At 44.0% G+C, this 288,358-nt stretch overlaps 1 protein-coding gene, 1 long non-coding RNA gene and 1 pseudogene across 4 annotated transcripts; 1 reads left to right on the plus strand and 2 right to left on the minus strand.

Moving 5' to 3' along the window:
• Nucleotides 1-49,935: 49,935 nt before the first annotated feature.
• On the minus strand, nt 49,936-167,281 carry NR5A2 (nuclear receptor subfamily 5 group A member 2). Of its 2 annotated transcripts, none has more exons than XM_079918134.1 (7): nt 166,449-167,281; nt 162,269-162,387; nt 160,601-160,742; nt 157,469-158,115; nt 104,369-104,488; nt 98,842-98,989; nt 49,936-52,992 (listed from the first exon to the last, which is right to left on the minus strand). In XM_079918134.1, exons 1-7 carry the CDS (start codon nt 166,528-166,530, stop codon nt 52,745-52,747), a joined length of 1,506 nt encoding a protein of 501 aa, XP_079774260.1. In that variant the 5' UTR covers nt 166,531-167,281; the 3' UTR covers nt 49,936-52,744. The 2 variants fall into 2 exon arrangements, with proteins under 2 accessions (XP_079774260.1, XP_079774261.1); XM_079918135.1 differs by lacking the exon at nt 166,449-167,281 and adding an exon at nt 163,375-163,541.
• Nucleotides 167,282-176,062: 8,781 nt separating this feature from the next.
• On the plus strand, nt 176,063-184,434 carry LOC307184562. Its single transcript, XR_013827753.1, has 3 exons — nt 176,063-176,355; nt 182,819-182,876; nt 183,178-184,434. It is a non-coding gene; the product is annotated as an uncharacterized lncRNA (long non-coding RNA).
• A 10,104-nt stretch (nt 184,435-194,538) lies between these two features.
• On the minus strand, nt 194,539-194,929 carry LOC307192128 (HIG1 domain family member 1A, mitochondrial-like; annotated as a pseudogene). Its single transcript has one exon. The product of its transcript is annotated as an HIG1 domain family member 1A, mitochondrial-like (transcript).
• Nucleotides 194,930-288,358: the final 93,429 nt, after the last annotated feature.

A 288,358-nucleotide genomic window follows, 5' to 3' on the forward strand; every position in this document is an offset into this window, starting at 1 on the left:
TATACCATCCTTTCAAACATTTTTGAATTTCATGAAATCATTTTTATGAACGTTACATTCTTTTAAAAATTTTATTGACTTTTTAAAAAGTTCCTATTTTTAAACAAAAACTTAAATGCTGTCCCAGTTTCCAGTTTTCCCCTGTTCACCTACCCCTATAAGTTGGCCATAGGTGTCCTGGGCATCAAATGTCACTCAAGTATTTGGGAGATGAAAGTATAAAATGTGTAAAGTAAAGCGGTGATAGGCTTTTATCGAAAAGCTGATAAAATGAACCTTCTGATTGAAGATTGTTGCTTTGATTCTATAAAATTTGCAATATTTATTTGTAGCTTCTGCCTTAATTATTACACTAAGAGGAATATTTTTGCTTTGTAGTAATTGATGGGAAAATGTTTCAACACATTGCACTCTGATTTATAAAAAAGCACAAGATTAAAGTTGGAAAGATTGGATTAATCTGACACTAGGTTTCCCGATAACATATCTGATATAAGGTGTGATACCTGTAAACATGCAGTAAAAAGTCAAGGGATTTTATCCCAGTATAATTTCAAAAGAAATACCAAAGACTTAGTGGCTTTGCAAAGAATTAAAAGTACAGCAATTATTTATCTGATTAAGTCTGAAATATATCCAGGTCTAGATATAAGATTCTACGGGATTGAAAAGCTTGTAGCTGGAATATTATTGCACTTGGTTGTTGATTTTACTGGGCTTTGGGAATGTAGTTAATAACGAAGGTCTTGTGATCTGTAAGGAGTCTTCTTGTTCTAACATAGTATGATTTGGCCACTTTCTCAAATTACTTCCCCCTCATGTTTAGATGCACACAGTCTTTTCCCAAATGTCCTTATTGTACCATGGTTTCCTATTATCAACAGCTTGGAACGGTTTATATTTAGAGTACTGGACGATATTGCTTACCTACGTTCCCTTGTTTTTTTTCCTTAAAGAAAATTTTCATGAACTGTCTTATTTCTGTGTTATATGGCTAATTGATTAAAAGGCAGCAAAAATTCAGCATCTCAGCAAGTACTCCACAATCAGCCATATTTATAAACATAGCTTCATAGAAATAGGCCATGATATTCCGTTGGCCGTACAATGACTAAACACTTACATCCTTGGGAATTGCGCTCACGTTCGATGATGCATCAGCACACGTTTTATCTATCACCGAAAGAGCATCCCGTTTAAAGGTTTTCCCCATGGTAATCAAGGTTAAAATCAGAGAAAAATTATATTCCCTCCAGAGACTACATCATGATGAGTTGAATAGTTTTAGAAGACTAGCCTACTGGGTCAAGTTCTTTCCATGATATCATCTTGACTAAATTTGACTTTCCCATTTCACTGCCAAGATGTTTGTTGACTTTTTTCTTGAAAAAAATCTTGACTTCTAATACCTTTTGCCTGAAGGCAGGAGTATACTGTTTCTTTTATTATTATATGTTATCTTTCTTCAATTGCTTGTTATAAAGATTGCTATAAGATTTGTTTGGTTCAGTGCACACAGTTTCAACAGAGTTTTAGTAACTTAGTAATGTGTTTGAAGCTGTAAAATAATTTTAGTATTCACAGGTCAATTCTTAAGAATGGCCAGGCCTCCTAATCTTGTTTCTAATACAAGGCACTCCTGTCCTTTGGACAGCTGCAAGTATAATGAATTCATTCAGTCCACAGATATTTATTTAGATCTCCTCTATGTCATTCGCTGTTGACACGGTGGAGTAGGTCACCGTCCAGAGAGCCTAGTGTTTAGTAGGGGAGACAACCAACATTCAGCTTACAGTGTGAAAAGCAAGATATAGGGGCTGGCTTTTAATACCTTGGGGTGTTGGGGAGAAAGCGAACCTGGGCTGAGTCGGAATAGGAGTTAGTCATCTGAACGTGCTCATGATGGAATAAAAGTTCCCGGTGGAGGGAACGGACTGTAGAAAGCGTGAAGGTTAGAGGGCAACTTCAGGAACTAACCACAATGCATGTGGGTGAGGAGGGTTCAGGGTCCACCCAGGGGCTTTGACGTCAAGGCTCTTTAGGCAAAATGGGAGGCCCTGGATGATTTTAGGTGATCAAGTGACATGATAAGAAAGGACAGTTTGATGGTTAAGGGCTGTACTAGGTGGGTTCAAATCCCATCCCTGTCACTTAATTTTTTTAAGTTTTAATTTTAATTTCAGACTATACTACAAAGCTACAGTAATCAAGACAATATGGTATTGGCACAAAAACAGAAACATAGATCAATGGAACAAGATAGAAATCGCAGAGGTAAACCCACACACCTATGGTCAACTAATCTATTGCAAAGGAGGCAAGGATATGCAATGGAGAAAAGACAGTTTCTTCAATAAGTCGTGCTGGGAAAACTGGACAGCTACATGTAAAAGAATGAAATCAGAACACTCCCTAACACCATACACAAAAATAAACTCAAAATGTATTAGAGACCTAAATGTAAGACCAGGCACTATAAAACTCTTAGAGGAAAACATAGGAAGAAGACTCTTTGACATAAATCACAGCAAGATCTTTTTTGATCCACCTCCCAGAGGAATGGAAATAAAAACAAAAATAAACAAATGGGACCTAATGAAACTTAAAAGCTTTTGCACAGCAAAGGAAACCATAAAGAAGATGAAAAGACAACACTCAGAATGGGAGAAAATATTTACAAACGAATCAACGGACAAAGGATTAATCTCCAAAATATATAAACAGCTCATGCAGCTCGATATTAAAAAAACAAACAACCCAATGCAAAAATGGGCAGAAGACCTAAATAGACATTTCTCCAAAGAAGACATACAGAAGGCCAAGAAGCACATGAAAAGCTGCTCAACGTCACTAATTATTAGAGAAATGCAAATCAAAACTACAATGAGGTATCACCTCACCAGTTAGAATGGGCATCATCAGAAAATCTACAAACAACAAATGCTGGAGAGGGTGTAGAGAAAAGGGAACCCTCTTGCACTGTTGGTGGGAATGTAAATGGATACAGCCACTATGGAGAACAGTATGGAAGTTCCCTAAAAAACTAAAAATAGAATTACCATATGACATTGCAATCCCACTACTGGATATGTACCCAGAGAAAACCACAATTCAAAAAGACACATGCACCCCAATGGTCATTGCAGCACTATTTACAATAGCCAGGTCATGGAGGCAACCTAAATGCCCATCGACAGATGAATGGATAAAGAAGATGTTGTACATATATACAATGGAATATTACTCAGCCATAAAAGGAACAAAATTGGGTCATTTGTTGAGACGTGGATGGATCTAGAGACTGTCATACAGAGTGAAGTTAGTCAGAAGGAGAAAAACAAATATCGTATATTAATGCATATATGTGGAACCTAGAACAATGGTACAGATGAACCAGTTTGCAGGGCAGAAATTGAGACACAGATGTAGAGAACAAATGTATGGACACCAAGCGGGGAAAACCGTGGGGGAGGTGGTGGTGGTGGGATGAATTGGGAGATTGGGATTGACATGTATTGACTGATGTGTATAAAATTGATGACTAATAAGAACCTGCTGTATAAAAAAAAATGTAATCAAATGTATTCTATTGGAAAGAAGCAAAAATAGACCATATTTACTGTCTAAATTATGTAATAATTTAATGATATTTAGCATCTATTGCAAATGTATTCATTATTGCAGATTGTATTTGCTTTATTGTATTGCTTTTTTGAAGTATAGTTGATTTACAGTGTTTCAAGTGTACAGCAAAGTGATTCACTTATCCATATCTATCTATTCTTTCTCAGATTCTTTTCCATTATAGGTTATTACAAGGTATTGTCTATAGTTCCCTGTGCTGTACTGTAGGTCCTTGTTGTTTATCTGTTTTATATATAGTAGTGTGTATCTGTTAGTCCCAAATTCCTAATTTATCCCCCCACAACATCCCTGTCACTTTAAATGCCTCTCTCTGGGAACTCACCTGACTCAAGACGGTATTCTGAGGATCGAATGAGGTGATACATGTGAAATGCTTAGCACTTGTGCTCAGTACATGCTGTTGTTATCGTCCTAACTCTGGAGTGGCTGATGAGGCCCTGGGGCCAGGTAACTAACTACCCTTTTGTATTAATCCAGGGGATAAATGATGAACTAAGGCGTGGAGGTGGGGAGAAAGAGGTATAAATTATGGGGGATTTAGAAGGTAAAGCAACAGGATCTGGTGATCCACTGGACAGGGTGGGGGTAGGGGAAGGACCTACTGGAAGAGGGGGGAGGGGCCGGGGGTCCCCAGGATTCTAGCTGGGGTATTTGGGTGGATAGTGGTATTAATCAAGGGAGAGAGAGAATGGAATGGTGGGGGGCAGTGGATTCTGTCACCTGTGAAGTGCTGGAGGTGAGCCAGTTAGCATCCAGACATCTGGGCAGGAGCTCAGGAAGAAGGCGCTTGCCGGAGATGTCCATCTGAGCTTATGGGTGTTGATGAAAGCCACGTGCCTCAGTCAGAATACTTTGGGCTGCAAGGAACTGCAGAAATCCAACTCAAACTGACTCAAAAATGAGATTTTTAGCTCAGAAGAATGAAAGAGCCCAGAGGTAGGCTGGCGGTCAGGCTTGTTTCATCTGGGGCTGTAGCCTTATTTCTCTGCCTGGGGCTACTGTGCCCTGGTGGCCAAGGGCTCCATTGGCTCCACTAGCCTCATTCACGGACACATTTGACAACGTCCCAAAGAGGAGATGTCGGGTCTGAAGTGTGTCTCTTGGAAGAACGAGGTGCAGAAGCTTTCCCAGAGCTCTCGGTCCGCCCACCTGAACAGTCTGGGCACAGGTGGGGTCAGTGGTCTAGACAGGCGGGAGATGGAGATTTGAGTGGGAATCAGTATTCTGCCAGCAGAAGGCCCACGGTGGAGAACCAAGCAGGCTCACTCTCCCTGAGGAGCACATGAACTTCCCGAAGGAACTGAAGGAGAACAAAGCAGGTCTGGGACGAAATCCTGGGGAAAGCCAGACCTCAGGAAGGTGAAGAGAAAGAAGGGTCTTGGGTTGTTTTGAAACACATTTTTCTTTTTTTTTCTTGTAAAGTTTAAAAAACTTTTTGGCCACGGTGCGTGGCCTGTAGGATCTTAGTTCCCCAACCAGGGATCGAACCCGTGCCCCCTGCAGTGGAAGCCCAGAGTCTTAACCACTGGACCTCCAGGGAAGTCCTGTGGGTGGACTTTTTTTTTTTAACGTCTTTATTGGAGTATAATTGCCTGACAATGGTGTGTTAGTTTCTGCTTTATAACAAAGTGAGTCAGCTATACATATACATATGTCCCCATATCTCCTCCCTCTTGCGTCTCTCTCCCACCCTCCCTATCCCACCCCTCTAGGTGGTCACTAGCTGTTTTTTTTCACTGCAGACGTTTCTCACTCAGAAGACTTGAGAGAAACCACTGGCCAAAGAAGGATGGAGTATGGGTTTCATACTCTCTTGTGATTTGTTAAATTTTCAATCTCCACAAACCAAACTCAAGTCACTGGGTCCTAGGCTTCAAGAGAGATGCATTTTTTAAGGGGCCTGTGAACCCATAGCTCTGACAAACATTTTATGTGGAAAAAACCCCAAACCCTGTGGCCTTGCACATATGGGGTGCTCAGGAAATGGCGGCCAAGCCCGGGGCTGAGGGGGAGGCCGGGCCCCCATCACGGAGTGTCTGGACCTCATGCTGGAGGTGACTGATGGAGACCCAGAAGGGCTTCAGGGCAGGGAGCGTGTGCTCAGGACCGGAAGCCGGGGGAGGTCATTAGGAGTCAGAGTTTATCATGGATTTATGTGGCCTAGACGGGAGAACGAGAGCACAGTTGGGAAGCTACTCATGAGAGTCTAGGAGAGAGATTGGAGGGCTACCGTGTTGGATGTAAAGACAAACTTGGGATTGAGGGGTGGGTAGGGGGCAAAGGTACAGATTCAAGAAGTATTTAGGAGGTAAGGTGATTCTAGGATGGTTGTCAGGTTTCTGATCCGAGTGACCGGGTGACCGGTGGTGAGACAGCTGTAGGGCATGAGGACCGTGGGATCCGGCTTGTCCAGGAGGGTCGGGTGTGTCCCCTACGAGGAACCCAGATGGCAGCCGAGGGGAGGTGTCCTGTAGGTGGCTGGACGGACAGATCCAGGGCTCCGGGGAGAGCGCCTAGCCAAGCACTCCGCGTGGTACGTTCTATACAGTGCATCGGGGCGGGGTGACAAGCCTGCCCTCTGACGCTGGTTCCTTCCCCAGTTCTTGACTTGGGCTAGAATTTGTCCCTTGACAGTGTCTGGAACGTGTTCTGCTACAGGCTTGGGGGGTCAAAACCTTTGGGGAGTCAGCAGAGGAAGAGGAGGGATCGCGGTGCTGCTTGGTGAAGTGGTGACAGACAATCTGACAGTTCTTTAAAAACGTGAACCCGAGGAAAGCCCCACAGGGCAGGTGGTGGGGTTCTGGGCGCCTCACCACTGCGTCCCGCCCCCCGCCCAGCACGGCTTCTTTCCCTTCTTGGCAAAGCTCTGAGGGCTCGTTGGCTCCCCGGGTCCTCTGTGGCCCAGAGACGGATGCATTATTCCGGGGAAGAGCGATGAGATGAGAACAACAACAAAAGAGACAAATGATTAAAGACATACTCTTTCACTTACCTTTTCAGACTCATTTTCACAAGGTGGCATTTCTTGAAATGCCGTATTTTAGAAAAATATGAGTGTTTCCTATTTATGGCGCCCTGGCCTGTGAGATGAAAACTTCTTGCAGTTCCAATCTCTCTCATCAGATTTGGGGGTAAATAGGCTTCACTCACCCCTGACAACGGCATGAGGAACAGTGCCTCTGTAGGATGGAACTCCATTGATTTTTCATAAAAGTTTAATAAGATGCTACAGGTCAAAAGCTTTGCAAAGTTTGCTATAAATTTTAGTGAGGAACGGAACAAGATGTAATTGAATGAGAAAATGGAAATGAAACTTGTTCCAGTGCAGTGGCGTGGCTGACCCTCAAGAGCAAAGCTCAGGCCTGATCGCTGATGACTTAGTACACCTGTTACCCATCAGTCACTTACTCTGAATGTCACATACATTGATCAGGTACATGCTAGGGGTACCGATTACATAGGACGATCAGTATGCTTTGCATCCGACTTAATTTCCAGGTTTTGCTTTCTGGTTATATGTTGTCTAATACCATAATAAAGGCTAGTGTCAATTCTCTTCCTTTAAAACCAGCTGCACTATTTCCAGTACCTGTAATTTATGTTGTATTGATTTACTTTAAATTTTCTAAACGGATGCAAATTTATTTCATTTTGACATAAGATACTCTCTCTTCCTAAATAGGGCTCTGCTTTTCACATTCATAATGTATCTTACTTAAAGATTTTTAGAGTCTGTTTTCTTGCAGTTGCATTAGAAATGATAGCAATCCGTGCATTCCTTCTTTCTTATTATTAAAAAGTGATCATCTCTTTAAAGACCTTTGGATAATGTCTGTCATCGATTTAAATTTTCCTCCCCAACACAGCACATTCTACCTAATCAATCTGTTGATGATCGATTTAACATCACGAAATATCACACGCGCACACGAATGATATTTCTTACAACTGTGTTTCTGTGGAGATACGGGAAAGATCGACTTGTTAGGCTCCCTTCGCTGTACTACTTTCTCAGTGGACACATAAACTTTCTCTCTCCCTTGTTGGTGAAATTTAGGACAGAGTTAAATGGATGCTTTTAGAATTTCTCTGCTAGGCAAAGAGCAGCTAGTTCGCGTTCTGGTTTAAGAGACCCGAGCCTGATTGAGACTGGGAGGTTAAGATGATGCAGGCAAAAACGTTTTCAAAAAGCAGCCTTATAATTTAGGATTCCAGTAAATTACTAGGAAGTTGTGCAACTGCTATTTAACAGACGTGGACTAATTATAGCCCCAGAGTGGTGAGTCTCATCCTGCGGATATACAATATAATTCCTTTTAGAGAAGCAGAGACATGTTGTTAATACCAGGCCATATTAGCTTATATCCCCCCAATTCCAAAGGCGTTTCTTTAAAAGGGTACATATGACAAAGAACCAGCGGGTAGCCATCTGAGCTTTGCACGTTCAACTATTCTATGGTGGCTCTTTTGTAAATGGAGGCACATAACTCAAAATTCTGAGCCACAATCCTCTACTCTGCAACGATTGCTTCTCTATAACAACCGCTTTTGTTTATTAATGACAATAATAATTACCATAGCCCAAAATGATTGAACCTTTCCTCTTTGCTAAGTGGTTTATATGCCCTAGCTCATTTAGCCCTGCCAATAACCCTGAGAGAGCATTATTCCATTATCTTATAACAGATGGAAAATGGTAGCTCAGAGAGGTTAAGGAACTTGCCCAAGGTTACACAGTAAATAAGTGGGGCAGCCTGGATTCCAAGCCAGCTTAGCCTGTGCAGTATTGCTCATCTCAGTTGGGGATGGCTAATTGGGCCATTCCTAGTTCTGGGGCTCCGTGTGACTGAATTTTCCTGTGCCTTGAAGGTCTCGAGGGTATTGGATGCTCCTGGAGGAAAGAGGCTGTTGGCCCTTGAGCTCCAAAAGGAATGTGTTTTGTAGTTTGACTACAGATTGTCCTGAGAGCTGGGGTTTCACACCCATGAGTCTCTGGGGCTGCTCCAGGTCTTGGAACCTAGAGATGCTCCTGGGATCCCTCATGTCTCCCTAGTGGGAAGCACATTTATCCAGATCTTGGGTCTATGCCTTGTAACATCTAGGAAATGCCTAGGGGTGCCAATATCTGAACCTGTTGGTTGCTTTGAGACATCCTGGTAAGACTCAAATCCCTATGGGTCTTCAAAGAACTCAACTTCTTCTCTGTAGCTCTTCTTGTCAAGAGCCTCGCCTATTCTAGGCATTGGGCCTCCGGGTACCTGGGATTCCTTCACACCAACCTGGGCAGGCTTTCCAGCCTTTACATACGGGAAAGAGAGCCTTTCCCCGAGGAGGGCGCCCCTTCCACCAGCTCAGCTGCTCACAGGCACTGAGGGTCACCGACTCCCTCCTTTCCGAGTGTCTTGCCTGTGTTCACACCAGGTGACTCGGATACAAACAAAATGATGGCTTTACTATCAATAATTAGTATGTAAATCTAGTGGTTTTTCTAGCTGATTTAGAAGCATTTTCTGAATATTTTATGATAATTTTCGACTTAGGTGGAAGAACTTTTAAATCTTTTCATCACTCATTCGCTCATTCGTCATCTGCTATGTGCAGTGAAGTTTCAGGCTCAGGGATATGGCTGTGAATCAGGCAGACGAGGGCTCCACCCTCACGGGCTTACACTCTGATGGTGGTAGAGTGACAAGATACGCAAATACAGAAATGCAATATCAAGGTAGGAAGAGGGTTGTGCAGAGAACTCTAGCAGGCGAAAGGATATCAGGGGCTAGGTGGCTCATTTAGACCCAACGTCCAGGGGAGGCGTCTCTGAGGAGATGGTGTGAAGACAGCATCCACCACATGCAGATCTGGAGGATGGAATTTTAGAGAGGAAAGAGCAGAGCCTGTTCAAGGAAGAGAGACAGGGCAGCTGGTGAGAGAGAGCTGGGTTCAACCCACACTCTGCTTTTTGTGCAGAAACGTAGCCTCGCTGCTCTTTGTACAGCCCCCAAACAGTTAGTTTAGGCAGTTAGAGGTCACGTTCACCGACCCTTTCTCCAAAGATGCCGTGAGTACATCCACCAGGGTCAAGCCCGATTAGGCGTGATGAGACAGGTGGAGTCCTGTCCCCAGGAACCTCAGTCTCGGGAGGATGCTTGAAGATACAGATGTGTCGGACGTGTGCCACGCTGTGTGATAAACCTCTGTGATGACATGGAGAAAAGCATCTGTCCTGGGAAAGGGAGTCTTCCTGGGGGAAGGGAAGCCTGATGTGAGACTTGGGTACAAGCAGTGTTTGGCGGGGGAAGGGATGGAAGGAGGATTCCACGTGCAGGGACTTACCTAAGTGAGGGTCAGGGGTCACAGGAGAACAAGCTTGTTTGGGGACGGCAGTGCGGTGTGAACACAGCAAACAGTGAGGGGGGCAGTGTTCCCAAGATGTGCAAACTGTGCACGATAGAGCAACGCACGAATGCATTTTTAAAACTTGAGGTATCAATATTCTCTGATAGCCTATAAGAGAAAAGAATCTAAAAAAGAGTGAATATATGTATATGTATAACTGAATCACCTTGCTGTACAGCTGAAAGTAACACGACATCTTAAATCACCAATGAAATTAAAACTTTAAAAAAAGTTAAAAATTGAGGTATAGTTGACATATAACATCCTATTCGTTTCAGGTGGACATAATGATTCCCTATTTGTATATATCGTGAAACGACCGCTACAGAAAGTCTGATTAATATCTGTCATATTATGCGCCTATACCCCAATGCACACATGCATATTTAAACTTCAGAAACAAGAGAATACTATTATGAAAGGTGCAATTCATAAGAAGGAAAGAACGGTAAAGTATCTGTAGCTTGCAGAGCGAAACCTTTACCCCGGGGAAGTTCTTGTGTCCAAATGACAGTCTTGTGAGTTCAAATTCTCCTTGTTACGGAACCTCAGATTCAGAAACGAGAGCCTTTGGTTTCTCGCTTGATTCTGGCCTTTACTTTTGCAGCACGCCCCAGGTAGAACATGTGTCACTTGTTTTCCGTAAATGATACAAGCACTTTTATAAACAAGTTATCTTGGTAACAAAGGATGTAGCACTAGCAGGAAGGAAGGTCAGAAGAGCCTAGAGTTACTGGGGAAACGTATAATGCCTGGCCACGTTTTTTTCCTGGGGAGAAGTGTTTGGCCTCAGGAGGGTGTCACGTGGGCTTGATGGGGAGGTTGCGGAAGTGCTGTGTGTATCTGCCCAACACACACGATCGCTGGAAAGTGAAGAAGGAAAGGAGTCTGTTCATTGTCCGTGAAGCAGAAATGTTACATCCTGATCCTGACGGGAAGCTCCGCTTTGTGTTTTTCTTGCTGAACGGTGGAGTGCGTTTGAATACTCTAGAGGAAGAAGGGGATGCACTCGGTGTGGCTCATGGAATTAGATTTAGTGAAACCAATTCACTGGGCTGTCTTGGTAAACCATGAGATATATGTATTTGTTTATTTTTAATTTATTTTTTTATTGAACTAACATGTGTTTATAGTGTTATATGTTTCATGTGTAAAACATTATAGGTCCACTTCTGTTTACCCTACAACATGCTCACCACCAAAACTTTAGCTTCCATCCATCACCATACAGTCGGTCCCCTCTACCCATTGCACCCTCCCACCCCCGCCCGTTCCCCCATTCCCCTCTAGTAACCGCTACTCTGTTCTCTGTATCTACGTGATAAACCATGGTATTTAGTCTTCTATTAATATAAAGCATATTTTAATTGAGTAGCTGGCAGATCCTTTTCCAAGGTGCCATCTCATAAGGCCATGTTTTACAAATGTGAAAGATGGGTACTGTGCAGCGAATGTGCCTTTCTCTTATCTTGAAAATTCAGTTGATTCCCAAGAGCTCTCTGGCTGGTTTGCGGGAAAAGTTAGAAGAATTAGAAAACGTTTTATTTGGATGAGTGTAAGCAACTTTTGTTTACTTGAAGCAATTAAAGACGAGACTCCTGGGAATTCCCTGGCGGGCCAGGGGTTAGGACTCCCTGCTTTCACAGCCGAGGGTGCAGGTTCGATGCCTGGTCAGGAAACTAAGATCCCACCAACGGTGTGGCATGGCCAAAAAAAAAAAAAGGACAAGAATCCTCAGGACACCACATAATAATATCTGTTTCTTAATAAGAATCCTGATATAGCCATAAATTTCTAATTTTCTTCGAAGAATCTAGACAAAAATTACCCAATACTTTGTAGTGTTTACACGTGTGTATGTTCCAAACTATTCTTTAGGGTAGAAAACTGCAGATTGCATATATCTCTCTCCCCCATATAACTATATCATCATATATTTAACGGTCCATAAAAATGACACTGTGGCAATCCAGCTTAAAACCTTAGAAAGAAGTGATGACTGCAGAATGGTGAAAAGGGCACAAACGTTTTACTTTGCACCCTGATTAAGGGACTCGCAACAGAACTTCCTTCCTCTTTGCAAATAACTCACATAGTCAGGTTATCCATGAGGCAGGACGAAGGCAAATATACAGAAAGGCATTAGGAATATCTTCGGTCTTTACAAGAGATCGTATCACACTGTTTCCCGCCTTTATCAACACTCTGCGTTAGACAGTTGCTCTGAGAGAGGTGCCTGTTTCTCTGGCCCTCCCCTTCCCACCACTCCCAACCCCACCCACAGCAGGTCTGTCGGTCCTCGAAGGGCGCTCTTTCTGAACCTGAACTTACTGGGCGTATCTTAGAAAGGGCGAGAGATAATACAAAGCACCACTGAGTAAAACTCAGGGATAGTCAGCCTTGGGGGGAATCACCAGAGGCTGGGGGAAGTCAGGAAGGCTTCCTGGAGGAGACGGGACTTGAGCTTGGCTTTTAAAGGGGGAGTGGGACTCAGGCCAAGTGCAGAAGTTGGGGAGGATGGTCATTCTGGGCAGAGAAAAGCTTCCACTCCTATTTGAGTCCCATCGAATGTAATAATGAATGAATGCCTCCAAAAATGGTCCAGGATGGGATTGACATGTACACACTGCTATATTTAAAATAAATAACCAGCAAGGAAAAAGAAATAAGACAAAAAGTTTGTCATGCTGGAAACAACAATGGTCTAGGAATTGCAGGCACCCTTGGCATTTCGTGTGCCTCATTTGTAAAACCAGGGTCTGGACTCCAGTCTCTGAGGCCCCTCGTAGCTCTGTGGTTACTTGTGGCTTATAAGCTTCCAGGCTCCCTTTCTCTGGTTGCCTTCAAGAGCAAAGTACAAAAACATCCGGGAGCTTCTTTCTTCAGCCCAAGCCCATCACAAATCTCCCATTTCTGAGTTGAGGATCGTTGCCACTCTTCCCTTTTCTGGTGTGAATCTTCCTGTCTCTGCTCCGGACATTTTCTTTCTCTATCTGCTGATTGAGACTAAACTGATCCCTGAGGTCCTGGCAGGAAGCGTAGGTGCTGAATCATCATTTCTCCCTCATCCGTCCTCACGCAGCTGGTTCCCCTGCAGCCTTCCAGCCCAGATGAAGAGAGAGAAGGGGAGAGACTTCAATTCCCACGTCAGGCATTTGGAATGCGAACAGGCTTTCCTGCCCCGAGAGGGGTTCAGAGACATCTGGGGTGAAAGACTCCTGCCTCCCTGGGAAAAGGGCGAGAGACACCCACACCCAGAGATCGGGATGCTATGGGATGTTTCTGAATGAGAGTATAAAAGTCTACTTGAGAAATTTCAGAAATAGACTCCCGCCTCTGCGCAGGGCTGGGTGACCCCTCTCTAAATGACACCGATTCTGAAGTTTCTCAAGAATTGAATTTGAAAAGTCGATCCAAGGGCCTGTGGCTATCAGAATATCAACGTCTTCTTAAGAAAGCCTGCTTTGGGGTCAGCTTCTGGCCCTAATGTCTCATTCTCCCTCTTTGTGTGTGTGTGTGTGTGTGGTGTGTATATGTGAGCGTGCACGTGTGTGCTTGTATGTATGTGCACATGCTAAGTGCCTGTTCGCTCTTGAGACCATTCCCAAGGGACCGGAACTCGTGTCACACAGCTGAGATTGGCAGCGAGGCTCTGGGTTAAAAGATTTCCCTGTTAGCCATGGAGTTATTGCTGCAATGGGTGCAATTACACGATTCTCACTTCTTTGCCAATTCTCGTTGTGCTAAAAATAGCAACGGCTCCGGGCTGCCGGGTGGAAGATTTGAGATTCAGATTTAAACCCCTCTGACATGTTGGAAATCTCTAGGGAGAGCCTACACTCAGGTGTATCCTGAGTGTCCACACTCAGGTGACAACGATGAGGGGAGGGAGAAGAGATGCAGGCGTTTCCCACATCGCGTTGTATAAAGCAGACTTGCCCATAAGTTGACTGAAGGGCACTTCCGCCCCGACATAGCCTAGGATCCTTTGGAAAGTTGGGTAGAAGATGCTTGAACTTCCATTAGTGAAATGACTGCTCTACAGACGTGCAGTTGTGACACTGAACTGGAGATCCCTGGAAGACTTAGAGAAGCGTACCCTCAGCAGTGATATTATTTTTCTGAGACTTGCATATGGTATTTAGACGTGAACTTAGGAGCAGGGTATAGAGTAAACAGTGAAAGAAAGACAACCAAGAAAACATCTTGATACTTATCAGGTGAACTTGCATCCTCCTATATCCTTGGAACACGTATTTTATTGTGGAAACTGAAAAAACAATCGTATTTATTGAGAATAAGTTTTAAAAATACAAAACTTATCTTGATCTTTCTAGCTGTTGCTATGGTTTTGAGTAATATATCATTAGCAGCCCGGCACTGCCATGATGTATTAAAGCTATACATCATAACAATGCCGTGGCTTTGATGATATATTAATGTGATTCGTGGTTAAGGCGCCATTGGCCCCATGATGTATGACTCGAAGCACCACCAACTGGTTAGGTCAACACACAGGGACCTGTGTGTTAGGGACAGGAGAATGGCAAACGATTCTGGACCGAAATACAATTGAACTTCTCAGAGATGTCTCACCCACAAGTCAGCTCTGTGAGATTGGCTGGGCATCAAAGGCTAGCCCGGGAAGGGTGGGTCTGTGCAGCAATTGAAGGGCAGGGAGACGGCTGCTCTGACCCCGTTAGAACCTGTGCCCAGGGCCAAATTGTCACGAGGTTGGGGAGGAACACGCCTCCGCTTTGCCCGGCACCAGCCATTATCTCAAGTCACCCCTGCTGAGACGCCGCTGGACGTTACGCACCTGATTCCAGAGACCAGGAACCTGAGGTTCCTAGCAGGGAAGCGAGGGGACGTGCTCGAGAGTGACAGAGCTGGGACTGGAGCCCGTGTCTGTCTGTCTCTAGAGCCGGGGGGACGGGCTCCTTCTGATTTCGTGCCCCCAGCTTAGGGGAATGGTGTGTTCCTCTCTTAAAAGGGAAAATGGAGAACGAGTGGTCTTCTCATCTTACTCCCCACTTTCCTCCCTCTCCGCCTCCTGGGTATACGATATCAAGAGGAGGCATTTGAAGGAGCAGGTCTGGGGAAGCTTAGGCAGCGTTACAGGCCTCTGGCAGCTGTCTTAGTTCCTCAGGGTCCTGACAAAGGCCTGACCTGTGGTCGAGGGAGGGGGCCCCTGGGGGGCGGCTCAGCTGGGGACCAGAAGCTCGACTTTGACCCTTATGTCTACCGATCATCCTCTTCCCCGGATTCCAGGCTTCCACTCCGGCTCCGGCGACAAATCCATCCTTCACACGGCAGCCAGAGACGTTATTTAAAACGGCAAATCCCACCATGTAGCCATTTCACTTCATTCCCTTCGAGGCTCTGCACTGCACTTAGAGTAGGATCCAACTCCTTACCCTGGTCCCCGAAGCCCCGACCCTTGGTGGGGCTGTGCTGGCCTTCCCCCCGCTCCTCGAACGGGCTCGCTGCTGCCTGAGGGCTTTCACACGAATTGCTGACTTTGACCAGCTTGGAATGGCTACGTCTAAGGTCTCAGCTTAGACACCACCTTCTCAGAGAGGCTGTGGCAGATCACCTGGGCACTCTTTCCCGCCCTTCCCTGCCATGCCTGTCTTATGACTCCCTGGTAATTGATTGTTTATTGATCTGTTTCTTGTCTTCCTCCTGGACACCCTAGTGGCAAAAGCCTAGACCTGGTCTCTCGTGTTCTTGCCCGTGTCCCAGGGCTTAAGACAGAGCCGGGCGCACGGGGCGGCTCACTAACAATGACTAAAACTAAAGACGATGTGTCGATTGATTGACTGACTGACGGTGGAGACGACTACAGTGCACGAGAAGATTCAAAAACGAGCTGTCGCAGAGCTAAAGGAAAAAGAGTCCGTAACAAGGGACAGGGCTGGCCTGAGAGAGACAGCTGACATTTCCACGTGCAATAAGAGATGGCCCTTTCCGCAGGAACTGGAAGGCGGAGCTGGATTAGGGTTGGGTCGAGTCTACATGACAGTGCAGGTGCGTACGTGGTCGTGTGGGATCACACTGACATTCGTGCAACACTTGAAAAAGTGAGAACTTATAATCACAACCCCTTTCACACTTCCTCGTGTTGGCTGATGTTGGAGAACATGCGGGTGTTTCGTATTCATAATGATCACAGACACTTGTATTTGTACTTTTACATATTTTTCATAAGCAAGTTCCCCGAAATTGTATTCGCTTCAGGTCCCCCAAACCTAGGTTCACCCCTGGTTGAAAGCATGTTTTGGAAAAACGAGAATGGGAAAAAGAGTGTGGTTGTAGAGTGGTGTCCTGATCAGCTTTGATCAGGTGTCCCCAAACCCTGGGCTGCGGACCGGTACTGGTCCGCGGCCTGTTAGGAACTGGGCCGCACGGCGGGAGGTGAGTGGTGGTGAGGCAGCAAAGCTTCACCTGCCCTCCCCATCGCTCCCCATTGCTCACATTACTGCCTGAACCATGCCCCCCACCCCCATCCTCTGTCCGTGGAAAAATTGTCTTCCAAGAAACTGGCCCCTGGTGCCAAAAAGGTTGGGGACTGCTGGTCTAGATGATGGAAAACTAATTAGCGTCCAGTAATCCTTTCACTTTACAATGGGGAGGAATTGTGTCTTACAATTTATTATAACTATCTCTTGTCAGACAAAGAGCTCAGAGCCTGGGAAAAAAAGGGAAGTTTCTGGAACTTTCTTCCTTTTTTACAACTCATTTGTTTCTTGCCTTATTTTCTTGGGGTCTTGGAAAGCAATGGACTATTTAATTTTGGATAAATTAACTCACATTAAGATGTTATTCATTTAGTGTGTTATTTGCGGTTAGAGGGCTTCTCAAGAGATGACAGAGAATGAGGGAATTTAGGACAACATGGTAGAAGGTATGAGAGGCACGAAGCGTTTAGATAGCCCTCAAATCAAGGACCTAAATGCCCTTTATTAAGTTAAATAAACCGATTTGTTGAGTGTCTTCCAAGTGCGAATTTTGGGGAGTTAAACGGCAACTCAAATCAGAAGCCGTGTCCTTTAAAATTACGTTTATAGGAGTTATACTTCAATTTCCAAATTTAGTACTAAATGGGCATGTTTTATGTGTCATTCACTACTGTTAGAAAATGTCGAGAGTTTGACTTTATTATAAAACAATGCAGGGGGCTTCCCTGGTGGCGCAGTGGTTGAGAGTCCACCTGCCGATGCAGGGGACACGGGTTCGTGCCCCGGTCCGGGAATATCCCACATGCCGCGGAGCGGCTGGGCCTGTGAGCCATGGCCGCTGAGCCTGCGCGTCCGGAGCCTGTGCTCCACAACGGGAGAGGCCGCAAGAGTGAGAGGCCTGCGTACCGCAAAAAAAAAAAACAAACAAAAAAACCAAAACAATGCAGGGTTACAATATTTTAGTATGCTTTAAAAAAACTTATTTGGCTTTAATTAATAATGAATATTAATTGTCTATAATTAACATACACAATTAGAATTCACATTGGCAAATTAAATAGATAAGTATTATTTGTGTTTATTGAAAGACCTATTTAGGACTTCAGAGATTGTAGTAGGGAAGACATTTCATGGTGCCTGAGGAGATAAAGCATTAACTCATGAAAAATAGCAAAAGAATTGTATCTCTTGGTTGGTTGCTAAGTGAACTGTATAGAAAATAGATACTAGGGTAGTTTTTTTTTAATTTAATTTTTATTTTATACTGGGGTATAGTTGGTTTACAGTGTTGTGTTAGTTTCAGGCGTACAGCATAGTGACTCAGTTATACATACACATATATCTATTCTTTTTCAGATTCTTTTCCCATATAGGTTATTACAGAGTATTGAGTTCTCTGTGTTATACAGTAGGTCCTTCTTGATTATTTTATATATAGTAGTGTGTATATGTTAATCCCAAACTCCAAATTTATCCCTCCCCTCCGGTAAACATAAGTTTGTTTTCGAAGTCTGTGAGTCTATTTCTGTTTCGTAAATAAGTTCATTTGTATCATCTTTTTAGATTCCACATATAAGCGATATCATATGGTGTTTGTCTTTCTCTGTCTGACTTACTTCACTTAGTATGATAATCTCTAGGTCCATCCATGTTGCTGCAAATGGCATCATTTCATTCTCTTTTATGGCTGAGGAATAAAGGAGGAAGGGAACCTGCAGGGCAGAAGGGCCGGGAGGCTTTATGGAAGCGATGGGATTTGAACTCTGTCTTTCAAGGCGAAAGAGGAGTAACCAATCAATTCAAGAAGTTGTTAATCGCCTATTATTCTATATGCTTATATTTTATCTCACATCAGACTAGGTAAATACAAAATGATTTCTGCATTCAAGATACCTTCAACCTAATAGGGATATTACTAAAAAGAATGGAAGTTTCCAGGGGGCTGGAATAGTAAGAGCTGCAGTGCAAGGGGACCGTCCCTGAGCCTGTTTGCCTGGAAGGGGCGATTTCGTGAGTACTATAGGAGGATCCCAGGTAGCGGATGGCTAAGCGGCTTCCAGATTCTTTTTTTTCCTGCAGCCAATGAGGAATCATTTAAATACTATGAACATATAGTTCTTTTGTGCTCTCACCACCTCTGCCCATCATGCTAAGCACACGCATTCTTTGGAGGAGAATAACACGATTGAATCCTGGGCTGCCTGGTCCCAAGCCCCATGTTTTCAGGTGAGTGTGATTGTACAGGTGCAAGTGGGACAGGGTGGACGGAGGACAGAACTGACGGCAGAGGGATCGGGGAGGCGGAGTCAGGACAGTACGTGTAGGTAGGAAATCGGGAAAAGCAGACCTCTGAACTAAGGAGCATTTTAATCACCCAAAACAGAATCAAGATGCATTGCTATGGGTAAAGAAGCTGTGGTACATATACAGAAATGGAATGTTCCTCAGCCATAAAAAAGAATGAAATGATGCCATTTGCAGCAACATGGTTGGCCCTAGAGATGATCATACTAAGTGAAGTAAGTCAGAGAAAGACCAATACCATATGATAGCACTTATATGTGGAATCTAAAAAATAATGCGAATGAATTTATTTACAAAACAGAAATAGACTCACAGACGTAGAAAACAAACTTATGGTTACCAAAGGGGCAAGGAAGGGAGGGATACATTTGGGATTAGCAGATTGAAAAAAAAGATGAATTGCCAACAGCTCTTCCTCGCAGGCCAGCGTTTCATCATTACCCCCGGGTCGCAATGGTTTTTTCCAGCTATTATTAGTCACATAGGACCAGAACCCCTGGGGCTGTCACCAGGACCAGGAGAGGCCTTGCTTAAATGTCATGGAGTCATAAGAACAGCTGAGTAAAACATGCCAGTGGTATTTTTCTTCTAGGACCTTCCAATTCTCTCAATTTTGTACCTGCCTTTGAGTTTATTGAGACCAAAAAGTCTAACAGTGAAACACGAAGCCGGCAGCCTCCGGGGTCCCCAGGAGCCCTGTAAGTCTTGACAGCCAGACGCAGTCAGGGGCGCTGCTACAAGCTGTGGCTGCCACGGGGTCACAGCCGGTCGCTCACCCTGCGCGCAGAGTGGCAGGAGGAGGGGTCGGGACTACCAGATACCTCTTCGCCAGTTCCTTTGATCCGAGCTTGCAGGGGGCCTCGTGGAGACTGACCCTCTCTGCTGCAGGCCTTGTCGGGTGGCTCTGAGTCTGCGGTAGGTGCGGCAGGGGACCACGGAGCCGGCCCCTGGCAGGGCCCCCAAATCTCCCAAGAGTTGCAGCTGGCTGGAGGAGTGTGGGAGATAGCGCAGGTGCGGCGTGAGGGGGCAGCAAGGTGGCCCTGATCTTGATGAGTCAGCACGGTGAGCAGTGTGTCCTGAGCTCCTGGCCATTAAGGAGAGCTGTGCCCGGAAGGACGGAACTGGGAACGTTTTCCAGGGGTCTGTGAAGTTTCCCTCGTGGTCATGTTTCTGGGATAGCTGTGTTTACACCTGCGTGTGAAATTTACCTTGAGTGATAGGTAGTGAACGTGTTGCTTCTGATGCAGTGGGAGAATTTCCATGTCACGTACAGCAGGTTCCTGGACCGGAAGAGGCTGGTCAGTGGGCGTTGAGCCAGAATTCGTATGCCTGGCCCCAAATTCGTCGTGTGTCTAAAAGAAGATATTGAACAGCTATTAGAACTAGGAAAACAAATGGAACCTTGAGAGGATATGTTATTTCCTTTTTTTTTTTTTTTTAGGTAAATTTTAAAAGTGAATTTTATGTTTTTTTTTTAATTGGAGTATAATTGCTTTACAATGTTGTGTTAGTTTCTGCTGTACAATGAAGTGAATCAGCTGTCTGTATACGATATGTCATTTTCATCTGTTTCAATTTCTAAAACTCAAGGTTGAGAAAGTTTTTTATGAATTCGTTATCCATCTACATAGAAATCAAGAACGAGAGAAGTATGAGAAAAAAAATAATAAATGGGACTGACCAATTAGAAGACTTCTTCCATCCTTAGAACGCTCACGCCATTATTGTGATTTATAAATATTAAAAAAACCCCAAGCATGAGAGAAACAGATTTCAGGAGGGTTTCGCGTGGCTCAGCTGGTGAGGACTGAACTTGATCGTTTAGATTTTGCAAACACGGCTGCATAGTCAAGGGTTGGGGCTTAGGAATCTGTGGTTCAAACTCTTCTATCTCATAGTCTTAACCCCTGACAAGACCCAAAAGGTAAGAAAATATGGACACAAAATCCTACTTATGGCTTACACAGAGGCACTGCTGGGATCCTGAAAACTAGAGCCAACACCTCACGCAGCAGAATTTCCTCTGAGCTTCTCCTCCTGTCTAGGGCTGGGGTGGGGGGATAGGAAATCATAGGCAGAGGGACAAAAAACATTTCTACGTGCTGCTGCTTGGGGGTCCACCGTGCCGGGCGAGGGCTTGAAAAGGCAGAGTATGGCCCTGCCAGCTGCTGGAGGAAGTCCTAAGGTGCTTATGCTTGTTGGGGCTCTTGGTTGAAACTCACAGTAGCCCAACTCAAAGCAGCTCAAGAAAGAATGAGACTTTATCAACTCAGGCCAAGCCTAAGAGAACAGAAAAGCAATGGAAAAGGCTTCTGCCTGCCTTGTCCACGAGCTCTGGGTTCACAGGGAGCTGACTCTCATCACAGAAGTTCTGCTTTCCTCTGTTGTGTTTGATTTTCAGGCAAATTTCTACACAGGTGGTGTCCGCAACGGCCACTGCAGTTACAGTTAGTTCCAGTCGCTCTGAGCGCAGAGGGACAGAGGGCACCTCTGTCCAGGAGCTCCAGCACGAGGATGAGGGTGCTCTCACGGGCCGTGTGGGGTCAGTGTCCGTCCTTGAGGCGATCGTGACCGCTCTGTGGTGCTGTGGCCAGGCCAGGGTCAAGGCTTACCCTTGGAACTGTAGGTGAAAGTCCAGCTCCCCAACCAGAAACATTCGATGGAGGGTGGAAGGAGCCTGGTGTCCAGAAGGAAAATAGGTCTCGTTACAAAGAGAAGGGGAAAGGGATGCGGGACAGGTGAAGAGAACAGGTGTGTGCCAGTGTGCTCGCGGCCGAGGAGCCTGTCATCTCCGCACCTACAGCTGATGTCCTGACTGGCCCCTGAGCACACCCCTGCCCCCTCATCAGACAACAACCCCCGGGCATCTGCTCCCCCATCAGACTGGCCCCCTGGCACTACATCCCCCGGCATCAGGCTACACACTGCTGCTCTGTGGCATTCCTTCCCTACTATTTCCTAAGGCTGTTTCTTGTTTTAAGTAGTTCTTTATATATATAAACGTAAACAGTCACAGTAAAAAAATTCAAATAGAAAGTTATTATAAAATTCTCTAACCACCAGCCCCCAGTCGCTAAGGTGACCAAAATGGTAGAGGTCTGGAAAACGTCTCCATATATGCAAGTATCTACGTATCTACCATCTATCTATCCTTTTATGTTTTTTATTAACAAATTGTTTCATATTATGTATGTTGCTCTCCAACTTGCTTTTTCACTTAGTGATATTCGCAGCATCTTTTCCTGTTGGTGCACAAAGTTTCATTTAGTAGCTGCATAATATCCCGTTAAATGGAGGCACTGTAATTTACTTAACCCTTTTCCTATTCATGGACGTTCATGTTCTATTCATGGTTGTATTTCACACAATTCTGTCATGATCATTGCTGTACACATAGTGTACTTTTACAAGTATATCTGTAAGCTAATTCCCTAGAAGTGAACTTGTTCAAAGGCTATATGCGTTTTAACTTTGCGTAGATGTTAATAAGTCGACCTCCGAGAAGTCTGCATCCATTTCCATTCATACCCAGAGCACTTGAGAGTGTGTTTCCCGACACCCAGTCACCACTGGGGATCGAAATGTTTCATTTTAGTTAATCTGACCGGCAAAAAGGGTATATCCTTGTTTTTATTTGCAACTTAAAATTAGAAATGAAGTTGAGCATCTTTTAATATGTTTAGCCATTCTCTATTTAACTTCTGTGAACTTAAATTCTGTTCTTTCTACCCTCATTAAGACGTTAACGGTTGGATTACTTCTGTTTTCCCCTTGAGAATTCATTTCTTCCTGGTTGTGGAATATGATACGTGTAGATTTATTACCCATTGAATCCCAGGATGTTAGAGCTGAAGAAACTCTTGAGCTGATGCCATGATCCATTTTCATTTCCAGATAAACAAACTGAGGTCTAGGGAAGCAAACAATTGTCTAAGATCTAAGACTGGGTCAGAATCACAACACGCGCTGTCTGAGATGTTACCTGGGTCTTTTATTCTGCTGTTGATGACAACGAGAGGTCTATCTTGGACATTGAAACCACTCATTTTAATCTATGAGCATCCCAAAGAGTTTCTTTTGACTATTACCACAAACCAATGAGCCAGCTTCCCCATCCAGTGTTTCACGTAATGGTGTATTTTATCACAGTCCAGCGGTCCTGCAGGCTGGATGTCTGCGTGTTAAACTCCCCTGAGCGCAGCAGTAAAACGCCCTGCATGTCAGAGGCTGTAGCTCAGGGAGAGAGAGCTTGTAATGCTCGGTCAACACCAATGCAGGACAAATCAAGTGAGAAAAATCAATAGTCTCACTCCTGCCATTACTTACGGTTTTCACGGATTGTTTAATATAATGAAATAGCTACAGGAAAAAAAAAAAGTCTAAAACTCCATATTATATTCTCATCTTTGTAGAGCTACCCCAAATTCCTCATGAAATTATCCTCATTTAATTTCAGTCTTGAAATTGGAATTTTATCTTCTTTACATTCCTTAGGGGACCCTTAGATAATTACAAAAATCTGAGTTTATCATTAGGGGAATTTAAAAATGAGAATTGACCTGTCATAGACTTTAATCCAAGACACCCTAAGTACATAGATTCCAGACTTCACTGTTTCCCCTATATCACCTTGTTTATTTCCCCCTACTAAGGGAAGACTTTTTATCATTTAGATACATCTAGGTCTTCTTTTCTTAAACTAAGATCTTTTTTAAAAATTAGAGAACTTATAAGAATGTTATAAAGTTATTGATATAATTTTCCAATTGATAGAAAAAACATAAGAGTTTGAGGAAAATAATTGAACAAAACAAAAATAATTGGCCATGTAATGCTTAAGTTGCATGTTACCAAGTAATCCACATTAGAAAGCAAAATAAAAATGAGGTTCAAATATAGAAGAAAAAGTGTATATTTGGATTTTAAATACCGTAATTAATTGAAAATGCTTAATATGTGATCTCAGATTTTTTTCTTTTCCAGCCAAATGTGTACAGCTCAACTGCAGCTAAGCTGGGGACCTGTGCTGAGGGGCTGAGGGGTCTAAAGGCACTATTTCTGTTTTCTGAGTGAGTTGTTTTATTTTTTTTCCCTTTTCATTTCCAGGTTCTGGTCAGCTAGTTATTGGAACGCTGAACATTCTGTCCCGATACTTGAAAGTTCTTGACTTCTGTGTGGGCCAAGAGAGGCATAATGGGTACAGGGAAATTCTCCCAGCCCTGTTTTACTGACCTTCTCTTCAAGTACCTTCTTAAGAAATTGTGTTTAAATCAATGGAATTGTACCCTTGGTTTCAGCTAAATGCAATTGGGAACTAGTGTATTAATACTAATAAAAATGTTCTTGCTTTCAGAAGCTGACTTTCTGTGAAAGTCATGGCAAAAGTCAGATATTTTGTATACATATTCAAGGGAATGGATTTCTAATGAAAAAGCAGAAGCAGGGTTGGATGAGGCAAGGGGACAGCAGCCCTCTCCTAGGATTCTTTCTGGACAGAGCAGCAGAGACTAAAGAGCTGGCCTGGGAACGGCAGTAATGAAGGATGCTTCCACCTAAGGAAGTACTTAAGAAAAGATTGTAGAAATGTTCCTCTTAGCTGTCCGCCCCCCTCCCAACAAAACCCAACACCCAGTGGCCAGATTTATGGGAATACTGACAATTGAAACCTAACACTGACTGAAGACAATGGAGATACCCACAAATATCAGAAGCTCTGAACATCAGATAATGAACAGTGGTAGATTCAGAGGGGAATTATTTACTGTCAGGTAAGTCAAGATAGAAGAGCTGTTTAGGTAGGAGGTCGGGGGAGCCTAAAAGGGGCTAATGGATGTGTGCTCCTCTCACTTCGACAAGCCTTTCTTTCCATCATTAAAGATGGAAGTACAGCAGAAGACTATCACTATTTAACTGGAAGTGTACACAAAAGTTTGTTCTAAAAAGATTTTTTTTAATTAATTAATTGGCTGCATTGGGTCTCCATTGCTGTGCTCTGGCTTCCTCTAGTTGCAGCGAGCGGGGGCTACTCTTCTTTGTGGTGCACGGGCTTCTCATTGTGGTGGCTTCTCTTGTTGTGCAGCATGGGCTGTAGGTGCATGGGCTTCAGTAGTTGTGGCACGCGGGCTCAGTAGTTGGGGTGCACGGGCTTAGTTGCTCTGCAGCATGTGGGATCTTCCTGGACCAGGGCTTGAACCCGTGTCTCCTGCATTGGCCAGCGGATTCTTAACCACTGCGCCACCAGGGAAGCCCTAAAAAGATTTTTTGATCAATAATTACCCATTTAAAAAGTGCACCATTGACAGAGATTGGTTCAAGATGGCAGAGTAGAAGGACGTGCGCTCGCTCCCTCTTGAGAAAGCACCGGAATCACAATTAACAGCTGAACAGTCATTGACAGGAAGACACTGGAACTCACCAAAAAAGGTACCCCACATCCAAAGACAATGGAGAAGCCACAAGGAGGGGCTCAATCACAATAAAATCAAATCCCATAACCACTGGGTGGGTGACTCACAGACTGGAGAACCACTTATACCACAGAAGTCCACCCACTGGAGTGAAGGTTCTGAGCCCCACGTCAGGCTTCCCAACCTGGGGGTCCGGCAACAGGAGGAGGCATTCCCAGAGAATCAGACTTTGAAGGCTAGCAGGATTTGATTGCAGGACTTTGGCAGGATTGGGGGAAACAGAGACTCCACTCTTGGAGGGCACACACAAAGTAGTGTGCACATCAGGACCCAGGGGGAAGAGCAGTGACCCCATAGGAGACTGAGCCAGACCTACCTGCTAGTGTTGGAGGGTCTCCTGCAGAGGCAGGGGGTGGTTGTGGCTCATCAGGGGGAAAAAGACACCGGCAGCAGAAGTTCTGGGAAGTACTTATTGGTGTGAGCCCTCCTGGAGTCCACCATTAGCCCCACTAAAGGGCCTGTAGTTGCTGGGTTGCCTCAGGCCAAACAACCAACAGGGAGGGAACCCAGCCCCACCCATCAGAAGACAAGTAGGTTAAGGTTTTACTGAGCTCTGCCCACCAGAGCAACACCCAGCTCTACCCACCACCAGTCCCTCCCATCAGGAAACTTGCACAGGCCTCTTAGATAGCCTCATCCACCAGAGGGCAGACAGCAGAAGCAAGAAGAACTATAATCCTGCAGCCTGTGGAACGAAAACCACATTCACAGAAAGACAGACAAAATGAAAAGGCAGAGGACTACATACCAGATGAAGGAACAAGATAAAACCCCAGAAAAACAGCTAAATGAAGTGGAGATAGGAAACCTTCCAGAAAAAGAATTCAGAATAATGATAGTGAAGATGACCCAGGACCTCAGAAAAAGAATGGAGGCAAAGATCAAGAAGTTGCAAGAAATGTTTAACAAAAATCTAGAAGAATTAAAGAATAAACACTTAGAAAAATTAAAGGACAAACAGAGATGAACAATACAATAACTGAAATGAAAAATGCACTAGAAAGAATCAATAACAGAATAACTGAGGCAGAAGAATGGATAAGTGACCTGGAAGACAGAATGGTAGAATTCACTGCTGTGGAAAAGAATAAAGAAAAAAGAATGAAAAGAAATGAAGACAGCCTAAGAGACCTCTTGGAAAACATTAAATGCATCAACATTTGCATTATAGGGGTCTCAGAAGGAGAAGAGAGAGAGAAGGACCCGAGAAAATATTTGAAGAGATTATATTCAAAAATTTCCCTAACATGGGAAAGGAAATAGCCACCCAAGTCCAGGAAGCACAGAGAGTGTGAGGCAGGATAAACCCAAGGAGAAACACGCCGAGACACATAGTAATCAAAGAGACAAGAATTAAAGACAAAGAAAAATTATTAAAAGCAACAAGGGAAAAATGACAAATAGCATACAAGGGAACTCCCATAGGGTTAATAGCTGATTTCTCAGCAGAAACACTACAAGCCAGAAGGGAGTGGTGCTATATATTTAAAGTAATGAAAGGGAAGAACCTGCAACCAAGATTACTCTACCTGGCAAGGATCTCATTCAGATTCAATGGAGAAATCAAAAGGTTTACTGACAAGCAAAATCTAAGAGAACTCAGCACGACCAAGCCAGCTCTACAACAAATGCTAAAGGAACTTCTCTCGGTGGGAAACAAAAGAGAAGAAAAGGACCTACAAAAACAAACCCAAAACAATTAAGAAAATGGTAATAGGAACATACATATCGATAATTACCTTAAATGTGAATGGATTAAATGCTCCAACCAAAAGACACAGGTTTACTGAATGGATACAAAAAGAAGACCCATATATATGCTGTCTACAAGAGACCCACTTCAGACTTAGGGACACATACAGAATGAAAGTGAGGGGGTGGAAAAAGATATTCCATGCAAATGGAAATCAAAAGAAAGCTAGAGTAGCAATACTCATATCAGATAAAATCACTTTAAAATAAAGAATGTTACAAGAGACAAGGAAGGACACTACATAATAATCAAGGGATCAATCCAAGAAGAAGATATAACAATTATATATGCACCCAACATAGGAGCATCTCAATACATAAGGCAAATGCTAACAGCTATAAGAGAGGAAATTGACAGTAACACAAAAATAGTGGGGAACTTTAACACCTCACTTACACCAAAGGACAGATCATCCAGACATAAAATTAATAAGGAAACACAAGCTTTAAATGACACAATAGACCAGATAGATTTAATTGATATTTATAGGACATTCCATCCAAAAACAGCAGATTATACTTTCTTCTCAAGTGCACACGGAACAGTCTCCAGGAGAGATCATATCTTTGGTCACAAATCAAGGCTTGGTAAATTGAAGAAAGTTGAAATCATACAAGCATCTTTTCTGACCACTACGCTATGAGATTAGAAACAAATTCCAGGGGAAAAAACGTAAAAAACACAAACATATCGAGGCTAAACAGTACCCTACTAAATAACCAAGAGATCACTGAAGAAATCTAAGAGGAAATCAAAAAATACCTAGAGACAAATGACAATGAAAACAGGATGATCCAAAACCTATGGGATGCAGCAAAGCAGTTCTAAGAGGGAAGTTTACAGCAATACAATCCTACCTCAAGAAACAAGAAAAATCTCAAATAAACAATCTAAACTTACACCTAAAGGAACTAGAGAAAGAAGAATAAACAAAACCCAAAGTCAGTAGAAGGAAAGAAATCATAAAGATCAGAGCAGAAATAAATGAAATAGAGACAAAGAAAACAACAGCAAAGATCAATAAAAATAAAACCTGGCTCTTTAAGAAGATAAACCAAACTGATAAACCTTTAGCCAGATTCATCAAGAAAAAGAGGGAGAGAGCTCAAATCAATAAAATTAGAAATGAAAAAGGAGAAGTTACAACGGACACCGCAGAAATACAAAGCATCATAAGAGATTACTACAAACAACTCTATTCCAATAAAATGGACAACCTGGAAGAAATGGACAAATTCTTAGAAAGGTATAACCTTCCAAGGCTGAACCAGGAAGAAACAGAAAATATGAACAGACCAATCACAGGTAATGAAATTGAAACTGTGATTAAAAATCTTCCAACAAACAAAAGTCTAGGACCGATGGCTTCACAGGTAAATTCCTTTTTTTAAAATTAATTAATTATTTATTTATTTTTGGCTCAGATCCCAGACCAGGGATTGAACCTGTGTCCCCTGCATTGGCAGGCAGATTCTTAACCACTGCACCACCAGGGAAGTCCCTTCACAGGTGAATTCGATCAAACATTTAGAGAAGAGCTGACACCCCTTCTTCTCAAACTCTTCCCAAAAATTGCAGAGGAAGGAACACTCCCAAACTCATTCTACGAGGCCACCATCACCCTGATACCAAAACCAGACAAAGATACTACAAAAAAAGAAAATTACAGACCAATATCACCGATGAATATAGATGCAAAAATCCTCAACAAAATACGAGTAAACAGAATCCAACAACACATTAAAAGGATCACGCACCATGATCAAGTGGGATTTATCCTAGGGATGCAAGGATTCTTCAATATATGCAAATCAATCAATGTGATACACCATATTAACAAACTGAAGAATAAAAACCATATGATCGGGCTTCCCTGGTGGCACAGTGGTTGAGAGTCTGCCTGCCGATGCAGGGGACATGCGTTCGTGCCCCAGTCTGGGAAGATCCCACATGCCGTGGAGTGGCTGGGCCCGTGAGCCATGGCTGCTGAGCTTGCGTGTCCAGAGCCTGTGCTCCGTAACGGAAGAGGCCACAACAGTGAGAGGCCCATGTACCGCAAAAATAAATCAATAAAAATAAATAAATAAATTAAAAACCCCATATGATCATCTCAGTTGATGCAGAAAAAGCTTTTGCCAAATTTCAACACCAATTTATGATAAAAACTCTCCAGAAAGTGGGCATAGAGGGAACCTACCTCAACATAATAAAAGCCATATATGACAAACCCACAGCAAACATCATTCTCAATGGTGAAAAACTGAAAGCATTTCCTGTAAGATCAGGAAAAAGACAAGGATGTCCATTCTCACCACTATTATTCAATATAGTTTTGGAAGTCCTAGCCATGGCAATCAGAGAAGAAAAAGAAATAAAAGGAATACAAATTGGAAAAGAAGTAAAACTGTCACTATTTGCTGATGACAAGATACTATACATAGAGAATCCTAAAGATGCCACTGGAAAACTACTAGAGCTCATCAATGAATTTGGTAAGTTACATGATACAAAATTAACACACAGAAATCTCTAGCATTCCTATACACTAATGACGAAAAATCTGAAAGAGATATTAAGGAAAAACTCCAATTCACCATAGCAACAAAAAGAAGAAAATACCTAGGAATAAACTTACCTAAGGAAGTAAAAGACCTGTACTCAGAAAACTATAAGACACTGATGAAAGAAATCAAAGATGACACAAACAGATGGAGAGATATCCCATGTTCTTGGATTGGAAGGATCAATATTGTGAAAGTGACTATTCTACCCAAAGCTATCTACAGATGCAATGCAATCCCTATCAAATTACCAATGGCATTTTTTACAGAACTAGAACAAAAAATCTTTAAATTTGTATGGAGACACAAAAGACCCCAAATAGCCAAAGCAATCTTGAGAGAAATAAAAAGGAGCTGGTGGAATCAGTCTCCCTGACTTCAGACTATACTGCAGAGCTACAGTAATCACAACAATATGGTACTGGCACAAAAACAGAAATATAGATCAATGGAACAGGATACAAAGCCCAGAGATAAACCCACACACCTATGGTCAACTAATCTATGACAAATGAGGCAAGGATATACAATGGAGAAAAGATAGTCTCTTCAATAAGTGGTGCTGGGAAAACTGGACAGCTACATATAAAAGAATGAAATTAGAACACTCCCTAACACCATACTCAAAAATAAACTCAAAATGGATTAAAGACCTAAATGTAAGACCAGGCACTATAAAACACTCAGAGGAAAACATAGGAAGAACACTCTTTCACATAAATCACAGCAAGATCTTTTTTGCCGCACCTCCTAGAGTAATGGAAACAAAACCAAAAATAAACAAATGGTACCTAATGAAACTTAAAAGCTTTTGCACAGTAAAGGAAACTACAAACAAGATGAAAAGACAACCCTCATAATGGGAGAAAATATTTGCAAACGAATCAATGGACAAAGGATTAATCTCCAAAAACATATAAACAGCTCATGCATCTCAATATTTAAAAAAAAAAAACCCAGTTAATAAATGGGCAGAAGACCTAAATAGACGTTTCTCCAAAGAAGACATACAGATGGCCAAGAAGCACATGAAAAGCTGCTCAACATCACTAATTATTAGAGAAATGCAAATCAAAACTGCAGTGAGATATCACCTCACACCAGTTAGAATGGGCATCATCAGAAAATCTACAGACAACAAATGCTGGAGAGGATGTGGAGAAAAGGGAACCCTCTTGCACTGTTGGTGGGAATGTAAACTGACACAGCCACTATGGAGAACAGTATGGAAGTTCCCTAAAAAACTAAAAATAGAACTACCATATGACCCAGCAATCCCACTACTGGGCATATACCCAGGGAAAAACATAATTCAAAAAAACACATGCACCCCAATGTTCACTGCAGCACTGTTTACAATAGCCAGGACATGGAAACAACCTAAGTGCCCATCGACAGATGAATGGATAAGGAAGATGTGGTACATACATATAATGGAATATTACTCAGCCATAAAAAGGAATGAAATTGGGTTATTTGTAGAGACATGGATGGGCCTAGAGACTGTCATACAAAGTGAAGGAAGTCAGAAAGAGAAAAACAAATATCGTGTATTAACACGTATATGTGGAATCTAGAAAAATGGTACCGATGAACCGGTTTGCAGGGCAGAAATAGAGACACAGATGTGGAGAACAAACGTATGGACACCAAGGGGGGAAAGCTGGGGGTGGGGTGGGGGTGGTGGGGTGAATTGGGAGGTTGGGATTGACATGTATGCACTAATATGTATAAAATAGATAACTAAAAAGAACCTGTTGTATAAAAAAATAAATAAAATAAAATTCAAAAAAAAAAAGTGCAGCATGGTAAAGTAAAAAAATCAGTGTGCTGCTGTGTGTTGCAAAGTGGAGATGGTGAGATCGGCCAGGCTGGGACTGACCAGTGGATGGCTCTGTGCAGCGTCAATCAGCATGGTGTGCACTGGTGGGAACGGTCAGGGACGGATCAAACAGGACAGTCAAAAGTGATTTTGCATATTGTGTTTCTGATTTCAAAACTTATGCTCTTGACCACATGACTCTGTCTGTGTGCGCACGTGTGTGTGTGTGTGTGTGTGTGTGTGTGTGTGTGTGAAGCTACTTTCAACTTTCGCAGGAAGTTGAAAGAAGGGGAGTTTGTACACACCTTTCATCATCAAGAGAGTTAAAGAGGTTACATGTGAGAAGAGCCTTGAAGATGGATAGGCATTTAAAAAATTCTAAATTCTCATTATTGGTATAAAACAGTATTTTTTTCTTATAAAAATAATACATGCTCTCTGCAGCAAAAGTAGAGAATTCAATAATAAAAAGAAAGAAAGAAGGAAAAAAAAAAACCCACCCAGGATTGTGCTACCAAGAGAGATGTCCTTTTAGCAACTTCTTTTTTTAATTGAGGCATAGTTGATTTACAAGGTAGCAACTTGGTGTATATCTTCTAAAACCTAATTTCCTTTTTCTAGGTAGACTGGTGGGTAGATGGATGGAGAAAGAGAGAAGAATAAGCATGTTTATTGGGGGGGTACTAATATATTGTTTTCACTTGTTGATTTTGTTTATTTAGTCAATGTTATCTTAAGGAAGTAAGTCACAGGTTTTGATGGGTGGAGAGGGCAGAGGTATCTTAGGCAGAGGAAAGCTTTAACAGGACCATGGATCCGGAAAGGATTGTAGGGTGTGATTCAAGAGTAGATGTGCGATTTGAGGTGGTGTTTGGGCTGAGGGGAAGTTTGGAGCCAGATTGGTAACACATTAGACTATCAGACTGAAGAGTCGGGAGTTTATTTGGTAGAAAAGGTGAAACCATTAAATTATTTTTGAATTTTCTAAAGCTTTGCTTTAGAAAGGTTAATTTAGGAATCAGAAACTGGATGGAGAGGAATACGACGAGATTAGAGAGTTAAGAGCTTGTTAGAGGACTGTACTCCAGGTGAGAGGAACCAGGGACAAAAATGAGGTGGGGACAGCAGGCAGAGAAAAGAAGAGCCACAGAAGAGGAAGAATTAATAGAGTAACTGGGCATCTGACGCGTGTGTGTGGCGGGGAAGGGAAAAATCAAAGATGGATGAGGGCTACAAGTGATGGGCCATAAACAGTCCTGGGGAGGCTGAAGGAAGAGCTAACCCAGGAGTAAGATGATTAGATGTTGACTCCGGGGAATCAGTGAGACACCCAAGGTGGGGGCGTCTGTCGGGCCATCAGAGATGTGAGTGTATGTTGAAACAGCACACGACTCTCAGTTACTCATAAGAAGCTTCTGGAAGCCAAAGGTGGGCACCCTATTAAAACCTTTAGTCTGCATCTTCCATTTGTGTTGAGCTCCCTAAGAGGCTGCCTCTTGCAGAGGGTCAGTGCCGTCCACACAGTCCGCTTGCCCCTAGTGAGCGTTGGTCATGCTTCCCTGAGCTCTGCATCCACACATGGTTCTGGACCATAAATGCTGGATCATCATTTCATTCTGAGATCCTTTTCTTGGTTGATTAATTTTGATCTTCTTGAAAATAGTGGAGTGGCTGTATCCCAAGTGTGTATCTAAATGAGAAGGAAATGGCGTGTTTTCACCAAAAAGGGAGTTAGAAGAGTCGCTTTGTCTGCTCTGAGAGCCAGGTGGTCCACATGTGGGGATGTTCAGGTCCACCTCTTCCTCCTCCTACTGTAACACACCTCAGCTGTTTATAGAGATGGTGTGAATCTTACCCAAGTCATTAAAAAGGTTTCATACTCTGAACCCGAGGCTCAGGGAACCATGTGAGATTTGAGAATGTATTGGTGCCAAGCCAGAAGTTTATGTTAACTCTTTTAAGCCCTTTGAATCTGAATGAGCAGATGCCAGGCTGTAAAGTGGTTCCATGGGATCTTGGAGAGATGATTCTCAAGGCCTTGTTCTCAGGGATGCTGGCTGTGTGCAGTCCAGCTCAGGTTGGAGCCATGAGTCTAGAGACCAGACTTAGACCTTCTACCGCTTCCTAAGACCCAGGCTTAGATCCCAAAGCTTGCTTGATTCTGTCCATTTCTAATTTCCTCATCGCCACTACTCTCTGATTCAACTCCATCCTCTTGACTATTCCAACAGCTTCACTGGCCTCATCCCAGTCAGCCCCTCCTCCACGCTGCCACCGGCATGGTCTTTCTAAAACGCTCCGAATATGACACTTACCTACGTAAAAACCTTTCAACCCCTGCCCTGTTTATAGAGGTGAAAGCAAATTCCTCAGCTTACCGGAGCAAACCCTTGCACGCCCTGTCCTTAGTTACCTTTGCCGTCCTCTGCCACTGCCCACACTTGGGGCTTCCACACTTTAACGTGTACCCATTTCTCTGTTGGTAACGCCTTCGTCTTGGCCAGTCCATCTTCGTTCTCCAAAGACCAGTGTGTACGTCACTTCTGTGAATTATTCTGTTTCCTCGTTCCCTCGCTCTCTGCATGTTGGCTCAAAAACTGCCTCTCTCATCTGTGTCCCATTAGCTCTCTGTTCTCTTTATCATAAAGCACACTGTGGTGTGGTAGATGGTTAACTATTTACATGTCTTTTTCTCTGGCTGGGATATGGTTCCCCAAGGGCAGGACTGTATTATATGTGTCTCTTCACCTTTTCAGGAAACATAAAATAAGTGTTGTTTAAAAAAATGGGGGGAGGGGTGTATTCTAAACCATAGCCTGATCCAACCTCAATCTTTAGTTTGGGGTTTGTTATTTATAAGGAAAATTGAATGGAAAGCGTAAGAGTTCTAACTGTTTAGCAGCAAACACACATATTTATCGCTCTCATCTTTTTATAATAAAACTGAGATTTTGTAGAATATTTAGAAAAGGGAATGTAATCGAATTTCCTTTTTCTCAACTTGCTACGTCCAAAGCTTCCCCCTACCATTCCTTTTAACTTTATTCTTCAAAATATTATAAAATGTATCGGTATGCTTGCATATCTTATAAAACACAGTGTAGCAAAAGTGATTTAGTCTTTTCTCACGGATTGAGAATGTTAGTGACATATGTCAAGAGCCTTTGAAATGTTTCGATATCTTGCTCTGGTAATCTCTAAAATCTAAGGAATCGACTGTAAATACAGGAAAAGGTTTTTGCTGAAAAATGCCCTGTTTGAGCTGAGATCTTGTGGCCATCCTGGAGGTGTGCCCCACGGCTCTCCCTTCGAGAGAAAGGCTGCCGAGAGGAGGGTGGGTGGTCAGCGCACAGCCTCCAGCCGCTGGCCCTTCGGACGCAGCGTCACGTACACCCAGGGTTGCTTTCACCCCAGATGGCCACGACGTCCTCAGAGCTACACTGGGGTATAAGGCTCTTCTTCTTTTTTTTTTTTTTTTAAATTGAAATATAGTTATTTTACAATGTTGTGTTAGTTTCTGCTGTACAGTAAAGTGATTCAGTTATACATATATACATTCTTTTTCATATTCTTTTCCATTATGGTTTATTACAGGATATTGAATGTAGTTCCCTGTGCTATACAGTAGGACCTTGTTATTTATCCATTCTCTAAAAGTTTGCATCTGCTAACCCCAAACTCCCAATCCATCCCTCTCCTGTCCCTCCCCCACCTCCTTGACAACCACAAGTCTGTTCTCTATGTCTGCGAGTCTGTTTCGTAGATAGGTTCATTTGTGTCACAGTTTAGATCCCACATTTAAGTGAGATCATATGATATTTGTCTTTATCTTTCTGGCTTGCTTCACTTAGTATGATAATCTCTAGGTCCATCCATGTTGCTGCAAATGGCATTATTTCGTTCTTTTTTATGGCTGAGTAATATTCCATTGTATATATGTACCACATCTTCTTTATCCATTCATCTGTCCATGGACATTTAGGTTGCTTCCATGTCTTGGCTGTTGTGAACAGTGCTGCTATGAACATTGGGGTGCGTGTATCTTTTTGAATTATAGTTTTGTCTGGATATATGCCCAGGAATGGGATTGCTGGATCATACGGTAATTCTATTTTTAGTTTTTTAAGGAACCTGCATACTGTTCTCTATAGTGTCTGAACCAGTTTACATTCCCACCCACAGCGTAGGAGGGTTCACTTTTCCCTTTTTGCTTTGAGGATCTTCTTGTCCAACCCTTTCTTCCTCTGTCCTTTCACAAGTGTCAGAACTTTCTTTTACTCTGAAGGCTCCCTGCCCCTTCTCCCTTTATCCTTCACAGGAGTTTCCTTGGCAAATCTCCTGCACTTTTGTTTCCATCTCAGTCCCTGCTTCCCAGAGGGTCTGACCTCACTGAGCTGTAGAATGAGTAGGAGGGGTGCTTGGGGCAGAGGGGCAGAAGGGGCACATAATGTGAAATGAACTGGGAGGGGAGGCAGTGCTACACGTTCAAGGAAGGGTTTTGTTTGTTTGTTTACTTAATCCTCAAATCTTTATCTGTGCAACGATTTTTTAAAAATAAATTTATTTATTTATTATTGGCTGTGTTGGGTCTTCATTGCTGCATGTGGGCTTTCTCTAGTTGCTGCGAGTGGGGGGGCCCCTCTTCTTTGGGGTGTGCGGGCTTCTCATTGTGGTGGCTTCTCTTGTTGCAGAGCATGGGCTCTAGGCACGTGGGCTTCAGTAGTTGTGGTGCACGGGCTCAATAGTTGTGGCTCGTGGGCTCTTGGCGCACGGACTTCAGTAGTTGCGGCACGTGGGCTTCGTTGCTCCGCCGCATATGGGATCTTCCCGGACCAGGGATCGAACCCGTGTCCCCTGCATTGGCAGGTGGATTCTTAACCACTGCGCCACCAAGGACGTCCCTGTGCAAAGATTTTACTCAGAGAGGATCAAATTTGCATCTGAAAAGATTATTCTGGCACCATGGTAACAAGGGGGCCGGTTCAGGAGGCTACTCCAATAACCTAAATGAGAGTTAGGGGTGGTCTGAGCTAGGGTGGTGATGAGATGAAGACAGAGGTGTATTTGAGGGATATTTAAGAAATAAGGAGACAAAGAAGAGGGAGGCATAAAAGCTACTGCGTTTGGGCTCATGTAACTCAACGGATGGGTGAGCCACACGTTGAACTTGGGACCCTTGCAGAACTGAGCGTAGAGGGAAGATCGAAGCCATCGGATTCGCATGGACTGGATGTGAGATGCGCAGGAAGACAGTCAAGTGAACGTTTGAGATTAGGGCCGGGACAGGTGAGAAAAATGTGTGCATGGCGGTGAGTGGTGCTGTGGGCGGGGATGCAGAAACTGGCAACCCTGGGACCAGAGTCTCTTCAGTGAAGGACGGGAGTGGCCGGGCTGTCAGTGGGGGACGGCAGCCCCCCTGCAAGGGGCGTGGGGCCGAGCTGGAGGATGGGTCATTTATGGTTTGACAGAAGCACAGATGAGCTATGAAGTGGAGGGGCAGGGGGACGTCCATCCTTTCTGCCAACACGGGTGTGCCTGGAAGTGTGGGAACCACACACACACACAACCACATATGCGTGCGCACACACACACACACATCAATACATTTATTTTAAGGGAGCCAGCAAGCCTGAAGTTAGTAGGGCAGGCTGGCATCTCAGGCAGGAGTTGATGCTAGAGCCTTGAGGCAGAATTTCTTCTTTTTCTGAGAAACCTCAGTTTTTGCTCTTTTAGGGCCTTTCAACTGATGGGATGAAGCCCACCCACATTTACTGAACATTTTCTCTTTACTTAAAACCAATGCTTGTAGCATGAACCCCATCTACAAAATAACTTCCCAGCAAGACCTAGATCAGTGTTTGACTCAGTGACTGGGCTCTGTGGCCAAGGCAGGTTGACACATAAAACTACCCTCACAGGGACTGGGGATTTGGGAGGAGTGGGTCATGGGACCTCGAGGTTGCAACGCAGACCCGTCGGGGCAGGGAAGTACCTGCTGTGTTTGAAGACTCGGGGAGGGGGCTGGGTATGGACTGGCTACTCCAGAAGGCCTGGTGTCAGGTGTGAGATCGGTGGAGCCGCCAGGATGAAAGGGGCTGTACCAGAGGCTCCCGCGGCTCTGCAGGGACGAGTGTGACCAGCTCCGCTCCATCTTCACCCCCGCGGGTGAGCCCGGAGCCAGCCTGGCTCCTTTGGGATCCGGTCCGCCTTTGGGGAGCCTCCTCTGGAGGTAGGGAAGCAGCACGTCGGAGATGGGGGGCGGTCACGTGATGCCCTGTCCCAGCCTCCGCCACGCCCACCTTGCTGGTCGCGCCATTAGGCGCACTTGTAACTCCGCGTCACTTATTTCCTGGCGCAGATGGCTGTGCCTTCCAGTGGCTTTCTAAGTTGTTTATTAACTATTGCCACCTATGCTCTGACTTGGAAAGGATGCGTCTTTCGGGGGTGTGAGAGCAGGAGCTTCCACCTGTGGGAAAACAGGAGTAAAATCTGCCCATATTTTTGGTGGAATGAATATGTTTGGACTTCCCGGGTGGTCCAGTGGGTGAGACTCTGTGCTCCCAATGCAGGGGGCCCGGGTTCCATCCCTGGTCGGGGAGCTAGATCCCACAGGCCGCAACTAAGAGTCCGCACGCCTCAACTAAAGATCCCACATGCCGCAATGAAGATCCCGTGTGCCGCAACTAAGACCCGGCGCAGCCAAAACGCATAAATAAATAATAAATGGAAAGAAAAGAATGTGTGTATACTTTGCAAGCATCAACTTGCTTGGAAAGAGTGGCTATTTGCCCTGTCACTGCCCAAGAACTAAGTGTCACGGAGCCATGGAGAAGACACAGAAAAGCACTCCCCCGGAGTGATCTGTGCCTTCAGTTTTCCGCTCTGTAAAACGGGTGGAGAATAACTCCTGCCTGGATTTTTCCAGATGGTTATAAGAAGCGGATCTAGTCAACGGATAAAATTAATTCCCGAGGAGAGCTGTTGTTATTGCTGTAAGTGTGGCTACTTTTATTCTTATTCTCCTTATCTGCATAGACTGTAAATGCAATTTGGAATTTTAATGTGGCCTCAACACCAGGGAAAACGGTACATGTGGGACCCTGCTGGGTCTTTCCCAGTAAAAATTGCTTATCATTGATCTGCTCATGTCTGATTTCTTAATCAGCATGATGTTTAGTTAGACTCTCTCTCCTTGTGTGAGTCTCACCCTGCTGGGTTAAACCCCAGTGTGGCCAGGCTTTTTGACGGGAGGACCACACTGTGGTTTCCGAAGAAGCCTCCGGCCTCCTTGTCCTGAGGCTGCTTTGATGTTGCAGACAAATTGCCTCAGGGTATCCACAGCTTACCTGGCTTCTTTCCTCTGTTTATGAGGCGGGATTTGTCTCTCTTTCTCTTCCTGTGTGGGAGACAGATCTCAGTCTTGGAAATCAGAATTATTCACCCTCCTATACATACGTGCATCAGGCTGAAATTTCACAGGAATCCAAGTTATAACCAAGGCGCTAATGCGGTTTCATGGGGCACAGTTGTTCAGAGCTGCTGTTCAGAGCTCAGCGCTGATGGCAAACCCGGCGTGGCCGTGGCCGTGGCCGTGGCCGCACTCACACGCAGGGTAGCCACAGAGCAGAACGAAGGCAGGAGAAGAAGCTGGTGGTTGACGTCACTCTGGTTTTAATTTATCCATTTGGAAGTTGTGATTCTTAGATTATTTTGAATTTTATCCTCAGCCTTAGCGAGCAGATTAAAGTGTTTATCCTTCTTTAGAATAAACTTTTTTTCAAGCACTGGGTAGATGACTATCTTGCAGATCATTGCTGTGTTAATTATATCCCATCGCCTTTACTGTGTATACCACTCACGTTATCAAGTACACATAAACGGATTAAAAATGTATGCATTTCATGTCCCAATAGAAAGAAGCTGCCTGGGTATCAGTGATGCTCAGAGCACGTGCCCCGTCCTCCCCCGCATCCCATGGTCTCTTCAAGATGCGGACCCGAGTCTCCCCGCACACTCTCCGCGAACACCCTTCAGCCCTTCTGGTTCCTTGGCCTGCCCTCCATCCTCCCTGTCTCCCTCCCCTGGGCACTCGAGTTCCATCACGCCGAACAACTTGCAAGTACACAGGGACTTAGGAGCTACCAGGGCTGTACCAGGGGGTCTCCAGCAGCAACGTCGCTCCCCGCTGTGTCCTCTTCCTTATCTGTGTTTCAGGCGACCACTCACGGGTCTCATCACCCCCTTGTCCTGCCCCATTCACTCTTCCTCTGGCCTCCACAGAGCCTGGCCATCGGGGCACCCAGGGCAGCTGTCACTGCTTATTCAGGTGGTTTCTCCCTCATCAGACTGAGCGAGCCCTCACACCAGGGACTGGCTTCCACCTCTGAACCCCAGCATCTAATACACTTCCTGGTCCTCAGAGGGCACTCAGTAAATATTTCTTGAATAAGCGCTTTGTACCTGTTTCCTAAACTAGTTCTACAAAAGGCCATCTCCTAGTCAGTTTACTCTTAGCCTAGTTTCTTAGCTTGTAGGTCTTTGCTCCTTGAACTGTGGTCCAAGGACCAGGGTCACCTGGGAACTTGTTAGAAATGCAGAGTGTCAGCCCCTCCCCAGAACCACTAATCAAAATCTGCATTTTCATAAGATCTCCAGGTGACTGTGGGACCTTCACACTGCTTCAGATAGCTGCAAGTAAAGTGATCGCGTTTCTTTAAAAATAATTCTGTAATTCAGATTTTTAAACGCTTTTTTGAAATACAATTGTATTATTCTAAGCTAATTTGTAAAAAAAGTTTTTCCTAAAACCCTAGTATGCTAATTTCAGGAGTGATTTTTAATACAAAATAAAATTTCATTTACCTTTGATGTTATTGCAGATACAGGAAATTTCTTTTTTCATTTCTTTTTCTTTAACATCTTTATTGGCGTATAATTGCTTTACAATGGTGTGTTAGTTTCTGCTTCATAACAAAGTGAATCCGCTCTACATACACATATATCCCCATATCTCCTCCCTCCTGCGTCTCCTCCCATATTTTTAAATTTCTTTTAGAATTTTTATTTTATATTGGAGTATAGTTGATGTACAATGTTGTGTTAGTTTCAGGTGTACAGCGAAGTGATTCAGTTACACATACACATCTATCTATTCTTTTTCAGATTAGTTTCCCATTTAGGAAATTTCTGCTTGTCAAAAGGACCACACGGATGAGTGAAGTGTAACTAACAAGCTATGCGTTTCTTCCTAGGAGGGGTTTTGGGCGGCCCTCTGGCTGGAAGAGGGGCCAATTTGTCTTGAAGTTGCATCTGTGTGACAACCCACCATGGCTTGGATTACATGTGACCAAGTTCACATTCGATTTTTCTAGAGAGGCATTTGTCCACATTTCATATAGGGCTGAGGAAATGTCAGTTGTCCATTACAGGGAATGGGTTAACTTCCTTGCCTCCTTTTCTGTGAACGTCCACAGCCAACCCATCAGCAGACCCTGCAGGCATCACCTTTGGAAGGTGCCCAGACCGCCCACTGCGCCCTACATATCCCTCTGTCTCCTTTATCCTAGACCCCTCGTTATCGCAGCAGCCCCCAACTGTCCCCCGCCTCCTCTCTCCCACCGCCCAGCCCCCGGTCTCCACCCAGTGCCGGATCGCGCCCCTCCGCCCACCGCCTCCGGGGGCTTCCCCTCCTGCCTCCCCCTGGCGGACCCTGCGTCCTCGCCCAGCCCTGCACCCTGCACCCTCTCGGGCTTTCTCCCCTCTGGCTTCCCAGCTCCCTTGTGCGCCACCCCTCCACACAGGCCTGCGATGCTCCCGCCTCAGGGCAGGACACCCTTCCCGCCCTGGAAACCGGTCCAGACAGCTTGTTCCTTCTGTCCAAGGCGGCAGAGCCCTTCCCAGCCCGTCTCTCCTGCCCCCTGCTGCCCCTTTCCATCTCCTGATGCGGTTTGATTTCATCTTGGCAACTGTCACCATCGCCCGATATGTACAGGTTTATGACCCTGCCTACTTTTGTCTCTTCCCACTGTAGTTCAAACTCCATCAGTAGAATGTGTGTCCTGTTGTCCCCTGTGTCACCCTAGTGCCCAGAAGAGCCTGGCACAGAGCAATTGCTTCATCGGTATCAGGTGACTGGAGGGCTGAATGCAGTATGAAGGGCAGGCTCTGAGGGCGTCCCTGGTAAGGATTATGGGGGCCACGGCTCAAGTCCACTGTCGTTAATAAGATGTCACCTACAACGGACTGAACCCCAGACTTGCTAGTGAGCTGCCGTACTGTCGGATTAGAGATTTCTTTCCTCATCTGTGTTGGCGTAATTCTCGGAACGCCACAGTTAGCAGCCACGGAGGAGACAGAGCAGGAAGTTCTTAAATAATCACTACTGTTTATTCTCTATTAGGGTTACATCCTCTTTATTTATTCCCCTTCCCTCCCAATTTCCCTTCCCTTAAAATAATTATTGATTGATTGATTGATTTTTTGCGGTACGCGGGCCTCTCACTGCTGTGGCCTCTCCCGTTGCGGAGCACGGGCTCCGGACGCGCAGGCTCAGCGGCCATGGCTCACAGGCCCAGCCGCTCCACAGCATGTGGGATCTTCCCGGACCGGGGCACGAACCCGTGTCCCCTGCATCGGCAGGTGGACTCTCAACCACTGCGCCACCAGGGAAGCCCCAAAGTCATATATTTCTAGACCGTGAGTCCTGGCGGGCAGGAACGGTGTCTAACACGTATATTAGGTATAAAGGAATATCTTCTGAATAAGGAAACATACATACATATATAACCCCTAAGACAAGCCCAGCGGCCATTTTATATTGGATGTAACCAGTCAGAGGTACAATGCTTGAGGCGTGGCCCTTCCGTGGCTCGAGGATTTGGGGCTCTGGAACTTGACGGTGAGGAATGTGTAGGCAAGGAAGACTTTATATCATCACTTCTAAGACATACGTTTTCCCAACGAAACGTATTCCAAGTCAGAGTATGTCTTACAATGCCAGAAGCATGTTTCCTTTTCAGTGGTGTGTACAATCATGGCATCATCTCACAACTGACATGAAATGAATTGATCTTAGATTTGAAGAAATAAGGTCTTTCCCACTTGGATGTTCAGATCAGAGAGTGGCCAAACAAAACATTCATCTAAGTAAGAACTCTGTTGTCTATGATGCAATGACTGCAAGGACTGATGAAGCTCATAGCATCTGTATCTTAGGTGCTAAAGGTACGGATTGCTTTAACTTTCAAACAATATGAACATTCATGGTGAGTCAACTGACAATGAAAAGTCAAGTAGGTTTTCATGTTTGGACCATAAATGGCTTTAAGAATTATTTTCTAAGTCATATCTCCTCTATCCTAGATAATCAAGAATCTATTGACATAGGGCTTCCCCGGTGGCGCAGTGGTTAAGAATCTGCCTGCCAATGCAGGGGACACGGTTCAAGCCCTGGTTCGGGAAGATCCCACATGCCGTGGAGCACCTAGGCCCGTGAGCCACAACTACTGAGCCTGCGCGTCTGGAGCCTGGGCTCTGCAACAAGCGAGGCCGCGATAGTGAGAGGCCCGTGCACCGCGATGAAGAGTGGCCCCCGCTCGCCGCAACTAGAGAAAGCCCTCGCACAGAAACGAAGACCCAACACAGCCAAAAATAAATAAATATTTTTAAAAAAGAAAAAACTTCAAGAAAAAATAAAAAGAATCTACTGACATAGAAATTATCGGTGAAAGTACAATTTTAGATTATTAGGTTCTCTTTGAAAGCAGTTATAAGAAAGGTGAAGAGGAAGATTTTCATACAAATCAGGATCTTTCAAGGTGAAAGATCTGTTAACACTGCTTTTCAAATTATTTGTGTTTTCAAATATATGTTAAATTCCCAGAAAAGCCATTAAATATTTGATTCAATCCAAGAAGCATTTATCAAGCACCTATTCTGGGTAGGTGTGGAGTTGCATGCAGCTCAGGCTGGGAACAGGAATGGGTCCCTGGCGGAGGGTCTGACCACTCACAGCTTCCGGGTGGAAGACACAGGGCGCGTTCAGTAGACTTTAATTCCGTTTTAATTCTTTAGCCCCATGTGATGGCACAGTACCCAACTGGGACATGCGTCTTTTGGGCTGGGAGGTTTGTATTTTGCAGGCAATTCGTCAGAAAGGAAGTAGGGAGGGAGGAAGGGAAGGACAGGTCGTCGCCTTGGGGCATCTGGACCTGGACCGGGACCACCGCTGTCTTGAGCTCCTGACCACGGATGGGTAAACAGCCTATTCACATTCCTCTGATCAAGAAAAGTACGGGAGCGAAATTGCCCACACAAGATGCAGAGCAAGATCCAGCGAGCTGGGGACAAGGTCTTCGCCTGTGTGGGGAGCACAGTTACCCGATTTAAAGGTAGTTGGTGACACAGCGGGAAGGTGCGGCGGGCGGGGAGATGAACCCCTTCCCCGCTACCCTTCCCCCCACTTCCCTCCATCTCTGGGAGCCTGACGCTTTCTCTGGGGTGTCCCCAGATACACAAGTGGCAGGTGTGCAGCCCCATGTTTGCAAAGCCACTGCTATCGACACTTCTAACCCGGGGCTGAAGGGAGCCGGGACCCCCTTGTAGGCACCGAGGGGGTGACAGGAGCGACTTTCCATTCCTGCCCTCCTGAGAGACAGAAGGGAGGTCCCAGGCTTTCATTCGGCTTGGAGGGCTCGGAAGCAAACAGAGATGATTAGCAACAAGTGTTTTACCAATGGATTACAAAATAAGCAGGCTTCGGGTTTCCCTATTCCCCCTAATGATCACGAATTGTGTTCACAACATAAAAACACTCGTGGCCCCGAGGTCTCCCGCAGTCCCCTCCCGTCCCCAAATCTGCTAGGTGGCTCTGTTGCACATCAGATTGTATTTGGGAAAGTTTCCCGCAGAGCTTGAAAAACAGGAACTTGGCACCTCTGTGGGTCGTAAATCAGAGCTGGATGGAAACCCCCTGCTCGGACGCTCAGTGCCATGGAAGCTCTTACTGCCCTGCATGAAAATAAACGCAGGAAGTTCTGAGGGTGCTTCAGTGGAGCTAAAATAATTACACATGGGTAAGATCATTTGATGTCATTCCTTATTTGGCCACAGTTTTTCACAGAATGAGGTCATACAGTGACAGTTTTAATATCAGGAGAACAATGACACTTCTCATTGTTACCTGGCTGATCCCAGATTACAGGCTTTTTCTTTTGCAGAGAGGCGGCCACATCCCGTCTGCCCCCCACCCCCCTTTCATCCCTCTACGTTCTGAACTCATCCTTCTGTCCTTCTGGGCTCTCATGTCTGTGACTCTCCCTCGGCACCTGGTTCCTACTTCTTGTTCCTCAGTACTCACCCGAGGTTCAGCCCTTCACGCCTTTGTGGACAGCACCCACATCTAAATATTGCACCTTCCACCAGCTTCTCTGGCCAGTAACATTCTAGGCACCAATGTAGCTGGAGAAGGTGGCTGCATTTTAGGGTTGAAAACAACCCAGCTCCTCGTTTGAGTTCCTTTACATTAAAACAAAACAAAGCAAAAGTGAACAAAGAGAAAATGAGCTTTTTCTCAAAAGCTGAAACCGCGGAGGCGTGCTGTTACTTTTGGGCTTTGTTACGCCACGGTGGTTTTTACAGATGTGAGATTATCACATGATGGGGTGTGTGTTCTTGCCTTTTCTTGAGATGTATATAGATCTCAACTGAAGCTGGGCAAAGGGAGGGTTCGTCCCAAACAGTCAGGCAGCATGATGATGAAACAAGAAAAGCAGCTGCGGAGCGTAGCATCCACCTCTTCCTGTGTTGTTTTGCAGTTTCTGTACCGATCCGAGTGAAACACACGGCTCCGTGGGGGAAATGGAGGTGGGTTAGCGTCCCGGCCTTGCCACCCAGCGGCTGGGCAACCTTAGGAAACCGCAGTGATTCAGCCGCGGTTTCCTCATCTGTGATGCGACAGGGATAAATAATGCCCACCTCCGAGGCTTGTTGTGAGAATCAGAGGAGATGATCTGATTAAATGACAGCTCAGAATGGCGCAGGGCACGATTATGGTTCTCCGACCTCGTCCTTTTCTCATCAGTGACACTGGGAGTGGGTGCGTGGGTGGGTGTAGGAGATGTGAGGCCTCCCCTGGGTACTTGCACACTTTCTTCTCCTTTAAGGGAGGTAGGAGGCTGGGTGAGCACCGGCTGGGCATCGCCCCCCGGGAACTTGGCCGCAATCCAGGCCACACAATAGTTGTAGGAACATTTGACACTGGAATAACACAAGGCCACACGGCAGGAACAGAGGGGAAGTAAAAACTGCTACGGCCACACCAGGGGCAGCGCGACACGTGTTTCCACGCTTATTTATAGAAGCCGCTCCACCTCAGTGGCAGAGAGCTTTTGACAGTCTTAATTTATTTCTGGGGAAAATCCTTGGGACAAGATCTTTTTCTTTTCTTTTTTTTACGTAGTGAGTACTTTAGTAAGTGGGCCGATGGCAAAGGTAGGTGAGCCGAAATGACAGGCACAAAATGTCTTTTCTTCGTAAACATTATTGCCTTGGATTCGTAGATAGGATGTTATGAAGAGTGAATGCAGATACGATGTTTCTTGAATGACTTTGTGATAAAATAAATAGGGAAACTACTAGTTGGACTAAAGTATGAGAAAATTAGGGGAGCTCTTAAAGTTACAACACGGTCAGGGCCAACATTTGGGAGGTGATGATGGTGATACTTCCTGTCGAGAAGGTGTACAAATAAAGGTTTACAGCCCGCGATTCTTGTGTATGTAAGACTCAAAGAATTTGTATGTTGTGGATGTCGCCGAGGTCCTGGGCAATCGACACGTGTTTTAGACGCCAGTGGTTATAACCGATCACTCCCACGCTCGTTGGGACAAAGAATGTTTTTGTGTTTTGGGTGCCACTATTTAAAAAACTGTCTGTCACCGTTGCTTCTTTTGAGTCCTGAAGAAAAGGCTCAGTAATGAACACAGGTCCTGCAGGATGCCCGGTCTGTGCCTGCAGGGGGTTCAAAGCACGGGGTTTAGAATCAAACAGAATCATGTGAACCCTGCCCTACTACTTACTGACTATAAGACCCGGGCAAGTTACTTAACTTCGGTAAATGTCAGTCTCCTTGTCGTAAGATGGGGTTGGCTCGAGGATTCAATAGTATCATTTTTGTATATTACGGGAAATGCTAAGCTTTTGAAACAAAGAGACTCCAAAGTACAGTGGCCTAAATAAGAGCAGTTAATTTCTCTCTCACCTGAGTCCACACCTTGGGTCCAGGCAGGGAAGGAGGTAAGAGCCAAAGTCCAAAGAAAGTGGCTAGTCTCTGACGCTGGAAAAGGGTGAGAAGTGGGATGATCGTTTCCGCCCACGTTCCACCGCCATTGGTGCATCTTTGGCACATGATCACACCAGCTGCAAAGAAAGCTGGGAAATGTAGTCTTTCACTGGGGAGCCATGTGTCCAGGAAACCAGGAAGGATGGATTCTGGGGGAGACAACTAACAAGTCTGTCACAGTATGTAGCTCACAATGCCTAGCACATAATAAATGCTTAAAGAGAGGTGCTGTTATTTTCTTGAATCATTTCTAATATGTGTTCTTTGGATGCATTTCCTCAATGAGATCATTTCCTGGAACGTAGTAGAGGCTCAGTATTTTTCAGGTGAGAAATACTGGATTAGTAAGCAAACTGTTTTTCTTTCAGTTAAGACGTTGCTGTGGATGGCGTGGGTTTCTCCAGTGCAACCTCTTTCCTTTTCTTTTCTTTTTTTTTTATAAATTTATCTATTTATTTTTGGCTGCGTTGGGTCTTCGTTGCTGTGCGCGGGCTTTCTCTAGTTGTAGCGAGTGGGGGCTACTCTTCGTTGCAGTGCACGGGCTTCTCATTGCGGTGGCTTCTCTTGTTGCAGAGCAGGGGCTCTAGGCGCGCGGGCTTCAGTAGCTGTGGCACGTGGGCTCAGTAGTTGTAACGTATGGGCTTCGTTGCTCCGCTGCATGTGGGATCTTCCCGGACCAGGGCTCTAACCCGTGTCCCCTGCATTGGCAGGTGGATTCTTAACCACTGCGCCACCAGGGAAGCCCCCAGTGCAACCTCTTTCATTTGCTCTCTGTTGTCAGCTGGCAGGGCGCGCTCTGAGGAAGGGCTGGGAAAGCAACCTTCCTGGGTCACCTCATCTGACCTCAGGGCATTGTGGCCCACAGAGGAGGTGTATGTGGGGAACCAGCACCTCCACCACCACAAGTTGCCTCTACTCTATGGCAGATGCTGGAGAAGCAGTTTTGAATGAATGAATGGAATTTTTCAAAAAGTCACCCTTGGAAGGATGCCTCCTGTCTCCCCTTGGCTTTGTCTCAGAGACGTGGTCCTGGGGACAGTCTCAGCCCAGTGTCCCAGGGAGGCTGGGCTGGGGTCCACAAGACCTCTTGGGGCACCCAGGGTCCGCCCCATGCTGGCCTCAGCTCAGGAGGGGAGCGTGAAGGGCCCAGCAATCACCAGTCTACTGGCTTCTTGACCGTTTAGTGTCAAACTCACATCAGGGATACTCAGCGATTAGTCTAATTACACCCCTTCTGCCTCTTCCCCTCTTTCCTAGCAACAATTAAATATGCGACGTTTCACAGACTGGTTCTAAGCTTTTCTACAAACAAAACCACCATCACAGCCTGATCTCAGTCACTGAATTATTAATTCCTCACTTAACATAAAACAAATGCCTATGTGAAACAGTTAAAGTACTGCAGGAATATTTATTTTGAGTGACTAAACCATACACTTCCTGTTCAGCCTTAAGGAAAATTGGTCTTTATTATTCCAGGGAAATGTCAAGATCGCTGAGTGTCGTAGCATTTTGACCTGTGTTATGGAGAACAAACTCTCCACATGGTTCTCATAAAAATATACATCAGAGATGGCTTCAAACCGAACGTCAAACTTAGTTAAAGGTACAAACCTCTTCAAAGTTTTTGTGAATATCGAATATAACAATCAAATGCACATCAGCGAGAACCTTTTTTTTTTTCTTCCCCCCCCCCCCCAGGGGCTGCTTCATGCTGATGGATTCAACAACTTTGTGAGAGTTAGAAATTCCAAGTTATGTGAGTGAGGTGTCTGCTCTTCAGAATCACCTCTGCTGGCTGTCGGGCTGGGCTTCAGAAAGACTCCCCCTCCACCAATTTTTTAACAAATGTATATAACCACTTATAAAAACATTAAAAAAAATTATGTTCTATGTCTTCCTTGACCTGTGTGATGATTACCTGGGTGTATACATATGTAAAAGTTTATCAAACTGTACACGTTTCTATATGTGAAGTTAGTTTCCAACTAAGTATGAATACATACGTATTTTTTCATATGTCAGCAAGAATTTTTTTTTAAAGTTCTTCCTAGTAAGAGGTTGACAAGGGAGACGTGTTTTGTGGGCCACTATTTAGTTGATTAAAAATCTTAACTCTGCAATCTACTAGACTCTAGGTATGGTGTTTTGGATCTGATTCCTCGGTATCCTTTGTTGGGACCATAAGAAGAATCAGTGTCTGCCTGGCAAAGGCATGACACCTCCTGCTGGTCTTGGCAGGGGGAGGGAGGGGAAAGCAGGGTGTGTAAGGGGGAGGGCTGGACCACCATATATCATAAGCCTTAAGTGTTTTGTGGCCCTTGCACTATTTTGTAATAGAGATAATTGTTAAATTCCAAAATGGATTGTGGAGGTATTTTCTTGCTTCAAACAGCTCCAAAGGCTCAATGGTATTGAAGGAGGCTAGGGACTATCCCGGCGGTCCAGTGGTTAAGACTCCACGCTTCCAATGCAGGGGGCACGGGTTTGATCCCTGGTCGGGGAATTAAGATCTCACATAACGTGTGGCCATAAATAAATAAATAGCTAAATAAATAAATAGAGAAGGCTAATGCCTAGAACAAAAAATGTTAAATTTTAGGGTTAAACTCCAAAAAAATTTAAAGGCTTTTATCAATAATATCATTGATAACACTGATATCAAATATCAATAACTTAGTACCTGATGCCTGATTTTCCTTTCCTTTTGAAGCAAACCCCTCGTTTCGCGACAGCATATTGTCACGTTTAAGGCCGTGGGTCTTAGAGCCACACTTCCCACTGACTAGTGTATCACTTTGAACAAGAAGCTGTAAGAGCTGGATGATACCTCGTGGAGCTGATCTGAGGATTGAGTGAGTTAACGAAACACCTGGCCACGTGACTAGGGCACTGTGAGCTCTACAAAGACAGATACCGTAAGAGATTTCTGCCAACAATTGTTAACAGTTAATGATACAAATTGCTTTGTTTCATGTATGGAGAGGTGACGCACAGATTGAGTTCAACGCTTCAAGTATCCAACTAAGGACAGTGGACCACCTGAGAAAGCATCTAGAGAAGGAAAAGTATCTCTTCGTGTGGAATTCTTTGGACTCCATTCCTAGTCGAGGATCTGAGTTGCGTAGAAGCTTTAGAACCCAACAGAATGAGGACACCATAAAAACTTCTAAAAATGATCAGGCTGGGCATATCAACATTTATTGAAATACTGAAAAAAAATTCCATTTTGTTGAGAAATTCCTGGCAAGAACCAACAGGACAATTTGATTTCACTGATACAGTAAGTAATGTCAACAAGGAACCAACTTCACACTCTAAACATTGCATGGGTTCAGATCCAAGGGAGCAGCAGAAGATCTGTAAGACAAATATTCAGACATGACAGACTTTCTGTTTATAAACATAGACTAACGATAATAAACAGGCCAAGCCCCAAACCTTCATATTTGAGTCTGCTTTTACTAATAAATCCTGTAGTCGATGAAGCAGTTGCTAAGTCAATGTCTGGTTGTAAGCCACTTAACGATGAACACTAGAGAAAATTTGCTCGTGCGCTTCGCGTGGGCCACGGACGCCAAGCGGCTGGCATTCTAAAACCTGGACTTTTGGCATCAATGTATTTGTTTTTTACAATTTTTTTGCAATGTTAAGGACCCTCCGAATAACCATCCCCCAAATCTCGAAATTGCTTCCACCCATGTTCCGTACCCATTGATGGAACCATTTCATTAACTGTTGACACTCTTCCCCTCCAACCTGGTTTTTAACTGGGGAGAGCAAAGATGCCGCTGTTTTATTTACTGCTTTGGGTATGGACTCTATGTTCCCATTGTCCTCTGAGCCACGGAGATGACACGGGTGACCGAGCTTTGCACGCGGGGCTGTGGACGCCCGGCTTAGCTGATGGGTACCCTTCGCATGGACGCGTATTAGAGGTGATTAATAAAAATAATAAAATAATCCTCTTTGTACACACAGAAGTGATAACTAATATCTTTGGTATACAACTTACAACGCTTGGAAAGAAAAACCAGGTAAGACTCCACCCTTGTTAAATTTACTTGAAAACAGAGGAGGTTACAAGTCACATAATTTACAATAGATATTAAATAAACTACAGTAAGAATTATGAAGATTTACAGACATTTAATCAAGTGAATGATTTTAATTCATCAAGACCCCTCTCTGTCTCTGAACTATGTTCCGCTAACTTGACATGCTACAATGAACATATATATTTGGTTTCTTCAGTCTTGGCTATCTCAGACAAAGGCGAAACCAAGGAACAATAAATTAGCATCATAATTGTCTACAGTTGAAACTATGATATACAATATAAATAAACTATTCAAAAGCCAGAAACATTTATGAAAAAATTAAGGGACTAGGAGATAACGTTCATTTTTTTTTTTTACAGTTTCTACAAGTGATTGTGCCGCCGATAATCTCAAAAAAAAAATTAAAGTCTAAATGAGATTCCCGTTTTTGATTTTAGTGTCTCACGACATATAATAACTAAGTACTGTTAAAAATAATTACCAATCAGAAAAATAACATTAAGGTAATTACTGCTTTAGCTCTTTTGTCATATCACACGTTCCCCCCTCCCCCTAGAGGACCTAAAGAATGTAAACACTCTATTTTATTTGACTTTAAAGTATTAATACTTTATTTTAAACAAATGTTGATCCACATCTGCACAGCTACCTTTGAGAATTGTGAAGTAAGGCAAGACTTCTGTATCTGTGGCATCGCCTGTGAATAATACTGACAGCATCGTTTGGAGAGTTTGTTTCGCAATTCTCTGTCCTCCAATTTGTTCAACAGCAGATTTTTAGACTTAGAAAGGTCAGTATCACTCTCTTCCCTTCCCTTTTGGGGAAGATTTGAATCACTTTACTATCTTTCCAGGCCATACGTAAAGATCACCGTTTCCTCTCTGCGCTTAGGGGATGATCGATCGCAACGAGTCAATTTATCTGCGCATCCCTTCCTTTATTTCGCGTGGCTTAACATGCTTCCGTTTTGTTTTAAACTATTTAGAACTGTGACTACTTGACATCCCAGCAAAATACATTTCATGTTGTATTTTTTAATGAGCTACAAACCTGGATGGTTAAAAAGGCTGATGTAGTCTAACAAGCCTTTCTGCTGGAAATTTTTATGAAATCCTACAATGCGAGAGCTAAAGCTTTCGAAGTTTGTACTCGTTGCCCTTAATATTAATTAATGCTTTAGGTAAGATCAGAAGAGGGATACTGCCTGCTTTTTTTCTTTTTTTTAACATGAACACATGACAAAACGAACCAGAACATAGTCACAATGGCAAGCTAACATATTCATAGACTGTTCTTATTAGCTGTTTGCAGGTCTAAGACACAGACATTGAAGATTAGGCTTTTCATCATTTGGTGGAGCTACTAGTGGGTGTGGCTGAGCGCTAGTCCTTAGTACAGATTCCTCGATCACGGGACAGAAGGTGCTGCGTCCTGGAAAGGAAGAGGGAAGGGGCTATGATCGGTGCAGCTGACGAACTCTTGAGAACGGTTTCAGTTCCGCTTTACCACGGAGGAATTCTGGAAGCTCAAATCCCCCGCTGCAAAAGCCTAATGGCTAACACAGATCGGTTCCAGGATTCCTTCACAGCGGAGATCAGTTTCACTATACAAGAACGGTTCTGTCCATTTTCATCCTGATGTGGTGTTGGGATCCACCCGTGAGTTCAGTTCACTCCGTTCCAACGTCTTTTATGCGGAATTCTTTGGGGATGTGACGCCTTTGATTCACAGTCTGCAATACAAATACCCTGATTCATCACTTATTGGCTATGAAGTATTTATTATGCTTTATTAAATTCAATATCTTTAAACCAAGTGTTTCATTCGTGTTGCTTGGAGCCATTCAGAGTATTTTATTTTATTTTTTTCCCTTTCTTCCTGTTCTTCTTTCCCCCCACCAATCTGTGTTTTGGAAGCCGCGCTCCTAGGGGCTGTAACTAAGCCCGTTTTGCATGCAACATTTCAATCAGCAGGTTGTTGTAGGGGACGTCCCCGTTCAGGTGCTTGTAGTAGAGGTATTCCTCGGCCTGCACGCTCATGGCCCGGATCTCAGGTAGTCGGAGTAGCAGCTGCCCGAATTTCTCTGTTTGCTGCGGGTAGTTGCACATCGTATAGTCCAGCAGGGCAGCGTTAACTTGCTCCTGGACACCTTCGACCAGCTGGAAGTTCTCCAGGTTTTTGACATCTGGATTTAAAAAAAGAAACAAAAAACCCCACAATAATTCGATGATGTTTTAATTCCTGTTTACCCCAGCAGCGTGTTCAGTTAAAGGAGGTATTTTCCTCCCGACATAAAGCAGACTTGCTACAATGCTCGATATTCAGTCAGCCCCACTCACCAAGCTTCCCGGGAAAACGATCACAAAAGAGCTTTAGAAGAATGTCTTGTTGAAATTCTGCCTACACCTCCAAATCAATTAGACACCAATGGACTCTGAGCAAGGTCAATTCTTTTCATATCTCACAAAAGGAAAGGTTTAAGGATTCCTAAAGCAGACAGATCATAATATATTGCCAGCAAATGAGTCCCTCTAGGAAGACCTATCTTAACCCAGTATATGACACAATTCATAGAATTCTGTATTAATTTTTCTGACCCAAGGTGAAATCTGTGTCCAGGGTATGATGTAGTTAATTCTAATAAAAAGTGACAGGGTTCTTGTTTCTGTTTGACATTTTCTAAATGATTCTGAAAGCCTTTGACTTGTCTAGCCTATGCTAATGAACCATCTGTACACTCCAGTGACTGCCAGAGGAACAGTCGCTGCTGGGAACTCTCTAAAATATATGTCTCGCTGACTAATGATCTTTATCAAATGAAAGCCTTGTCCTTTAGGCAGAATTCAAGCCAGGATGGCCGGCACCCTCTAACCTGAATGTGGTTTCTAAAGTCTGATACTTCCCTTTTTTTTCCCTTCTGGACATGAGTCGCTCACACAGAGGAGACGGACGCAGGCAATCCACCCAGCCTAACTCCTGGAGATGCTCTGCCTTATAGGTCCTCATAAATGCTGGATAGGGGGAAACAGAGTCAAAAGACAGACCGACACCCACACACACACAGACAGTGAGCAAGGGAAAACGGTGGCGGTGGAATTTCTCTTGTGGAGTTCATTTATGTTAACTGTACAACTTTTACACAACGTGTATATAGAAGCCTCTGGAAGAAAGGCATGGATATGTGTGTGTTTACAGACATCCATGCTAAGAACGTACACAGATGCATCCACCCCTCCCCCCGCTTTATTTTCTAACAGGAGAAAAATAAATAAGAACGATTCTATAGAAAACCACATAATACTATGACTAAAAGGTTAAATGTGCTAAACTCAAGAGTTCCCAAAATAACTCTTATCCAATATTTTCGGCTCTCTGTGTTGTTAACCCTAGCCTGTGTGTATGTGCGGGTCCACTTTGGTATCTCTAAATGCTGTTACAATAGGCTGCCTTGCATTTGCTGTTGAAATGTGTCCAGGATGATTTCAGTGTTTACATTTTGAGCCGTAACTTTGCATGACACATGCTTCCCCCTTTCCGTCCCCAAATCTCTGGCCCAAATTAAAAACAGTGGGGAATTAGGACCGACATAGTGTGAGCATTCGGGATCACATCTATGTCAAAGTACGACGGGAGAATCAGAAATATCTGATTATTTATCAATGAGATGTACAAACAGACAAATGCTACGCTACGAGCTCACGCCTTCCCGTGGCATTGAAACTGACATTTAAATTGTAACCCACTGGACGGTGTACCCAGGTGGTACTTGACAGTCAAAAAAGCAGTTTCCATCTATCTCATCTAAAATGTCTTAAAAGTTATTTTAAGTTATTTCAAATACTTAGAAATATTAGTTATATTTGGTTCAAAATTACAAAATGTAAACTGGAAGTACCTTGACTACACTATACCTGGCCAGATGACAGAAAAATGCCATGCTCTTATACTTTCAGACGCTCACCCTCTGCTTACAGACATCAGTCCTTCCTAAAGCTTCACAGCAGAGAACGGGTAATGCAAAAACAGTTCATCTGAATTCTGACCAACTTCTTAGCGTTGTTTCCCTTTATCCTCCACTCAACCTAAAGAAAACATTTAAACTTAAACATGAAACGTAAGGAAAAATTTAGTTTTCTCTTTTATTTACCATTAAGAAGTTGAAAAAAAAAAAAAAACCCCAAACAAGCAACTTCCAGTGTTACAGTGATTTTAACACAGTCATAGGAAAACAATCGAAACGGAGCACACTATTTTATGCTACAATGAAAGATATTCTCACAGCAAGAAAAGCTAGCAATAGTCACAGAAGTTTATAGGGGAGGAATTTGCACGGAATGAAATGCAAGATAAACGAATAATAGTCTTTTCAGAAAGTTGTTTTTGAGACCTTCTTTTTTTGATAAATGTATTTTTTGAGAATGAGGTTCAACCTTCTGTGATAAATTATGGGATTCTGTTAAGAAAAACAAAAACAGACAACTGCTAACAAACATAAAACAAAGGATGGATCGTAAGTTCTGGTTCATTCACTTACTATTAGTACATATAATCATTAAAATCTTCAGATCAGCATTTGCTGGATAATTTCTGTGAATACTGGTCCAAACCGCCACCTTTCTCCCCAAAGTTTAAAAATACATGCAATTTTCCTTCTGAAAGAAAAGACTGTGTTTTTAATGTGTTTACCATTAAACACAAAAAAAGTTATGCTGCTAGCTGCCCCAAAGGCACTTACTAACTGAATGTCTATTTTGTTTTCCATGTCTGTAAAGGCAATTTGTAATTTAGTGGCAAAGATTCTGATATGTAAGCTACAAGGTCAAAAAAAAGAAAGAAAGAGGGATTTCCCCGGTGGTGCAGTGGTTAAGACTCCGCCCTTCCACGGTAGGGGGCGTGGGTTCAATCCCTGGTCGGGGGCTAAGATCCCACAAGCCACGCGGCACGGGCCCCCAGAAAAAGGAAGGAAAGAAAGAAAAAGATTTTGATTGAATTACTCTCATTCACCGACCAAGAAGTTCCTGGATCATTGCTCTGGCTTATCTCTTTCAGCTCCTGTCTCTCTCACTGCATCTTGCCCTCCTTTATTAATCGTCCATTTCCCTATGTACACTGCCAGCATCTTCGGGTGACATGTTATATATTATATGTTTTAGTCAAGGCTTCCCCAGGGATTTCTCCAATTAATGTTTGCTTTATATTAGTGGTGTATTTGTCCAAGGTTGATTGGTTATAAAATGACCTATTACATCAGCTGTTATGTATCTTATAAGTCTATCTCCTTTCTTTTTCTAATTTGAGAGCAGCTTTCAAAAACTGATTTACACAATAGACCTCTCCCAGAAATATTTTAAATGTAATAGTGTGTTCTGTTCAAAGAATCCTGTGGTGAATTCTTTTGTGAGCCCCTGGGTTCCTGAGTGTCTTTCATTTTCGGTCTGACAGGCAGACCTTGGTTTTTCCACTATGGGGAATGTAAATTGGTGTGGCCACTGTCTCAAAAAACTAAAACTAGAACTATATTGCATGACCCAGAAATTCCACTCCTGGGTATATATCTGAAAAAAATGAAAACAGTAATTCGAAAAGATACATACACCTCAATGTTCATAGCAGCATTATTTACAATGGCCAAAATATGGAAGCAACCTAAGCGCCCATCAATAGATGAATGGATAAAGAAAATGTGGTACATATATACAATGGAATATTACTCAGCCATAAAAAAGAATAAAATTCTGCTATTTGCAACAACGTGGATGGACGTGAAGGGTATTATGCTAAGTGAAACATGTCAGGCAGAGAAAGACAAATACTGTAATGATATCACTTATATGTGGAATCTAAAAACTACAACAAACTAGTGAATATTAATATAACAGAGAAGAAACAGACTCACAGATACAGAGAACAAACTAGTGGTTTACTAGTGGGGAGAGGGAAGGGGGAGGGGCAGGATCGGGGCTGGGAATTAAGAGGTACAAACTCCTATGTACAAAATAAATAAGCTACAAGGATACATCGTACAACAGAAGGAATATAGCCAATATCTTATAATAACTATAAATGGAATATAACCTTTAAAAATTGTGAATTAAGGGCTTCCCTGGTGGCGCAGTGGTTGAGAGTCCGCCTGCTGATGCAGGGGACGCGGGTTCGTGCCCCGGTCCAGGAAGATCCCACATGCCGCGGAGCGGCTGGGCCCATGAGCCATGGCCGCTGAGCCTGCGTGTCCGGCGCCTGTGCTCCGCAACGGGAGAGGCCACAACAGTGAGAGGCCCGCGTACCGCAAAAACAAAACAAAACAAAAAACAAACAACAACAAAAAAATTTTGAATTAAAAAAAAAAAAAAAGCCAATGGAGAAGTTCCAAAACACAGATGCCACCACCTCTCGGAAGACTTGGAATTTTCTCTTTCACGTAGCTCACTTGTATGAACTTTTTAGGAAGAGTCCAGAAATTTAAATGTGCTCCCACAATGCTCATAGAATTCCTTTTGATGCTACTCAATGCCCTTTCCTGAAAAACTAAACATAAAATACATTTAAAACCTTCACCATTTCCTCTGGGGTGCTCCCCTACCAACCAAGCCCTCCTCTAATGAATGGGTGCTGGCACGCTTGGGAGTCTTAGCTCATCCCTACCAGGAGTCCGTAACACAGGAAATTCGTGAATGAACTATTTCCCCCCAGTTCTTCTGTGGTGCTTCATCCCAGTCTCCCGCGTTCGGCACACTACGTTTTTCTTTGACGTTTATGTAAACTTCATCTTAATACAATTTAGAAACGCAAGTTAATGAACCCTATCATTACAGATTCTGAGTTGGAAACAGTATGTAAACAGACAGAGGCATCCAACCCTTTCTCCAGCGCCTTTAAATTTTGATGACTGGCAAAATCATTTTGAGCTTCTCCTCTAAGTATCAATCTCTTATCATCTATTCTACTTTATTCACTCAGGGACTAATTACCAACTTTTTATGTGAGGCAGCATTATGATAAGCTCACAGTGGGGTACTCAGATTTTTTTTCCATCCTTAGTGGAAAGTAAACCCTTAGGTCTTCTTGAATATATTACAGCTGGCTTTTCGGTCATTACGTGGCATTCAGGCTCTTTCTGAAGATGAAGATACTGATTTCTATCTCCCTGGTACCTGCCATGCGGCATAGGCTGTAAATCCCCCCGGTCAGCACACTCTTTTCAGAGACTGGTCCTTTGCTGAGCAAGGAGGCTGGGGGGCCGGGAGACTCAAATGGCCCAATAATATAATTATCTTTGTTCACTTTCCACACGTGGGGAAAAAAATCTCATCCTGTCCTTTCAAAGATACAAAAGTGGGGAAAAGAGGTACCATTCTGCACCCGGAGGACACTTCTTCCCCCTGTGGCTTTTGGAGGGGTGACATCTGTAAACTGGCTCACAATTTGTCCTCAGAAGACCCTTTCCTTTGATAGGACAGCAAAGGAGAAAGGAAATGAATTTTCTATAAGGAATTCATTTTAAAATTATTTTTAAAGGGCTATATTTAAATAATTTGTATAAATCATTTTTCTTTTTTTTTTTTTTTTTGCGGTACGCGGGCCTCTCACTCTTGTGGCCTCTCCCGTTGCGGAGCACAGGCTCCGGACGCGCAGGCTCAGCGGCCATGGCTCACGGGCCCAGCCGCTCCGCGGCATGTGGGATCTTCCCGGACCGGGGCACGAACCCGTGTCCCCTGCGTCGGCACGCGGACTCTCAACCACTGCGCCACCAGGGAAGCCCTGTATAAATAAGTTTGTAGGAACTTCCGGATAGCAACATGCTGGCTCTTTTCATATGAACCAAGTTCGCTTAATAGTGAGGGCTCTTTAGGGGTCGGAGATGGGCAGACAGGACACTTTTAGTGCGGATGCCTGAGATTAGATTCTACTCTGCTTCCAGTAAAACTTAAACTCAAGATTTTAAATTAGTTACTGGTAAGTCCTTTACATAAATGTGTGTGTGTGTACATGTGTGCACACGTGTATGATTATTAGCCAAGAGCTGTTTTTAGCGACCAGAACATACAATTCAATGTCTTCACATATAAATTACTAACAAGAAAATGCAACTCTTTGACAGGAACTGTGTGTAAAAATGTGGACAGACAGCATACGTGTTATTTCTGTATGTAGGAAGAAGCCCTTCCAACTGGTTGGTGCTTCCTAAGTTACAAAACATGCTACTCTGCTTCACTTATTCTTTCATACCTTATGTATACACAGTCCATGAATTCATTCATTCATTCGTTCATTCATTCATTCAAAGAGCCCTGTGCCAGGTGTTGAAGATAGAGGAATAAAAGACACAATCTCTGTGTCCAGTGCTTCAGAGACAAGAAGTGGGTGCCCTTGACACACACACAGGATGGGCACCTAACCCAGGGTCTGGGGGCAAGAAGGGTTCTTGGGGGAAGTGACACCTGAGAGGTTTTGAGAAACGGGTGAGCTGAGCAACACGGGGAGGAAAAGGTGGCAGGAGACGGCGATCCCCACACCAAGCCTCTGAGACAGGAAACGGGGTCCTTGGAGCCCCGCAAAGCGGCTTACCTTCCATGGAGGAGAGCAGGGTGTGAAGTAAGGACGGACCCTAAGGTTTAGGACTGTGAAGGGCGAGAGTCTGCATTTTGTTCTGGAAGCCGTGCAGAAGCATTGCAACATCTTAAGAAGGAAGGATGCGGTCAGCTCTCTGAGTCAGAAAGAGCAGGTGTGTGGAGAGGCTCTCGCAGGAATACAGGTGACAAGCGCGGTGGCCATGGGGGTGGGGATGGACTCGAAAGGCATCAAGATGGGCGACTCAACAGAACTTGCTGGCCCCGGATTAATCGCGAGCAAAGGTCCTGGATGACACCAGGCAGGCAGGCAGGTGGTGGCCATCCCTCCAGCAGGAGCTGGAGCAGACTGGAGGGGCAGCCGTGGTTGAGTTTAAGGAGCATGTGGGACATTCCCTAGGGAGGTAGGGGAGACGGCTGGAGATACAGGTCTGGACGCAGCAGAGAGGCAGGCCTGGTGTCCAGATCCGGGAGCCGTCAGCGGACAGGTGATGGATGAAACCCCCGGAGTCGGTGGGATCGTGTGGACAGAGAAGGGGTCAGTGGTGGGATTCTGGACACAGCCAACTTGCCAAGGATTCTTTCTTGAGAAGGCATTACAGGTGTTATGGCATTTAGACTGAGAGAGATTAAACAGCTTTTCCATGATCTCTAAGGTAAGGACACACCCAGAGAATGGGGGAGCGGCTGACATTTAGCAAGTGCTTGTCAACGTGCACAGGATTTTTTTTACATATCTCATTTAATACTGTGAAGAATCTTACAGGGAAGGTATGATTTTCATTTTCCAGGGAAAGAAACAGGCTCAGAGGGGTTCAGTGAGTCACACACGTCCTGAGCTGGAATTGGTGTCTCCCTCGAAACCCCTGGGCTCTGCCCCACGAGATCACAGAGGCGGGACCTGAGCCCCAAAGGGCTCGGGACATCCCAGTCCCAGAGCTTTCCCCCCACGTCACAGCCCACAAGTTCCTGCCACCTGCGGGGGTTGGAGAAAGGGGTGTGCTGGTTGGTCCGATAGTTCAGTTTCTAAAGGGTCTCATAATCCCTGAATGAAATTTTCAGAGAATTTGAATGAAATAACATACTCCTGACACTTATATTGACGTATTACACACCGTAATCGTCTTAATGCCACAGATCATGGTTAAAAATAGTCACAGCTGACACTGAGTAGAGTCCAGCGTCATAGGCGCCCTCCAAGGGGCCTTTTCTGGGCACGCCCGAGCCCAGCCCTTGCCACCGGGGCTGTGGAGGTGCTGGGACTACGAAGTAACTTTCTCCATTCTAACCTGCTTTATATTTAGAAAAGGGGGTTTCATCAATTTAAAAAGTCTGAAAGCCACTTGATTTTTGACAGGAATGGTGGTCTAATCTAGTTTCAAGCAAGTCGCTCAGTCCCCTCTGAGCCAGTTTTTCCATCTGCAAAATGGGGAAATAATTCTTAGGATCGCTGAAGAGTAAAATGATACCTTAAATATGAATAAACTTTAAAAAGTGTACAAGCATTGTATACTCACGGGGCCTCATGTTTCTTATAATTTTACTGACAAAATTTGGAGATTTTGTTTGCTTCCAATACACACCTGGAAGGTAACCTTTCTACACAGCAATGTGATCGTTTTCCTGCCATAAAGTTGCATGGACAAAACAGAATCTCTGATGTTGCAGTTTTCCAAAATTAATGGAAGGTAGAGGGATTACATGCAAGTTTATCCTATCCTCAATCACAAAGAGTATTCAGGAAAACATGGCCAAGGCTTAAGTTTCAGTTAAAGATATTCCACCATGTTTTCTTAATTTTGAAGCCCAATTTCCCCAAACACATATGACACTCTGGACAAAAGGCTACTAATGCAGTGCCTCACATGGTTGCTGAAAAGTACAGGCTCAGAAATACCATTGCATAAAGAATGTCACCCGCAGTGGGCCTGCCCTTTTGTCAGTTTTGCGTTCATAATATGTCACCCCCAAGGGGCAGTGGTTTTTCTCCCAAAGGAGAAGAACATTCCTCACTAATCAAATGTCGTGATTTCTAGTCCTGATTCTGTCTCCAACTGTGAGATCACGAGCATGTCACTCTTTGGGGCCTCAAGTTTCCTGGCCTGTGAAGGGCAAGGGCTGGACTTGACGATCTCTTGTCACTCAGCTCTGAGTCTACAACTGCGTGATTATGAGCCCAAATTTTGGAAGGAAGGTGCTGGATTGGTGTCGCCAACAAACAAGTAGGGACAAGCATCGCCCTGCACCCACCCCATCACCTGCGTTTTCACTCAACGGTCCGGATAGGACTTCAATTCTCCAAGATGGTTTTTGGCCTGAATTACAAATTATTTCAAACTCTGTTTAGTATGCAGCCATGATTTGACACACCGTGCCACAGGTAAATGGTACCTGAATTCATTTACGTCCTAGCAGCGCCCCCCTTTACAAGGAAGGGTGTAGCTCTTGCATGGACTTGAGGACGAAGCTTGCAGAAGTTGCAAAGCTGCCTCTGGGTGCTGACACGGGTCAGGCACCCTTTCCGGAAGTCTACAGATTATAGATTGGATACAAACGGCGTCACTTAAATGCGTCGAACAAAACACTGTTCTGTGAGTTTACAGACATGTCCTTCTCAGGATAAGTCGGACATCCTTGCCCCAGTCTAACCCTGAGACCACATCTCCGCCGGGCTCCTCTCTGGACACAGCGGTCCTCTTGCTTGTTTCTGCCTCGGGACCTCACACTTGCTGTTCCTGCATTCGGGATGGTTCTTCCCGATCGTGTGGGGCTCTCTCCCTCACGTCACCCGAAACTCCGCTCACACATCAGCCCCTTGGAGAAGCCTCTGTGGAGAACCATTTCTAAAACAGCGCTGCCCCACTATCTGATCACTCTGGCTCCTGACTCTGCCTTAAAAATATATGCCACGCGTGCAAGACCTATGCGTGCCCCGTGTCTGTTCACAGACACACAGTTCACGGTAGCCAAAAGGTGGAAGCCACCCAAGTGCCCATTACTGGGTAAAGAGATAAACAAAACGTGGTCTCTACATACGATGGAATAGCGAGCAGCCTTGAGAAGGAGGGACGTTCTGATACAACGTGGACAACAAGGCTGACGTCGTGGATGAACCTTTAGGACATTATGCCAGGTGAAACACGCCAGTCACAACAAGACACATACTGTATGATTTCACTTATCTAAGGTACCCAGAGCAGTCAAATTCATGGAGACAGAAGCAGAAGGGCGCCTGCCAGGGCCTGGGGGGAGCGGGAAATGGGGGTAGTTTAATGGGTACAGAGTTTCAGTTTTGCAAAATGGAAAGAGTTTGGGAGATTGGTTGGACAACAACGTCAATGGACTTAATACCTCTGAACTGTACCCTTAAAAGCGGCGAAGGCGAGAAATGTTATGTTCTGTAGAGAACAGACTGGTGGTTGCCAGGGGGGAGGGGGTTGGGGGAGGGGTGGAGCGGGAGGTTGGGGTCGGCGCATTGTAAGCTATTATATACAGGATGGATAAACAACAAGGTCCTACCATAGCACAGGGAACTACAGTCAGTGTCCTGGGATGAACCATAATGGACAAGAGTATGAAAAAGAATGTGTATATGCGTATAACTGTGTCGCTTTGCTGTACAGCAGAAACTAACACATCGTAGATCGACTATACTTCAATAAAAAAAAAGAAATTTTATGTTCAATTAAACACTGAATAATGTACTGTACGTGTAGGTTATTAAACATAATGTAACAGACACCTGAGAATCCACTGCTCTGCAGAAGCAGATGGCCACCGACACCCTCCAGGTTACCTGTGTATTCCTTCCATGGACCAATTCCTGAGGCCGCAGAGTGACCGCTATTCATTTTGTGTTTCCTCTTCCCTCACATCCCTAAACTGTACGTTCTTCCTGATGCTTGACTGACTTTACAGTATACGGTTATTTGTCTAATTGTTATGCTTGCCTGTCATCCTCACAAGAAGGAAAGCTGTGGGACTTCTCTGGTGGTCCAGTGGGAAAGAATAATCCACCTTGCAATGCAGGGGACGCAGGTTCGATCCCTGGTCAGGGAACTAAGATCCCACGTGCTGCGGGGTAACTAAGCCCACGTGCCACAACTACTGAGCACACAAGCCACAACTACTGAGCTCGTGTGTCTCAACTAGAGCCCGCATGCCACAACTACAGAGCCCACTTGCCCTGGAGCCTGGCCGCCACAACTAGAGAAGAGAAAACCTACGCGCCGCAACTAGAGAGAAGCCCGTGCGCTGCAGCGAAGGGCCCTCGTGCCTCAACAAAGATCCCGCGTGCTGCAACTAAAATCCGACGCAGCCAAATAAATAAATAAAAATGAAGAAGGAAAGCTGTGAAGGTCGGGACTTGGTCTAATTTGCAGCTGAGCCCCAGCATCTAGGCCACTGCACAGCACAGAGAAAACCCTCACTAAATATGTGAGGGATGAATGAAAGAATACACTTCTTGGTTAAATACTGCTTGGCCCTAAACCAAAATCTTTCTTTCCTTTTTCTTCTTCTTTTTTCTGGGGGCCTTTGACATGCCGTTATGCTTCCATATCAAATTCACGGCAGACTTTGTTTCCTGCAGAACTGTTTCATAATCGTAAACAAAAAGCACCAACTCCACCCTGTGTTGTGCTTTCTAGGGACACTGTCTCAGTGGGGATCCTGGCTGGGTGCTTTGCCCGCAGCGCCAAGGCAGCCGGCGTTTCTTGCCTCCTTTGCACCTTCTGCGTGTAGAACGTTTATTTCCTCCGCTGCGCCGTCCCCCCTCCCCGCGCACTCAAGGCCCCAGGCTCAAGGCTGCCGTTCTGCAGATCCAACCACTTCCTGGACACCCTGCCTGAATGGCTAGCGGGCATCACAAACCTGGGTGTGTAACACCACACGCTCCATTCCCTGGTTTCTGGGAGCCTGTCCCAGCTCCTAACTTTCCTGCACCGATTTTCAGACCAATGTCCCCCAGCCTTGGCACCGACATTCCGGCCTCCAGGAAGCCTCCCCCAAGCCCATCTCCGTTTGCCCATCACAGGGGGCGCTGGATGTCACCTGATTACCTGTCAACTGTGAAGACAGGGATCTCGACCTTGGGAACGGTCGCCCCTCCCCAGGCCTAGCACGGTGCCTGGACCAAGTCGAACCCCCTTCACGCTTGTTAAACGAGAATACATTTTCACATTAATTTACACACATCCATCTTCGCCTTGTTTGTGTCTGGAAGGCCTTCCTGAACCTACAGTCCCTGTTTCCTGCCTCTCCTCCTAGACGGCATCCTCGGGGAAGCCCAGACGCCCCATATAGATCCTAGGAAACTTGCTACTTTGAATTTAGGTCCCATGAATATGAACCATATGCAGAGTAACTCCCTAGGAAGGACTGAACACCTCGCATGAGCCCAAGTCCCAGCTACTAGACCCTTAGGCAGTTTCAGAGTTCCTCACTTGGTTACATTCATAACCAATTTCAGCTATAACAGTAGAACACATTTTCTACCATTCCTCTCTAAACAATGAGGAATTTTTGACTCAAAATAATTTCACAATTCGATACAAAACTGAAGAAACTGAGTTCAATGTGTAGGAGAAGGAAGACCATCTGGTTTGTTTGATGTTGTGAAGTGGTAGGTAATCTGAAGATGTTGAGAAAAGTCTATCTGGGGGCTGTGTGCTACGTCAGGGACCGACCGCCGACATACGACATTCATTATTTTCCTTCTCTCTATACATTTGCAATTTGGTTTGCAGAATTCCGAGGGATACAAATGAGGAAGGAAGGCTATCCTACAGGGGTTTTAAGATCAAGAATCGAAACAGATTGTGAGTTTTATCAACCTCTACATGCCACTTGATACTGAAAGCCACATAAAAATGCATGGAGAATGAAAGGGAAAAAAAAAAAAAAAGGTCTCTGGCTGGGAATCGATGGAGTATTTTGAACCAGGAAACAGAATTTAAAGGGGCACAGGATGAGACAATTTCCTGGTTTCCCCCTAAATTTCAAATAAAGCTGTCTGTCAAACAGACTTAATATGAAGGGCAAATACATACAATGTTTTGATAAAATAGGTAGCATTTCGAGTTGCAGCTGCCCTGGCCGGCCGGCCTTGGGAGCCTGGGTCCTTATCTTGTTATAAAGACCATCTGTCCCCTCAGAATAGGAAATGTCCACATGCATAAAAAGCTGTCCTTCTCCAGAGAAAAGCTCCGCACCACACTCTCGTAGGCACGTTCTAAAACAGTTTTTGAATCGTACGTTTGCATTTTTGATTTCCACTCAGGAAAAGTCTGCCGTCTTGGCCAAGCTATCTTATTCTCTTCGAATAAGGTATGGGCTTCAGTTCGTTCATAGGCAAGTCAGGCCTATGAATAAACCAACGTTATCATATGAAAGAGAATTAAACAGGCAGATGCAAGTGGGGATATATTAAGCCAAACTTAAGCTCCAGTTGTTGAATTTAGCCTGGCCTCCATGTCTGGTTTGCCTCAGGATAAATTCAGCTTTCCAGCTAATCGAATGAGGAAAACTGCCTCAGGTATGATAAAATTTACAAGAGAGGCTGTCCAACCGTTCTTGTTAAAAATATTAGCTTAAAGGCATTCTTATCGTCTTTGGGATGAAGACCGTATTTGCATTCAATGATTTGATTTCAAACTTTTACGAACTTGGATCCCATATTAGCTGAGCCAGTTAAAATATTATTCTGTGGCAGAGTGAGTGACAAACAGCCCAACTCAGTCCGACGTACTCAGCTTTGGTTCGTGTTGTACGACTTTCCTACGGACTCTGGGAGAGATTATTTCTAAGAGAAAAAAGAAAGGGTAACATTTGAGAATATAAACGTACATTTAGTAAACGAGGTATTGTATTTGCAATACACAGTTGACTTCAAACATCTTTCCACGTTAGAGCCATAGTCCGGAAGACAGAAGATGTAATCTTCTAGCTATTTCTACCCATACAATCAACACTCCTTCATAATTCAGCATTTGAAAGAAATCCTTTTTTTTTTTTTTTTTCCCTGCAGTACGCGGGCCTCTCACTGTTGTGGCCTCTCCCGTTGCGGACCACAGGCTCCGGACGCGCAGGCTCAGCGGCCATGGCTCACGGGCCCAGCCGCACCGCGGCATGTGGGATCTTCCCGGACCGGGGCACGAACCCGCGTCCCCTGCATCAGCAGGCGGACTCTCAACCACTGCGCAACCAGGGAAGCCCAGAAATCCTTTTCTTTAAAGGGCTCTTGTTAGTCCACAGGCAGCAGCGCAACTGCATTGCCAGGGGCGGCTTGTTCTACACACAAGGCTGGTTCCAGCCTGTTTTCTCTGTCTCCCAGGCCTGGGAGGTAGCGAGCGATGGAAAGGGCCAGGGATGAGAAGGGCCGAGGGTCCGGAGGAGCGGGGGAGAAGAGGGAGAAGATTCCTTCCAACTAAAGAGCGGGTGGAAATGTCAAAAAAAAAAGGCATTCGACAATCTCCCCCAAATAACCAGTTTATACTGTATCGCTTGTATTACTCAGACCTCAGGGCCTGTAGCAGATTGGGCAGGAACCTCAAGGAATCTTCTCTGGTACCAAGGCCACCAGACGGTAGGACTGTCTGGTGCCAGAAAGACATAGATGTGTCTCCACCATCCAGCTGTGCTCCCGACCCGATTCCCTGGGTGATAGGGCCCCGGGGATATCACTGCTGTGACTTGGCTCTCTTACTTCCCCCGCCCAGTGGCAGCTGTGATTAGATATGAAAGAATCAAACACAACACCCGGTGCACCACTTCTCATCCCACTCATTTCAACAGAAACCAAGACGTGAATGTAACACACGCATCATTTGAAACAGTAAGTCTTGGTTATTTTAAAAGAAGGAAACACATTACAGTTAAGTCGATACAAGAATGTGTAACAAGGTAAGGAATTTGGCCTCCCAAACGGCAAGAAATAGACTATGGGAAACTCCAGCACTGTCTGTGGTTGGTGCACGAATTAACACTCAGTTACTTGAGCTCTATGCCAGTTGCGTTTTATTTTTGATCCGAAGTTTAAAGAATGCCGTTCTGAGTCACAGTGTGAATACCTAACTCCGGGGAAATCAACTCTATCTGAAACCAGCAGCAGAATCAGAAATTCAAGGAATTAAAAGTACTGTTTATGTGTCATCTATTTTAAAATCCATTTTTTAACTGTTAAAGGCCTTTTGTAAGGGATTTTATGAAATATAGGCTTAGCGTGTCTTACAATTTCTGAGAATGAAACATGTGTTTAGTTCTTTGAACTGTTATCGAAGCCTTTTCATCTATTTTATCTCCCCTCCCCCAACACACTCCTGGCACCAGCCTTCTGAGAAAGACACACCATGGATGAATGATAGGATTGGGTGGAAAACCTGTCAGAATTGGGGAGTTTTTAATGCTGCATCTGATGTTCCCAATCTTCTTTTCATTGTACCCCACTGTCATTAACTCTATTATTTTGGAAAAAGCATTGGGGTGAGATCACTAAAATTGCATTTCTTTAATTACATGTGAATTCGGCTTTCTGTTGCCAAGTTGAATTAGTGCGGTTTCTTGTACTTCGCACGTTCTGTTTCCACTTGTACTAAAAAGTAACATCACAATCAGGAAAATGCTTGCAACTTCAGGCCCATACGAGAGCTGTTATTTGTATACGTCTGTTCTAAACATCCAAGGTTTTTTTGTTTGGCTTCTTCTTTTAGTTTGTAGTGTTAAAATAAAACTACTCTTTAAGAGCTTGATACACTTGTTACTTATCGTTACATCATTTTCCTCAGCTTATTAAAATTCCGCTCAATAAGATCAGAGGTTGAACGAAGGGGGAAAAAAATCAAGACTTACTTTGCATCATTTGACTGTAAAAAGAAAAGAGAGGTCTTTGGGGTGAGAACTAAGGGGGAAGGGAAACTGATTCCCTAACAAGATCATTGAAGCCAAATACTTGTCAATTTTTTGGACATAAGTGAATCATTCATCCAACTGCTTAGGGATATATATTTGTAGGTGAAAGACAGAAACTCCATCACCGATTTGTTTTGTATTTGTGTAACGATGTGGCAGAGAAAGTAACAGGAAAGATGAGACAGAACTTTTAAGAGCTTGAAACATTTTGCAAAGGAAGCTCTCCACACCCCACCTGCCCGCCTTGATGTGTCTGTGGGTTTTGCTAAGACAGGGATAGCGCTGATAATACAATACCTTATATTTGATCATATTTGTTCTGGAAAATATTGTGCTCAGTTCTAAGCCTGCAGAGCAAGGGAACGATGAATAGGTGGTGACCCTACCTTTCCACACCCAGGTATCATGAATGTAAGAGTCGGCAGAGGTTGGCGCTCTTGGGGCTGTATTATGACCATGCTTGACTATTTAGGGTAATTACTGATCCTTGCGTTTCCCCCGCTGGGAAAAGGGAAAAGAGCTGATTTTAAATCTGTGAACCTCTCACTGGCCAGCTGACCTTGGAACGAGGAACAGGTTCCAAGCCTCAGTTTCCTCATCTTTTAAATGTATTTTAACAGTCATTCCCACGAGGCAGGACGGTGCCCAGGCCGTACAGTATCTTTAGTCATTTCATCCAGTGATGACTTCCTTGGCGGGAAGTATCTCCGGTGCAGAGAAGGTTCTTCCTGACCCGAGGCATCCCTCAGAGCGGCTCTGGTAAGGGTCAGGGTCAGCGGTGGAGATGCTGAGCTGCCGACCTGCTCACTGTGCTAATTCCCACAGTCAGGGCGTCGCTCCCGTGGCCCCGAGGAGGAGCCCTGCGTGGTGTCTGCCGTGTCTCATGGACATTTCCTTAAGTATTCAGTACATGAGACAGAACACCAGATACTCTTCCCCTGTGCCTCGTGGGGGCCCAGTGACTGGACCCACATCGAGTTCAAGGGCAGCTCCACACCACTCAGCGCCTCCGAGGTACAGCTGGTATTCATAACAGCTCTCATCTTGTGAAGCAGAGGATTGAAATAGCTGTTTAAGATTTGATTTTTGGATAATCTCCCGATTATCTGTTGTCCTTCAGCCTTCATTAACAGAGAAAATCGGGGATAATTTTTAAAATTCCAGAGTGACATTAGATCACAAACAGCAATCTGGGGGCTGATCTGACTGTGACCAAAGGCAACAATGACTCCAGAACCGGTGAGGTTCTTCCAAGAGTGAACTGTGCTGTGGTTATTCTTTGGTTGTGAAGAAATAAGGAAGCTTCCCTTTCCTAAACTTTAAAGAAACACTTCTTCAAAGCATTAAACACATCTCAAAACAAACAAACAAACAAAAGATTCTTGAGATGCTGTCTTTCTCCCAGTCTATTGTGTAATAGTGAAAAAAGCAAAATCTTTTTCTGAGCTTTATTTTAAACTCTATGAATATGACATTGGTGGACAGAGATGTCTCTTTTTAAAAAGGTATACAACTTAGGTTGTATGAGGTGACCAGACCAACCGTTTACCTTCACTATTTCAAAGAAAACAAATCCCTCATCATCTAATCAAGAACAGTTCTTACTTCTCTGATTAAAACAAAAGTCACGGTGGAAAGGAAATCAGTTGGATGAATGGAAATACATATTATCCTGTAAGAGCCACCTGAGCACTTTCAGCTTGTAAGGTATGGACCTTGTATATTTATGGCGAATGGCCTATTAACTAATAATAGCACCAAGAAACATTTCTGAGGTCTCTATCTATGCTCCCATTATCTCACTTAAGGCTAAGACAACCCAGTAGGTTGACCTTGTTGTTGTTTTTATTATTCCACTTTGGTGCTGGCTGGTGGCAGAACTGGGAACTGGATTAGAATCCGGGTCCATTGGATTTTCCAGTTTTGCCCTCCGTGCCTTTAATCATGCCCTGCATTTGTTACCGGGAGACAAGGTCTTTGGTGGGAGTGGAGGTGAGGGAGAAAAAGTTCCTTCCACCCTCCTGAAGTACGGTTGAATGTTGGTCCCAGAGTTGCAGCATGGATATTGCTAAAGCCCCGTCTACAAAGGGGGTCCCCCTGGGAGGCTGGAAGTGCAGAACTGATGTGTCAGTGAAATGAAATCTTTTGAAACTTCTGAAAGAGCTTGCCAGCCGCTCAGGCAGATGCCAGAAGAGTGGAGATGTGAGACTGGAGTCAACAGAAACCAGGCATCAGTGAAAAAACAAGGCAGCTTCCTGAGCACAGGTCCATCACTGTCTCTGGTAAGACGCTTCCAGAACGTTTGGTTGGGGTTCCCATAATCCCTTTATGATCAGGGTGCGTGCTTCCGAGTGGTGAGTTGCTGTGGGACCACCAGGAGAGGGTTCCCTCTGTCTCTTAAGTGTCACTCATTGTTCTGTGGACACTCATGGGGCCTGTGACCATTGCGATCAGTTGAACCAATGAAAGGTCAGCAGGTATCTCCCCTGTGGATGGACTAGAGGCGGTGAAGAGAGGTGCGTGGCCTCTGCCTTGGGACAAGCCTGTCCCTTCCCAAATATGTCAAGTGTGAGGACGGCCACTGGCGAGGGGGGAGTCTAGCTCAGGAAATCACACCATCTGTGAGGCCGGTCCTAGAACATTCCTGCACAAGCACTCCTGACCACGCTCACATGTTTGGCTTCTGGACGCTGAGACAGATTGCAAGGGTCCTACACTGAGGAGCTGGAAGAAGCAGGGCAGATGGGGACCCCTGTGATGGGAAGACCTCGTAATGGGGTGCAAATGGAAAAAATACTTGTGAAACATATAAAAATATCCAAATTATTTTTCTTAACCAATTTGCATAAAGGATGCACCAATTTAAGAATTCAACTGGATCACAGGATAATATTTATGCCAGTGCAATTCCAGAGAACTTTTTTCTTTTGCGGTACGCGGGCCTCTCACTGTTGTGGCCTCTCCCGTTGCGGAGCACAGGCTCCGGACGCGCAGGCTCAGCGGCCATGGCTCACGGGCCCAGCCGCTCCGCGGCATGTGGGATCTTCCCGGACCAGGTCACGAACCCGTGTCCCCTGCATCGGCAGGCGGACTCTCAACCACTGCACCCCCAGGGAAGCCCCCAGAGTACTTTTTTTGATATATGAACTTCCTTTATTTTTCTTGATTAGGAAGAAAATTCAAATCGTATATGATTAGGGAATGAAATAAGTATAATCGTCCCTCTGCTTTAGTGTATATTTGGTTTTCTACTACTAACTGACCCATCCTCCCTCCCTCCCTTCCCTCCTTTTTCTTTCCCTCCTCTCTCGTCCTCACCTTGTTTATTTTCTCATACATTATCACCTCATTTTTACTGCATTCTCAATCCTTGCTTAAAATGTATTCTCTTTCACTGCACCTATTTTAAAAAAATTCAACACCCACCGCACATGTGGATGTCGGACCAGCAACGTCTCTGGCAGGGAGCCAGATGAGTTGATGGCTAATCTGCTGTCGTTCTGGATTTCCCCATTAATCTGACCCTACAGGGCTGAGGAAGCTGGGCTGGGAAGCCCCTCCCAGGCCCAATATCCTGCTCCGGGGTTTCCTGCCAGGGCCTATGCCTTCTGTCTGCGGCCGCCAGCAGCTCAGGGGCAGCCCCAGCATGTTTGGTGTTAGGGTTCATTCAGCGTGTCATGGAAAGGGTTCTTTTTAACTACGCGAAATACAGTACGTGGAAAGAGTGCATTTTGGCCACCAGACGACAGAATTATTAAAACAGAGCACGGATGTGACATGGAGAGAAGTGTTAGCTAAGTTCACAGGGTTTTGTAATGATGCCTGGTTGAAAACCGTCCACATGATATTCCATTTGACTGAGATCTCCAATTACAGTCAGGACAACCACCTCTAAAGCAGGTTAACAAACATACTGCGCGTAACTAACACGCAAAACCAAGAAAATAGCAAAAGAAATAAATGAGACCAATAATATAAATAGAGATTGGCCGTGTATGAATTATCTGTACAGGTTTAATTGTTGGGGACATTGGCAAATAAAAAGGGTAACTTCGTGGATGTCACAGCCACCCGACTAGCCAGGGAAAGGAGCATCTATCTCTGAGGCCATCGTGCAGAAGGGGAGAGCCTGTCCGTTCTGTTGTCAGAATTTCAAAGGGAAAATTAAAACATTCTCACACAAAATCTGGTAGCATATAAACACAGAAGGAAAAAAAAAAAAAAACCAAAAAACCCAGAAGTTGGGAATAATATGAAAGAAAATGGAATATTTGAAAACTTCATCATTGAGATATTCCTCCCTCCCTTCCCTGCCCCCCACTCCCAAACAAACAAACCCAGAGAAGTCAAACCACTTGTTCAGATTCATCCTTAAATGCTCCTTTGGGGAGGTTGATCTCCTGCTCAAGGTTTTTGCTTGTTGTTTGTTTAATGTTGAGTGACACTTCCAAAAGATATTTTTGTAGTTCCTTAAGACTCTTACACAAATGAAAAAATTATCCAGGTGCAAGTTTCTACCTTCTCGATAAATATATTATCTCTAAAGATAATTTTTATAATGGGGGTTTGGAGTTGGAGCATAGCAGTGAAATATGAGAAACCATTATACGGCAAGTCCTCCACATACAGACAAGTTCTGTCCTGAGAGCACGTTCGGAAGTCCGATTTGTTTGTAAGTCCAACAAAGTTAGCTTAGGTTCCCAACTAACACAGCTGGCTATATACTGCTGCTTTTACGTTTGCTTCTGGATATTCTAGGCTTGCAATAAAGATACTGTATTACTGCACTCTATACAGTACTGTATAGTAAAGTACACAAACGCACAATCACTTGTAGAGGATACACGCACGTGACAATGTACACCAGACACGTGAACTAACTTACGTGACCGGACATGCGAACACACGTTCTCATCTTTGAAAGTTCACAACTTGAAGGTTCGTGTGCAGGGGACTTACCGTATAGATCATTACTATCGGAAAGTAGTGAATGTGTGTGTGTGTGTGTGTGTGTGTGTGTGCATTTCATTGTACATATATTTTGAGTTTGGGAATTTAATAGGACTTATGATTGCACACAGCTCAGATTTGAGACTTCTTAGGAACTGCTCTGTAGATCTCCTCTTTCTTTTACCCAAATTGATGCCGAAATGCTAGAGAAGATCTGAGGCTTTGCCCGTCTCCCAGGCATGGACTGGTAGCCAAGATGCTCTCAAGGCAAATAAAGGTACTTGTTGCTCTGAAGTCCCAAGTCTCCCCCCACTCCCCAGTGTGCTCTGTAAGAGAGTTCAACTCATCCACGTGTCTGTCGGGCTTCCCGAGCTGATTAGACTCTGGCGATATCACTTTACAGGGACACGGTTTGCATCGTCCTCGGCCAGGTGGATGTGTAACTCTTGTACCTTTCACCTCAGCAGTGCTCACTTCCTGCTCAGAGAGTCAGTCTGGGGACACAGTAACCTGGAACGTCCTCCCGCTGCCCAGAGGACCTGAAGGGGACAGTTGCAAAACAGAACCCACAGAAGAAGCATCTTTATGTCCATCTGGGCAACAGCCCGCTTTTGTTTTGAAAGATGCTTAAGCTCTCCGTGCCTTCTGAGTGGCTTTCCCGGGCTGTCTCTACTCTTCTGTTTCAAATACAACAGCATTTCTAAAATTCCCTACAACGGACGTGCCGAATCCCACCATTTTCCGTTCAGCCTGGAAGAAACGGGTCACGTGGGCGCACCTTCCGCGGCTGGTACGCTGGGTCTCGCCGCGGCTCTTCGCTTGATGTACACGGTAATGAAAGCTCGCTATTGATTTTTCTGTAGCTGCTTGTAACTATTATAGTTGATACATCAATAGAAAAGGAAAGCACAATGTTTCATGGGAGGCAGAAAATCAGAGAATACATGATGCTCTGACAGTAAATCACGGCATAATCTTAGGAATTGATAGATTGTTCCTGCTAACTCGAAACCCATGGCTTTCCTGAAAAAGACCGTCCTATAATCGCCCAATACGTTCTAACAGACTAACTGCACAGGAAGGTGCTAAACGACACCAGGCCGTGTTTCATCTTCTCAAGAGGCCCTTCTTCCTCTGCAGGGCGAGTGAGTGGGGGTCACTTCAGCTGGGTGGTGTGCCGTCAGGAGGACCCTTTTCCTTTCCCCCCTCCTCTTTCTAGAGCTGAAATGTCATAACCTTTGGGACACCATTAAACGCACCAACATTTGCATTATAGGAGTCCCAGAAGGAGAAGAGAGAGAGAAAGGGTCTGATAAAATATTTGAAGAGATTATAGTTGAAAACTTCCCTAACATGGGAAAGGAAACACTCACTCAAGTCCAGGAAGCGCAGAGAGTCCCACACAGCAGAAACCCAAGGAGGAACACGCTGAGACACATATTAATCAAACAAACAAAAATTAAAGACAAAGGAAAAATATTAAAAGCAACAAGGGAAAAGCAACAAATAACATACAAGGGAATCCCCATAAGGTTATCAGCTGATTTTTCAGCAGAAACTCTATATAGGCCAGAAGGGAGTGACACAATATATTTTAAGTGAGGAAAGGGAAAAACCTACAACCAAGATTACTCTACCCAGCAAGGCTCTCATTCAGATTCGACAGAGAAATCAAAAGCTTTACAGACAAGCAAAAGCTAAGAGAATTCAGCACCACCGAACCAGCTTTACAACAAATGCTAAAGGAACTTCTCTAGGTGGAAAAGAGCTGAAATGTCAGAGACCCTAAGAAAGCTCAGAGGGTAGGTCATTTCTGAGGACAGCAAACGACAGAGAGAAAATCACTAAGTACCGCTATCTTCTTAACACCCAACAGTGTGAAAGCTGGGCACTGGTAATAAGAGTATTTTAGTTATTGGGTCAGAAAAGGTACCTAAGCTGAAAGGACCTAAACTGTGGCAGTTTCTGCCTTCAAAAGGTACATGGGACTTCCTTGGTGGCGCAGTGGCTAAGAATCCACCTGCCAATGCAGGAGACACGGGTTCGAGCCCTGGTCCAGGAAGATCCCACATGCCACGGAGCAACTAAGCTCGTGAGCCACGACTACTGAGCCTGCGCTCTGGAGCCTGCGAGCCACAACTACTGAACCCACGTGCCACAACTACTGAAGCCCGCATGCCACAACTAGTGAAGCCCGCACACCTAGAGGCTGTGCTCCACAATGAGAGGCCACTGCAAAGAAAAGTCCACACACCGCCAACTAGAGAAAGTCCGTGGGCACAACAACGAAGACACAACGCAGCCAAAAATAAATAAATTAATTAATTAATAAAAATTTAAAACCACAAAAAGGTACATGGCATCCTGTGACTCATGGTGATGCTCTTATGTCATTAGAACCATGCTCAAAAAACGTCTGGGGCATCAACAATGCCTGCATCCTGCCTTTATCGAACCTTAAAAAAATCTTAATAACTAAGACCCCTATATGAACGTGCTATCTTACGACTTTTCTTTCCCTCTTTCTGTCTCCAACCCCCCACCAGCTTCACTGAACACTTTCCCACATTTAAATACACAGGTTTAACTCTACAACAATTACACCTATTCTGTACTCTTCCTGTTTACGCCATTTTACAAGCATCTTGTAATTAGTCCATTAATTACTGGATCTCTGAGCATTGTTTGAAGCTCTCCACATTACATGTATTAATGATTTAACAAGGAGCCATATATATATATATTTTTTTGCCGTACGCGGGCCTCTCACTGTTGTGGCCTCTCCCGTTGCGGACCACAGGCTCCGGACGCGCAGGCTCAGCGGCCATGGCTCACGGGCCCAGCCGCTCCACAGCATGTGGGATCTTCCCGGACCGGGGCACGAACCCGCGTCCCCTGCATCGGCAGGCGGACTCTCAACCACTGCGCCGCCAGGGAAGCCCGGGAGCCATATTTTTAAGTGGTGCTGACAATCATTCAGTCTTACTGCTATAAACGCAGAGGCATGAAATATAAATGATACTGACATCCAGGACTGTTTTTGTCTCTACATCAGACTGATGCTATAAAAACAAGCTAGTGATGGATAAACTGGTTTACTTATTAATTCTTTGAACGAGTAGCACACTTTCACATTAGCCCCACTAAGTATGTACCAAGGATGACAAAATACGGGTTAGGTTCTTAGCTTTTGCATTTGATTTTGGTCCCCTTTTATGTGTCTTTCTGGGGATAGAATGAATTGGGATAGAAAAAAAGAAAGCATGTGAGAGAGTGCTGCTTCAAACTGCTTGACATGGTTTCTAATCAATGAATGTTTCATCCCTCCATCCAGCCATCCTTCCATCCCTCCATCCATCCCTCCACCCATTCCAGGCTGCTTGAACACCTATTATTTGCCAAGACTGGGGACTTCAGCAAGTGGTGCAAACCTTAGTACAAACAGATCATTGCAATTACTATGTGGAAGTCAGTAGGAAAATGTCGTGGGGAGTCAAGCAGGGATCTTGGAAGAAGATGGGCCCTAGGGGACGGACAGGAGTCGACAGGCGGAAGCAGAAGCTAAGTCACACAGACGGGGACCATCTCCTGCACGGTCGGCGCTGCACTATGCACCCTTGGGATGTAAAGCACCGCGGGACGGGCTCCCTACAGGTGAGGAGCTCATGGTGCGTGTGCTCCCAGCTCTGTGATGCACACACACGGCTGGCACACGGGGCTTTCTGAGTTTGCACCACGTCCTTGCTACAGTCAGCCTCAGGTGCCAGGGCCCTCTGCCCGCAAGCCCCTCCCTGGTAGAAAGGCCCCTCCTCCCTAATCTTATCCCCTCGCGTGCGCTTGCAGTGTGCTGAGGGGGATACGGGTGGATGTGAAAACACAGCTGAGGTGGCTGGGAAACAGCAGTGACTCAGTGGCTGATGGACTGACCTGACAGATCAGGATCAGAAACAAGGAGGCTCTTGGCCTCGGCACCGGATGTGTAATCCCTAGAGCGGGGTGTAGCCGTTGCCACGCAGGGTGGGAAGCAGCCTTGGTCGCACACCAGTTACCCAAACCCACTGTCATCGGTCGTGGTCACCCTTTTGAATACAGGCTGTGAATTTACAGCTCTAAGAAGCACGAACAAATAGACCCTGTCTACCAGCGTGCTGTGTACCAAGGATTGAACCAAGAGCTGGACACGAAACGATGAAGGAATCATCTCCACCCTTATGAGGCCAGAACATGCCCACAGGGTCCCCTTCACCTTTCCTTGTGCCTGGAGATCCATTTTTATTTTATTTTTATAGATAATTTGTTCAGCTAATGAAATGCATAAAAGGAAAGAGAAAATCACTCACGTAGAAATGGTGATTTTAATATATTTTAAGCTTATCAGGGAGGTTTTTATTTTCAAAACTTGTTTTTTGCCCAGATTTACAGTCTATGTGTATCTTATTTTTGTTTTTTGCTTTTTTAAAATTGTACTTTTTTATTGAAGTATAGTTGATTTACAACGTGTTAGTTTCAGGTGTGTACGTATCTTATTTTTGATTCAGACCTTTTCCCTTCTGTATCAGTGTTTTCTCACTTTTTTCACTGTATTGGACTGTTTTCTCTCCCCATTTTCGAAAGTTTTTTTTTTACGAACATGTGGTTATTAACTAATAATTACCAAACGTCTACTTTTTATAACCGATGAAAAACATAATACTGCCAGTCAGACACCCTACTCAGCATGAGATAACTCTTGGTATACTGACTCGCTATCATTAAGTAAACACGAAAGAAATGTTGTGTTATTTAGCCTCGGCGATCTTCTTGTAGGTAAATGTACAATTTCTAAATGGAGTCTTAGAAGTACTGAAAATTCCTGGGGTGGTTTGGGTGGTCTGGGAGCCATGATTCTCAGAGATGGACAGGATGGGCATTGCTGTGGTGCTTCTCCTGACAACAGGCACACGACAGTTCTTTAATAAATCGTTCTCATTTGATGTTATTTAATATTTAAGATATTTTTATTAGTAGAAAATGAGATCTTAACTATATCATAAGTTGCCTTAGATGTGCTCCAGTACCCAGAGATAAAGGATGACAGAAGGTTTCCGTGGTGCCTACAGATGGCCATTCACACAGGCTGTTAACATCACGGCTGTATTGTGTTAACACAAACAAGCAAACCCCACTGTCCTGTGTCTTCCTCCACAGAAGATTTCCTACGGTAGCCTCGGCTAAGCAATCCACAGCAACGGGATCCACTGAGGGAGACAGAACGCAAACCTACGCTTTTTCCGTATCTGTATTTGGAGGGCTGTAGACGGCTCACATTCCTCTCAAAGAATTCTCCACATAACACCGCAAACCTCGTAGATGTAGTTCCTCGACTAAATTAGCAACTCAAGACATACTGTCAATACGTAGCAACCTTATTAATATTTAGAAATCTTGTATTTGGATTTCGTAGTCTTTAATATTTGGTCATCTTATAATTTTAATTTTATTTGTAGTTTTATTTCGCTTTTCCAATCTTTTTGTTTTGGCCGCATCGTGCAGCACGTGGGATCTTAGTTCCTGGACCAGGGATCGAACCTGTGCCCCCTGCAGTGGCAGTGTGGAGTCTTAACCACTGGACCGCCAGGCAAGTCTCCAGTTTTATTTTGTTTTTTATCACAGTGAGAGGTTGTAGGTGTATAACTCTATATATGTCCATTTTTGAAGAAGACAGTCATATTTGGTAATATTTAGTAAAGTTTACAATCATTTATCCAGTATATTTGTCCCAAATATTTATTTATTTTGAAATCTCAGATCTCCAGGGCTCACATCTCCATCTGTATGGTAAACAGCACTCTTCTAGTACGTGAATTCTTCTTTGATGCTCAGGCCCTTCTTAGGGTCTCTTTCTTTACTTGTGGCATCAAGGCACCCAAGACCCTGCGAGGTGAGGACCTGGTGTGGTCAGACCTTCTAATTTTTCAGAAGGAACCTGACAGCTACATTTTAAGTTGGTTCTCTTACTTAAAAAGTTGGATCATCTTCTTAAAAAAAAAAAAGGTCCAAATTTTACTAATGGGCCATCAGTTTAAGACATTGCCTAGGTTAATATTTTTCAGACCAGGCTTAGTGGACCATCTGCTTCAGACGTGCCTGAGAAGTTGTTAAAACACTGACATCACTCTGGAAATTCTGATTCGGTAGTTCTGGGCATACTAACCTATGCCCGAAGTGGTTCTAATGAGCAACAAAATTCAGCAATTACTGTTAAGGCCTAGAGGGCTTGAGGGGATTACATGCACACTCCTGGGCCCTGTCCTTGGGTTTTCCTACTTAGTAGGTCTGAGAAACCCGTGCTTTTCATAAGGACCCTGCGATGCTGACACGGGGGGTCCACAGACAGTGGCCTAAGGGGCTCACGTCTGAACAACACAAACAGCAATTACACGAGTCCTGGGTATGGACACGTGTGAAACAGAGTGGGGCGTGGGGCGTGGGGCGTGGGGCGTGGGCCTGGGGTGAGCCGGGCTGGACGGTACCTTCCTCACCACGTGCTCGCTGGTCCTACGGAACGTACTCAAGCTCAGTTTTCCTGTCTGTAGAATAAGCACGTTTCACACTAGATCATAATTGTTGAAAGCATTACATGACATAACAATGTCTTGGGTAGCTCATGGCACATAGGAGTTTCTTAATAAATATCACTTGAATTACCATCTTCAGTGTAAGACTATTTTTAAAAAAATTTTATTGAAGTAGAGTTGATGTACAGTGTTGTGTTCATTTCTGCTGTACAGCAAAGTGATTCAGTTATACGTATATATAATTTATCTATGTATGGTCAGACAGTATAAGACTATTTTAAGTCATTGAGCCTGGGTACCATGTTTTATAATGCTATTTCAGATTACTGCAAATGCTATAGTAGAGACTGAAAAACACATTGATTAGTAGGAGACAGACATTTTTTCCCGAAGAGGAGGGTTGGGAAAGTCTGTCTCTCAGTGAGGGAGGAGAGGGTTTGTCTGAGCTTGAAAGACTGAGGGGACCTATAAATGGTATTTCAAGAAGTTGAGCAGAACAAGATAGTAAGATGCCCCACAGGGTCTAGGAACATCCAATTGTCCGGTTTGCTGGGAAACACGTGAGGAGGGAATAGAAAAGAGTGGGACGTAAACTGGGAAAGGCAGACTGGAGTCCCACTCCACAGGGCTTTACTATGAAATCCCGGCTGGACGTGTTATTCTGTGTGTGTGCGTGTGTGTGCGTAGCGGTAGCGGTGTAGGGATCGAAGGATGCCGGGATCTTTGGAAAGAGAAGGGACCTGCTGGACTTCAGTTCAGAGTGTCCGTGAGTTCACATTTGGATACACCCTTCCTGCTTCAAACTCATCAACAACAGAAAAATATTCAGTGAGAGAAAAACGACACAGCTAGGCTCAAACACAATACCAATATCTCTGTCGGCAACAGGACAGAAATGCAGGGCAGTGGCCAAGGCTGAAAACGGTAGCTGGGGTCCAGCTTCTGGAGGGTGGTGAGGGCTGAAGTGCTGTGGTCAGGCCCAGAGATCAGGGTGTGGCATGGGGCCAGGTGAGGGACTCCAAAAAAGAGAGACAGAGAAAGAAGAGAAACTAACTATTCCTGCTTTACTGTCTGAGCGGCGTATTCTGGAAAGCTGTGGGACTAGGAAAGGTAGCGGGGAAAACCTATCCCTGGGTGAACTGAGGCAGCTCATCCCCTGTCTCTGTGCCTGGATCTGACCCGCCTTCAGTGTTGCCACAGTACAGAGGCCCGATCACCGTTGTAAAACCTGGCTCCAAACTCGGGCTCTTGAAGCTCTAGATGGAAGGAAATGGGGAAATGCCGAGTAAAGACCAGCACAAAGTGGGCTAGAGACCAAGAGCCAGAGAAGAGAAAGAGGCAGAAACAATAACCACCAAAACTCTCACTCGAGACCAGTCTGCAAATCATATCGTGAAAAACCAAGAAGACACATATCGCTAAGGATGAAGCCAACAGCAACAATGAAAACATCAATTCACTCCAGGAAGCACCGTTTCTGTGGAAGATCTGGATGAGAGTTTTAAAATTAGTTTGCATAGAGTGTTCAAGAGGTAAATAAAGGGATACTATTCATTAAAAAAATATGAAACCAACTGGCAAAAATTAAACACTAGTAGACACATGCAAAAAGTAATTTTTTAGAAATCTTTAAAATCAAAAATAATTATTCAAATAAAAATTAATTGATGGGATACTTGCTAGACTAGATATGGTTGAAGAGATAATGAAACGTTATTAATGCAAAAAAAACAGCACATTGAGACAATGGGGGGAAAAGGCATGAAAAAGAGAGACATAGGGACTTCCCTGGTGGCACAGTGGTTAAGAATCCGCCTGCCAATGCAGGGGACACGGATTCGATCCCTGGTCTGGGAAGATCCCACATGCTGCAGAGCAATTAAGCCCGTGTGCCACAACTACTGAGCCTGTGCTCTAGAGCCTGTGAGCCACAACTACTGAGCCCATGTGCCACAACTCCTGAAGCCCGCACGCTTACAGGCCGTGCTCCGCAACAAGAGAAACCGCCGCAACAAGAAGCCCGCGGCGTACCACGATGAAGAGTAGCCCCTGCACGCCGCAACTAGAGAAAGCCCGCGTGCGGCAACGAAGACCCAACACAACCAAGATAAATAAATAAATAAAATAAATAAGTTTTTTAAAAAAGAGAGAGAGACATAAAAGAGTAATAGGAGTTAACAGAGAGATTTACAAAGAAGTAACATATGAAAAGAGAATAATTTTCTTTCATCCAGTATCCTCTAGCTGGATACTGTACAGGTCGCTCCTCGGTATCTACAGGGGATTGGTTCCATGCGCCCCACCCTCCGCCACGGATACCAAAATCCGCGGATGCTCAAGGCCTATAATTGGCCCTCCACATCCACAGGTCCAACCAGCTGTGTATCATGCAGTACTGTATGTATTTATGGAAACAAATTCACGTGTATATAGACCCACGTGGTTCAATCCCACGTTGTTCAAGGGTCAACTGTACTTAGACATCTTGGGGTGTAAGCGTAAGATGTCAGCAATAAAGAGAAAACCTTAAAAGTTCCCAGGGAGAAAAGGCAGCAGACCTCCAATAGCCTTCTCAAGTGTTGAGAGATCTTGTCAACCTAAAGTTTTATATCCAACTAAACTATTCAAATGAGGCAAAATTTGAAACATTTTCATGCCTACAAAGACTAGGATGGTTTACCAGTAAACAGATTGAACTCATTTCTTAAAATACAGATTATAAACACTTGCTCGCCATATGGCCCTGCAAATACATTCTTGGGCATTTATCCTAGAGAAATGAAAACTCAAGTTTACGCAAATACCTGTATAGGATGCTTATAGCGGCTTTATCTGTAATAGCCTTAAACTGGGAAAAACCCAAATGTCCTTCAACAGATGAAGAGTGGAATGAACTGTAGTCCATCTACATCGTGGGCTACTACATGGCCACAAAAACAGCAAACTATTGGTACACTCACGAATGGATCTCAAGGGAGTACTGCTGAGTGAAAACAGCCAGCTCCAAATGGTTATAAACTGTATAATTATATTTCTATAACATTCCTGAAATATCAGAATTACAGAGATGAGGAACAGAGGAGTAATTACCAGGAATTAAGAATGGGGGAAGGGGTGGGTGTGGGTACAAAAGGATAGCACCAAAAAGCCTTGTGGTGATGGAAAGGTCCTGTATCACGATTGTGCCAGCGGTTATACCAATCTACACATGTGATACAATTGCAGGGACCACACACAAACGGGTGTTTAGCTGGTGGAATAAGCAAACTGAATAACTGAATAAGCTCTACTTGGTCTGCACCAATGTCATTTCCTGGTTTCTACACTGAGTGTAGTTATGCAAGATACTGGCATTGGGTAAAGCAGATGTGGGGTATGTGGAATGCAACATCCCGTAAATCTATAATGTTCTCAAAATTAAATTTCAAAAGAGATGACAGACTGGATGGAAACAAAACATCAAAGTCTTGCAACATGCTGCTTCCAAGTTAGCCACCTAAAACCCAGAAACACAAGAAATCCTACCGAATCAACGGAACAGTCGACAGTAAAGAGATGGGGAAAAATATGTCAAGATTAATTTGTAAAAGCTAATAAAACACTCAATATCAGACAAAGCTGATTTTAAGACGAAAGCATTAAAAAAACGAGGAACATTATAGTAATATAAGAAATAACCCACCAAGAAGATACAACAAAGGTAACAAGAATAATATAAACAAATAGAACTTGGCACCTAACGGACACTGTATTTTTTTTAGTACATGTGCCACATTTAGATAAATTAACTCATATCAAATTATAAAGGACGTCCTAACGTATTTCAGTGAATCAACAACATGCATAACCTCATCACGCAATCAGTTAGAATCCAAAAACGAAAAGCTAGTCAAAATGTACCCCTTTCTTTGGAAATTTCAAAACCCACTATTAAATAAATCACGGATTAAAAAAAACAGATCAGAATGGAGATCACGAAACACTTATAGCTCATAGGATTGTCCAGGTTGTGCACCACCCTAAGGGACACACTGACATAGACAATGGTGAGAACTGCGCCCCCTAGAGGTCGGCAGAGTCACCGCTGAGGCAGGTCTGCATGTCCCAGAAAAGCTTGCCCCATCAGACCTGCTGCAGATTCAGCTATGGCCACGTCAAGCAGCAACTTTCTAACACTGAGTGCACTCATGCAGAATAACTGAAAGGCACGGCTGAAAACAGATTCACAGAATATTCAACTCAAGAAGCTAGAATGAGAAGAACAAAACTGAAACCCCACGTGGCAGTCCTGAGTCCCAGTAAAGAAAAGAAGACAAAATAAAAGAAAAACTAGATCCCTACCTCATACTATACACAAAAATTAATTCTGGGTGTATTCAAAGATCTAAATGTGAAAATCAAGGTCTTAATATATTTGGAAAAAAGCTAAAGGAGAAGGAATTTTATGACCTCAAAGGTAGGGAAGGATTTCTTAAAAGAAGCTATAAAAAGCAAAAACCTTGTAGGAAAATATGAATGAATGTGGCTACTTCTGTGAAAGAAAAGATACATTAAAAGAGTGAAAGGAAAAGTCAAACTTATCTATGTATCTATGTATTTGTGTATATATCTATATCTATATCTACATCTATATCTAAGAGTGCCCTTCAAATCAGTAAGGAAAGGCATACATCCCAATAGGCAAAGGACACGAACAGGTACCTTCAGAGAGACATGTAAAAGGATTCCTAATCTCACTTGTAATCAGAACGACAGAAATTCAATCATAGTGCTGATGACGTGGAGAAATGGGAACTCTCAGTTTCTGTGGCTGGGAATGCAATTTGGTCCAGACATTCTGAGGAACAATGTGGCAGTTTCTAGAACTGAAAAGGATTCCCAGCCATATACGTCCAGGAAGACATGTAGAAAACTGTTCCCTTAGCGTGGTTTGTAAGAAATAGCCACCACCTGGAGAATGAATCAATAGATTGCGGTACATTAAATAACGAAATCTATGGCCCAGTGAGAATGATGATCCAGGCTCTGGATTTATTAAGGACTCCTGATCTGCAAGAATCAAAATAGGAATCTGGGAAACAACATGGAGTGAAAAGGGAAAATGAAGATGTTTCTTCATCCTGAAAGCCTCGATTCTTTTGAAAGATAAGTTTCTGCAGCTACCCCTTTGAGTGAGGAAGTTTCTTGAAGTTATAAATAGAAACGATACTGTTACAGTATTCATGCCACCAATCGTTTTTGATATGGGCTCTTCTGGACAAATGCCAGAACATGTGGCTATCCAATCTGCCCTGTAATTTCTTGCGGCAAGCAATAACGACAACTTTTTTTTTAATTTTAAAAGAGACGGATAATTACTAAAACTCTATCCTGACTATGAGTATGAGGAATGTACTAAAGATTTTTATGATGAAGACTTTAATTTCGGTTCTTCTTAAAATACTTTAAAACCTGCACACATTCGTCTTTTCATCTCTATTTCCTACTCTCCCACGCTACTCAGCTCAGTCCTTTGATTCTGAAGCTAGCCATGGTAGGAAAGGGAGAATCTGTTAATGACCCAGGCTCAGAATAGCTGATAAATTATAAGATTCTGTCTACCTTAAAGATTTGGAGGATAAGGATTTGGACACCAGATGCTTCTTCACATTAGAAAGAAAAGTCTGCGTAGAATCAGCAAGTCAGCATGTACCCTAAGTGCCCTGAAATTTCAGCAGTGCTTCTGACTTTGCATTGAGAAAACTCGCCATCCCATTCCTAAAACTGGTCAGCAGAAAGCAGCCCTGGGTGAAACCTCACGTGGCAGTCTTGAGCGGGTTGTTGGGGAGAGGGCTTGCTAAGCCACGAAGATGGTAGGGCGGGTACTCCACCCTTTTTGTCGCAAGAAAGATGTGGAAGGATCAGATATCCTCCAGATTCCCGACCGGTCTATTTAGACGGGGTTATCACTATCCTAAATGACATTGGTATAGTGCCTGACGGTTTCCACACTGAATCACTGAGCACACTCGCGAAGTGAGTATTTTTTCTAACATGAAGTATATTTTCCAGGCATGGTGCTAAGTGCTAGAAAGCAGAAGGAAAAGAGGCCTGGCGTTCTGTGCGCGGCATACGACACAATGACAACATACTGTGGTAGGTGGAGATTTCTGAAAGAAGCAACAGGAACTCAGAGGAAGAAGTGTGGATCTGTCCGTGAAGTGAGAGAAAGAAGACTTGGCAGAGAAGGTGATTTTGATCCGAGATGTGAAGGGTGACCCCCACACAAATACCCGACACCCCCTGATGTCCGTGTTTTACAGTCGAGGGAGCAGAAGCTCCAGGGGGACTCACATCGTGAGGGATGCTGCAGCCATCAGCTGGGGCTCCCCCCCCACCCCTGCCCCAACCCATCCTGCTTCCAGGTGGGAGAACCCAGGACTCTGAACCAAAAATATTTTAAAACATGCGCAAGTTCATGTTTTCATTTTTCCCACTCCACTGAGTGTCTTGAGTTCGAAGCCAGCAATACTCGGGGTGGGGGTGGGGATCTGATAATATTAGAATCACGATTAGTAATTGTTATTAATAAAGCATCCTATTATTTTAAAATATGGTCCTTAAAGAACAAAGTTAATTTCTCTGAAAGGTTTTAGCTCTCAAATTTCAACACTTCCCTTGGAAGGAAGAAGTTACCCAGGATTTTCATTCCAAAAGAAATAGCTTTCTTTCTCAAAGTGACATCTTCCATTTTGTATACTGGAAGCTGTGATTTCTATTTAGCCATTAGAATTAGAGATTAAGTGTTAATAAGTTTGAAAGAAGAATTTACAACCTTTTTAGGTAAAGTTAACTACAGAACACTGATAATTCTAGAAAATGGGAGGGAAACATTGAAGAATTTCCTGGGGAAAACATTCTCCAGGGAGCAGGTGGCAACCCAGCTATTCCACATTGCTACAATGTCATCATTATCGGGGCCCCAGCAGCCTACAAAGGGGACCGGCTGTTTACTGTGTGACTTTGGTCTGATTTGGGGATGTATGGTAGATGAACTAAAAGGAACTGGCTTCAGCTCGCTTCCTCTGACATATTTCAAAATATCAAAGGTGATAATGGTACCTTGGGTTAGTAGATCAAAGATTTCAAACTATGTCTCGGTGCTGAATTAAGAGAGCAGTTTCCGTTGTCACAGGGAAGATCTTTTTCATAGAATCTGTACACCAGAGGTTATATTCGGGGAAGAGGAATTTCCCAACAAGGGGCCTTCACTTATATGACTTTTGCTGAATGTAAACAGAGGCTTTGGATAATAATTATTGGTACCATGGGCCAGGTGCTGTGCTAAGTTCATAATAATGACTGCATTTAACCCTCACAATAGTGCTTTTAGGAAGAACGTTACTATTTCGATTTTACCGATGGGGAAACAGGAGAGCTAAGGTGCCTAGGCATCTGGATTCAAGCCTGCAGCCTTTCCCACCTTGGTAGTAATAAACTGGTTAGGAACGCCTCCCCCTTCCCCTCTTCCAACGTCAGGACCCAAATCCTAAGACTTCCTTCCCAGTGGGTGTAGATGGATAACAACAGGTCTGGGATTAGAAAACCTAGCTGGGGTCATAGGCTCTCAGACTCTGAGCTGTGTGGCCTTGGGTACGTCAGCCACAGTCTCTGAACCTAGCCACATTCTAAAATGACTCTAACTTGTTATGTTATATGTAAATAGTACTTTCTAAATAAAAAAGTTCTACACGGTAGTAGCAAGCATTGGAGGGAAGAAGGAGGGGGAGTTGTTTAATGCGGCGGTCCCCGACCTTTCTGGCACCAGGGGTGGGTTTTGTGGAAGACAATTTTTCCACGGATGCGGCGGGGTGGGTAGTTGGTGGTCCAGGCGGTAATGTGAGCGATGGGAAGGGCAGGTTAAGCTTCACTCGCTCGCGGCCGCTCACCTCCTGCTGTGTGTGTGGCCCGGTTCCTAACAGGTTTGGTCCTCAGCCCAGGGGTTGGGGACCCCTGGTTCAATGGGAACAGAGTTTCAATTTAGGAAATGAAAGATATTCTAGAGACGGACGGCGATGATGGTTACAAAACAACGCGAATGTACTTAATGCCGCTGAACCGAACACTCAAAAATGGTTCAAATGGTAGGTTTCGTGTTACGTCTATTTTACCACAATTTTAAAAAAATTTAAAATGAGAAAAAAAAAATCTATACCTTAAAAAAAATCCTGCAGAGATGATAGTGATACTAATATAATCACTATTTTCTCTTAGGACAAAGAGTAGAGAGAGAGGGTTATTTCAGGTGTGCTATCGGTGCTTATATGTTACGGAGACAGGACAAAACTACAGACACCTTGAATGTGCTCATTCCCCTCTAGGGACTAGGCAGAACTGTCCAATTTGAGGTCAGTGTTGCCACTCTGGCCACACTCCTGCCTTTATGGATGGCTCCCCCACCCCCCACCCCACGGCCCCCGACCCCGGGGCAAAGCTGGGGGAATCTAAGTGTGATGAATGTGCCGGGTGCCTTCTTCCAAAGCCGGGACACCCAGGACCTGGCATGCGCTGCAGAGCCCCCCAGAATGTAATAAAAGGCAACGAGCATTCCTTGCTTTCCTGAGAAATTACTTGTATGCAACAAAATGATGACATTTTTGGATTTAGTGAAGAAATTTGGCCAAGAAATATCTTGATCTAATTTTGAAATAATGCAACAGCGGTAATTCAGTCAGTATTGAAATCCACGTCTGTGCTCTTTTCCTGTGTGTGGAGTCCAAAACTTTCAGTTCAGACCTTGACCCTGTGGGACTACGCACGAGTCACTTGACCTCTGTTCAGCTCAATTTCCTCATCCAGGAGGGAGAAGTGGTTGGACTTGGCCACAGTGCGGGTTCTTTTCAGGGATCGGGCCGAAGTTTCTGTGAAAAGTCCAGGTAGCTCAGGGTGTGGGGTGTGTGGGAGCAGTCCCGGAGGGGGCCCCCCAGCCGGCTTCCCAATTCCTCCTGCCTCTGATGGAGGTCAGATTCGGGCCATGGGAAGGTTGAGAAAGGCCTTTTCATTGACAAGACAGGACTGGTGAGACGGGCATGTGTGTGGCATATGCAGTGATTCAGAGGGAGGGAGAAAAAGGGAAGGAAGGAGGGAAGGAAGGAGGGAGGGAGGGAGGGAAGGAAGGAAGGAAGGAAGGAGGGAAGGAAGGAGGGAAGGGGGTGGCTGGGCAGCCACGACCGGTGCATCAGGCAGTGCAGTCCTGCATGTGCCTTTTCTGGAAGGGTGTCTGCAGTGTCCAGGTGAAGTTCTGTACCACGTGGGGCGCTTCCTTCTCTTTGGAAAGACTGCGCTGCCCGCTCAGATACCACCGAATGCAATGGTTTTGCATATAGTAGGCACTCAGTATGTTTTGTCATTGAATGCTTCAAAGCAATGAAAGGCCTTCATCTTTTATATTTGCTCTTGGTTCCTGGCTTGAATTGGTCTGTCTTAACCAAATATTACCCAGAACTCAAGACTGGATTTTATCAGTCAACTAGAAAGAAGGCATACGAATGACTTGGCTGTGAGTCACGGATTGGCTCCATTCTAGAATGACCCTGAGGCCTGGGGGGTCCGGAGCTAACTCGTATGCAGGACCTGAACTGACCACGTTAACCAGCTAACCTCTTCTGAGTCAAGGCTAGGACAGCCGCTTTATGTTATTATTTTTTCTTTTTTCTTTTTGCGGTACGCGGGCCTCTCACTGCTGTGGCCTCTCCCGTTGCGGAGCACAGGCTCCGGACGCGCAGGCCCAGCGGCCATGGCTCACAGGCCCAGCTGCCCCGTGGCACGTGGGATCCTCCCGGACCAGGGCACGAACCCGCGTCCCCTGCATCGGCAGGTGGACTCTCAACCACTGCGCCACCAGGGAAGCCCCCGCTTTACTTTTTACTTTTTGCTTTTGGCCGCGTGGCATGTGGGATCTTAGTTCCCTGACCAGGGATTGAACCCGCGCCCCCTGCATCGGAAGGGCAGAGTCTTAACCACTGGACCACTAGAGAAGTCCCTGAGACAGCCACTTTATTCTGGGATTTTAACAGAGCAGCTGGCAGTACTGAGGCAGGAAAAACATCAGTTAGTACATTCAGCATTCTCATTCACTCTCCTCGTAGGTTATTCCCAGTTTTCTAGGCCAATACAGCTCTGAAAAATCATCTCACTAAATAGCAGTAGTTAGCAAAATGACAATATTAGTATGAACAACTGAAAAATAATAAATATCTTCAGGTATAAGCTATTCAGAAATATGCCTAAATAAATGCTATTTGGGCAATTATATTCTTGTGGCAGCAGATAACAAATGATAATCACTTCTTCCATGGCTGTAAATACGTATCGATTCACTTCAAACTTAGAACTCCAAAATGAATGATATCTGGTCATTGCTAAACTGCTTTGCTCACTGAAAGAAAAAAAAAATCCACACAACACCTATTACACTGCATTTAATTAAGACAAGCATTAACTTTATGTACCATTATTTGCTTCTGTGAAATCTCTATGGTGTAAATATTGAACGGGTACCCCTTGAATGCTAATCAATCCTTTCTGAATTTCAAATGATTACATAAATTTTAGGAAATGCTTATCTGCCAGCATTACCCTCTGCTACATATATATCAGCCAGGCATTAATATGGAGATCAGTGTGGTTATTTGACAAGTGTCTAGTGAGTGGTTTTCTAAATTAGAGTATCATACACGGAAAGGGAAAAACCGAGACTGAATGCTAATTCTAAGAAGAACCCAGGGAGCTCTCTTTCGCTTATCTGTTTCATGAGGAACAATTTAACCAATGCACTTGGGTAAAGATGTGAGGGGAATGTATCCATCACTAGACTTTGCAGGCCAGTTGGTGACAGCGTGTGTGCGTGTGTGCGTGCACGTGTGAGGGTTTGCACGGTGAAGTATAGAAAGGCTACAATGAAGCAAATCTTGTGACCAGCCTCAGGAAGGACAATGACCACATCACGGGAAGGTTGGTTTTTGCTGTTTTCATCTTTTATGCAGATTACTTTGTAAGCAGAGTTTTATGACACGCGGACGGTTGTGCTTGTTTCAGAATTGAATTAATTCAGATATACGTGGTGATGCACAAATACAAATGTTTGCTAGTGTTCCAGCCTCAGAAGCTTTTCCAGCGCTTCTGGAGGGAGGCTGTGAGCTGAGGATGGGAATGGGCCCTCAAACGCGTCCTGGCTTGGCCGTGGGTTTGCTCCACAGCGGTCCATACACTTTTCTGATTGACAAAGTGATCAGTTCATTCTACTTTAGGCACTGCAAACACAGTGTTTAATCACTGTGATCAAATCTGTCTGTTGGATTTGGAAACCTCTTTCATGAACTGGATTTAACGTTGCAAAAAAGCAAAGGGACATTCCAGTTTCCCTTTGCTCCTGTTTTCTTAGATTTGTGTTTTCTTCCCCCCACTGCCCCCGTCCACCACCCCTTCCAACTCAACAGGGGCACACAGTTCGATGGCAAAAAAACCCTCAGACCCAGCAAGTTGCTGGACCTCTTCTGGAGAGGTGGGCAAAACCAGCAGCCTCTTCCGTAACCCCTGGCACTCCCTTCTCCAAAAGCGCTAGTGGCTATTTCCAGGCTAGTCTAGAAGTGCCGGGGGACGGAGCACGGTGTCTCTACTGCGTCCACGTGTGCGCCCCTGCCAGGGATGCCCAGCTAGGGGAGGGCGGCTGGGGGAGGGCGGGACGCCCGGGCACAGCCAGGGCAGAACAACCAGACCACCCCACAACTCGCCAATCGTCAGGGGAGACTGAGAAAACTGCTTCCTCCCCCCAGGAGGCGGGGACTTACACTGATGCTGTGCTGACCTCTGGACTGGGATTGGCAATTGGAATGCAGTTTAGCAAAGAGGTTACACCCTCCTCTGCCGCCCTCCTCAGGGCTGCAAACACCCAGGGGCAAGGGAGGAAGCGGGTGTGCAAGGTGGGTGAAGTCTTCTCTTATTATAGGAGAGCACGCGCCATCTGTGCTGGTAGCTTCAAGGTGGCCTTTCTCATCCAGCAGCAAAAGAACCGAGTCCTCCCTTAAGGGGGCCAGGATTGAACTGCTATGGTCTCCAGGCCGGTAACACAGGAGCCTTTTGTGTGCGTACTTAAGGACGGAATGTTTGCTATTCCTGCAAGTCCTGTGGCCTCTGGTTAATGAGATGTGAGGGCAATAGCTGCTCTGCAATTCTTGGCCCGTTAGAAAGCCTTCATGTTTCAACTGAAATCTACAGATATAAATAATCTGGTCCTGACAGTGATGAGAGTTCCCTTATGTGACAGAAGTTCTAAGCTCTGCACAGAGGCCCTGACTACATGTGGGTCACCTCCCTACTGGCATTTTGCTTGGCCTTCTGCTCTGTGGGGAGCTCTTTCAGTGCGTCTTGGCCACGTTCTGACCTTGAAAGCCAGGAGGAGAAATGACATATGTAGGAAAAGAAAACAAAGATAGATCTTTATTTAAAGGCCCAAGCAGAAGAATTACTGGACAAAATTCAAACAAGAAAAAAATACCTATCCTATCAAAAACTAAGCCCTTTGGAAAACCAATGACTGAAAATACATTTCCTTAACCCAAAAGACTACGAACTTAACATCCACATTCTCCAGCTAGAAAACACGGCGCACTTTTATTTACTACTAACAATGTCAACATCATATTGCAAGAGTCAGGGTGGACCCTTTAGCAAAGCGGAAAGTTGTACCTGAAGATAGAATTTACTAATTCTTCCCCTCCCCACCAAGGAGCTGCATGCCCTGAACCTCCCAGACACCTATGGTTCCTCTTTTTCTATTTCAGGGTTTCTAATGCCGAAGACCACCAAAAGGGGAAGCAGACAATGACCGTGAAGTTATTTACTTTGGCTAATTTTCTCCTTTGAACATCAGAGTTCAAATAGATAGAAAGTAGACATACAAGTAATGAAGGCTTATGGTCAGGCCACTTTCCTAATGCATAGTGAGTGGTCCAAAGAAAACGACGAACCTAAGAGGCAACAACAAAATCACAAGGAGGGATTCTCCGAGAGGGAGGTACCAAGGCTCTAAGGCAAACGCTTTCAACAAGCTTGCTGAAATCCTGAACCCAGAGTTCATACAGACATACAAACACACACATGCAAACAACTCACATTTAGAAACCAAGGGAAGTAAAAAGCTTCACAATTATTTAGTATATTCAGTAAAAATTGGAAATTCATGTAAAGCAGTTCCCTGCTTTTACCCAGGAGAGGCTGGTTTTCTTTTTGGTCCATATTCCTCAGATGATGGTCCCAATTCCCTACATCATTCTGTCTGTAGAGATGGTGCCTTAGGATGTAGGGAGCTTTTTAAAAATATTGATTGATGAGCTCATATGTCCCTGAAGAGGACAGTGTGCTGTAGCAGAGAAAACACGGACTGGAATTTGGGGTTGTTAGTTCCAGACCTGGCTCTGAGCCTAAAATGTTGGGGGTAAATCACCTAGTTTTTTTATTTCAAATGCAAGATAGAAGGGAGAGAGTAAATGATTTACCCGCTTGAAGTATTTTATTATTAACACTACAGAAGAAAAGCCTTCCTGTTCCCTCCTTCTGCAGCTCATTTTGATATCTGACTTGCTGAGTGTCACAATTCCAACAGAATCTAAATACCGATCATCGGTCCTTAATTCCATTAATTATTTTATTCCCAAAGGGGAAGATTCTGTTTAGTCTCTACTTTCCTTATAAGAATTCCCTTCACAATGTGAACACATATCCTTATTTTCTAAAATTAAAAGATGTCAAATTGTCTAATACGTTTTATAGCATCTATTTTCTAGTCTTCCTTTCTTCAAATTTTGTGCATTTTTTTAAACTAATTTTTCCAGTTCCCATTACTTTTTTTTTTTAACCTAGAAGTTGGAAGGAAAAGCTTTCTTTCACTTATGAATGCAATAAATACTTCTTAAAAACCTACTATGTGTCAGAGGGTAGGCCAGGAGCAGAATGCAAACTGGTAATAGAAATAATGTAATTTTGCAACATGGATGGACCTAGAGATTATCCTACTAAGTGAAGTTAAATCAGACAGAGAAAGACAAATATCATATGATATCACTTATATGTGGAATCTAAAAAAAAATGATACAAATGAACTTACTTAAAAAACAGAAAAAGACTCACGGACAGAGAAAACAAACTTATGGCTACCAACGGGGAAAGGGGTGGGGAGGGATAAATTAGGAGTTTGGGATTAACATATAAGCACTACTATATATAAAATAGGTAACCAGGAAGGACCTACTGTATAGCACAGGGAACTATACTCAATATCTTATAATAACCTATAATGGACAAAAATCTAAAAAAGAATACATACACACACACACACACACACACATGAAACTGAATCACTTTGCTGTATACCTGAAACACTGTCAACCAACTATACTTCAATTAAAAAAAAAAGAAAACAGCTGTTAGAGAGTTCTTTGGAAAAACTAGTCTCCGAAACTAACCTGCACTTGGATAGGACTTTGCAGTTTAACCACTTCCCATTACAGATCACAGCTACTTTGGTAAAGGCTTTGCTTTGAGTTTAAAACTAAGTAAATCTAACCGAATCACTCCGCTGTACACCTGAAACTAACACAACCCTGGAAATCAACTAACTATGTTCCAATATAAAATAAACATTAAATAAAGTATCTGCTTAAAAAAAAAACTAAGGGCTTCCCTGGTGGCGCAGTGGTTGAGAGTCCGCCTGCTGATGCAGGGGACGCGGGTTTGCGCCCCGGTCCGGGAAGATCCCACATGCCGCGGAGCGGCTGGGCCCGTGAGCCATGGCCGCTGAGCCTGCGCGTCTGGAGCCTGTGCTCCGCAACGGGAGAGGCCACAGCAGTGAGAGGCCCGCGTACCGCAAAAAAAAAAAAAAACAAAACTAAGTAACTCTACTGATGCATCTATTTTATCAGCAACATTTCCTAAGCCCCTCCGGTGTACTGAGCAATGTGCTAGAAATCTGGGATGTAGAGAAACATCAAGGACAATTTCTAACCCCAATCTCCTTTTTACGCTGGGGAAATCCTCTCAAAGAGAATAAACAATCTCTTTAACTCAGCTGAGTATGAAAAAGGGCTTTCAGAAATACTGGCTGACCAGAGAAGAGAATAACTCACCACGAGTCAAGGCCACTCATCAGGGGAAACAGGATGCAATAGGCCTCTACTTTCTCCTGCCACCTGAGATCGAACAAGAGTCCGGCAGCGTCTAGCCACGGAGCCTCAAGGCTGAGAAAATCCCAAGCCGGAGTAACCTCTTAGCCGGCACGTTCTGGTCACTTGCTGCCCTGAGCACTTAGGCCACATGCGTATTCCTGATGGGCTTGACCATGGAATGACATCATTCAGGAAGCTGCAGTTAAAGACCAGGTGACTGCTTCCCAGCTCTGCATTTGTTTTCAGGAGATACAGTGAATGGGAATTCTACTGGTCTTTGGAATGCCTGCGATATTGACAGTATCTGGGGATCACCCACACACCTCTTCCTCTATGAGATTTATTTCTGCCCTGGTTGGTGACAGCATATTTCATCAGTCACTTTGATTTCTTTTTAAAAGGTGGGAGTACAAACCAATAAATAAACAAAAATTTTATTTTGGCCTCTCTTGGGTCGTCAATATTAACTGGCCAACTTAGAATTATCTCCATGGATGCAAAGTATCTCATAGTTAGGTGAGAAGAAGGGTCAGGGGGAGGGGGGAGTAATAGGATTTTAAGAAAACATTCCAACCAACAAAGACTGGGCCTCCAGAGTCTGCTATATCACTCACAGAGGAATATCCTGGGAGATGGGCATTTTTCACTTTTTTCCCTTTTTTTTCAACCAGCTTACCCAATTGATGTCTGCTCACGGATACTATTTGAGGAGGAAAAAAATCAGGCAGCAGAGTGGAAGAATTTTGGTCAACTGTACTTTTTACTTTAGTCCTGTCATTAAGCTTTTCATGAAATCAGGACCCAGCTTCAGTGAAGGATGAATTTTGGAAGGAAGGTGGTTGGACCTCAACTAATCAGCTGCCGTTCCTATAGAGTTTCCTATTCTGGTTGAAGCACCCAGGACCCCGAGACGCATCCCAGCTGTTTCCTCCGAACCCCATCACATCCCATGGTCTGCACCCTGTAACGTGTCCACACCCCATCTCACTCCTGTCTCCAAGGGCGTTAAAGCCACTCGGAACACAGTTTCTAGTCCCTTTTCCACACGACTACCAGGAAGGCAAATCAACTTCAGCGACGCACTTCATCCCCCTTTAAAGAATCCTGCCGTCTGTCTAGATTTTTTTTGCAGGATGAAGACCGTGGTACCCAGTTTTGGTCAGAGCTGTATCTCGGTGGCTGTTCACAGGAAGTGCTCAGTAACTGCGGAGTGTCTCTCACCTGCCTCTCCAGCACATCTGCCGTTTCCCTCAAGCCACGCTGGTCTCCCAAGAGTCCCGAGACCTTGAACTCATCTTGACCTCTTGCCTCCGTGCTTTTGCCCCAGGCATCCATGAGGCTTAGGAGACTGTACCTGCACGCACTCACACCTACTGTCTCACCACGTCCATCAGGAAACCCTGCTTCACCTTTCACCAAGAGCACACAGTCTCTCCCCACACAGCCCCTGGCCTTGGATCAGTCCACAGAAGCCTCGTTTTCCTCCAGGATCCCAGAGGCTCAAGGCTGGGCTGGGATCAGAACACAGCAGGTTTCAGACTCAGGGGCACAGGCTCAGCTCTCGAGGGAGGTCCTGGTATGATTTCACTCCCATCACAGGTAAAACAGGCTTTTGGAGGCTGGCCTGGGTACCCAAAGGTTAATTATCCACATCCCTCAATGAAGTTCTTGTCCCCCAAAGATTGATTATTCATTGTTTCTATGGGGGAGGAAAGCTTTCCATTCACAAATTGGAAACTACCTGAACTTTACTGCCAGTTACTTTATTCTTGCTTCTTTAAAAATAAACTCTTTGGGCTTCCCTGGTGGCGAAGTGGTTGAGAGTCCGCCTGCCGATGCAGGGGACACGGGTTCGTGCCCCGGTCCGGGAAGATCCCACATGCCGCGGAGCGGCTGGGCCCGTGAGCCATGGCCGCTGGGCCTGCGCGTCCTGAGCCTGTGCTCCGCAACGGTAGAGGCCGCAACAGTGAGAGGCCCGCGTACCGCGAAAAAATAATAATAAAAAATAAACTCTTGGCCAAACCTGATTTACCTCTGATCGATCGGAAAGCCATGCTGTCCTTTCCTCCTTAAACAACAAACAGACATAGTTTTAAGGGACATTCAACTAGTTATTCCCTGGTGCCCAGGATCCTGAAACAGTTAACACCCTTATTAACCAGAGAGTTCTGTGTGGTTGAGGTTCTGGTAAACACACGACCCAACTGTTCAGGAAGATGATCTGTGAGGTTCGAGTGCTCAGAGCACTTCAGGAACACCCCAACCCCATCCTGACTACCCATCCCTAGTGTTTGGCAGAGATATAGTAATTTTGAAAAATAATGAAGGAACGATAAAAGGGATGAAAGCTAAACACGGCTGATGGTTAATCTCTACATCTTCCAATGTCATGCAGTTCTTCAACTAATTTAAAGTACCACTGAAGTGAGATGAATCTCTTTAAATATTTTATCAACAAGACGCTGTAAGATTTCTTACACACACATTACCACAGTTTTCATTTAATTACTGATCAAACGTACGAGTTGAAAAGACGAAGATCTTGCCATAAACCAGAATAATTTGTGAGATGACAGCAAGCAGGCCTATGCTATCTTCCTCTTGATTTTTTAAAAAACTGTTTTTGAGTAAAACACGTAGACTTAGTTAAATAGAACTTTCCTATTTCTTGTGGTTAACACAGAAACCATACAGGACCCAGTGCTGGCATGGTAAACCTTTGAACACTACATCTATGAAATTCTGTTGTCTTTTTAAATTTTCAGTAACATTTCTTTTTGCTATATTTATCACATTTTCCAAAATATGAAAATGTTCCTTTCCTTTTAAATGTTGACTACATGTGAAAAATTAACTCTGGTTCTATTACTTCAAACTATCCCTTTATTAGCAACAGTTGTGCAGTGCTGTCAAGAGGCATTTTAAAACGAAAGTACCAAATTTGGAGTGTAGACACATCTGTTTTACTTTGCAGTATGTTTTATTGTTTTATTTCTAAGGATATGAATTCACAACTATCTTATAACTGAAGACTAAAGAAAAAACATATGTTGGTAAATCTGATTTCTGCATTTTTTTCATTCAAGGGGAGTTGCCCCCCTCAGCTGTCTGCCAATAAGTAATAAACGGACTTGGCAAAAAGTTTATTTAAGTTGGCTTTATTAAGCCAACAAAATACAGAAATCAAGTACGGGACAGGCAGAAAACTCTGTTCCTTTGAAGTCGCTAAAAATCCATCTCCTTAATCCTTTTTTTATTCCAAGCAGTGGTGATTTTTCTCAACTGACTCACTGGGAGCCTTGATTTAGCTAATCTGTCTTGCTTAGTTATCTTTCTTCTCCAAAGCTTTCCTAAAGAAGCATCCTTTCCCCCTGACAACCGTCATCTTTTATGCTTGCATAGTGGTGCATCTGGTTATAAACATTCTCTAGTTAATCCTGATAGAGATTTAGGAAACAGGTTTTTAATGACCAACCATATTTTACAAGAACAAAAACAGCAGGAGCTTGCAAGCTGAAACAAAGGGTGCAGAGAAACGACCGACAGCAGAAAGGTGGCCAAAACGTGACACCTTGCGTCTTTCCTCACCCTCTGTCGTGGCGTCACCCACTCATCATACCCATCAGGGAAGAACACTCAGGACTCCAGTCACAACGCCTTCCCCGTACACCACACCACCCACTACAGGGCTACGACTCGGCCAGGAACACACACAGGAAAACATAACTGAGCTGGAAGATTTCACGATTAGAAAAGAAGGTCATTATCTTGCAAGAACAAAAACACGGATGGACCTCAAGACACTTGAAGGTCAGTATCATTTAGTCATTTTTATGAGGAAAGGATTCCTTACCTAAACTAAAGAGCACCAAGAATTTCAGACACACGAACTCTCGTTGGTCAAACTGTAGAGAACGAAGCTTTGCCACCAGCTCCTGTGCGTGACTCATGAGGTTGTTGAGTGTGGCCCCCGCTTGTGAGGCTATGATGGAATAGTCCACCTGCAACACAGGATCAGTTTAGGGGGTTTTCAGAACCGGAAATTCTATATTTATTTATTTATTATTTACGTTAAAATGGATATATGTCTATACACATATATTAAAAATATGTATACATATATATTTCCCTTGAGACTTTTAAGCACTGTGGGTAAAATCAGGTTGCAGTATAGATTCATAACACAGGGGACTTTCCCCACGAAAACAGTTTGAGACACATTCTATTATTATAAACTGTATCATAACCATCCTGATCCATCTAATCATTTTGATAAGCCTTGTAGGAAGCAGGTCTTGACTGCCTCAATGGTACACGCAGATACCTTTATCTTTTTTCCTACTGCGAAGTGGCGTCATCACCTAAGATGAAAATTGTTAGCTCATGAGTACGTTTAGAGAAAAATATACTGTCCATAAGAAGTGAATCCAGGGTGGCATTCTATAGGCACATGAAGTTGATTAACGAGGCAAGTGAAGGCAGAGATATGTTTCTAATTTTATTAAGAGACTTCATTTTAAAGTAATCATTGCTCAAGACTGCATGCTTACGGAGGATGAGAGAATCACATTTAGATTACTCTTTGATTTGCTGTTTCCTCAAAAGCTACAAAGACTAGCTACTTGCCTATGATTGTCAATACATTTCTCTCTAATGACAGCAGTGATCTTATTGATGAGAAGAATAATGTCTTGATTCAGACAACAAAAAAGGTGTATTTCCCTCTTCATTGAAACAAACAAACCAAAAAAGGGGCTGCAATGCATCCGTCTCAGATTATTCACGGGGACACTGAAAGTTCAATTTACAATAATAAGTTAAAATGTAGGGGTGGCTATCAATGGCGGAACTGGCTCTGCAGCTGCAATTACAGCATAATGGGAAAGCCCAGTTGGTACCTGACGCTCCCATCCTTTTTTTTTTTTTTTTCCTTTTACTGGCGAGCTCTCAGGCAACCAGATACTCTTTTAGGTGCATTTAATATTTGCAGCGGCAGCAAATTTGTCTGGGAGGCAAGCCCTCATCTGCCACTCACCCGGAGCAGACTGTATTAAATTTTTATATTTATTGACATTTCATTACCATAATTGACTGCACTTGCTTCTCTAGGAGAAGGCACAGGGCTGCCTCCTAAGCAGGAGAATGAGTCCCTTGAGGAGAATTTGCAATTAAAAACAAGGAAGGATGGATTTTTTTTTTGTGTGTGTAAATATGATGAGTTGAATTTTCAGCTTTAACTTGAGAATACTGAGTGTACAGAAACCTTTTTTTGAGAGTGAGAAAAATTATGAGTCAGTGGAAAGACGGCCCCCCCAGAGGTGTCAATCAGTTTATAGAGCATCAACTGCACGTGAAAAAGCTCCAGTCTGTACGTGTCCTGGGGAGGCCCCCGCATCACCACCGCACTGTCCTACTCGCCTGGTCCAGGTGCCCGCATCTCCCCACTAAATTCAAACATCAACTGTCCTAAGTGCGCCTGTGGTTTCTGTTGCAGATTGTGTGAAAGGAAGGGCCAGCACACAGGCAGCCTGAACCATGAGCCGGAAGCAGAGGATGTCACGGACCACGTGAGGGTCACCTGCCTGGCACTCCCAGGGATGTCCCAACCATCACTGTACCAGCTCTCTTACAGGAGAACTTTCTACTCCAAGGATGTTCTTCTTACTTAACAGGGGTGGCTGAGCTCTGAGTCCCTTAGAAACCGTACATGGTCTAACTACTCCACATGATAGTAATATAAATCCTATAGGGGCAACTGGGGTAGAATTGGGAATGGCAGACAGGGCCAGAGGTAGAGGAAACCTGGGACAAGACAGGAGAGGGTGTGGGCCAGTGAAGCCACTGACGAAGCAAGAGCCTTGGGTAGTCACAAGAAGGGTCCATCTTTCGTGCCCCCATCTCTCAGTGAGGCACTTGAGCTGGATACTAGTAAGGTGACACCCACTTCCATTGTTATCAAGAAATGAGAGTAGTTGGGACGACACTGCCAACTTAAGCTTGGAATCAATTGCTGAGAGCATCGTTGGTGTAGCTTAGAATGTACATAACACTTTTTTTTTTTTTTGGCTGCAGCGTGTGGCACGCGGGATCTCAGTTCCCGGACCAGGGATCAAACCTGCACCCCCTGTCGTGGAAGCGTGGAGTCCTAACCACTGGACCGCCAGGGAAGTCCATGTACGTAACACATTTTCATAAAAATCACTAGTGGATCCCTAAACCAGGAAGGTGTACTACTAAAATAAGCCAGAAATATGTTGGTATTAATTGATTTTTTATTATTAAGATGGGGTTCATTCAATTTTGCTATGTCTGTGGTTCTAACAGGTAGGCAGTAAGTTCAAATACTAGACCTTCACAGTTGCAAATGTAGTACATTGTAACTGAAAGGACTCGAAATAATTAACTTTTTAAAAAATATGGGTTAATTAAAATTTGCTATGTGTGTAACTTGAACAGGTATGAAATAAGTTCAACTATGAGAACTTCATACTTGGAAAATAACACGCTCTAATGGAAAGGGACTGAAATGGTTTCACAGGATTCTGTACTTAGTGAGAAGGACTTCAGGAAATCAATTGTGACGCCAACAACTTTATTGCTATACATTTATTTACACGCTAATTTGAAAGCCCAAACATGCTTATGAAATGGGGGCTCTGATGACATTTCTTTCAAGGATAATTTATCAAATTGCGTGGCTCTGAAGGAGGGGCAGTGATTTATTCCTGAAACAGCGCCCAGATCGGCAACTTCCTGACATTTTATTACAAACATAATTATATTTTCATTGTTGAATGCGGAGTTTGCCCTCATTTCAGGAGCAGCTGGCCTTGTCTTTTATGTACTTAGTAAAATTAATTTATCGCTCTCTTACGTGGAATCTTTGTGCCATTCAATTCAACAGAGATATTGAAGAAATACTATAAGCGGATATCCCCTTCGGATAAATTTCACTCATCATGAAGGTAGCAACAGTTGTAGCTAAATTGCTTTTAGTTCTAATAGCTGCAATTTTTGATGACTTGTATGTTGTAAGATGCCTGTCTTTTTAATACGATACACAATAATAGAAGGTAATGAATAAGGTGCCGGTAGTCCTTTCCCTTAGGAAAATCTTACAGCAGCTGTTAATTAGCTACAATATGCAAATACTGAGATGTGATGGCGCACCAACATCCTCCCCTGTTGTTTTATATGTACACATACAGCCACATGTTTTGTGTGCGTGTATTTTTAAAATACTGGATAGAAACGAATTCTCGTCATAGTGATAAAATGCTCAATATTTGGAATTGATTTGGCAGTGCTTAACGTCACTGATAATCATGACTTCCTTTTGGCTCAACGAGGTTATTCAATGTACACTTACAGAAGCCAGACTGAAAGACAGAACTAACAGAGCTAACTTAAGGGTTAAGTAAGAAATTCCGTGGTGTTGGCAAAACGCAAAGTCGCAATAATTGATAGTAAGGACCAGAAATGCCATCTACTCCTTGACTGTTCTTGGTTTGGAAAACCAGAGAAAGAAATGCACTTTCTCTACTTTTTACATGGTAATTACCTTTTACCCAGGGGCAGCACTTAAGGCAAAATGAAACACGGAATAAGGAGCATCTCGAAAGAAAGAGCAGGAACGGAAGTGCTCTGCGAAATAATGACACAAACCCATTTGATTTCTGGAACTCAGAGGATGAAATCAAATTAATTTGTGGGCTGAGTCTTGTTCTTCTAATGCAGCTCCCAGTCGGGTTTCGGAGGGAGGGGGTTGGGAGTCAGACCCGTGATTCAAACTCTGAAAATGGGTACACTTCTCCCAAAGACCTGAGCCACGGGATGAAAAGACTCAACAAAAATTCCCGAGATCAGGAAGTAAGCCCACTGAGGCTTGATTCTGGAAAGCCTCTCTCATGAATAGTGCAGAAAGCACAGACCAGACAGTGATGAGACCGATCCAATCCGCAAAAACCCCGAAAGAATGCTTTCCTTGAATTTGCTTGGGAACATGTGGTTTATTTATAATTCAGCAAATGATGTGGAGACAGCCTTTCATTTTCAAATATGCACTGCTGGGGTTTCACAGCACATAAACATTTATGGCCGATGTAGAAGATCACAGTGCCCGAGTCCCGAAGCACCGTTCAACGCATGCCTGGAACAGCTCAATGGAGTAAACAGATCTCTGCCTTCCTTGCATCCATTTTAATAACACACCAGTTATAAAACGGGGGCTAAGAAATGGGAGGGACAGGGCTTCCCTGGTGGCGCAGTGGTTGAGAGTCCGCCTGCCGATGCAGGGGACGCGGGTTCGTGCCCCGGTCCGGGAAGATCCCCGATGCCGCGGAGCGGCTGGGCCCGTGAGCCATGGCCGCTGAGCCTGCGCCTCCGGAGCCTGTGCTCCGCAACGGGAGAGGCCACAGCGGTGAGAGGCCCGCGTACCGCAAAAAAAAAAAAAAAGAAATGGGAGGGACAGGCCAAAATCCTGTAAAGTTGGAATTAGGCCCATTAAGTAGACTTTCTCTTCCCCCAGGTGCCCAGAAGGTCAAACGTCTCTCTTCCTTCAAACCTTTGCTCAAATCTCACCTTCTCAATAAGCCTCAACCAACCAGTCCTATTAACACTGCAACCCAAGGGTCACTCAGCAACACAACCACAGATGTACGTTGATTCTCCTTTACACAACAGTTCCTTTTTAAAAAAAATTCAATAGCACTTTGACCTCTAACATTTATTAGGATTATTGATTATTGTCAGTTTCTCCTGTGACAGTGTTAAGCTCCGTAATGGCTGGACCCTGTAGGATGTTCAGTAAATATTTGTTGACTGAACAAATATCTATTCAGAAAGGAGCGCAGGACCTCGCTGTCATTTCCTCTTTCCACCTTCCTTTTCAATAATGACTGGTTCTTACTAACACTAACACTCCCTTCCCCTCTCACTTGCTTGCCATTAGGCCAAATATTTAGATGATTGATCTATGAATCGGTCTCTTCCACCAACATGATTCCAAAATAGCGAGGATTCCACCATTTCTAAGGTTTTTTTTTAAAAGGCAGACAAACAAGTGTGGTAGATTCATGCAGAAGCTTGAGGAAAAAACCCTAGGTACTAACCATTAATTTTGATTTAGCAATTGTTCTGACCCTTCAAAGCACAACTTTCAATCCCAGAAGCCTGGAAGCGGCAGGCTGTGATCACACCGGCTTTTACAAGTTTCATCGTAATCACCCAAGCAGGAACGGAGCACACCAAGTCAGCTTTTCTAAATTATTTGCAGCCAATGTCCCTTTCAAAGCACAAAAGTGCTCCTGACCTAGTTAAATTCCTGCCATCTTGAACGTGCTTAATAAAAAGACACGTTTTTTTTTGGTGTCTACACTCACCTGTTGCCCAGTAACCAGAAAGATGGAGCCTTCCTTTCCGTGAACCACTTGTCGGTAAATGTGGTCGAGAATTAAGAGCTCACTCCAGCAGTTCTGAAGCAGCTTCATTTGGTCATCAACCTGTAAAAGAAATAGAAAAAAATGACACTGTAACTCAGTATTTTTTTTTTTTTTTTGCATGATTTTTTACCTGAGAATCCACTATAAGCAAGGAAGGACCACCGAAGCACAGATGCTCAGAATTTCCATCCTTCCTCCTGAAAATCATTCTTTTCATTTGGACAAATACTTTTTAGGCCACATATAAATACTTCAACTAAATATTCATAATCAATGAGCTGCTAGGAAAAGGTACTCTATTAGATGGGTCTATCATTAGATCTATTAGCATTTGCTTGTGGGAGGTCCAGGCGCCTCAGACTGTCCTCAGTGGACCCCATTAGAATGACCCCAAATAGAGCTTCCCTGGTGGCGCAGTGGTTGGGAGTCCGCCTACCGATGCAGGGGACGCGGGTTCGTGCCCCGGTCCGGGAGGATCCCACGTGCCGCGGAGCGGCTGGGCCCGTGAGCCATGGCCGCTGGGCCTGCGCGTCCGGAGCCTGTGCTTCCGCAATGGGAGAGGCCACAACAGTGAGAGGCCCCCCAAAAAGAAAAAGAATGACCCCCAATAGCCCAGGCTTGTGTAGAGGTTAATACATTGAGCCCAAGCTGAAATAGGACATGGATATTAGCAACTGTGAGGATTTATACGAGAGGCAATCGGCAGGACAGCCCAAATGACTTGAATTTAGAGGCACACGGCCGTTGTTTGTCATCAGTGTTCACCCGAAGTCCACGTTGTGCGAGACTTGGACTAGAACAACCACCACGCTTGGTCTTGATGTCCACCTGCACCTGCTCTATGATTTGGACAATTTTCCCACAAACCCCCTACACTTCAGTTTCCACATCTGAAACATGGGCCGAGCACAGTACCCCCCTCACAGGATGGCAGTGGGGAGTAAAATGAAGAGGGCTGCATCACGGTGAGTATTTTATCCACATGGTGTCGCCCCCCCCCCCAGGGGACCGCATTCTTTCATGACAGTAACATACGCATTTCAGGTACAGGCCACGTATCCACGGTCAAACGTGGAGGGCATATTGGTCCATTTCCATGGCTATTTCTGACAGTTTCTTTTCATTTCGTAATACGTACCAGCCAAAGATCTTGGCGTGCCCCAATACATCACACATTGATACCAACAACACCTGACATTTAGATGTCAGGTAACAGTTTTGAAGAGTTTTGCATATTGTTTTAGATTTAATTCAGAGAACCTGCCTGTGGAGTTAGCAGAACCGGCATCATTTTCTTCAATTTACATTATGAGAAAATATGGTCTCAGAGACCTATTAACTGGTACACCTAGAGGATTCTCTTTCTCTCTCTCAAGCTCTAGGATGTCTCCAAATTACACGGAGAGGTGACAGACTCACAGACATAAGAAACAATCTTATGGTTACCAAAAGGGAAGCAGAGAGTTGTGGGGATAAATTAGGAGTACGGGACTAACAAATATACACTAAATAAAATAGGCAACAAGGATTTACTGTAATAACACAGGGAACAATCAATATTCAGTATCTTGTAATAACCTATGATGGAAAGTAATCTGAAAAAAATATATATATATAACTGAATTACTTTGCTGTACACCTGAAACTAACACAATATTGTAAATCAACTATACCCATATTTTTTTAAAAAAGAAAAAGAGGCGTTAGAATTTTCTAAACTGAATTAACTTAACTCACTTATAACAAATTCATCTTTAAGCAGATATTTAATGAGATTCTGGACGGTTGGGTGATTCTTAGGAAGTTTCCACTCATATATTACCAGTGATAGGAGCTTAGGGATGACTATTTCCATGAGTCTAGAAAACAAGACAGTACTGAACTTAGACTAAAGCAAGGGTTCGAGGTACAACTGTGCACTTTCCAGCTCTGAGAGCTTGACCAAGCCATTTAGTTCTCTAAGCCTCATCTTCCCACCTAAAAATACAAGAGATAGTTTTTGTCTTGAGGATGGAATGAATAAAGTGTGAAACAATACACTAATGAAGAAACAATGCCAAACACAAGGCTCCCAGTTGGAAGACCATATTGATCCTGTTGAGAAGGAAAAAAGGTAACTGCAGAGATTGAAGCTACAGTCAGGCTCTGTGATCAGGAAAAGACATCCCCAAACACCTCCGTCAGAAAGGATTTGTTCTGACCAAAAGAATTTCACTCCTTAAGTGCATAGATGTTCAGAGCCATTTAATGTTGAGTCTAAGTGCTGGGTCTGGGGTATAATGGTGAACAAGGTAGAAGCAGTCCGTACCTTGTGGAAATTACTCTCCTAGGGGAGAACGCTCACCAACACAGGTGAGTGGGTTGGTGACAGAGGGAGCTAGCTCATCCTTCTTCAGAGGAAAAGCTCCAGTGTTGTGTGTCCACGTCGGGCTGTGGCGGCAGCTGAAGGAGACCCACCTTGCTGCTCTCTGCACACAGCTCACACCGGAAGCTGCAGCTACATGTCCGAACAACATCGGTGTCCTCACGCCCAGCAGTTTTTAGGGACCGTCCCTCTCAGATGCTCGGGGCAACTTCAGAACCAACTGCACTTGGTTCTACTGGGATTACTACACTTCATTCCAGCTCATACCCTATCAGCGTCTTATTTCAAGTTTATCAGTCCACGGCGGCAATTCAGTTCCCCTGCATTTTCTTCTGTGATGTGAAGCTTTAGTTGTTAGTTTAGCGCTCTTTCCAGGGAAGCTGAAAATAGTACACCTTGAGATCGTTTCCCCGGAAACAGTTATCATACCCAAAGGTTGCCAAGAATTGGGGAATAACCTCGAAGCGTGTTTCAAGACGTCTGCACGCGATTCCAGCTTAAGAACCTATTTACACGGCAGGAAGATTTATGATTCCCATCTTGCAGGTGGAAACATGAAAAAGCTAAGAGATGCTCTTCTGGCCGTGTATGACAGGAGAAAAGGTGGGGTGACCATTAAAAGCAGCTTGTCTCCTGGAGCCATCACATCGAGGGGCTTTTCCTCCTCATGTGCATGTGGTGGTCCCTGTCCTTGGTATATAACACGAGAGGAATACTAATGGCAACAGTTTGCCAGCATCAAAGCCTGTTCAAGTTGTAAGATAAGAAACCTCACTCTCCCTGGCCTTCTTTTCTTTTGTGATCAGGATACACTTCCAAATAAGGATACATTTGTGTGTCACGCTCAGAAAAAGAGTGGAGTGTATCATTTTCAAACCTTATTCCTAACTGTGTATGTGTGTGTGTGTGTGTGTGTGTGTGTGTGTGTGTGTGTGTGTGTGTGAAGATGGACTGGCTTTGAAAATCTGTATTTCCTGGGTCCTCTGCTGCTTCCGAAGTTGCAGGAATAGATGAAATTGAGCATGTCTATTTCCCATAACTAGCCCTTCATTTTTGGTTTTGTATTTTGTGCCGTTCATGTCATCATTTCTTCTGTTTCCACCGAGTACTGTTAAGTGCTTATCTATCTCACTCCATGAGGCCAGGGCAGCCTGGAAGCCGCAGCTCCCGGGGGTGGGGGTGGGGGGTCCAGTGCAGCCCCAGCTTGTGAAATAAATGAAGGAACACGTGACTGACCGTGGTGCCGTCACTCCTGCAAGTGTCTGCTTTTGGCCGGTGTCTCTGGTACATGGACAACAACAGCAAAAGTGACTCCTTCAGGGCTCGTGGAGGGAAGGGTCGTCTTCACCCGGTGATGAACACACGGGTGACCCTCCCCACACAGGCCGGCAGGTCTGGACCCACCGCTGGCCCTCGGTAAAGACTTCTCGACTGATTGTAATTTTAACACCCCTCTCGGGTAATTGCTTCCTTGTTTTAAGGCTCTCTGAGGAGGTTTCCAGGCTGACATTCCATTTCAATATTTCCATAATTGATTATGTGATATTTTATGTTATCTTGAAATGGGAGAGTATGCAGCTGCACGGGGCTTTGGGTGACATAGTTTTTATGCAGCTCTATGAATGAAAGGACAAGGCAAATATGATGACCGACTTGTTCCTTATCTCCAGATAAGAGACGTTGGCAATTTTGAAGATAATTTCTCTTTAGGAAGGAGTGTTATAGGTGATATGGTGGAGGGGGTGGGGAGAAGAGGAGGAAAATAATCTACTACTTTTGAGTAAATTTCCGGGTATGAATGCTGTCAACAAACAACTTCAGGTGGCATTTGGGGAGCCCAGACAGGGGACTGAGGGAGTGTAACCTCCATGACATATCAAAACCTCTCACTAGTTGGTAATACCCCCTCGTACAATCCTGCGTTATCAGCTGTAATAAAAAGAAGGGCTTATCTCAGAACCCTAGTCACTCATCAGAAAAGACTCACGCTGGTATTACAGATGAGCGTGTGAGGGAACACAGGCCTCATATTGTTGCGAACACACCTTCCCACAACCCCGGACGTTAATCATTAGAAAGCTGTGCTTTCTCGTAAGAGGAGTGAATTTGGCAAACAATTAGAAGAAGAAAAATGTGCAGATCTTTCTCAAGCCCAGGTTGAACTTATCAGACCCTTTTTGTGGCCCCCTCAAATTTACCTCTGCACAGTCTGGCCACTGAACGGTTATTCCACTTTCCCTCTTGCAGGGGCATTTATTTGAAAATCGACATCGTGAATCATTGTGGTTAAGCTTTAAGAAAGATATGTTTAGCAAAACATTCAACTGACATGGGTTGGTAATTTAAAGTGGACACGAATCCATTCCTAATTTCGGATCATTAAATCTGGTGTGTGCCAGGCCTTGTGCTAGAAAGTTGGGGGAAAACAGAGGTGGCCAGGACACAATCCCTGCCTTTAAGCAAGGCACACTCCGGGCTTCCTTGGTGGCGCAGTGGTGACAGTCCGCCTGCTGATGCAGGGGACGCCCGTCTGGGAGGATCCCACGTGCCGCGGAGCGGCTGGGCCCGTGAGCCATGGCCGCTGAGCCTGCGCGTCCGGAGCCTGTGCTCCGCAACGGGAGAGGCCACAGCAGTGAGAGGCCCACGTACCGCAAAAAAAATAAATAAATAAAAATAAAAGAAAGTAAGAGAAAGGCACACTCCAAGGAGAGGAGACAGGAGTGTACATCCATTATAAAAACCCCATGTGCACTAGAAGCTGGGGGTCACTTTACCCTGCTTCGTTTCTTGGGGAGACTTCCAGGGGGTCACAGAAGCTTCTGAGATGGGTACGTTTAAGCAGGTCTTAATGTTGTAGAACCACTTAATAAACTTTTTTTTTTCTCAGTAGCTCCTGTGAATACAATGCTTGGAACAAAGTATTTTTAAAAAACGTGAAGATTCTTCAGAACCATTACAAATAACATCCAGCTATTATTTCTGGACAAAAGAAAACAATCCTCGCAGGTGGACCTCCACTTCCTTATACTTTCTTTTGTGACAATGATGACATTTATAAAGGTATAGTCAGAAGCAGGGAGAGAAAAATCAAAACCCAGACGAATCAGCATCAACTTAGCAACTCCTAATGAGAACCTACTTTGGTCAAGACACACACACAACTGCTTGACTCCTTTACTGGCTTTATACACAACACTGATGATTATCTGCAACCTCTGTAATAAACTGCTACAAAGTCCAAGAAGAAATGATTTCACACTAACAATGATTAAACAAGCACTGAGAACAATACTGTACAAGGGAAATAACAGCCTCTCTCCCCTGTCAATTGTTGCAAAACCCAACAGATTTATGAGCAGTTCTTCCCCGCTCAGAGACAACTGAAGTGATTCCTGTGTATTTATTTGTTAATTGCGGGCTGTCGGTCCAGAGTACAAAGACCTGCCTGGCAACACTTAGCCAGGGACTCAGCTCTTCTCGCCCCTTCTCCGTTTCTCCAGTGGACCAACAAAGGATTTTTTTTCTCCCTCTGGGATCGACACTCTCTTCCAGGTGAGGGAAGCAGGAGGCAGAGAGGTCTAACTGCAGGGTACCTGCGCTGTGTTTCCACTCCCACCAACTCCCTCCCATCTAGGTCACGACCAAGAGTCCATGGAAATTAGGACCCCGTGAGTCCACGGTCTTCTCCATCTAGTTGTAATTCATCACATACACCGTCACTAGAACGATCTATTTCGGTCAGGCTACTCCTCTGGACACAAACCTCATCCACATTCCCTAGATTTCCCTCTGAAGACCTCTCCCAAAGCGAACCTCCCTGACCAGTGTGTGGGGGTCAGACACCGATCAGTGTGCCCACTGGCCCATCATCCAGGAACTGAGGGGGTCGAGTGGCTGCCCTACAGCTGATAGCCTCGACCTCCGGGGACATGGGCCACCTCCACACCATCAGGGGTAAAGTGGTTGGGAAGTGAACACGGGAGCTGTCAGCTGAGGAAGGAGATAGAAGATAAAACAGACCAGCCCTCAATCTACTTCTTGAACATCTCAATCCAGGGGTAGCAGAGGTGTCAGGGGCACGAGACCTCAGGGAGCTCTAAGGGGACCATCCTGAAGCCAGGGTCCAAGAGCAGGTGCCCTGGACCATGATAAGTCAGTAGAACAGGCTCAAAAAATCCTCGGGGGGCTTCCCTGGTGGCACAGTGGTTGAGAGTCCGCCTGCGGTGCAGGGGACACGGGTTCGTGCCCTGGTCCGGGAAGACCCCACATGCCGCGGAGCGGCTGGGCCCGTGAGCCATGGCCGCTGAGCCTGTGCGTCTGGAGCCTGTGCTCCGCGACGGGAGAGGCCACAATGATGAGAGGCCTGTGTACCGCAAAAAAAAAAAAAAAAAAAAAAATCCTCGGTTAGGAAGCGAGGGAATCATGTGATTTGTGTTGGAGGCTTTCCATCAACAATCACTAAATTTCTTTTGAAGACGAAAGAATGTTTATCCAGAACATTCAGATGCCTGGTACGCCTTATTTCCCAGGGATGCTGAATTCAATTTTCTTTTATTTAAAGATGGGCTAATGCCAGATATTCAATGCCGACGTTTTTCATTTATATACATGTGAAGCTATTATATCAGTGAGAGACACCTTTGAGGTCTGGAAGAAAAAGACTGCATAGTGTATGTAAACGTGAAATATCACTATTGAGATCTATGTCATCACCACACAACATGATGTAATTTAACCAATTTCTTTCAAACAGAATTGTAGCTACATTCTCAGAATTTGTCAAAGTGAAGGATAACTTTTGCCTGGATTTTCCCCTTCTGCTTATCCACATTTCAAACAGCTTCTTAGTGAAATATGAATTAATAATAAGTTAACAGTATGTTCATCATACTTGTGGGGTCAATTAAGAGTTTGCACCCGGTAGTACTGGTAGTGTCTTCTGTTCAGGTTTCTATGTCTGGCCACATAGAATTTACGTGATCTAAGTTGAGTGCTAAGAGGTAAAGAGACCATTCTTCCTTGTGGTCTAAGGAACAGATCACATTCTGCTGTTTCAATGTCAAAGCATGTTCATTCTTTTACACAGTTGTCCAGTTTTCCCAGCACCCATTATTGAAGAGACTGTCTTTTCTCCATTGTATATTCTTGCCTCCTTTGTCGAAGATTAATCAACCATAAGTACATGGGTTTATTTCTGGGTTTCTATCCTGTTCCATTGATCTGTGTGCCTGCTTTTGTGTGAGTACCGTACTGTTTTGATTACTGTAGCTTTGTAGTATAGTCTGAAGCCAGGGAGCCTAATTCCTCCAGCTCCATTTTTCTTTCTCAAGATTGCTTTGGCTATTTGGGGTCTTTGTGTTTCCATACAAATTTTAAATATTTTGTGTATAGCACAAGGAACTCTACTCAACAGTCTGTAATAACCTAAATGGGAAAAGAATCTGAAAAAGAATATAGATATAGACGTGTATAACTGAATCACTCTGCTCTACACCTGAAACTAACACAACATTGTAAATCAACTATACCCCAATATAAAATAAAAATTAAATTTAAAAATAATAATAAAATAAAATGCAACAGCCCTACAATTTTTTTGAAGCAGTTTGTACGTACGAATAATAAAAGATGAAATGACAGAAATGAGAAAATGGAGATAAAGGGAAAATAGAGATAGGAAAATAAGTCGAAGCCAAGAATAGCATCGGTTCCCAAAACAAGCTCGATATGGGCTGTTCCAGTGGCTGGCAAAGGGCCACGGTTTGGGTCCTCGTCACCAGAGCACCACTGCTAACATGATTTGTGGACACGTGACGTTCGAAGCAGCTTCTCCTAGTACTGGACCCCGAGAGAAACTTCACGTGTGAAGTTCCTACAAAGGAAATATACGGGCTTTACAGCTCAGAAACCTGGGTTTCTACCTCGACACCCTCACCGTGTAACTTTGGGCAAAGAGTTCAAACTCCTTAAACCTCAGCTGCTCTCCCAAGCCATTGTTTTTGTTAAACGGGATAAACACAAGTGTGCCCAGCTGGGTGGCTGGTACACAGCAGACACCCTATTAATGGTAAGGAAACCTGAATCTAAGTAAACAAAGAAAGGCCAAATATAAGAGGTGCTGAATGAAGTACAGAGGAAAGAGATTTCAAGTGATGGCAAAGGTTGCCGAACAAGAAAATAAATAGTTTAGGGCAGATTAATGTGAAATATTTTCCAGTGCTTTCTCCTAGTAGGTATTGTTCCATTTATGACCACTGCCTGTTTCCTGTCCTCTAGTTTAGAAATCTCCTCTGTATAATTAAGGCAATGTTCCTCACATGTCTGACCAGGCGGATCTTCCAGCCATGAGGACAAAGCCCTTTAAGCCTGGTTGGAATGTCCAGAAAGCATCTGTGAATATGACTGTCGTTTTCGGAATAGGGTAGCGAGGTTAAGATTATAATCTTCATTTTCCAGACACTGCCTTAAAGACAATAATGACACCAGCCACAGAATTCCAGGTATGCAACGGCCTATTGTCCGGACAACAGTGATTAAGGCATAAATTAGGGAAGGTTTTGGCAGCCCTACATGCCATGAAATGGACCCACGGCTGGAGCCCTTGGGACACCAGATGGAGAAGAAAGGAAGATGCATGAGCTGTGACTCCCTTAAGGTCTGAATGCAGCTATCTCCTTGGTAGACTGCATGTCAAAGCCAGAAGAAAAAAAAAAAGTTTTCAAGAGGCTAAAATGTCCTTGGGTCCTTTTTGGCTGGCTGCTTCAATCAGGCTTTTGGCCAAAGAAAGGAGGAAAGAACCCAAGTGGCCTAAATATCACTCACCAAAACTACAACCCACATTAGGGCAGAGGCAAAGGAGAGGCCCCTCAGGACCGTTCAGTGATGGGAATTCTCTGGGTACAAAGGCTCCTGGGAGAATCCCTCCACCCGGTTCCCCAGTGACATAGGAGGACATGCTCCCGTCACAGGATTCAACTTCCCCCTTCAGGTCGCAGTGCTGAGGATACATGAACCTGCGCCTTCAGAGGTGCCCAGAAATATGTTCACAGAAGTGGTGGCAAATAAAGAGAAAACTCCAGGAGTCGAAAGTGCAGGATGATTATTTCTAGGTAAACCAAACCATTTTCGCTTTGCCTAATTAATGTCTGCTTGGTCGGTGCTGAAAGGACCCAGTAACCACCTTTAGTTCAAAGACTTCATTTTACAGAGGAGGACATCCCGGTCAGGTGGGCTGTGGTGTACAGCAGGTTAGTCGGGGGCCAGAAATGGGGTGGGAATCCAGGTGCTCTGAATCCTAGCCCAGAGCTCTGTCACTAAGCCTTTTTCATACAGGAATAAAGAACAATCTTTCTCTCTGAAATTTTTTTTAAAAGTAACGTTGGGCTTCCCTGTTGGCGCAGTGGTTGAGAGTCCACCTGCCGATGCAGGGGACGCGGGTTCGTGCCCCGGTCCGGGAAGATCCCACATGCCACGGAGCGGCTGGACCCGTGAGCCATGGCCGCTGAGCCTGCGCGTCCGGAGCCTGTGCTCCGCAACGGGAGAGGCCACAACAGTGAGAGGCCCGCGTACCGCAAAACAAAAACAAAAGGTAACATTGCCTCAATTTATTTCCTGCAAGGAAATATATTAATGGTAATTTAATGTCTCTATTTCAAATGTGAAGAAGGTTGACTTGAGAAATAAAGTCCTTTGGAAATATACAACAAATATGGTTACCCAACGATAGAAGCTTGGACTTTTTTAACTGGACATAAAATCTAGATAGATGCTCTTTCCTATTCTGGGGGAAAGACTATGAAGGTAACTTGAATGGAGGGTGAGCTAAGACCTGGCATTTACTTAATCCCAAGGGGATCTGTTTTGTGCCCCAACTGAAATGGGTATAACGTTCTTCTGGGTAAACTAGAATCAAGATGGAAAAAGGGCCTAGAGAAAAGAAAAAGAAAAAGGAGTATCCTCTCTTCCTATTTTTGAAAACTCACAAATTATGATTTGATATTACTGACTACATTTTTCTCTCAAGATACTTAGGCAAATATTAACTTAATTTGATCCTGGGGCCTTTTTCCTAAGAGCCCACATATAACCTCACAGGATGTGTCCATTCGGTCATGACAGAAAGAGTGGCACCTGGCCAGCCATCTGTGGGGACCACCTTTCCCCAGCTGTGTCCCTGGAGCAGCATCTGGGGTCACCTCCCTCAAACCTCTCGGCCCTGTACCTCCATAGCCATGCACCTGGTTTCCTAGTGCCCCTTGGGTCATCGCTGAAGGGCCAGGTAGCCCCTGCCTGGCCTGGCCCTGGTCCCAGAAGACCCAGAGGCAAACTGAGTTGTCACATAACTCCTGGTTGCCGGCGCCCTTTCCTAGAGCTCAGCAGGGAGGGATACAGCAGGGGTCCGCAACCCCCATTAGGAACTGGGCCGCCCAGCAGGTGAGTGATGGGTGAGTGAGCAAAGCTTCATCTGCCGCTCCCCTTCACTTGCATCACCACCTGAAGCATCCCCCAGCCCCCGTCTGTGGAAAAACTGTCCTCCACGAATCCGGTCCCTGTAGCCAAAAGGTTGGGGACCGCTGGGACACAGGACTCCTCAACCCCACTACAGGGCCCAAAGTGAAACATGAACGACGTCAGCAACATGGAAACACTATTTTCCAATACTGCATCGGCACTCATTTCAAATCATGTTTTAGTTCCTCAGTTCTGGCCAGTTAAAAGGGGAAAGAAAACATCCTACAAAGTTGCAAGGTAGCGATATCTGGAATCAAAATCACACGAGCTAGATTTTTATCGACACCAGCCCTAGCTCTTTGCAGCTGTGTGACGAGGCTGGGCCTTACAATACATTTCCCGTTACTTGTTTCATGCTCTTTCTGTTCCAGGTTCAGAGAGAACCGTGTGGGCTCTGCTGCTGCATTGCCCCGTTGAAATCTTCCCCATGAGGCCAGTATCCTACAGATCAGTCCCAAGTCAATCCCTTTATGCCTTCCGGTACTTCTAGGTCGTGTTTCCTTTATTCACTCTAAGTAAACTGCACAACTACAGGGTTTATATCTGACTATAATGATGAAAGATCATTGTATTATTATCTATATTATATATTATAGCAAATCAAGATCTAAGAGAATTATGCATAGCAGAGCTACCCTGATACACAGAAGTTCCTGCAAAGACGGCTGAGAAGTGAAAGGCAGACATTGAATTCCATTCTCCCAATTATTCTCATTGTAAAATGGGAGAACTACCCTTGGGATTGAAGGAACCCCTCTAAGCCGGGGCGGGTTAAGCATCTTCAAGAAAGAAGAGGGAATGAGAGAACTGTGTCCTTTTCCACTGCCTCTGGGTTTCACACCATAGAAGTAATACTCAGTTTAAGTGATTAATTTTGCTTGCATTTTATTCCAAGTATGGATCACACAGAAAGTGGGCATACTATTAATAGGAACGAATTATTGACATTTTCTGCACGCAACCTGGTTCTTCGAGGGAAAGCATTCCTCAGAGAAAGAAGAGTCGTGTGGTTCTGGTTTTAGAGGTACATCCTTGTTCACACATCCCACCTTCCTGAGTATTCCATGACAGTCTGTGTCTGCAGAGTGACCTGGTTGGCTTTATTTTTGGTGTAGGCTGGTCAATTCACATCCACCAGGAAGGTAGTTCAGCCAACCCATGAAGTCGATTAATTGTTTAAATTGGACTGATCAACAGTTTCTGGATTGTGTGGACGGATACAGGCCCAGAGATGAGTTAGTAGTTCAGCCAACCCATGAAGTCGATTAATTGTTTAAATTGGACTGATCAACAGTTTCTAGATTGTGTGGACGGATACAGGCCCAGAGATGAGTTATGACTACCCATCAATCACGCAATACTTCTGCTTTCACACAGCTGATCATACAATTAGCACGTGATTGCATCTGCGTGTTAAGAAAGCAGCATTGTGGTGCGAGCGGGGTTCTGATCGTTGCAATAACAAAAATGCAGCAACAGGAGCACAAGTCTTTAGAATTAGTCTGTCACATGTCCTGTCTTTATGATGTTGGCCATTGCACACGAGTTAGAAAGGAAAGGCCTTTCAGGTCCAACATGCAGTACTTTTCCTATTATTTCTTTATGACCAATTAGGACTTTTCCCTGCCCCCCAAAAAATATTTTAAAAATCTTTCTTGACTGTGATTCAGACCCTAGAAGATACCAAATAATCATAACTCACTCCTAGGCTAGAGGACCTAAAAAAATCCACCAATGCAGGACCTAGCCAGGCCGCAAGTTGAGCTGAATGGTGCAGCCGTGTCCCGTCCCAGTTCCCTGGGGCCCAAGTCAACGTGCTCTCAACTACTCGCTGCTTCTTCTCCAGCAGCCTCTGGAAAAGGAGCTCAGACACAGCAGATTGTCCCTTACTGTGACCTCCTGCCTTCAGAAAGGTGGCGGACGGGGGGACAGAAGAGGTAGAGCCTAAGATGTGGAATCTTACAAAGGTCTAGATAGGCAACGTTTCCTGTGAAAAATACTTTCAATGGGAAAAATAACTTCAAAGTGGTATTTTACAGATGCCAATTTCAGAAATCCCCATTCGGAGAATGAGGTGTTAATTCTAGGTTGCAAAACTTTGACCTAAGTCTACTTGCCTCCGACTCAAGCCTGACTCTCTCTCCCAAAGCAAAATTTGCTTTTGCTTTGGGAGAAAATTAGCAAAATGGAGTCTAGGAGGAGCCTATGGCGTCTCTAAAGAGACCGCTCGCTGCCATGCACGACACTGTGCTGGGGCTGGGAGGGGTCAAGGGTGAGCAGGAAACAGTTCTCAAAGGGTCTGTCACCACATGGGATGGAAATAAGGAGGGCTGGGGGCTGCTGTTTGCCCAAGAGCCCTTGCAAACTATGCCTGAGAGTTAGAAGGGCTCTGAGTGTGCCCCTGTCCAGCTTGAACCTGGAATCTACACTTTTTTTTTTTTTTTCTGACGGGAAATGTTGGTTTGTTTCCACCTCACCTCTAGAATTCCCATGGCCCATTACTTCCAGGAAGAAGTACACAAAGGTCACGTAAATGTTTTACGAGCTGGATTCACCCAGACACTGCTTCCTCAGTGCTCCGGCAATTAAAGGATGACTATACAGGAATGGCAGGGACTTTTGACAAAAAAGGAACACGGGAGTGACTCCTGGGCCCTAAAGACCACACCGAGCAGGTATCGTTTAATTAAGAAATGAGCTGTGGCTGAGTAATATTCCATTGTATATACGTGCCACCAGTAAAGATGTTAAAAAAAATTAAAATTAAAAAAAAAGAAAAAGAAATGAGCTGTGTTTTGGTAACATCCACGTTATACTTGAAAGCAAGCCATCTGCCTATATTCAAATACTTTAATCCCTACGTCGAACAGACATGATTTACAGAAACTACAGAAGAAAAACAATACTCCTCAGAGTAGAAAAGCAACCTATGTGTTTTAAAATCTTTTTTTTCTGAGTAACTGATAAACAAATCACTTGGAACCGAAAGGAGGACCTAAACGAGGGTGTTAAAACATCCACCTTTTGCCCTGGGTGGAATCCTCAGCTCAGAGAGACCTCCATCCACACGTGAGCCCATCTGTGCAAGGAGGGGAGCGCCCGTGAGCTCAGATCGATACGATGACGTATGGAGATGGATCTCGTCCCGGGCTGAGCACTTTAACAAGCTCGTCTCCGTGACCTTTGCCCAGTGGCACAAATGAGACTCCACCGCAAACCACATTCTCCAGTGCGGCCCTTCCGTCTTTGCTTGCTTCCACACTGCAGGCAGACCTCAAAGATGACTATGCGAAATGACAGTGCATCTTCTCTACAGACTAGGTCTTGAAGAATGTGTACGTTCTGTTCTCAAACTTCAAGGCACCTTCAGTTCACTGGGACCTTGTTAAAATGCACGTTCTGATGCAGCAGCTTCTGGGACTGGGGTCCTGCACATCTAACAAGCTGACCAGTGAGGCCGGCACTGATGGAATCACCACCCCTTGAATAAAAAGTTCCAGAAAATTCCAGCAAAAAGATGGGTATCTCCCCTCCACATGTGCATGTGCGTGCGCTCACGGCCTCACACATAACACTCGCACACCATCGTTTTGGGCCCAGGAATATGGCACGAGAAAATACACAGAGATGGTAACGGGTGAGAGCCTGGGAATCGGACAGGCCGGATGCAAAGCCAGACTCCACCCACGGCTGCCAGAGGAGGGTGACACTGGGTAAAGGACTTAACTCCTTGAGCCTTACTTTAGTCCAGCGTCCATCAAATTCTTTTTTTATTTTATTTTATTGGATTATAGTTGATTTATAATGTTGTGTTAGTGTTTCAGCAAAGCGATTCAGTTATACAGATGCATCTATCTATTCTCTTTCAGATTCTTTTCTCATGTGGGTTATCACAGAATATCGAGTAGAGTTCCCTGTGCTCTACGGCAGGTCCCTGTTGGTTGTCTATTTTATGTATAGTAGTGTGTGTATTTAATCCCAGCTCCTGATTTATCCTCCTGCCCCAGCTCCCATCAAATTCTAATTAACACTGACACCCTGAATTTGGGAGGAGAGTTCACTGAGCTAGTGCATGCCTGGAATTTGGGCAAGGCTTGGGCTCAATAAATAATACTTGCCCTGTCTAGAGGCCACCACTGTGCTTCCACAAAAGTCTGCCTCAGTCCGTCACCCTCAGCTCAACGGTTACTACCAGCCAAGAGTTCAACCCAAACAAAAACCAAAGCAACAACTCCAGGCTTTTGTTGGGACGTGGTCCCTCCAGTAACTTCGTTCCCCGTCCCGGGGGCTGACCAGACAGAAACTGTAGCTGCTGCGCGAACCCGGAGGATCTTGACCTCAGAACGATGAGGGCCCTGGTACCCAGCTGTCCCTTTACCGGCCAGTCCCAGTCAAGGCGCAGGCGGCCCAGGGTGAGTGAGTGCGTGCACGCCGGTGCCTCTTGGTCAGTGACCTCCACAAACATCTGTCTGCCCCCACGGCTGCCCCGGCCTTGCTGGCATCCCTGCCCTGGCCCTGGAGAGCGACTTCTCGACCGCTGACAGCCAGAAGGGCTTTGTTCCCCTGGGTGTCTCCACTGACTTGCTGGTGTGAAAATTCTGGTTTGGGAACTGCATAGCTGGCATCAAGCTTTAATCCCTGTGAGAGAGTAAACACCCACAGGAGCGATATTTAAACCACTGGTCTTACAAGCGCGGTCAGAGGGTCCAAGAGGTGAAAACTGTCTTCCCATGTGTGCTCAGATGCTATTTGCCCTTTGACCCTCTGCCTCTCAGGACGTGCAGAGGCCCCAGGATGAAATGACATCACTCTTGTGGCAGATGGAACGTGTGCTGGTGAATTCCTGTGCTTTAACCATTTCTCAGTTTTAACTCCTAAGACGTTAATAGTGAGAGTTAAAACTCACATGAACTAAAGGTCTTGGGGTCCTCAGTCATGTTCAAGAGTGCAAAGGCTCTTGCAGTCGAAAAGTCTGAGACCGCTGCTTTAAATCAGTATCAATCATTTTCATATTAACATGGGTGAATTTCTGACAAGTTAACAATTCTGTGCAGTGAGTTCAAAACCCTGCTAGGGTTTGTGGGAGGATCCTCCACAGTGACAAAGAAGGGGTGGGGACGAACTGGAGAGATAGACATAAGTAAATACCACCGGGGGAAAGAGGGTAAGATGATCAACACATGTCCCAGATTTTGTCAGACAGCCCCAATTCCAGAGAGTTCCGTGAGTACATTTACACTTGTCACATCAATGGCTTCGAGTTTGGTGGTGGTGTTGGTGGTGGAATATATGGACATATTAGCTAAAAAATAACAAGCAAAATACTATAGTCATATCGGGAGGAGGGAAATTAATTCCAGGTCAAGCCACTGAGGGAGGTTCCTGGAATTGGGGTTTAGCTCAGCCACGTCTGATAAATGTTGTGAAGGGGTCTCGTTGCGAGCCAAGCATAGCAGTGGGAAGGCTGCAAAGGTGGGAAACACTTGGGTGTGTCTAGACCGGGGAGGGAGATGGAAAGGTGGAGATGCTGACATGCCTGCTGAGTGGTTGTTAACTTTTTCTGCACATGCAGCTCACAGCTGAGAGCAGTGTGATGAATCAGAAAACCCAGGATAACCGCTGGAAGGAATGTGCTCTCTGAGAGTCAGGGAAGGAAAAATTGGGGGCGACTAAAGGAGACCTCTGAGCGGTGACATTGGTGACTGAGCAACTATGTCCTGCAAGCAGTGCACACGCTCCTGTGGAGTCTGGAACAGAAGGTTTACAGGCAGAACGTGTAGTGTGAGAAGGGAAGGAACCAATAACGGATCTTAGAGGAAAATACTGTTTTGGGGCTGCGTAGAGGGAGGGAAGCCAGGGAGGGAATAATCAAGAGTTGGTGCCCTGGAACCTCAGGGATGCAAAACGGAGAGCAGACGAGGCCGGAGAAGACGTGGTTAAGGTTACCGGGAATGTCTTGAGATTCGTGAGCCGTCTCCACTGAGAAGTGTGGGTACAGCCCCCGTGCTGGTCCAGCTCCAGACCTCCCGGCTGTGGAGACACCGGGAGCAGAGCCAAGGGCGCAGGTACCGTGATGGGAAAAGGCAGGATGATGACAGACAGACAGGAGGCCGGATCAGGGAGGTGGGCTTTGTTTTTTTTAGGAGTGGAGACTTGCACATCCCTGTGGACTGAGGGGACCCAGTGGAGGCGGAAGACTGAGCAGAGCTGACATGGAATGAAAAATCTGACAGAAGATGTGCTCTCGGAAAGTGGGATGAAGAGACCAGTGGGAAAGTGAGAAGAGAAGGGACCCTCAGACTTCACGACAGGAAGAGGGGACATGGAGCTGAAAGCACACATGTGAGCCTTTCTGGAGGAGAGGTTTTGAGAAAAAGAGAGAGAGAGAGAGAGAGAGAGAGTGTGTGTGTGTGTGTGTGTTGTGTGTGTGTTGATGGGCGGGCGTGTGCATTTGTGGAGTATACCTGTGGCTAAAACATGGCAGGTAGGTCAGAGCTAAAAGAAATCACCTGAACAAAGCCCTCAGCTTCTTCAGAAACTACAATTTGCCTGCCCTTTGCTTCTTTGTCCCAGTTTTGTTTTTTTGGGGTTTTTTTTTTCCGCATTACATGGGCCTCTCACTGTTGTGGCCCCTCCCGTTGCGGAGCACAGGCTCCGGACGCGCAGGCCCAGCGGCCATGGCTCACGGGCCCAGCCGCTCCGCGGCATGTGGGATCTTCCCGGACCGGAGCACGAACCCACATCCCCTGCATCGGCAGGCGGACTCTCAACCACTGCCCCACCAGGGAAGCCCCTTTGTCCCAGTTTTAACCCAGGTCAGGGTTGTAGAGAAAAAAAGGGACTCCCGTGTGTTGAGATTTACCTCTCCTCGGGGGATCTCTATTATTGCACTCATCATATCGTAATGCAATTATCTGAGGGTTGTTTTTTTTTTAATTTCTAAAGAAGTTTCCGGAACTCATTCTCTCCCTACCCTCATACCCTTCCATTAATAATAGACATAATTATTTGGCATAAATAAGCCTGTCTGACATACTAATAAAAGGAAGCACAAAGTCACTTAGCAACAGTGAGTGAATCATATTGGACTCTTGTAGTTCTTTTCCTTCCCTTCAGCCTGAGTGCACCCAGCATTTGTCTCCTGACCACGGAGTTCGATAAACTGATGGTCTCACAGCCATCCTCCCCTCCCTCCATCCTTCAGTGGGGACGAGGGACTGAGCAGGTCTTACATCAGACCCAAGAGAAACGGGAGAGAGTGATATAGCCTTAAGAGAATTGTCTCGTAAAATTCTGCTCAATACACAGCAGACACCAAATGCATACAAATAAACACATCTGCTGGTTTGAACAATAAACTGTGTTGGTCTTTACCAGGTATCTCTCTATTTTAGAATTTCAGAAATGTAATTCTTGTTGGGGAACAGTGTTCTAGCCTCTCCCCCCAGCCCCCAAGCAGCAGTGGGGTTCCTGTTTTACACACACGAGCCCTCCTCTTTGAAAATGGAGACAATTTCATCTCTGTGCGTCCAGATTCTCGCACGGTGCGCTCTGCAAATATTGTTTTATTTAATTTAAAAATATCACGTCAGTAGTACATGATCCCCATTATATAGACAAGGACACTAAAGTTAAGTCCGTTTCCTAAGAGCATATGACCAGAAAGCGGCAGAGCTAGGATCTGAGGCAAGTCTGACTCCAAAGCCCATGTAATCTCCGCATCAGGAGGCCTCTGCTGTGATCAGAGGGAAGTAACAAGTTACCCAGCGCCCTGCACCAAGCCCAGGTACTTGTACCAAATACAGCACCAGACTGTCAAGCATCAATTAAGGAAAGAAGAAATTGACATTTCCTGATCATAGACTACCAGGAACTTGATCTGTGTGGAGTCCTGTAATCCTCCATTATGCCTGTGAAAGAAGTAACCTTGTGTTCTGCAGAGGGGAGCCTGACTCTTACACAACATAGGGAGACCCAAGACTGGGAGAGGGGACGCGTCCAGCTCTGACCACTACCCTCTCCATTCTCAAGAAGTGCAGATCCAGGGTAACTCATGCTGGAACCTCCTTGGGGCAGAGCCCGGATGTTTCTGCTGCCCGTGACTTTCAAGTCATTTGACCTGGTACAAAACTGCTTACAATATGACCCGACGACAGAATTCTTAATACATTGTTACCAAACCGAACTTGGGTCCGCTTGCCCACCATGCAGCAAAACCAATCTACTGACACCAGGTTGTGGTAAAGGAAAGTACAGCGTTTATTGCAAGATGCCAAGTAAAGAGAACGGGCATCTCGTGCTCAAAAGACCTGAAGAACTCCTGAATGGCTTTCAGGGAACAATTTTTATTTATTTATTTTTTATTTTTATTTTTTTTTTGTGGTGTGTGGGCCTCCCACTGTTGTGGCCTCTCCCGTTGCGAAGCACAGGCTCCGGACGCGCAGGCTCAGCGGCCATGGCTCACGGGCCCAGCCGCTCCACAGCATGTGGGATCTTCCCGGACCAGGGCACGAACCCGTGTCCCCTGCATCGGCAGGCGGACTCTCAACCCCTGCGCCACCAGGGAAGCCCAGGGAACAATGTTTAAAGGTAACAGTTAGGGTGAGGGCTGCAGGGTGTGCGTCTTTCTTCTGATTGGTTGGTGCTGAGGTAATGGGGTGATGTTTGGGGAATTTTAATCATACTCTGTTTCATTGCTCAACTATTTTGTTTCCTGACTGCTTTTCCTTTGTTTCTGCATCTGCTGACTTCCCTAATCAGTAACTGCTTGAGTCTGCTCTTTGGAACTCAGGAAAGGCCCAGGAGGCTACAGCCTTTTTCTGCAAACATGAAACGGGGGACGCAGAGGGGCTTTTGTACCCGGAAGGGCACCAAAGGTTCCTGCTCGGTTTCAGTATTAGATTTTCGCACTGTCCAACCCAGCTTTATTTTGTAGCTAGAAAACCTGATTCTCTTTTGGTAAGTATGTTCGCTTTCCTGTTACATTTTGTACTTATGGGTATAGTACACTTTGGTACTGCATTTTGTGATGCCAAAAATGTTTACTGTGCTTATATTATCAAATCGATGAATTAGAGAAGGCACTCCAAAAGGATTAATGCATTTTTAATGAAACTGCGTAACTCATTACTCTCTAAGAATAATGGCAGCTCTGTGGAGGTTACAAATGAAAGTCTACAAATGGGTATCATTTAGCTGTCACATGGAAAAAAACTTTCTAGAGATTCCATCAGGCTTTAAAATCATTGTTTATTTGTATGATTTCCACCTTCTCTGATTAGTTCACCTAAGAAAGTTACTTTTAATTTATGACAAAAAAATTATTATTCTCCTTAACCATTACTGTTCCTTTTTACCTTGACTCTGAGCTTCAGAAAGGAACACTAACTGTTAAAATAAACTTTGGGGGCTTCCCTGGTGGTGCAGTGGTTGAGAGTCCGCCTGCCGATGCAGGGGACACGGGTTCGTGCCCGGTCCGGGAAGAGCCCACATGCCGCGGAGCGGCTGGGCCCGTGAGCCATGGCCGCTGGGCCTGCGCGTCCGGAGCCTGTGCTCCGCAATGGGAGAGGCTGCAACAGTGAGAGGCCCGCGTACCGCCAAAAAAAAGAGGCTGTACAGGAATCCACAGAAACCATAAAAATTGGTATCATCTCACCATTTGAATTGATTTAAAAACCATGTATGCTCACATATTTAAATTACTTTTAAAGTTGATAAGAAAATTTAAAGGAAACCTCAAATAAGATTTGCATGGAGAATAATTTGGATAACAAAGAGAATATTTGTTACTCAAGAAGAGGCAGCTGGAATTAATGCCTTAGGATGAAACGAATTGATTTTATTTCAGAAATACAGTGAGTTGAACTACGGTACACGTTTCTTTAAAAATTCCGTCTTACTCTGCCCCACCCTATTAGTAGGTAAATCTAAATGGTTTATGGAACATCAAAATATAATGACAATAAGGTGACAATACTGTTTTATGTTGTTGATAGTCTGATATCTGTAACCCATTGTCTTGTTTAAAGTTACCATTAGAAATCTAAGTTCTGAAAAAGACCTTAACTGGTAGAAAAATTGTGACTTTTTACCTTTAAATGAAAAAAATGCTATATGAAAAATCAGAATTTCTAGACTGGGGACTTCCCCGGTGGTCCAGTGGTAAAGAATCCGCCTTCCAATGTGAGGGACGCGGGTTCGATCCCTGGTTGATCGGGGAACTAAGATCTCACATGCTGCGGGGCAACTAAGCCTGTGCGCCACAACTATGGAGCTCGCGCGCCACAAGTATGGAGCTCGTGCACCTCAACTAGAGAGAGAAAACCCGCACACCGAAACTAAGAGCCGACGCAGCCAAAAATAAATAAAATAAACTAAATAAATGATAAGTAAATCTTAAAAAAAAAAGAAAAGAATTTCTAGGCTGAAAAACTCAGAGACATTTGGTCTGAGTTTAGTTTCTTAGAGCTTATGTTAGATGGGCCATCCTAATTCCAGAAAAAAATATAAATTCTTTTCAGGTAGCTTGCATACATTTTTAGATGAAAAACTAATTAATAAATGTAAAAGCTTTGGAGATTCACAGCAAGTGTTTTGGGGTTCTTTGTTGAAAAGCTGACAACTAATTATAAAAACCTGACTGGACTAATCAATTACTCAGATCAACATTAGGTGCCTATTATAGACATAAACATGGGAATTATATCTCCCTTAAGTAATGTACTAAAATCAGGAGTCTAAAACATTCTAATATGAAATGTGAAGCTATAAGCAGTCTAATTATTAAAAGTCCTTCCAAATAATGAGTTGACTTTTATGTGAACATTAGACACATAAAAGACTTTTTTGTTTCAGTTTGATTCCCGATTTTGTAATTAGCCTTATATTTTTACAATGGCAAATGTCAGTCAAATAATTAACTAATACAAAGTACCCTGGTGCAAGACATCTAATGTGATGGTCTCATAACAACCACAAAAAATCATTTTTTGTTCTTCAAGGAAATTCCAGAATTGTATACATGAATATGATTATGATTTCTAGAATGTAAACATGCTGATCTTTAAAAAAGTGCATCTGTGATATCCAAGTCTTTCTTCAGCATCTTTCCCCTAATTCAGAGATATCCTTAGACTAATGGTAACAAAAATGTCCTCCTACAAACAAGCTTTCGGGGAGCAGTTGCCTGTCAAATATATACTGTTCCTTCCCTCCAGTGAGAACTCTCTCTCTGTGGCATTGAGGAAAAAAGCAAGCTCTTAAACAGATTCAAACCGGAGGAAAACCAGAAATAGAGGCAACCAGACACCTGCTGACAAACAGTGACAAATCCCACTGACACCGCAGTGACCCCCAGTTAGTCAAGATTTAATTAAGGGCATAATTAAGTCAGTGGAACAGAACACTAATGAGTGTTTTTTTTAATACGGGTAATTATACGTAAAAATACAAAGTGTGATGGAGACTTAAATATATCATTAAAATGAACAGTATAGAATAACAAACAGAGGGCAAAGTGTGCGTCTTCTATTGCTGTGGAAAAAAAGAAAAAGTTGAATCTGTCTCAGGCCGAGTAATACTCTAGCAAGTTTATGTTGGCTTCATGCTGGGAACATTTGTTATTCTAATTTTGCAACAATAAGCAACTATGGGTATTGAGATCCTGTTTTCAATGCAGATTCCATTGGCTTTGAAGCCTTTCTGTGGTTAGCATTTTGTCCAACTGCAAATGAGCAATTAAGAGACTGCAAGTGTTTGGCTTCCTCTGGCTTCCCTTCTGGAAGAGTCCATCTGAGCGGGAGACCTGACAGATGCAGAAGACTGGGGCTCCTCACTAATTCAGAGTGAGCCCCCATTATGTGAGAGCCTGCGATCTGATCATTGCTTTAGGCACGGACATCACCCACAGGATGATGGTCTACTGATGGGGAAATACTGCGGAGGAAGGGTGAATAGGGCAGAAATAAAGTTGGTAACTCTCCCAACGTGAAAATGAGGCGTTTAGGTCACAAGCAAAAAAAGTCTAAAACCACATTATATTCTGCGACTGAAAAGCATCCTGATGTGGTTTGGGAGATGCCCTTCTGCTGGGATTCTTTTATCTACGGTGTTCCCCGACTGGGGGCCTCATCTATCCAAGCAACAAGTGGAAAAGCAGATTCCACTCACCATCCAACTGTCTCTTTACATAGTGATTCTGAAGCTTTTCCTTTAAAAAATTCAGGCCATCTTCCTCCTGCAGGTACTAAACATGTCCCCCAGTCTGGTCTAACCTGCGCTTTTGCAATATTCCAGAGGAAAAGAAACGAACATCTCTATAAGCCTATTATTAGCAGGGCCAGTGGTCAGACACTGCATCTTTCTACTGAGGGCTGGGTTTGATGTTGCCTGAATAAGGATTGGGACAAGGGTACCTTGTAAAGTATATGTGAATTATTTATAAATTGTGGCACAGCTGTGTCTCTCACTCAAAAATTAAATTCCTACTGGTACTTATATATTATCAGACGGTTTGCCCAGTATTAACTTCTTATAAATCCCCATGTATCTAGGATGATAATGAATTTGCCTTTGACAAAGCTATTCAGTGTAATAAAAATGTCCACAAACAGAACCTTAACACTTCATACAGTGGTGTGAGTATTCAGCAAACACAAGGGCAGTGGGACACAAAAGAAGTGGGAAGAGAACTCACCTTGTGTTTAGATAGTGAGTTTACAGAACTCATTTCTCCTGAATGCTTGCCATAAAAATAAGCATTCTCTCTCTGACGAGGCTAGTGTAACAGTTATCAGGAATTATAGAGTCAAAGATTTTATAGGTACACACACCCCCAACCAGAGTTAATAATTAAGTTCAGAAGACTTCGAAGTTAAGGCATATTAGAATTCCTAATATTTTAGTGATCATTAAATCTATGAACACTCGGAGGCAGAGATAAGTCCCTTTTGCAGCTTTAGAATCTGTAGTACAGCTTCTAAGAGACCACACAAGGTTCATGCAAGACACTCGTTCCATTAATCTGATATCCAGTTCCATTCACTTGTACCATTGGAGCCATTAGACATATTTTTTGGTGGCGTCGACCAGTGGCTCTCGTTAGGCAAATCCGTCATCGGTCTGTGTGTCAAGCATCTTTCTGCAAAGGTCTTGTTCTCTCCCTTCCCCAAATCACTTCAAACTTTCTGAGCACAATAATAAAACAGACTAAGCCCTTTATTCAAAGCTTAGGGGGAGTGCAAAACTGAAAGTCCAAAGCTGTTTGGCGGCATCTGTCTTTTCATGCGAGCAACTTTGGAAACCCTAATGACCGAATAGCCCCCTGGGTCCACCTTACACGACCCACACACACGTCCGATACCCACCATCCCTTCCACCCTCATTTTTTTGGGCAAGGCCGCCCTTATCAAGTACTGTATGAATGAACAAAAGTCTCTTTCATCCCCCACTCGCCTCAGGGCTCAAAAGGAACTACTAAAATAGCAACAGAAATCCAGCCCCAGCCTGGTAGGCGGCTCGCACACGTCCCATTCTTGTTCCTCAGGCCCGGGAGAGGTTGGAGAGCTCAGCAAAATTTTTATGTATGGGAGCAGACCCAAGGAAAACTCACACGCCATAACCAATTGTGGACAGGGGGTCATCTATCAGCAGACAAATGCAGGAACTCCAGAATGTCTCTCCCCAAATGAAATAATATATCTTTGAAAGCCAATGCCCGTTTTAGGCCTGAGGCCCATATATCAAGCCTGAGCGGCTTGTGGAATCGCTCCAAGGCCATTAACCTTCCACCTGTTTCCCCTTGTCCTTCAGGATGAGACCCTGCCCTTGATATCACTCCCGTCCCCTGTTCATCTTCCGACAGAGGGTAAATGTAAAGCAGCAGGCCTGTGAAATAATTCAAAGGCAATGGACCAGCGGCACGGTTACAAATCTCTGCCACTGGCACCGTGACTTATGCAGGCAGCTTGTCACACATGAGCCAGGTGACCTCTGTGACATAACAGAGAAAAATATCGCCGGAGATCAAAGATGGGATTCGAGCGCTCTAAGGAACTCCGCTCCCACAGAGTGAGAGGGTTTTCTGGTACCCAAGGATGTCCCTAATACCGATACCATGTGTTCCAGTGAAACAGGAAAAGTAAGGCCGGGGCGCGCTCGTTGAAATCATTTCTGTCAAGTGGTATCGGGGCTCTCCTGTAACATCAGGATTCGATTTCTGTTTTCTGGACAGTGCCTTTGACTTGCTGTGAATGCCAGAAGTAGGCAACATGAATCTATCAAATTGACCTTAAGACAGAGAAGGTAATAGAATTCGAAAAAGATAAAAGTGCGCGCACGAAGAATGTGTCCACTTAACTTAAAAGCTATAGTTATGATGGTAAACACAAAGTTTTACTGAAAATTATAAATTTGCTGGAGGAAAGAAACGGGTTAGTAAATTTCCTGAGGCTCACACTACTCCTTAAAAGGAATCGTACATGTTTAGTTACGTATGTATCATGTGTAAAAAAAAAAAAAGATAGTATCAAATGAGATCGCCTACGTGAAAGTACTTTTGAAAGTGCAGGGAATTCCCTGGCAGTCCGGTGGTTAGGACTCCGATCTTTTACTGCTGAGAGCATGGGTTCAATCCCTGGCCTGGGAACTAAGATCCCACAAGCCACGCAGCATGACAAAAAATAAATTAAAAAGCCAAAAAAGTCCAAACCTTTCTCCAAATGACATTAGAATTTAGGAAAATGTCGAATTACCCTTAGGTGGCTTAAAAACACAGAGATGTTTGCTGGAAGGAAATTAGCAGTTTAGATATTCTTTTTTTTTTTTTTTTTTTTTTGCGGTACGCGGGCCTCTCACCACTGTGGCCTCTCCCGTTGCGGAGCACAGGCTCCGGACACGCAGGCCCAGCGGCCATGGCTCACGGGCCCAGCCGCTCCGCGGCATGTGGGATCTTCCCGGACCGGGGCATGAACCCGCGTCCCCTGCATCGGCAGGCGGACTCTCAACCACTGTACCACCAGGGAAGCCCAGCAGTTTAGATATTCTTAAAACTGAATTAGAATTAATTCCTACTTAGTATTTATCACTTGAATTATGATTTTCTCCAGTCACTTTGTGCATTTGAATATTCTGTGTTGGGTACAGAAAATGAACAAGGCTGGAAACATCCTCCCTAGGCCCCTTGTCTCTTTGGTAGGAGCATTTAATTTTGAATTTTTCATACATTAAAAACAACAACATTCTTGATCCACTGATTGGGAGCTGCAAGCAGAACTCGGTTCATTCATTTCCTGCTCTAAAGCAAGGCCTCAGCTGGGAGGTGTGACACCCTTTTCACCCCCTCCTCTAGCTGTGTACACACAGGATCTCTTCCAAGGGTCATACATATTGGTCTTTAGTTGGCCAAGTAACGTGACTTTCCATTCTTCAAGCAGGTTGACACCAATGTCAAATGTCTACCATGTGGAAACGTTAGAAAATAAAAATAATTAACTTAAAGAAATAATTAGAAAGTTCTGCTGCTAAAGTCTTGAACCATTTTTAAATGCCTGCCTTAATTTTCACAGAAACACGAAGCTACCCAGCCACAGGGTTCTTAACCAGGGGCTGCCCCTGGGCTCCAGGGGGTCTGTGAAGCCCCAGGACGGCATGCGAACTCCTGTTTATGCATTTTTCTGGGAAGAGTCATAATAGCTTTCATCAGATACTCAAAGGTGTTTGCGATCCAAAGAAGGTGAACAGTGATTGACAGAAACTAGAATTCGAAGCCCCGAAGTATTTACCACCAAACTAGAATCCAGAACTGTGAAAACTTGAAAGGCCCCTAAAGGTCACTCCGCCTGACCTGTCGACTTGCAGATGCGACAAAATAGGCTGACAAAGGCAGCCACGTGGCCACGATTTTATAATAAAATCCTAGTTAGTGAAATGAGACCTCTGGACTCTTGCTTCCTAACCTAGGACTCCTCCCTTACATGTGATCCCAATCTTTCCATTGACTGTTGTTTAAAAGTCAGATTTGGGGGCTTTCCTGGTGGCGCAGTGGTTGAGAGTCCACATGCCGATGCAGGGGACGCGGGTTCGTGCCCCGGTCCGGGAAGATCCCACATGCCGCGGAGCGGCTGGGCCCGTGAGCCATGGCCGCTGAGCCTGCGCGTCCGGAGCCTGTGCTCCGCAACGGGAGAGGCCACAGCAGTGAGAGGCCCGTGTACCGCAAAAAAAACAAAACAAAACAAAACAAAAAATAAAAGTCAGATTTTGTTTCATGTCCCTTAAAATAATTTCTCTGTGATACAGAAGCCTAATTATGATACCTATGTATTTTAAAAAGCATAGAACATTTTATAATTATGGCCTTAGGCATCTGCTGTTATGAATAAACATTAAAAGACTTTCCTTTGCGGATTAGAGTTTGTTTTGACAAAAACGGCAGTAGAATGATGGATACGATGCCTTGAATTCTTGTTAGGTTTCCTTCCTGAAATAGATGGGGTGTGTGTGTGTGTGTGTGTGTTTGTGTGTGTGTGTGTGTGTGTGTGTGTGTCGTAGGACAGGGTGGGCCTAAGTTTTAAGTAGCTTTGTTGTACCTATTTCATTGTAAGCACCGTTTAAGCTTCTCTATAAATTAATATTTAATTTGCACAGATAAATCCATTGTCTCCTACGGTAAGCATGGATGCGCCTTTGGAATATTCATGAAAATTTCAAATTACAAAGATCATGTAATGCTACCTATTACCAATAAATATGTTTCTACTTAATGTTTATTTTGAATTCTCTCTGCTTCCAAATTATGAACAAAAGTACAAAGCAAGGCATGCCATTCCATTACCTGAATCCTCAGACTAAAGTAAGGCATTGAATACTTCCAGTAAACCACCTAAAATAGTTGCTCTTTTTAAAAGGAAATGCTGGACCCCCAAAATGGAAAAGATCTGCTAATAATAAGCTATCCTAAATTTTTTAATTCAGTAATGGTCTATGATTTTAAAACAAATAAAAATATGGTTAGCCTGCAGCCAAAAAAAAAAAAAGAAAAGAAAAAAGAATTCCTGGGCATGAATCACTGCTTACATTCTTTTCCATCCACAAACAATTTCGTTTGGGAAAGTTGCCACGTAGTATCGACAGTGACAACAAATGGCATTGTCCCGTGAACATCTGTTTCCGACTCCTACACTGATACTGCAGGCTGAGGACTCGGGACCTGGTTGGTGTTCACAAGTTGCCACAGAGGAACTGGAAGTCACTGGTACGTTGAGGTTTTATTATTGGAACACAGGAAAACTTTATCATCGTGCTGGGAAGTTCTGTATCTTTTGAAATATTGGAACCGGGGTTATGTTAGCACATTAAACCATGCGGAAGACTACTTCTGAAGAAAAGGGAGGAAAAACATGGTTTCTTGTCTATTATGTCCTTGGGTTGACGTTCCCACTCAATCTTCATATAACTTCCTCACCCACCCTCAACTGCAAACCGTTTTGTTTGCTAAGGTTGTGATTGAGTTTAGTTTCTTGGAAAAAATTGAGAGAACCGAGAAACCAAAGAAATTCTAAGCCGAACATGGTAAATAAACACCATTGTTTCTTAACAAAAAAATCAAATGAAACCAGAAGAGCTTTTATATACACTTTGGTATTTTTTTTTCCTAAATTCAAACTACCATGCTTACACTTTTTAGAAACCTGGCAACACAGGGCTCATAAAGGCTCCTGACTAGAGAATCCTCACCTCAGTCCAAGCTGTTAAAAGAAGGAAGGCGAAAAGCTTCCGGGAGAAAAGCCAGTGTGCGTAGAACACAGGGAGCGGGGGACACAGGATGCAGACGTGGGGCTTGTGCCTTTGAACTTGAACCTGGCTGTACCAGCCATGGTTTATGCTAACCTATCGATAACCGTGCAAGGGCACAGGAGAGATTTCTCCTCTGTTTTACAGAAAGGGTGTAACCCTTTCTCTGTTTCACGTCTACTTTTAAACAAAAACCATATCGGGAGTAAAAGTGATTCACAATGGTAATTCTAAATGGTAACTCATTGTCTGCTCAAATTATTTGCATACTCCAAATTAATTTGCATATTGCTGAAGCAAAGAGGCTTCCCTGTTTTTTCGGGGTCAAACACTGATTCACTTATATGCATGGAGGTGCTGAGGGGAAATGCAATCAATGCCTGAATTCCATGTATTTTTTAAAATGTTTCATTCTATCTACAAAAGAGTGCATATATGTATGTGTATAACTGATTCACTTTGCTGTTCAGCAGAAAGTAACACAACATTGTAAATCAACTCTACTCCAGTAAAAAATTAACTTAAAAAAATGTTTCACTCTAAAAAGACGTGTTGGAACGTATTCTGTAAGATACTGTTTGCCCTGTCTGACACTGCACATAATAGGCACTCAAAAAATACTTGTTGAATAAATCACTAAATCACAGAGGCAGCTATCCAACTGAGGATAAGAAAATAATAAATTTCTACTGGAAAGAGATAAATCTCATACTTCATTTGCCTAAGAAAGATAACCTTTTTCACCAGAAAACACACAGTTTGTGCATAAGTAATTTATGTTTAAAAATAATAATCTACTAATACTAAATACCTCAAAGTCATAACTTCATATCCTGAAAATCACCACAAATATAACCGTTTTAAAAATAATTCCTATCGTTACCACATATGGAAAAATAGAGCTGTATTTGCGGAAGTTATCTTTTCTTCTTTTGATTCTGGGTCATACTGAACAAAAACAAAAAAGTACTAGACATCTGTTTTTCTGTCACTTAACTACAGTTTTATAATCAGTTCTCAAATAATTGCACTCATCACTAGTTATGAAAAAAGAAAAAAAAACGTAGCAGACAATGTATAATACTATTCATGCATGTGAATCCTTTGTTATAAAAAATAAGATAAAATAGAAATGTTTTATGTGTCATATGGGACAGCAGTAGCCTATGTTTATATTGTCTTTTATGTTTTTCAACTCACCTTTCTCATGCCATTGGATCCTCACCAGAGCCTTGTAAGATAACCAAGCACAGCCATTTTCATCCCTTTTTATAATGAGGCATCCTTCAAGATGGAGTTGATTCAGATGGCCCCATTTCTACAAAGTTTTCCTGGGTGCCCTTTCCTTAGATAGAGTACAGTTCTGCCCTGTGTTCTTGCATAGGGATCATCTCTATGTTACATTCTTTGTAAACTCCAGGTCTGCCCTCCCAGCCACAAATGGCCTGTGAGCAGGAACCAGGTACTTTTTTTTTTTTTTTTTTTTGCGGTACGTGGGCCTCTCACTGTTGTGGCCTCTCCCGTTGCGGAGCACAGGCTCCGGACGCGCAGGCTCAGCGGCCATGGCTCACGGGCCCAGCCACTCCGCGGCATGTGGGATCTTCCCGGACCGGGGCACGAACCCGCGTCCCCTGCATCGGCAGGTGGACTCTCAACCACTGTGCCACCAGGGAAGCCCAGAACCAGGTACTTTTATTTACCTTGTAACCCCACTGCTTAGCGTTGGGCCTGGCGGCTCAATACATGTTTGCTACATGCGTCAATCAGGAAACTGGCACAGGGACACATCTGTAAGTGCTTTGACCCAGAGCTCACTGGTGGCTCAGGTGATGCTGAGACCTGACTCTCGGTCCAGGGCTGTCCACTGCCCCTTCCAACTTCAGCCACATCAACTAATCCTCTAGAGATATAATCTGATAATAACCAAAGAAGTTAACAAAAAGGCAAGCCCTCGGTGCCGATTTTAGTAAGGAGGTCAAGATAAAATTCTTCATCACACCTTTTGTCACCCAGAGGAAATACTAGCCGGCCAACTTTACAAACATGCCAGTAAAAAGAATTTCCTTGGCAAACAGATAGCATGGAAATGTCCTCTTTAAAAATCAATTAACCCCCTAAATTCTTGAGCTCGCTAGAAATATTTCCTATGCCATGGAATACAAGGCTCTCCGAGAAGCTCTTCCCCTTTCTATTTCTGGATTCTTCTTTTGTTCATCCATGCTAATAATAGTAGCAGACTTCGGGGGTTATTTATAGCAGTGTGAGTCTGTGAACGCTTTATTCATTTATATTTCCCGTGTTTATTGTTACCTTACCATTCTGGTAATTAAAAGTGTCCCTCCAAGATTTTATTTAGTAACAAATCACCTGTAAATAGCATTTCTTTTAATATATGAAAGTCTATATTTAGACTCAATAAAATATCTTACTCCCATTTCCTATTAACTAAAAACAGATTTCAATGGTGGGGTGTGGGAGGGGTATACAACGGTGTGTTCTTTCCAAATTTTATATGAATTATTATTATTATTTGACCTTTAGATGTTTTGATTAAAAGAATCTCACTTCAGGTGGCAGCTCATGTATCCTCAAGTCACTCAAATTTTGTCTTTTGATATTGAAGCAAAGTTGCTATTATAACTAACCCACAAGGAGTTTGTTAATCAACAGACTATCATTTAAAAACATATCTGATGGCTATATAATATGGTTAAAAATACAATATTAAAAAATGCCTTGGGACTTCCCTGGTGGCACAGTGGTTAAGAATCCACCTGCCAATGCAGGGGACACGGGTTCGAGCCCTGGTCCGGGAAGATCCCACATGCTGCGGGGCAGCTAAGCCCGTGCGCCACAACTACTGGCCCTGTGCTCTAGAGCCCACGAGCCACAACTACGGAGCCCATGCGCCACAACTAACTGAAGCCTGCGCGCCTAGAGCCCATGCTCTGCAACAAGAGAAGCCACTGCAGTGAGAAGCCCGCACAGCGCAACGAAGAGTAGCCCCCGCTAACCACAACTAGAGAAAGCCTGCACGCAGCAAGGAAGACCCAACACAGCCCCCACAAAAAAGCATCATTTTTTCCTTGCCCTTGCCCCCCAAACTGCTTGCTCGAATACAGTCTCTGTAAATGGTCCCACCTAGGGATTCCCTTTGTAGCTAATGGGTATTCTGGTATAAGAAGTATCTAAAATCAGGAAGATTAATTTTGCGAGATTTACTTCTGCTGTTTCTTTACCTTGATTATTTTTATTTTATATTGGAGCATAGTTCGATTAACAATGTTGTGTTAGTTTCAGGTGTACAGCAAAGTGATTCAGTTATACACATACATGTATCTATTCTTTTTCAAATTCTTTTCCCATCTATTACCTTGATTTTTGATGAGTTAGAGCCTATCTGTTCACAAGTATTTCCTTGTGAAGACAGTCATTGCAAAGAGAAATCAATTTCTCCCTCATATCAGACAAGAGACAAGCACATTCTGTCAACCTGAAGCAGCGTCCCATGTCCCTGGATCCCTTCATAACACAGCACAGACTGTTTTAATCACAAAATCAAATGTAAGATAGCCTGTGTACATCTGTTTTTAAACTGATCAACTTTTAAGACCTTCAGAAAAAAATATCTGCTAAATATTATGATTGGCTCTGTCTGGGAGGAGTGAGATGCTGAGTAACCCAGGTGTACCGGCCCCTGCGGTCTTCCTGAATATCAGCTCTGCTTTGCATCACAGCTTTAAATCCACTAGAATGGAGACAAGTGTATTTTTTTAAATTGAAAATAGTCTATTTCTCAAAAACTAAATATAGAACTACCATATGACCCAGAATTTCCACTCCTGGATATACATCCGGAAAAAAAACCCAACTAATCCGAAAAGATACATGCACCCCAATGTTCATAGCAGCATTATTTACAATAGCCAAGGCACAAAAACAACCTAAGTGCTCATCAACAGATAATGGATAAAGAAGATGTGGTACACATATACAATGGAATATTGCTCAGCCATAAAAAAGAACGAAATTTTGCCATTTGCGGCAACATGGATGGACTTGGAGGGCATTACACTAAGTGAGATAAGTCAAAGAAAAATAAACAAACACTGTATGATATCACTTATATATGGAATCTGAAAAATATGACAAACTAGTGAATAAAACAAAAAAGAAGCAGACTCACAGATACAGAGAACAAACTAGTGGTTACCAATTTGATGGGGGGGTGGGGCAATATAGGGGTGAGGAGGGTTATTCTGCGATTATATGAAATCATGTGTGTGAAGCTTCTGAAAACTGTAAAGCACTATAGAATTTAATGAATCTTTCATACAATAAATAAGTGAACTAATATTACAAGAAAGGGCTTCCCTGGTGGCGCAGTGGTTGAGAGTCCGCCTGCCGAGGCAGGGGACGCGGGTTCGTGCCGCGGAGCGGCTGGGCCCGTGAGCTATGGCCGCTGAGCCTGCGCGTCCGGAGCCTGTGCTCCGCAACAGGAGAGGACGCAGCAGTGAGAGGCCCGCGTACAGCAAAAAAAAAAAAAAAAAAATTACAAGAAAAAAAGAAGATAGTCTATTTAGAGAAATAATCAGCAGTCAAGTAGAGGATAAGCTCTCTTTTAATATATATATATTTTACTTCTCTGCTCTAAAGCTGATTGAACTAAGAGAGTCAGGAAAAGTGGGAGCAATTAATAAACATTTATTTAACCAATTCTCAACGTGAGATAATTTAACAACTGGATTTGCCCGACCCTCAAATGTAACGGAACAATAGATTTGGGGCAGCTCTGCTGTTTCAAGTGCCCTTTCAATGTGTTTTTACCTAGTGTTCTATTTTGATAAAGTTAAAGCTAAACAAATACTCCTTAACTCAGAAACCTTTGTAAAGATATTACACCTCTGCAGCAAAGTGTTTTCAGATCTAAGCTAATCATTGATTTAGTGGGGTTTTTCCTTCCTCCTGAAGTGAAGCGGGTCAGGGCTCAAAGCTGTGGAAAAACCTACTGCAAAAGCATGTGAAATACTATTTTGTGGATATAAGCACCGTGATGTAGCCACTATTTTGTGGATATAACACTGTGAAAGCGTGTTCTGTGTGGCACATTTGATTTAGAAATCAAAGAACGTTAATCTAAATGGCTCTATACATAATGTGACTGGTCTCTATTTTCTCACTAGGTAGTCATCTGGGTAAATAATTCCTAACCAAAGAAGAAAATGGCTCAAAAAAAAAAAAAAACTCATAAAAGGACAGGAATCTGGAAAAGTGGGTAGTCTGTTCTCATTTCAAAAAATAAATTCCTTTTAATAAGGACCTACTGTACAGCACAGGGAACTCTACTCAATACTCTGTAATGGCTTATATGGGAAAAGAATCTTAAAAAGAGTGGATATAGGTATATGTATAACTGATTCCCTTTGATGTACAGCATAAACTAACACAACATTTAAATCAACTATACTCCAATAAAAATTTTAAAAAATAAATTCATTTTCACTCTCTTGTTCCAAAGGATGTCAACGCGTTTCTCCTCTGCCCTACAAATTCTTCCAGAATTCTCTCAATTAATGACCGTTGCCACGACTCATGTTTATACATCACGAGGTAGGGTATGCTCCCACGAAGAGTCAGCAACCTGAATCAGCTCTAATCTAGATTCATTGATACATTCCATTTTTAGAAGAGATTTTCTATTAAACGTTATTATGCAGGAACAGTCCATGAAACCTCTGACTGGTCATTTTATTTAAAGGAGATTCTTGACTTGTAGTTTATTTAGAAATAAAAACCACAAGACACTCCAAAATATGACTTGGCTCATAGAATTTGCTAGACTGTCTTTCCTCTCTACCTTAACTACTCCTCAAAACACAAGTCCATAGTCAATGCACAAAGGGACCCTGTTACCCGTCCATTCAACGAATACATACTCCTTTGGTCCCCTGTGCAATAAATAAATGAATTTATTTCAGTTTTATTGATGTATTTAGTTGACATATGAAATTGTAAGATATTTAAAGAGTACATTGTGATGATTTGATTATACATCTACTTTAAAAAAAATTTTATTGAGTATAGTTGATTTACAATGCTGTGTTAATTTCTGCTGTACAGCAAAGTGAATCAGTTATACATATACACACATCCACTCTTTTTTAGATTCTTTTCCCGTATAAGTCATTACAGAGTATCGAGTAGAGTTCCCTGTGCTATACAGTAGGTCCTTATTAGTCACCTATTTTATATATAGTAGTGTGTGTACGTCAGTCCCAATGTCCCAGTTTATCCCTCCCTGCTGCATTTTGAAAGGATTCCCCCCATCTAGTTAATGAACACATCTACCATCTCATTTATTTATTTTCGTTTTGGCAAGAAACTTAAGTTCTTCTGCACAATTTATATAGTCATACCACCTCACAAATGAAAAACACTTGAGAAATTCAGTTCATTTTTTTAGCCATACTAGAAGCGAGTAAAATTCACTTTTTAAAAACCTCTCAAAACCTTTAAACTTTATTTTGAATGTTGAGCTCTCGAGACTGAACTCTTCATCAAAACATTCTGCAAGGTCCCATTTGAAAGCCGACAAGTCCAGCTTAGAGGTAACCACTCGTGGATGCGTGCACAGTACTGAGACTCAGATAGAGATTCTATTTTCCAATGTTCTTTCTAACGAATCCCTTCAGAGTTCTGGTCTTTTTACTCAGATGTGTAAGTCAAGACTGGGTAAATAAAATCAAACAGGAAATGTATGATCACGTAATAGTTTACAATGTGATTCTAAGAGGAAGGAAAAAACTGAAATTTTCCAATCTGAGGAGCCCCCAACCTTTATATCCTCTTTCATCGCACCATGGGAAACCCCTAACGTTTCTCATGAGATCACTGTGGCACCTGCATGTACACGAAGTACTACTGTTATCGGAGAGTCTGAATTCTCTATGAATCCTTCATCAAAACTGAAATAGAACTTAACGGCACTTTCTGCATAAACTGGTTGGATATGTGTATGAGACATTTCTTAGGGCAAGGAGAGTGGGGTCCGATAGAATGAGGTGTCACAGCGGCCAGTCAGTGAGCCGAGGCGAGGAGAAGGTGGACCACCCAGAGAGCATCTAACGATGCTGTAGTTATGTCTTCAGTCTACAGGCAGGACTATCTCTTGTCCCATGACCAATGAGGAATTATTTTTAGAAAGAAAACTCGGTGAAGGTGTCTGGGCTTCATATCTGTGTTATTCAATCTGGGTGGTCTACACTTAAATCCTATTGGACCACCATGCAGATTCTTTATCCCCACCTTCCTCCTAGCCCCAGTGATAACCTATGCAAGAAATTCCTTAGCAGACAGCAAATCAGAGGCACTTACACCTGAAACGAATGAGCTTAAGCTTCAGGAACCTTCCCATGTATGAGCGCTCTCCAGGCTCTTGAGGGAATCCAAGCAATTCTATGCACAAGGACTAAAGTTTGTAAAATGTGCAAAAGAGAAGATATTTTTGTTTTTGTTTTCATCGAGTGCTTCCTAAATTGTTTAAGTTTCAGGGTCCACAAAGCTGAGGTCAGTCTGTGTTGCAAGTGACCACTGACTTGGGCTAATAAGTGAGTGGGTAAGAAGGTGTTTCAACTGCAAAGATACCGGACAAAATAGTATCAGGGTTTTTTCAGTGCCTAGAAGTAAATTAAGTAAGGTGCTCAACAGTGGGAAACAAAGTTCTTTCGGAGTTGATAAAACACTCATTGCTGCTGGCAGGGTTATTGATTCTGGTATGTCTGGCATATTCATGCCCATCTATAATTTTGTAGGAAAATCCCTGGATTTGTCCAAGCACCAACCACTGCTCTGCGCTGGGGTGAGAGAAGCTTTGGAAAGACTATAGCTTAGATTATCTCTGATTTCTACTACAGAAAAGAAAGTGAAAGCTGTTAGAAAAGCAACAAAGATAATGAAAGGATTGGAGATAAAGTTTAGAAAGAATGTTTAAAATAACTAGCAATTTTCTCCTCATAAAAAGGACTGTGGAGGAAAACAAACTGGGTCCATGTCAAGGTGGTGACTCAAACTTTGGGGTCAAATTCTAGAGAATCCATATTGAAGTAAGAAAAATCCTTTTAGAGGTTCGATGGTCCAAATCTGGTTTACGTTCTTGGAAGGGGAAAGTCACGTGGGATCAAGCAGTGACCGTCCTCAGCCACTAATTTCCCTGAGGTGCCACTCCGATTGAATTTGCATCCTGGTCAGTTTGTGTCGGCAGAGGGGTCCAGTCTTAACCAGACTCCTGTGTCTTGATTACTGAAATCAGTTTGAATCCCTTAATGACAATATCTGTAGGTTTTCACGGAGCTGCAACTCAACAAGCTGTAACTCAGTAACAGGTTAGAATCAAGCCAAGGGTACCCTCCTGTCTTGACTTTATGACAGAGGGGGTGACACTTCTGCAGAAGGAAGGGTTTAAGTTGCAAATCAAAGAGCATACGGACTGCTGCTAAACTCTGAAGTAGACTGCAGGGGAGTGTGGAGAATCCTGGCCTCTAAGAAGAGCTTGGACTCTTACCTGCACGGGGTGGTTTAGTTGTGTTCTCCAGAATAATCCGTGGTTCCCAAAGCAGGCATCTAAGGACCAGCCCTGGGCTCTGCGTCTATCTGTCCCAGGAGCATTTTAGGAAGTTGGCAGCCCCTGCTCCCAGAGATGCTGGTTCCCCTTCCTTCTCAACAAATGGCTCTCAACGGCTCAAGCCAAAAACCCAAGTTGTGCTTGTCTCATCTTTTTCTCCCAAAGCCCCTTTGAGCAAAATTGTGTCGGCTTTACCTCAGCCTGTGTCCTGAGTCCATCCGCTTCTCCCCATTCCCACCGTCATGCCCTGTCTAAGCCGCTGGGCTGCTGACTCTCCTACGTCCTTTCTTGCTTCCTCCTGACCCATTTCCCACCTACAGCCAGAGCAACATTTCCTATAATGAAATTCGATGAAGACACTCCATTGCCTAAAATCCTAAGAGTTCCTATCCCAAACAGGAGAAAATCCAAGCCCTACGTGGGCTGCACGTTGCCAACTCTTTGACTTACGCACTTTGGCCTTCTCCATGTTTCTTGAAAATACCAAGCTGGTTTCCACCTCAGGGCTTTTGCACTTGCTGTTCCTGTGCCTGGACGGCTACATCTCTAGATTTAGCAAGGCTGGTTCTTTCCTGCTGTTTAGGTTTCAGTTCAAGCGTCCGCCCTTCACGTCTGTCTTCTCTGCAGCCCTCTAACCGCTCCCTCTCTTCCTATCTACGCTCCTCGCTCATTTATTCTAACTGTTCACAGGCTCTTTCTAGGCAGTTTATCATCTGCTTCCCTCCCACTACAAAGCGAGTGTCCATAAAAACGGTACCCAGCTGGTCTTGTTCACAAGAGCATCCTCTGGTTTAGAGGAGGGCTTGGCACTTAGTGGGTATTTAATTAACATGTATTGAATGAATAAATGAACGAATGATTCGAACAAATAATTTGAAAAGCTGGTATGTGATAGCTCTAGATCCCCCGGGCTAGATAGCACCCTCCCCCCAATAACGCGAATATAAACTGATTTGGTGCCACTAAATCGATGACTATGAAATAAACAGCAATAGATAAGTGTAAGGTTAGAAAGAAAAACCCTTCTGGTCAAAACACATGTTATACTGAAGAAATTTTCAAATGTCACGTCTGTTTAAATTAAACATGAAACAAAGACCAAGACCTCAAATATATCCATGTCACCAATTAACTGGAATTTACCTAGAAGGAAAAGGTCTATTGGAAAGAATAGCAGAAATAAACTATACAGAAAAGAGATCAACTATATGCCTTCTTTACAACAACAACAAGGTTTTAAGTGATACATAAAAAGAAATCATTGGAATGTATTTCAGCTAAATGCTGGGAAACGAGGGAAAACCACACCAAAGCTGAACTCAAAAAAGAAAACAGGGCTTCCCTGGTGGCGCAGTGGTTAAGAATCCGCCTGCCAATGCAGGGGACATGGGTTTGATCCCTGGTCCCGGAAGATCCCACATGCCGCGGAGCAACTAAGCCCGAGCGCCACACCTACTGAGCCTGTGCTCTAGAGCCCGCGAGCCACAACTACTGAGCCCGTGTGCCACAACTACTGAAGCCCCCGCACCTAGAGCCGGTGCTCCGCAAGAAGACACCGCAGTGAAAAGCCTGTGCACCGCAACTAGAGAAAGCCCATGCGCAGCAACAAAGACCCAGCGCAGCCAAAAATAAATAAATAAAACAAAAAAGGAAACAGTAGGCATATATGTCCAACAGTCACTGTGGTACATTTCCAATCCCTCTGGGTCATCCCTTCTCAACTTCCCATGGTAGCTTCCCTTTGCCTTGAATAAAATCCTTACTTAAGAGCCCACGTGAGTGACCTTGGTCCCCTGTCCAGCCACCTCCCACGTACATGCTCACCTTCCCACTGCAGGAATTATGCACTGGTCCCCAAAGTACAGTGCACAGGCCTTACGTTTTTGCACCAGCCGTTCTCTGCTGGGGATGCCTCCCTGACTCCCCTCACTTCTAGCTGCTCATCTGGTTGGCATCTCCCCTCATCCTCCAAGACTTCCCCCTCCCCTGCCCCAGGCTGGGTAGGCGCCCCCCAAGAGCTTACCCTACTTTCTGGACACACCTCAATCTCTCAGTTTTCGTCATTATTGGACTACTGCCATGTTTCTCAGAGGTCGGCTTGCTGTCTATGAGAAGTCAATCGTCTTTTCCAGTTCCAGTACATTTCGCACATCAGTGGAAGCACAGTCAGCTGCACAAGCTCTCAGAGTCAGGGTTGGCTGTGGTGTTTGGTGCTGCATTGACTTTAATTGAGAAAAGTGCCCAGGAGGATGTAACTTGTGTCCGGCCAGGCCCACTTGTCTCGTCTGCCATAATGTAGCAAGGGGACCGACACACAGTAGGAACTCATTGCAGGTTTGATGAACGAGGGGGTGAACAAGTGAATTCATAAATGAATAAAAGCTGAAATCTGTCCTGATCCTAGGTCACAACTCATCATTTATGCCAGAAGTGTTTTACAGGTAGCTTGAGAGTGGGATTCAACCCTAAACAAAAAAAAATGCTACGTCCTGGTGAGTGAAATGCAGGTGTAATACGTTTTGATTCTTTTCAAAAGCCAACCCTCGGCTGGACCCCTCCGAATACATGACTGGAATGAAGTTATGTTTTCAAGATTGTGACATGTCATTGATAAAACCATAAAAGGAATTCTCAATGGTCAAATAAAACTCCTTTGAAAACATTCATAACCACAAACCCCAATACATGAATGCAAACTATTAATGCTTTTAAAGCAAGTTAGACCCCACAAAAGTGAGGGCTACCGTTTGTACTGCAAATATCCGGCATGATTTAAACCTAATATAAACAGTAATACTATCGTGTCCAAGCATCTTCCCTCCTTAATTTACTTGCCGCACAGATCCAGAGTTTTTTTTTTCTCCAAAACTGGAGCAAGAATCAATTAAAATGTATAATAATGTGTTAACTAGCTAATACAGCAATTAACATTAAGGGGCATTTCAAGCTCTGAGTTTTTAGCACCAGAACTGTTCTTTCTTCCCTCTGTAAGGTTCATAATTGAAGAGAGATGCCTTTCATCAGCTCCACGAGTTACATTTCCCGCTTTGATAACTGTACAAGGAAAATGTAAGGTACTTCAAGCTCCCCAATTATATTTGATTAGCTAGTCAAAATAATATAACAGCTTTCATCACCCGAAGGAAAACTTTTGAAGAATTCTGTTGCCAACACTTCTGCACAAACACTAATCTATATCGTTATTTTACAAGGGGAAATGTAATATTTAGTAGGTTTTTTTTTTTTTTTTAATTAGGCAATAAGCCAAGCCTCTTATCCATCACGACTACAGATCCAAAAAGCACAACCATGCTGCTGGGATGTGTGTGGTAAAGGAGGATTTGTGGTGATGTTAGACGAGGCAAGATACAGTGGTCAAAATAAAACAGGTCTTAGAATGAGCCAACATTTCAGGGAACACATCTGAAAACAGGATATGTACTCAAAACTCTGTGATATATACACACAAGATCTGCCCGGGGGAACCACGTGGGACCCAAAACCTATCCACGTGGGACCCAAAACCTACATGTGAGTGGAATTATTTTTTACCAAATGAATGTGAGTGTGTCTGTATCAATCACGTCAGGAACACTGCTTAAGAAGACACTGAAATCCTGAGAATCTTCCGATTACCAATCAGCAATTTGACGTCGCTTCAAAGTGAAGACAGAATGTTATCTCTGCTGCCTTACCCCCATCCCTCCTAACCCGTCCTCCTCCACACCTTGGGTGTATCCATTCAACACGGATCTGGTACCTTCTGTGTTTCATCCCCCCCTAAAAAATATGTTTTTAATTTAAATGAAATAATTATCCTGCTCTCACAGGTAAAGTATTCTGTAAACAGGGTATTTAGAAATGTGATAGTCAATTCACCGGAGGTGGTCCCGCCGTAGACTTCAAAACTCAGCTCTGTGAGCCACTGGATGAAAGGCCAGCTATCTCCGCGCTCCCCAAATGAAAGACAAGAGGCACCCATCTGGGGTTACCTTCTGCCTTTGCAACGCTCTTATTGTGCGATAAAACACAGACTTTAGACCTACTGGCCAACGAGTCCACTTGTCATGTAAAGAAAAAGCATTCTTACGGAATTAGAAGTCGGATCAAGGTTGGTTGTAAAGTTAATCCCAAATGTTGTGTAATCCTGGTGACAATTCTAAATATTCGAGCTGACGTGGTGTTCTTTTAGTTTCTGGAGAGAAATGAACAGCAGCACGGCCCAGAGGTCCTGCGCACTTCAGATCTGTGCAATTTCACCTCCAAGTGTTTGGCTGTCCCTTCAGAGGACGCTGTATGTGAAGAACTCATACACTTGGTCCTGGGAGGTCGGAAACATGGCATTTGAAAATGATTTCCAGGGAGGAAGTTCAAAGGGAGGGACGCCTTGGCACCTTTGTGGGACTGTGTGGAGACGTCGCTACACAACGTACAAAGGTAGCGGGGCCTTGCCACGCACCGCTGCTGAGAAACAAGGAGAATTTCGAAGCTTTGCACGGGCGTTACAGGGTACCCCCAACAGAAGACCCCGCTGCGTGGGGTCCCCTCACCCAGAGACAGGGCCACATAGACGTTCCATCTACGTGGAACGTCCTTGAATGCAGCCCACTCCTAGGGTCTATGTACTCAACTGTTTCCCATCCTCAGACCTACGGGGCTCGGGTGCTCTCCTGGTCCACCACATTCCACCTGCAGGGAAAAACGCAGATGCAGCCGAGGACAGGGGTCCCAGGGACCACGATGCTGTACAAAGCAATGCCTGCAGGTGCCTCTAGGAAGCTGAGGCATCCCGAGGGAAGGAGGAGAAGCCATGTGAGTGAGAAGAGAAAGGGAGTCTGGGCAGATTGAAAAGGAGAGATGGAGGTGAAGGAAAGTGGAGAAAATCAGGAAAATGATACAGAAGGTCCGAGTGTCTCCAGAGAAGCTGGCTGGGGACCCATGAACAGGCGGCCTGAGCTTCGCCTGGTGCACGGAAAAGGCAGAAGTGCAGAGAGAATTAGGTTTTAAGCATCACACATTTAAGAAAGACCCAGCTGCTGGCAGAGGTGATGCCGTGTACGTCTCTGTTCTCGAGTGTGGGTGGTATTCTTGGGTTAGACATTAATGTCTTTAACGTGAACAATAGCACAAATGCCCAATTTCCATGCAGCCATTCTGCAAATGGATGTGGAGCCCTCAAAGACTTGTATGATCGACTTCCCAAGTCGAAGAATAAGTAGGAATACAGTCATCCTTCACTTACCCAGGAAAATAGGAAAACCTGTTTTACCTCACAGGTTCAGAGGGCAAAGTCCTTCAAATTGTGTTAAGGAGTGTCACACACGAGTCATGTTCTCGGCTTTGTCACCCATAACCTGACTCTGTATAACAGCAGACACCGTGGGCAGACAGGGTCCTGGGGCTCAGGGACTCAGGGAGCTCTCCCTCCCCCACACTGAGGAATGAACGTCTCGGACTTTCTGTAAGATCTGTGAGCAGTTCGTGTGCTCTGCTGGGCAGACACAGGTCTTGGAGTGAGCAGGGACCCTCGTTGTTCTCAGCAAACAAGTGTGTACCTGCTTCTAGGCAGACAGACTGATGCACCTGCCTCTACTGATCACGCGGTAGGAAGCGGTGCTGGGCACTGGCGGTGGGGCGGCGGGGACAGCCTGCCCAGTGTCCCCAAGTCGAGAAGACCGCACCCCTGCTGCACCCGACGGCCTGGTTCTGAGGCCCCCCCAGTTACGGCCCCTTTTACGGATGAAGGTTTAGAAGCTCCAGAGTCTGCGACCAATGGCAAACTCATCTTCTCCAATGCAAACGGTTCCGGATTCCAGCCCTACAAGGTGGCCCTCCAATTAAAAAAAGAAAGAAAGAATTTACATGTTCTTGGGCCAATTTAAGAAACTGCTCTCTGTAGTTTAAGAGTCATAGAGGTCATTTAAGACCTATTGTAAAGCGGTATTGAGATGGGCGTAGTTTACAAAAGACCGCCATATACATTTTTTGTTTCGATGACATTGTTACCACTTATTAGCCATGGGACTTGGGGCAAATCGGTGAAAATCTTTAGGTCTTGGTAGCCTACTCTGTACACTGGGAGCAAACATGCCCGTTGCCCAGGGATTAATTAGTATTAAGTGAGATACAGTACTGGGAAAGCACTTAACAACGGTCTGACTCACAGTAAAAACTCAATAAATGGCGGGTATTATTCTCACCTATTATCCAAACTCTGCAGTCGAGGAAAAATGGAAGTATTTTCTGTTAACCTTGAGTCTTCCCTAAACCCTCGCCTATTAATGGAGCTCCAACCTCCGGGGCAGGTTACCTGCTGAGGTGTTTTTTCCCCACGTCTTTGTCTCTTTCTCCATCTTTCTCATTCCAGATCCCCACCCATCCCCCAACCGATTCAAGTGCCTCGGTTAATTTTGCTGGTACTAACAGATTATTTGACTAAAAAACTTGGTTGTTTAAAAACCAAGTTAGCTTTTTTTTTTTTAATTGAGCTGCATGAGGGACTTATAAATTTTGGAGATTAATCCTTTCTCTGTTGTTTCTTTGCAAATATTTTCTCCCATTCTGAGGGTTGTCTTTTGGTCTTGCTTATGGTTTCCTTTGCTGTGCAAAAGCTTTGAAGTTTCATTAGGTCCCATTTGTTTATTTTTGTTTTTATTTCCATTTCTCTAGGAGGTGGCAAATATCATATGCTAACACATATATATGGAATTTAAGAAAAAAAAATGTCATGAAGAACCTAGGGGTAAGAGAGGAATAAAGACACAGACCTACTAGAGAATGGACTTGAGGACATGGGGAGGGGGAAGGGTAAGCTGTGACAAAGCGAGAGAGAGGCATGGACATATATACACTACCAAACGTAAGGTAGCTAGCTAGTGGGAAGCAGCCGCATAGCACAGGGAGATCAGCTCGGTGCTTTGTGACCACCTAGAGGGGTGGGATAGGGAGGGTGGGAGGGAGGGAGACGCAAGAGGGAAGAGATACGGGAACATATGTATATGTATAACTGATTCACTTTGTTATAAAGCAGAAACTAACGCATCATTGTAAAGCAATTATACTCCAATAAAGATGTAAAAAAAAAAATTAGGTCTTTAGAAGCATTTATTCTAATATGTAATTTTAAATGATTTTCTGTGCAGAATAGAGATTGACCGTAAGATTAATGGGTGAGCTAATAATAAATTGGAAAACCTTAATTTAAAGAAAGAAAAAAAAAAACCAAGTTAGCAAAAGTACAGTGAGGTAACACCTAACACCGGTCAGAATGGCCATCACTAAAAAGCCTACAATGATAAATGCCGGAGAGGGTGTGGAGAAAAGGGAGCCCTCCTGCACTGTTGGTGGGAATGTATATTGATACAGTCACTATGGAGAACAGTATGGAGGTTCCTTAAAGAACTAAAAATAGTTCACACATATGTGTATATATGGTGGAATACTACTCAGCCATAAAAAAGAATGAAATAATACCTTTGCAGCAACATGGATGGACCTAGAGATTATCATACTAAGTGGAGTGAATCAGACAGAGAAAGACAAATGCCATATGATATCACTTATCTGTGGAATCTAAAATATGACACAAATGAACTTATCTATGAAACAGAAACAGACTCACAGACATAGAGAACAGACTTGTGGTTGCCAAGGGGGAGGGGTTTGGGGGAAGGGTGGATTTGGAGTTTGGGATCAGCAGATGTAAACTATTATATATAGAATGGATAAACAACAAGGTCCTACTGTATAGCACAGGGAACTATAGTCAATATCCTGTGATAAACCATAATGGAAAAGAATATGAAAGTGAATATATATAACTGAGTCACTTTGCTGTACAGCAGAAATGAACACATTGTAAATCAACTATACTTGAATCAAATAAATTTTAAAAAATTAAAAAATGAAAACCTAGTTAACAAACTTTTATTAATCAATTAACTCCGTGTCTCTTCGGGCCCATAAGGGAGGGATGGACGTGTCCTCTGGAAGGACCACGTTATGTGACAGCAGTGGTCCAGGGCTTTCCCTCTCCCTCTCTAAGACCAAAGGAGACCTTGTCCTGTCCTCATTTCCCGGAGCTGCCCTAAGGAGGGGACCAGAAAAGGGCCTGAGGCACCCAGTCCTAGAGCAGGCAAAGAGTGAGCACCCAGTAAAAGGGACCTCTCTTCCCTTCACCACCTGACCTTGAGCAGAGCAAGGAAGATGCCCATTTTCTTCCTACCCTCATTGTTCATTTCAGATGCCTGACAATGGCCCAGCCAGTTAAACATGGGTTCCTTGGGTATGGCTGGCTATTCCCATGCTCCCCACGATGCTGGTAGATAACAAATAGATTAACAGGGGGCTTCCCTGGTGGCGCAGTGGTTAAGAATCCACCTGCCAATGCAGGGGACACAGGTTCAAGCCCTGGTCTGTGAAGATTCCACATGCCGCAGAGCAACTAAGCCCGTGCGCTACAGCTACTGAGCCTGCGCTCTAGAGCCTGCGAGCCACAACTACTGAGCCCGCGTGCCACAACTACTGAAGCCTGCACACCTAGAGCCCATGCTCTGCAACAAGAGAAGCCACCGCAATGTGAAGCCCGTGCACCGCAACGAAGAGTAGCCCCCGCTCGCCGCAACTAGAGAAAGCCCGCGTGCGGCAACGAAGACCCAACACAGTCAAAGATCAAAAGGAACAGGAAGCCTATCGAGCGTGTGAACAAGCAAACCCGGTATGAAGCCATCGTCATTGCTTCGACCAAATCTCCTGGCCTCCCAGGGAGGAAACGACTAGCGCCTGGCTACGCTGAAACCAAGCTTCGAGAAGTTAAGAGTCTAAACCGAGTCTGCAGTTTGCAGATGCATCCTCTCTACATAAAGCAAACGTAATACTTTAAAAAGGAACACAGAAGGTGGAGAAGCCACACCTCCGCAGTCAGGGGGCCGTTTCCACCAAAGAACAACACCTATAGCACAAGCAGGTATTGAGGGGACAGTGACCAAGAAGACTCTAAAGTCTTAAGAATGGATTTCTCCATCGGTAACCGACATGGGTGCAGTAAGACCCATGCCTGTACAAGCAAGGGAGGCTACAATCATATACATTCTCAGCACCATCAACCAGCCCAGAGGCTTCTGTGCCAGGTCTGCCTGGAGGGAATCACAGAAGCAGACGTCTGATGCCTGAAGAGCCCGAGTCATGGAATCAGAACATGGAATGTTCCCTCCAAATTCAAAGGCAGAAGAAAACTTCCCAGCCCCAGTGGAAGAAAAGCCAGTTTTCTCATCTCCTTGTAAACCTATGAAGGGTCGGTTTCTTTTCTTCGGATCTCTTTTTGATGAGTAGGTTGAATGGTCATAGATATTTTAATTTGCCTTCAGATAGAAACACTTCTCCCCTCTTGATGGGAAATCACTTCAATGCTCATCATTTGCTTCCAGGAAGAACTACTTTGCATCCAAAGAAATGAAAACACAGGTAAGTAAAGTGACAAACTATAAGTCTGGGTATGTGACCCTGAACCCCAAAGCTCAAGGGGAATCAAAGGGGAGCAGGACGGCGGGTGAATGGGGGAAAACATGATGCACGCACTGCCCCCAACACACACACACACACACACACACACACACACACACACACACACAAAAGAAGGGTTAAGCAAGTCCATTAAACATGGCTTAAAATTGGGGCAAATCCATAAAAAGGAATGAAATTGGGTCATTTGTAGGGATGTGGATGGACCTAGAGTCTGTCATCAGAGTGAAGTAAGTCAGAAAGAGAAAAACAAATATTGTATATTAACGCATATATGTGGAATCTAGAAAAATGGTACAGATGAACCTATTTGCAGGGCAGGAATAGAGATGCAGACGTAGAGAAGGGACATGTGGACACGGGGGTGGGGGGGAAGGGGAGGGTGGGACGAATTGGGAGATTAGGATTGACATAAATACACTACCATGTGTAAAATAGACAGCTAGTGGGAACCTGCTGTAGAGAACAGGGAGTTCAGCTCAGTGCTCTGTGATGACCTACATGGGTGGGACGGGGTGGGAGGGGGCGAGGTCCAAGAGGGAAGGGATATAGGTTTACATAGAGCTGATTCACTTCGTTGCACAGCAGAAACTAACACAACATTGCAAAGCAACTGTACTCCAATAAAAAAAAAAAAAAATTGGGGCAAATCCAGCGAAATCTCAAACCGCAGACCTACATGGGTTGGGAGAAGTGAACTAAGGCTTGGGAAAAGTGATCTAGGGTGTTAAAAATAAATAAATAAAACTCTGCTCAAAAAGCTTCCGCACCAGAGCAGAGAGAAAAGACTTGCTCCCGCCCCCAGTCTCCTCGCTTTCGAGAAAACTGGCTTCGGCTCGGCTGAATGCCTTTGGCACCAACTCCCTGAGCCTCTGAGCCCTATTTTCCACAGGAACACTAGTTATGTGTTTCACTCAGGATTAATTTAGAATTTTTTTTTTTATTCCTCCATGTATCAGAATCATTCACGGAGGGGAAGTTCTTCTATACCCATTCCCAGAATCCTCTGAAGACATCTGGTCTCATTAGAAGATCAAATAGATCCTCCAGATTCAATAGTTGTTCAACAAAGTGGGAATTATTTTCTCACTGCTCTTGTGTTTATGAGATACTCAAGACACAGATGAGAGAAAAATAATGGAAAGAAAAAAGCACAATCTTCTTGACTCACAAAGACAGTGCTTTCTATGATATGGCGGGGCGGGGGGGGGGGGGAAGGGGAGATTCTGGAATTCGCTCTTAATTTCCAAAAACACAAGGAAAAGTCAAAAGTATAGGCCACTGTAAGACAGATGGGGTTTAAAGATTTGAAGGGAGGGACTTCCCTGGTGACGCAGTGGTTAAGAATCCGCCTGCCAATACAGGGGACACGGGTTCGATCCCTGGTCCAGGAAGATCCCACATGCCACGGAGCAATTAAGCCCGTGAGCCACAACTACTGAGGCTGCGCTCTAGAGCCCGCGTGCCACAACTACTGAGGCTGCGCTCTAGAGCCCGCGTGCCACAACTACTGAAGCCCGCGCACCTAGAGCCCGTGCTCCGCAACAAGAGAAGCCATCGCAATGAGAAGCCCGGGCTCCGCAACGAAGAGCGGTCCCCGCTCGCCGCAACCAGAGAAAGCCCGCGTGCAGCAATGAAGACCCAACGCAACCAAAAAAAAGAAAAAAGGATTTGAAGGTATAGCGAATGTACGATACTACCCCCAAAATCTCGTCATACTTCAGTAATTCGTGGCCCATCTATCAACTGGTTGCAATCCTACATTCTCTTCTTTCCTATTTTTGCAAACATACATAAAAAGGAGCCCTTGCTGTTACACCCAGCATCAAGCAGGACCCGGGACATAACTTCCTTTAGCCATTTTCCTGCTGAGCAGAACTGCACGTGGTTGCCGCACCCGATTCTCCCCCAAGAAGGGCTGTGAGCAGAGGGAAAGGCACTCGGAGAGCTTTGGACACTCCTCCAGGGCTCAGAAGTGCCGGCTGGTAGATGCACTTCACTGAATGATGCCCCAGTGGCCTGCGAGAATTATAGTAGCTTTCTAAAGTGACTCACTCACTCCCAGGGGGTCGTCTGGGCTCAGAGAAAATCTATCTCCCTGATTATTTAGTGATTTAGGAATTGGGTGGTAGTGATGGACTTCTGATAACGTGGAGATTTGCTTTAGCTTCACTTGCAAAGGCGTGTATTTCTGGAGTCAAAGGTTACACGGCTTCTTTGTGTGTGTGCATTGGGGGGTGGGGGGCAGGACTGCGGAGAAGCACAGCTTCTTGGAAGCTGAATCTACCAGTCCCAGTTCTGCCCTTTGGTAGCTGTATAATCTGGTACAAGCCACAGGCCCCCTGCCTCAGCTTCTTCGTATGTAAATGGAAGGGGGAGAATCAAACGACCCCCACCGTCTCTTCCAGATCTGGAAAATCTGTGGTTTCTAGGCAAGGAGTATCATTGGACGCACAAGTGCTGTTTGGAAACCTACTAGTTTCAGGGTGTTAATTTCAGCTTTTCCATGCCATGATTATGGATAGAGACCAGGATTGTTCCTTCCTTACAGGTATAGAGAAAAACGAAACCGCTCACTTACATGTATCCTCTATCTGTTTCCCTGCTTGTCATCCAGCTCTGAAATTGCACGCTTTCTTTGAGTATATTGCTTTTTTTTTCCTCTTTTTTTGCTGTTCATGTGCTATGTCTCAAGATACGTGTTTGGGAGTTATACTTTCCTCTTTCCCGTTCCAATATTTTGAATGGGAACCAGAATATCTCTTTTTGCACCTTGTAACTAAGTAGAAAAACAAAACAACCCACCAAATTTCCTCTGGCCCTTCTGATCCCTTAAATAGTAAACAAATGGAATCTGTATTCCCTCTTCTTATGCACGGAGAGAGTCTAACTTGTCCTGGGAGAGTGTGCAAGGGGTCATTTGCAAAATTGCCTTATTATCCTATTACTCTCCGGGAGCAAATATGTGCCTTTTCATCTTGGGGTTGTAGAGGTATAAGCAATCTGATCTGCCCTATAAGTGTATCGCTTGATGGGTAATTTGCAGTGAAGTTAACAAGAAAAAGACAAATGTGTGAAGGGGAGCATTCATCTTCCCACACGATATTTTAAAATCACAAGTTAAAAAAAAAAAAAAAAATCACAAGTTTTGCAGGAAGGTAGGCAAGGACCGGGCTGCAGGTTTCGGGGATGTCTTGGAGGCCAGGCCGGGAGGGAGAGGTCTTGTCCAGGAGTCATTCTTAGTGGTGGCAGGTAGACAACGCCCAGCAGAAGGTCCATGACACCTTTCCAGGAGCAGCGTTTCTTGGACTGCTGGTCATGCCTCATTAGTGGGTCGTGAAATCAATTTAGTGGGTCATGACCAGAAATTTTTTAAAAGCATGAAATAAATTAGACTAAAGCAGAACAGAACAGAAAATATCAGAGTGCATGGCATGGACAAAATCATGTACTGTCTAGTGGAACTCTGGCTCAGTTGTACGCGTGTGTGCGTTGTGTGTGTGTGTGTGTGTGTGTGATGTGTTTGGTACACCAGGTTTCAGGGTAGAATATATTTCTTACTGCAGGTCTTAGTTCAGAAGTTTGAAACCCTCTGCCCTGGAGAAACACACGGCAACACACGTCTCCATGCTGGCTTCAAACGCCTTGGTCTGGTTTCCACAAAGTAAATTTATAAACAAAGGAAAAGGAATTCTTCTGAAGCAAATGGTCACCTCACAGCTCCATATTTAAATGACCCCTAAGTTATTCTGAAATTCGACTTCTCCTTCTCTGGAAAATACTTAAACAGAATCAGTGTAAGCCCAAGGCAAATGGTGAAGTGGGTCCAGTTTGTCTTTTTCTCCTGGGAGCACCTCCCACCCCTTACAGGTGTCACCCCCAGCGTTTATATCTGTTCCCTCTTTAAAGCATATTCTCATGAAAGACTGATAAATGCCTTAAACAACAGTATAAATGACTGATAGTGCTTTAATATGTCCCGTTCTCAAAAGTGTTTACATTTTAGCCAAATATGAACTCTCATGCCCTGGAAAGGAATCTCATACAATTTAATTGCAGGGAAAAGAAAAGAGAAATTTGGAGAGAGTTTTTTCCCAGCACTCTTAAAGTCCTACCTGGGGGGCTCTATATTCACTTGATAACCTTCCTTTCTTTTTTCACATGTAATTAATACACATGATTTCTTTCCCCACGCTTTTGTGAAACAAACTTCAACAGTCTTTTTTTTGAATAGATATTTATGAAATTGTCTTTTATCATAAAATCTGAGAGCAAATATTTTGTCTTATTCCCCTTTGCATCCATCTCACACCAACTAACCACCCGACAAATTTGAGGTCCTCAACTGGTAGCAGTTAATGACTATTATACAATTTTACTTTCTGCCACACATGTGGTAATATTGTTTTCCAATGTCAAACTAATCAGAGTACAAGTGCACGTTTTTTTCCTGAATATAAGAGTAATACCTCCACACACTTGTCATAAAACAATAAGAGCAATTTTAAAATAGCACCGATTTATTGAGTATATAATATAGGCTGGGTTCCCAGGACTAGAGGCTTTGCCCATATAGTCTCATTTATTACTCTAAAAACCTCAATACACGTATTGCTATTCCCATCATACCCTCCATCACCCCCCAAACACCACACCTACAACTTTACCTACAAGAAAACTAAGGCTCAGAGATTGAGGACCTGCCCACAAAGACAGTTACTAAGTAGCAAAGATCTAACGCAAACTGGTTTCCTCTGACCTGGAAGGCTGTGCTTTCCTCACTTGTACACTTCCTAACATTTCGGCTGTATGTAAAATTATCATTTTCATTTTCATTTTCCAATGTCTTACCTGTTCTCTTAAGGGACAAAGTCGTGAACCTAAGAGCACCAGGAAGCTTTGGTTTGGTTTGGTTTTTAATGATAAACAACGCCCTGACTATCCCAGGGTGGTTCCACACTCAGAGGGTTGGGCCTGACAGCTAACAGTGCATTCTGCTTGCCACCCCCCCCCCCCCCGCCCCACGAGTGATCCCCACCATTAGCTGTCAGTACGCGCGGCATAGAGGCCTAGAGGGTAGGGCTGGACCGGTCAGCATCCTAACAGCAGGCTGGGGGTAGCCTAGTAACTTACTCGGATCCACTCAGATTAATTTTTTTGTTGCAGATCACAGTGCCAGGTGAAGACGGCCACGGAAAGCGCCGTTTTCCGTTGGCACGTGGCTTCCACATTCCCCAGCCCATCCGCGCGCACACAACTTTAAACAGAAACCTTTAAATTAAAAGTCTGCTTTGTACTGTCCTTCTCTCAGAGATTTTTAAATCTCCTCCCAAAGTCCTAGGTGTCTGAAGTAGCCACAGGAAGAGGAAGAAATTGATTTTGTGACAGACAGACTAGAAATCAAACCCAGGATTCAGTTTTGTTTTCAACGCAGAGAACGAAATCACGGACCACCAAATACAGTTTGGTAGCTACTCTCAGATCCCAAACTTCCCTATAACTTTCCCATATTAATTCGGTCTTCAGTTTCAGGAAATAAAATAATTATGTAGTTAAACAGAGATCCTTAGACAAACAAGGGCTGTGTTTACAATGTACCAATCCATTAAAATCAACGACAGACATTGATTATGAGTAGCAAGGCCCAGCCAGGCAGGCTAGCACTTGCCATGGGCCCTTTCCCCAGCCGACAGCAGTAAACATCCTATTGGAATCTGCTCCGAAAACAAAGGCTCTACCGACCTAATGTCAAGGTAAACAGGTAGTAAATACCTACTTGCTAACTACTAACCAGTGGTACCACTTGCATTCTTTAGCGTCTAAACACAACTAAATGTTGGCCTTGTTTCCTTCTAACTTGGCACCATTATAACAGAGCTCTTTACTTGGTCATCTTTTAAAAGTTTACTAGGTTCTGTTTCACACTGGCTTCAGTTCTTTAGCCATAAACCATCTGAGGTTAAAGGGAGTAAGTAGAGACATTCTCCTTCTCAGAAAAGAAAAACCAACCAACTTTCCCCTATTTGACATGAAATGCCATGCCCCCAGATGAAGAGCTACAGAGAAGAAAAGCCCCATAAAGTTAAGTTGCAAATACTTCTGAAGTCAAGGTCGAAAACATCATCTTACAAAGAAGAAAAGTAAGGAGAACGTGTTTTCCGCACCAAGACCCTATGAAGCAGGGACACAGCCGGGTCTCCCAGAAGGGGCGCTCTAAGCTCCGCGGGCTGGCACGTACCTTGAGCTCCCGGAAGAAGACGCTACTCCGGGCCCACTCCACGATGGAGAAGAGGGTCTGATCTGCCATCTTGCACATGAGCCCGAACGTACTCAGCCTCTCGTGTTTGCTGCGGTTCGCCTGCTCCTGCTGCAAATAGGCCATGATCTTGGCCTGGACCTGGGGCTCATCGGGCTCACACCTCAGCAGTTCCAGGATCAGGTGGGGCATGCTGGCGGGGGAGCTGGTCTGGTAACTGTCCATGTAGGAGTAGCCCATGATGGACTCCGGGGAGCTGGTGTAGGGGTCTGGGTACTCAGACTTGATGGCCCGGCTGGGAAAGTGGCTGTAGGGCTGGTACCCTTGCAGGCTGCCGGGAGGTGGCATCGTCATGCTGATGGGGGACGTTACAAAGGGACTGCGGTCGTAGTCTGTAGGAGGCAAGGCAGCATGGTTCAGAGGTAGGCCTTTGGAGACAGAATGGATGTTCTGAATTGCAGAGGAGATGCTCAGCTCGGAGGGCATGGCTTGGATCACCTGAGACATGGCTTCTAGCTTAAGTCCATTGGCTCGGATGAGGGCTTTTTTCTGCTGCTTCAGGGCCCTGTCCCTCTTGTACATGGGCCCGAACTTATTCCTCCCTCCACGCATTCGGTCCGCCCTTACCGCTGTTGGGGTGGGGGAAGAAAAAAAGAAAGTAAGGGTAAAAATAAGATGTAAATTATTAGCATTCTCCAGATCTCCAGATAGTTAGAAAGGCTGAAAATGGACCGGAAGTGGTCTGTGTGTGGTTGTTTTCACTACAATAGCCCACCAAGATTCCAAAAAAAAGCCATGTCCTCTTTATTTATGAATTCTTTCCTCCAAGTGTGTTTGTCATCAAAAAAATATTTCAGGGGGCTTCCCCGGTGGCGCAGTGGTTGAGAATCCGCCTGCCGATGCAGGGGACACGGGTTCATGCCCCGGTCCGGGAAGATCCCACATGCCGCGGAGCGGCTGGGCCCGTGAGCCATGGCCGCTGAGCCTGCGCATCCGGAGCCCGTGCTCTGCAACGGGAGAGGCCACAACGGTGAGAGGCCCGTGTACCGCAAAAAAAAAATAATAATAATAAAAAATTTCAGATATGTAGGGGCATATTAACCCTTTGGTGACTGCAGAGATTTCCTAATTTTTGCTACACACAGGAGATGCTTCATGTTGCTAAAGAAGAGGCTCAGGTCCTATCGTGCCAGTGACACTGTGATTCTCTTTATGGAAACCCAAACTGCTAAAAGGGAAAAAAAAAAAAAAAATCAAAGGAGCCACTTCTGGATTAAATTGTGACTACTTTTCCTTAGAACATCTTCCTCTCTCAAAGTCTTTCGGTTAATTTGCTGCAAAAGTGTCAGGTACATGCTCTTCTTGGAAACTCATCCTCACCTGGACTTGACGGGCACCCATCAGGTAGCCACCAGTTATTGTTTTCCATTTAAGCAGAATTGGACATAATTAAAGCAAGTTCATTTCAGAAGCTGTCAAAACGGTCCACCGTCACGATGCTATGTGGCGTCTGGGGCCACGTCTAGTAATTTACTTACCGGGACTCTCCTAGCTCATGGTGGCCAGTGGCAATTAGATAGGACCCAGCAACCTCTGACAGCTTGTGACATGTTGAAATTGCTGGAGGTTAAGTTTTTGAGCTTTTTATCTTAGGATTAGTGTAGCATGAAAAATTTATTGTGAATGCTAGGTATCCAGAACACTGCACAAGATGATAAAGAGTTTTTCAACCGGATGATAATTTATTGAATGTTTAATTGTTTCACATCACTGTGAACAAAGCAGGAGCATGCGTTGCAAGTGACTTACTGTTAAGAAAACACACTTTTTAAGGTAAAGAAATGTAACCTTTTCCCTTTGTTAAAAAAAAGGAATCAAATGACATCATATGCAATCACAACATTTAATGTTTAACATTTTATCTTCTGAGTCTCATACTATAGTAAGCAGCTACCACATTGTTTTGCTGTTTGGAAAATAATACAGGGCTTGGTAATGAAGAAATTAACAAGAATCAGTTACTTCTTTTTCTCAGCCTCCTCTTAAAAGCAACACTGACTTAACAGTCCCCCTGATAACCCAAGTGGCTACTTCTATTGCTATCAGCAATTCAACGGACTTATCTGAAAATTTTTGAGTATTGCCATCAAGTCTGAGTACCACAACAGAAAAGCCCCAAACACGGCTAGTCTGTGCCTCATTGATCAAATAAAATGCACTCCTGTATCTGGCACACCTCAGGGATCTGTATCACTTCTTATTACTTTATTTACAATATATTTAATCTCTGGGAAGTCAGTAGGTCAGAGGCTGCAAAACAGCAACACACCGTAATAGTTCACGAACTACAAATTATTTACAGAAGTCATATATTAAACATTACTTCCTGCCAACCTGTACATCGTAAGTGCAGGTTCTACTTTTTCAACATAAAGTTTAACGTGGCTTTTGAGGAACCATTCTCTTGTTTTCGTCAAACCAATGCTACCAATGTAATGGTTCATTATTTTTCATGTTTCCTGCTTCTCAAAAAAATTTTTTTTACTTTGCAGACTCAGTCACCATCTTAAAAGAAAAAAAGAAACGTGCTTTCCCACACAATCAAAAATGATACTCTACCTGAGAAAATCTTTTTATAATTAAAGGCTTTAACTCTTGTTCAAGAATCATGAAACTAATAGTAACAATTATGACAAGCGTACCTATTTTAAAAGATTAAAATCAAACTTTTTTACTGGGGCATCCTGATTTGAAAACTTAAAGGATTTTACAAAATATTTTGGCAAATTATTTTTACCTGTTCTCAGCTGAATCATGTTAGTCTTGCTTTCATCTAACCTGACCTTTCATCTAACCTATGAAATGCATCTGCTCCTCAAACTAAGAAAAGAGGTGAGAAGGCGACACTCTGGTATTGGAATTTTTTTCCTAGTAAATTTCACCAGCATTTAAATGAGACTCGGACCATTCTGCTGACAAAACATCAAAAGATCTTATTGTCAATAGTGTTAAAAGACTAGGAAAATACTGTTACCATGTTATAAGTACAATGTTGTTTTAAATCCTATGTCCTTGGAGAGTTTTAACAGGCAGTGGTCTTTAGAAAAAACTTACCTTCTAGCTTCATTCCAACACTTAGACATTTTTGAAATCGACAGTAAGGACAGCGCTTTCTCTGTGTCTTGTCAATTTGGCAGTTCTGGTTTTCTATACACGTGTACCTTTTATTATTTTGGACTGTTCGCTTAAAAAAGCCCTATAAGAGAAAATAGTGAGATATATTATCAAGCTAACACCCGTCTCTTCCATTGTTTCATTTTAAGGAAATCACCAGTAAATCTTTTCATTGCCCCGTTGGAGCCCTTATGTGGTTCTGTGGTTTGTTTTACATTTTAACAAGATCAACCCTCCCAAACCAAGCTATGGTAGAGACTTTCCTGGCATCCAAGTTGTATTTCAAGAATCGCATCAAATCTTGGGGACCTTTAGCTACGTACCATCTTATCTCAACATTCAGGGAAAAATACATACATATGAACCAGTAATTTTTTGAAGAAAATCTGTTTTCCTATTAACCCTCATATTCCAGATAAGGCACTTATAGAGAGAGCGGCACTGTTTTTAAGTAGCCTGATACAATTTCAGTGGCAAACTACTGTATAATAGCAATGGAAAAATGGAATAGCAAAACACCTCAGATTTTTTACAAATGTCAGCACTAGATAGTTAAAAGCAAAAGGATTTAGAGAATAAAATGGGAAAATGTTCATAATTCCATTGGAATACATTCCAGTTGGGGAATTGTGTAAAGAAAAAGGTGAAACTCATGAGGGAAAAAAGCATATATAGCAGAGAGCTGAATTTTAGCAGAGTGTATGCCTTCCTTATATTTCACCCACAAGAATTAATCAAAAATAAAATTTGTAGCTTTGTAACATAATAACAGCTTGGATGGTATATTCTGTTTGTCCTACTAGCCACAAAGTGAAACCATCTTACTTTGTTATAAGGAAAGAAGGGATTTTCTTGGCAGTGGTTTAAGTAATTGTACTGAGTTTTCTACTTTTAAAAATGTTGAAAAATAGGGGGTATCAAATTTACTGGGAATATATAAAAAAGGTCTGAGATAAATCCTTAACGTACAGTTGACATTGTTAGTAATAATACAGTGCATCTTACATATTAAAATTTCTTGCCTTTAAATAGGTCATATAATATATTTATGAAAACTACTCTTATTATAAACTTAAGATCTGGTTTCTAATTCTTTATGATATAGATTTCAAAAAAATCTTAAAGGTTATTTTCGGAATAAATCAGGATGAAATCATGCAGTTGGGAATTTAGACTTTTCTATGTCTGTGGGTAAAAAATGTTTGGACGTGTAGCACAGAACACTCTGAAGTTAAAATGTATTGGGGAAATACTTTGTCATGTTCGCTCTCAAGAACAACGATGCTTTAAATATATATAAGTCAAGCAAAATCAATACTTTGGACCGTTAGAAATAGAAGTCTTTCTACAGCTCTATGACCTTCCTACCATAAACTATTTTAAAGCCATGAGACTGGCAAAGTTTTCTAAACAGCATAAATCTCTTTGCCTTTTGAATTAAATTGGACACATATTGCTAAGAATCATCTCACTAAGACTCACTCATTCCCTCTCTCATTTTTAATTGGGTCCAAAAAAGACAGCCTATATTTAGCTTTAAGAAGTAATCCAATGGTTTATTTTGGGTTTGAGCATTATATTCCTCAGATAGCAACGTAGAAGGCAAACCTTGCAGCTTTCACAGGTGAGGAGCCCATAATGGTACCCAGACACTTTATCTCCACAAACGGGACAGAGTTCCTCAAGATCTTCATCATAGGAGTAATTCACCATTTTAAACTGAGACACTGAAACAAGAGAAATGCATGCACACATCCAATTAATTTACTAGGTAGGTTTTAATCCTGCAATAAAAACCATTTTGGTGACTGGTGGGCAAACATCACCAGGTAAAATAGAAAATAAAAATGTTTTACCCAGATGTACTGCAGAGAGCTATTTCCATACAGTGGAAGTAAAACATCTTTTGGCATGCGCTTTGCATTATTTTAATTTAAAAATAATTCTAATATCTTGCGTTAAAAATTCTTAAGCTGACCACTGTTGAACATGAGTCCCCCTAACTCTGCAAAGCAACAGATCAGAATAGAAACACGAATTGCATAAAGTAACAACTTCGAATTTCTTTTAAACCTCCTTGAGGTTAAGTTCCAAAATGTCACCTTTGCCTAAGGGAGAGAAAGGAGCACACGGCATTATCCTCCCACTGGAATGAGTTTGCTTAAAGTCCACCGAACTATAAGGGTGTTTAGGGAAAGCAACACCAATATGCAAACACTTGGCGGGGGAACGGATGCCCCAGAAACCTTCTCAGCAGCCCCATTTTAACCACAGCCTGCTGCTCCCAGCGTTCAGATCTGTTAGATTAATCCAAACATTCAGTTACGTAGTGATAGGGCTTTCCCCTCCACACTTTTCAAAAATCTCCTGTAAAAATAAAAAGGCAAAAGGCAGGACGCCTGGACCAAAAAAAAAAAAAAAGAAAGAAAGAAGAAGAAAAAGAAGGAAGGGGAAAGATACACACGAGGGTTTGGTTTCGTCGCAAAGTACTGAAGTCATTTAATGAACTTCACATGTTTCCGATCATCACCGCAAAATATAAACACCTCGAGTTCGCCCTGTTAAACAGAAATCAGGCCGCGGCTCTGAGCGGCTCCCTGCAGGGATCGGGTAACCGGCCTTCCTTCCGACGCAGCACCGCGAAGGCGTCTTCACAGCTCCAAGATGGATAAACCGCATAGCGGAGGCAGTGGCCAGGAGACCCCAGATAATACCTGATCCGGTCCCTCCCGGAGACTCGGTCCTCGCCGATCGAGCCTCGCAGCGCGCGCCGCAGGGGACGTATGGCGAGGGCAGGTCCGCGCAGCCCGGCCGCCGCCCGCAGCCTCCCGGCACCTCCGGTGAAACCCCGGGCGCATTCGCCTCTCGCCCCTTGCTCAACTTTCGGCTACACACAGGCGCACAAACGCCCCAGTCAAGTTTGTTTTAAGTTAATCAGTGGCATTTGCAGGGGGCGGGGCGGGGCGGGAGGGGGTGGATGGGGAACCGAGGGCCGGGCAGAAGCTTCCTCTGATTTGTTTACCAAATAGGAAAGGGAGAAATAGCCCCCAGCCCACCCCCAAAGTACTCGGCCGCTCTATCACCATAGTGGCCTCCTTGCCAATGATTACTGATTTTTTTTTTTCTCTTTAAAATAAAGTTCTATTTTCTTTACGGATCCTAGGGGCCTCCGGAAAGGGCCGTCGGGGTGAGGGTCCTTGCAGCGCTTCTCGGCTGAGCCGCGACCGGCAGAGTGGGGCCGGCTCTCTCCCAGGGACTCAGAGCCCTGGGCTGGGGAATAAACCTAGGTGAGTTAGCCAGAGTTTGGGCGGGTGGGGGCGGGGGGGGGGGCTGTCCCGGGAAGAGATGTTCCAGCCGAGGTAGACGTGTGGGCTCCGAGAAACAGAAATAAAGAGAAGCAGAGCGCAGTCCTCCCGGCGGTGCCCTGAGCGGGCCGCGCTCGCTTTTGGGGAACCTGGGGGTTTGGCCGAGGCTGAGAGTTCCAGAAGTTTGTTAATAGCCCCATCCCTCCTAAAGCTCGTGACTATTGTCTTGAGGCACGTTTTAGGGACGGAAAAAGGTGTGCTTTACCAAGTGTGTTCTCTTCTCCCTCCCCCTTTCCCCAACAAAGTAAACTTTAACTTCGCCTCTGAGAGGCTCGGAGAGGTAACCGTTTCCAGGGGACCCAGTGCGCGCCTCGGGGATCCGACACCCAAAAGACCGGGGCTGGGGGTGGGACCCTCTTGGAAAATTCAAAGGCAGAGGCCGTGTGGGGAGACCGACGGTGCGGTGCGAGACCGGGGCACCTTTCAGAGGCGCCCAGGTGCTGTTAACCCAAGATAGCGTTTGGAGCACGGAGTGCATCCGAGCAAATAAGTCCCGGTCTTGAGAAAGGAGAGGGAGCGGTGGGGCCTTGGACAGCGAAGGCCTCAGAAGCACGCGGACAAGTTCCCCGAACTGTCCCGGGACCCGGTAGCGGGTCCTCTTTCTGCCCCCCGGCCCCCCGCCCCGCGGGTCGGACGGCAGTGCGTCCCCGGCCGAGACCAAAGCGAGCCCGGTCCTGGGGTGCCTGTCCGCCGGGGCTCCCCTCCGGCGGCAGGCCGCGTGGCCTGGATGGAGGAAGCCTCGCCCGGGCGCTGCCCACCCGCTTTCGACCCCGAGGCTAAGCCAGCGACCGGAGGCTTCCCGGAGCCCTAGGCACCAGGGAAAGCCAGCTTTCTGCTCTGGGGCAGTAGGTCGGGTCGAGAACGCCCCTCTCGAATTCTACAAAGAAAATATTACAATGGCATCTCCCTCCCACCTGCCCCCAAACCCTGATTCTTGCCTCCCCGGCTTCCTGTTCCAGCTTCTCCCTCCGCTGCTTTTCCGGAGTCACCCAGAAACGCGCGCGGTAAGGAGAAGCAGAAACTTCCCCTTGACCCAAAAATCTCGCCGGCCCCAAGGACGCCCAAAGGATAGTCCTTCGCGGCAGCTGGCGGCGGAGGGTCTCGGAGGCAGCTCCCCGGCGCCGCTTCCCCCGACCCCCCTTCGCGGAATCCCAGGTGCCAGAGGGAAAGCCTCTTTGGGCCAACCGGGTCCCCTCGGCAGCCAACCTACAAGTTGGACTCTAGGGCCTTGGGCCCAGGGGACGTCCACGGCCCTCCCTGGAGGCTGAGCGAGACCCCAGGATCCGCGACTGGTATCCGACCCCACCAGCAGGACGCACGCCTTCCCGCCGCCCCGTCTTCTCAAAGCAGCGGGGCGACTTCAGGCCCCGGGCCCAGCGCCGCCTCTCCCGCACAGCCGCGTGCACCAGCCCTGAACTCTGCTCTCAACGCCTCCCCGGCCCTTTCAAGTTCGTTCAAGGGGATGGCAGGAAGCGTTCCGGGATCACAGGCCCGCCGGCCCGCACATCCTGCGCGCTGGCAGGGGCGAGGATGGAAGGGCACCGGTGACTCTTCCTAGCATTGTTCCCTCCCCGGCCCCGAGCAACTGCGCTAAACTTCTGAAGGGCTCAATACGGCCAGATCTAGAGTCGCTTATTTTGGAATGCGGCGAAAATACAGCCTACGGGATTTGCTTTTTTTTTTTTTTTTTTTTTTGCTGTTGTTATTAGCAATCAAAAGCTGGGAAACGAAAAAGGACTTCCAGTTTCCCAGGTCTCAGACAGAAGAGCTTGAGGCTAAACCGCCGCCCCCGCCCAACACTCACTCCGCAGCGCCCGACCAGAGGACGGGCTGGGAATAACTGGTTCTCTCCAGTTCTGCCTGCAGTTTTATGAAGTTGTTCAAATACGAGCCGGCTCCCTGGGTGCGCCTGGGCTGTGGGGCGCCCGTGCGTCCTAACACCGCTAAGCCCGCTCTCCCCGAGGCTCCATCTCTCCCTGCAGTTGACTTTCCCAGGCAGTGTTCTTCCACCGCTGAAGAGCACTGGTTCAAGTTCCCGCCGATTCCAACGACTGGGAACCTGCTCGGGTTTCCCGCGAGACATTCCGTTCCTTAGAATGATCTTTAGAATAATAAGATCTTTGGCCTGAAGCTGACCCGCTCTTGTAGCCAGAGCTCGAAGCCTCTCTTTTCTTAATTAGAAGTGGCCAATTAGGCATTGCTTGGAAAATCCCCGCCCCGCATTGTTCAAGAGCCATAAACTTTTATGCCTGCCCCTGGGGAAGGGGCCCGACGCCCGCGCGCAGCCCCGCAGCCCCGCAGCCCCGCGGCGACCAGCGCTCGGCGGCCACACAAGCGCCCGCGCGGGGCAGGCGGCTGCAGCCCGCGGGGCGAGCCCGGGGCGCTGGAGCCGCGGGAGCCAAGCGCCGCGAGCGCCTCCTTACCTTGCATGTTTTCCGGCATCTGCCCCTGTTCCCCATGCGACCGAGCCAGTCCCAGAGCTTCCGTCTCCACTTTGGGCAGCATGACAAGGCGGCCGCGGGCGGGGTAGAGGGTCCGTGCCGGTCCGGAAGCCCAGCACCTGGACGCCGGCAGCACAGCTTCAACTCCACCGGGAAGAAGGAGGGGGCGACCGGGTGGCTGCTTCCTCGCCCGCCGTCAGGAGCGCGCCTCCGCCGCTTCCGGGGCTGCCGTCAGGACCCCCGAGCCCCGTCCAGGCTCGCGACTCCGGAGCCGCCCCGGAACCGCGAGGAGGAGGCAGCAGGCTGCAGGCTTAGACCGCGTCCGGGCGCCCCGGTCCGGCTCGGCAAGGGCGCAGCTGCCCGGGGCGCGAACGCGCGTACGGCCGAGCTCCGGACGCGCAGCGGAGGCGGCGGCCGACCTGCTGCCGCCGCGGCGGTGCCACTGCTCCCGGACGGCTCGGCTCTGGCAACCCGCACCCCGCCCTCCGCCGCCCAGCGCTCCGGATCCGCAGGGTCTCTCGCGCGCGCTTTCTCTGGCCTCACTCTCCTCTCCCTCCTCGCCTTTCCTCTCCTCTCCGCCCCTTCCCCGTCTCTGCTTCCCTCCCGCTCGCTGTCAGGCTTGGAGTTAGGAAGTTCCAGCCTCCCTCTGTCGCTTCGTCTACTCCTCTCCAGCCCGGGGAGGCGAGGCTGGGAAGGACAAGGGGAGGAAGAGGAGGAGAAGGGAGGCGAGTAGGGCTGGGTAGGGGCAAGAGGGGATGAGGGGTGATGACAGTGAATGGGGACGCGGGCTCCGGACTCGGGTCGGACACCAGGCGCCAGCCAATGAGGACGAGGCGCAGGCTCCAGTCCCCTCGCCTGCCCCAACCTCTTCACCCCGCCTCGCCCCCTCCTACCCCACCCAGGCCCGGGGCGGGGGATGCGCACGCGGCGGGTCTTAACAGCGGGTGAGAGGCGACCTCTGTCTGAGCGCGGCGGCCAAGGAGAAGCTCGGGCGGAGATGTCCGCGCGCAGAGGGGAAGCCAGAGGGACGCGAGTGGGAGTTGGGGGTGAGGGGGCGCCCCCCGTGTGCGCCGGGTGAGGGGCTGCAGGAGGACTTAAACACATTTAAACAACCCAGAAATGAAAAGAAGAGCTGGCCTGCTCTCGAGGGTCTCCCGGCCTCGTTCCCCTCGGCACTCAGTCCGCGGGCCCCCGGGAGTGGCGGAGCGTCACGGTTCACCTGCTCACCGCGGGGGCAGCCGTGTCGCCGGGAATCTGAACGGCTATCCCCGTTTCCCCATTCTTCCCCAGTTCCTCCTCTCGCTTATAAACACCACCCCGCCTCCTCGAGTCCAAGATTATCTTGGCGGCAGACTTCCTAAATTTTGGTGAACTGGGTTTCCATATAGAATGCAAAGCGCAGCCTGGGCTTTCTTTTTCATTTTGCTGCCTCTTGGGTGGGACGATCCACATCCCAGAGGCCCCGCACTTTAAAAAAAGTTTTAAAGAACCATCTGTTAGGCAAGCTATTCCTCCACCCGCCCAGCCCCATCTTCAAAGTTTTCAGATCTCATCCCAACAAGATGAAAACATTTTTTTTTTCCAGCCTCCTGACTGCATGTGAAATGCCTCATATTCAGTGTCTGCTGTGAGACCGGGTAAAGATCAGAGTCCATCCACAAGGGGGTGAATTTGAATCTCAAAGGCTCTGAATTTATTCTACTTGAATGGTATAGAGATCACACAGTCAAACTGGCCAGTCCAGTATTTGATGACTTGAAAAATACTCCAATCACTGCCACGCATAATCTACACTTTTATATGAAATGGGTCGTTCATCGCCTCCCCGCGCCTGGCGATTCAGATACTCTTGCCTCTCGAAACTGATTTGTCATTTTTGCTGTTTAACATGCAGTATGCAGAATTTAAGTTATTTAAATCTCAGTTTTAGTAGCATCTGCAGGTTTCATGAAAATGTTTAAACTTGGTGGGAGGGCTGCCCATTAGTTTGTAAAGGGGAGCGGGCTGAAGTTGCCAAAACTCGTGACCCTTAAGATGCTCAGATTTTGGTGACAGTCCGTCCATTTGCAGGATTTCCTATAGTTATTTGAAGTATCACTGTGAATTAAATTCAGAAAGGGGATAAAGTCTCAGGGCTCAAATCAGTGCTCGCTGCACTTTCCTTATAGATGCAGGTGAACTTCGAGCATCAGTTTATTACAAAGCCTTAATTTAAGAGCACCCTCATCCCCCAGCAACCAAATAGCATATAGGGGTACTTTTGCAACGCCTTCCCAACACCAGGCTGGAGCTCCGTGGGAGGGAAGGCCCTCTGGTCGCTGGGACGGGAGGACGAGGTTAGGAGAGCTGAAAGAAGTAGACAGACGGTCTGACAGCACCAGGGACTTGCAGTGTGGCCTGAATCTTTGCCGGGGACTTGGGGCTGAGCCTGACCTGGCTGGAGGCAAACTCTGTGATCGTGTTCAGGGCCCAGCCTCAGCCCCAGAAGGGGCCTGTTTAGGCCACACCTGACACCTCTTCCGTCTAGGCCAGCCTGCCCTCCCATCACACCCCCAGAGACCTGGAGTGACGGTGACAAAGGGCCAGCTGGTATCCATTTGTCTCCTCACAAAAGCGCGCGGCGATGGCGGGAGAATAGGGGCTGGGGTCAAGGTTTTAAGAGAATCCACAGTTGAAGCTCTAGTCCAGGCTGACGGCTCTGCTTAGTCAGCTGCGAGCCCAACGGGCACCGAAAGCGCAGGAGGTCTCAAGCCGAGAGAAAACTTCCCTTTCTGAGAACCAAAGGAACCCCGAGCCCCCAGTGCTCCGGGCCTCCAGCTCCAGAAACGGAGGAGCTCCCGAGGGCCCCAGACCTTTCCAGGTCCCCTCGGGGGACGTCGAAACCCCGTCTTCGGTGGACAGGGCGGGAAATCTCCCGCGGGAGAGACCCGAGAGTACAGTCACCTTTACCCCGGGCGCTCTGCTTGGGGTTTAGGGGAGCAGACGCAGAGGCAAGGGGGGCAGGGGGGCTTCCGACCTCGCGCTCCTTCCCGCCCTCCAAGTGCACCCTTCCCCCATCCTCCCCCCTAGCACTTACTCTGGTCCTTTGCCCCTTCAATTCCGCTGGGCTGGGGGTCCCCACTGGAGCCCAAGACCCGTTTGCCCCGTGACCTGGGATGGGCCTGGGCGTCTCCCAGAGCACCCTGGCGTAAGGAGCGCTGGGGGAGGAGGTGCCCGAGCCCGCCCGCGGTGCCGGGTCGGTTACCTGGGGATGGTTCCAGGTGGCAGAGGCCTCCGCGCGAGACGGGAGGGCGAAGCGGACGCCAGGAGGGGAGGCACCTGAGATGAGGATGGGGGACTGGGCCTGTGTGGTCTAAACGTCTCGGCTCGCGGTGGTCTGCGTTCTCGGAGAGATACACCCACTGCCTTGGAATGATAAAGCCCCGGCAGGCGGGCCGACGCCTCCCACCCTCCTCCGGGGAAGTCTCACCGACTGCCTCTTAGTGGGAGCGCACTTAGGAATCCACCCCGGCTGCGGGGCATTTAACCAACCGGTGGGGACGCGAGGCCGGGCGAGACCGCTCCGGCTTTAGCCGCCCCGCGCGTTCTGAACTCGCTCCCCCGCTCCCCTGCCAACTCCTGGCAAACTTCGCTCCCCTTTCCCCCCGCTTCCCCCGCGCCTCCACCTCCTTTCCTACGGGGCTGGTCTCCAGGCTCGTCCTTCCCGGTTCTGACTGTGTCTTCGAGCGTTGATTGACGGTTGCAATTACAAAGGATGATGCCTCGGGGAGGCTCCCGCAGCCTTGATGAGCCCGAGAAGCGCAGTCCCGGCATATTTTATCCAGACTCAGCGCCACGGGGCCGTGCGCCCCGTCCACCCGCGGGCAGGAGCGGAGGGGGGTCTCGCGCTCCCCGCCCGCGAGGATGCGACTGCCTTGCTCTCCCGCCGCCGCCTTCCCGTGGCTCCGCGCCGCGTTCCCGAGCGCGCGTCGGGCACAGCCTGCCCCTGACCTGACCTGAGAAGCGTCGGGCGGCCCCGCGCGCTTCCCGCGTGCAGTCTGCACAGGCGTAAGAGGTCATGATTTTCAGGACTGGTTCAAGTTTCCTGGGCTCGGCAGACACGTGTCCCCGGAAGAACAGCGTGGAAGACCTACGTCTCCCGCCCGCCTGGGTGGGAGAAGCCTGCCACGACCCAGCACGACCCGCCCAACCCCGCACGAAACTTGCAAATCTACATCCTTGGAAACAATGTCTAACACCTCCTCCATTCCTACTTTTTGGTGCTTTCGAGAAACCAGAATACTTTTCTCGTAGCACGTGCCTACTCTTTAGCCGCAGAAGAAACCTAGATTTTTTTTTTTCTTTTCCCCTCCGAAAGTCTCCACAACCAGGCCGGGATAGCCCGAGGGGAAAGAGAAACAAGTTTATCAGTCTACTGAAGCTCGGGTTCTGCCTAAGTTCTCCGCCCCTCCCACTCGAAAAGCCCATCAGAAGCCACTTTTGCTTTCCTCTGAAAATTAAGTTCAGCTAGAACTCCAGAGTTCCGCTGCTGAGCTGGAGCCGGGAAGGGGGGTGGTGCTGGGCTACCCACCCCCCCGCTTCTAGGCGCTCCACCCCCGCGTTCGAAGCACTTTTTTATTTTTTTAAAGAGAGGTTAAATTTTAGTGCAGACATATAAATTAACAAAGAGCATCGAATTGGCCGAAGCTTTCAGAGAATAAACTGGAATAGGTGAGAAGTCTTGTCATGTTAAAAAAAAAAAAAAAATCCCTTTCTGCTGCCCGAGTAAACAGCCTGTAGTCCAGGAGGAAAAACTGCGGCCAGTCTAGCTAGACCTTCTACCCCTAGAAAGACTGCCTGGTAGGGGGTGGCCAGCCAATGGTGACTGACTCACAGTCACTATGGGAGTATCTTAGTATATCAGGGCCCCCTCTTTACCAGCGAGGAAAACGCAAGGTGCCGCATTTATCTGGGTAATCAAGACTCCTCCACCCTCTCCAAACAAACTCGCATCCTTTCCCTGAAGGACAGGTGAGGTTTTTGGAGACTTTGGCCTGTATTATGGGAATCTACAGCTCTCGGTAATAAGGCTTCCCAGTAGAAGTTTTTAGACTTCATTTTCTTTGGGGCGGGTTGCCCCTGCCAGGGGTCTAGGCGCGTCCCACCTTGGTCGAGCCGGTGCCCTTCGAGGTGAATGGGGAGATCCGGTCTGGAGAAAGGAGCCGGCTGGGAAATAACCTTGGGTAGGTGGTCCAATCTAATCTAGCTCTTCCTCTCTGTAATTGAAATGGAGATGTGAGTCAGCTCCAGCTCAACACTGGAGAGTCCACTCTCGGAACCATCCCTGTCCATTCTCGGGACAAACCAGAACACTGAGCGACGTCCTCGAGGACGACGCTGGCGCCTGCAGGCCCCCAAGCGCTGGGTGAAACCTGCTAAACTCTCACACGGCGACTCCACCCCCCATGGTCCCTCCCGCGCCTCAACCTGGACCGGGAACTCAGATCTGAGCACTAGGTGACGCTAGGCTGACATCCCATTGAATCTGGCCAGACTGGAAGCTTCATGAGGGAAAGAACGACGTGCCGCTTAGCTTCCGAATGGGGCCCCGGCTGTGGCCGCGCGGGGTTGGACATCGGGAGCCTCCGGCCTTAGGGAAGCCCCCGCGCAGGGTGTTCTGGTTCTTAAGATCCAAGAGTGCCGGACCCGCAGAACTGCGGCCGTCGAGCAATTCAGGTCCCTCTTGGACAATAGAGAAAGAGTGGGTTTGGAAAGGCGGCACTCGGGGTGGTCTCGTCCCCCTGGGACTTGCCGCGCGGGCGTAGGGAGAGTGTTAGGGGCCCCGAGATGCCGCGGATCGCGCTTTTCGGAGGGTGTCGGCTCCTTTTCCGACTTGCAGACAACTTTCGTGGTTAAGAGAGGGTGGCCAGCGTGCGCCGAGCCTTGGGGAAGAATTCTTTCGCTTTCCCCCAGGGTTTCTCGTCTGGACACTGGGGGGCCTCGCTTCGGGGACCTGGTGGCGGGTTCCGAGCAGTTTTCTTTCCAATCCTATAGACACCGCTGGAGGTGGCGGAGCTTTGGGGCCCTGAGGCTACGGACGTCCAGAGCCAAGGCTCAGCAGCATTAACTGTGGAAAACGTTAGCGCCGGGCGTGGGACCAGCATCTCCCTGCAGGAGACACACCCGGCTTTGTCAAAAGTGCTTAAAAAGGGCGGGGGAGGAGGTGCTTAAACTCTCTCTTTCCCTATGCCCTCCCCCCAGGAGACCTTTGCTCGTTTCTTAGGAGTAAAAAGTCCTCTCTAAACTCACTCATTTGGGGTGATTTCCCTGCCGTCCTCATATCACTGACTCTATAACAAGTGGATGCTGTGAATTTCCTCTCAATTTCCTTTTCATCCACTCAGGAGCCTCGCGAGTTGCTACCAGAAGCCACAGACCTGCAAGCTCAACGTCAAACTCCAGAGATCCTTTCAGGAAATTCCAGAGTCAGAGAGCAGAAGTGCCTCCCTGCCCCCACCACCCCCCGCCCCCCATCTCTGCTCAGCTCTCAGGGCTCCAGATAGTTCCACCCCACCCATACGCCACGCCCCAGCCCACCCTTCCAAATTCTTCGGGCTTTCCACTGCGGATTGAAGAGGGAGATAAAGAGCATTTGACAAATGTCTTACTTAAGTCCAAAATGCTTTTCGGAAGAAAGTCTGAGTAGACAAACATTGTTTGTAATCATAATTGCTTTATATCAACAAGAGCAAAAAGATACTACCTTGAGGAAAAAGCATGGATTTCAGAGTCACATCCATGATTTCCATTTACAGCCCCACTCTCTGACAAACTGAGTGACCTTGGGTAAATCACTTGACCTTTCTGAGTCCATTTTTTTCTTCAGTAAAGTAAGGCTAACAAAGAAAACGTTTTTTTAAACAAAATAAACTTTATACACAGGTGATCGTGTCAGAAGAGCAGCCCACTGCACTGTTATTCGTATCAGTTCTTTTATCTTTTTCTCTTTCTCCCTATTTTCCCCCAAACCATCCTCTGTAAGGAAAACAACTAGGAAGGGAATCGCTTGCCATTCTAAGGACCATTAAAAATGGATGCTTCCAGTGGGAGGTTCTTGCCAATGCCACCATCTTGCAGTGTTTGACACAGTCCTCAGGACTCAATCACATTACCGGCAGACATTCAGCTTATTTGAGGTTTAAAAGTAAAATGTATCTTTTCTTACTTGTCAGCCACACAAAAACACACAGGCAGCCTTTATTGATCGGTCTGGTCAATTTCAGTCCACCTGTTTCCCCAGGCTCAATCTCTCATACACCCGTCACATTTCAGCTCTTCCCCAGGCCCTTCCCAGACACAATGGCCCCCCCAAACTCCTGAAGTTCCTTGAAGCCGAGTGGGTTTCTCAGAGAAGTTGTTCCAGCAGGGTGAAGAATGAAGACATACCCTCAAATAAGTAGCTTTATCCTGAGGTAGGTTCTGGACTTGGGGAGTAAGACATCTGACTCTTGCCCTGCATAAGGAATCCCTGGAGGTGTTTGGGGAGGTTGGAAAACTGGTGGGAGACTGTCCCAGAGCCCCTCCCTCTCTAGCTCAGCTCAAGTTCAAGGCTGAATCCAAGATAACCCTAGACATTGTGTCTGCGTGGAGGGGTCAAGTAAAGAAAAAAAGCATTCCCAAGCCTCTGTTCTGGCTTCATCCACACACCTCTCTTGGTTTATTAAAAGAGGCATTAAAGAAATTCTTTAAGTCCCATCACAATTGAGGATCCAGGCCAGCAAAGAGAATCTGAGATGCATTGTTTCGGAAGTAGGCAGGACCCCGGAAGGAGACAAGGCTCCGAGGCTCAGCTTCCTGGAGGGAACTGGGTGCATAAGCCCAGCAGCAAGAATCAGACCGTGGGCTTGGGTAACTGGTGTTCTAAACAGCACTGCAAATAAAGCTGGCTAGAGGCTATGGTGACGTAACAGGCTTTCTCACTTTCCACTGTGTGACGTTGACTTCCAGAGATCTTAAGGGCACAGAGCTTCCTGGAGGTTATCACTGGAATCAAATCAGACTCCGAAAGTGCTAAGGGGACCAGATAGCAACGTTTATATCACAGTCTCAAGACAGCATTTGCACTGTGTATTACGTACCGCTAACCACACAGACAGAACCTCCTGTGGTCAGGATGCAACATTCTATGGACTGTATAATATTCTTCAAAAATGCACTTAATTCGAAGAATGACATACATTTAATAGAAATCAAACATAACGTTGAGCACATTGCAAGAGGGTCAATAAATACTCGTGACATGACATGTTTCCTACCACACAGATTTGGCTCTTTTGCTGACATAGACAGGGACTTTATTGTCTCTCTCAAAGTAGTACTGCGTATCATTCAGTAAAATCACCCCATTTGTGAGAAAGAAAAAAGCCTAAGCCAGAAACCGAGAATCTGGACAGCATCCCAGAGCTAGTTAACGTTAGGGGAACGATCTGGTTGTAACCCAAGTCTCCTGCTCTTAGACCGCACAGATTATCTTGCAGGTAGGCAGAAGGAACAATGGCATCTTATTTTCACTTTTCTATATGAGCACGGACGTCTATATGCAATTTTCATGGAACCACCGGTGTGCATAAAAGAAAAATGTCATGCCATGTCTCTAGGACCCATAGAGACAGCTTTTTAGATAAACAGAGGCACATTTCCCAGAAAAACACAAATGAGCTGATGTAGAATTCAAACCCTGACTGAGCTGTACGTACACTGGGCTTAGTTTTGGGAACCTCTCCCCACTCCATCCCAACGTGCAACTTGCCATCAAAGCCACCGGGACCTCAGACCCTCTGAGCTGCACCCGTGGGTTCTCCTCACTGGGCCTGCCCGGGGCGGTCAGACCCCCATCCAAGAGGCAACTGGCTTTCAGGGACCCACTGGAGGACCTGATGGCTCCACTGTCCCTCCGGGTGACGGTCTAGCCAAGAACCCCGGGAATGGCCCCCAGCACCCCCGGGAGGCTACGCTGTGGAACAGACGGACCCTCAGTGCCAGCAGCCGCCTCCGGGTAACCAAGATGTTCAAAATAGGGACACCTCACAACCAACCGTGGGGCTGCAATAGCCGGGGACGGGGGAGAGAGTGTGCCTGGGCCGGGAGGGGGCGGTGGCTGCGAATGAGATCCGGAAAGAGGGGTTTTTTAACCGGAAAATTCACTGTTATTTTGTCACCCTAGGATCTGGCGCCCGGAAGTGCCCGCACAGGTTTCGGGTGTCGGGGGCGGGCTCGCGGAGGCCCTGGGCTTCTCCTTCGGGGCCTTCTTGAGGCTCAGCCTCTAGCGATCCCTCCGGGGCTAGACGGACGCCCAGCCGGCTGCCGGCGCTCCGGACCCGGCGGACCCCAAACTTAAAGGTGGTCCAGCTTCACGCCCGGGACGGACCCGGCGCGTCGGATGAAAAATGCGCTTCTTCCGCGGTAGCCGAGGCAACGCGAAAGTGGCTTCTCCACCATCTCCCCCGCATTCCTTCACCCCGGGTCTGCGCCGCGCCGTGGGGGTCCTCGTGTGTGGTCTCGGGAATGCCCTCGCCCTGAATTCGCATCCTCGGCGGGTGAGTCTCCGAGCGCGCCCTCGCCGCGCGCCCCCGCCTCCACGGCCCGAGCGCGCCTCTCCCCGCGCGCCCCCGCATCCCCGGCCCGAGCGCGCCCTCGCCGCGCGCCGCCGACGCCAGCAGCGCGGTGGCCCAGCGCGGCCGCTGCCTGTAGGGACCCTTCGCCCATGCGCCCAGGCGGCTGCGCCCCGGGCAAAGATTTGAAATCGCTCTGTGTTCTCTTCCAGCTCCTTCTGTGCCCGTATTTTCTTTTTATCAACAGAGCAATTGCTTCTCTGTTGCACTCTGCCTGCCTTCCCGGTGTTTTCCTTTTCGTAAGTACAGAACATTTTTTTTTTGGTAACCATTTCCTCAACTGATATACTTTAGGGTGTAGTTGGCCCATAAAAAAAGCAATCACTGCGTTCGGTGGAGTCAGCTGGTTATCAAGGGAGAGAGAGGAAAAGCCGAAGCCTTGATTTTCCTTCTTGTTCAGCGGCGCTGGAACTCAGCGCCGATGACAGGCCTCTGCGAATTACAGGGAAATTCCGGTTCGAAAGTCTAAGAAAGGGCTACAAGAAAGGGCTTAGGTCCTTCAAAAACTGGTGGGAAGGAAGAAGGGCAAGATTTCCAACAGACTAATAATTACAGACCCCTGGGAATTACTTCCCTTTAGTCCTTTACTTTCAGGATTAATTAAAGGTATTCTTGCTGTAACGTTAACGTTTGTGACTCGCCATTATTTTTTAAAAATGAAAATAAACTTTGTTTACTTATTCTGTTTATGAAAAGAAGACATGCTCATTATTTTGCAAAACAGTCACCCTTAACTTCTAATCCTTAACTAATGACGGTATTTTTTTGTTTGTTTTTGTTTTTGGCTCGAAAAACAGAAGTTTTCTATGATATCTGCAATGAATGAGACATACTGTGATGTGGCTTGAAACGCCACAGACACGCGAAAGCACTTGTTGAAGTTTGATCAATGGTGACTCCATATGGCTAACTTGTTTCAAGGTGTTCAAATCTTAGTTTATTATTTCTCATTTAAAATTATCAGAAAATATTAGGGATGAAGGTGAGATATTGTACATTTTGTTTTCTGGCCGTTTTAGGCTAATAGGATGACGTGCAAAAACAGAGGATATAATGAACACTTGAAGTATTCGTTTGCCTTTTTTGAACTTCAGGAAAGACATATGTGTGAGATATATGTGGACTTACGTGCTTTTAATAAACACAATTGGAAAAGCAGTGACTTATAATAGTAAATCCATCAATGAGAGTAAATTACATGTATTAGTGTAGTAGCAGGATAATAAATAGATGATAAAAAGAGCAACTCCTACTTACCAATAGGTGTAAGTCCGTGCTTTAGAGATTCTTGTAAATCCCCAGTATCCGAATTAGAAGACATTGTTAATGAAATTATAGGCAGTCCTTTGGCTTAAAGCAGAAATCATTGAGCATAAGAAAAAGTGCAGCTTGTCAAATTTTGTAGCCTTGGGGAGGACACATCAGACTACAGTAACCCTTAGTGAAAGTTAAGAAAAAGCAAAAAACAAAAAAAATCCAAGAATCCAGAAAGTTACAAGCAAGTATTTCCCTGGACTCTGTACTTTTTCCAGCATTAGTGACCTGCTGTAAACAATGTATCCAGTTTCATGATGGTTTCTAATCAGAGGAATGGAAACTTTCGATAGGCTTGGACTAATCACATGACTCTATGCAGGTTGATAAGAGGACCCTGTTATAAAGTGACAGCAAAAGAGATAAGAACTTTCGGCAGATAATGGCAAACAAATGATTAACTCAGAAATGGAGAGGGGCAGTGCAGCTCAGAGAGTGGAAAGTTGTAAAACTGAGGGGTCAGAAGATCATACTTAGTGGATAAAACTCCAAACCAGCTTAAATCCACTAACTAAACTTAGGCTTGTGACATACCCCCTTGATGTCATCACCTCTTTGCATAGAGGAGGACAGACGTAGCTCTTCTGACCTCTGTAAATATATTTTAGATGATAACGTTGGCAGACATTCATTCTTTAAGTGATGACTAGGGATATGATTGACACTTTGAAGCACTAGTAGCATTACCAAGCTTGTGCTCATTTATTTATTCATGTTTTGTCAACCAGCTTTTTTATCATGCCTGTTCATTAGCTGAGGAGTTAACCTTAGCTTGTTTGTACATTGGTCAGTTGATTAAAAGGGCAGCCTATCTCTTTACCCCAATAAAGTAAAACTTATACTTTGAGGTTAATGCTGGCAAAATGATGAATGTAATACGTTTTCCATAATTTAAAAATTATCATTCTTTCCTTGAATCCATGGAAAAAATCTGGATTACTCCTGACCATGAAAGAACTATTACTCAAATGACCAAGGGTAGTTTTAGGCTCTTGTGAAATATCCCTGTTGTTCTTTAAAGTAATAAAGTCTGGATTCTTAGAGCAATGTATGCCTTTTCCTATGTTGTGGAACAACAGTTAGTTATTTTCTTGTATGTTTTGATTTTGCTAATGGAGCAAACTTTTTTTTTTTAATTTTTTATTGGCCTGAGATCCTATTTGGAAAACCCAGAATGTTTATGTATAGCATTTTTTCCCATCAAAATTTTAATTTTTTTGGATTAGGTTTGACTGTGTATAATAGAAAAAGCAGAATGCCAGTGGTTTAAATAAGACATTTATTTATCTCTTGTAAAAGAAATTCAGAGGTAGTGATGGTACAGTGGCCCTACAAGGTTGTCCAGGACCTGGTTCTTTCCGTTTTACTCTCCTCTGTCTCTTGTCCTCATGTTCCAAAATGACTGCTAGAGGGCAGCCATCACTACCAGGAAGCAGTACAGAGGAAGGGAGAAAACACATATTCCTTTTCCAGGACATTTCCTGAAAGTACCATGTAAACACTTTGCTTACAGCTCACTAGGCAGAAATTTGACACATACCCACACTTAGCTGCAAGGGAGGCTGGGGAGTGAAGTATATAGCTGGGCAAGTGAATGTATATTTCAAACTAACAAGGATAATCATCCATGTCGGTTCTTTGTTGTTAGTTCTTTAAACAGTCAAGCAATAATGTGGCATAATACCAGAAATGTACATAGGTAGATATTAGAGGACCTATGACCCTGAAAAGCAGCTATTCTCTTAAAAATTATAAGGCTCTAAAAGCTTTTTGCTTATGTGAATTATATCTATTAGTATTTATTTTATTCAACATTAAAATTGAGAAAGTAAAAAAATTATTATTTTTAAAATTTTTATTGGCGTATAGTTGATTTACAATGTTGTGTTAGTTTCAGGTGTACAGCAAAATGAATCAGTTTTATATATATATATCCATTCTAAAAAAGTATTATTTATAAATATATTAATTTGTAGTTATTAAAGTATATTACTATAAATAACACATTGAAAATTGAAAATAGCTGTTTTCCAAAACAAAATAATCCATAAAAAGTGACATTTTCAGAAGTCTTTTTAATGTCTAGCTTAATAGAAAGCTGGATTCTCACATCTCCTTCTGCATTCAGTCTTTAGCGATATGTTGTTTTGGCTGAAGTATATAAAAAACATGGGACTTCCCTGGTGGCGCAGTGGTTAAGAATCCACCTGCCAATGCAGGGGACACGGGTTTGAGCCCTGGTCCGGGAAGATCCCACATGCCGTGAAGAAACTAAGCCCGTGCGCCACAACTACTGAGCCTGCATTCTAGAGCCCGTGAGCCACAACTACTGAGCCCGTGTGTCACAACTACCGAGCCTGTGCTCTAGAGCCCGTGCTCTGCAACAAGAGAAGCCACCGCAATGAGAAGCCCGCGCACCGCAACGAAGAGTGGCCCCTGCTCGCCTCAACTAGAGAAAGCCCGCGCGCAACAATGAAGACCCAACACAGCCAAACATAAATAAAATTTTAAAATAATAATAATAAAAACATGGTCTTCAGAATATGAAGGCAGAAGAAAAGAGCAGTATTACAACAGCTTTTTCAGATAATTATGGATCTTTTTCTTTGATTCTACACCCAAATTCCACAAGTGATATCTTCTTCGTAGTTGAAATGTGGAATCTTTAACCAGATCTGTGAACATTTTGTCCTCTGTTGCACTAAAATTCATTGACCTTTTTTACACTTCAAATGCACCTTCTCCTGTGCATGATTTTATTACATCTTACACTGGTGATTTGGAAAAATATATGTTCATCAAATTTGGCAAATGTTCCAAATGTGGACAAATATCAAAACTTACACTCACTAATATCACCACTGATCTCATCAGAAGTCTTTAAATACTAGGAAGCTGTCCAACTCTCAGTGGAATATACAGATTTTCTAAAATCCAAATGTTCACTTGAAAGTCTGAGTTTTTTGTTTGTTTGTTTTTTTGTGGTACGCGGGCCTCTCACTGTTGTGGCCTCTCCCGTTGCGGAGCACAGGCTCCGGACGCGCAGGCTCAGCAGCCATGGCTCACGGGCCCAGCCGCTCCGCGGCATGTGGGATCTTCCCGGACCGGGGCACGAACGCGTGTCCCCTGCATCGGCAGGCGGACTCTCAACCACTGCACCACCAGGGAAGCCCAAAAGTCTGAGTTTTATCAGTGAAAAAAGTACTATCACTTTTTTCCTTGAAGTAATAGGTTTACTTCGTATTCAAGAAATGTCTCCAAAATACCTATGTCTGAATAACCATAGTCTGTCAGCCATTCTCAAAATGTAAAAATAACATTTCATTAAAAAAGCTGCCACGTTCTTCAAGAGTAACATGGTTTTTTAAAATTGAAGTAGAGTTGATGTACAATGTCGTGTTGATTTCTGCTGTACAGCAAAGTGACTCAGTTATATGTGTACATATATATGTAAATATGTTCTTTCTTATATTCGTTTCCATTATGATTTATCCCAGGGCATTGAATATAGTTCCCTGTGCTCTACAGTAGGACCTTGTTGTCCATCCTTTCTATAAGAGTAGTGTGTTAATAATTTTTTACCAGCCAACTCATATATGGAATCCACGATTGTTCTGGTCAGAGAATACAATGTTTGGAATTTTTTATAAAACAAAATGGTCTGTTGGGACTTCCCTGGTGGTCCAGTGGTTGGGACTTCGCGCTTTCACTGCCGAGCACGAGGGTTCAATCCCTGGTCAGGGAATTAAGATCCTGCAAGCTGCGTCCTAATTGCATTTTCATGAAATTGGGGGTATGGAAGAGATCTGAGTGGAGTTAAAATAGATAATATCTTCTTCTGTTAAATATTATGAGCCATATTCCCCGCCAAAAGTTTGAAAAGAAAGCACATTGGAATTTCTTCTGTGAACAGAAACTTTTCCTGGTCTCCTCAACCTCCGCATCCTAACCAGGGCTGCCTGTTCCGAACAGGTTGTGGAAAGATTTTTGGAACTTGGAAGAGCTGGATGCTCCCCGTAGGGACCTGAGATTCAGGTTGTTTTTATGACTTTTCTTGTCTTCGAGATAAATGTCAAGATTATTTCAAAATATAATTCTCTACACCTCAGGGTTACTCCTTTAGGGGAGTAAAGTGAGGAAACTCAACACCATGTGATCCAGCAATCCCACTCCTGGGCATGTATCCGGAAGAAACTATAATTCAAAAAGATGCACGCACCCCAAAGTTCATAGCAGCACTCTTCACAATAGCCAGGACATGGAAGCAACCTAAATGCCCATCGACAGATGAATGGATAAAGAAGATGTGGTGGAGCTTCCCTGGTGGCGCAGTGGTTGAGAATCTGCCTGCTAATGCAGGGGACACGGGTTCGAGCCCTGGTCTGGGAGGATCCCACATGCCGTGGAGCAACTAGGCCCGTGAGCCACAACTACCGAGCCTGCGCGTCTGGAGCCTGTGCTCCGCAATAAGAGAGGCCGCGATAGTAAGAGGCCCGCGCACCGCGATGAAGAGTGGCTCCCGCTTGCCACAACTAGAGAAAACCCTCGCACAGAAACGAAGACCCAACACAGCCATAAATGAATAAATTAATTAATTAATAAACTCCTACCCCCAACATCTTGTAAAAAAAAAAAAAAAGATGTGGTACATATATACAATGAAATAGTCCTTAGCCATAAAAAAGAATGAAATAACGCCATTTGCAGCAACATGGATGGACCTAGAGTTGATCATACTAAGTGAAGTAAGTCAGACAAAGACAAATACTATATGATATCATTTATATGTGGAATCTAAAACATGATGCAAACAAACTTATCTATTACAGAAACAGACTCACAGACATAGAGAACAGACTTGAACACATTATAACCTAATTAGATCAGTTGTTTAAATCAAAATGTTAATAAGGCTAAAGTCCAAGTTTTAAAGTTTTATAAATGGAAAAATTCTTTGCAGGATCAGATGGACACCTAGTATTGGTAGCTAACACTCACAGACTTGGGCCTTAGTTAGGAAGGGATCAGTACAATACACTGCTGTGCAGTTGATAAGAACAAAGTGACCTTTTCTGAAAATTTTGCTTGGATAGGGATACTGGGTAAGTTGGAATATAAATTTATGACACTAGCTAATTTTCATGTTAAAATTGAAATTTTATTTTATTCTTTTAGGTTTCTGGAAGAGAATCTTTCTCAATCAGTGACTAAAGCCCATGTATCAATATTTTCAAACCTTTATGTGCTTTTAAACAATATTAACATTGATGCTTCTTTTTTTAACTTAATTTTTATTTTATATTATAGTCGATTTACAATGTTGTGTTAGTTTCAGGTGTACAGCAAAGTGATTCAGTTATACATATACATAATTCCATTCTTTTTCAGGTTCTTTCCCCATATAAGTTATTACAAGAATATTGAGTAGAGTTCCCTGTGCTATACGGTAGGTTCTTGTTGATTATTTATTTTATATATAGTAGTGTGGATGCTTTTTTTAAACCAAGTAAATGGGGTGCGTATGTATGTGTACGGATCATTTATAACTGAATATGTGGACGTTGGTTGCAACATAATTTCACACGTCATATACTGTAATAGATTAAGCAGTCATTGTCTGAAGAGTCACATTCTAGAATTCATTATCCCTCCTTTTTTTCTTTGTTGTTTACTCTGATTACTGTTATGTTTTCACTTCTCCTCTTGCTTCATGTTATTTTGGTTGCAATGTTGGAATACTGCATCAGAAAGATATGGTTGGAATACTGCATCGGAAAGATAAAAGTGCTATATGGGAAGACCAGTTAGAAGAGAAATGAGAATAAAGGAAGACCTCTCACCTCCTCCCTCTCTGCCGCGTTTTAGCTGTGTTGCTGGCTCCCAGCCCTGCTGGACGTACACTCTCCTCTGTGTCCGGTTTGGGTGGCGTGGGGCCTGGGTGACTCCTGGAAATCAGGGTGAGAATTGGCAGTGGCCATGCCTGTGGTCCAGAGGTGGCATTTGATAAACATGCCGTTGTTTTCTCTGAGCTTTAAGCTCTTGTGTACACTCTGCTTTGCATGAATACATTAGGTATTATTTACTTAGATTACTTTTCTTTTCTTTTAAATATATCATGGATTTCAAAATATGATTCTTATTGAAACCAATGATTTCTTCTCTAATTTTCAGATAGAAACCCAGAAGGAGCATATATTTTTGCAGGCATATTTTACACCTGTAACTGCTTTGGAAGATGTAAGTCTTCTTTCACACGTGCCTGAGTGTCGGACACACATTTGTTAAGGCTTTACATATTATTCAACCCATCAAATAGTCTTGCCCATCAAATCCTCCCAACACGCTGGCTGTTCACCTAATTGTCTTTACCTGAAAAACCATGCAGTTGTGGTTGGTGAACGCAGCCTATCTGAGCAGGAGAGCACATTATAAGATCATGGTCGCCATGAAGGTAGTAGTTAAGCATCTGGGATTTGGGGTCAGAAAATTCACAATTGCCATACTCGCTTTGTTCCCTACTCAGGGGCAAAGCAATGCTTGACCTCTCTGAGCATTAGAGTCTTCAAGTAAAAATGACAAAAATTATGGAATCCGATAGTGTTTGTTGTGAGAAGTAAATGAGCTCATGTATAGAAAGTGCCCAATACGTATTTTGATGTCATTAAAAACCAGTATGGACCGTGTGACTTGGGTTCTTGGGTGAGAGACTCACCTTCCATAATGGAATTTTGGAAAACATATGCAAGTTTCTTCGTTTGTATTTTGTTTTTGACACCAGTTCTTAGTTTAGTCACATACTACTTGACACCCTATAGAAGACCTCCCATGATTTATAGTTTAATAGTATTATGTAGTGCTTTGCTTTCTCTTCCTTTTTTGTGTATGGCTAATAAAACGTGGAACAATAAAAAAGATTGGATTTCATTCTTCGTTACATGCTTTTGATTAGACAGAATTATTTACAAAATATACAAAAAATGTTAAAGGGTGATAGCATTACTGGGTTCCTAATAACTCCCACCAGAACCTTTAAAACATACTATTTGCTATTTGTCACTCTTATTCACGTTCCTGTAGAACTTACTGGCATGTGGAGGAAACGTTGCATTAATGAGTTACTTTGGTCTTTTGAAGCTTATCTAGGGGGCTAATTGAATAGAAATAGATACTCAGTACTTTGTGAGAAATGAACATATTTTTGTGAAAGAAAGGCTGGAATAACATTCACATGTGATATGAATAACAGGTGCTCGGAACTCAGCCCCACAGATGGTTAATGAACAATTTAGGTTCCAACCGGGCTGGGGGAAAAGCACAAAAGAAATTACAACCTCAATTTTTAGTAATTATTTTTCCCAATCAAGGCAGTCTAACCACTTCCTTTTGGTGAATGTGGGCATTTAATCACCTTCATTACCCCACCGAACTCAGATACCACCACAGAGCACACTTACAGTGACTCACATGTACAAGGATACGTGTTTATAATGATAAAACATTATTTGCTAACTGATTTCAGAAAGGATTTGTAAATGATTGACAGATAACTAATGACTCCTAGGCATCTTTGCCAAAATCCAGAAAGCGTTCGGTAATGTCATCTGAGCCCGTACTGCATGAGGATGTTGAAGTTCAGTTAATGAATTACAGTCACTGTAAACCTCCTGAATACACTCTTCCAAGGCGTTATGACATATCTGTTAGGAATGGATATTCTTGTGAAGTCGGATTTCTGGTCAGCACCGTGCATAAGCATATACCAGAAAGACCCTGTGGGTATGTTTATACTTGGACTTATTAAGAAAAAGCACCCGAAATGACTCATCATTCAAATGGACTGATTGCAGCAGATATTGGGGAGTTTACAGAGGACTTAGAAGAAGAACCAGTTAGTTTTTGCCAAACCATGGCTTACTGGGGCGTTTTTGCTGATACCCTTTACTAACAATGCCATTTGTTACTGATTTCATTGAAGACCTGGGCTAGCACTGGCACTGAATAAATAAATAATCAGCTTCTTTAACAACCCCCAAGCCCCAAATTATATAAGATGATGGGGTGGCAGATCTGGAAAAATAACGACTATGTAAAGATTTCTTTTCATTCTTTTTAATAGCTGTGAGAAATGTGGCACCTGGCAGGAAAGATAAGTTACTTTTACACAGTACTATTATGGCCAGGTAAATATTACTCACTTTTTATAGCACTAATAATTAAACAGAGCCTTAGTCAATCTTTCAGCAATTGAAATATTTAAGACTTTATTCTTCTGTAGGCTTGTGTTGAGTTCCCCACGTTTATCACAATCTGTGATTTGACTTATGGTTCATATCTTTATTTAGAGTAAATGAAATAAACTCAGTGCCATTTTGTTTCCATTTAAGGCCTTTTAAAACATTTAGGCAAATAACTAAATTATCTAAACTGTTTTTAAAAGAGGGATCTGTAGAGCATCCAAAGTGATTTCCCTAGGAGTTGCATAGTAATTCTTTTCTAAAAATCATGGAGCCACAAAATATATCTCAGACGTGCTTAATTCATGCAACTGAAGGTTATGTATTACCTGACATTATCTCGTAGACCACATGAATAAAACACTTTTTCGAGTAATAAGTGTTCCTCTAGAATGGAATATTTTATATGGTTAAATCTTATATGGGGACATATAACTCAATCTTGATTACGTTTCAGTTATTCTAATAGACATCGTTTTATTGTTTTTTTTTTTTGCCCTCTCAATCCTTTATGAAAAAAAATGTTTAATCAAAAATGATAAAGTGGAATTTAAAAATATCTATTCCTTAAACAGTTTCTCAACACAGCAATCTGTGATTAGTCAAAACATCAATCATCAATCTACTGACTGTAATAAAATAATAGCATAAATGCACATTACATTTTGGGGAAGGAAAGATAAAACCGAAAAAGAAAGGACTAATTGAAAAAAAACTGAAGATACTTAGAAAGGTCATCTTATACTATACGTAACTGAGAAAAACAAAAATGAGTTTCAAAGAGGTAGGCATACTTTCTACCTGTTATTTTTATTTCCATGAAAATAGCAAGTTATACCCTCAAGCATAATTTATTTGGATACTAATGTATTTTAGATTTTTCAAGTTCTTTTACATGTCCCAGAAAGCCACAAACCATCCAAGTTTTCTATTTTACGCTAATAATTAAGAGAAAAAAGAGTTGATATTACAGGTAAATAAAAAAATTGAAATTGTTGTGAGATTTCAATTATCTATTCTCTCTTTCATTAACTTCCATTACCACCCAAATTTAAATGTGCTGTTTTTAAATTTAGTGACATTTTTGGCCTTTATTATGATCTTAAAGCTTTATTCATATTAATTATATAATATTAATATTAGAATAGATATGATATTTAGAACAGTTGTTACTAGATATGTGATTTTTGACTACTTTTTCGACCTCTCTTTACCTCTATAGCCTCATGTATCATTTCTCCATTTACTGAGCACATACTATATGCCAGGCACTCTGTGAAGTGCCTCACATATGCTCTATCATTTAATCCTAAAACTAATTATTATGAATTAAATGATATATATGCCTGGCACACAGTAGTTGTTGAAGAAACATCAGCTGACCATATTAGTATTGACGGCTGGGAAGATTTACACTAGGGAAATGCAAAGACCTTTAAACATAGAACTGGTAATGCATGATGTCCTTAAATGATGTAAATATATATATATATCAACAAATCATAAGTGCAGATCCAATTCATCGTGTCCCAAATGGAACTCATTATCTTTCATTTCAAATGTTTCAAATGCCATTTTTTTTTTTTTTGGATGAATGACACCACCAAATGGCTAAATCGGAAATTTGGGTACCATTCTAAAAATCTCCCTTTGATTTACTTGCTGTGTCTATTCAGTTGCCAGCTTAGTTCATTCTGTTTCAATAACATCCCTCCATGGCATCCCGTCCTCTGGTTCTGTCATCGCCTTGGCTTCCGACATCCACACCGGACAGCTCACGGGCTTTGAGGCAGAGGGACTTGAGGTCTGGTCTGGCACATCTTTGATTAACATGGTGACCCTTGGTGAATTCTGTGTTCCCTTTAACTCTGTTTTCTCAGTGTGGGTGCAGCATGAACCACGACTCCTGAGATGGTGGGAAGGTTAGATGAGAACTCGCGGGGCAGGTGTAGCCTGATGACTGATACACACAGGCCCCTCATCATTTCTCCTTTTGATCCTTTCTGTCACCTCCCGAGGGTTCCTTGTCTTGCTTTGGCTTTTCTAGTCTTTTCACACACTCCTGCTTAACGAATTTTAAAAAAATTGAATAATGATTCTGCTGCTTAAAATTCTTCAGTGGTTTGCCATACTCTTTTTTTATCTATATAAATGTATTTATTTTTGGCTGTGTTGGGTCTTCGTTGCTGCGTGCGGGCTTTCTCTAGTTGCGGCCGGGGGCGGGGGGGCTACTCATCGTTGAGGTGCGCAGGCTTCTCATTGCGGTGGCTTCTCTTGTTGCAGAGCACGGGCTCTAAGTGTGCGGGCTTCAGTATTTGTGGCTTGCGAGCTTTAGCGCGCAGGCTCAATAGTTAAGGCACAGGGGCTTCGTTGCTCCGCGGCATGTGGGATCTTCCCGGACCAGGGCCCGAACGCTTGTCCCCTGCACTGGCAGGCGGATTCTTAACCACTGCACCACCAAGGAAGCCCTGCCATACTCTTTAGGATAAAAAGTTCATACTGTTTAAGTTTATTACACAAGACCCTTTAGGATCTGACCTTTTTTTTTAACTTCTCTGATCTATCTTCTCCCCCACTTTCTCATTCATTCTGTACTCTACCTATAAGAACTACTTGTCAAGTCTGAAAACATCACAGTGTTTCATGCCTCTCTCTGTTCACTCATCTCTTCGTTTGTTCATTTATCCATCCATCTGCTTCATCAGCTAAAAGGTACAAGAGGCTATAATGGTGCTGGGGATAAAGAGTCAACCTCACGAGGTTCGATTTGGTGGAAGAGAGAAAAGAGGAGAGTTCATTATCAGAGCTTAGGGTGCTGGGGGTACGCAGGTGTCCCTAATCCATCTTGGGAGAGATGAACAGCAAGCATCCTGGAGGAAGTGGGGCTGGAGGATCCTTGAGGATCCAGAGTGAGCCGAGTGACAAGGGGGCTCCTGGGAGGAAGCAGTTCACACCAGCCATGGAAGCGTGAGATGTGGCGTGCTTGGGGCCCTAACCCCATTCCACAGGAGCAAAGCCTGGCCTGAGTTTAACATATGTCCTTGGAGCCTGGAAACATGCAAACAGAGAGAACGGCCAACAATTGGCGATGGCTGAATAAATGATACTATCTCCACTTCACTGGCTACAATGCAACCATTGAAAAAAAAAAAAAGCTAAGCAGAGCCCTCACTGGATGGCTTGGAGGGATTCCTGTGAAGTATTTATGGCTGCATGGGCAAAGCAAGGTAATTGTATGCGTGGGAGAACCAAGCAAAAGAGAAGAAAAGATGATAGAGGCGTGTGATCACATTTATGCGTTTAGGTAAAAATCTGTGTACATGTAGATATGTATACAAATAAAATAAAGAGATTAAAGCAACTTAGAAAATGCAGTCAAGTATAAAGGGAAGATATACAAATCACCTGTAATCCTGACATCCTGAGCTCTTAAAGCTCTGAAATATTTTCTTCTAATCTTTTCCTATGTATTTAAGGATTTAAATACAGACAAATTTGGTATCATATTGTACATATTGTTTTATGTTCTGCCCTTTAAAAAATTATTTATAACAACCCTTGCTTAATAGATATTACAACGTTTATTTCATTTTATTTATTTATTTTTTCCAGCATGTGGGATCTTAGTTCCCCAACCAGGGATTGAACACGTGCCCCCTGCATTAAGAGCATGGAGTCTTAACCACTGGACCACCAGGGAAGTCCCTATATTCTGCCCTTTTAAACATCTGCGTTATATGATCAATATTTTTCCATCCCATTATATTTTTTCTAAATCATGATTTTTAATTTCTGGCTGTGGTTCCTTTAGATTGCTCTTTTGTAATTTATCGTTCTCTTGTTGGACATTCAGTGTTCATTCATTAATTTTCCTGATTTAAATAACATTGACCTTGTCACTTATTAGCTGTGTGACCATGGACAGCTTAATCTTTTTGTGCCTCAGTAAAATGGAAATAGTAATAGTATAGGGTTGTGATAAAGAGCAAAATGGGGACTTCCCTGGTGGCGCAGTGGTTAAGACTCTGCGTTTCCAATGCAGGTGGCCCAGGTTTGATCCCTGGCCAGGGAACTAGATCCTGCATGCATGCTGCAACTAAGAGTCCACATGCCACAACTAAGAGTCCACATGCCACAACTAAGGAGCCTGCCTGCCACAACTGAGGAGCCCAGCACAACCAAATAAATATTAAAAAAAAAAAGTAAAATGACTTAAAATGCATTTCCTTGTAAGTGAGGCTGGCACAAAGAAAGTACTCAATAAACACTCTTTGTTTTTTCATTTGTTTTTGCTTTATTTTCTTTTTTCTTTTTTAAAAGCTCTCTCTTTGGAAGCTGTCAGAAGCAGCATATGAAAATTTCTTCTCTTCTAGACTGAAGATGACAGTGCCTCCCTCAGACCACTGTGTGAATATTAAACAAAATGTTCCAAGTGGTTAATGTGATACCTGACACCCCACAGACCCATAGTCCACTTTCCCTGGGTGTTTTCAAGTCTCCATAAAATGTTCAGATGGTGCCCAGCGTATATTCTATTATATATTGTATGCTATGTTATTATCTATATTATATCTTATATATAGGACTTATGTCTCTGTACTGTGATGGCTTATTTTCTCTTTAGTTTGTGAAGAAGTGAGTCCTTTTTTTGTCTGTCCCCACCTCCTGACACAAGGATTATACGCTGTGGGCACTCAGTGAATGTCTGGGGAAGGAAGAGTATTGAGAAAGAAGATCTAAGATGAAGGTTGTTTGAGAGAACAGGAAAGAAAAAAACAAAAGAAAAATGATCATGGGGGACTTCCCTGGTGGTGCAGTGGTTAAGAATCTGCCTGCCAATGCAGGAGACATGGGTTCAAGCCCTGGTCCAGGAAGATCCCACATGCTGCGGAGCAACTAAGCCAATGCGCCACAGCTACTGAGTCTGCGCACTAGAGCCCGCGAGCCACAACTACTGAGCTTGCATGCCACAACTGCTGAGCCCATGCGCCTAGAGCCCGTGCTCCACAACGAGAAGCCACTGCAATGAGAAGCCCGCGCACCTCAATGAAGAGTAGCCCCCGCTCGCCGCAACTAGAGAAAGTCCACACACAGCAACAAAGACCCAACGCAGCCCCCCCAAAATAATAAATAAATTAATTAATTAAAAAATGATCATGGGAAGTGGGATTAAATGTTAGGGAAATGGAGAAGGTGAAAAAAGGGAAGATAGTGTGAAGATATGGTGAGGGTCTTGGTAGTGTGAACTGGGGCTGATCACTTGGGGAAACAATCAGAGTGAGGAGACTCTGGCTAGCAGGGTGCAGGGTTGGCTACAGTACACAATTTACTGCTAACTTTTGGGTCCCCGCTCTGTGGCAGGCACGGGGCTAAGTTGTAGTACAGGTTGTCTCACTGACTCATTTCAGGCACGCTGGGGACTTCCCTGGTGGTCCAGTGGGTAAGACTCTGCACTCCCAATGCAGGGGGCCCATGTTCGATCCCTGGTCAGAGAACTAGATCCCGCCTGCACGCTGCACTAAGAAGTCCGCGTGCCGCAACTAAAGATCCTGAACGCCACAATTAAGACCTGGCACAGCCAAAGTAAATAAACAATTCTTTAAAAAGCACCCGGTATTAGGTAAATGCTTTTAATTCCTCCATGAGGGAATTATCTCCCAGAACTGTTTTCAGAATGAGGGAACTGGGGATTCCCTAGTGGTCCAGTGGTTAGGACTCTGTGCTTTCACTGCCGAGGGCCTGGGTTCAGTCCCTGGTCGGGGAGCTAAGATCTATAAGCTGCGTGGCACAGCAAAAAACAAATTAAAAATGAATGAGAAAACTGCCCAAATGTCCATCAGCAGATGAACGGATACAGCGAATGTGGTACATATATACAATGGAATATTACTCAGCCATAACAAAGAATGAAATAATGCCATTTGCAGCAACATGGACGCAGCTAGAGTTGTCATACTGAGTGAAGTGAGTCAGAAAGAGAAAGACAAATATCATATGGTATCACTTAAATGTGGAATCTAAAAAAAAAAGATACAAATGAACTTATTTACAAAACAGAAATAGACTCACAGACATAGAAAACAAACTTATGGTTATGAAAGGGGAAACGGGAGAGAGGGATAAATTAGGAGTTTGGGATTGACATATACACACTACTATATATAAAATAGATAACCAACAAGGACCTACTGTACAGCACAGGGAACTATACTCAGTATCTTGTAATAATCTATGAGGAAAAAGAATGTAAAAAAGAACACATAGATATATCTGAATCACTGTGCTGTGCACTTGACGCTAACACCACATTGTAAATACTTCAATGAAAGAAAAAAGAATGAGGAAACTGGGGATTTGTGAAGCTAAATTATTTGCCCAGGGTCAACCAGCTAAGGAATGGAGGTGCAATTCGCAGGTCTGTCTGGCCCCAGAGCCTGGGCATTCATCGCTCTGCTTTCCCCAATCCTTTACGGAGCTCGGACCAGACCTGGCTTCAGTGCTTCTCCAGTAAGGTCAAGTGTGTCCCGTCAGTCACCATGGTAAATTACACAGCCAGCCTGGCTCTCAGTATTCTTTTCCGTTAATAGTTTGGCATATGGTCGTTGACATTCTTATGGCGCTCCCCAGTGATCTGTGAAGAGACAGAGGCTTGTAGTAGGAAACCAAACGAAGGTCAGGATGTCCCCCGAGAGATGGCAGAAAGAGCCTGGTCTCAGAGGACCAAGTGGAAGGTACACTGTGGTCACGTCCCTCTGCATCCGTAGCCGTGCCGCTTGCCCTGCCTGGGTTATGAGTCATCAATGAAAAGACAAGAAAATTGAGTACAATGAGTAGACCCAGGACAGGAGGCAGTATTTTTCTGTACTCAGTGGTGGAGGGGTAGCACAACGTTGGTTCAACAGACAGGGAGACATGAATAGCAAAACCAGAACCGATTTTAGTTTTGAACAGGGATATGAACCTGGAAACCTTCAACGCTTGAGAAGCTAAAGGCTAAAACACTTGAGAATATATTTTTTAAAATCCCAAACATGTGAGCTTCAAGAAAGCCACAGCTAAGATGCCAGAAATGAAAAAATCGCTTAAAAAAAAAAAAAGACCAGAGCTTTTAGTCTGAGGACACCAGGCTTTCTAGCTGCATTTCAGTCCATTTTGATAGGGTAATTGCAGCAGAACCAGAAATAACTACACATTCCTCCTGGCCCTGATTCTGCATCTCTTAGTTCTGAATTCTGAGTTGGACATACAATTTTTAGGGGCTTATCAGAGCTTGCAGTGCTCCCATTTCTGATATGACTGGAGTTTAGATTCTTGCAAAGAGGCTACCGAACTGGAGGAAAATTTGAGGAATGTTTTCCCCTTTTCATTTAGTTCATCAGAAATAAAGACACTTTTACATTCTCCCAAATTTAGTTTCAGGAACGGGTTACCATGGTTGGTTTGGGTTGCCTGACGCTAATCACTGAGATTTGGGGTGTCAACGAGAGCGAATGATTTGAACAATTAACGTTGATTTTCTTTTCATAATAATGACTAAGTTCCATATTTCGTAATGTGGGATGGATGCCAGGTTTTACTTCCAATTTGACTGTCTTATAAACTTGAGGCATTTGACGAATATTTTAAAGTGATTTTGGCCTGCACCACGGATAAAGGCCACACTTCTGTAGTCTGTACGGCCCCAAGTATTTTTTAAAAATAATTTTTATTGGCGTATGGTTGCTTTACAATGTTGTGTTAGTTTCAGGTGTACAACAAAGTGAACCAGTTATACATATACATATATCCACTCTTTTTTAGTTTCTTTTCCCATATAGGTCATTACAGAGTATTGAGTAGAGTTCTCTGTACTATGCAGTAGGTCCTTGTTGGTTATCTGTTTTATTTATATATATATAGTAGTGTGTATATCTCAATCCCAATCTCCCAAGTTATCCCTCCCCCACCAAATATTTTTCATACAAAGTTTATTGAAGGGATGTTAAAAGTCATCTTTTATGTAAGTAAAAGAATAGGCCATTCTTACAATTAAAACAATAGATGAAAATATATCCTGAATCCATCATTAAGCAACTCATATCTCTCCCCCAATCCCTCTCCTTCTCACTCTCTTTCTCCAGGTCTATCTCTAGGTTATTTTATTTTATTTTAGTTTTTTATTTTTAAAAAGTATGTTTCATTTACCTTTGCATTAGCACTTAAAACACACACTTCTATTTCAAAATGCCATTTAAAAATTATTCTAATATAACAGCAGCAAACTATAATTCTGCAACTACAAAAGATCTATACGGGGATCCACAGTTAAGTTATTCTCCTGTTTACAGCTGTGATTCTGAAACAGATACTACTTCAAAGCAGCTGTTACCAGCTCTTTAGGTTTGGTTTAAAAACACACACATAGTTGCCGGGAGGTTTATAATGTTTTATTCCGTGCACTGCTCTGAAAGCGTTCTGCAAGAGCCAGCCAGCCCTTAAAAACAGTACTCAGTCCACAAGGCAGTCAGAAAGAGTTAAATTAAGTGGGGTAGATAGGACTCCTCCATTACATCAAAAGCATAGGACATTCTGCAGCAACTGGGAGCATGTTGTCCTCTTCACAACTAATTTTATCAGAAGAGTTTAAGAAGGTGGACATTGTACGACTATCGAGTGCATTTAAAAGTGACATGTTTTTGTGTTCATCTGACTCCCCTGAATGACCTAGCTAGTGAACTAGTCACCAGGCAAATCAAGCCTGCAAGAAAGGGAGCCAATATTCCAATTACCATGTTATTGTCCGACCCACAGAATTTATTTTCAACATAAACGTATAACCTCAATATGAGATGTCTAACTAAAGCAAGCACCAAGACCAAGACAGCATCTCCTCTTCTAAGGTTTAGGTTTTGCCCAGAATTCTCAATACATGGAATAGCCCATACCAAGAGCCGTCGCTCCCACAACAAAGCCTTGGGCTGCCACGCGCATGTGGATCAGGTGAACAGACATTTAGTATTGCCCCTGCTCTTCAGTTTATATAATCCATATGCGACGATTGCCGCAAAACCTGCCATTCCAATGGGGACAAATGGTGCCTCTCTAGCTTTTCGGATAAGTTTAGATCCCTGATCTTCATCATATGAAGAAAGAGAATCATCTGTGTCACTTGACATAGTGATTGAAGCATCTTCAGACAATGACAAGATGTCGCAGGCTCCAATCGGCTTCTCTCTAGATTATTTTAAAAAGGCATTGCTTTCCCCTTGGTTTAGTGAAGCTGCAAGTAATAGAAAGCCCAGCCTGAACTGCTTCAAGAATAAGGAAAATATCGTCTCTCTCCCATCATAAGAGAGTCAGCGATGGGGCCACTCCAGGGCTGGGTCACTCATGGCTCGGTGATGTCACCAGGGCCCCGGTTCTCTCTGTCTCCGCCGTTGCCAACATGATGCCCTCTCCTCTGGTAGCGTCATTGTTGCCAGGGGGGCGCAGCCATCCCGGGAATCACACTGGACAAAAAAACAAGATCCAGTGCATGAGACGAGGGTGTCCTGTTTTCTAGCTTTCCGTCAGGAAAGAAATCCTCCCAGTAACATGCCAGCAGATTCCCCTCCATGTTGTGGGTGAGATCCTGGTCACAAGCCCGTCCCTAAACCCATCCCTGTTGGTGTGGCCATGAGAATATTCAGGACTTAGCCTTGAGCTGAGCTCACAATGGGGTCACTTTTCCAGTGGGGAGAAATGAAGGTTCTGTTGACAAGGAAGCAGGAGAGAATGGACAGGGTAAGCAATGCATACTGTCAGCCCTGTCCCTGAAGTTTTGTTCTCTTCCTACCTTCTTGAGCACCTGTGCACACTAGCCACCATTAATTTCACATATATAGGCAAGACACAGTTTGCAAAGGGAGAATGGAACAGTCTGTGAGGCGGCGGGGGGGTGGGGATTTAACACTGTGACTCGGAAAGGAGGTGGGAGACGTGCCCACGGATCAGAGACGCGGGTTACTGAGTAGGTCACACTAACTGACACACCACCATTTCCTACCCCACTGAATTAAGATCGGATGTCCAAGAGGTACGAGCCTTGAGAACCAAAGATGAGCTTCAGGCCATACAGAAGCTTGGACGTTTCCTGTTTCCCCTGGGATTTTTATGTTGGTGATACAGAGCTGTAGAATTTGCCATCAATTCACGGACTTGGGCAGTCATTATCAGGATGTACAGCTATTGTGCAGAACAAAACCAAAATCGGGCTCATTGAAACATCCACCGGGAGGCTGGCAGAGAGTAGACCAAAATGTACGTGGTGCTTTTATAGAAATGAGCTCACTTGAGTATTCCTGTCCTATCTTCTATCTCACTCATTATAGCAAACATTCGAGTACTAATTACTATGTCCAGACACTGGTACATACACTTTATATCAATTATTTGTTCAACAGCCCTGCGAGGTAAGAGCCACAATCGTTCCCATTCTGAAGACCAAGACTGACCCACGGTGAGCTAGTGTGATTTGCACAAGGTTGAAGCGATTGTAAATGAGAGGAACTGTGATCCCGTGGTTTTTGCACTGAGCCACGACACCCACTGTCTCTTTAGGAGGCTTGAACCTGCCACTGATGCCACTTGGATAAGTTTTTGTCTTATCAGGGATTTCATTTAACCTCAATACAGGAGAATATTAACACATGCTTTGACCATTTGTTTCCTCACTAGCGCTTTATTTGTTGTTTTGTTTTCTGTCTTTTTTTTCTTTTTTTAATGATTGTTTTGCATCTCACAACATCTCCTAAGTTTAAATTGAAAATCCAGAGAGACTTTGGTTAACACCTCTAATAAATATAGAGCTAGAAATCAGACATTATATTGGGCTGGCCAAAAAGTTCGTTTGAGGTTTTCTGTAACATCTTATGGAAAAACCCAAACGAACTTTTTGGTCAAGCCAATATGTGTGTGTGTGTGTGTGTGTGTGTGTGTGTGTGTGTGGTAAGAAATAGCCTTAGAGGCAATGTTGATTATATTTGAATGCTTAAGTCACCATTTTCCTAGAACACCCTTAAAACCCATACCTAGGGCTTTTATTCTTGTATTGTAAAGATGTTTAATTAGAAAAGGTCAATCTTGGACTTCCCTGGTGGCGCAGTGGTTGGAAATCTGCCTGCCAATGCAGGGGACATGGGTTCGGGCCCTGGTTCGGGAAGATCCCACATGCGCCGAGCAACTGGGCCCATGCGCCACAATTACTGAGCCTGCGCTCTAGAGCCCGCGAGCCACAACTACTGAGCCCGTGTGCCACAACTACTGAAGCCCGTGCACCTAGAGCCCGTGCTCTGCAGCAAGAGAAGCCAACGCAATGAGAAGCCCGTGCACCACAACGAAGAGTAGCCCCGGCTCGCCTCAACTAGAGGAAGCTCGCGCGCAGCAGCAAAGCCCCAGTGCGGCCATAAATAAATAAATAAATAGATAGATAGATAAATAAATAAATAAATTTATTTAAAAAAAGAAAAAGAAAAGGTCAATCTTAATATCTAAATGACCTAGCAATAAAACTGAGCCAGAGCATGGGACTTGTGACAGCTAGTCCAAAAACTCTGGAAATAATGCAGATCAAACTTCTGCAAATGTCATTGAATATAGACCTACCTTGCTTTATATGATAGGTTTGTTTTTAAAACATTTAGACATAAATCAAATTTAGCAAAATAAAAATAGAGTACTTGCTGTTCAGTGCAAATCTGTGTTCCTTTCATAAGATGGAAACTCTTTCTGCAGTATTGATATCTGCTTTCCAATTGATGCGTTTAGACGTTTGCAGTGTCGGGCATCAGGTCTGCGGTGTAGACACTTTCTCCTCTTCTCTTCTCCCATGTTCCATCTGTCTCAACTCCTTCTTTCCTCAGTCCCTCACTAAGTCACACAGAGTAACTCTCTAAACTCCCTTAAGATTGAGAGCCACAAATCTGACCACTGGGCAATAGTTTTTAAAAATCTGAGCAACAATGAAAGTGATCCTGCAGTCACATCCTACTTCCTTGCCCCCAGGTTACTCTGTCCACGCCATGGTCATGATCTAGACTGGCTGGCTGGATTCCAAGCAGCTACACAAAGTTCCAGCAGTTGGGCTGATTTTTTTTTTAAGTTCCATCATCCATCCTTCAGTATTATTAAAATCAAATTAATAGGCAGTACTGAGAACTTACGAGATCCTCCCAGAGCTGTCCTGGGCTTTGTTGGGGAAACACTGAGCCAGAATAAGAGAGCAGCAGACTTTGGACCTGTAGGATCGTCACAGTTTTGTTCCTTACTTGGGTTTGGAGTGTTTTTAGGTCACAATGTCCCCTGCGTGTCCACAAAGAAGGTACATTCCTAGTACCAAATGGGGAAGAGGGTGCTCCTTTGGAGTTAACAAAGTGTGTGTGTGTGTGTGTGTGTGTGTGTGTGTGTGTGTGTGTGTCCCCGTCCAGAGGCAGTAAAGTGCTGGAGCTGGTACTCGGCTCCCAAGGCCAATGCATTGATATACACTCAGCTGTGCCAGATGACCTTGGGCAAATTAACCCCTCAGTGCCTCAATTTCTTCATCGGTACAAGAAGGATCGTCATTGTACCTATGTCCTAAGATTGTTGTGCGGATTAAATGGGTTAATTACACCAAAAGTCTGACACACAGTAACAACAAATGTTGGTTATTACTTCTTCCCCATTGTTTGCAAACCACGTAGATCTTCCAAGGTGAACATTTTTGACTAGAGCTAGAAAATTATTAAATATATTTTTAATAACTTTATTTATTTATGTTTTTATTTTTGGCTGCTCTGGGTCTTTATTGCTGCGCGTGGGCTTTCTCTAGTTGCGGGGAGTGGGGGCTACTCTTTGTTGCAGTGCGCGGGCTTCTCATCGCAGTGGCTTCTCTTGTTGCGGAGCACGGGCTCTAGGCACGCGGGCTTCAGTAGTTGTGGCTCGTGGGCTTAGTTGCTCCACAGCATGTGGGATCTTCTCGGACCAGGGCTCGAACCCGTGACCCCTTCATTGGCTGGTGGATTCTTAACAACTGCGCCACCAGGGAAGTCCAAGAAAATTATTAAATATTGATTGGAATTGATTCCAACCATCATTTATTCATCTTAAACCTACGTATGAAAGAAACCCCCTTAATGTCTGCTTGGGAAAAGTTCTGGGAATTGTCATTGTGGTCAAAGCTGCTTTCTAGACCTTCTTTTGATATCAAAGTTGCTATGGCATAAATGGAATACGGAGAGCAGTCTGGTGAAGTGGGGCAGTGTGTACTCAGATGTTCCTTTTCTTTTTGCGTTGCTGGGGGGAAGAGGGGTGTCGCTGATTTTGCTGACCTGGCCTCAGCTTGTGAGAACTTGGTGAGATTGGCAAAGCACAGATGGCATCCTCATGTACCCTGGCCTACACGTCTATTTCCCATCTACACATGCTGGTGTCACATTTTCTATAGAAAGTATCCATCCATTCATTATTTGTTCAGTGAAAGTGTGTGAGGTTCGCCCACATTTAAAAGTGAAAGGCAAGAGGCAGAAAATAAAGAAATACTTGCATGTGTGAAATGAGTTAGGGGATTAAATTTCTTTTTCTTTTTTTGAAGAGTGGGTTTCCAAACAATTTGATAACAAATTAGGTATTCCTGGCTTTATCTTATTTGATATCGGTAAAAGCATTAGCAAAAGTTGGCCCAATTTAGGAATCCACGGTACCTTGTACGTCGTCTTAAGCCTCAGTTGATGACTGTCATTGCCCTGGAAGGTGGTTGGACAGTTCTGATTTCCTGCAAGGATCTGCCTCAGTCCTAAAGTCACTAAGAGATACAAAAGACCTATTGTGTTGATAACTTTTGAAGTTCTATGTGAACTGCTATTGTGTTAACACCTTCTAAATATTTTATTAGATATTGTCAAACATGCTTTAAATGCAGCTTCTTAAAAAAAACAGTGTTCAAAACCATTTATGAATGCTGATCTAAACATCTAAAGACATTTAATTGAATTTGCCATAAAATTGGGAATCTGAAAACAAATTCTTTTGTTATATCCAAACACTGGAGAGTGGGATTTCAAGAGCTTAAGTTTGAATTTTTTGTGATGATGTTTTTTCTTTTATTCAACTTTAGTTATCTCATCCGTACAAACTGGTTACAATTATAAATCTGTCTCAGACTCCTGGAAGGGCTGATAGAAATGATTCCAGAGCCCTTTATGGAACTTTTCTACATTCAGCATAAAAGTTATACTTTATAACTTTAGGGAATTTTTCTTAACAGCTCGTATAATCTACAATCTATATTAAATATTTTATTCTTCTTAGCTTAGCTTAAAATATAACTCTGTAGCTAGAGACACACACTTGTACGTGTGTGTGTGTGTGTGTGTGTGTGTGTGTGTGTATCAAAAACACAAAGTACTATCTTGGAATTTTAAAATCTTATCACTTTAAAAGCTAGCTACTGTTTAATTCCGTTTTGTTTTATTTTTTTTAATTGAAGTACAGTTAATTTACAAGTTTAGTTTACAAGTGTTAGTTTCAAGTGTACAGAAAAGTGATTCAGTTATATATATATATATATATATATATATATATATACTTTTCTAGATTCTTTTCCATTATAGGTTATTACAAGATATTGAGTAGAGTTCCCTGTGCTGTACAGTAGGTCTTTGTTGTTTATCTATTTTGTATATAGTAGTGTGTATCTGTTAATCCCAAACTCCTAATTTATCCCTCTATCCACCACTATCCCTCCCCCCACCCCCAATATCCCCTTTGGTAATCATAAGTTTGTTTTCTATGTCTGTCTGTCTGTCTCTGTTTTGTAAATAAGTTTCTTTGTATCATTTTTTTTTAGATTCCACATATAAGTGATATCATATGATATGGTGTTTAATTTTTATCATTGCGTTTCTATTTTAAATTACGGAACGTAAACCTCACCTGATGTCACTTGGGATGATTTTTGATTTGGCATGCTTACACACACACACACACACACACACACTCACATATCTACACATATACATGTACACACATATATGTATACGTATATATTTATACACATATATGTGTGTGTGTATATATATATATGTGTATATATATATATATATATATATATATATATATACATACATACATTATACTTTCTTCTGAGTTGTGATCTAGGGAGCCTGAAAGATTGCCAATCTTTAGATCGCCAAGATCTTAACACTTCTACTCCATTCACTTCATCTCCCATTGTACCACGAGGAAAGCACCAATAGTATTACCTTCCCTTAATGAGATAGAATAACTCGGGCCTGAGTGCTTGCGTTGTGAAAGCCAGAGCAACAAATCAAAGGCGGGGCTGCGGTTGTGTAAGTGGTGACCCACGGGGGTCGGGAGGGCCTGGCCCCGCTCAGCTTCCGCACTGGTCCTGGATGATACTACCCACAGGTGGATGGCCTCCCTGAGAAGCCTGACCTTGATTCTGCTGCATTTTTACACTGGCTTAACGTTAAAAACCTGCTTATTATTCTCTTCCCTTGTTTCACATCTGAAAACCAGCAAATGTAGGTCCTCTCCTAACTCCTTTCAAAGAGCAAACAACTCCTGTCACACCTGTGATGCCAGAACGTTAACCCCAAATTCCTCTGTACCAGCAATACATTGAAACGATTCAACTTCTCTCTTCGTAGAAGCATCATTTTTGTACCCCCGACTTGAATCTTTTTCAAGGTACTTCTGAATAGCAGGCGAGACCTCTCTGGTTTGTTAAGGATAACTTCAGAATCCCAGAGTCCCTGAATCATTTTATCATGAGGCTAGGTGGGCATTCCATTCGGTGACGCCGGGTTTAAGATTCCCCCCTTTTCTTTTTGTACCTTTGAAAGAAACCACAGGGAATTCCCTGGGGGCCCATGGTTAGGACTCCACGTTTTCACTGCCCAAGGCTGGGGTTCGATCCCTGGTTGGGGAACTAAGAGACCGCGAACAAGAGAAGACCACTGTACCTGTGCTTCTCCTCAGGAAGCAAGCGAGTCTTTTGCATCTGGGACCAGCCAACAGCAAGGCCCATTTTCTCCCTGAGATGTGGCCGAGCTACAGCTGCCCGTCCAGAAGTTAAAGCTCAGCCCAGCTGCCTGTGTTTCAATCTTTACAGTATCTTGATTTGGACCTGATTAGTCAAAGGAGAGAAAGAGATAAAATATCTAGAATGTTTAAGCTACTGGGGAATAAGCACTTTGGGGATAGATAGAGAAAAAAGCCTAGTATTTTCAATAAATGGCATAGTAGTATGTAAATATATTTAGAATCTTAAGGTCAAAGACGTTTTGTTATTTTTAGAAACGGACAAATGTATTAGGCATAATTAAATTTGCTCATAAATGATTATTTCTGATTTATTTTAAAATGAAAGTTTGAAAGAATAATCCAGGACAAAAAACTCCTCCATTTCTTCTATCTCTCAACCATTTTCTCTCATATTTTTGACATAATAGAGGAAGCACCCTGCATTCTCCTCTTGCAAATGTTTCTGGGTTCTTTTCTCCTAGGTTTCACACTGCTCATCATTTTCTAGCCCTGTTTTCTCAAGTTTGGAGGGTTTTTTGTGTTGTTTTTTTTTGTTTGTTTTTTTGACAGAGTTTGGTGCCAATAGTAAGCAAAAGAGAGTTTGAAATCTTCAAAAGAAAAGTTTTCCATTTATAAGAACTAATGACCAAGCTGCCGCTGTTTAGGTGTTTCCTCTTTGGTAGGAATGGATGTCTACTGGGTACCCGCTCTTTGCCAGGCATTGTGTGAAGTGTGGTGAACAGACCAACACCAAGATGCCCTGGAAGCAACCATGACAACATTGCCCTGACCAGCCATTCTTATAGCTTATCACCTCCAAAAAGCACCACAATAAAAGTCTCTGCACTTTAAAAAAGATTAAATCCTCTTTCATTTACTTACTTTTCATATTTAAGGGAACTACAAACACTTAGACAGTGGTATGTGGTTATAGAAGTGGATATGACTTATATTTTCAAATAGAGAAGACTGATGACTCAGCTTCTCTTATCAAAGTGTTATCAAGCATCCTCTAGCCTGTTGGTCGTTTTTATGGAAAATACAGTAGACGCCTAAGACGTTAACCTTGCCCTCAAGGAACTTACAGCATTTGAAGAGAGTCTACTTGTTTGCTTTTGTTTTGGGGGTGGGGGAAGGGAGTTTGCTTTGGTATTTTGCTAAACTAGTTAATTCCTTTTTCACCTGGTCAGTGAGAAAAATAAAATATAAGTACTATATCTAAGTATAGCATTTATGTACTCTGAGATCTCTGGTTTCTGATTCTCTTGGCTTTGAAAGTATAGTAAGATAATTCTTCTTATAAATAATCATAAATGCAGACCTCTTTTGTACCATATGGACATTGGAAAATATTTATAAAAGTTTATACAATGCCCACATCCAATTTTTATTATTCAGTTGCCTGGGTTTTATAAATCTTAAATGTTAGTGTTAGAATAGATCCAGATGGTCTTTTAATTAATCTTCCACCATTTCCAACTGCATTTCCTTTATCTGTTTGAATCTAAACATTCTTTTTCAATCAGTTACATGCTTTGTACCTTTAATCTGCAATCCCCGACCAGCTGAGTTTACACCAGTGTAGCCTGCAGAGCTCTTCACCAAACACACATTACCGGGCACCTTTTGAATGACACCCGCTGGCTGGAGTGCTGGGGATAAGAAGAGCAAGGGGACAGTTCATGGTCACATGGGAGACAAAAATATATTGTGATAAGAGCTGCCACCATATTACCTATGGGCTTCAGAGGGTCCCAGTAACTGGTATTGGGAGACTTGAGATGTGGTCTTAGTTGGAGAAATAAAACTTACTGCTCAGAAATTATATGCCTTGGGACTTCCCTGGTGGTGCAGTGGATAAGACTCTGAGCTCGATAAGCCAGGTCCAATCCCTGGTCAGGGAACTAGATCCCACATGCATGCTGCAACTAAGAGTTCGCATGCCACAACTAAGGAGCCCACGTGCCGCAACTAAGACCTGGTGCAGCCAAATAAATAAATATTTAAAAAAAAGAAATTATATTCTCTTCCTAAATTATTCTGAAGGGGTCGTTCTTGCACACTCTTCGTTTGCGGTGTTAGTATTTGGCCCTTCCCATAACAAGACAAGAGGCTGATTGGAACAGAAATGATCAAAGTGAAAAGGAGCTTTTCTGTTGTTTGTGGTTGGGGGCAGGGTGGGTGGGTCTTGTTCTCCAGAGATCTCTCCATCCTCGGGACAATTGTCGATGGGTAGACATTTCTGGGTCACCAGCAGCTGAGCCTGTGAGAGCAAAGATGAGAATCTTGAATGGAACTGAGAGTTTTTGCACTTAAGGGAGTGTGGGTCCTGGGCAGTTGAGTCAGGAAGGCTTTTTCTTCAACTTCTGGTTTTAATTGGGGGCAAGCCTTGGGGCTAAAGGCACAGTGAGAGCTGTCTGCCAGACTTTTTTTTTTTAAATCAATCGGTCACATTGTTTGTTCCTCTGGGTTTGATAGACGTGTTGTAATAAGGTCCTGAACTGCTTGCTACCTCTTTATGTACCTTCTGTCTAAAGGCTTGTTACTATTGTGACCTATATTCAGGGAACCACAAACAATGGGTTTAACCATTAACTTTCAAACCACCTTTAAATGAATTCTTTTATAAGATGAGAATTATATGGGTTTCCACTGGTTGCTTAGAGGAAAAAAGAAAAGGACTCAGGTTGAAGCAGGTTATTAAGGACCTGGGGAGTTGGTTAGGATTCCCCTAGATGGGGCAGATAACTTGCCTTGACCTACCATGTCAGATAACACTGTTTAGCTGACAATTCAGTGTCCCTGAAAATCATAAGACTTTGTGAAGTTGGTCTGCCTGTGAGTAAAATTGAATTGTGGCAATATCTTGTATTCATTGAGTTAAACCTCGCTGTCTATGCCAATACTTAGTGTCCATTAAGGTACAATTTGATGTTAGTTGTCTATTTTCAGGGCCTTTCCTGGTGAGCCTTGGGAAAGTTACAGGCTACAAAGAATACATTGTTTTCTCAAGTGATAGGAAACACTGAAATCCTGTCCCTTTAGGTTCATAATTATCTCTATGAATTTTCTATTTTTAATCGAACAGCAATCCAAAGAAAGGGTAGCTTCCAGAAAACTATACAATCCAGTAGTGCCTGATGTTTCATGTAAAATAAAAGGACCATCCCTTCGGAGTGGGGAAACTGACCGTATTTGGATGGCTTATGAAATACCATCAGTAACATAGGAGCCCATTTGGGGTCTTCCATAGTTTCTACGTTTTTGCTTTTTAAAGGGGGTGTAATTTGGCCATGCTGCTTTGCATCTGTTGAATTTATGACATAGTGTAGGATTTTTTTTTTTCCCCCATAACATTAGAAAAGCCTTTTCCTGTCCTTCTGGTAGATTAATTATTTTTCAGAATCTATCTCTGGGCTGCTTTAACCCGCTGGCCCCAATTTTCAGATCAAGAAATAGAAACACAGCGAGGCCAGGTGATGGGTTCAGCACAGTGCAGGAATCAGCAAAAGCCAGCCTCGTGGTTCCAATCCTGAGTTCACTGCTTGAGTCATCAGGCAGTTCCCAAGTAACTACTTTATTTATTTATTTTTCATTTATTTATTCATTTTTGGCTGCGTTGGGTCTTCGTTGCTGCATGCAGGCTTTCCCTAGTTGCGGCGAGCGGGGGTTACTCTTCGTTGAGGTGCGCGGGCTCTAGGCGAGCGGGCTTCAGTAGTTGTGGCACACAGGCTCAGTAGTTGTGGTGAGCGGGCTCGCAGGCTCTAGAGCACAGGCTCAGCAGTTGTGGTGCACGGGCTTTGTTGCTCCGCGGCATGTGGGATCTTCCCGGACCGGGGCTTGGACCCGTGTCCCCTGTATTGGCAGGCGAATTCTTAACCACTGCGCCACCAGGGAAGTCCCCTGAGTAACTACTTGAGCGTCAATTCTCTGATTCACAAACGTACAGGCTGCTTCTGATTAAATTACTTAATCTGCTTCATCAATGCTTTGACAAATTTATTGTCTATTCTCTCATTTAGCAATTAATTATATAATGTGGCAGGTTTTTCCTGTCGGTATTTTGTGTTGTTATTTAATCTTTTTTCTCTCCAACTTTATTGTGTTGTTATTTATTCGTGTACACTTAAATTTGTATTCCTTAAGAAAGACTGTGCCATTTGTGAATTTCCCAAGGAAAAGAACTGGCACCTATAATTCTCTGCAGCCTCTCAAAGGCATAAGGCCTTGCATACAGATAGCTGGAATTTGAATTGATCTCATTTTCATTAGATAAAACATCGTTTTAGGTTTTGAAGCGCTTCTCTGCTGGTATTAATTGATGTATTACTGAAGTAGAGCTCTTTATTACCTGGTTAGTATCAAAGTAACCAAAAAATACCTTTAAGTCATGGGATGCTGAAAATGTATTTGTTCATAGGTACAAGTGCCACAGTGTCTGAAGTTCCCAGCCTGTTGTGAAATGAACAAACAATTCCCACGAGGACCTATATAAAAGTCAAGGGTACAACACACCAACCCATTATGATTTTAGTGTATAGCCAATGCTATGGGCAGGTTTTCAGTGGGTACAAGGCACTGGGATGGGAAACTGAGTCAATGTGCGCTTTATAATATTGTTATTATTATCATCATTATTGATTGTGAGACTAGACATTTCTTGATCATCATCATATGATATTCAAAAGTGTTAATTAATCCTCACGACATCGCAACATCCTTATGAAGTAAGTTCCGTTATGACCATATTTTATATATGAAGAAACTGGAGCTCAGAGATGCTGAGCAACTTGCCTAACGTCACACAGCCAGTGACTGACATGGTTAGCAATCAGGTGGCCTGGCTCCAGGACCTGAGCTGAGAAGAACAGTACTGGGGTGAGGATGGGGTGACAGAGGAGGCTGACTGTGCAGATGAGACTTGGCCTGCCCTCGATTTCCTTAGAATTTTCTCTAAGGTAGAATCTTTGTCTATGACGTATCCCCCCAGGGTCAGCCTAAAGACACATGAAGCCAGTGGAGGGAGGAAATCAATCTTTGTAGAAGGTATTTTTTATCATCAGCAGCAAAGTTCCTGCTGCTTGGAGGAGGGCAGTAAATACACACAGGAGGAGACTGGATCCCACACCCGCAGCAGAGCTGGCAGGGAAGACAGAAAGCTGCATGATTAAGCAGGAAACGTACACCCATTGACGTGTGCAGGGAAGTTCAGGGTCTGGGAACCGTGCCTGCAGCGAAGTTGGAGAAAGCTGCCAGGGCACACTCCTCCTCACGACAGCTTCTGTTCAGCCTCATCAGATCACAACCAGAGAACCTGCCAACTGAATCAGGTTTCTGGATCTTCCCCCTTCTTTTCATTTCATGTTTGTTTCCTGCTTCTGTAAGTAAAAGTCCACCCTGAGGTGCTGAAGGCAGTCTGCTCTAAATTTTCACTTAGTGTCATACCCATTGACTCTGCACGAAACACTGGAGCTGGGCTCTATCTATTCCTCCATTTTTGTGTGTAGGGGAGCAAAGCACAGATGATGGAGTGACCCATGGTGCCTGCACCTAGCTCGCACCTGAGCTGGGACCAGACCCAAACCCTCCCCGCCTCTCAGCGCCCTTTTCTCCCCCAAAGTTGGCAAAGAGTGGTCAGTGTAGCGTGTTTGGGCTCCCTCTGTGGTGACAGACATCCCATCTTAATTCTTTCACCGTGAATTACCCTCCTGTCCACTGTGGCACTCACCTCCTTGAAGTTGGGCGTGGCCATGTCTGTGAATTTCTTTGGCCAATAAAATGCGGGCAGAAGAGACAATGATGTGATACTCCTGGGACAAAACATGCAGTTGTCGGTGTGAGACTCTCCAGAGCTCTTTTTGCCCAAGAGTTGTGTCTCCCCGACAGTAAGGATGACGGAGCTTTCCCCAGCATGGATGGCTGCCCCGCTGCGTCTGAGACCGTGGTCCCTGCAGAGACTTCGAGCACGTGAGAAAGGAAGAACTCGCCAAGATGACAGCCATGTTTGTTACTGCAGCCTGACCTGTCCTGTCCTGATGATTACGAATAGGCTTTAGGAATCTGTATGAGCTGTATCCGTGAGCCCTGCTGGGTGGCAGACACTAGGATAAGTATTGAAGACGATTTCCTCATTTAATAATTGAATACTTACCATAACCCGAAGGAGGCATGCATCTACATCATTTGCAAATGAAGACATTGAGTCTAAGGCAGGTCACTAAATTCCCCAAGTTACTCAACTAGTAAGAACCAGAGTTACTCCCAGGCATGTCTGGCTCTAAGCCTCCGTTTCTGATTTTGTTTTTCGCTCCGTCCACTGCCTGCCTTAGCGTGGCGTTACTTGTTGACCCACATGCATTCTGCGGGGCGCCTACTGTGTGTTTATCCCTGTGGGTAATGAGGGAGAGAGCTGAGTCCTGTACTTAAGGAAGTCAGAGTCGAGCGGAGGGTAGGAAAGGACGCGAAGCAATAATGACCTAGATGCGATGTGAGTCTGGTGTTAAACAGCCTCTAAACCTCGAGTTGGGGCTTGGATGTTAGTTTGGAGGTAAATAGGTGGGAACCACGGGAGAGACCAGCCTACACTGTCTGACATAGTGATGGACAGTGTGAGCTCTGGAGCCTGAATTTGAATAGCAGCTCCACCACGTAAGCTTCCTTTAGCCCCTGTGCCTTTATTTGTGAACTGGGGTCAGTAATAGTACTCACGTCACGGAGTTGTGGTGATGATTGTATCGGATGATGAATATTACTTAGCAAAGTGATGCACACAGTGGGTGCTCAATAAACCTTAGCTGTCTTCAGGCCCTGGAAACAGTCGGCATTGGTGTGAAAACTAGAATGGGAAGTAAGGATGTGTGTGATCATATCCTTGGGCTCAAAGGCTTCTGTTTATGTCTGATTCTTCTTTTGAGACACACAGAGGGTGGAGCAGTCTCTACCAATGCGGCAGGCTTATCTCTGTGTTCAGTGCTATCAGGGCACGAAGATGAACTAGGTACGATCCCTCTTGCATTGAGGAGCTTGCATTTATTCAGGAAGAAACGCTCCCGTGGAGGATGGGAGGGCAAGGAGGGAAGGAGGGGCAGAGGGCAGGGGGACTGGGACTCCCCGGGCCCAGGGTCAGGAGACAGAACCCAGGTTTTCTGGAACAGATGCAAATGGTAAGCAGAGTGGACATTCCTCTTGCTGTCTTTACAAATCCACTCCAGCAGCTGCATGGATGTGAGTTCCTACCCGTATATATACCTTTCTCTTTATGAAGTCATGCTGAGGAAAAGAGCATGGGTTTTTGAGTCACACTGATACGGGTTTAAATCCTCAGTCCCTTGCTGTCTGATCTTGGGCAAATTTCTCAACACGCTTGAAGTCCAGTTTCCTCATCTGTAAAATGGGGATAATACCCATATCACAGAATTTAAGATGGATGAAGAAATGTGCTTTGAAAGCCCCCAACACAGGGATTTTTATCAGAATTCTTGCTAGTGGTAGCTGTTACTGTCATTACTAAAGGATCTTTTTTTTTTTTTAAATAATAGATCTTTTTTGGACTATAATTGCTTCACAATACCGTGTTAGTTTCTTTCGTTCTACTGACTTTGGGTTTTCTTTGTTCTTCTTTCTGTAGTTGTTTTAAATGTAGGGTTAGATTGTTTACTTGAGATTCTTCTTGTTTCTTGAGGTGAGACTGTATTGCTATAAACTTTCCTCTGAGAACTGCTTTTGCTGCATCCCATAGGTTTTGGGTCATCCTGTTTTCATTGTCATTTGTTTCTATGTATTTTTTTATTTCTTCTTTGATTTCTTCAGTGATCTCTTGGTTATTTAGTAGTGCACAGTTTATAGCACCCATGTATTTGTATTTTTTACAGTTTTTCTTCCTGTAATTGATTTTCAATCTCAGAACTTTGTCATCAGAAAAGATGTTTGATATGATTTCAATTTTCTTAAATTTTTCAAGGCTCGATTTGTGACCCAAGGTGTGATCTATCCTGGAGAATGTTCCATGTGCACTTGAGAAGGAAGTGTACTCTGCCACTTTTGGGTGGAATATTCTATAACTATCAATTAGATCTAGCTGGTCTATTGTGTCATTTAAAGCTTGTGTTTCCTTATTTATTTTCTGTTTGGATGATCTGTCCATTGGTGAAAGTGGGGTGTTAAAGTCCCCTACTATTATTGTGTTACTGTCGATTTCTCCTTTCATGGTTATTAGCATTTGCCTTATGTATTGAGGTGCTCCTATGTTGGGTGCATAAATTTATAATTGTTATGTCTTCTTCTTGGATTGATCCTTTGATCATTATGTAGTGTCCCTCCTTATCTCTTGTAACAGTCTTTATTTTAAAGTTGATTTTATCTGATACGAGTATTACTACTCCAGCTTTCTTTTGATTTCCATTTGCATGGAATATCTTTTTCCATCCCCTCACTTTCAGTCTGTATGTGCCCTTAAGTCTGAAGTGGGTCTCTTGTAGACAGCATATATATGGGTTTTCTTTTTTTAAAAAAATTAATTAATTAACTTATTTTTATTTTTGGCTGAGTTAGGTCTTCATTGCTGCGTGAGGGCTTTCTCTAGTTGTGGCGAGCAGGGACTACTCTTCGGTGTGGTGCGCGGGCTTCTCACTGTGGTGGCTTCTCTTGTTGTGGAGCATGGGCTCTAGGCACACGGGCTTCAGTAGTTGTGGTACATGGGCTTCAGTAGTTGTGGCTCATGGGCTCTATAGTGCAGGCTCAGTAGTTGTGGTGCATGGGGTTTAGTTGTTCCACAGCACATGGGATCTTCCTGGACCAGGGCTCGAACCCGTGTCCCCTGCATTGGCGGGCAGATTCTTAACCACTGCGCCCCCCAGGGAAGTCCATCCACACCACCTTTTGAAGTCCATGCAAAGGTGGGCTCTTTCTTGAGACGGACCCAACCTTCCACGATGGCAGGTCCCTGTCTGTTTCTTACACATTCCTCCCACTCCCCGTGAAGCGTCTGTAAGGATAGATGGTTCCTGAGTCAGCCTTGACTCAGAGTAGGTCCATATGCATAAAGAATTGGGGTGAGAAAGGGGGCAAACAAGCTTTCACAGCTCACCGGGAAAGGGGACGTGCCAACCTGCTTGATGGTTGAATGTTTCATCTCACTGGAGAGTAGAAGTGGAGAGGAATTCTCTCTTACAACAGAGGGAAATGCACAGGCTCTGTTTCCTTGAATCCACCTACCTCTTGGTTCAACTATTGGCATCACACCTCACTAGCTCTTTTATATGAGACAAATGACTTCATTACTGTGAATCTCAATGTTTCCATTTGTAAAGCAGAAATATTAATACTATCTCCAAAGATGGTTGTGAAAATTAAAATAACACAGAGAGCGTGATTCTCGTGGCACTCGATAAACAGAAGATGTTCATTAAATGTTTCTTTCCTTTTGCATATTATGAGAAGAACGAGTAATATGGACAAAAATGACTGAGCACGGGTTAAAATCCCTGAATTTCCTCATTGTTGAGTACACCTCAAGCTGGAAATGTCTCATCTGGTAACCAAAACTTTCTTAGACTCAGTTCCACATCTGTAAAACTGTGATAAAATTGCTTCCTCGTTGGGGGATGTGTGAAAAGAAAAAGATAGGATAAAGCCTCCAGAATGCTTTGCATAGTCTCTGAAACATGGTACTTTTCGATAAAAGGAAGCAGCTGATAATCAATTATTAATCATCAAACAAAGCACTACAACCTTTTCTAGCTAATTTTAAATTCAAGTTCTGGGAGAGCAGAAAACACCTCCACAAACCAACCCTAATATGTGTTTACATCTGTTGATAGTTACGGCAGCTTGTTATTTATATCTAAGTGAGAAGAATACTACATAGCTTTCTCACGTTCTTCGACAAATCCAATAACTTTTTGAGTGAAGAATAAATAAAAGAGCAATAAATTTAATTTATCAGATTAGCTCTAACTGATCAATGTTGAGAGAATGGAGCATGGAGTATATATACTTTGAAGAATGAGGTCCTAAATAATTTCAGACGGAGGGAAAAGGGCAGAAAGAGAATTATAGGAGCCACAAACCTCCTATGTAATAATTTATTTTGATTTAGGCTTACCCAATCTACATGTTCCTGGAGCTAAACAACGCTAAGGTAGACCTAGCCACCTGCATGTTTTTTCTCATCCATCATATTTCTTGCACAGATGTATGTTTCTTTCCCCTGATAATTGTATTTAAGGAGTCTGAAAAATCATAGAATCCCTCTGAGCAAGTATCTGACTTTTCATGATATTTGGAAATTCAGGCATAGACAAATGACTAAGCTGGCAAAGGAAACTTAATTCTGTTCCCAACTTTAAATTCCTACGGGAACATCGATTGTCTTTTCACCATATTCATATGCCTCGTAAGGAAATGTTCCCGCTGATGAAGGTTCAGAAGGAGAACTCTAAGAAAGAAAATTCTCCTCCTTTCTTGGTTCTTCAAAATCACTCATCCCGTGAGGGGCTGCCGGTGTTGGAGGGACTCCTGCAGAGGCGGGAGGTGGCGCTGTTTCACGGTGGGGACAAGGACACTGGCAGCAGAAGTTCTGGGAAGTACTCCTTGGCGTGAGCCCCACGGGTTTTTTTTGTATCCATTCAGCCAGTCTGTGTCTTTTGGTTGGGGCATTTAATCCATTTACATTCAAGGTTATTACCGATATGTATGTTCCTATTACCATTTTCTTAATTGTTTTGGGTTTCTTTTTGTGGGTGTTTTTCTTGTCTTGTGTTTCCCGCTTAGAGAAGTTTCTTTAGCATTAGTTGTAGAGCTGGTTTGCTGGTGCCGAATTCTCTTAGCTTTTGCTTGTCTGAAAAGCTTTTGACTTCTCCACTGAATCTGAATGAGATCCTTGCTGGGTAGAGTACTCTTGGTTGTACGTTCTTCGCTTTCATCACTTTTAAGTATATCCTGCCACTCCCTTCTGGCCTGCAGAATTTTTGCTGAAAGATCAGCTGATAACCTTATGAGGATTCCTCTGTATGTTATTTTTTGTTTTTCCCTTGCTGCTTTTAATATTTTTTCTTCGAATTTAATTTTTGTTAGTTTTATTAATATGTGTCTTGGCGTGTTTCTCCTAGGGTTTATCCTGCCTGGGACTGTGCTTCCTGGACTTGGGTGACTATTTCCTTTCCCATGTTAGGGAAGTTTTCAACTATAATCTCTTCACATATTTTCTCAGTCCCTTTCTTTTTCTCTTCTTCTTCTGGGAACCTTTAATTCGAATGTTGGTGTGTTTAATGTCGTCCCAGAGGTCTCTGGGACTGTCCTCAGTTCTTTTCATTCTTTTTTCTTTATTCTGCTCTGCAGCAGTTATTTCCACTATTTTATCTTCCAGCTCACTTATTCGTTCTTCTGCCTCAGTTATTCTGCTATTGATTCCTTCTAGTGTATTTTTCATTTCTGTTATTGTGTTGTTCATCTCTGTTTGTTCTTTACTTCTTCTAGATCTTTGTTAAACATTCCTTGTATTTTCTCAATCCGTGCCTCCACTCTGTTTCTGGGATTCTGGATCATCTTTACTGTCATTACTCTGAATTCTTTTTTAGGTAGATTGCCTACTTCCTCTTCATTTATTTGGTCTTGTAGGTTTTTACCTTGCTCCTTCATCTGTGACATATATTTTTGCCATCTCTTTTTTTTTTTTATGAGTGGGATTGTGTTCCTGTCTTACTGGTTGTTTGGCCTGAGGCTCCCAACACTGGAGTTTGTAGGCTATCGTGTACAGCTGGGTCTTGGTGCTGAGATGAGGAACTTGGTGAGACCTCACTCCCGTGAATATTCCCTGGGGTCTGAGGTTCTCTGTTAGTCCAGTGGTTTGGACTTGGAGCTCCCACCGCAGGAGCTTCGGCCCAACCCTGGGCTTGTGAACCAAGATCCTGCAAGCCACTTGGCTAAATAAATAAATAAGAGCAATAACAAAGTAAAAAATAAAATTAGACTAGGAAACGAACAGATATGTGAGGAAGAATATAAAAATAAATTATAGATGAATCAACAACCGGAAGGTACATCAGTACCACAATAGTAAAAAAAGAGGAGGAGGGAAAAGAAAAATAAAAAGGGGCGTGGGAAAGGCCTTAGCTGTGGAGGGTGGCGCCTAAGCAAGGGCGAGGTTTGGGTGGTGGGCGGGGCCGATGCTCAGAACCCACAGGGCTGGAAAAGGCCCTGGGGGCCTGGGGGGTGGGGCTTAGGCTCAAGGAACAGAAGGGGCCCAGGCGTGTCCTCCATCCCTGGTCTCAGAGGGCAGGGGACCTCACCTGGGAGCTCAGCAGGCTTCCTGGGCTCGAATGGGCGGAGCAAACCCCTCCTCTCCTTTCCTGCTCCTCTGGTTTGGGGTCTGGGAGGGCCCCTCCCACCTGCGTCTCCTGATCTTCCCGGCCTCCCTCCTATGCCCCCAAGGACCTACGTGGCCTGGAGGGGGGTTTGGAGGGCAGGGGATCGGCCTGGGAGCTCAGCAGGGGTTCCTCCCATCTCCTTGGGCGTCAGAGTCGCCCACCAGCGGCCGGCAGCCGCCCTAGTTACTGGGAGACGCTAACTCTGCGTCTTCCCACACCACCATCTTGACTTCGCCTCTAAAGGATCTTAAAGATTATGTCAAGCAGTTCTTGTCAAGATGTGATCTGTGAATTTGTACATCACAGAGAGCCGCTCAAGAAGGGACCATGACATGTTAATCCTCTTCTCTTACTGTTTCACTTAATCATTCTCTCTCCCTTTGGTGAATTTTGAGAAAAGGAATGAGATCTAGAAGTTTGTAATAAGAGCACCAACCCTTATGGAATATGAAGATTGTCACTTTACTCTTATTAATCTTAATTAATCACATATCATGTACAACTGGTTTCTTAAGATGCCTATTTTCGACATACCTAACAGCGAACCAGTTGAGGTGCTGTTTTCACTTCTCTCTTCTTCCTGCTTTAGTCTAAACTCAGCAAATAATGACATATATGTCAAGTGAAATCAAGTGCGGTGATCTCACCCTTCTGTGGAGGGACTCTGCTGGCCTCTGCTGTCCTGGAGATGCGGCCACTTTGGCTGCAAAGCCAGGAATGGTCACCCCCACAGGCCAGAGCCCCCCAGCTTTGCATGGAACTCCTGGCTGTCACAGCGGGACCTCAGGGCATATTTTCTTGCCATTTAACTGTTTCTGAGCTGTCCTTTCACAAACAGTCCTTACAATCTTGCTTTATTAGTTCTTGTCAAACTGGAGTTTGCGTCCATTGTGGAGTTTTCAGATTTAAACCGGTTTTCATGGTCCCATTGGGTCTTCATCCTGAGGAGTAACCAGGGCTTCACCTGAAGAAGGGAGAGCAAGGAGCCTCGATAAAGGGTCTTGTGGCCCTTCAGTTCCTTCATTTAGTTATTTCACAACTATTTATTGAGTCCCTTATTCTGAATGGGTACAGTGGTTCTGGAGATACTGTGGTAGATGAAAACGTAAACCCTGATTTTCTAGGCATTTTCCTAGTTCGGTATGCGACTGAGGCAAGTTAGCAAGCAGTTAATCAGAAACGAGGGGTCACTGGGTATGGAATGTCCACAGAAGACGCTGAGCTCCCCCAGCGAGGAGTGAGTCCTCTGACCTCTTTCACGGTACTTGTCACTTGCTGCCTTGTGGTGGTTCTGTGTGTATATGTCTTTTTCTTTTCTGAACTATAAGACAAGATGTTGGGGGGCAAGGACTTTGTCTTATTTATCCCTGTGTCCTCCCATGCAGGCAGTTCAGTTCCTAGTACGTAATAACCACTCAAATGCTTGTGGGATAAAAATGTCATCTCTCCCTCATGATATTGGCTTTATCTGGAAAAATATTATGCAAGTGAATCCCAGCCTCCAATTTAAAAAAAAAAACTTTATTTCATATTGGAGTATAGTTGATTAACAATGTATTCCCATTTAGATTATTACAGAGTATTGAGTGGAGTTCCCTGCACTATACAGTAGGTCCTTGTTGGTTACCTGTTATATATATGGTATTGATAGTTAGAATATGTTAATCCCAATCTCCCACTTTATCCCTCCCCAAGCCTCCAATTTTAATCCTGTAAGAAGAATATTATAATATCATAAAAGAAAAAGGGTTATAACACATGATCCCAGGAGCATACCTCATTCATTAATGAGTTAACATTCATGAGGAAATGAGTAAAATTTCAAAAAGCGTTTAAGAGTTCCTACCATGGGCAGACACTGTTGTAAGCATGAGGATGCTTCAGTAAAGAACCCAGACTTAGCCCTTCCGTCGTGGAGCTTAAAGCCCAGGGGAGGAGATGGCAAACAAACTAGGATTGAAATTCCAGGTGTGTTCAGCCTCTTCTTCTCTCCCACTTGCTCCTCAAGCTCCAGGGGTCATTGGTTCTTTGCCCTGGAGGCAGGGATGGAAGTACAGTTGACCCTTGAACAAAGCAGCCGTCAGCAGCGCCTGCCCTCTGTGCAGTGGAAGATCCATGTATAATTGACAGTTGGCCCTGCTCTCCGCAGTTCCTCCCTTCTGCGTGTTCTCCATATTCGCGATTCCAAATCCGCGGATTCAACCAACTGCCGATCGTGTACTGTGATATTTACTATTGAAAAAAAAACGCATATAAGTGGACAGACGCAGCTCAGACCCGTATTGTTCAAGGGTCAACTGTAGGGAGAGGGAAGCTCCGAGGAGTTTGTGGGGGAAATACCAACCTGAAAGGGAGGCTTCCAGCCCTCAGCCATCCGTTCCCCCCCCACCTCCTACCATCCCCGGCTGGCGGGGGAAATGCCTGGGTGAGCCCCGGCCCTGCAGAATATTTACAAATCAAAGGCTGCTCTCAGGACAAAGTCTTCAACTTTCTTGGAGTTCCCAGAGAATGCCCACACTGTGGGCCAGAAAATAGCTTTGCTTTACATCCATTGCTGAGATGTCTGTTTTGCGGCCTTCCACAGAAACTTCAGGGAATCAGAAGCAGCCTTTCCAGTTTTATCAATGCAGCTTTGATTACTACAGATATCCTGGACCAAAGTATTGATATAGTTTCTTCTGATAGTAAAAAAGATGGCTTCTACATTGAAGATAGTCCTAAAGAAACTCTGAGAAATGCAACATTTTTTTTGCGTCGAGTGTAATGAGTGTACTAGTTAGGACTTGGCTCACCTATGCCAAACCAGGCAGCACTTCCTTTTTCTCTCATACAGATGTGGGTGATCTTCGTCTGCTATGGCCACACCACGAACATCAGGGACCCAGGGTTCTTGTTTCTCTCAATATGTGCCTTTCACCACACAGTCAAAGATACGATGATACAGACACATTCCACCCAGCAGAAAGTTAAGAGTGAATTAGAGCATGGTGCATCCTGGGGTTTGTACACACTACTTCTGCTTGTATCCCACTGGCTAGATCTTAGATATACAGCCATGTGGCAGCAAAGGTTGCTGGGCAAAACAGTTATTTATTGTAACGATCATATATCTAGCTTTTAATCTCTATTTTAGAACTTTATTATTTCTGCTGACTTTAGGTTTTGTTTGTTCTTCTTTTTCTGATTCTTTTAGGTGGTAGGTTAGATTGTTTGAGATTTTTCTTTTTTGAGGAATGCCTGTATTGCTATGAACTTTGCACTAAGAAGTGCTTTTGCTGCATCCCATAGATTTCGTATGGATGTGTTTTCATTGTCATTTGTCTCAAGACATTTTTAAATTTCTTTGATTTCATCGTTGATCTTTTTTTTTTTTTTTTTTAGTAGCATGGTTTTTAGTCTCCATGTCCTCGTTTTCTTCTCATTTCTTTTTCTGTGGTTAATTTCTAGTTAAATAGGAAGACATTCTCATCTAGTTAAATGAGAAGACAGAGGGGATATTTGGAGACAAGTAGCAGTTTCCGACATTCTGGGCCAACTCGAAGACTCTTGCTACCACTGGGGCAAGATATGATTGTGCTGCCTGACTAAATTATAGCTGTTACAGAGCACTGGGTTTCTCCAGAGAACATCCAAATCCATGCAGTCTGGTGCAAACCACTATCTCAGTTTGAGCATGGTATGCAGCCAGCAGTGTACTGCAGGATGGTGGCTTTCAATGGAGCGGCAGAGATGCGTAAGTTGGCCGGACTAATTTAACACTAAAATTAGTTCTGTATATTGCCCTGGCTCATTCCAAAGCATTTAATCTAAGTTTTAAATGTGATGCTACCTTATAAATTAGTAGGCTTCTACTGGAATGAACAAATCGATTGAATTGTGATGAAACTGAAGCCAGTGTATACGTGGAATACCATTCATTTAACCTGGGACTTTGGCTGTGTCTTTGAAGTGGGAACTGGAATTGTTTTAATATGTGTTTATTTGATATTGAAGATGGCTTTTCTGGTTCCAGAGATGAGAAGCTCAAGTACGAAAAGATAACAAGTGATCAGTGTAGCAACGGCAGAGCATTCTCTAAACTTGTATTGTCCGATACAGCAGTTACCGGTGATTTAAATTTAAATCATTTAATATGAGATTTATTTCCTCAGTTGCACTCGCCACACTTCAAGGGCTTCATAGCCCTTCGTGGCTCATGCCTACCATAATGGACGATGTGGGAGGGGAACACTACCACCTTTGCAGGGAGCTCAGCTGGACTGCACTGCGTTTACTCTTGAGGGAGAACCAAGCTGAAGTAGTCAAATAATGTGCTGCATTCACTTTCACATTTAATATTATTGCCAAAATATTATATTAAAGGAATGGATACATTCTGATGACAAAGAGGAACAAGATACCAGAAGAAGGGGTCAGAATCAAGTTAGCAGGAAGTGAACACTGGCGCATGTTATGGACCAGTATATTGGATCACATATATATATATATTACGTTCATGTTAAAGATCAGAACTGGGCTCAAATCAGATGAGACTCGTTCTTCCGGTATCAGGAGATCTAACACATGATGGCCTTGATTGGACTGTTGAGTGCCGTTGTTCTAGAAACTCGTCAGTGTCATTTTGGAGACTGTTTGAAAATATTGGGGTGCTTATACTGTTGCTACCGTTTTTATTTTCAGTGGATTCCAGAGGCCCGCTATCTAGTATGTGATCTCTGACACAGTCTGTCATCTCTTGCAGCAAGTTGAAAACCAAGATTGCCCCATAATGGGCAGTGGAAGAAAAATGTTCCAGCTCTTTGCTGATACCTTGGCTGTCACTAAATCTAAGGCATTTTGTAGGACCTTTTAACTCTACCCCACTTAGTTTTTTATTTTTTTTTGCGGTACGCGGGCCTCTCACTGCTGTGGCCTCCACCGTTGTGGAGCACAGGCTCCGGACGCGCAGGCTCAGCGGCCATAGCTCACGGGCCCAGCCACTCCGCGGCATGTGGGATCTTCCTGGACCGGGGCACGAACCCATGTCCCCTGCATCGGCAGGCGGACTCTCAACCACTGCGCCACCAGGGAAGCCCTCCCAGTTAGTTTTTAAATGCATTGGCTCAAATGAAACAAGAAAAGAAGGATGACTAGGATATAAGATCATGCTTACCTGTGTTTCTATGAAAACTTCAGAATTTTTTATGTAGTTTTTTTTTTTAATTTTGCAAAATTTGGATAAAGATTCTAAGTGTAGCTTGGCTATAGTTTGAGATGCTTAGGAAACATTCAGATACTATAGACGTTTCCTTCTTTTCTGTATTTCCTTTCAATCTTTATTTACATTTTAGAACATTGTAATCATAAGGATTAAAAATAACACTTGTTTATCTTGGTGTTACCTTATATTGGAACATTTTCCTATGCTGTTCTATGTTGCTACTTTGTATTTATAAAGATGTTTTTAAAAGTTGCCTAATGGTCCACTGTGCTCCACCGTGCATCTGTGCCAACATTTACTTGATAATCTCTATCTTCCTGAGAATGGTGGTTTCCAATAATTTGTTACTTTGAATTAATATGCAGTAGACCTCTTTATGAAATCATCTTTTTTCTTCTTCTTTTAAATTATTAGGATGAATTCCTAAGAAATGAGATTATCAGTACAAATGGGACAAGTGCCATTACGGCTTGATGTCTGTCGCCGTTTCTCTCACGAGAGTTACATAGGTTTGTACTGATCAACATATAAGCTGACTGTTTTCACCACCATCTGCCTACATGACAAAAAATCAGTTGTAAATAGAGATCCTGAATGTATGCAGATCTGTAATGTATGCAATTGCTTGTTCATGTTTCTGTGTCCCCAGATACTGGTTATGTGATCTGGATAACATTTTTAAGCCTCAGTTTTATTATCTATAAAATGGGAAGGGAAGTGTATACTCTTAGGTTTATTGCTAAGATTAAATAATATAACATCTACAGCCCAGTGCCCAGCACATAGCAAAAGTTAATTATTTTTACTGTTGCTATTAGTATTTATTTTTATTTCCTTAACTACTAACATGTACTGCTTTATAATTTTCATTTTCTTTTGTGTGACTTAGCTGTTTCCGTCTTTTGTCTTTTTGTTTTGGGGGTTCTGTTATTCTTAAACCTTAAGATGAGATATTTATGACACTCCTTATTTGACATTTATACTAATTTCCTCTGATCTTGAATTTTTTATTGTATAGAAATTTAAATATTTTATTTGATCCAGTTATCTTTTCTTTCAGATTTTCTTCCATTGTGTCAAAAATGAGGAACATATGATCATTCTTCCAAAGACCGAATTGGTTTTCTGCTAATTTTTAATGATTTAAAAACTATTTAATGTACTCTATCTTGGAGTTCGATTTCGTGCATTAATATAAATCATTGTCTGCCTCCTTTTTCCTGTCCACACAGTTATCTAGTTATCATAATACCATTTAAAAATAATCTTCCCTTTTCTCTTGTCTTGTGATAACTGATTTTCCACACCTTACCTTCTGTTATGTGACTGTTCTAATCAGTAATGAGCTATGATTTGACTATTTCTTTGAGGTCACTGGGGCAAGCGGTGTCCAGGAATTTTCACTGTCTTGGGAGAGTCCAGCCTTTACAAAGAAGCTGGTCACCATATTGTGTGTCACAAGGTAATTGTGGATAGTACACAAGAGCTTAGTCGTACTCAAAAGCTGTAAATCTTATCTTAGTAAATAAAATAAAACTGGCTAATGATCACCGACTGTATTTTCTTTTCTTCTAAGGGATGGGCTTGAAAAAGAAAAGGGGGGCAGGGTTCTTACAACAGCACTAAAACAGCTTTTAAGCAAAAAATAGCCTTATGTCAACCAAGACAGTGTATCCTCATTACACAAACATGTCTTTTTCAATTCCGTCCTTTTATGCTATAATTGTTTCCACTCTATAGAACTCCGTGAGAGATTATGTCGAAAATACATTTGCTTCTACAAAAATATTTTTAAAGCACTTTATTTTCCAGATGGACCAGGAGCTGCCTTTTGATAAGGCGTGGCAGGGCAAGTTGGTTTAGAGGACATATAGCGCAGTGCTAATAATTTATCTGTCGTGTACAATTCCAGATATCTGTGCAGCAATGTGGAGAGACAGTTGGGTGTGGAGTTTGGGGGAACGCCGGCCTGGTTAGCTGTAGGTTATTTAATTATCTAGTGAAGGTGGAATCACTGTGCTTGGTTCTTGGTGGGCAGCTTTGCTTGGAGATAAATCTGGGTTAGTCATTGTGAATCAAACCAGTTCAGGTTTATGGCTCTGTTCTAGTTCACCCAAAGCATAAAGAGGTGGCCTTTACAGCCTTTTTTTTTTTTTTTTGCGTTACGCGGGCCTCTCACTGTTGTGGCCTCTCCCGTTGCGGAGCACAGGCTCCGGACGCGCAGGCTCAGCGGCCCTGGCTCACGGGCGCAGCCGCTCTGCGGCATGTGGGATCTTCCCGGACCGGGCACGAACCCGTGTGCCCTGCATTGGCAGGCGGACTCTCAACCACTGCACCACCAGGGAAGCCCTGTTTCTTTTTTTAATCAAGCCAAATATAGTGCCCCGGTCCGGGAAGATCCCACATGCCGCGGGGCGGCTGGGCCCGTGAGCCAGGGCCGCTGAGCCTGCGCGTCCGGAGCCTGTGCTCCGCAACGGGAGAGGCCACAACAGTGAGAGGCCCGCGTAACGCAAAAAAAAAAAAAAAAAAAGTGTTTTTAAATTTAAAAAAATTTCTTGTTGGGATTAGCAGATACAAACTACTATATGTAAAATAGATAAACAACAAGGACCTACTGTATAGCACAGGGAACTATATTCAATATCTTGTAATAACCTATAATGGAAAAGAATCTGAAAAATATATATATATCTGAATCGCTTTGCTGTATACCAGAAACTAACACAACATTGAATATCAACTGTACTTCAGTGGATAAAAAGAAACACACAAAAATATTCCTTGAAAATGCTTTTAATATGAAAAAATTCAAACACAGAAGTCGACTCTAATACAATGAATCCCTGGATATCTGCCACCAAGTTTCGAGTTATCAAGATTTTCACAGTTATCAATATTTCTCCACATTTATGAATGATTACTTTTACTGTTCCAGATACTCATTAAAAAAATTTCAGGTTTTGAAAGGTTGTGCCAATTTATTATATTTCCAAGAGCTACCTTGTTAAAAATATGAGTGTAAAAAAGTAAATTTTATAGGCAAAACAATTATTGTGTTGCTTTGATTTGCATTTAAATTGAGAGCCAAGAGTTTGAAGGTACTTTCAAATTTTGTCTGCAGTTAGTATTTGTTCTTTTTGGATTGTATATTCATATCCTTTGCCCATTTTTCTTTTCTGGTATTGATCCTTTACTTATTTAAAGAGCGCTATATAAAAACGATAGTAGTTTGTCTGCCATAAATGTTACACATATTTCCCCCAGATTTTATTTGCATTTTAAGTTATATGTATGCTGTTTTCTGAAAGACAGCAGTTTTCATTTTTAGGTAGATGTCTCCACATATCAAAGCATTTGAGGGAATTCCCTGGTGGTCCGGACTCCGTGCTCTCACAGCAGAGGTCCCGGGTTCGATCCCTGGATGGGAAACTAAGATACCGCAAGCGTTTCGGCTTGGCAAAAAAAAAAAAAAAAAAAAAAAAAAAAAAAAAAAAAAAAAACAACAAAAAAAACAACAAAAAAATCTTTTTTCCCCCCTGTTTTTTAAGGCTTGTGTCCTCTTTCTGCTTTCAAGGTTTGAAAATGTCTTGCACTCGGAGGCGATATACCAGGGTGAATAAGTCTGTGAGCCCCGGAGCCTTGTGCCTAGCTTACATCCTCACGGGGCACGTACAAGCTTTGTGACTTGAAGCCAGATCGTTAACCTCTTTGTGCCTCAGTTTCTTCATCTGTAAAACAGAAATGATTTATATTATCACCTGCTTCCTAAAGTTGAGGTGGGGATTGTGTGAAAGTATCTGTGAGATACTTTGAAACACACGGTAAGTGCAAGGCAAATAAATGGGGGTCATCGTTAATCGCACATTTACCTCTTTAATCTGATTGAAGCCTTTGGGTGTGTAAATGATCATTATAAAATCCTTTCAGGAAAGCCTGTTTACAAAACTCTTCCTTACTTTGTGGTGAACAAAATTCAGCAGAGGGGGAAACATTTTTAAGAAATGGCTAAAAAAAAACCCTATGCGTTCTCCCCTAATATTGAAATAAAAAGATAGACACTTGCTCATAAAACATCTTAGAATTATAGAAAAATATGTAATTATTAGAGGTGGAAGAAACTTTACCTATTATTAGTTAACCCTTGTTATTCAAAAGACTGAGGGGATTGGGGTGAGGAGTGGATGGGGTCTCAGAACTGGGAAGCAGCCGAGTCCATTTTCGTTCCAATTCTTTCCTAAGTAAAGAGTAAAAAACAAAACCAGCACCCCGAACCTGCTACCCACAAATCCATAACGCATTAGCGCTTCACTCATTAGAAACTTGTAGTTGAGGAAGGAGGAAAACCCCTTGCCCACTGGCAGAAAGAAAGGAGCCGTTTGTGGGCAGATTTACACAAAGTCAAGTCCAGAACCGAAGGAACTGGAAACCCGCACTTTCTCTTGAAATGGAGATTTGAAGTCGAAGTGGGGTTTTTGCACCTGAACTCTCGGGTTAATTGCCACAGTCTTTGCTTTTGACTTGCTTATGAGGGATTTAACCCATTGAAATGCAGCAATTGGAAAAATGACCTTCAGACTTCCGCCACTCAGGCAATGCAGGTCCAGCCTTTGCTCATTGGATAATAAATCTTCATTGGGCACCGTGCTGGCCCCGGCACTGCAGCGGAGGACCAGATGGACCTGCCGCTTGCCCTCACGGAGCCTATATTCCAGGAAGATTGCAGAAAACGAATAATCAAGATCATTTCAGAGTGACTGGTGCAGCTGCATCAGGAGGGCTGTCGTCTCACGGCGGGGCCGGGGTGGGGGGAATGGCAGGGTGAGGGTAGACCCCGCTTTAGAAGGGGTGGCTGTGGAAGGCTCTTCTGTCGTGAAGTAAGAGCGTCAGAAGCTTCTGGGAGAAGCAGCCAGCTAAGTAAACATCTTGGGGATGGGGTTTCAGGAAACGGAACACAAGGTGCCCACGGTCTGTGATCCAAAAAGGCTGGCTGTGTGATCTACTGGGTCTCCCCCCATTTCTCGACCTTCTGTGTGTGAAGCTGGGCAGAGGTGATCTACAATTACCGGGGGAGGAGATGGTATAGATAATTTTAGCCGTGGTTCTTGTAGATGGAAGGGGCTGGGACCTCTCTTCCATTACCCTGCATACACGTCAATCTCACAGAAGAGAAGGCGGGAGGGGGACGCTTTGAAAAGGCCCGACAGCCTTAAAGAGCACATTTTGGTTTTGCTTGAGTGTGCTCATGCTAGCACCAACACTGCCCGTGCTGCCAGGATGCTTCCACACACGTGGCAGTGGAGATGGTGGAGGCCGGCATTTATTGATTCCAGTAGTTGCAACATTTTTTCCTTTTAACTATGAAACTCACCTCTGGCCCTTTCCTCCGGGGAGCTCCCTAGGGAGGGAAGTTTTGTGAGAATTATGTTCCACCTTGATTTCTCACCTGTTGATGCTCTAGAAAGCGATCAGATGTTTCAAATTCTCCACTGAAGGATTAAAAGAAAAAAAAAGAAAAAAAGACCTAACAAGCAAAGGAAAAGCCAGAGAAATCTTGTTACCAGCTCACTTATTTTTAACTCAAGGACTCACCCTTGGGAATGCTCAGGGTTTTAGCTCTGCCTTTGGATGGGTCGTTCTGCGGAATCGTGGACTCGGAGAAGAAGAAACTCATCCCACGAGGGCAGAGGTTTGTATTGTTTTCTTCTTTATGTTTGTATCAGCAGCTTTAATAGTGCCTGACACATAAGAGGCCCTCAGTGAAATAGCTACCAGGGACTTCCCTCGTGGCACAGTGGTTAAGAATCCGCCTGACAATGCAGGGGACATGGGTTTGAGCCCTGGTCCAGGAAAATCCCACATGCTGCGGAGCAACTAAGCCCGTGTGCCACAACTACTGAGCCTGCGCTCTAGAGCCCACGGGGCCACAACTACTGAGCCCTCGTGCCACAACTACTGAAGTCCGTGCACCTCGAGCCCGTGCTCCGCAACAAAAGAAGCCACCGCGATGAGAAGCCCGCGCACCGCCACGAAGAGTAGCCCCCGCTCGCCACAACTAGAGAAAGCCCGCGTGCAGCAATGAAGACCCAACAGCGACCAAAAATAAATAAATAAAATTTTTTAAAATTAAAAAAATAATAAAACAGATGTCAGATGAATAAATTAAAGCTACAAGGATCTAAACGATATCTTTTCCCAACTCCTTCATATGATCTTCTCCTTCAGGGGTGACAATCTGGAGAGGTTCCTGATGTAGTCACCTAGAGGAGGGCCACTGTGGACCCTTTGTTCTACTTTTACTACTGAAGGCCAAAGTGAGCTGGATGGTAAGAAATAGATTCATTTTTATCCATATTCAAATTACGGGTGAAAATTCAGCACATCAGGAGCAGATGAAATGTTTTGTCCTTGTGGATATTCGATTTCATGAGAAATCTCAGTCTCTAGCATTATTTTAATTTCTATGTGTTTTTAGATTTAAAGTGGGTTTCTTGTAGACAGTATACAGTTGGGTCATGCTTTCTGATCCACTCAGACAATCTTTTAATTGACATTCAAAGTGATGATTAATATAGTTGGATTAATATCTACCATATTCCTTACTGTTTTCAATTTGCTGTTCTTTGTTCCTACTTTTGTTCCCCATTCTTTCTTCCTTTCATGGTTTTTAATTTAATTTTAGTATTTATTTTTAAAAATTGAGGTATAGTTGACACATACTGTCATATTCGTTTCAGGCATACAACATAATGATTTGATAGTTGTATATATTGTGAAAGGATCACCTCAAGTCTTCTTAATATCCATCACCATACATAGTTACACTTTTTTGTTTTTAATTTTATTTTATTTTGGCCGTGCCATGTGGCTTCCGGGATCTTAGTTCCCAGATCAGGGATTGAACCCAGGCCCTCGGCAGTGAAAGTGCAGAGTCCTAACCCCTGGACCACCAGGGAATTCCCACACATTTTCTTTTTTTCTTTTAAGAACTTTTTCTTTTTGGCTGCGTCGGGTCTAAGTTGCAGCATGCGGGCTCTCTAGTAGAGGCACGCAGGCTCAGTAGTTGTGGAGTGGGGGCTTAGTTGCTCCTGGCGTGTGGGATCTTAGTTCCCTGACCAGGGATCGAACCCGCATCCCCTGCATTGGAAGGCAGTCTTAACCACTGTGCCACCAGGGAAGTCCCTCTTGTGAGAACTTTCAAGATTTGCTCTCTTAGCAACTTTCAAATACGTAATACGGTATTGTTAACTATAGTCACCATGCTGCACATTAGATCCTCATGACTTATTTATTTATTTTTATTACTGGAAGTTTGTACCTTTAACCCCCTTTACCATTTTGCCCCGTCTCTGCCTTTTGTGGTTTTAATTGAGCATTTTATAGGATTCCATTATCTCTCCTTTCTTAGCATACCTGTTATACTTTTTTACTTTGTTTAGTGGTTGCGCTAGAGTTTGCAATATATATTTACAACTAATCCAAGTTCATTCTCAAATAACGCTGTAGCAGTATCAGTAGTGCAAGTACCTTGTAATAACAAAGTCCCTAATTCCTCCCTCTCATCATTGCTGTCAATCATTTCACATATATAAGCTTACATAAGTATAAATATATATAAATATAATGATATATACATAAGCATACATAATCAAACACATTGTTGGTATTATTTTGAACAAACTGTTACCTGGTAGATCAGTGAAGAATAAGAAAAATAAAAGTTTTCATTTTACCTTCACGTATTCCTTCTTCAATGTCTTCCTTTCTTCATGTAGATCTGACTTGTGTTAGTTTCCTTCTTTCTTGAGAACTTCTTTTAATATTTCTTGCAAGGTAGGTCTACTTGCAACAAATTCTCTCAATTTTTGTTTGAGAAAGTCATTATTTATTCTTCCCTTTTGAAGGATAACTTCACAGGACACAGAATTCTAGGTTGATGGGTTTTTCTCTCACCACTTTAAATATTTCATTCCACTCTTGCTTCCAGGGTTTCTAAGGAGAAGTTGGGTGTCATTTTTATGTTAATTCCTCTGTAGTTAAGTTTTTTCCTCTGGCTTCTTTCAGGCTTTTTTTTTTTTTTTAATCATTCTGTAATTTGAAAATGATAGGTTGAAGTGTAGTTTTTTGGGGGCATTTATCCCGCATGGTGTTTTCTGAGCTTCCTGAATATGTGGTTTGGTGTCTGACATTGGTGTCTGATTTGGGGGAGATTCTCAGTTATTGTTGTTTCAAATATTTCTTCTGTTCCTTTCTCTTTTTCCTCTCCTTCTGGTATTCGCAATACACATATGTTATACTTTCTGTAGCTATCCCATAGATGTTGGATATTCTGTTCCGTTTTTTTCCTCAGTCTCTTTTTCCCTTGCTTTTTGGATTTTGAAATATTTCTATTGATATATCCTGTACCTCAGAGATTCTTCCCTCAGCTGTGTTCTGCCTCCTTTAAGAAGTCCATCAAAGGCGTTCTGCAATTCTGTTGCAGTGTTTTGGATCAGTAGTGTTTCTTTTTTGATTCTTAGGATTTCCATCTCTCTGCTAACACTGACCGTCTGCTCCTGCGGGCTGGGTACTTTATCCATTAGCGCCCTTAGCATATCAATCACAGTGTTTCAAATTCCTGGTCTGATAATTCCAACACCCCTGCAATATCTGGGTATGATGCTTGCTGTGTGGTTTCAAATTGTGTTTTGTGCCTTTTGGTATGCCTTGTAAGTTTTTCTTGATAGCTGGTCTGATATACGAGGTTAAAGGAACGACTGTAAATGAGCCTTTAGGAATGTGGGGAGAGGTGTGGGTGAGGGGAAGTGTTCCACAGCCCTGTGATCTGGGCTCACTCTTTTTATCATTTAAGTTCATCGTCTTATATGGGCATGGTTTGTGGTGTCCCCAAACAATTACATAGTAACATCAGAGATCACACATTTTCAGACTGCTTAATTTTTTGCAAGCTGGAAGGTGTGAAACGGAATTTCAATGTGGTCTTAATTTACATTTTCCTGAAAACTAATGAGTCTTGTATATCTTCTTCCATGTCTAGTTGCCATTGGTTCCTTCTTCTAGGAGATGCCTTGTTCATTTGTACATCTTTCTTTTAGATTGTCTATTTTCTTTTTGATTTTAAAGAATTCCTATATCTTCTCCCCCCCCGCCACCCCCGGGCCTTTTTAGGTGCAACAAGTTGGTTAGAGCGGGCTGGATTTCGTTATTTCCTTTCCCTGGGTCAGTTAGGCTCCGATAACCCCCAGCAGGTTAGCCTCTGGTTAACTAGTCTCTCTTGAGGGCAGCCTGGTTAAGAAGAGCAGAGCTCTGGTCTATTTCAAATGGCTCCTGTGCCCCTCCCCCTGCCGGAGCAGAGGGGATTTTTCTCCAACATTTACTGTAGGAATCAGGTTGAGTCCTGGAGGAAAGTCTTACAATATTGTGTCCCCTGGAGTTTTTACCTCTCAGAGACGTCTGCACTGAGCCATCAGCAATTTGTCAGTCTCAGCTCAGGGGTTCCTCCAGCACTGGTTCCCATGGCCATTCCTCCCTCCCCACCGCCCCAAGCTCTGACTCCCTGTAGCCACTTGCCTGTCTCTCTGATCTTAAGTTCTGGGGTTTGTCCTTTGTCTTCCCCTCTCTTACGGATCCAAGAAGAGTCGTTGATTTCTCAGTCTGTTCAGGTTTCTACCTTTTTTTTCCCCAGTAGACTGCTGACTTCCAAGCTCCTTACAGGTAGAACCAGAAACCAGAAGCCCTTAGCATTATTTTCAATAATCATAAAACAACCAGAATGAAAGGACGTATAAAGCAAAGAGTAGACAGTCAGAAACATGAGTCTTAAATTGCTATTAGTTTCTCCATTTCCCTTTTAACCTGGCTACAGTCCTGCCTGTCTTCTCCCCTGCCCCCTGCCCATCGCCTTGTCTGACTTTCCAGACCCTGAAGCCTCTGGCTGTCCCCTGCCCCCTACCCCTCTCCAACCTCCCCATGACTCCTGGCTGTGCTCTCCTCAGGGAACCTCCTGTCTCCCTCCCTCACAGGGAACTTGCTCATTCTCCAAGATTCTACCGTTTGCCTCTCCTCTCCTGGACAGAGCTGCTTATTCTGAAGTCTGGTGACATTTGGCTCCTATCCTGTAACGTTTTTGTGCCTTTATTTTTTATCATACATCTTTCCTTCCCATTTATAAATCCCAGGTGAACTCTCCCCTGAACTCCGAAATGCCTTCTCAGTTTCTCTACTTGAAAGTCTAATTGCTCCAACTTCACGGATCCCAAACTGAGCTCTGGGTCTCCCTTACCCCCTCCCTTACCCCCTCCCCCATTCTGACAGCTCACAGCTTCCGCTGGGTCATGACAACCTCATCTCTTTTCTTGCTCACGTTGAAAACTTTGGTGATGTCCTTGACTCCCACTTTCTCTCATAACACACATCAATCTGTCAGGGGATCCTGATAACCGTGCCTTCATCCAGAATTCGATCACTCACTACCGTCTCTCGTCCAAGCCGCCATCCTCTCTCATCTGGTTTATTACGACCGCTGCCTAACTGGTCTCTTTTCCTCATCCGATTTATTCTCAAGAAAACAACCAGATTGATTTTTTAAAAATTAATTAATTAATTTTAGTTTTAAAGTTTTGACTGTGTTGGGTCTTCCTTGCTGTGCATGGGCTTTCCCTAGTTGCAGCTAGTGGGAACTATTCTTGCGGTGCGAGGGCTTCTTATCGTGGTGGCTTCTCTTGTTGTGGAGCGCGGGCTCCAGTAGTTGCAGCATGCGGGCTCAGTAGCTGTGGCTCACGGGATCTAGAACGCAGGCTCGGTAGTTGTGGCACACGGGGCTTAGTTGCTCTGCTGCATGTGGGATCTTCCTGGACCAGGGCTTGAACCTGTGTCCCCTGCACTGGCAAGCAGATTCTTAACCACTGTGCCACCAGGGAAGTCCAGATTGATTCTTAAAATATCCAGGTAAGTATCTACATCTGTGTCTGTGTCAGATGGATCATGTCCTTCTGTTTCACAGTGGCTCCTGTTTGACTCAGTAAAAGCCAGAGCCTCACGATGGTCTCCAGGCCCCCACAAGGTCTCTGCCCCTTCCCATTCCACCCTTACCTGCTGCCCATCTCCTGGTGCTTTTCTGGTTGGATATGCTGCTCCCACAGGCCCTTTGCCCCTGCCTAATAATTGCACGGCTGGCTCTTTCACCTCCTTTAAGTCTTTGCTCAGATGGTACCTTTTCAAGGAGGCTTACCCTGACCACCCTATTGAAACCTGCAACCCCATCCCAATCCCCCATCCCAAATCCCCCTTAGCCTCTTCTGTCTTGTCCCCCAGCACTTGTCACTTTCAAACATAGTATAGCATTTCCATGTGCATTGTTTTTGCTCTTTCTTCCATTATATTAATAGATCCACAAGAACAGGGGTATTTGACTGTTTCATTGGTTGGTGTATTTCCAGTGCCTGACACGTATTAGGCACTCAAATGTTCACGAATGAATTAAGGAAGTCAGCTGTGCTTTCAGCACCTGCTCTATGTCCCATTATGTGACCAAAATGAACTAATTTTTTTCATTAGCACCTACGGGTGTCAGGCACAAGGGATAAACTGGTAAGCTAAGGAGAAATGGCTGCCGCCCTAAAAATATCTCACAGTTATTGAGCATTTCTGTGTGGCAAGCACATAGAAATACTAAGGGTTTTAAAGATTTTATTTAATTCTCACAACAACCCTAAGAGGTAGATATTTTTCAGATAGTGAAACTAAGGTGCAGAGAGGTTGAGAGACTTGCCCAAGTTCACACAGCAAGGAAGCGGTAGAGCCAGGATTTAGATGCAGACAGTGTAATTTCGTAGTCTTGCAACTTAGCCACTGTGTTATATTTCCTCAAGGAAGTTACAGTGTAACGTGGGAGCCAGACTTCAAATAAGTAATGACACAAACACGTATTTAACTGCAAACTGGAGGAAAAGATGAACTCCTAGAGAGTTGACATAATTTTTTTTCTTGAGAGCCCGACACCCAGTAGGCTCTCAATAAATGGTCATTGGGTGAAGAGCATTCTCTTGATCCATGACCCACTGCTCTGAGAAGTTAACCATTAAGTGAAGAACTATCTGAAGTGTGTTAATCCACAGTAAGAGTTTAGGGTTCTGAAAGAGGTGATATGACTCCTAAAGGTGTGAACAACCCAGAGAATCTCACAAGATAATCACGGGCTGATAGCAACATAGCAAACATTTGGTGGGGGGGACATTTTTGGAAGGTGATGATAATAGTAGCCATTTTTCAACCACACCTTCAAAAGGCAGCTGTTTTTTTTTTATTTTATTTTTTTGCTAGGTAAGAAGTGGATTTACTTAGAGAGAAACACACTCCACAGACAGAGTGGGCCATCTTAGAAGGTGAGAAAGGCACCAGGGTCTGGGGCTGTCAGCTTTTATAGGGGTGGGTAATTTCATAGGCTAATGAGGGGGAGGAGCATTCCAGCTATTTCAGGAAGGGGCGGGGATTTCCAGGAATTGGGCCACCGCCCACTTTTTGATCCTTCTGGTCGGCCTTGGAACTGTCATGGCACCTGTGGGCGTGTCATTCAGCTTGCTGATGTGTTACAGTGAGCGTATCCTGAGGCTCACGGTCTAGTGGAAGTCCACTCGTCCGCCATCTTGGACCCACTTGGCTCTAATCAGTTTATGTCATGTCCTCGGGCTATGTCATTCTTTCAAAGGTTGTGTCCTGCCCCCTTCCCTCCTGTTTCATTCTCCCCTCAGAGATTTTACTCCCATATTCTTATGGGAAGCAGAAGGGCGATGGGCCGTCTTCTGTAACTGCTTCAAGGCTGAGTAGGGGCGTTGACCCTGCCTGTCAGGGAAGGCAGCTGTTTTATATCCTTTGTGTTTTAAGGCCAGTACAACACTGTGTCTGTAGGCAACGCACTGGATTGTACCCATAAACACCTATTAAGAGGGCCGACCTCATGTTATGTGTCCTTACCTCACACATAAACATTTTGTTAAAATCACCTCTTCTTACTTCAGATATGCTTTTGGTAACGACAGACTCACTCTTCACTAGTTAAGTGTCTTTTTCTTCTTCACTAAGGTGCAGACACTAGAGGCCAGATTTCTGAAAGACATGGTTTCTAAGGTGATATCCAAGAAAGCTGATGGGCAGGACGGAATGTTCTAGGAAAATGAAACTGTGTGTGCAAAGGCTCGGTGGTGGTGGCAGAGTGTACAGCATGTCGGGTGAACAAAAAGGAGTTCTGAAAGGCCGGAGCCGAGAGGCAGGGAGAAATTTTGTGAGTGATTAGAAGAAACCTCAGGAGGGAGATTCTGGGTTTTCTTCTACTTTGCATTGAGAGTAAGAGATGAAATCAGAGAGATCAACAGGGCTTAGATTAGGAATGCCATTTGTAAACTAGGCTAGGGAATTTGGTCTTTATCTTGAGGATAGAATTAGGAAGGCAATTAAAAAGATCAGATCAGGGGGCTTCCCTTGTCCAGTGGTTAAGACTCTGTGCTTCTAATGAAGGGGGCACGGATTCGGTCCCTGGTCAGGGAACTAAGATCCCACATGCTGCGCGGTGAGGCCCCCCCCAAAATATCAGATCAGATCTATGGTAGCAAGAAATATCCGGGATGCACTAAGGTGACTGGATTGTGGGGAGGCAAGGAGAGTCGTTATGCTGTTGCAAAATATCAAGGGACAGATGATGGCTGCTTGGACCAGAATGGTGACAGTGGGGTGGGGCTAAGTGGGTACCTTCGATACATATATGGAGATAGAATTGAATAGACTTGAGGGGGAAGGCGGAATTAAGGAAGATGGCCAAATTCTTGGTTTGGGCAACTGTGGTGGGTTGCCGTGTCCTTCTAGGCCACCTGAGAAGGACTGGAGGCCCTCTTGCTGGCTTGGACATGGAGAGGACCACGTGGCACACAGGTGGTCAGTGTCTAGCAGCTGAGAGGGCCCCCTATCTGGCAACCAGCCTGGAAGTGGGATCCCCAGTCCCACAACTGCAAGGCTCTGAATTCTGCCAACCAAAAGGATGAGGCCGGAGGTGGGAAATTGGCAACGAGACAGAAAGCCTGACTTCCAGACAGTAAACAGGAAAATGGGGCCACTTGAGAGCCACCTGAGTTGCTGTTGCCAGGGAAGCAACGAAGACTTAGTTTGGGGATAGAGGGGTGAAGGAGACTTGTTAAATGAATGAGTGTGTAGTGGGGAGGACGGGGGCTGCAGGATAGTAAATAATGTCGTTGAGCTTCCAGGTCTGAGCTTCCCAGAAGTGATCAACCAATATTTTCTGAGCAAGGGGAGAGGGAAAAAACAAACAAACAAACAAACAAACAAACCTCTGTGTATCAGTAGCTGACAAGGTAGTTTGGATCTTTGGGAGGAAAAAGAAGACGGTGATTTTGATCCAGGAAGGCTGCCTGGGAGCTGAGAGCTGGGGGTGGCAGTGGCGCCATGGGGGGTGTACATGACATCAGAGCGGCCATCCTGCTCTGGAGGGGGCCTCTCACTGCCTGGCCCCTTCAGCTTGCATCCGGCGCTGTTGTTTGGGGCTAATTTAGAAGAGATTCTCGTTTTCTTCTCTCCTGGACTGTAGGACAGAACCCAAGTAATACTTTGCTGTGGGGCGATTCATTACAATTTGGACTTAAGGAGAGCCCAGGCTGCAAGCAGACGGACGCTTCTCCAGCAGAAAAGGCTTTAAGATACCTGTGTTTACTCTGTGTGTCACCTGAGCCTGGACTGAAAACACTCTAGAATAATGCGTTTATCTGATTCTCTTATCATCTTGAGGCCACATCCCCTGATTTATGTCATAGACTTCTATGTCATAGTTGGCCATGTGTTCATTTCTTTCATTTTTTCAGTGGGAGGTCAGTGGGTCTTTGCTGTAATCTGAAGATGGAAAGCATCCGGAAGCCAGGGGCTGTCTTTACTTTGGTTATATGCCTGAGACATATCCCTCTTTTAACTGACAATTGTCATATCGTAACAGTAAATGATATTCATTTGTGCATTCAACCAGTGTTTGCTGAATGCCTATTATGGGGCGGGTACTTTTCTGGGTGCTACAAATTCAGCAGTGAATGAAACAGACAAAACTCTGCTTTCATGGAGAGGAGACAGAGAATAAGTTAAATGAATGGAATATATCCTATGTTAGGTGTTGATAAGGACTAAAAAGGAAAATGGCGCAGAGAGAGGATGGGACCTGGGGGGAGGGGTGTTGGGAAGGGCGGCCAGGGAAGGCGCTGCCCGGACTCCCGGCCTGGAGTCCATAGGAAAGGGGGGTGTGGGCAGTCTTGCAAGAGGCATCTTTTTTTTTTTTAGTTGTCATGTCTCTTAAATCTGGAACACTTCCTCAGCCTTTGCAGGAGGCATCTTTATCTGGTCCCTTATAAGTGCGTTTTATTCCTAAGTATTTGAATGGCTCAAGGATACAGTAACAGGGTTGGCCCAAAGGCTTTTCCATGTGACTATGAAAATGTTTATGAGTTTGATTTGTATTTATCATGGAGAGAGTCAATTTGTCCCTGTCAGACTGGGAAGTGGTGATTTATCTTGGTGCACAGAGAAAACCTCTAATTTTTAATAATGATTTTGACCTGAAATTTAACTTCTGCCACTTCTCAGAGCACTTCCTCTACACCTGATGCGTATCGTGGGAGAATGGAAAGTCATCTAGTCAGACAATGTCAAAACTGTGGAGAATCTCAAAGATTATTTCATGAACTCCTCACCCCTTTGCAGCAGAAGAAAGCAAAGGATTGACTTAGGTGAGGATTATGGGGATATAACGGCAGACTGGGTCTCAGCCCTTTCTGCTTTGAGTTTACCCATCTGTCCACTGGCCCACACGTCTCCCCAAGTGAAGATGATTACAGACCCCCGGTACCCGCCACTGAGAATCAACAGTAGTTTTATTACTTCCCTGTGAGTCGATCACACCCAGAGGAGGCGACATCTGGCTGGTTGAGTCATACTCCATCCTCTGAAACTCCTTGCCCGAGGCGGGCTTCTTCAAGCAAGCCACGGAAAGTCCATTCCAATTAGCTCTCCGTGCCTGATGTTTTCTGGGTTATCTCACTGGTAGCTTCTGATGGCCACAAAAAGAAAACAAACGCAGTGATTGACAGAAGAAAAGGAATTCTGTGATTCAGATTATGAATGTGTACAGAGTGGTTTGGATGGGACCTTGGAAAATTCTGCTGATTCCTGTGGAAGTACTTATTTTTCTGGTGGCATGTTATTACAGATCATCTACAAAATGGAAATGGAAAAAATATGAGTGGGTTGGAGTCATGGGTATCATTATGTGCGCAAGAAATTTCCCCCAAATGTCTTGCATGTCACTACTACAGTCCAATGTATTTTGCTATCTGTAGTTTTTTCTACCTAGTTTCAGGGGTGTAATGATATACCTTTTAAAATTTATTTAGTAATTTTTAATTTTTAATTTTTTTTTGGCATGCCTCACACCTTGAGGGATCTTAGTTCCCTGACCAGGGATTGAACCCGCGTCCTCGGCAGTGGAAGTGCCAAGTCCTAACCACTGGACCGCCAGGGAATTCCTGATATACCTTTAAATCCTTGCATGTTTCCTTACATAAAGATCTATATGGACATGATCTGTTGGGCCTAACAGATCTTTCTGTGAATGTGGGACAGGCTGAGGTCAGAATGGGCCATGACCAAGAACCAATTCACGGGCAGGTGACACCACCAACAAGCAGAATAGAGACACAAAATCAGAGTCACCAAGAGCATACGGTCAGGCGTATAGAGGTTAGAGATCCTGTGCCAGGGTACACATGGAGTGCTGTGGACCGTGTTCCACTGCCAGGTTGCCTTTGCTAAAGGCCCAGGGCAGAGCCCTTGTGGTCTGCGTGGGGAGGGAAGGAAGGAGAGGGGCTTCCTTGGTTTTAAAGCCATAATATGCTAACATCTGCTCAATGAAATCTTTCCTGATTCCTCTGGAGATATGGTCACTCCTGTCTCTGAGTTATCAGAGCAGTTGTGTTTCCCCTACGACTCCTCACGGCTGTGTGCTATCTTGTAGCATAATCGCTTGTGTTGCAACCTTTATAGCCTCCAAACTGTCTAGGACTGCTTCCTGCATAACAGGTGCATGAGAAATGTTTATTGACCTGAATAGATAAGTCCTGATTGAGATATACGTACCGTAAAACAGGGATGCTAATAATATCTAGCATATAGGGTGACTGTTAAAATAAATGAAAATAATTGCTATAAAGTGTTCTGCTCAGGGCTGGGCACAAAGACCCTCGTTTAATATTAGCTATTATTATTATTAATGTAAATATTAACTGAAACAATAAATCAGAACTTAAATGCTTGTCCTTCCAACTGGTCTTTTGGCTTCTATCAATTACTGTAAGAACTCTGGAGTAAGTTTTGATGATTAAAGTATGATATTTAAAAAAATCTTTATTGGAGTCTAGTTGATTTACAATGTTGTGTTCGTTTCAGGTGTACAGCACTATACAGCACAGTTATATGTATACATATATAGACTCTTTTTCAGATTCTTTTCCCATATAGGTCATTACAGAGTATTGAGCAGAGTTCTACAAAACAGAGATAGAGCCACAGGTATAGAAAACAAACTTATGATTACCAGGGCAGGTAAGGAGGGGGGAAGGGATAAGTTGGGAGATTGGGATTGACATATACACACGACTAAAACATGATATTTTTAATGTCCTGAGAAAACTGTGTTTTAACATTTTTCTTGTGCTCTGATTACTGATTTTGAACTCAGGACCAAGGTTGGAATGATTGAAATGAACACTGTAGACTTTAAATATTTCGGGTCCACAGAGGCCATATTTGAATCACAAAATAATGAAGAATAAAAATACTTCATTTGTCACTGAAGACTTGTATGGGAAGATCCTTGAACAGCCCAAGTAACTCTCATGAAGAAATCATCATGTTCACAAGAAATGAGATAATGAGGTTTTGTAAAGGCCAAGAGTTGCCCAATAGGCACGATAAGTTTGGAACCATAAATGAATGGGAAGGATGAGACAGCAGGGGTTTAGCTGCAGGCTGACCTCTCAGACACAGAACCTATAGCAACGTCCCCAGCCGTGGACCACTAATTCAACAAGTCTGTTCTTTTGTGGTTTGGACATTGTAAACTATGACGTTTCAAGGGTCCCCATCAACAGGGCAGGAAATGAGTTGTTCATCCTTTTGCTTTCTTTGTTGGTGTGACGTACGAAATGAGTTTCCTGAACATAGGAATGAATTATGATGATCCGTACAGTGGTGCATGTAACACCTGAAAATGATATTATTACCTTTTAATTTGAGATATATATATATATTTTTTTCTGTACGCGGGCCTCTCACCGCTGTGGCCTCTCCTGTTGCGGAGCACAGGCTCCGGACGCGCAGGCTCAGCGGCCATGGCTCACGGGCCCAGCCGCTCTGCGGCATGTGGGATCTTCCCGGACCGGGCGGGGCACGAACCCGCGTCCCCTGCATCGGCAGGCGGACTCTCAACCACTGCGCCACCAGGGAAGCCCTAGAGTAATGATTTTAATTTTTGTTCCAGGTGTTTTTGGTTTTTATGGCATCGCATAGAGAGTTCGACTGGATTTTCAGCATTCTACCCACAGAATTTTCAGGGTCCCACCTGTGTAGCCACTGGTGTCAACCATTGAGGGATGCTCCAGTTTTAAGAATCCCGTAATAACATGGAAGAGAAAAGATACGGATAATGGCCATCTCTATTTGGCTTTGTCACACAGCCTTCTATGCATACCATTCACCACAGAGCAAAGTACGGCTTCCTCTTTCCTGTTTCATGCTATGTATAAACAGAATCCTACAGTATGTATGCATTGTGCCTTCTCCCCTTTCAATATCATGTTGTTGAGGATCCTCCACAACGAAGCATGCAACTATATTTCACTCATTTAATATTAGACTTTATTTTTAAAATTTTATCATTGACTTACTTTTTTAATTAATTAATTAATTAATTTATTTATTTTTGGCTGCATTGGGTCTTTGCTGCTGTGCGCAGGCTTTCTCTAGCTGTGGCGAGTCGGGGATACTCTTCATTGCGGTGCGTGGGCTTCTCATTGCGGTGGCTTCTCTTGTTGGGGAGCACGGGCTCTAGGCGCATGGGCTTCAGTAGTTGTGGCACAGGCGCTCAGTAGTTGTGGCTCGCTGGCTCTAGAGCGCAGGTTCAGTAGTCGTGGTGCACGGGCTTAGTTGCTCCGTGGTATGTGGGATCTTCCCGGACCGGGGCTCGAACCCATGTCCCCTGCATTGGCAGGCAGATTCGTAACCACTGCGCCACCAGGGAACTCCCTGACGTTTTTTTTTAACCACGGTGCGGTATTTCGTTGTACGAAGGCGCCACCCCCTTATGCATCTGAGGCACGTTTGGGACATTTGATAATTTTTCAGATGGATGAGTCAAGGAAGAGAGAAGGCTCTGGAAGGTTTTTCTAGTTGCCTGTGATGCCATTGAACTGGGATCCGAACTGTAAGAAAAGGATGGGTTCTCTGGGGGAAGAGGATGAACTTGGGCTAGTGGATGGAGATCAGAACCAAGGGTGCTAGGCTGGGTCAGACACCAGCCAGATTAGAGCCCCGTATGCAGGGGGCTGGGACTTCCTGCAGAAGCAGTGCCTTTAGCGGTGCTGGGTGCCAGAGCTGGGCTGGGTGGGGGGCTGCAGTGACGGCACACCCAGAAGGCAGGTGGCGGAGGAAGCCTGGACGACGGAGCGTGAGTGAGTGATGTACGGGCCTGGGAGCGTTGCTCATCACTTTGGTCCACATTCCATTGTGTGAGCTCTGCTTCGTGACCTGACCTGACCGTGGAAACATCACAGTTTCATTCTCAGGTTTTAGGGACATTTTATGGGGGACAAGAGCTGAAGAAAATGTGCCATTCCTGAAAAGGCTTGCTTTGGAGGTCACAAGTAGCTGTTTGCTTTGCTGTTTGAGCTTCTTCCAAAGAAGAAAAGCTCCCCCAAGACCATGCCAACAAATACTTGCTTATCTGTTGCTGAAACTGGCAGCTTGGCTTAAACCTAACTACTGTCCTTTCAACCCAGAGCCACAGAAATGTGGAAACAGCCTCTTTCTCTCCACCGCATGCAAACGGGAGCATGAATTCTGGGTCTCATTCCCGTTGGGAAATAGCCAAAGTTATTGTGACAGGACGGTATTTTGAGCAATGTTGCCTATTTGCTTTTTGGAGCACAAAGCAAGCAATAAATCTGTCACCCTGAAAAATCAGGTTGTGACCTAGAGGAAGGAGCAAATTGTGACTTTAGGTAAAAAACAGTGACCTACCAGGGAGGATAATTTATCATGATAACAAAATTGCTGGAGCTCTCCTGACAGACCAGGAAGAAGGGCTGCGGTAAGCAGATTCAGGAGATGCAAGCGTCCGAATATTTTTAACGGATCGATATTTCCAGGGTTCTCAAGCAGCCAAAAAACTGCCGTCGTTCAGAATAAGTACATTGCTCACCTGACGTGTAAAAGGAAAAACTGAGAGCTCTGATTATTCTCTTTAAAAAAAAAAAACGTCACCGATCGACAATAGGTGTTCCTTGTGGGATGAAAATAAATATTCTTCTGGGGACTGAAGTGAGAATGCTTGATTTTGGGCGGAGGGGAAGTGGGAGATAATGTGACCTGGAAATGCTTAAGGAAATTGACTAGTGGAAAGTGATGTCCTTCACTCACTCTTGTGTTAAAACTGGTCCTCCTTGGGGCTTCCCTGGTGGTCCAGTGGTTAGGACTCCACGCTTCCACCGCAGGGAAGTAAGATCCCACATGCTGTGAGGCGTGGCCATAAATAAATAAAGATAGATAGATAGATAGATACATGAGAAAGCAAAAACAAAAACAAACCAAAAAAATACTCGTCCTCCTGGAGGGGGAACCGAGCAAATATGTCACCTTGGGAATTACTGATATAAAGACTTAGGCGACACCAGAGATTATTTAAAACAATAATTCTGTCTTTCCACTTATACTGGGCATCTTTCATTGGCCCCTTTCTATCTGCTCTCCCTGCTACTCCGTCCTGCTCTGTGCCCCTGAAGGCGACTTCAAAGGGCCCCCATGTCCCCCGGATGTTGGTGGGGTTCAGTCAATGTCATCTGCTGGAGAGCAGAGGGAAGGGAGGCTGGGGACCCCTCCCTCCTCCTCCTGCAGGTGGCTGTAGGTTGGCCATGTCCCTCTTTTGAAGTCCCAGCTCCTGGAGGAAGCTCTTTTCTGCAGAGCCTTTTCTATCCCAAGTTTCCAGTGACCTCTCCCTTGCCTTGACACTTCTGTCGCAGGGGTGAGGGATGTGCCGGGTGTCACCACCCCCTGGGGTCCTGCATAGTCCTGAAGTTTCCCTGCACTCCGCCCACACCTGTGTGGATTAAGCCGTCCTCAGTTGCTGTGTGCCGGTTTCTGCTTGGTCCCTGACCCATCACTCCACAGACCACCTTCCATAGACCTCAACCTCATCATGGCTTTTCAGGGACCCTGGGTGAACTCCAACAGGCCTTAAACGGGGGTGGGGGGGGGATGCTATCAGTTGCTGCATGAAGAATGCGAAGTTTACACGATGTGGCTCAGTGTTGGAAACCGCATGGTACATCCAAGCTTTGGATATTATCAAACGATGGTCTTTATCTCTAGATTCTGCTGAAATGTACAACTACAATGAGCCCGACTTTATGTCATCATCGCTTTTCCTTAAAGTTGAAGGCTAGATAAAGCTCTCCACTTCTGAGCTTGAACACCCGTGATCTTAGCCACGGTGACCACAGGCCTTTACGTATTTTCACTTCAGTGGCCCACGATCCAGCCGTGCTCCCACGGACTTGGCGGGCTCATCCTACTTCGCAGAAGAGATTTAACAGCAGGGAGTTCACATACGACAAAGGCTTCATTACTTTTATGAGCTCTCCGTACTTCCCTCCTAACTGGTGCGCTGAGAGGTATTCCTGAATAATCTATACTTGTCAGAAATAGAAATGTGCCCTAGCTCAGGACAGCTTTAATTCTACCTATCGTACTTTCTTATTTAGGACATTTTGGAAGGGATTCAATAGATTCCTTCCGTAGGGAGCCTTTGCTGCAGTGTGGTGTTGGTTTATGTCCAGTAAATGAGCAAACCAGGAACATCTAATCTTCTTGTGCCAGAGGTCCCTGATGAAATGCATTCTTAATGCCAAGTGGCACGTGGATGCCTCTTGCTTTTCAGGCTAAGGCAGATTTTCAGGAAGAAAAGAACTTATTTGCTGCTTCTTTCGATTTTATTATTGACCTTAAACAGGTTAAATATTTTTCTGCATCCATTTCCCCAGTCATCATATGGGTATCTGCATAAACTGTGGCCTGGATGCCTTTTTAAAAAAAACACCACAACCAAAACTATTAAATAATATCATAAAATATTTGATTATTAAATCTCTATTAACTTAATTATAATAGAAGAGTATAAGTACTAAAGGGATATGAAAGAGGTGAAATAAGTAGAATTTATCTAATTGATATTAATATTGATAGAGCCGAACACTCAACATCACACAAACATTTTCAATTGTCTTAGACTTTAGTATCATTCATATAAAAGAGAAAAGAGAAGACGGATATTTGTGTCAGGCACTGAACTAAGAACTTTATGTACCTTATCTCATTTGGCCATTTACGTTAAATTCACCTCAATAGCCAAGACATGGGGACTTCCCTGGTGGCACAGTGGTTAAGAATCTGCCTGCCAATGCAGGGCACTCGGGTTCAAGCCCTGGTCCGGGAAGATCCCACACGCCGCAGAGCAACTAAGCCCGTGCACCACAGCTATTGAGCATGTGCTCTAGAGCCTGCGAGCCACAACTACTGAGCCCGCGTGCCACAACTACTGAGCCTGCACTTTAGAGCCTGTGAGCCAAAACGACTGAAGCCCACATGACTGGAGTCATGCTCTGCAACAAGAGAAGCCACCGCAATAAGAAGCCCGCGCACCGCAACAAAGAGTAGCCCCCGCTTGATGTGACTAGAGAAAGCCCGTGCACAGCAACAAAGACCCAAGGCAGCCAGAAATAAATAAACAAATAAATAAATAAAACGTCCTTTTAAATAAAACAGCCAAGACATGGAAGCAACCTAGATGTCCATCGACAGAGGAATGAATAAAGAAGATGTGGTACATACATACAATGGAATACTACTCAGCCATTAAAAAGAATGAAATAATGCCATTTACAGCAACATGGATGGACCTAGAGATTGTCATACTAAGTGAAGTAGGTCAGACAGAGAAAGACAAATGTCATATGATATCACTTACTTGTGGAATTAAAAAAAATGGTACAAATGAACTTATTTATAAAACAAAAAGAGACTCACAGACATAGAGAACAAACTTATGGTTACCAAAGGGGAAAGCAGGGTGGCGGGGGGAAGGGAAAGATAAATTAGGAGTTTGGGATTAACATAAACACACTACCATATATAAAAGAGGTAACAAGGACCTACTGTATAGCACAGGGAACTACACTCAGTATTTTATCATAACTTATAATGGAAAAGAATCTGAAAAAGAATAAATATATATACATATATCTGAATCACTTTGCTGTACACTTGAAACTAACACAGCATTGTAAATGAACTATATCTCAATAAAAAAATTTACTTTTAATTTTTATTTCTTACAAACTCTCATGAGGAGAGTGACACGTACTCCCATAGATTTTAAACTAATACGTATTTTTCCTTGTTGACAAGACATCTTGGAGTACTGAATTTGACAGTATTCATAGCCTTGGGGATTTTGTTTATAAAAATAGCACCTATGGCAGACTCCGGGCAGAGCAGTGCGGTCAGAGCAGCCGGGGCAAGTTATACACATCCTCGATAATCTCGCCTCGTCCTCCCAAGCCGCTCTTGCAGCCTCCCCCCTGAGCTCCTTCGTCGCTCTTGCCCGGGATCCTGCCTTGTCACCGACTCAAGGCCCTCCTTCCGCTGGCTTCTCCATGGGGCTGGACATGGTTGCCACTCCTTCCCAATGTTCTCTCTGCTGTTGGCTGTGGTGACTTCGGTCTCTCCAGGCTGGCCCCTCCCACCCTGGCCCATCCCTTCTCAAGTCTAGACTCTACCCAGCCATCAGTCCCTGGGGTTCTTAAAGGCTCTGCCTGGGGACCACTCATCTTACTCAAGGGCTCTCTTCTGAGGGCCCTTTTCACAGCTTCAAACACACACTTCCAGTTCAGCCATCTGTCAGATGCTGGTGAGACCCAGGTTTGCTTTTCTAGCTGCCTCATGTCACTGCTCCATACTGAAGGGCTGCCTGCAGTCCTCTAAGTGAAGGCCTCACAGACAATTCAGCCTTACTATGTTTAAGATACAATCTTCCCCCACCTGGTTTCCCTACAGGGGTGCCCCTACCCCATATTCTGGCACAAGGAACAATTATCTTTCCTTCCCTCCCTAACTCCAGTGTTTGTTTGTTTGTTTGTTTCAGTCATTAAAGCATCTTTGAATCCAGTCACCCGTCCTCACTCCCACCCACTCCAGACCAGACTCCTAATGTGTCTTTCCTTCGTAACTCACTAACTTCAAACGCTTGAATCATTTACCTCTTCCGCAGTCAGAAGGTTTTCACAAAACGCAAATCTGATCATGTCGCCGGCTTAATTAAAACCCTTCCGGTGACTTTATTTTTAGGAGAAAGATCCAGTCTTTCTCACGGCTTGTAAAACTTTGCAACTTGTGGCCCCTGGTTTTCTCTTTAGTTCATTTGAAGCCAGTCTCCCATCTGTTTCCTGCGCTTCTGACCCTGTGACCTTATTTCAGTCTCTCAAACACACCAAAGCCCCTCCCACCACAGGACCTTTGCACTTGTGGTTTCTTCTTACTGGAATGCTCCGCTGCCCGTTTTTTACTTCCTTGTAGTCTGGCTCCATTGCTAGACCTTAGGTACCATGCAGATAAGAGCTATGCCTGTTTCTGCTTATTCTTTTATCTCCAGATGCAGTTCTGACATACAGAAGAAGCTCAATAAATACTTGCCTTGAAAGCATATATAGGTAATACCTATGACCAAATTCCATTTTCTGTTTGCCTTTTATATCGTTAGCTCTGTCGGTCTCTCTGCTTTGGTTTTATTGGCACCATGCTTAAATAGGACTCTCTCAGTAGAGGATGATATAAATTTTCATCTATTTTTTATGATATAGCTCTTTCTTTAACAAATTATTAATTTTATATTTTTTAAGAATCTTCTATTTATTTATTTATTGTTGGCTGCGTTGGGTCTTCGCTGCTGCGCGCAGGCTTTCTCTAGTTGTGGAGAGCTGGGGCTACTCTTCGTTGCGGTGCGCAGGCTTCTCGTTGTGGTGGCTTCTCTTGTTGCGGAGCACAGGCTCTAGGCGCACAGGCTTCAGTAGTTGTGGCACGGGGGCTCAGTACTTGTGGCTCACGGGCTCTATAGCGCAGGCTCAGTAGTTGTGGCACACGGGCTTAGTTGCTCCGTGGCATGTGGGATCTTCCCGGACCGGGGATCGAACCCGTGTCCGCTGCATTGGCAGGTGGATTCTTAACCACTGTGCCACCAGGGAAGTCCCCAAAATATCAGATTTTTAACCATACGGAGTGTATTTGATGGCGAGATGTCAGGTAGTGAAGTTTCTGTTCTCCGTATAATACCTAATTTTCCCGACAGACCTTATTGAACGCACCACCTCTTCCCCAAAGACTTATCATGCCACTTTTACTTTTTATTTTATGTATATTTCAGACTTTTTTGAGATTTAATTTTGCCCTGCTGCTCTGTCATTTCGGTGACCTATTGCTCTGTCATTTTGGTGACACATTAGAGTCGACCTTTGAACAATGAGGAAGTTAGGGCGCCTACCCCCTCTGCAGATTCAACCAGCCGCAATTTGCATATCCTGTAGTGTTTACTATTGAAAGCAAATCTGGATATAAGTGGACCTGTGCAGTTCAAACCCATGTTGTTCAAGGATCCACTGTATTTTAGTAATGGTGACTTTCTAAAGCATTTAAATATATATTGACATATTTATATATAGATTTATTTAATATATGGTTGTGACGGTTATCTATTGCTGCAATTATGCTGTATAACAACAATCCAAAATCCAATGGCTTAAAATAGCCCTTTTTGACAGGGTGTCAGCAAGCTGTTAAGCCTTAATGCCCTGACGCGTTTATTACATGTAACAAATTAACTGTGCTCCATGGGGGAGAATTGAGAAAATTTTCACTCCAATATTTTTTCTATAGGACGTAATTTTCTCATGGAAACCCCTTTGAGAAGGTACGGCTTAAAACAGTAAACATTTATTTAGCTCATGAGTCTGCAGCTTGATTTAGGCTAGGCTAAACTGGTTTTAGCTGGGCGCATTCCTCGTCTGGTGGTTTGCTGGCCGTGGGCTGGGGAGATGCACTCAACCAGGTTGCACGTCTTTTATCCTCCACGTGCCAGCCCAGGCATTTGTACCATGAGGGACAGAGGGCGGGACAGGAAGCAAACACAGAGCATTTTCAAACCTCTGTTTGCAGCAAGTTTGCGAACATCTCATTGGCCAAAACAAGTCACATGACTGAACTCAGCCCTGAGGGGCAGGGAAGTATACTTTACCTTTTGATGGAAGAAACTGCAGAGGCACCTTGCAAAGAAGTTGCATGCAGGGAGGGATAGAGAAATTGAGACCATTAAGGTAATGTACCACCGTGATAGTCTCCTATTATTAATCTTTAAAGCTTTTTTACTGGCTCTTCCTGGAAATGTGTTATGTTTTGGAATCATTTTGTCAAGATGAAAAATGCCCACTGGGGGCTTCCCTGGTGGCGCAGTGATTGAGAGTCCGCCTGCCGATGTAGGGGACGCAGGTTCGTGCCCCGGTCTGGGAAGATCCCACATGCCGCGGAGCGGCTGGGCCCGTGAGCCATGGCCGCTGAGCCTGCGCATCCGGAGCCTGTGCTCCGCAACGGGAGGGGCCACAACGGTGAGAGGCCCGTGTACCGCAAAAAAAAAAAAAAAAAAAAAAAAAGCCCACTGGGATTTGCATGGACAGAAAGTATAAATTGAATACTGAGCTAGATGTTTTTAGGTATTCATGTCATTTGGTCTTTTCAGTAAATGAAAGTAGCTATCACCACCCCCATTTCACAGGTAATGACACTGAGGTTCAGACAGATTAAATACAGTCATCTTTTGGTATCTGTGGGGAGATTGGTTCTGGGACCCCTGCGAATACCCAAATCCGTGGACGATCAACTCCCTCAATGAAGGTGGTACAGTTTTGCATGTAACCTACACACATCCTCCTGTATACGTTACATCATCTCTCAATTAGTTATAATACCTAATACAATGTAACTGTTATGTAAATAGATGTAAATGGCTGCCTGCAGGTGGCAAATTCAAGTTTTGCTTTGGGGAACTTTCCAGAATTTTTTTTCTGAATATCTTCCATGTGAGGTGGGTTGAATCCGCGGATGTGGAACCCATGGATACCGAGGGCCGACTGTAACTTTTTATCAGGTAGCAAGTACGGTGAGAACCTGGGCTCAAACTTAAGCATTCTGCTTCAAGTCCGCATCTTCCACTCGTCCAGGGCTGCTTCCTTTGATAATTGCCATAAGGCTCAAGCACGACGGTGTCCATGAATGGGCCTGGAGAATCAAAGTGAGCTAAGACCCAGTGATTTTGAAATCCTCTAAGTATCCATGTTTCTGTAAATACAGGCATGTCTCATTTTAACTGTGCTTTGCTTTACTGTGCTTTTTACACATTGAAGGTTGGTGGCAACCCTATGTTGAGTAAGACTACTGGCGCCATGTTTCCAACAGAATTTGCTCATTTCGTGTCCCTGTGTCACATTTTGGTAGTTCTTGCAAAATTTAAAACGTTTTCATTATTATCACGTTTGCCGTGGCGACCTGTGATCAGTGATCTTTGATGCTCTTATTGCAAAACATGATTCACTGAAGGCTCAGGTTAGCATTTTTTAGCAGTAAAGCTTTTTTTTTTTTTTTTTTTTTTTTGCAGTACGCGGGCCTCTCACTGTTGTGGCCTCTCCCGTCGCAGAGCACAGGCTCCGGACGCGCAGGCTCAGCGGCCATGGCTCACAGGCCCAGCCGCTCCGCGGCATGTGGGATCTTCCCAGACCGGGGCACGAACCCATGTCCCCTGCATCGGCAGGCGGACGCTCAACCACTGCGCCACCAGGGAAGCCCAATAAAGCATTTTTTAATTAAAGTATGTACCTTTTTTTTTAGACATAGTGCTATTTTCCGTGTAACAGACTACAGTATAGTAGAAGCGTAACTTTTATATGTACTGGGAAACCAACAAATTCATGCGACTAGCTTTATTGTGGTAGTCTGGAACTGAACTGGAAATATCTCCAGGAAATGCCTGCAGAGCTCATGAAGTTGTTACTTTGTAGAAGAATCTTTTGTATCTCCTTCCTGTTTCGTCCACTGGGTAACAAGGTTTATAAAACCGACTGAAGGAGATTAAATAATCACAAGAGAAGTGTAGTTGACATTTATTATGGAGGCGCTAACTTTTATAGCTCTGTTGTATTGTAATCCATTCAAATTTCTGGCAATGTAGAAGAACAACTATGTATAAGGGGATTAGCTATGTCTTCAGGCTGCCAGAATTTTCCCTTGGGAGGCTTTGATTGGGGTTCAGAAATGATGTAAAGGAGAGGAGGGCGAGTGGCATGTGCCGGTGGCAGTGATGCCAGGGGTGGGGTCGGACGCTGACTTACTTCATTTTATCATTCTGGGAAACTGTGCTCAATAGGTAAATTCTCTGGAGGAGGCCATACAGCCATTTGAAAAGTGAAATGTGTATTGAATACTTGCATTTTGATTAAAGTGAAAGTGTTTTTTTGCTAGCAATTCTGGAAGCAAGCAGCGGTGGAAAAAGCAGCAACAAAATTGCTTGAAGTTAAACTTGTTTTGTTGTGCATTTTCTTTATAGGAGCCAAACCATTTTGTGTGTGAAAGCCAGTCTTATAGCCAGGCGTCTTAATGCTTTGGGTGGTCCCATCAATTCAGATCGTGAGTTGACCCCTCGTGGAAATGGCTGAGAGTCAGACGGGGTCGTTGAATTCTGGGAACCCTGGTGGTCAAGCACGCGGCTTTGCATGGGGTTATTCGTACTGGCTTGAGAATCATGAGTGCATTCATTTCCTATGAGTTCGTTCATCTCTGCCGTGCCACCAGCCTGAGGACAGTATCGTGTATCCCTTAAGGTCCCTGAGAACCTGCCGCTGCTGAGAAATGCAGCTTAATCGCTTTATCTTCTTGGCTTATATGGCAGGACTTGCCGGGGCAACACGTGGAAACTTCATAATGTCCATCGAGGATTAACTACCGGAGAACAGCGCCGAACATCTAGAGAGAGGAGACTGTAGGAAGTTGTCTGCTCCCAGCGGGAATCTCGGAGGAGTTGTAAGGACTGGAGATAACGCAGGTTAAGGTGTCTGGTGCACAGTGGGCACCCCACACGTATTAGCTGTGATTCCCACAACCGAGGGGTTGTCTGCATTTGCGTCCTTCTGAATGGAGGAAGGGGGTGGAGCTAGATCAGTGGGGCCCACAGCCTACTGGTCATCAGAATTTCAGGAGGCGCGTCCTAAAATCCTAGATTTCCCGGTTGCGGCACTGGTGATTCTTATTCGATAGATTTATTTTATTTTACTTTTTAATAAAGCTCTGCAACTCGTTCTGGTGGCCGGCTAAGTTTAGAAACCACTAGAGGAGGAGATATCTAAATTCCCTCTCAGCTGCACCATTTGGAATACTGGGAAGGTTCCTTTCTCAGTATTTTCTGCTCGAGCTCCTTGCAAATTTGCATGAACCGAGGTCACCTGGTATTGTGCCCGCTCTCGACGTGGGAGGACTTGAAATCTAACTGAGAACACAGACAGGGACCTGACTGAGGAAACAAAACAGTCCCGTCTTTCTCTTAAGCCAGAATCAAGCTAAGAATCTAGACTCGTGAGCGGTCACTTCAAGGCACCGTGCTCTTGTCAGAGCTGGTTGTTCTCAGGGCAGATTGGCTTAATGGGCTGAGCTGCTCTCATAGCCACGCCCATGCTTCAGGGATTCCAAGACGTGGGATGCCTGGGGCACGCCTCAGTCCTTAGCCTTGTCCACATTTCTTGTCTTGATTTCCAAGTTTAACTTATGGCATGAACAGGAAGAAGGGAGTGTCCAGCAAAGTATCTGCCGTCACATGTCACATTTTCCTGCTGTCACACACAGCACTTTATGCCCATATGTAGGACACGTTCCCAAACATGGACCCTGTAGCCTATGCATTTTGCTCCTAGACAAGAACGCCCATCAGAACGCAGATGACTGAGAATAATTTGTTAATGCGGCCTTATCTACAATCAGTATCTGTATGAATGTGTGTGTGTGTATGAACATATCCACTTGAAACAAAATCAGTCATTTATAAATGACTAATTGACACATGTTGCGTCACTAAAAGAAGCCACCTTTGTGTCCTCTTCACTGTTGTGTCCTCAACACCGATGTCAACAGACATCACTGTTGAGAGCTGCCAACGTAGAGATTTCTGATGCTCAAGAAAGGTGCATGTTTTAGTTCAGTTATCACCCTCTGTTGAAAGTGGACCCATAGGGTCCTCTCGGCTCTCAGACTACGTGGTGCCTGCCCTCTGTCCTACTCTGGGTTATACTGGGCAGCCTCTGGCTAGGACATTTCTCTGTTATCCTACCAGTGGAAGGGAGGTTTGTGGAAGACTTGTGGGTTTTGAGGAGGCTGGGATATTTAGCACATGGTAATTTAGGAATTGTACATTTTTCTGCGTATACATTTGCCAGAACCTTGGACTGAATCGAGCCAGGAGCCCAAACCAGAGGCTGGTTAACCGACTTCAATTTCTGAAACAATAAATGAATCGGTTAACCACAAACCAAGGGAGAAATGTTTCAGTTTTAACCTACTCAACCTGTTTAAACCAGAACTGGTTGTGAGTATTTTTTTTCTAAACCCACAGAACCATAACACCAAAATGTTTTCAAATCAGACCTAAATTAAATTTGGTTTGAGCTCCTGACTTCTACTTTGATAGCTGAAATGCTTTCTTTCATGTTCTTCATGCTTAGCGTTGATGATAATTTGGTAGAACCTTGTGTCCGAAGATCAGAGGAATGTTGCCAAAGTTTACAAACAGCATTTCAAATATATTATCCTTATCATATAGGTTGAAAAATCCTGTCATAGACTAGATTCACTCAGGGTTCACTGAAGGTGAGGTCATGAGTCAGAGAAAAAGTTGCATGGTGCCTGGGAGACCTCTTTCGATGTTTAAAGTTTTTTGCATTATTCACCAAAGAAGGAAATAATAGACCCATCCTCTTGTTCCTATACTACCTGTTACCTTGTACTACCAATGAACAGATGCTAAGATAATTTTAATTCACTGATGAATATGTCTCTTTGGAGCTTACTTAAAAGCTCCATTCTTTGTTTTTTTAATTTTTATTTTATATTGGAGTTATAGTTAATTTACAATGTTGTGTTAGTTTCAGGTGTACTGCAGTCCATTCTTATAGACAGAGGCCCAAGGCTCTGAGAGGGTCAGTTCTTACAGCTGTGAATGGAAGAGCTATGTTTAAGCCCAGCTCTGTCTTGAGTCATGTCCAGCGTATTAACTACCATGAAATATGCCTTCTGGCTTGAGACATTGTTCTGTTTATTACCATATTTCCTTCTGTCTTGGTAGGATTAGATAAAGACCACGCGGGATTACTTTTATGCTTTGGAAGCGCCATAATGAATTAAGATTTCTTATGCCATTTTCTCTTCAGACAGTTTATAACTGAGGGAGAGAGACAGCCAGGGAAAGCCCTGGTCCATCCCTTCCATCTCAGTGGCGTGCTATACAGAAGACGAGCTTGACCATCACGAGACCCAGCTCAACTTTCCGCTCTGAGCGCCGTCTCAGGCTGCTTTTCTAAACTACAGTGGAAAATGGAGACAGCAGAAAGCCAGCGAGTGAACAAAAACTACAAAAGTGACCCTGCGTTCGGCTTGACATCTGCTCTGAAATGAACCTCTGAAATCTCTCCTTCCCGCTAGCGGATTGTTTGAAAACATATTCCCAAGGAGATGACTTTGACTCTTTATGTGTCCAGGTTTCTTTGGCCTTTATGGCTTTACCTGCAGGCTTACATTTTCTGAAGCCTGTCTGCAGGGAAGCCAGGCAGAGGACATTAACAGACCCCGCCTGCCACGGCTAAGTAATCCGGTCAAAGCATGCTTGTTGTGCAGTGCGTGCATTTGGAGGACCATTTTCATTATTGCTGTAATTTGTTCTGATTCAAGTATTCCACAGAGAATGAGGTTTCTAGACGGAAAGTGGTCAGACGCGGGGTAGCAGGGGTGATGTGGGATGCAGATGGCAGGCAGAGCTTGAAGGAGAGATGGCAAATGTTTCTACATGCCTCGATGTGTAGCATTTCTGATTTTTATATGGACATTAAATCTGGTCAAGCTGAAGTACCATTTGCTCCAAGAGAGGATAATGTCCACGTATCCCTGTGAATTCTGAAGAACAGACTGAAGCTGGAGGCGGCAGCCTCTGTAGTCACAGCTACATTTGAGGATGCCTATGATCTGGGGCTTACTAAGAGGAAAAGAATATGCATATTTTGCCTGTGGGGTTCTAGGGAAAATTATTCGGACGCTTGATGGGTGATGTAAGATGATAAATCATGTAGTCTTTTTTTTTTTTTATAAATTTATTTTATTTATTTATTTTGGCTGCGTTGGGTCTTCGTTGCTGCACGTGGGCTTTCTCTAGTTGTGGCGAGCAGGGGCTACTCCTCATTACGGTGCTCGGGCTTCTCATTGTGGTGGCTTCTCTTGTTGCAGAGCTCGGGCTCTAGGCACATGGGCTCAGTAGTTGTGGCACGTGGGCTCAGTAGTTGTGGCGCACGGGCTCTAGAGCTCAGGCTCGGTAGTTGTGGCCCACGGGCTTAGTTGCTCCGTGGCATGTGGGATCCTCCCGGAGCAGGGCTCGAACCCGTGTCCCCTGCATTGGCAGCCGGATTCTTAACCACTGCGCCACCAGGGAGGTCCATGTAGTCTTTATTAAATGGCAAGTATGACAGTTTTTATCAATGCGTCAGCAGAATGTTTATGATGGGACAGGAACGACACTAGGCGTTAGGATAAGATGAATGCTACACAGTACCCCTTCCCTCAAGGAGTTCACAATATATAGTAGAGGAGACAGAAATTTAAATAGTTTTTCAAAAGCATGTGATGTGTCATGTGGCATCCTGGTACCCTGGGAGTTCAGAGGGGCCCTCGGACTGCCTGGGGCAGGGTTCTGTAGAGCTGGGAAAGGTGTCAGAGAGGAAATGCCTCTTGAACGGATATTTGAAGGATGCCGGGAAATCTCTGGTGGGGACGGTATTGTAGGCAGCTTGAGTCTCAAGTGCAAAGGTTTGGTAGCGGCAAAGAGCACTTTGCGTTTAGGGAAGTAAGAAGTTCAATAAGGCTAGAGATCGTGAGGGAGTTAACAGGCGTGGAGGCTGAAAAAAATAAGAATTTCTCCTCTCGTGACCTAGAATCTCTAGGTCATGAGAAGAGGCAACATTAAAAATTAGGAAGCATGTGTGGACTTCCACATAGATGCCATTGGGGAATGACTTGGGATTTTGGGGAGCCATTCAGATTTGTCATTTTCTGGTAAAAGTGAAAAAAGGTGGATTTTTTTGTTTGTTTTGTTTTGTTTTTTTGGCTGCACCATACAGCATGTGGGGTCAGTTCCCTGACCAGGGATCGAACCCAGGCCCTTGGCAGTGAGAGTCCTAACCACTGGACTACGAGGAAATTCCCCAAAAAGGTGGATTGTTAACTGTAAAAAATAGTATGGGGGAGACTATACAGGAAGGCATGAATTAAGGCAGTGGGAATGGAGAGGACGAGACATTTGGGGAACGTTAAGGAATGGAATTGTGGAGTTGACAGGGGATAAGGGAGTGGAAAAGTAAAGGAAGACTGGCAGATGTGTGGCATGGAAAACTGATGGGATGGTGATACCATCAGCTGAACAAATAAATGCAGTGTTGAGTGGGTATAAATCTGAAAATACAGAGTTTGAGATTTTTATGGGATATTCAGGTGGGAATGTCTGCTTGTCCATTAGAAGTATATTTCTGGGACCGAAATGAGATGTCCATGCCAGAGATAGAGATCTGGGAGTTAATCAGCCATGGGACAGCAGCTGAAGCCATGGGAATAAATGCCACCCCCTGACGGTTTATAGAAAAGGGAAGGAGAGCATTTATGGTTCTGAAATAAGGCAGATCGGGAGCTCGAGAACCCACCCACTGCAAACACACAAACACGTAAGATACAAGGCAGCAAAGCTTATTAGAGCAGAGCTGCACTCAGAAAGTAATGGATGCATGGGGAGTTTGGGTTTAGTAGACACAAACTATTACATTTAGAATGGATAAACAACAAGGTCCTAGTGTGTGGTACAGGGAGCTATATCCAATCTCCTGGGATAAACCCTAATGGAAAAGAATATAAAAAAATGTATATATGTGTATAACTGAGTCACTTTGCTGTACAGAAGAAATTAATACAACATTGTAAATCAACTAGACTTCAATAAAAATAAATAAATTTAAAAAAAAGAAAGTAATGGGCATTTCCAGGGGCCAGACATGAGGAGGGGGTGGAAAACCGCCCCACTCCCTCCAGGTTACCTCCCTGAAAATGACTGGCATGGTAAATGGATAAGCTGAGATGGTGCCTGCCTGCTGGGGTGAAGTGGAGGTTTTGTGGTTCCCAATAACCTAGAAGATTGGGTCGTAACATACATGTGGGATCAGGGGATGAAGCTTTTGTCCCCACTGAAGTGAGGAATTAAGACTCAAACCCATCTGGGACCCGTGAATGGATTTATGCACTTCAAAGGGTGGATTAGGAAAAAGATACCCTCTGGCATAGAAAGAAGACAATTAAATGGTCTCATTCTGGTTTTGAGATTAAAAAAGAAAGTCTCATGTGGGAATTTTTACATAATAGTTTCTACCAATATGGGTTTGGGGTTAAAACATTCTTAAGTTACTTTTGAGGTATGATTTACAGACTGTAAATTTCATTCTTTGAAAGTGAACATTTTGATGAGTTTTGACAAATGTATAACAGCCCCATAGTCAATAATCAATAAAGATATAGAACATTTACATCACCTCAAAAAGTTCATAGGAATTCCAAAAAAAGAGTCATCAAAAGAAAAAGACAGTGGACACAAAAAGTCAGGATTATACTCCCCAGAACTTTAAGTAATGAAATAATCTGGTAGAAGCCAAAACAAGAATTTTTGAAATGACTAAACTCACAAAATAAATTACTGAAAATATAAAAAAATAAGACAGTCTGAGAAAAGAGCAGATAGATTGAAAAAGAAAAAAGTAACTTCTAGGAATAAAAAATATGGTCTGCAGAATAGAAAACTCAGTGAATGGATGAAATGACAAATAATCTACAGCTGAAGAGAAGATTAGTGACCTGGAAGGTATTTTTGTGAAAATAACCCAGAAAACAGTTTAGAGAAATTATACATATTATGTATGTAACATATATAATATATAAAACATGAACATGTACAATAATATAATAAGTAATATTATAAAATTATATAATATATAAAACATAAACATAAATATAAAATGTGAAAATATAATCATATTATATGTACTATATTATGTATATAATTTCCTTAAACTAGGGAAATTTTATATATATAATTCACATATAAATATATGTATATATAATATATATTCATATATTGTATATATGGATATATACACACAACAATGACTAATATGGGAAATATAAAAATAAGTTAGTACTAAAATTCTGGACAAACACAGCTGGTAAAATAAAAGAGAGATTAAAATTAAAGTGTTTTTAAGTCATTGTATTGTTCAGGACGATAGAACTGTTGATTAATTTTATATTTTGTAAACTCAAATATGAATATTAAATAGTATTATGAATATTAAAAGGTACATGCAACCTAATTTCTGCTTGTGGTAACAGTAGACATTCTTTTTTTTTCTTTTTTTTTTGCCTGTGTTAGGTGGCTTGCAGAATCTTAGTTCCCTGACCAGGGATGGAACCCAGGCCCTTGGCAGTGAAAGTGTGGAGTCCTAACCACTGGACCACTGGGGATTCCCACAGTAGACATTCTTGTAGAAAAAAAATCTGCTGAGCACATTAGAAAAACTCGACTAAATATTAAAAAATCTGTTTGGAGGCCTTCAAGTTCTAGCAAGGCAGCAAGGATATATATATATGTATACATATTACACACACATATATAAGCTAATATATTATACACAGACATATATAAACCATCTCCTTGAAAATCAGAGGAATGCAAATTAAGATGAGAGGTCACTCATACCCATCAGTTAGGCGAAATTAAAAAGCAGAACTGCCAGATGCTGGGAGTGTACCTGATACAGCCCCTTTGGAGAGAAATTTGACAGCATCATGTAAACACAGAGCTCCTCACCTTCTGTGTACCGGAGAACAGCACCTCTCAAAATGGCCTGGGACCCTTGGTGGCCCCTGAGACCCTTTGGAGAGTCTGGAAGATCAAAGCTTTTCATAATACTATTATGAAGTTATTTATTTTCACTCTCGTTCCCTCACCAGTATGGTGGAGTTGTTCAGAGACTACATAGTGTGTGCGATCGTCATTGCTGTGATGGTTAATGGCTGGTGTGCTTGTGAGTTCTTGTGTTGAAAACATTTCTCTCTCAATTTCTAATATGATAAATATTGATAAATATAATCCACATTAAGAAAATAGTTCTTTGGGGTCCTCAGTAAGTTTTTTTGCGGTACGCGGGCCTCTCACTGTTGTGGCCTCTCCCGTTGCGGAGCACAGGCTCCGGACGCGCAGGCTCAGCGGCCATGGCTCACGGGCCCAGCCGCTCCGCGGCATGTGGGATCTTCCCGGACCGGGGCACGAACCCGCGTTCCCTGCATCGGCAAGCGGACTCTCAACCACTGCGCCACCAGGGAAGTCCCTCCTCACTAATTTTTAAGAGTACAAAGGTGTCCTGAGTCCAAGCAGTTTGAAAATCCTTGGAAAATTCTCACGTGCGCAAAAAGAAAGGAATGCTCACTGTAGCATTATTTGCAGTTGCAAAAGGCGCGGAACAGCCCAAATCCACTAGTAGGAGAAAAGAGCAATTGTTTTAGATTTCTAAAAACTAATGTTGGGGCTTCCCTGGTGGCGCAGTGGTTGAGAGTCTGCCTGCCGATGCAGGGGACACGGGTTCGTGCCCCGGTCTGGGAAGATCCCACATGCCACGGAGCGGCTGGGCCCGTGAGCCATGGCCCGGAGCCTGTGCTCCGCAACGGGAGAGGCCACAACAGTGAGAGGCCCACGTACAGCCAAAAAAAAAAAAAAAAAAAAAAAAACTAATGTTGAAAATCTGAATGAAAAGGACAGTTGTGGAGAGACATGCATAATTTGTACTATAAAGATTTTTTAAGTCTTTAATACCCCCTTCCCCACACATGCACAGCCTCCCCCGTTACCATCATCCCTCACAGAGGGTACTTTTGTTACAAGTGATGCATGTGCACTGATACATGCTCATCACCCCAAGTCCATAGCTGACGTTCGTGCTCACTCTTGGTGTTGTACACTCCATGGGTTTGGGCAAATGTATAAGGACAGGGATCCACCATTGTAGTAACATACAAAGTGTTTTCACTGCCCTAAAACTCCTCTGTGTTTCACCTATTCACCTCCTCCCCACTCCCAATCCCTGGCAACCACTGATATTTTTACTGTCTCTGTAATTTTGCCTTTTCCAGATGTCATACAGCTGAAATCATGCAGTGTGTAGCTTTTTCAGACTGGCTTCTTTCACTCAGTCATATGCATTTCAAGTTCCTCCATGTGTTTTCAAGACTTGACAGCTCACTTCTTTTTAGCACTGGTACCATAAAATTGAAAAACCTGCAAAAATACTAAATGTGTACATAAATAGTTAATAATGCCATGAATTCTAAACATAAGCATGAGGGTGGTGAACACCAGTGTGAAAATGGTGGCTACCTCTGGGAAGTGAAGCAAGAGAATAGTGTAAGTGAGGGGCACCCAGAAGAATTCTATTGTGTTTGTAATTTGTAAAAGAACCAGTGAAGAAACCCTGAGAAACCAACATCAAAAGATTGGGCAGCAGAACCAAATAAGGATTATTAGGAAGAGAGGGCAGGAAGTAGAAGAAAACCCAGGACAGCCCAAGCAGTGTACGGTGCTGGGACCGCATCCCAGTTAGATGCTGCTGAGCGGTGGGGTGGAGTGAGACCTGGATGCGGAATGGGAAAGGCAAGTGGTTAAAATGAATGGTTAGCAGTTCCGGGAGCAGGTAAGGCTGGAGGACAGGGGCTTAGCTTGTTGAAGGTGCTGGTTACATGGTTACTAATGGTTCAGAAAGTAAAAGTAAGGGAGATTCAGTAGTGAAACCAAGCACGACACTGTGGGGCTTCTGGGGATGTAAGCCTTTCTGTCCCCAATTCTTGTAGGGAACAGACTCCAGCCTCTATGACCTTCCCTGAGTTCCAAAGGGCAGATTCAGACAATTACTAATCAAGGAAGAGAGGGGATGCAAAAACAAGGGAGGGGCAGCCAAAAAACAATAGTGCAGCCTTGGGGCAGGGCCCTGGTTCCACCTCAAGGGATACACATAACAATGTCTTCAAGCTCTTTATAGAATTAAAGCCCAATAAATGGAAGATTAGCAGAAAAAGACCACCTGAGGCCAGGAACCAGAAAAGCTCATCAAGAAGGTTATCTGAGGGCTTCCCTGGTGGCGCAGTGGTTGAGAGTCCGCCTGCCGTTGCAGGGGACACGGGTTCATGCCCCGGTCCGGGAAGATCCCATATGCCGTGGAGTGGCTGGGCCCGTGAGCCATAACCGCTGAGCCTGTGCGTCCGGAGCAACCGCTGCTATGAAACTCTTCATCAGATCCTCCTGGGTTGGGACACATCATTTTTCGGTGCAGGAGCCGCTGTGTCTCGCTTTGCCCGGCACAGCTCTAAAGCTATTCCTTTCTGCTTCACCCAGAACTCTGTCTCTGAGATCCTACTTGGCACCAGTGCACAGAAGCCAAACTTTCAACACCAGGAGGGAGTGGTTAAAAGGACTGGAGCCCCTCGTGGGAGAGGGGAACAAGTGGGAGGGGGTGGTGGAAGGATAACGTGCCCTGCAATTTGGAAGATTAAGGTTTCGTGTGTGGAGCGGTTCCCAGTGTCCACAGACTCCTGGGTCTGGAGCAGTAGCTTGTCGTGGATGTAGAGAGCACTATGGTCGGGAAGCCCAGGAGCTGTGTGGCCACGCCGTTCGGTTAATTTTGAGACAGTGTAGGAGGTAGTTCAACGTGCAGCTTGGTGCTCAGGCTGCCTGGGCTTCACTCCCAGCTCTGCTACCTACTAGCTGTGTGACCTTGGCCAAGTGTCAGATGATCTGAGTGTGTAAGCCTCCATCCTTTCATCTGTAAAGTGGGCTTAATTGTAGCACACCTTATGGGATTGGTGGGAGGATTCTACAAGATAATTCAGGAACACACTCACACAGTGCTTGGCTCGTAGAAGGTGCTCAGAAGTGTTAGCTAGTATTTTTGCTGTTTCTTTAACGCTTCCACACAATTGTTGAAGTCACCTGCAATCATGTAAGAGATGAAAGGAAAAGCGCAAACTGGGTGCCAAAGGCATCCATGACTTTTGGGGGGTGGCTCCACACAGGTAATTGAAATTGATAAGGAGAGGGAGAAGCACGAGCTTCAGGGGAAGAGGGTTTTGTGGATAAAAGGGCAAGAGAATAGTCTGAGAGTGGAAAGAAGCTAAGAGAATACTGACCTCTTCCCTGCGGATGTAGAGATATAAATTCTGGAGAGAGAAAGAGAGAGAGGGAGAGAGAGAGAAACATGAGGAACACGGGTACGAATATGAGAGGACACGGTTGTACATACAGAATTGTTCGAGTCCGAGACTTCCCTGGTGGGACAGTGGTTAAGAATCCGCCTGCCAATGCAGGGGACACGGGTTTGAGCCCTGATCCTGGAAGATCCCATGTGCCGCGCAGCAGCTAAGCCTGTGCCCCACAACTACTGAGCCTGTGCTCTACAGCCTCAGTGCCACAACTACTGAGCCTGTGTGCCACAACTACTGAAGCCTGCGTGCCTAGAGCCCGTGCTCCGCAGCAAGAGAAGCCACCACAATGAGAAGCCCATGCACCGCAACAAAGAGTATCCCCTGCTCGCCACAACTAGAGAAAGCCTACGTGCAGAAACAAAGACCCAACGCAGCCAAAATAAATAAATAAATAAAATTAAATCGTAAAAAAAAAAGAATTGTTTGAGTCCACAAGAGGAAGTGTGTCTGGAAGGGCTTGCATTTTGGGTGTGACTGAGGAGACATGATGGGTAACTCGGGTGGAGTTAAAGTAACTGCTTGAGATGTCTTGTAACAGTTATTTTAGTGCCTACATATATCCTTGTGACTTTCAAAATCCTCCATTTATTGAGATGACAATTGCAGTGCTAGGGATACAAAAAGGTCTAGTGGCAGAGGGACGTACATAACTATATACATAACAACATTGGAGGAGCAGGTGGGGTTAACTTTCTAATTGGAGTTGGGGAAGGCTTCACCAAGGAGATGGCATTTTAAACTGGGTTTTGACAGATGATGAAAAGATAATCACGAATGAGAAGACAGATGAAAGAATCTAAACAAGGGACTTCCCTGGTGGTCCAGTGGTTAAAGACTCCACACTTCCACTGCAAGGGGCACGAGTTCCACCCCTGGTTGGGGAACTAAGATCCCATAGGTTGTGTGGCTCAGCCAAAGGGAAAAAAAAAAAATCTAAACAAGAGAGAGGAGTAAAAGTCAGAACATTTAAATATAGCACATAATCACTGACAGATTTTTTAAAAACTAGTGATAAAATGATTGATTTGGTGAAAAATTGATACGCGGCAAGTTTAGTACGCGCCTGGCACTTTGAATAGTAGCCGTTTCTTGGTCTTTACTGAAGGTCAATTTAACAAAACTGCCTTTATTTATTTGTTTTTAAAATATTTATTTATTTATTTGACTGCTCTGGGTCTTCGTTGTGGCACGCAGGATCTAGTTCCCTGACCAGGGATCGAACCCTGGCTCCCTGCATTGGGACCGCGGAGTCTTAGCCGCTGGACCACCAGGGAAGTCCCTAACAAAGCTTCCTTTAAAATTGTATCCCAGGAACCTCCTTCCAGAGCATCATGCGGACATCTTGGCCATCTCCCATGTTACTCTGGATACCATGATGCTATAACCTAACAATTACCTTTATTCCCAGTGGTGAATAGGTTTACGACGAGAAATTAAAAATTATAACCCATGAATGCATTGGCTTTAAAAAAATGTTTCCCCCTATTTTTAGAACCAAACCTGCTAGAAGTGTGCAGTCTGGTTTGGCACTTAGATGAGTTTGGGGTAAACAGATAATCACAGCCAGGTAATAGACATCAGTGATATTGCTTTGCAAGGTATGTGCTAGGATTTCTGTTAGTGGACGGTTGTTTATGATACCTTTAAAATATTTGTGATGGAATAAGTCTTTTATAAACAAACACCAAAGACAAAGCCATTCTTTTATTTATTTAAACAATCTGCTTAACCCATACTGATTAAATTGGAATGTTTGGTGTGGTTGCCGGTAGCTGCAGTCCATATAACTTATCAAAATGAAGCCATCTCACACCATGAGAATACGAACCAATGGGCAATTCTGACTCTAGTTGTCTTCGAAACTCGTTTTCAGTTTGTCATTTCAAAGTGTATTTACCCAGATCTCTGAACATTGTCTAAAGCTAGAGGGTTAAGAACATCATTTCACTTTACTTTACATTTTACCTGCGTTCAAGGGTGGGTCCAGCTGCCTTTGCATCACACGTGCTATTATTTTTAAGAGTGAGAGAAACACTTGGAAGTATCCCCAGATATGTTTCTTCCATTCAGCTGCTTTGATGGGTATTCCAAGTCAATGTGCAGAGAAAAACTTGTATCGAAAAAATCAACCTCTGGGGACTTCCCTGGCGGTCCGGTGGTTGAGACTTTGCCTTCCAATGTGGGGGGCATGGATCTGATCCCTGGTCAGGGAGCTGGGATCCCACACGCCTCGAGGCCAAAAAGCTAAAACATGGAACAGAAGCAATATTGTAACAAATTCAATGCAGACTTAAAAAAAACTAAAACATCAACCTCTGGAGGCTCTTGTCACGGCTTATTCCTCTCCTCCAACTTTATTTCCCTCTCTTCTCTCTTGTCCACCGTGGCCCCTGATCCCACACCCCTCTCGCCCCTCCTGCTGAAGAGAGCAAATAGGTGTCGTCGCTGGAGAATGCCCTCTTTTTCTGGATACCAAACATATTGCTCTCTCTACATCTGCACCTGTTTCTTGTCCCTATCCTGTCAAAGGACTTGCCAACCTCTGCTCGGCGTCACATCCCCTCCCACCTTCAGGAACCTCACACTGTTGAGGATTTTGATTATTTCTTCTTTCTCAGGCATCTTCACCCTTTGTCTCAATCAGATTCTTCCCATCCATTTTTAATCATGCCTACGTACATCCAAGTAAAAACAAACCAATCCCCACGTCCCTCCGGGTCCCTGCCCGATCAGTCTTCTTTCTTTCACAGCTGAATTCCCTTAAAGATTGGAAAGAATTGTCCATCCTGCAGTCTCCATTTCCTCACCTCCTACTTACTTGCCAGCCCACTTCGACCCTGCTTCCAGCCTTAGCACCGGGTAGAAACACCTCTCCCTCTTTTCTCTTACATTATCGATGACATTATCCTGTCAGCGAATCCAACGAATATTTTTCAGTTACCATGTACTTGGGCTCTCACCTACGGTGACTTGTTGACCTTCCACGCCTAGGAACACTTTGGCCTCCATGGTACCAACCCTCCTGATCCTGCTGCCCCATCTTCTGCCATGTCTGCTCCATCCCCGCTGTGGGTTGCCTTCTTCCATGCAGTCATTAGATGCTGGAGGACATTAGAGGCTCTCTCCTGGAACACCCCTCTTCCCAATCTATTCTCTCTTAGCCTGACTAGGGCTGTGACTGATTATGGGGAGGAGAGGTTCCTTAAAGGAAAACTCAGATGCTGTTGCCAGAAAAAGGAAAATGGATACTGGAAACAGATACTGGGTAAGGGAACAGCAACACAAAACAAAACACAGACTACAATTCCCTCCCGATGGGCAATCTATCTGTTATTTACAATCTGTCCTCAGAATTATCCTTCCTGTTCCTCACCCATTCTACACCCAACATTTAGAATTTTTGTTTCTTCCCCAAACCTGCCTAATGAGATCTTACCCACTTCCTAAGACTCAGAACCCATCTCTCTGGAAAACCTAAATGAAACTTTCCTTCTGTGTGTTCTCACAGCACTTTCCTTCTCTCCTTGGCACTTACCACATTCTCATTTATACCATAACTATTTCTGTTTTGTAGGCCAACCCTTTACGAGAATGTAAACTTACGCTCTGAGAGGTCAAGAACGATACCTTGTTTACCTTTTTATTCCCTCACTGCATCCATCCTGTGGTCAAGTTCAAGGTAAGTGCTAAGTACTTTTTGGTTGGTTTGATGATCTTTATCTACTCCTAGTGGGTCAGAAGCAGGCATATTGGAACTCAAAGAATTAAAAAAGAGAGACGGTTGAGGGAGGAAAAGATGAGGTTTTAGTTTTTTACGCTCTGTTACTTAAATATTTCAGTCCGTCAGAAATAGCCACAGATTTTAGATTTCTGGGAGCCATCGTGGCATAACAAGAGCCCCTTCTGTCTCACACTGTTACATAGAGAAGATATCTGGATCCTAAATATTGTGAGTTTTGCCCCTATTCTGGGTTTATCTCTCATAAATGACCTGCCCTTTGGTGGTTTCTGTTGGTCAGACATGAGCTTCATGTCCTAAACAGATGGAAACAATTATGGAACAACCTTTCTAAATAACCAAGTTCTAGGAAAATCAAATCACAACTGTGATAATTTGGTAAGAATACTGATGACCTTCAGCCTCAAAACAATGCAATTGCAGCCTCTTGCAGCCATGATTGATGAGGACACTCGTTCTATAAGTCCCCTGGGGAGGGAAGCTGCCCTGTTTATACCCTGGAGGTGGCTGGGCTTTCCCAAGGATGCCTTGGGAGAACGCCATTGCTCTTATCTTTTCTAAACACTGTTTAGGTCTGAGGTGAATGTGACCTCAGTTTTTCCTTCTCCAAGTCAGTTCTGCGTATAGAATTCTAGAATAATAATTTCAGCAAAAGTAACTTTTAATCTGAATACGAGACCCTGACCAACCCTGGTGTGTCAAGCTGGGTGAACTCAGCACTACGTCACAGTGAAAGCTGTTTTTCTGACATCAGTGATGAAGGATTCCATGGAAACAGATGTCAGGGATGCTCTGCAGGATGAATAACACGGCCTCTGCTAGTGGTCCCTCAACTCTTTTTTTTTCCCTAAATTAATTTATTACTTACTTATTTATTTATGGCTGCATCGGGTCTTTGTTGCTGCATGCGGGCTTTCTCTAGTTGTGGCAAGCGGGGGCTACTCTTCGTTGCGGTGCGTGGGCCTGGTGGCTTCCCCTGTTGCGGAGCACGGGCTCTAGGTGCGCAGGCTTCAGTAGTTGTGGCACACGGGCTCAGTAGTTGTGACTCACGGGCTCTGGAGCGCAGGCTCAGTAGATGTGGTGCACGGGCTTAGTTGCTCCGTGGCATGTGGGATCTTCCCAGACAGGGATCGAACCTGTGTCCACTGTGTTGGTAGGCAGATTCAGATTCTTAACTGCTGCACCACCAGTGCAGCCCAGTCCCTCAACCCTTTATGTTGAGTATTCCAACCTCCATATCATTTTGGATTTCCTCTTAAGACCTGTCTAGTTATCTGCCCTGAAACACAGTGTTGCAAATTCTGAATCACCTAGCTTCTACAGTCTTTAAGCTTATCTCACATACATATTATCCCTGCTGCCAAGAACAGAGTAAAACCTTAGTATATCATATTTAAAGAGCAGAATACCGTGGAGTCCGTCATATTCTGGTTAATTAAAATGATGTCTGGCAAAGGCAGTTTTTCTTCCGCATTTGTTTTGATGTCTTTGTCTTTATGATACTTGAAGCTCGTCACTTTCTTTGCCGCCTTAATCCTTTTATGAATATGCATTTCTGTGTTGTTTGGGTCTGAAACTGATAAGACGAGTCTTTTTCCCTTTTGTTTTTGGCGGTACGCGGGCCTCTCACTGTTGTGGCCTCTCCCGTTGCGGAGCACAGGCTCCGGACGCGCAGGCTCAGCGGCCATGGCTCACGGGCCCAGCCGCTCTGCGGCATGTGGGATCTTCCCGGACCAGGGCACGAACCCGTGTCCCCTGCATCGGCAGGCGGACTCTCAACCACTGCGCCACCAGGGAAGCCCTCTTTCTCCCTATTTTAAAATTACACTTTCAAAGGTGTAAGATGCTTTGAGAAAAACACTAAACAAAAATTCAACTGTGCAAAAATGACACTTTGGGGCAGGATTATTATACAGAGGGAGTCCTTGCTCCGTACATACTTACCCAGACTTCCTTTAAAAAGGGAGGCTTCCTACTGTTCTCTACTCAAAAAATGACTTGTTAGAAAGCATGGCTAGTGTAAAAAGGAACAAAATTGGGTCATTTGTAGAGACGTGGATGGACCTAGAGACTGTCATACAGAGTGAAGTAAGTCAGAAAGAGAAAAGCAAATACCGTATATTAATGCATATATGTGGAACCTAGAAAAATGATACAGATGAACCGATTTGCAGGGCAGAAATAGAGACACAGATGTAGAGAACAAATGTATGGACACCAAGGGGGGAAAGCGGGTGGGGGTGGTGGTGGTGGGATGAATTGGGAGATTGGGGTTGACATGTATACACTGATGTGTATAAAGTTGATGACTAATAAGAACCTGCTGTATAAAAATATAAAATAAAATTTAAAAAAAAAGCATGGCTAGAAGAGAATTTTTAAGTTATTCTTTACCAATGGGGTTGCCAGGTAAAATAAGGAATGCCCAATTACATTAGAATTTCAGATAAAAAACAGATAATTTTTAGTATAGTGTGTCCCAAATGTTACATGAACATATTTGTACTAAACTAAGTATTGGTTATTTGTCGGAAGTTCAAGTTTAAGTGGATGTCTTGTATTTTTATTTGCTAAATCTGGCGACTTACCAGATAGAAGAAAATCTTAAGGTATTTATTAAACATCTTACTACAAAATTTCAGTTTGTAAGCAACATTTCTCTTTTTTGGCATCAAAAGTGACCCCTGTTAGATGATATATGCAAAAGTTCCTTGTGAACCGAAAATGTGGGCACAGAAATTCTGTTTAGATGCACTAGCAACACAGCATGATTCAAAAACCTGAAAAAAACTAACAGGGCACCACGTAAAGGCTGGTGCGGAGGACGGGAGTGATTTTCTTCTCTTTCTACAGCATAGTTTCAAGCCTCCCAACTTCCAGTGAGTTGTGCAAACTCTTTTAGAGGAACATATATATGAAGTGAGTTGTATTGGATCTGAGTTGAGGTCAAGAAATAGACAAAAAGCAGAAGCAGAGATGGCTTAGGCAGTGCAATAAAAGTGCCCTGGGTTCAAATTCTGTATGCAGAAAACTCAGAAACTAATGACATTGATCCCATTATGTAACTTTTCTGGTTGGCGTCATTTACGTTAATACTTCAGATAAATGGCTTTTCTGCATAAGTGGTTGTATCATATTACGCATTTACTATAGGACAGCTATTATAATTATTGGCTAGGGTATAAAAGAACAGCGAAGATGAGAAAACAAAGAAGGAGAAGGAAAGGACGCAGGAGAGAGAGAGATCAGAGGATGGAATTTAGGAGTTTTTTAAAAAAAAACTCTTAAGGAATAAAATGAAATGCAAACAACGGTCCCCACCTCCCAAGGATAACAAAAATCCCAGTGTGTTCAAATTCCTTCCCCCAAGTCTTGCTGGGACCCATGCAACAAAGTTGCAACTGGTTAAACAATGATAACAATTTACCTGATGAAAGGAAATACTCAAAACAACTAAGAGAAGTCTATCCAAACCCAAATTCCAGATGAGAAGTAAAAAAATAATATTTAGAAATCTCTGGATGAGTAGTAACATTCCTTTGCCAGTTTTCTAAATGACGGATCGATTTTTTTTTTTTTACTTTTAAAATTTCCACATAGATATAGGTTACTATCTTTTAGGCCATTTACTTTATACAACATACAATTGAAATGAAAGAAAGCATTAGTACAAAGCGAGTTCCATTCCTATGAAGTGATTAGCATACAACTTGAGACCCCAAGATCTGAGAAAATTGGAAGAATCCTACTTAAAGAATATTTAGGATATCATTGTCTTTATAGAGAGAGCAGAAGTGCTTTTTATCTTTTTTTTTCCTTTTTTCAAAAAGTTGAGGTACAATTGGTATATAACGTATAAGTTTCAGGTGTAAAACATAATAATTGTATACACAACACAGTGACCACTACCGTAAGACTACTTATTATCCATCACTGTCTTTTTTTCTGATAATAGGAAAAATAGACTTGAATGGAGGTGCCCAAGATGCATGCATTTTGGTAGAGCCTTATAAATCAGTTGGGATCCAGTCGTGATTAAGTAGTATTTTACCCAAGTAATGCTGCGTTTGGCAATATGTAGATTAGCAAACTCTGGCACAGTTCTGAACATGAGATCCAGCTTAGCTTGCCTACAGTGAGGAACTTGGCCTAAATCATGAACAATTTCCCAACTTCCTAGCACACTTCAGGATGTGTGAAATCCCCAGACTTGGATGGAGACCATCATTCCTCAGCCCCCTCAGGTCATCAGCTCATAGCCTGAGGCGGGTTCATTACAGCACATCCTGATCAGCTGGCGGAGCTGCAGATACAAACGACAGTAATGAATCTTTATTTTCAAAGAGATGGTGTAGGAGGAGCCTTCCGCCTCTCCCTGTGGCTTGGGATGGAGCGACCGTGTTGCTATGGACTATGACCTCTGACAGCAACCTCAGCTCCCTGCCCCGCGTGAAGCTGAGCTAGACCAAGCACATGCTAATGGATTTAACAGCCGCCTTGGGTAACTCTGCTCGCCCTTAATCGTTCACAGAAAGGCTCTGGGAGTTTTAAAACAGGCATCCATGGAGAAAGCTTTGGCGATCAGGCGACGGCTTCCTGTACGTGCCCTCCTACCCACAGCCTGGCTGGCAGACGCCTGTGGTCAGGTCCCATCTGCGTCGGGGCATCTACGGGGCTGAGGACTGAGGCGATCAGCTTAAATGGACCCAAACGAACCTGTTATTGCCTGTTGTTTATTTACTTGATCTTGGAGTCACAAAAGATTATACAGGTCAAGATCGGAGGCTCTTCTCTGTGTGCTCTGGCCCGCCTCGCCCTCATCCTTTGTGTAAAGCTGCTTCCAAGATGGCCCAAGCTCTTTCTGTGGACCTTTTCCATTTGGGACCATTCTGAACCTCCTCTGGGAAATCGTAACCCTTGCGGTGGTTCAGAGCCCATGTATCTGTAGTGCAGTTTCTCTTTCATTCTTCCCGAGACACGTATTTGATGCTGTTTTAGATGAGCAGATACTACATTAATTCAGTTTCCTGGTAGTACTTGAAAGGCCACAGAGAATTACATGAGAATGCACCATTAAGGAATTAGGAGGAGGAAGAAATTTTTTTTTTTTTCCTGCGTACGCGGGCCTCTCACTGTTGTGGCCTCTCCCGTTGCGGAGCACAGGCTCCGGACGCGCAGGCTCAGCGACCATGGCTCACGGGCCCAGCCGCTCCGCGGCATGTGGGATCCTCCCGGACCGGGGTACGAACCCGTGTCCCCTGCATCGGCAGGCGAACTCTCAACCACTGCGCCACCAGGGAAGCCCGTGGAAGAAGAATTTAAGAATCGAGTTTCTTCTGTAATTCTTCAGGAATTCTCTTCCATTTCCCTGTAGCTGTGAGAGAGGGGTGTGTCTTTTTTCTGGAATGCTCTGATGGAGACACCATGCTCTATCAACAGCTCCTCCTTTGTGCATTTTCTGCAAATCTTATGTTCAGTTGGTAAATCAGGTGCCTGTCAACCTTTTTCGCTGTCACGGCACACACAGAGAAGTGACAGTTGTACTGCACGCTGGAATAAATGGGGGGGAGGGGGGTTCATTATATTTTGTGTTAAATGATTACGAGAAGAAAAGAAATGACAAAGCATTAGGGGAACTATTACATATAAAGCCACCAAATAAAATATTTTCAAAAATGTCAATGAGAAACTTACATTCATGATCATAAATTAAAAAAAATTTATTGTAGTATAGTTGATTTACATTGTTATGTTACTTTCAGGTGTACAGCAAAGTGAATAAGTTATACATATACATGTATCTTTCTTTTAGATTCTTTTCCTGTATAGGCCATTATAGACTATTGAGTAGAGTTCCCTGTGCTATACAGCAGGTTCTTATTAGTTATCTATTTTATATATAGTAGTGTGTATATGTCAGTCCCAATCTCCCAATTTATCCCTCCCCCTCTTATCCCCCGGTAACCATAGTTTGTTTTCTAAATCCGTGACTCTACTTCTGTTTTGTAAATAAGTTCATTTGTACCCTTGATCATAAATTTTTAATATCAGGTTAATATTTATAGTTAAAATGGCTCTATGCAATTTCTGACTTTTTAATAATAGTCTCTTCAAGATATTTAGTCAACCTTGATAGTAGACTCTCTTCCCACAACTATATGATAAACAATTTTTTTAAGAATTTATTTATTTATTTGGTTGCACTGGGTCAGTTGCGGCTCACTGGCTCCTTAGTTGTGGCATGCAAACTCTTAGTTGTGGCATGCATGTGGGATCTAGTTCCCTGACCAGGAATCGAACCCGGGCTCCCTGCATTGGGAGCGTGGAGTCTTAACCACTGTGCCACCAGGGAGGTCCCTATGATGAAATTTTTAAGCCACTCTTTACAATTATTAAAAAAAATTATGACACTTGAATTCTGTTGGAAACAACACATTTTCCTTCTCTTCCACTTATAAATGTATTTAATGCTGAGACTTCTTATGATAATATGATTTCTGTAAAATGTTTTCCTATCAGTTATTTCACCATAAAAATAAAGTGACATTTTGTAGAATGCACTTGCATTGTTAGAGTGGTTGGTAACAAATGGGCAGATTTTTGTCACCTAAGTGACATACGTGATGACAAGAGACTTAAGCTAGCAAGCCCAGTGACTGCCACAAGCCCCATCCAACCCCTGAAATAAGGGGCTCCTGGAGGTACTGGAAGCATTTACGTAAAGGATTCCTAAGGCACGTTCTAGCCATTGGTTTAGGGTGGAGGATAGTGGTGAGACTGATGTAGTTTCCGGCAGGCACCGGGACGGGAGCAACTTGAATCTTTGTCACCCTGTGTGTTGGATGCATCTGTCCATTGGTGTTGATGTGTTCTAAGCGACCGTTCAAAGAAGGCAAGCACGTTCTGTAAAATAGCTTTATTATTATTTTGAAATAATAGAGAGAGCTGGCTCCTAAAATCAAGATCCAGGCAGTAGAGCTGTTTTGGCCATGCAGAGTGGGTGGAGGAGCAAAAGCGCCGGATAGCCTTCATTTTGCTTGTCCCCTGCAGCCACTGCTGAGATGTGACAGACTCTACTCCCAGTCCCTCAACCCTCTGCAGCATCCTCAGAGGGGGCTGTTTATGGATGGAAATGACTGGCTCGGAGCCAAGCCAGTTTAGCTGCTCTGAGTGTGTCGGGGATCAGTATCATCTGCAATCCATTTGCTGGGCACCAGGATGTTTGGACACCTCGCTTAACAAGCTCTAGTGTGAATAATGTTTTAAAAAGAGGTCTCTGTACCCCATTCCCTATGCCATGTACATACCTGACTAAGATGCTCGAAAACCTGGTTGAGTCAAACTGTGATCAGAACCTGAAATTCTATACTTACAGAAAAGTTCTGCAGAAGAGACCTTCCCCAGCTGCCTCACACAGACACCGGTGGTCATGGCAGAAGAATGTCCAGTACGTCACTCAGTCAAGGCCAGCTGAATTGTGAAAGACTGCAGGTCTTCAGGGTGTATCAGTCCAATAGATGCTGCTCCTGGGGGTGGCACGAAAGGGTTCACATTTCCTGACACTTGCTGTACAAAATTACCCGTAGTGACATCGACCCTCACGTCCTTTCCTCTTGCTCCGAAGCTGAAACGTTTCTGCTCTCTTTCAGGCATAAACTTTCCATGTGTGCTTTTCACCCCTTTCCTTTTTACTTCTTATAGGACCTCCTTTATCTCTTTTCCATCCTGTTTTGAGCTGTTCCTTCCTTCTCTGATTCCTTTTTCAACCTAGCAGTGTTTCGTTTTGTTTTTCCTTCCTAAAATCCCTCTCTCTTCGTCCAGCTGCAACTCAGTTTTCCCTTTCCCTTCTATGAATATCTCTGAAGTAAAATAAACTTCAATTCATTTCTCACGCACGTGAACTTGACTTCGGCTTTAACTGCTGCCCTGAACTGACGTCATTTTGGTATCCATTGAACTTCATATGGTCAAATCCAGTGTACATTTCCAGCTCCTGTCTTAGTGATCTCTTTGCTGTGTATACCACTGTTTAATCATTCCTTCTTTGGAGATTAAAGAGGCTCAAGAATTCTTTGACACTTCTCCCATCGAGCTACAGGTGTCTTTCTGTCCCCTCCCATTGAATCTAGGCAGGTTCTGTGACTGTTTTGATAATTAAAATATGACGGGCGGGAGGGACTTCCCTGGTGGCACAGTGGTTAAGAATCCACTTGCCAAAGCAGGGGACACGGGTTCAAGCTCTGGTCCAGGAAAATCCCACATGCCGCGGAGCAACGAAGCCCGTGTGCCACAATTACTGAGCCTGCGAGCCACAACTACTGAGCCCGTATACCACAACTACTGAAACTCCCATGCTGCAACTACTGAAGCCCGTGCGCCTAGATCCTGTGCTCCGCAACAAGAGAAGTCACTGCAGTGAGAAGCCTGCGCACCGCAACAAAGAATAGTGCCCGCTCTCTGCAACTAGAGAAAGCCCATGCACAACGATGAAGACCCAACATAGCCGGAAAAAACAAACAAACAAAAAACCATGATGGAAAGATGCAGTGCCGATTTTTGGTCCCAGGTCTTAGGAGACCGGCAGCTTCCACATCCTGTTACTTAGAAGACTAACTCTTGGAGCCGTGACCCACCTTGTAAGAAATCTTGGTATCCTGTTGTGAACCATGTGGACAGGCCCTGAGACCACGTGGAGAAGGGGAGGGGCTTAGCTGAGCCCAACCTTCCAGCCGGCCTCACAGGGTATCAGATGTGTGAGTGAAGCTGTCTGGGTGTGTCCAGACCAGCCCGGCCACCAGCTGAATGTCCCTAGTGTGTCCATTGGTACCACCTAGGAGAGAAGAATTGCCCAGCCCAAACCTGCCTTAGTTCTGGCCTCGTAAAATCGAGAGGTATAATAAAATAGCTAGTAAGTTTGTTACATAACAATAGATAGCCAGAAAACCACCTTCCTCCTTGAAGCTCTCTGATTTATTGACTCCTGATCTCTTGCTCTGTTCCTGTCTCTCCTTTACTCTTTTTTTTTTTTTTTTTTTTGGCCTGTGCTCAGTGGCTTGCGGGACCTTAGTTCCCCAACCAGGGATCGAACCCATGCCCTTGGCAGTGAAAGTGCAGAGTCCTAACCAGTGGACCACTAGGGAAGTCCCTCTTCTCTACTCTTGACGTCACTTCCCTGCCCCGTATGGGGTCTCTCTTCCTAGGCCATCCTCTAGGATGGCGGTATTTCCTACCACGCTGCTCTACCTAAATGCATTTATTTATACACACCCATTTCTCCTGCTATGTTTTCTCTTTTGAAATGAATAAACTTTATTCTTTAGAGCAGTTTTAGGTTTACAGCAAAACTGAACTGAAAGTACAGGGAGTTTTCATTGCTGTGTTTTCAAGTTCCAGCTCACATACCATTATCTTTAGGAAATCTTGGATTTCTCTGGATGAAAATGTTCTCCTCCAAAATTTCGTTGCCCCTTTGCTTTACATTTTCACCAAGATTTTCATTTTCTAACCTGTTTTCTTTTTCGTGTACCTATCTTTTCTTCTTTGCTAGACTGTAAATTCCTTAAGGGCAGGGTCCATATCTGATTTATCTCTGAATTCCCCACCTACCTGCCATGGTTCATTCACTGTTTTGGCAGATACTGGGTTATGCAGGTATCACACTGCACCGCTTATATATTCGTAGGTCTGTCTTATTAGGCTGAGAGCTATGAGATCGGATATTTTTTGTATCTCCCAGTGCTTTGTGCAATGTCAAGTATAGAGTAGGTGGTTGATAAATGACTGCTTTTCCAATATGAAAGGAAGCTGGCTGTTGCATGGTGAAATTTTAGTTAAAATATCAATACATATTAAGTAGTAATCATAAACAAAGACCTGGGAGAAGCATAAAAAATTTGTTTTTAATTGAATATGTTTATCGTGGTCTCAAAAGCATAATTTTCCATCTCCTAATGTTTCCTAAGGTCACGCAGCTTCATGACTCCTGTAGGATTAGACATCTCTCATGGATTAAAATAGATCTGGAATTGTAACTTCTTGTGACGGCAGAAAAATATCAAGGAAAGGAGATTGAGTCAAAACACATCTTTAAAGTGCTCTTTTGCTCAGAACGTCTGACATTTAAAACTCATCATCTCTTGCCACTTGAGTCTCAGTGTTGACCTCACGGATTTTATAGAAGATACAGGATATAGAGGGCAAAAAAGTGCGCAAGAAGGCAAGGTGGTTGAAAATGAAGAGTCGTGGTGTAACTGGGGCTTGAGGATGTTAATTTCAGACCAAGAGCAGGAAGGATGGGCCAAAAAGGAAAAGGGTGTGTGATTGACCAAGCGGCAAGGGAAGAATGACAGTGAGAGCAGCAAAGACGACAGGGACGGAAGAGGCCAAAGAACCAGGCCCCAAAGAGTGAGGAGGGAACATTTCTACAGTAATAACTGTGATCTGTTAAGTGCACAGATAACTTCAAGATATCACTGATGAAAAATGAAAGCACCATCTTCCCAGCATATCAAATTTGTTTGCCTTTGTTATTTTTTTCAGGAGAATGGACATATTTGGAGAGACCGAAACCTATCAAGCATCCCTATAAATAACTATGAAGCTTCTACTCATATAAAATTCCTGAAGCATGACTACAAACCCTCCTCCTGGGAGAAAAAAGGACATTTTTGGAGTTGGCAGATCTTAACTTGACTTTAACTGAGTTTAGACACCTTCCTTCAAGATGATTCTCCTTCCAATCCTAAAACACTAGAAACCTGGAATCAGGACGTTGACTCAAGGAGGTGTCGACTTTAGTTCTTTATGCCGTTATTCTCATGAGTCTGGTAGACATTCTGGAATTCAGAAGCTCATGTTTTTTTCTGTCCTAGCACACATTAAGTAACATTCAAAGGTACACCATATGCTCGTGAGCATATTTACATTTTGACAAATCTCCTCCTTACCTCCAATTTGTGGAGAAACGAAGCACGGAAGTGATTCCTAATTCCCTTTAAAGCTTATTAACCGTGGATCGTGATACAGACAAGGTAGACGGCAGTTTACGTTTGATCCCTTAGAATTATCTGAAACTCTAATTTTCATCTGCAACTCAGAAAAATGCCAGGGAATACTTACGATAGCATATCGATGGGAAATATCTTGAACCTAAACAGTAATTTAATATAGAAACATCGTTCGCAAATGTTAGTACTTTATTATTTGTAATAAGTTCTTCCCCTCCCCATTGGTTCCGATGCAGACAGTGGTTGACAGCCGTCACTCTAAAGTGACACTGTAATGAACTATAACCCGTCGGGCCACTGGGACGATGTTTTAGCCCCTGATGGTGAAGTCAATGATTATGGACCTTGAAATCTTTCTTGAATGTCCAATACATTTTCCTACCTAGGTTTCAATATAAACCACTTTTATTTCTCTTGCTGGCTGAAATTCAAGGTCCTTTTTCAATGCCAAAATCTAAAATCTCCATTTCATCAGCTCTGAATACATTTAGAAAATGCCAGAATGCATCATGACAACTTTACGATCAGCTAATGCCAGAAACATCCTTCTATTGTCTTCAAATTCTCAGAAGATTAAATGCTTGAAAAAGTACCAGAGATGCTTCTCCGGAAACTTAGCTTCGGGTTTGAACCTGCCAAAAATTGACATTATGGTCTTTCAGCCCAGTATCCTATATCGCCTACCACAAAGGGAGGGAGGGGTTCCAGCCCGTGAGTTGTACAGCTCATACCCGGGTTCACTTTTTCCTGCTGCGTGAGAATATTCTGAAGCATCAGACTATAGACCACGTGCAAAGGACCAGAGGTGTCGTTAAAACTATTGAGTACTTTCTGTAAACAATGTGTATTAATTCTGAGACTCAGGTTCTGGGTTTAAAACAATGAATGATATAGTCCCAGTCTTGAAGAGTTCAAAGTGTAAGTGGGGGAAGCCAGTATGAATAGGTGTGAATGTAAGGTTAAAAATATGCTCAATTGAAGCACTGTGTCACAGGTCCCTTCCCAGAAGGGAGAAACTTTGATCTGGGCCTTGAGGAATGAGCTGGAACTTGCTAGGGGAAGGAGAAACCTAAAGGTCTTTCGGCCAGAGAGAGCAGCATGTGAAAAGGCTTTGGGGAGCTAAGAGGTTTGGGAGAAATGCAAACTGTTCTGAATAATTAAATTAAAAGAGTGGGTGACTGTTTTGGCTTGACTCCCACTTACATTTTACTTCTGAGGATACCCTATGGTGTCTCCTGTCTCTTGCTTCCTAAAGAGTTAAATGAACAGTGATTGGAGACAAATTCTGCACCCAGGAGCCTCCATGCTGTTGTAGCTGTTGTCAATGTCAGTTACATTGACTCTCTAGCATGTTTATAAACCACACTGTTAAAGCACTCACAGCATATTGACTGAGACAAAGGAGAAGCATTCTGTTCCTATTTGCTTGTGGTGGTGGCGGCCGGGAGAGGGCTGAAGCAGAAAGATCAGTGAGTGACTCATTCTGGAGGGGACATAACTCCGGACCCCTGGCTTCCAGGGCAGACCTTGATTCACACCCACACACCCAAGGTCTCCGGACATTGTTTTCTGGGTACCAGGCTCTTGATCATCTTAAGAGAAGGCTCACAAAGAGAAGACCCATCTCTGCCAAGCTGATATGCTTCCTACGCTGGAAAGAGGGACCGATGGGACTTCCTGTTTACCACCCACCAAGAAAGGAAGGACGTAGCAATTCAGTCTTGGGGATCTACTGAGCCTGATCCCGTGCTCAGCACAGTTCAAGGAGAATTGGACATCGACAAGACATGTTCTTTATCCTCTTTGAGTTCACAGAAAGATGGGGATTGATTACACAGAGTTGGGTGTAAGAGCACAGGAATTCAGCCTTGCTTTCCTTAAGTGATCTCAGTCATTCCCATCAGTATCAAATTTACTGTGCACTTTGAAGACTTCCAGAACTTTTTTTTCTGAATCAGAAATTCCAACGGCTGGGACTTCCCTGGTGTGCAGTGCTTAAGAATCTGCCTGCCAACGCAGGGGACATGGGTTCGAGCCCTGGTCCGGGAAGATCCCACATGCCACGGAGCAGCTAAGCCCATGCACCACAACTACTGAGCCCGCGTGCCACAACTACTGAAGCCTGAGTGCCTAGAGCCCGTGCTCTGCAACGAGAAGCCACCGCAATGAGAAGCCTGTGCACCGCAACGAAGAACAGCCCCCGCTCGCCGCAACTAGAGAAAGCCCGCGCGCAGCAACGAAGACCCAATGCAGCCAAAATAAATTAATTAATTAATTCAAAAATTTATTAAAAAAACAACCCAGGGCTTCCCTGGTGGCGCAGTGGTTGAGCGTCTGCCTGCCGATGCAGGGGACACGGGTTCGTGCCCTGGCCCAGGAAGATCCCACATGCCGCGGAGCGGCTGGGCCCGTGAGCCATGGCCGCTGAGCCTGCGCGTCCGGAGCCTGTGCTCCGCAAAGGGAGAGGCCACAACAGTGAGAGGCCCAAGTACCGCAAAAAACCAAAACAAACAAAAAGAAAACAACAACCCATCTGATCATCTCAATAGATGCAGAAAAAATAGCTTTAAAAAAAGAAAAAAGAAAAAGGATTTCCAATGGCCTCCTGGGCGTCTTTACTAGGGTGTCCCTGAGGCCATTGGAATTCAACAGTGGAGGCTGACACTACCAAACACCAGGTGAGACTAGTGACATCAATGGTGGCTTAGGGAAGATAGAGGCTATACTCCCCAGGGAACAGCAGCAGGACATTGCAGCTGGAGACCAGCAAGAAATCAGGTGACAGGGGCTTCCCTGGTGGTCTAGTGGTTAAGACTCTGTACTTCCATTGCAGGGGGCCTGGGTTTGATTCCTGGCTGGGGAACCGAGATCCTGCATGTCGTGTGGTGCGGCCAAAAAGAAAAAGAAAAAATCACGTGACAGCATGTATGTCTTGCCCCTTTTATTCACACACACACACACACACACACACACACACACACACACGACTACACCTGACAACACTTGGGCTAATGGTAAAAATATAGAAATGCCATTGGCAGAGAGAGGTGTCCCAGGAGGCGGCCTTTATTCAACACACAAGCATAGTGTGCAGGAGATCCAGAAGTTCCCATCTGCCGGGGATGCAAGGGCACCCTGAGAGGTCCTGTGAGGCAGCAGGGACCCGGGGTCAGCATGCAGGAGCCACAAAGAGCAGGTCTCTTTTTTCGGGGGAGAAAAAAGTACTTAATGAATAATGTGTATTTTTTATTAAAAATTTTTGTATACACATGATGTTTTACATAATCAGTTGGGCAAACTTTGTTCTTAAGTCTTGGACCTAGAAATGTAGCAGTGGGGCAATGTAATTGCCTTTCAGCGAAGCAACATCGCCTCTGACTTTCCATCTGCCTCTCAGCTCTCTCTGCGTCTTCCTGGAGCATCGCGACCTGAAGCTCTTCGCAGCAGGCATCCCCATGGGATACGTACCCTCTCGTAACCGTTCCAGCCAACAAACTGCTTTTTCTGCAAGGAACCAGTAGCTGTCAGTGGATTCTGCGCTGTAGATATTCATCGCTACAAAGTACAATGCGAAGGCTTTCTTTCGGAAAACAGTTTAAAAATGTTTTTCCTTTTTTTTTAAAAAAATTATTTATTTATTTATGGCTGCGTTGGGTCTTCGTTGCTGCTCGCGGGCTTTCTCTAGTTGCAGCGAGCGGGGGCTACTCTTCGTTGCGGTGCGCGGGCTTCTCATTGTGGTGGCTTCTCTTGTTGTGGAGCACGGGCTCTAGGCGCACAGGCTTCAGTAGTTGTGGCGCGGGGGCTTCAGTAGTTAGTTGTAGCACGTGCGTTTAGTTGTTCCCGCGGCATGTGGGATCTTCCCGGACCAGGGCTCAAACCCGTGTCCTCTACATTGGCAGGCGGATTCTTTTTTCTTTTTTTTCTTACATCTTTATTGGAGTATAATTGCTTTACAATGGTGTGTTACTTTCTGCTTTATAACAAAGTGAATCAGTTATACATATACATATGTTCCCATATCTCTTCCCTCTTGCGTCTCCCTCCCTCCCACCCTCCCTATCCCACCCCTCCAGGTGGTCACAAAGCACCGAGCTGATCTCCCTGTGCTATGCGGCTGCTTCCCACTAGCTATCTATTTTACGTTTGGTAGTGTATATATGTCCATGCCACTCTCTCGCTTTGTCACAGCTTACCCTTCCCCCTCCCCATATCCTCAAGTCCATTCTCTAGTCGGTCTGTGTCTTTATTCCTATTATATTCCTTTATTATATTCCTGATTCCTCCAGCTCTGTGTCTTTATCCGTATTATATTCCTTTATTATATTCCTGATTCCTCCAGCTCCGTTTGTTGTTCTCAAGATTGCTTTGGCTATTCAGGGTCTTCTGTGTTTCCATACAAACTGTGAAATACTTTGTTCTAGTTCTGTGAAAAATACCAGTGGTAGTTTGATAGGGATTGCATTGAATCTGTAGATTGCTTTGGGTAGTAGAGTCATTTTCACAATGTTGATTCTTCCAATCCAAGAACATGGTATATCTCTCCATCTATTTGTATCACCTTTAATTTCTTTCATCAGTGTCTTATTTTCTGCATACAGGTCTTTTGTCTCCTTAGGTAGGTTTATTCCTAGATATTTTATTCTTTTTGTTGCAATGGTAAATGGGAGTGTTTTCTTGATTTCACTTTCAGATTTTTCATCATTAGTGTATAGGAATGCCAGAGATTTCTGTGCATTCATTTTGTATCCTTCTACTTTACTAAATTCATTGATTAGCTCTAGTAGTTTTCTGGTAGCATCTTTAGGATTCTCTATGTAGAGTATCATGTCATCTGCAAACAGTGACAGCTTTACTTCTTCTTTTCCGATTTAGATTCCTTTTATTTCCTTTTCTTCTTCGGTTGCTGTGGCTAAAACTTCCAAAACTATGTTGAATACGAGTGGTGAGAGTGGGCAACCTTGTCTTTTTCCTGATCTTAGTGGAAATGCTTTCAGTTTTTCACCATTGAGGACGATGTTGGCTGTGGGTTTGTCATATATGGCCTTTATTATGTTGAGGAAAGTTCCCTCTATGCCTACTTTCTGCAGGGTTTTTATCATAAATGGGTGTTGAATTTTGTCGAAAGCTTTCTCTGCATCTATTGAGATGATCATATGGTTTTTCTCCTTCAATTTGTTAATATGGTGTATCACGTTGATTGATTTGCGTATATTGAAGAATTCTTGCATTCCTGGAATAAACCCCACTTGATCATGGTGTATGATCCTTTTAATGTGCTGTTGGATTCTGTTTGCTAGTATTTTGTTGAGGATTTTTGTATCTATGTTCATCAGTGATATTGGCCTGTAGTTTTCTTTCTTTGTGACATTCTTGTCTGGTTTTGGTATCAAGGTGATGGTGGCCTCATAGAATGAGTTTGGGAGTGTTCCACCCTCTGCTGTATTCTGGAAGAGTTTGAGAAGGACAGGTGTTAGCTCTTCTCTAAATGTTTGATAGAATTCGCCTGTGAAGCCATCTGGTCCTGGGCTTTTGTTTGTTGGAAGATTTTTAATCACAGTTTCAATTTCAGTGCTTGTGATTGATCTGTTCATATTTTCTATTTCTTCCTGATTCAGTCTTGGCAGGTTGTACATTTCTAAGAATTTGTCCATTTCTTCCAGGTTGTCCATTTTATTGGTATATAGTTGCTTGTAGTAATCTCGCATGATCTTTTGTATTTCTGCAGTGTCAGTTGTTACTTCTCCTTTTTCATTTCTAATTCTATTGATTTGAGTCTTCTCCCTTTTTTTCTTGATGAGTCTGGCTAATGGTTTATCAATTTTGTTTATCTTCTCAAAGAACCAGCTTTTAGTTTTATTGATCTTTGCTATTGTTTCCTTCATTTCTTTTTCATTTAGTTCTGATCTGATTTTTATGATTTCTTTCCTTCTGCTAACTTTGGGGTTTTTTTGATCTTCTTTCTCTAATTGCTTTAGGTGCAAGGTTCGGTTGTTTATTCGAGATGTTTCCTGTTTCTTAAGGTACGATTGTATTGCTATAAACTTCCCTCTTAGAACTGCTTTTGCTGCACCCCATAGGTTTTGGGTCGTCGTGTCTCCATTGTCATTTGTTTCTAGATATTTTTTGATTTCCTCTTTGGTTTCTTCAGTGATCACTTCGTTATTAAGTAGTGTATTGTTTAGTCTCCATGTGTTTGAATTTTTTACAGATCTTTTCCTGTAATTGATATCTAGTCTCATAGTGTTGTGGTTGGAAAAGATACTTGATACAGTTTCAATTTTCTTAAATTTACCATGGCTTGATTTGTGACCCAGGATATGATGTATTCTGTAGAATGATCCATGAGCACTTGAGAAAAATGTGTATTCTGTTGTTTTTGGATGGAATGTCCTACAGATATCAATTAAGTCCATCTTGTTTAATGTATCATTTAAAGCTTGTGTTTCCTTATTTATTTTCATTTTGGATGATCTGTCCATTGGTGAAAGTGGGGTGTTAAAGTCCCCTACTATGAATGTGTTACTGTCAATTTCCCCTTTTATGGCTGTTAGTATTTGCCTTATGTATTGAGGTGCTCCTATGTTGGGTGCATAAATATTTACAATTGTTATATCTTCTTCTTGGATCGATCCCTTGATCATTACGTAGTGTCCTTCTTTGTCTCTTCTAATATTCTTTATTTTAAAGTCTATTTTGTCTGATATGAGAATTGCTACTCCAGCTTTCTTTTGGTTTCCATCTGCATGAAATATCTTTTTCCATCCCCTTAGTTTCAGTCTGTATGTGTCTCTAGGTCTAAACTGGGTGTCTTGTAGACAGCAAATATATGTATCTTGTTTTTGTATCCATTTAGCTAATCTGTGTCTTTTGGTGGGAGCATTTAGTCCATTTACATTTAAGGTAATTATTGATATGTATGTTCCTATTTCCATTTTCTTAATTGTTTTGGGTTCGTTATTGTAGGTCTTTTCCTTCTCTTGTGTTTCTTGCCTAGAGAAGTTCCTTTAGCAGTTGTTGTAAAGGTGGTTTGGTGGTGCTGAACTCTCTCAGCTTTTGCTTGTCTGTAAAGGTTTTAATTTCTCCGTCAAATCTGAATGAGATCCTTGCTGGGTAGAGCAATCTTGGTTGCAGGTTTTTTTCTCCTTCATCACTTTAAATATGTCCTGCCAGTCCCTTCTGGCTTGCAGAGTTTCTGCTAAAAGATCAGCTGTTAACCTTATGGGGATTCCCTTGTGTGTTACTTGTTGTTTTTCCCTTGCTGTTTTTCATATGTTTTCTTTGTATTTAACTTTTGACAGTTTGATTAAAATGTGTCTTGGCATATTTCTCCTTGGATTTATCCTGTATGGGACTCTCTGTGCTTCCTGGACTTGATTAACTATTTCCTTTCCCATATTAGGGAAGTTTGCAACTATAATCTCTTCAAATATTTTCTCAGTCCCTTTCTTTTCCTCTTCTTCTTCTGGAACCCCTATAAATCGATTGTTGGTGCGCTTAATGTTGTCCCAGAGGTCTCTGAGACTGTCCTCAGTTCTTTTCATTCTTTTTTCTTTATTCTGCTCTGCAGTAGTTATTTCCACTATTTTATCTTCCAGGTCACTTATCCGTTCTTCTGCCTCAGTTATTCTGCTATTGATCCCATCTAGAGTATTTTTCATTTCATTTATTGTGTTGTTCATCATTGTTTGTTTCATCTTTAGTTCTTCTAGGTCCTTGTTAAATGTTTTTTGCATTTTGTCTATTCTATTTCCAAGATTTTGGATCATCTTTAATATTATTATTCTGAATTCTTTTTCAGGTAGACTGCCTATTTCCTCTTTGTTTGTTAGGTCTGGTGGGTTTTTATCTTGCTCCTTCATCTGCTGTGTGTTTTTCTGTCTTCTCATTTTGCTTACCTTACTGTGTTTGGGGTCTCCTTTTTGCAGGCTGCAGGTTCGTAATTCCCGTTGTTTTTGGTGTCTGTCCCCAGTGGCTAAGGTTGGTTCAGTGGGTTGTGTAGGCTTCCTGGTGGAGGGGACTAGTGCCTGTGTTCTGGTGGATGAGGCTGGATCTTGTCTTTCTGGTGGGCAGGTCCACGTTTGGTGGTGTGTTTTGGGGTGTCTGTGGACTTATTATGATTTTAGGCAGCATCTCTGCTAATGGATGGGGTTGTGTTCCTGTCTTGCTAGTTGTTTGGCATAGGATGTCCAGCACTGTAGCTTGCTGGTCGTTGAGTGAGGCTGGGTGCTGGTGTTGAGATGGAGATCTCTGGGAGATTTTTGCCGTTTGATATTATGGGAGGTCTCTTGTGGACCAGTGTCCTGAAGTTGGCTCTCCCACCTCAGAGGCACAGCACTGACTCCTGGCTGCAGCACCAAGAGCCTTTCATCCACACGGCTCAGAATAAAAGGGAGAAAAAGTAGAAAGAAAGAATTAGTAGAAGGAGAAAGAAAGAAAGAAAGAAAGAAAGAAAGAAAGAAAGAAAGAAGGGAGGGAGGGAGGCACGGAGGGAGGAAGGAAGGAAGGAGGGAAGGAAGGAAAAAAGAAATAAGATAAAGTAAGATAAAATATAGTAAAGTTATTAAAATAAAAAAATAATTATTAAGAAAAAAGAAAAAAATTAAAAACAAACAAAAAACGGACGGATAGAACCGTAGGACAAATGGTGGAAGCAGAGCTATACAGACAAAATCTCAGACACAAGCATACACATACACACTCACAAAAAGAGGAAAAGGGGAAAAACCCATAAATCTTGCTCTCAAAGTCCACCTCCTCAATTTGAGATCATTCCTTGTCTATTCATGTATTCCACAGGTGCAGGTATATCAAGTTGATTGTGGAGCTTTAATCCGCTGCTCCTGAGGCTGCTGGGAGAGATTTCCCTTTCTCTTCTTTGTTCGCACAGCTCCCAGGGTTCAGTTTTGGATTTGGCCCCGCCTATGCGTGTAGGTCGCCGGAGGGCGGCTGTTCTTCGCTCAGACAGGACGGGCTTAAAAGGAGCAGCTGCTTCCGGGGCTCTGGCTCACTCAGGCCGTGGGGGAGGGAGGGGCACAGAGTGCGGGGCGTGCCTGCGGTGGCAGAGGCCGGCGTGACGTTGCACCAGCCTGAGGCGCGCTGTTCATGCTTCTGGGGAAGTTGTCCCTGGACACCGGGAACCCGGCAGTGGCGGGCTGCACAGCCTCCCCGTAAGGCGGGGGTGTGTGGACAGTGACCTGTGCTCGCACACAGGCTTCCTGGTGGCGGCGGCAGCAGCCTTAGCGTCTCATGCCGCCGTGTTAGCCGCGGCTCGCGCCTGTCTCTGGAGCTCCTTTAAGCGGCGCTCTTAATCCCCTCTCCTCACGCACCAGGAAACAAAGAGGGAAGAAAAAGTCTCCTGCGTCTTTGGGAGCTCCAGACTTTTCCCCGGACTCCCTCCCAGCTAGCTGTGGCGCACTAGCCCCTTCAGGCTGTGTTCACGCCGCCAACCCCAGTCCTCTCCCTGCGCTCCGACCGAAGCCCCAGCCTCAGCTCCCAGCCCCCGCCCGCCCCGGCGGGTGAGCAGACAAGCCTCTCGGACTGGTGAGTACTGGTCAGCCCTGATCCTCTGTGCGGGAATCTCCCCGCTTTGCCCTCCGCACCCCTGTTGCTGCGCTCTCCTCCGCGGCTTCGAAGCTCCCCCCCTCCGCCACCTGCAGTCTCCGCCCGCGAAGGGGCTTCCTAGTGTCTGGAAATCTTTCCTCCTTCACAGCTCCCTCCCACTGGTGCAGGGCCGTCCCTATGCTTTTGTCTATGTTTATTCTTTTTTCTTTTGCCCTACCCAGGTACGTGGGGAGTTTCTTGCCTTTTGGGAGGTCTGAGGTATTTTGCCAGCGTTCAGTAGGTGTTCTGTAGGAGTTGTTCCACGTGTAGATGTATTTCTGGTGTATCTGTGGGGAGGACGATGATCTCCGCATCTTACTCTTCTGCCATCTTCCCGGAAGCTCCCGGCAGGCGGATTCTTAACCACTGTGCCACCAGGGAAGTCCTGTTTTGTTTTATTTTAAAGACATTCAGTAGTTACAGTTCTTTATTGTTTGGCCATGTCGTATGAGTAGCTGGTCAGACATTTCCAAAATGTCTTACATGCCGTGTTGTCTTGCCCCGCAGGAGAATGAGGGATGTGGCCACCATCTTCCTGCCCACAGCCTGCATTTCTGTTACACTCAGCTGTGTTACTTCCTGAGCCCACACAACTGAAGGGTGTGGACTGGACATAGGGCTGTGCTTCCTAAGCCACTCAGAGCCTTGTTTGTTCCATTGTCAGTGGCATTATTTCTCATTCTACATAGATTCCTTTAATTATATTTATGTGTAAGATTGGTATTCAAGATAGAAATGTTTCTCGACATGAAAGTAAAACCAAACACGGTTGACTTTATCGTTAATACGTGGTTCAGAAATGTAGACAAAAGACTTCTGGCTGTTTCTAAAAGTTCATACATCTAAAATACAAGGTATTGGATATTTTTAGTAATATTAACCATTTTGTACAAAGTAGAATGTAATTTAGGAAACTATTTTTCAGTGACATGAGTTTTAGAATTCATACCCTGGAGAGATCTCAAAAATCCATTGTTCTCAGTATCTGAAAATCACTGACCATCTACGGCAAACATTTCAGCAAGCTTTTTGTTTAAACTCGTAGCTTTCACAGATTCTGAACTGTAAGGAGTTATCTTATTTGTCAAGTCTGTTGTACAAGAATTTACTCATAAAATATAATTGGCAACCTCATTCGTCCCTCTAACTCTTCCTTATTTTTTTCATACTAATAATCTCTAGCGATTCCTCTAATTATATTGATGGTTAAGATTGGTATTCAAGATAGAGACATTTTTTGACATGAAAGTAAAACCAAACACAGTTGAATTTATCATTAATACATGTTTCAGAAATGTAGATGAAAAGACTTTTGGCTCTTTCTAAAAGCTCATACGTCTAATATAGTAGGTATTGGATTTTTTTTTTTTTTTTTTTTTTTTTGTTTGCGATACACGGGCCTCTCACTGTTGTGGCCTCTCCCGTTGCGGAGCACAGGCTCCGGACGCGCAGGCTCAGCGGCCATGGCTCACGGGCCCAGCCGCTCCGCGGCATGTGGGATCTTCCCAGACTGGGGCACGAACCTGTGTCCCCTGCATCGGCAGGCGGACGCTCAACCACTGCGCCACCAGGGAAGCCCTGGATATTTTTAATAATATTAACCATTTTGTTCAAAGTAGAATATTATTCTACAGAGTCCTTTAAATTAAATCTCTATAGAGTGAGCATCTAGAATGCTGAAGTATTTAAAAACAAATATTCTGATATTAACACATAACTCTGCTGACTGGTTTCACTTTAAATTGACGACTGTGAACTGTAAATTGGACCTTGATGGTACCTGGTAGACTACACTTACCTGGTCTACTTATTGTGCTGGTCTCTTAAAACACTCACACCTGTATTCTGCCCAGGAGGCACTTGGGAATTTGAAAAGAAAATTTCAATCAAATCAGTTTGCAGGAAACTTCTGAACCCCACACACTCCTGAAAGTATATTTATGACACCTTTTACTGTACTTCACTCTGGGTAGGTTTGTGCTCACTTCCTGCCCTTTCTAATTCTCATGACACTCATAATAGTAACAATCATACCATCTTCCATATTTGTAGCTTCTAATAATTGTCAAGTACTGCACGCATATTGATCTCTAGTCCACTCAACAATGCAAGGTTGGTAATTATCTTGCCCATTTTCCTGATGAAAATACTGAATCTCAGAGGGGCCAATTTCCTTGCCCAAAGCCACATAGGACATAAGTGGTGCAGCTGCGATTTGGCCAAGGATGTTCTGGCATTAATACCATACGCCTTTGGACCCGACCATGCTGTCCTCTCTCCTGCGTGTCAGGGAATGAATCTTTCTCAGGTTGACACTGCTGACAGTGACTGCAAACAATGTGCTATTGAGTTCGGCTGTAATGGCCTAATTTTCATACTCATGGCTCTCAGAGTGTAGTTGAGGGGCACACATCAATCCTTCTTGTCATGAAAGCTCTGTCTTTAACCACTTAATGAAATAGAAAGCTGTTTCCAAGCAAGGCTGAATAGCAGTATATCCTGCAGATCAAATAAAGTATTTTCAGGGCAAATAGAGTGCGCTGATACCGCACGGGAAGTTGGCTCTATCTGTAGGGCATACATTTCATCGTTCGTACTGAGGCTTCACCCTGGGTCGCTGTGTCAGGTGTACTACTAAAGATTTAGTAAAATCAGAACCAGAATTTGCCATTTTGCTGCAGGGGACTTTAAGAGGTCCATAACTCAGCTAACACTGTTTCTGGGGTGATGGGTATTGGGTGTATCATTAGGAAGATCAAAGCTCTCCCGGAGCTGAGGGTGGAGAGCTGGCAGCAGGAAGGAAAGCGGGGCAAGGGTTGAGGTGTTGCACAGCCCCTTAAAAGTCTCTAACTCTGCTGTCTTAGGAAAAAAAGAATAATTTGGCAAGGTCCTTGAGAAATCATTTAATCCATGATCCGGATGTTTGAAAGGACTCGTCTTATTCCTGTAGTTTTAGAGACTTCCAAAGTAATTGGTTCTATAACTTCTCAGAAGCACCAGGTCAGGTAAGGGAGTTCTGCCTTATATCTCACTTTTGCCTCTGTTCTTTTCTTCTGTCCTCAGTGGAGTAAGAATTAGAAGGATCTTGTGGCAGTTACTCCTCTATTTTCCTTTTCTTCTGATGTCTAGATGCTGACAGCGAATCTGGGTTGGGTTAATTAGCACATCGTGGAGCACATTTTGATGTTATTAAAAATGTGTAACTCTGTGGTGAAATACTATTTTAGGCTGGATTTTTTTTTTACAGCTTTTTTCATCAGTGAGATTATGCTAATATATTAAAATACACTTATACACTGGAAAATTAATTATAAGTTAAGTATGCACTTCAGTGCTCTATTTGTGACATTTTCCTTGCTGATATGCATTTTATCATTTCGACAAGCATTAATTCTTATATTTCTGATTCCTATAAGCCCCAAAGAATGTTAGCTGAGTGATGAGTCATTTATTGATGTCCTAGTGTTCAATTTATTCGTTAAGTCGCTTCTTTGTAAAAGGCAAAGGTAAGAGATGTAAAGAGATATCAAAATTAGGATCCTTGATTCTTGGAGTTCACAGTGAAGGATAGATGCTTGTAGATTATAATAGCAATTTGGTGATGTAAGCCAGACAGGGAAAGACAAATATTATATGATACGGCTTCTGTGTGGAATCTAAAAAAACGATACAAATGAACTTGTGTACAAAACAGGAATAGACCCATGGGCACAGAAAACTAATTGATGATTACCAAAGGGGAAGGGGGGCAGGGATAAATTCGGAGTTTGGGATTAAAATGTACTGCTAGATATAAAATAGATAACCAACAAGGACCTACTGTACAGCACAGGGAACTCTACTCAATATTTTATAGGAACCTATAAGGGCAAAGAATCTGAAAAAAATAGACATGTACGTATGTATAACTGAATCACTTTGCTAGACACCTGAAACTAACATAACATTGTAGATCAACCATCCTTCAATTAAAAAAAAAAGGTTAAATAGCGATTCAAGGCAGTCTCTGATTCTGTACAAGTTAATTATGTATCAAGATTTTGAGATTCCAGAGAAGAGGACATGAGCGTGGGCTTCTGCTGGTGGAGAATATTTTTTAGGGAGGAGCTATGACTTCAGCTGGGTCTTGGAGCACAGACAAGATATAAGTAGTTGGAGAGGGGCAGGCCACGTGGGGTTTGGGGAAGGAACAGATTAGAATGAGCTGGAATGTGGCAGGGGGTGCAGGGGTGGGTGGAGTTCATCCCGAAGGGAATGAAGTTTGTGTTGGGGAGAGTCAAGCTAGTAAAGCAGGCTGTGATTAGGTGTCGAGGGCATCGCAGTCCTGGCGTCCTGCAGTGGGTGGGTTTTGGAGAAGCGAGTGACACAGCGTTTTAAGGAAATGCATCTGGTGACCGTGAACAGTCCGCGCAGAGGATGAGAGCAGGACTGCTGCTCCAGCGTCAACTTTGGCGAGACGTTGAACCATTCTGGGCCTCAGTTCCCTCATTAACAAAACTTCATTAATCACTTTGTATTTTTAATTGTGGTGAAAAACACTGTTTCCTCATTTTTAAACAACTCTAGCGTTATCGTGAGAAGTGAATGAGGTGAAGTATGTAAAACGCTTGGTACTTTCCTGAGTGCTGGACACATAATAATCCCTCAGGATAGGGGAGCTGAAAATATTATTTCAAAGGGAAGAGGCTCT

The sequence above is a fragment of the Stenella coeruleoalba genome (genome assembly GCF_951394435.1).
Source record: "Stenella coeruleoalba genome assembly, chromosome: 1".
NCBI classification, from domain to species: Eukaryota; Metazoa; Chordata; class Mammalia; order Artiodactyla; family Delphinidae; genus Stenella; species Stenella coeruleoalba.

Excerpts from the sequence above, each read along its gene's own strand:
- NR5A2 (XM_079918134.1), bottom strand. The coding sequence starts at position 166,530 with ATGCTGCCCAAAGTGGAGACGGAAGCTCTGGGACTGGCTCGGTCGCAT. Across the intron at positions 104,489-157,468 it reads TCTTCTTCCGGGAGCTCAAG|GTTGATGACCAAATGAAGCT; the intron begins GTACGTGCCAGC and ends TTTCTTTTACAG. Across the intron at positions 98,990-104,368 it reads TTCTGGTTACTGGGCAACAG|GTGGACTATTCCATCATAGC; the intron begins GTGAGTGTAGAC and ends CCTGTGTTGCAG.